General features: G+C 38.9%; 1 protein-coding gene across 3 annotated transcripts; it reads left to right on the forward strand.

Annotated features, from left to right (window-relative positions):
• The first annotated feature begins 81,587 nt into the window (after positions 1 to 81,587).
• On the forward strand, positions 81,588 to 214,864 carry LPAR1 (lysophosphatidic acid receptor 1). 3 transcript variants are annotated; one of them, XM_023545058.2, is made up of 5 exons: positions 82,893 to 83,046; positions 132,032 to 132,187; positions 140,554 to 140,636; positions 153,033 to 153,780; positions 212,098 to 214,864. In XM_023545058.2, exons 4-5 carry the CDS (start codon positions 153,042 to 153,044, stop codon positions 212,397 to 212,399), a joined length of 1,041 nt encoding a protein of 346 aa, XP_023400826.1. In that variant the 5' UTR covers positions 82,893 to 83,046; positions 132,032 to 132,187; positions 140,554 to 140,636; positions 153,033 to 153,041; the 3' UTR covers positions 212,400 to 214,864. The 3 variants fall into 3 exon arrangements, with proteins under 3 accessions (XP_010586049.1, XP_023400826.1, XP_010586048.1); XM_010587747.3 differs by lacking the exons at positions 82,893 to 83,046; positions 140,554 to 140,636 and adding an exon at positions 81,588 to 82,141; XM_010587746.3 differs by lacking the exon at positions 140,554 to 140,636 and having other exon boundaries at positions 82,895 to 83,046.
• The last annotated feature ends 51,754 nt before the right edge of the window (positions 214,865 to 266,618 follow it).

Below are 266,618 nucleotides of genomic sequence, written 5' to 3' on the forward strand. Positions count from 1 at the left end.
AAAGGATTCTGGTTCAAGCCTAGGGGCCAATGCTTTGCCTTTGTTCACAGACTTGGCAAGTGTATAGAGATCTTTTAGCCCTACTTCATATATGAGCAACACATTCCCATGCTCAGTTTACAAAATGAACCTAGTTCTGACTCAGCATAGCAGTTGGTGCCTATGGTCTCAGCTCCCTTCCCCATAAAAACAGACAAACAAACAAAAAAACCCAATGCTGTCAAGTTGATTCTGACTCACAGTGCCCTATAATGTAGAACTGCCTCATAGAGTTTCCAAGGTTGTAATCATTACAGAAGCTGACTGCCACATCTTTCTCCCACAGAACAGCTGGTTGGTTCGAACTGCCAACCTTTCAGTTAGCAGCTGAGCAGTTAACCATTGCGCTTAAAAAACCAAACCCATTGCCGTAAAGTCAATTTCGACTCATAGTGACCCTATAGGATAGAGTAGAATTGCATCATAGGGTTTCCAAAGATCAGCTGGTGGATTCGAACCACCAACCTTTTGGCTAGCAGTCAAACACTTAACCACTGAGCCATGAGGTCTCCTCCCTTCCTCATACAGGGCACTGAAATCCCAGCCCCAAGTACCTGCATCTCATCTGGGTTCTCTAAGAACTTCTTGACTTCATCTTTCACTCAACAGGATGGATTCCTTCTCTCTTTATCATTCCTTAATATTTCCCTCTCTATTTCTCTTATTCTTGCTCTCAGTCTATATTTTAAACATAGTTATTTATATTTTTTTAAGTAGCATTTATATTCATTTGGAATGGAAGGGAATTGTTTGGAGTGTATGCATTTTGCCCTCTCAACCTAGAAATCTAAACCTCCTCTTTGAGGCAGATGTAACTTTATTTGTAACAGAAGTAATTTTACATTTGTAAGATTATTGGATTAATGGCTATGTCCTCCAATACACTCTAAGCTTCTACCCTTGGTCACCATTGTGTCCCCAGTATAGGGCACAATTCTGGTACTTTATAGTCATTCAATAGTTGATTAAGTGAATGAATTATTTTTATTATTATGTGCGTAAGAATGTCTTTTAGCATTGTAGATCATTGCTATGCCTAGACACTTCGTCTTGTATTGTTAAGTCAAAACTTCCCCTCCCCTAAGACTCATGCTGTTTGGATCAGTCCATTCTCATCTTCTGCTTGTCTTCTTCAGATTCTACTCTGTATTAGTCACTTACAATTGTAAAAAATTGCTATCATCATCTGAAACCATCCTTGAATCATTTAGTATGCTTTTATCTGCAAGTATCTGAAAACCTCAGTTTAATTTAACTTAAAGGATAAGGGAATTTGTAACTCATATAACAAGTTGAGAGAGAAGGTAGCTTCAGGCACCTCCGTCAGGGCTCTGGCTATGTTTTTCTGCAATTCTCTTGGGCTCTGTCCTCTTCTCTGTATTGGCTTCATCCTTAAGGTCGTAGCAAGATGGCTGCAGCAGTTCTAGGCAAAAACACCCAGACACTACAGCATCCAAAGGAAGAAGAGGGACTGCCCCTTTCCTGGGGTTCCTTTCTTTAGTAATGAAAAACTTCTCAGAAGCTCCAAGGCAGATTTTCTTTTGTAACTCTAAGAATAGATCACAGGCCTAGACTAGCCCAGTCCTTAGCAGGGAGAATGAGATTACCATGCTTGGTTTAGACTAATCATAGGAGATGGATTGGAAGTTACAGCCATTTTGACTTCCATAACTTTACATTTAAAATCTACTTTGGAATTCCAACTCTGGTTGTACTTCTTATTCTTTCATCTTTTTAACTTCTTGACCCCTACATTCAATCTCTTCTTTGTCTTCATTGAATCCTTCAGTCTATCAGTTCAGCTCAAATTTTCTAATAAATCCACCCTCAACTGACAGCACCATCTCCCCTTCCTAATCTAACATTCATTTCCTCAAGACGCATCAGCACATTCAGTTCCCTTACCACCACTATGCTTTAGCCACAACAGCCAGATCAATCCTTGACCAATCCTGGATGAGGCAGTAATTAGCATCTTTCATTCTTTTTCTGGACTTGTCGAGCCTTGCTGGAAAAAACTGTACAGTTCTTCAGACTTGTATCACCGTACATTCATAGATGTTAAACTGAACATGGCCCTTAGTCTCAAGCAGCAATTCTCTCTCTTTTTTTTATGGTTACTCCAGGGTTTATCATAGAGTGTGACTATACGTAGATGTTAAAAGTAGCCCCTTTTTACAGACTAATGTCACGGAGAAATGCTCTTGATATAATGTTAAGTAGAAAATGCAGAATACAAACAATATAATGCAGTATGATCACAAATATTAACGGTGGTAGGATTTGAGGTGGATTTTTTTTACACTTTATTTTCTCAGGTTTCGACAACGAACATGTCATGTTGTTGTTAGTTGCTGACTCATGGCGACCACATGGGTGCAGAGTAGAACTGCACTTCATACATAGCGTTTTCAAGGCTGTGATCTTTTGGAAGCAGATTGCCAGACCTGGGAAATACAGTGAAAACTATAAGAACCAGAACTCAACTGCCTTGTTTTTCCGGGTCTTGCAAGTTTTCCATCCTTGACAGGGTACATTCTTACCACTTTCCTTTCTTTTTTTAAATTGTGCTTTAGGTGAAAGTTCACAGAGCAAATTAATTTCTCATTAAACAACTAATACACAAATTGTTTTGTGACATTGGTCGCCAATCCTGCGATGTGTCAACACTCTCCTCTTCCCTACCCTGGGTTCCCTGTTTCCATTTGTCCAGTTTTCCTGCCCTCTCATCCTTGCTTTTGGGGTGATGTGCCCATTTCCTCTCATATACATGATTGAACTACGAAGCACGCTCCTCATATGTGTTATTGTTTGGCCTATAGACCTGTCTAATGTTCAGCTGAAGGGCGATCCTCAAGGGTGTCTTCAATACTGAATTAAAGGGATGTCCGGGAGCCATACTCTCGGAATTTCTCCAGTCTCTGTCAGACCAGTAAGTCTAGTCTTTTATTTTATTTTTGTGAATTCAAATTTTGTTCTACTTTTTTCTCCCGCTCTGTCTGGGACCCTCTATTGTGATCCCCGTCGGAGCAGTAGGTGGTGATAGCTGGACATCATCTTGTTCTGGATTCGATGTGGTGGAAGGTTCTGGTAGTTGTGGTCCATTAGTACTTTGGACTAATCTTTCACTTGTGTCTTCAGTTTTCTTCATTCTCCTTTGCTCCAGCTGGGATGGGACCAGTAGATGTATCTTAGATGGCTGTTGGTAGGCTTTTAAGACTCCTGACACTACTTACCACTGTAGGATGTAGAACGTTTTCTTTATAAACTATGTTATGCCAATTGAGCTAGATGTCCCCTGAGACCATGGTTCCCAGGCCTCACCTCAGAACCTCAGTTCTGGAGTTTGATGTGTCTGTGAAGCTTCAATGAATTTGCTTTGGTCACGTTGTGCTGGCTTCCGTAATACTGTGTACTGTCTTAACTTTCACCAAAGTAACCACTTATCTATTGTCTGGTTAGTGTTTTTCCCTCCCCACCTTTCCCCTCCCTCGTAACCATCAAAGATTATTTCTTTCTCTGTGTAAGCCTTTTCATGAGTTTTTATAATAGTGGTCTCATACAGTATTTGTCCTTTTGTGATTGACTTTTTTCACTCAGCATAATGCCCTCCAGCTTCATCCATGTTGTGAGACGTTTCACAGATTCGTCGTTGTTCTTTATTGTTGCGTAGTATTCCATTGCATGTACCATAATTTGTTTATTCATTCATCTGTTTCCATCTTTTTGCTATTGTGAATAATGCTGCAATGAACATGGGTATACAGGTGTCTATTCGTATGACAGCTCTTATTTCTCTAGGATATATTCTTAGGAGTGGGATTGCTGCATCATATTGTATTTCTATTTCTAGCTTTTTAAGGAAGCACCATATTGTTTTCCAAAAAGGTTGTACATTTTGCATTCCCACCAGCACTGCATAAAAGTTCCAATTTCCCCGAAACCTCTCTAACATTTGATACTTTCTGTTTTTTTTTTTTTGTTTTTTTGATTAGTGGCATTAATATCGGAATAAGATGGTGTCTCATTGTAGTTTTGATATGCATTTCTCTAATGGCTAATGATCACAAACATTTCCTTATGTGTCTGTTAGCCACCTGAATGTCTTCTTTCATGAAGTGTCTCTTCATATCCTTGGCCCATTTTTTAACTGGATTATTTGTCTTTTTGTTGTAGAGGTGTTGGATTTTCCTATAGATTTTAGAGATTAGAACTTTGTCAGATATGTCATAGCCGAAAATTTTTTCTCTGTTTGTAGGTTCTCTTTTTACTCTTTCAGTGAAGTCTTTTGATGAGCATAAGTGTTTAATTCTTAGAAGATTCTAGTTTTCTAGCTTATCGTCTGGTGTAAGTGTATTGTTATAGTTTGTATCCTATTTATGCTGTATATTAGGGACCCTAGGATTGACCTTATTTTTTCTACTATTATGTTTATAGTTTTTGGTTTTATACTTAGGTCTTTGATTCACTTTGAATTACTGTTTGTATATGGTGTGAGGTATGGATTCTGTTTAATTTTTTTTACGGAAAGACATCCTGTTTTGCCAACACCATTTGTTAAAAAGACTGTCTTTTCCCATTTAATAGACTTTGGGACTTTGGGCTTTTGTCAAAGAGCAGGTGGCCGTAAGTAAATGGATTTACACCTGGGTTCTCGATTCTATTCCATTGGTCAACGTGTCTGTCATTGTACCAGTACCAGGTTGTTTTGATTACCGTAGCTGTATAGTAGATTCTGAGGTCAGGGAGTATGAGGCCTCCTACATTGTTCTTTTTCTTCAATAACGATTTACTTATCTGGAGCCTCTTTCCTGTCCATGTAAAGTTAATGATTAGTTTTTCCTTCTTGTTAAAGAATGCCAAGAAGCAGTTCTTTACTTCTCTCTATCCAAGTCTGTTTACAGTATAGTGGTTTGTATTCTGACTCTACAATTCACTAGACTGTATGAACTTAGGCAAGTCACTTAACTTTGCTGAACCTCAGTTTCTTAATCTGTAAAATGAGGATAATAATACCTATATCAAAAGATTTTTTAAAAATATTAAAAAGCAATCTACGTGAAGCAATTTGTCCACCACTTGACATGTAATACTCAGTTAATGATAGCCCTTATTTTCATGGCAGATTCTAATCTTTGCTACTTTTTTTTTTATTATTATGCTCTAAGTGAAAGTTTACAAATCGGTTCAGTCTCTCATATAAAAATTTATATACACCTTGCTATATACTCCTAGTCGCTCTCCCCTTAATAAGACAACACACTCCTTCCCTCCACTCTCTATATTTGTGTCCATTTGGTCAGCTTCTGACCCCCTCTGCCCTCTCATCTCTCCTCCAGACAAGCTCTGGCCACATAAACTCATGTGTCTACTTGATCCAAGAAGCTCATTCTCACCAGTATCTTTTTCTATCCCGTAGTCCAGTCCAATCCCTGCCTGAAGAGTTGGCTTTGGGAATGGTTCCTGTCTTGGCTAACAGAAGGTCTGGGAACCATGACCGTCGGCGTTCTTCTAGTCTCAGTCACACCATTAAGTCTGGTCTTTTTAGGAGAATTTAAGGCGCTGGTCTCCTGCTCCCTCAGGGGTTCTCTGTTGTGCTCCCTGTCAGGGCGGTCATTGGTTGTATGCAAGCACCATCTAGTTCTTCTGGTCTCAGGCTGCTGTAGACTCTGGTTTATGTGGCCCTTTCTGTCTCTTGGGCTTATACTTATCTTGTGTCTTTGGTGTTTTTATACTCCTTCACTCCAGGTGGGTTGAGACCAATTGATGCATCTTCGATGACTGCTTCCTAGCATTTAAGATCCCAGATGCCACTCTCCAAGGTGGGATGCAGAATGTTTTCCTAATAGATTTTATTATGCCAATTGACTTAGATGTCCCCTGAAACCATGGTCCATAAACCCCCACCCCTGCTACACTGGCCTTTGAAGCATTCAGTTTATTCAGGAAACTTCTTTCCTTTTGGTTTAGTCCATTTGTGCTGGCCTCTCCTGTATTGTGTGTTGTCTTTCCCTTCTCCTAAAATAGTTCTTGTCTACTACCCAGTTGGGGAAAACCCCTCTCCCTCCCTCCCTCCCTCCACACTCTTGTAACCATCAAGGAATATTTTCTTCTCTTTTTCAACTATTTTTTGAGTTCTTATAATAGTGGTCTCATACAATGTTTGTCCTTTTGCATCTGAGTAGTTTCACTCAGCATAATAGTTTACAGATTCCTCCATGTTATGAAATGTTTCACGGATTCATCATTGTTCTTTATCAATGTGTAGTATTCCATTGTGTGAATATACCATAATTTATTTATCCATTTATCCGTTGATGGGCACCTTGGTTGTTTCCATCTTTTTGCTATTATAAACAGTACTGCAGTGAACATGGGGGTGTGCATATATCTGTTCGTGTAAAGGCTTTTATTTCTCTAGGATATATTCCAAGGAGTGGGATTGCTGGATCATATGGTAGTTTTTTCTAGTTTTTTAAGGAAGTGCCAAATTGATTTCCAAAGTAGTTGTACCATTTTACATTCCCACCAGCAGTGTATAAGTATTCCAGTCTCTCCACAACCTCTCCAACATTTATTATTTTGTGTTTTTTGAATTAATGCCAGCCTTGTTGGAATGAGATGGAATCTCATTGTAGTTCTGATTTGCATTTCTCTAATGGCTAATGATTTTGAGCATTTCCGCATATATCTGTTAGCTACCTGGATATCTTCTTTTGTGAAGTGTCTGTTCATATCCTTTGCCCATTTTTTAACTGGGTTATTTGTCTTTTTGTAGTTGAGTTTTTGAAGTATCATGTAGATTTTAGGGATCAGACTGTGATCAGAAATGTCATAGCTAAAAACTTTTTTCCAGTCTGTAGGTAATCTTTTTACTTCTATGGTGAAGTCTTTGGATGAGCATACCTGTTTGATCTTAGGAGCTCCCAGTTATCTAGTTTCTCTTCTGCATTGTTAGAACTGTTTTGTGTATTGTTTATGCCATGTATTAGGGCTCCTAGCATTGTCCTTATTTTTTTTTCCATGATCTTTATTGTTTTAGATTTTATGTTTAGGTCTTTGATCCAGTTTGAGTTAGTTTTTGTGCATGGTGTGAGTTATGGCTTTCGTTTCATTTTTTTTGCAGATGGATATCCATTTATGCCAGCACCATTTGCTAAACAGACTGTGGGTCTTTATCAAATATCAGCTGCTCATATGTGAATGGATTTATGCCTGAATTCTCAATTCTGTTGCATTGGCCTATGTATCTGTTGTTGTACCAGTACCAGGCTGTTTTGACTACTGTGCTGGTAAATTGGTTCTAAAATTGGGTAGAGTGAGGCCTCCCACTTTGTTCTTCTTTTTCAGTAATGCTTTACTTATCTGGGGCCTCTTTCCCTTCCATATGAAGTTGGTGATTTGTTTCTCCATCTCATTAAAAAATGACCTTGGAATTTGGATCCGAATTGCATTGTATCTATGGATGGCTTTTGGTAGAATGGACATTTTTACAATGTTAAGTCTTCCTATCATGAGCAAGTCTTCCTATCCATAACCACTTATGTAAGTCTCTTTTGGTTTCTTGCAGTAGTGTCTTGTAATTTTCTTCATATAGGTCTTTCATATCTCTGGTAAGATTTATTCCTAAGTATTTTATCTTCTTGGGGGCTACCGTAAATGGTATTGATTTGGTGACTTTCTCTTCAATGCTCTTTTTGTTGATGTGGAGGAACCCAACTGATTTTTGTATGTTTATCTTGTATCCTGATGCTCTGCTGAACACTCCTATTAGTTTCAGTAGTTTTCTTGAGGATTCTTTAGGGTTTTCTGTGTATAAGATCATGTCATCTGCAAATAGAGATACTTTTACTTCTTTCTTGCCAATCTGGATGCCCTTTATTTCTTTATCTAGGCTAATTGCTCTGGCTAGGACCTCCAGCACAATGTTGAATAAGAATAGTGATAAACGGCATCCTTGTCTGCTACCTAATCTCAAGGGGAATGCTTTTAGAATCTTTCCATTTAGGATGATATTGGCTGTTGGCTTTGTATAAATGCCTTTCATTATGTTGAGGAATTTTCCTTCTATTCCTATTTTGCTGAAAGCTTTTATCACGAATGGGTGTTGAACTTTGTCAAATGCCTTTTCTGCATCAATTGATAAGACCATGTGGTTCTTGTCTTTTTTGTTTTATTTATATGATGGATTACATTAATTGTTTTTCTAATGTTGAGCATACCTGGTATGAATCCCACTTGGTTATGGTGAATTATTTTTTTGTTATGTTGTTGAATTCTATTGGCTAGAATTTTGTTGAGGATATTTGCATCTATGTTCATGAGGGATATAGGTCTGTAATTTTCTTTTTTTGTGTGGTTCCTTTACCTGGTTTTGGTAATGGGGATATGCTGGCTTCATAGAATGACTTTGGAAGTATTCTGTCCTTTTCTACTCTCTGATATACCTTTAGTAGCAGAAGTGTTAACTCTTCTCTGAAAGTTTGGTAGAACTCTGCAGTGAAGCCGTTTTTTGATTACCTTTTCAATCTCTTCTTTCGTTATGGGTCTATTTAGTTGTTCTACCTCTGTTTATGTTAGTTTAGGTAGGTAGTGTGTTTCTAGGAATTCATCCATTTCTTCTAGGTTTTCAGATTTGTTAGAGTACAATTTTTCATAGTAATCTGATATGATTCTTTTAATTTCGGTTGGGTCTGTTGTAATATCGCCCATCTCATTTCTTATTCAGGTTATTTGCTTCCTCTCCTGTTTTTCTTTTGTCAGTTTGGCCTATACTTTATCAATTTTGTTAATTTTTTCAAAGAACCAGCTTTTGGTCTTGTTAATTCTTTCAATTGTTTTTCTGTTTTCTATTTCATTTAATTCTGCTCTGATTTTTATTATTTGCTTTCTTCTGGTGCCTGAGGGTTTCTTTTGTTGCTCTCTTTCTCTTTGTTCAAGTTGTAGGGATAATTCTTTGATTTTGACCCTTCTTCTTTTTGTATGTACGCATTTATTCATATAAATTGACCTCTGATCACTGCGTTAGCTGTGTCCTAAAGGTTCTGATAGGAAGTGTTTTCATTCTTATTGGATTCTATGAATTTCTTTATTCCATCCTTGATGTCTTCTATAACCCAGTCTTTTTTGAGCAGGGTATTGTTCAGTTTCCAAATGTTTGATTTCTTCTCCCTGCTTTTTCTGTTATTGATTTCTACTTTTATGTCCTTATGGTCAAAGAAGATGCTTTGTAATATTTTGATGTTTTGGATTCTGCTAAGGCTTGCTTTGTGACCTAATATGTGATCTATTCCAGAGAATGTTCCATGTGCACTAGAAAAGAAAGTATACTTGGCTGCTGTTGGGTGGAGTGTTCTGTATATGTCTATGAGGTCAAGTTGGTTGATTGTGGCATTTAGATCTTCCGTGTCTTTATTGAGCTTCTTTCTGGATGTCCTGTCCTTCACCGAAAGCAGTGTGTTGAAGTCTGCTACTATTATTGTGGAGCTGTCTATCTCACTTTTCAATGCTGATAGAGTTTGTTTTATGTATCTTGCAGCCGTGTCATTGGGTGCATAAATATTTAATATGGTTATATCTTCCTGGTATATTGTCCCTTTAATCATTATATAGTGTCCTTCCTTATTCTTTGTGATGGATTTAACTTTAGAGTTTATTTTGTCAGAAGGTAATATTGCCAGTCCTGCTCTTTTTTGATTGTTGTTTACTTGATGTACTTTTTCCATTCTTTGAGTTTTAGTTTGTGTCTCCCAGCCTAAGGTGTGTCTCTTGTAGGCAGCATGTAGACGGATCCTATTTTTTATCCATTCTGCCACACTCTGTCTCTTTATTGGTGCATTTAGACCATTTACATTCAGCGTAATTACAGATAAGTATTAGTTTAGTGTTGTCATTTTGATGTCTTTTTTTTGTGTGTTGTTGACAGTTTCTTTTCCCCACTTAATTTTTTGTGCTGAGTAGTTTATCTTTGTATATTACCTTTTCTTCTTATTCGTTATTGTTGATTTTGTTTCTGCTGAGTCTCTATTCTTTTCTTGTATTTTATTTTGGTGGGTAGGATTGTTAGTCTCCTTTTTTGTTACCTATAATTTACTCCTATTTTTCTAAGTTTAAACCTAACTTTTATTTCTTTATATCACCTTGTCTTCCTTTCTGTATGAAAGATCTATGACTACATTTCTTAGTCCCTCTTTATTGCTTTAATGTTGTCTTCTTTTACATAATGACATCACTGTTTCCCTGTTTTGAACATTTTTTTTTTTTTTTAATCTTGATTTATTTTTGTGACTTCCCTATCTGGTTTGACATCTGATAGCACTGTCCAGTGTTCTAGTGTGGGTTGATACCTGATATTATTAATTTTCTAACCAGAGAACTCCCTTTAGTATTTCTTGTAGTTTTCGTTTGGTTTTTACAAATGCCCTAAACTTCTGTTTATGTGGAAATGTCCTAGTTTCACCTTCATATTTGAGAGACAGTTTTGCTGGTTATATGATTCTTAGCTGGCAATTTTTTTTCTTTCAGTCCTTTATATAAGCCATCCCATTGCCTTCTTGCCTGCATGGTTTCTGCCAAGTAGTCCAAGGTTATTCTTATTGCCTCTCTTTTGTTGGTGACTTTTCATTTATCCCTGGCTGCTCTTAAAATTCTCTCTTTATCTTTCGTTTCGTCAAGTTTGATTATAATATTCCTTGGTGACTTTCTTTTAAGATCTACCTTATGTGGAGTTCAATGAGCATCTTGGATAGATATCTTCTCATCTTTCCTGATATCAGAGAACTTTTCTGCCAACAAATCTTCAACAATTCTCTGTGTATTTTCTGTTATCCCTCCCTTTTCTGGTACTGCAATCACTCGTAGGTTATTTCTCTTGATGGAGTCTCACATGATTCTCTGGGTTTCTTCATTTTTTAAAGTTCTTTTATCTGATTTTTCTTCAAATATATTGGTGCCAAGTGCTTTACCTACAGTCTCGCCAGTTCTGCTTTCCACTTGCTCAATTCTGTTCCTCTGACTTTGTATTAAGTTGTCTAATTCTATAATTTTATTGTTAATCTTCTGAATTTCTGATTGCTGTCTTTCTGTGGATTCTAGCAGCTTTTTAAATGTCTCATTATGTTCTTGAATAATCTTTTTAATTTATTCAACTGCATTATCTGTGTGTTCCTTGGCGTGTTCTGCATATTGGCTGATCTCCTTCCTGATCTCATTCCTGATGTCTTGAAGAGTTCTGTATATTAATCTTTTGTATTCTGCATCTGGTAATTGCAGGCATACATCTTCATCCAGAAGATCACTTGATTCATTGTTTTGAGAGCTTGTTGAAGCAATCATGGTCTGCTTCTTTATGTGATGTGATATTGACTTGTCTCCGAGCCATCTATAACTTATTGTATTAGTTTATGTTTGCTTACTGTATCCTAGCTTGTTGTTTTGTTTTGTTTTGATATGCCCAAATAGGTTGCTTGAGTGAGCTAGCTTGATTATTTTTGCCTTTGAAGCTCTAATGTCCTTTCACCAGATGGCTAGAGCTGTTATGAGGTGTATGAGCTTATGAGTCCATTCAGTTTTCTTGTATGGATTCAGGTCAGGTGTCTAGGTAGTTGATCCTCAAGGGTGTGGTACGGGCTCTGTCCTACAGTCTTAGAGGGGTAGGGGTGATTGGTGTAGGTACCGGTATCTGGCTGCTACAGGGGGTCATGCTCTGAACAAGGCAGGGGGCTGACTACCATCCCTGAGTGACTGAGAGGAAAGCACATCCCTGTTCCCTAGAGCGCACGGGTGGGTGGGTTCTGCAGCCAGACCATGGGCACCCAATGCTTTTGGCTGTAAGGACTGGGAGGTACCAGTTATCCTTGGACCCCTGTCATGGGTGGCTGGGTGACCTGAGTAGAGCCACCAGTCCTGATGTGGGTAGGTGAGGACCCTTTTTAATAGGCAAAGTGGTGTCAAACATCAAACACCCACCTCTCCACTGCACAGCTGAAACAGTTGCAGTCTGCCAACAAGGGCCTATGCTCCTGAAATAGGCCCACACATGTCCATGCAGGGGGGAAAGGTATTCAAAGTCCACAGACTATTTATGCCTCGACAGGAGCCGCTTCTCTCCTGAGCTCCCCAGGTTAGTAGAGCTGGCAGATTATCTTTTCCCCTAGTTGTGAGTTTATTCCTTCTCCAAGGCCAGGAGAATGGCTCATGGTGCTCAGCAGAACCTGTCTCAGGCCCACGGAAATCGACAGCCACTGAAGTTGGCTTGGGGGCTGGGGGTGTGGTAAAATATACACAAGTACTTAGCTTTTACTGATAGCACTGTTCTTCTCTGGTTCCAGAGGTGTGAGTAGGCTGTGCGGCTGGCTGTTTCTCCCTGAGGAAAGTGTGGCTGAAAGCTACCACCAACCTGCTACAGTCACTCCAGGAATGGTGCCTGAGGGTTCCCAGAGATTCAGGTCCGGTAGGTCCTCTCTGCTCTGAACTGTCTCCCCCCTGCCCACCGCCACTCGGTCTATTTTCTAACTTGTCATAAATATAATCATTTCACTTCTTTTTTGGGTCTTCATTGTAAGAGGGTTCACTGAAAGCACTTGAGTACTCTGCCATCTTGGCCCCATCTCTGTTTGCTCCTTTTTTAATGTGCTCTATTTGAATCTGCTTTTCTTTACCTTTGCCTCTGCTCTTAACTGATATCTTGATCTTAGGGAGAATAGAGGCCAAAGTTTGTAGATTTCCTCATTTCCCTTTATCTCCAAATCTACTAGGAACTGTATTCATTTTTGCACCCCAACTGGCTAGCACAGGGCCTGGAACATAAAAATATCTAGTGTTTGCTCCATCGGAATTTAAAATGTGTTTATTTTTCAAGCTGAGTCCATGAGATTAGAGAAAGATAATGGGCAGGAATCACAATCCAATAGTTTGGAAATTAGACTAAATATTTGCTTATGATAGTTGCTGAAAAATAAATCTTTGGTAATCAAGGGCTGCCTGAAGGGGACTTGGGAATCAGGCGATGTCTAAAAATGAAAAGACTCATTTAGCTTTGATAATTAACAAATAAACAAAAACAGATTAATAAACTGGATTTATTTGTAAAAAAACCATTTACGGTCCAAATAATTTTTCCTCTGTGACAGAGCCTTCCATCCTCAGTATTGCAACATTGCTCAAATATAAACAGTAAAACCAAATGGCTACAGACAATAATCAATGTGTTTTATGATAGCAATAAGGAAAAGTACAAACATTCCTCTACTAAATAAACACAACCAACTAAGAAAGCCGTTTTAAATTTTCTCAAGGCAAGGTCAGAATACAATAAAGATGTTTTTCAAAATACACCCAAATTGAATTTCTTTGGCCAATTTTAACACTAAATTACATTTCTTTTCCTAAAATAAGCTTGGATTTAGAAGAGCAAACACATTGGAATGATGTTATTTTCTTGAGAGTATTTACTCTAGTAAAAGTAAGTGTTTTAAGCTTAGATCTTGGTATAGAAAACTGAGATTGGAGATTTTAGCAAAGGAAGCTTGTAGATTCAAACTCCTCTGAAAAATCATTTTTCTAAACAACCTCCCCCGCCCCCGAAAAAATCCGTTTTATTTCTCTTCCACAAATGGCGAGTAGTTAGACTTTTAAAAGCCACTGGTCTTTAAGGCGTTTTGAGAAAGGAAGAGGAGTCTGTTAATTTCCAAAATGTGAATACATTGGCAAAGTGAAATCAAGTTGGTTGTGAGTCAGATGCTCTACCCTTTAAAAAAATCTACATGAGATTATCTACCTTCCACATCAAATTTAAATACATATTGCAGTGAACTATTCTATAACTGCCTGTACAGAATTAATAGAGTTATCTGCTTTTGTAATAGAAAGCTGTAACACCCCTCTGCCCCCCCCCCTTTTTTTTTGGCTCTCCTCCATTCAATCAGTGTATGCATTGCTTCCTTTTTATACTATTAATTTATATATATATATATATATATATATATATATATATATATAAAGGAAACCCTGGTGGCGTAGTCGTTAAGTGCTACAGCTGCTAACCAAAGGGTTGGCAGTTTGAATCCACCAGGTGCTCCTTGAAAACTCTCTGGGGCAGTTCTATTCTGTCCTATAGGGTCGCTATGAGTTGGAATCGACTTGACGGCACTGGGTTTGGTTTTTGGTTATATATATATAAAACAAAAAAAACCCAAATCTGTTGCCGTCAAGTCGATTCCGACTCATAGTGACCCTATAGGACAGAGTAGAACTGCCCCATATGGTTTCCAAGGAATGCCTGGTGGATTCAAACCACTGACCTTTTGGTTAGCAGCCGTAGCTCTTAACCACTATGCTACCATGGTTTCCATACATATATATGTAAAATCACCAAAAATTGATGAGGAAACACTGATACCAGTTCTAACTGACATATTACTGTATAAAGATGTGTGGACTCTAAATAATTGTATTTACTCGTAATAATGACTAGTAGATAGAGGTAGGATCCTAAGTAACAGAAAAGAAACTCTAAATACCTTTTGCAGAATGGATGAATTTGTGCTAGGGTATCTCAGGGAATTCAAGGCCAATATGATGCTGTGTTTCAGGGTAGGACTAAGGAGGAACTGCTTTATATGTGTTCTTTCTCCACTTTTTCCCGTGCTCTCACTGCACATCTGCTTTTTGACTTTGCCCTACTGCTTCCTGTCTTGCTCTGCTCTTCAGATTACACAGGTGAAACGGTAAAGAAGGGTACATTTCCCAGAAAAAGTATTGGGTTAGAATGACCAAATAGTAGTCGTCCACTACAAATTATTATGAATATTGTTTGAAGAAATAAGTTCATGCATTTGAACTACGAGGGTGAATTCTCTTTCTTGTCAGCTTTCTGACTGGTATTTGGTACCAAGAGTAGCCCCATAGTCAACCTTCAAGCTGGGAATTCTTGGTCAAGATTGCTCTCTTATTTAATAAAAGTAACTTGTAAGCTTGGGCGTTGGGTGGGGAATGAACAAATGGTCATCTGCGGCATGCAGTGGCCTTGTGACTACTCAGATGGTCGTCAGTGGTTTCTCTGACTGAAGCTGCTCTTCCACACGTGGTATTGCTACTGGAGCACATCAACAATTCCCTGATATTTGATATGCAGCTATTGACCCAGCAAATACTTGTTGCTCAATTTTCATTAGTTATTACCATTAATAGCAGTTTACCTTCACTTGATAGAACAGTGCTCCTTCACTGTCTTGACTTAATGCAATGTCAAAGCTCTTGCTCTATAATTATACAGCTGGAGAAACTTGAATGTCTTTGTAACCACAGAACATCTTGCTAGTTTATTACACTTACGATTTTATGCTAATTTTATTTGATAAGCTTGGATGTAGAAAGTACCCTGGTTGCCTTACTAAGATATATGCATGCCAAATGGTGGGAAATAAACTCTAGGACTGTTAAGTCAGCAGGTCAGGGCCTTGGAAATAACAGGATTGGTAATAAAGTGATTTGGGATATGTAAGTGGACCTTAAAGAATGTCCAGAGAGTATGAAGATATTTGTGTCACACCATATGGAACCCCCTCTAGAGGAAGCTCTCAACAACCAGGTAGACTAGACGACCCATACTGTGGATGTCAGACAGTCCTTTCCCTTGAATAACTTGTTTGATGGGCTTATATACAAAGAGACTATGTCTGCAGGGATGTAGGTTATGCCTGAGCCCAAGAGTGTGGACTTTCTGTTACCAAGTCCAATTTGGGTGCTACCCTGATGATTGTTGTCTTAGTTACTTAGTGCTACCAAAACAAATGGAAACTCTGGTGGTGTAGTGGTTAAGTGCTACAGCTGCTAACCAAAAGGTTGGCAGTTTGAATCCACCGGCACAATACCACAGGTGGACAGCTTTAAAGAACAGAAATTTATTTTCTCACGGGTCAAGAGGCTAGAAGTCTGAATCCAGTCCATGGCTCTAGTGGAAGGTCCTTCCTTGTCTTTTCAGCTTCTAGTGGCTGCCAGCAATTCTTGGCATTCCTGGGCTTATAGGTATATCTGCCTCTGTCACCTGTCTTTCTCTCCCCTCTGTGTGAGTCTCTGTGTCTCTTCTGCTCTGTTTACAACTCAGAAGTGATCAGGTTTAGGACCCATCCTGCACTGGTATGACCTCATTAATGTAACAAAAAAAACCCCTATTTCCAAACAAGAGCATATTTACAAGTACAGGTGTTAGGATTTCAATACATATTTTGGGGGGATACAATTCAATCCATAATAATTATCTACACTATCAATATCAGAGGCCAATGTTAAGGCCCTGATATGGCACCATTCTCCAACGTAGCCTGCCATCACCATAATGGAGGGGGCAGCAGTTTATCCTCAAAGAAATACACATTCCTGACACCCTACTGTGTGCCTCACCGACAGCACTACTCTCTGTGGGTTTATGGACTGTCTTAGCCATTGCTGTGGTATTTCAGGCAGCATTTCTTCTGATCAAAAAATGGTGAAAGAAGTGTGTCAAAGGGCTTGTGCCTAAGGGATTCACTAGTGTTACAATATACGTCACTCATAGAAACAGTGAATTACCTGTTGAAGAGAGTTAGGAGACAAAATCCTTTATGATTGGGTTACTAAGTATTTTGAATCAGTATGAGTATCTATTATATCACATAATTCTTTGTTGTAGGAAAAAAGAAACAGGGAAATGCTCTTGAGAAAAATTAATTAAAAGAAATCCACAGTCAAATACATCTTGGAAACAGTTTTGAATTATAAGGATGAAGACAAGAATTCAACAAGTTTCTAGTCAGATGAAAGAGTAATCTAAGTTGGAAGACACTTGTTTATATACTTTTGCTTTGTAATCTGTTTTTACTTTTTTCTGTTTTTTTCATAGTCTTTTGGCGAGAAGTCAAAGTCAAACCAAACCAAGCCCACTGCCGCTGAGTAGATCCTGACTCACGGAGACCCTACAGGACAGAGTAGAACTGCCCCAGAGGCAGACTGCCATATCTTTCTCTTGCTGAGCGGCTGGTGAGTTTGAACCATCCACCTTTTAGTTAGCAGCCAAGCCCTTCACCACAGTGCCACCAGGGCTCCTTTCAGTGAGAAGTGGACAAGCTAAATGAAGAGCTGCTAGCCAGATGTCATTATAACCCAGAAGTGTTTTTACAGAATTTTTAAAAACTAGGGCAAGGTTTAGTTATTTTGATCTCTGTTCACTATCCAAGATACAGCCATTGCTCCTTGCAATTGGAGGTTACTGACCAACAAATGACGTTGATATCTTACTGTCTCAGGCTGTCCTGTGGCATGCATTTTTTTCATTACAGAGATTTCAAGTTCAAATTAAAAGCATAGAACACTGAACTCTCACTGGATGAAACTCAAACTCCATTGGCAACACTGAAAATCAGCTATAAACAGAATGAGAGAAAAAAAATCTGCTTTTTACACAATTTCTCTAATTCTTGTGTGCACTTGGATGTACTGGCTTGAGTTGATGTCATGTATCTCATTCTGTCATGTTCAACTGTTGTCATGAAGATTTTGTATTCAAGGCAGTTTGGCATACAAGTGAGGACTCCTGGTGATGCAGAGGTTAAAGTACTTGGCTGCTGATTGAAAGGTCAGTGGTTCAAACCCACCAGCCTCTCTGCAGGAGAAAGATGTGGCAGTCTGCTTCCATAAAGATTTATAGCCTTGAAAACTTCATGGGACCGTTCTACTCCGTCCTATAGGGTCACCATGAGTCAGAGCCAACTGGATGGCAGTGGGTTTTGTTTTGGCTTGGTGTACTAGTCATAGGTTGATGGTTTTGAAATCTTGGCTTCCAGAGGCCTGGATACTGAGTATCTCATGGAATAGACATGTTCCCTGGAGATGTGGAATGTTATTCATTGGATGGGGACTTCCTCTGTTGACCAGAAGAGCCTGATTTGCAGTGATATGGCTGTAGCAGATGCTAGCTGTCGTTAGGAAGTCAGAGAAGACAACCCCCTTATGGTAAAAACAAACAAACAAGAAAGAGGGTCTTAACCCTCTGGGTTATTCATCTCTGTGTGCATTTAGCAAACAAGTTGGGTTGAAGGAATTAGAGGGATTAATGTTGGTAGTAGAAATCCAAACTTTATCATCCCTTCTACAAAGCTTTAGTACTTGAAAGTGCTTTGAAGTTACAAATAGTTATGATACAACCTGTGAGCGATAGGAATACTTTGCAAACCTTGCTGGGATGCTGCTCTAGGAAAGAAATTGTGACTCAAAGGCACTGAGTACAGAGTACTGGCAGGTACTCTGCCCCTGGTGTCAAGGTAAAACCAAAAAACCAAACCCATTGCCGTCCAGTCAATTCTGACTCATAGTGACCCTACAGGACAGAGAAAACTGTCCAATAGGGTCTCCAAGGAGAAGCTAGTGGATTCGAACTGCCAACTTTTTGGTTAACAGCTGAATGGTTAACCACTGCGCCATCAGGGCTCTTGTGTCAGAGTACTTGGGTCCAAATCCTGCCCCTAGCTAATTGCATGTACGGATTCACTTTTCCTTTCTTGATCTCTGTTTACTTGTCTGTAAAACAAAATGGCTGAAGTTGTTTGTGGTAAGGATTAATGCAACGAGTACAGCATATACAATGCTTAGCCATAAAAAAAAAAAAAAAAAAAAAAAAGCCATAAGGGGCTCAATAAATGTAGCAAAAATTCTCTCCTCAGTTCAGCCTCGGATAAATATTCAGGATAAGGATGGTCCTAACCAACTATGGAAGCAATTAGGAAATTCCTTCCCATGCATTAGACTCGACTGTTTGTTTTACAGAAATGCATGTGCCTGCTCTCTGTATGTTTCTGCTCTGATTCAACAATAAACTGTTGGGCAATCTGAAGAAGAAAGACATATGTCTTTAACTTATGCTGAAGAGGTGACCTTGGAGGAGAACTGGGAAGGAGTACCCCAAAGTGGGCAACTGTCTGGTGGTCATGTCAGGAGGGGCAGTAAAGAAACTCCTGAATAAATGTAGCAGGTGACCGTTGAGAGGGAGGAAGGCATATGCATGTTTGATATATAAGGCCTGGTACCATTTTCAATACCATTTAATGCATTTTTCATTCAAGCAATATTTATAGGACACTTTTTGCCAGGGGCAGAGATAGAATAGCGTTCCTACCGGTAAGTGCTTAAAATGCAGAAAATGAGGCAAGCAAGTGAAAAAAAAAATTGCAAATCAAAAACGTTCTTGGATAACTTTGTGCACAAGATGCTTTGGCTGCGCAAGGGGTAAGAAGAAGGAGTACCAGGGAAGGCTTCCTGGATGTAGTGACTCCTGAGTCTTGAAGGATGAGCAGGAGTCAGTTAAGCAAATAAGTGAATGGAGAATACTCATTGAGGGTCACTGCTGGAAATACATGAATAGATATTTGGAGAGTGTGCTGTACAAGGCTGGATGGGCTGTTTAAATATCTAGGTGGGCTTCTGCCAAATACAGTGTTCAATAGTTATTTATTGAATGAATGAATGATTTTGTCAAGTGCCCCTCTAAAACACAAATAAATGATTTCTATTGCCTTTCCATGATCCATCTATCTTACGAATCTCTTAAAAGGGACATGAGGTTAATTCATCATAACTCATTTTAATGTAGTCATAATAGTTCCGGTGATCACTAAATGGTTTTTCAATGCTTACAAGTTACCCTTTTAATAAGAGTCATTAATAAAATCCCTTAGTCTAGGGTTTGCAGAATCTACCTTTTTCAAAGTTAGAATTTCATTTTTTCACATTTATATTTTCCACAAGTCAAAGATGTATTGGTTCAGAATTTTATATGTAGGTTCACTCTGGAACCTGGTATATAATTATTGCTTCCCCTTAGCCAAGAGATTTCTCTGTATTGATCAGAATTAGGTCCAGAGAGGGAGAGCTTTTGTAGAGTAATGGTAAAGTATGGATTTTGGAATGAAATTAAACCTTGCTTTGAAGCCTAGTTCTTTCATTTACTAGCTATATAATTTCGGGTAAGTAACCTCTGTCTGAGCTTTAATAACAGTATTAAATGAGAACATCTGTGAAAGCAATTGCTAATTTTACTTTCTCCCTTTTGGTTAGTCAGACAGTCCGTTGATTTCGTCTCCTTTTTTTTTCCACAGGAGCCAAGTTAATGAATTTTTTTTAAAGGAACATTATCCCCAATTATCCCATTTCAATAAATAGTTTTTAGTTTAATTCTTCTCTGTGTTCAGATCCCTTATTATGTAATCCATTTCACACCAGTGCTACACTGCTTTAATTACTTTCTAAAGTGTTTTGCTTAAGAATATGTTTGTTGGAACTTTTAAAAAATATTTTTCTTTACATCTAGAAATCAATTTGAAAGTGAATTATAAGTTTTTATTTATCTGTTGATAAACCGATCACCACTCTGTCTATACAAATTATGCAAGAGGCAGATACTAGTTTTGCTTTTTACATGTATGGCTACATATTACTCCTCATAACCTGCAAAGTAAGTATTATTACATCCCTTTTATGAATGGAGAAATTGAGGCTCAGCAGGATCCAGTAGCTTGTATCTAGAAAGTGACAGAGCTGGGATTCAAAGATGGCTCTTTTCCCATTGTACTGTGATGCTGTCTTTATGATATTTATTCTTCTCATGTTTTACACCTTTACAGTGCATGCGAATTTAACATTAACTTAATTCCTAAGATTTTTATGGCTATTCTTGTGGCAGTTGCAAACAGCCTACACCATAAACCAGATTTAGTAGATGTTAATAACATGTCATTGTTGCTTCATATATATATATATATATGTGTGTGTGTGTGTATGTATATATACACACACATACATTTATATGTATTTATTTCTGTTAAAGAAATAAAATGCTACTGATAGGATGAAAACTCATCTTTTCTCTTCCCTCTCTGCCAAGTGCTAGCCAGTACCCTGAAGTTAGTAGTTAACATTCTCATCCAGGTCTTAAATCTTTTACCACAAATATATATATATATATCTATAAATGTAGTATTCTAAGCCCTAAATATGAATAATATAGCCATTTCCTCATAAACGCTTTCATATTTAAAAGAATCAGACATAATTTCATCCCGAATTCAAGATGAACCAATAAGCAGATGTATCATGTAACAAAAATGTGGGAGTCAAATCTACCCAGAGTGTTATATTTAAAACAGATGCTCCAATATCTGAACTGATTCAAAGAAAAGACAATTTAAAAATTGTGATGAACAAAAAAGGAAGACTGGTCACTTTTTAAAAACATCTGTGTTATTTTATATTTCGGGAGGGAGATATGTTAAAATATTTACTTTGGTTAAAACTAATCAAGGATAGAAAAACTGATACTAAAGGAGGAAATGGAATAAAAAGAAACTCAAGGAGGCTTTTCTACACTTTGCAGTCCTTGGACTATAGGATTTCCTGCATAGTTCTCGAAGACTCTATAATTGGAAAAATTGCTGATGAAACGAATTAGTGCAGGACATTTCTCCTTTGTCTAATTAAACATCCTGAATTGTGAAATTTAAATTATATGGGGGAAATGCTCTGTCAATACAGACTCTCCTGCTTCTCAAACAATTGATAGCAACTGGATTTTAGTCCCTGGGCCCACAACATCTGGGAAATTTCCATTTTTTGATTTCTAAGTATATATAAAAACAAAAACAAATATCTCCAGTCTTTCAAGTAGGTTTCATATTTCCCCTTATTCAACAGTGTGTTGAATTTTAATTTGTTGCCAAATTATCTCATGCTGTTGTTGTGTGCCATTGAGTCTATTCCAACTCCTAGCGACCCTACAGGACCCTATAGAGTAGAACTGCCCCATAGAGTTTTCAAGTCTGTAATCTTTAAGGGAGCAGAACACCAGGTCTTTTCTCCTGCATAGCTGCTGGTGGGTTCCAACCACTGACCTTTCAGTTAGCAGCCAAGCACTTAACCATTTCGCTGCCAGGGCTCCTTAAATTATGTCATAGACGTAACAAAATAAAATTAAGGTAAAAGGAAACATAGTTTAAGCTTGCCTATAATTCTTGTGTGTTTGCCTTGGCCATATGTTGACCCTGGCCTCAGCTCTATGCTAAGTGCATGGCACATCAGGGTTATTTCACAGGGATTTAGGTTTCTTTCCGGAATGCAGTCTGGATTATAGCCCTTCAAAGCCAGGAAAGATAAGGATGGAACTCAGGTGGGTCCTGCCTCGGAAGTTGAGACATCCAAGGCGATTAGTCATCTGAGACAGAGGGAGGGCTTCTCAAACCCCTGTGACTGTTTCTCCAAAATGGGTCCCAGCCTCAACTTCCACTCCTCTTGTTAGTTTGGCAGTCCCGTCTTTTGAAGTGAAGTGAAGCTACTGTGAGGAATCTTAAAATTTACATTTTCAGGACTATCAACATTTTTATTCTTCAATGAAATCATCCAAAGATTTTATACTAAAAATAACTAACTATTCTTAAGCAGAAAACACTGATTTTTAAATACATCATTAGGCTTGCAATCCTATACCCATTTTAGAATGCTTAGGCAGAAAGGAAAGTAGATCAACTGTTAAATTCTTAATCTATACTTAAATTGGGATACCAAAACCAAACCTGTTGCTGTTGAGTCCATTCCGACTCATAGTGACCCTACAGGACAGAGTAGAACTGCCCCATGGGGTTTCCAAGAAGTGCCTGGTGGATTTGAACTGCGGGCCTTTTGGTTAGCAGCTGAACTCTTAACCACTATGCCACCAGGGATAGACACAATAAATATGTATTAAATCACTGTTGATGATGTGTGATTTTAGGAATTATTTAGAAAAAGATTGACTTTTAAAAAATGGCATTGCACAACAAAAGAATAGTTAAAGAATTCGCCCTGCACAGTTGGTAAGCTTTTTAGTAATATAAACAGAACCCAAGCTTTGGAATCAAACATAAAAACTACAAGTATGTCAGAAAAAGAATAACTGATTTTCAAGCTTAAAATTGTACAAGTGCTTTTTCCTTGAGACAAATATGTTACTTTGGTATGCAGTTTATGCCTACTGCCAAATTCATCGTACAGAATTTAAAAAAAAAATTTTTTTTTTTATCGTACTTTAGATGAAGGTTTGCAGAACAAACTAGTTTCTCATCAAACAGTTGGTACACACATTGTTCTATGACATTGGTTAACAACCCCATGACAAGTCAACACTCTCCCTTCTCAACACCGGGTTCCCTATTACCAGCTTTCCTGTTCCCTCCTGCCTTCCAATCCCTGCCCAGGGCTGGTGTACCCTTTTAGTCTTGTTTTGTTCCATGGGCCTGTTCAGTCTTTTGCTGAAGGGTGAACCTCAGGAGTGACCTCATTACTGAGCTGAAATCGTGTCCGGAGGCCATACTCTCAGGGTTTCTCCAGTGTCTGTCAGGCCAGCAAGTCTGTCCTTTCTTTTTGAGTTAGAATTTTGTTCTACATTTTTCTCCAGCTCTGTCTGGGACCCTCTATTGTGATCCCTGTCAGAGCAGTCAGTGGTGGTAGCCGGAAACCATCTCGTTGTTCTGGACTCAGTCCGGTGAAGGCCATGGTAGATGTGGTCCATTAGTCTTTTGGACTGATCTTTCCCTTGTATCTTTAGTTTTCTTCATTCTTCCTTGTTCCCGAAGGGGTGAGACCAGTGGAGTATCCTAGATGGCCGCTCATAGGCTTTTACGACCCCAGATGCTACTTACCAAAGTAGAATGTAGAACATATTCTTTATAAAATCTGCTATGCCAATTGAGCTAGATATTCCCGAGATCATGGTCCCCAGAGCCCTCAGCCCAGCAATTTGGTCCCTCAGGGAATTTGGATGTGTCTGTGGAGCCACCATGACCTTGCCTCGTACAGGTTGTGCTGGCTTCCCCAGTATTGTGTACTCTCTTACCTTCACCAAAGTTTCCACTAATCTATTGTTTTCCATCCATATACCTCCCCTCCCTCATAACCACCAAATATTGTTTCTTTTTGTATGTAAACCTTTTCATGAGTACTTATAGTAGTGATCTCACACAACATCTGTCCTTTTCTGATTGACTTATTTCACTCAGCTTAATGCCCTCCAGATTCATCCATGTTATGAGATGCTTCATAGATTCACCGTTGTTCTTTATCGTTGCGTAATACTCTATTGTGTGTATGTATCATAGTTTGTTTATATCCATTCATCTGTTGATGGGCATCTAGGTTGTTTCCATCTTTTTGCTATTATGAACAATGCAGCAATGAACATGGGTGTGCATATGTCTGTCCGTGTGACAACTCTTATTTCTCTAGGATATATTCCTAGGAATAGGATTGCTGGATTTATATGGTATTTGTTGCACAGAATTTTGAAAAGAGTTTAGATTTACAAAATTAATAATTTTTACTGCTTCATCAAGGACATTTCTTAAGTGCAATTGGCTCTTCCCCTAGTGAACATGAGGCAGTAAAAAATGCAGTAACTCCAGTCTACTGGCACATTTCGGTGCTCTGCCTTGATTTGTGAGCACAGTTTTACCCACCATTGCTTTTGCAACCATTCATCCAAATGTTAGTGCAGTGAAAAAGATGCATGATCTCAGTATTATTAGAAAAATAGTTATGGTCTTGTGGAACTCCTGAAAGGGTCTCAGAGACCCTCATGAGTACATAGGCTGCTCAATAGATTCCCCTAGACTTTGCCCCAGCTAAGGCATTGGGCAAGCTAGAGACCTTCGTGTTTTTGAACATTTCCTCAGTACTCATTTGAAGCTGCAATAAGATGTTAAATGCAGTGCCACAATGAGGACTACCCAGATGTCTTAGTTTCTTAGTGCTGCTATAACAGAAATACCACAAGTGGGTGGCTTTAACAAACAGAAGTTTATTTTCTCACAGTTGAGGAGGCTAGAAGTACGAATTCAGAGCACCGCCTCTGTTGTCTCTGGGGAAAGGTCCTTTTCTCTTTTCAGCTCCTGTTCCTGGGTTCCTTGATGATGTTCACGTGGCGTGGCATTTATCTTACCCCATCTGTGCTTGCTTGCTTCTGTGCCTAATCTGCTCTTTTATATTTCAAAAGTGATTAGCTTAATAAGACCTAGCCTACCCTGATATGGCCTCATTAACATAACAAAGAAAACCCAATTCCCAATTGGGATTACGTCCACAGGTATAAGGGTTAGGATTTACAATATATATTTTTTGGGGACACACATTCAATCCACGACACCAGAGGGCATGGTACCCTATTTCTCTGGGTATTTTTTACCCTGTTGTTTTTAGGTGCCGTTGAGGTGGTTCCGACTCATAGCATCCCTAAGTACAATAGAATGAAACGCTGCCTGATCCTGTACCATTCTCACAATTGTTGCTATGTTTGAGTCCATTGTTGCAGCCACTGTGTCAATCCACCTCGCTGAGGGTCTTCCTCTTTTTCACTGACCCTCTACTTTACCAAGCATGATATCCTTCTCAAGGGACTGGTCCATCCGGATAACATGTCCAAAGTATATACTTTTAAGAAGCATTCTGGCTGCACTTCTTCCAAGACAGATTTGTTCATTCTTTTGGCAGTTCATGGTATATTTAATATTCTTCGCCAACACCATAATTCAAAGGCATCAATTCTCCTTCCATCTTCATTATTCATTGTCCAGCTTTCTCATGCATATGAGACAATTGAAAATACCATGGCTTGGATCAGGCGCAGCTGAGCCAAATTACCAGGCATGGGAAAATGAACTCCTATGTTCCCTTTTTTAAGGATCTGGGAGGGCAGAGGAAGGAGCAACAAGAGGCATGGGCTGGCAGTTTGCCAAAGCCTCCACAGCCACAGATTTCCGGGCAAGCATAATGGGCCTGTTCTTCCAAAGCTTCTGACAACCTGCATAACAAGGGTTGCTGGAGATTACTTTGCCCTGGAGCTCTTCCACACAAAACTCCATAGCTTCTGTAGCCCACTTGGAGTCTATAGATCTAGCCCTGTCTCCATCACTCCTACAAAACAACCACCCTGCCCCCATCCTGCCACTTCCCAATGTAGCCCGTAAAAAAAACCACTGTCATTGAGTCCATTCCAACTCACAGTGACCCTGTAGGACAGAGTAGAACTGCCCCATACGGTTTCCAAGGAGCTGGCTGGTGGATCCAAACTGCTACCCTTTTGGGTAGCAGCCATAGCTCTTAACCACTACACCACAGAGGAAGCTAAATGTGAGTGAGCTTCCTGTACTCTCCTAGTCAGCTCTGCAGCCACTGCTCCAGAGGGCCAGCAGCGTCCCTCAGGGCTTCTGTTGGCCTCACTTGCAGAACAACACTCTCATGATTACAAGTGGAGCTTACTTCGAAGTGAAGAACATACTAAGGCAATGGGAGAGGCTCTTTCTGAGCCTGTTTGGGGCAGGGGGAGGTTTGTGGTATAATCCTGATGGCTTCCTGGCTTTTCCTGTTGCTGGCTTACGGATTCAGCTTTCTTGGGTCTGCTAAGTTGGTTACCATTCATCTTTCTGCATTTTTAGCTTCCAAAAATTTGTTATTATTTTACTCTGAGTCAGCTCTGGGAGGGTAGCAAAAGACCTCTCTTTTTCCCAGGGCCTCAATATACTATTAGACCTGATCTAATTACTAGACTCTGACGAATGTGATATATTTCAACTCTAACTGAGGACCCAGAGCCTCTGTCTAGGTAGTCCCCAACTTACAATGGGGTTTCGTTCTGACAACTCTGTCGTAAATGGGGTCTGATGTAAGTCGAACACTTTTTTTTTTAAGTTTTCATTATTATTGCCTTTTATTATCAGTATCTTTATAAATCTGATGTTTGAACACCTGCGAGTGAACATCTGAGAATGATAACATCAGCAAATTACATGCTGCAACATTGTATGTAGTTCATATTACTAACGATAAGATGTGCCAAAAAAAGTCGTATGTGCAGTTCAGTGTAACTCGAACATATTCTAAGTCGGTGACTGGCTGTATGTAGTTATAACGTTTATCCATTTGACAAAGGCACCTGACCCAGGTGGTGAGTGGGGCTGACACCCAGCCCTGCTCTGGTCACAAGATCACACTACCACATGACTGGGTCTGCCCATAGGGGGCATCCTTTTTTATTCTATTTCCACAGACGTGGTAGCATTTTCTAGCTCCCACTACAGAGCTGTTTCTGAATAGGTTAGCAGTAACCCTATCAAGACCCACCTTGAGCCAGTGTGGGTCCCATAGGTGACATTTCCTTAATTGCCTACTCATTTGTGATCAATTAAAAGGGTTATCTTTAACTCACTTGTCCATTTCCTTCTTGCCCAAACTGACACCTGCCTAGAGCCCTGGAGGGTGACCCAAGAGCTGGACTTACTCCCTGCTGGACATCTGGACTATTCTCCTTCTACCGGCTAAGTTCTGCGATGGTCTCCTTCCTGTATCTACACCCAACACATACCCACTTCCTCAGCAAAAAGGAGGTATTTATTCTGTTTACGGGAAGAAATATCTGATAAGCCAGAGACCAATAAACAGCTGACAGGCACCAAGTACCCACTGGGGAAGGCCATGTGAGTGAGGATGCCGATGTGGTTTTTCTTTCCCCATAGCCAGATGACTTAGGTTAAGCCAAAATCATACACATTCCTGACAGTAACTACTCTTTGTGTTACTACAGTTCCTGCTGGGCAACCTTTCATCCGGAGCTGTAGCTCTCAACCAGAATCTGATACAGATAACTTTCTACCCTGCCCTTTCAGGGCAGAGGGTGTTAATAGCTTCCTAGTGGAGCCCTAGTGGCACAGTGGTTAAGAGCTTGACTGCTAACCAAAAGGTCAGCAGTTCAAATCCAGCAGCCAGCTCCTTGGAAACCCTGTGGGGCAGCTCTACTCTGTCCTATAGGGTCACTATAAGTTGGAATTGACTTGACAGCAATGGCTTTTTTTTTTTTTTTTTTGGAATTGCTAGTGATTGTGTTGTTGTTAGTTGCTGTTGAGTCAATTCCAACTCATGGTGACCCCAAATGTACAGAGTAGAACTGCACTGCATGGGGTTTTCAAGGCTGTGATCTTTCAGGAGCAGAATGGCAGGCCTTACTTTCGAGATGCCTCTGGGTGGGTTTGAACCACCAACCTTTTGGTGAGTTGTATAGCACTTAACCATCTGTGCCACTTAGGGTGCTAGTTCCTAACTGCCTCCAAACCCTTGAATTCCTTTAATCGTATAGTACCTTCATTAAAAAGTCTCTTAAAAAATTCTATCTGAGAGTATGGTCTTTTTCCCATTAGGCCCCTGCCTGGTACCCATATTATCATGAAATTACAGAACCCTAGGGACCACTCGTCTGGCAGTTTGTCCTACTGTGGTGGCTTTCACATTGCTGTGATGCTGGAAGCTATGTCACCGGTATTTCGAATAGCAGCAGGTTTCAGTGGAGCTTCCAGACTATGCCAGACTAGGGAGAAGAACCTGGCAGTCTACTATTGAAAAAACTGACCAGTGAAAATCTTATGAATAGAGGTGGAATATTATCTGATATAGTGCCAGAAGATGAGTCCCTCAGGCTGGAAGGCACTTAAAATACGACTAGGGAAGAGCTGCCTCCTCAAAGTAGAGTTGATCTTTTTTTTTTTTTTAATAATTTTTATTGTGCTTTAAGTGAAAGATTACAAATCAAGTCAGTCTCTCACACAAAAACCCGTATATACCTTGCTACCCAAAAAACTACACACTCCCAATTACTCTTCCCCTAATGAGACAGCCAGCTCTCTCCCTCCACTCTCTCTTTTCTTGTCCATTTTGCCAGCTTCTAATCCCCTCCACCCTCTCATCTCCCCTCCAGGCAGAAAATGCCAACATAGTCTCAAGTGCCCACCTGACCCAAGAAGCTCACTCCTCACCAGCATCCCTCTCCAACTCTTTGTCCAGTCCAATCCATGTCTGAAGAGTTGGCTTTGGGAATAGTTCCTGTCCTGGGGCAAAAGAAGGTCTGGGGGCCATGACCACCAGGGTCCTTCTAGTCTCAGTCAGACCATTAAGTCTGGTCTTATGAAAATTTGGGGTCTGCATCCCAGTGCTCTCCTGCTCCCTCAGGGGTTCTCTGTTGTGTTCCCTGTCAGGGCAGTCATCGGTTGTAGCCAGGTACCATCTAGTTCTTCTGGTTTCAGGATGATGTACTCTCTGGTTCATGTGGCCCTTTCTGTCCCTTGGGCTCTTAATCACCTTGTGTCCTTGGTGTTCTTAATTCTCCTTTGATCCAGGTGGGTTGAGACCAATTGATGCATCTTAGATGGCTGCTTGCTAGCATTTAAGACCCCAGATGCCACTCTTCAAAGTGGCATGCAGAATGTTTTCTTAATAGATTTTATTGTCAATTGACTTAGATGTCCCCCGAAACCGTGGTCTCCAGACCCCTGTCCCTGCTACACTGGCCTTCAAAGCATTCAGTTTATTCAGGAAACCTCTTTGCTTTTGGTTTAGTCCAATTGTGCTGACCTCCCCTGTATTGTGTGCTGTCTTTCCCTTCACCTAAAGTAGTTCTTATCTACTATCTAATTAGTAAATACCCCTCTCCCACCCTCCTTCCCACCCCCCTCTCATAACCACAAAAGAATGTTTTCTTCTCAGTTTAAACTATTTCTCAAGTTCTTATAATAGTGGTCTTATACAATATTTGTCCTTTTGCAACTGACTAATTTCACTCAGCATAATGCCTTCCAGGTTCCTCCATGTTATGAAATGTTTCACAGATTCCTCACTGTTCTTTATCGATGTGTAGTATTCCATTGTGTGAATATACCATAATTTACTTATCCATTCATCCATTGATGGGCACCTTGGTTGCTTCCATCTTTTTGTTATTGTAAACAGTGCTGCAATAAACATGGGTGTGCATATATCTGTTCGTGTGAAGGCTCTTATTTCTCTAGGATATATTCCAAGGAGTGGGATTGCTGGATCATATGGTAGTTCTATTTCTAGCTTTTTAAGGAAGCGCCAAATCGATTTCCAAAGTGGTTGTACCATTTGACATTCCCACTAGCAGTGTGTAAGTATTCCAATCTTTCCACAGCCTCTCCAGCATTTATTATTTTGTGTTTTTTGGATTAATGCCAGCGTTGTTGGAGTGAGATGAAATCTCATTGTAGTTTTGATTTGCATTTCTCTAATGGCTAATGATGGTGAACATTTCCTCATATATCTGTTAGCTACCTGAATGTCTTCTTTAGTGAAGCGTCTATTCATATCTTTTGCCCATTTTTTAATCGGGTTATTTGTCTTTTTGCAGTTGAGTTTTTGCAGTATCATGTAGATTTTAGAGATCAGGCACTGATCAGAAATGTCATAGCTAAAAACTTTTTTCCAGTCTGTAGGTAGTCTTTTTACTCTTTTGGTGAAGTCTTTGGATGAGCACAGGTGTTTGATTTTTAGGATCTCCCAGTTATCTAGTTTTTCTTCCACATTCTTTATAATGTTTTGTATACTCTTTATGCCATGTATTAGGGCTCCTAACATTGTCTCTATTTTTTCTTCCATGACCTTTATCATTTTAGGTTTTATATTTAGGTCTTTGATTCATTTTGAGTTAGTCTTTGTGCATGGAGTGAGGTATGGGTCTTGTTTCATTTTTTTGCAGATGGATATCCAGTTATGCCAGCACCATTTGTTAAAAAGACTGTCTTTTCCCCATTTAACTACTTTGGGGCCTTTGTCAAATATCAACTGCTTATATGTGGATGGATTTATGTCTGGATTCTCAATTCTGTTCCACTGGTCCGTGTATCTGTTGTTGTACCAGTACCAGGCTGTCTTGACTACTGTGTTGGTATAATAGGTTAGAGTTGATCTTAATGACATAGATGGAATAAAGCTTTTGGGACCTTTATCTGCTGATGTGCCATGACTCAAAATGAGAAGAAACAGCTGCACACACCCATTAATGATTGGAACATGGAATGTACAAAGTATGAATCTAGGAAAATTGGAAATTGTCAAAAATGAAATGGAATGCATAAAGATTGATATCTTAGGCATTCGTGAGCTGAAATGGACTGGTATTGGCCATTTTGAATCAGAAAAGCATATGGTCTACTATGCTGGGAATGATAAATTCAAGAGGACTGCTGTCACATTCATTGTCAAAAAGAACATTTCAAGATCTATCCTGAAATACAATGCTGTCAGTGATAGGATAATATCCATACACCTAGAAGGAAGATCAGTTAATAAGACTATTATTCAAACTTATGCACGAATCACTAAGGCCAAAGATGAAGAAACTGAAGATTTTTAATCAACTTCTGCAGTCTGAAATTGATCAAACAGGCAATCAAAATGCATTGATAATTACTGGTGATTGGAATGCAAAAGTTGGAAACAAAAAGAAGGATCAGTAGTTTGAAAATTTGGCCTTGGTGATAGAAATGACACTGGAAATCACATGATAGAATCTTTCAAGACCAACAACTTATTCATTGCAAACACCTTTTTTTCAACAGTATAAATGGCGACTATACACATGGATCTTCCTGAATGGAATACACAGGAATCAAATTGACTACATCTGTGGAAAAAAGATGATTGAGAAGCTTAATACTATCAGAACAAGGCCAGGGGCTGATTGTGGGACAGACCATCAATTGCTCATATGCAAGCTGAAGATGAGGTTGAAGAAAATTAAAACAAGTCTGCAAGAGCCAAAATACAACCTTGAGAATATTCTACTTGAATTTAGAGACCATCTCAAGCACAGATCTGACACATCGAACATTAATGACCCTTGACGCATCAAACATTAATGACTTTTCAAAGACCAGATGAGTTGTGTGATGACATCAAGGACATCATATATGAAGAAAGCAAAAGGTCATTAAAAAGAAAGACCAAAATGAATGTCAGAAGAAACTCTGATACTTGCTCTTGAACGTAGAATAGCTAAAGCAAATGGAAGAAATGATGAAGTAAAAGAGCTGAACAGAAAATTTCAAAGGGCGGCTCAAGAAGACAAAGTACTATAACGAAATGTACAAAGACCTGGAGTTAGAAAACCAAAAGGGAAGAACACACTCGGCATTTCTCAGGCTGAAAGAACTGAAGAAAAAATTCAAGCATCAAGTTGCAATATTGAAGGATTCTATGAGCAAAATATTGAATGACACAGGTAGCATCTAAAGAAGATGGAAGGAATACCCAGTTACTGTACCAAAAAGAATTGGTCGATGTTCAACCATTTCAGGAGGTAGCATATGCACAAGAACTGATGGTATTGAAGGGAGAAGTCTAAACTGCACTGAAGGCATTGGTGAAGAACAAGGCTCCAGTAATTGATGGAATACCAATTGAGATGTTTCAGCAAATGAATGCAATGCTGGAGTGTCACTTGTCTATGCGAAGAAATTTGGAAAGTTGGCCAACCAACTGGAAGAGATCCATATTTTTGCCCATTTCAAAGAAAGGTGATCTAACAGAATGCAGAAATTATCAAACAATATTGTTAATATCAGATGCAAGTAAAATTTTGCTGAAGATCATTCAAAATGATTGCAGCAGTATATCCACAGGGAGCTGCCAGAAATTCAAGCTGGATTCAGAGACAACGTGGAATGAGGGATATCATTGCTGATGTCAGATGGATCCTGGCTGAAAGCAGAGGATACCAGAAGGATGTTTACCTGTGTTTTATTGACTTTGCAAAGGGTCATAAAAAATTATGGATAAAATTGGAAAGAATGGGAATTCCATTTAATTGTGCCAGTGAGGAACCTGTACATAGACCAAGAGGCAGTTGTTTGAACAGAACAAGGGGATACGGTGTGGTTTAAAATCAGGAAAGGTGTGAGTCAGGGTTGTATCCACTTGCCATATTTATTCAATCTATATACTGAGAAAATAATCCAAGAAGCTGAACTATATGAAGAAGAATGTAGGATCAGGATTGGAAGACGACTCATTAAAAACCTTTGATATGCAGATGACACAGCCTTGCTTGCTGAAAGTGAAGACGACTGAAGCAGTTATTGAGGAAGATCGAAGACTAGGACTTTTAGTATGGATCACACTTCAACATAAAGAGGACAAAAATCCTTACAACTGGACCGATAAGCGACATCATGGTAAATGGAGAAAATACTGAAGTTGTCAATAATTTCATTTTACTTGGATCTGCAATCAATGCCCATGGAAGCAGCAGTCAAGAAATCAAATGACATAGTGCATTTGGCAAATCTGCTGCAAAAGACCTCTTAAATGTGTTAAAAAGCAAAGATGTCGCTTTGAGGACTAAGATGCACCTGACCCAAGCCATGGTATATTTCAGTCACCTCCTATGCATGAGAAAGATGGACAGTGAATAAGGGAGACCTAAGAAGAATTGATGCGTTTGAATTGTGGTGTTGGCAAAGAATACTGAATATACCATGGACTGCCAGAAGAATGAACAAATCTGTCGTGGAAGAAGTACAGCCAGAATGCCCCTTAGTAGCAAGGATGGTGAGACTCTTGTGTTTCAGACATGTTATCAGGAGGGACAAGACCTTGGAGAAGGACAAAATGTTTCATAAAGTAGACAGTCAGTGAAAGAGAGGAAGACCTTCAAAGCGGTGGATGGTAGAGTGGCTGCAAGAATGGGCTGAAGCATAGCAACAATTGTGAGAATGGCATAGACCTGGGCAATGCTTTGTTCTGTTATACATAGGGTTACTATGAGTTGGAACTGACTCGACAGCACCTAACAACCACAGGGACAGAGAGAAAATTCTATAAGCTTAGAGGTGGAATGGGGGGTTGCTGTGAGAAGATGTTGGTAGAGAAATAGTTTACTTACAAGAGATGATTTTATAAAATAATTAGAATGATGAAATCAGAATGATTTTGGATTTCTCAGTGTCCATAGGGAATACTACACATCTGTGGAGAAATTGCTTACAAATACTGAATGAAATTTATTTTCAACCTAGAATTCTATTCCCAGTTACAATATCACTTAAATATGAAAAGAAACTGAAGACATTTTCAGACATTCAGAGATATCTTAGAATTTACCATCCAAGCATTCTTTTCTCAGGAAGCTACTGGAGGAGATGCTCCACCAAAATGAGAGAGTAAACAATTGAAAAGGAAGACATGGGACCCAGGAAACAGGAGATCCCAAAGAGAGAGATGAAAGGAATCCTAAGGACGAGGCCAAGGGAGATCCCAGATTGACAGTTGCATAATCAGGCATAGGGAAAACCGATTCAGTGAAAACAAATCACAAGCTCCAGGAGACAGAGATCCAAAGAAGCAATTACTAGAATATTGGAAGGAAATTTAGATTACTGTGGAGAATTTGAGAATGCATTAAAGATACATACAGAGAAAACAAAGCAAGTAAAAAAAAAAAAAAAATCACTGGCCCATGTCTTATACTAAAAAAAAAAAAAAAATCAAACCTGTTGCTGTCCGGTTGATTCTGACTCATAGCCACCCCAAAGGACAGAGTAGAGCTGCCCCATAGAGTTTCCAAGGAGCACCTGGTGGATATGAACTGCCAACCTTTTGGTTAGCAGCCATAGCTCTTAACGACTACACCACCAGGTTTTCCATGTCTTATACTACATGTAATAACTGGCCAAGGTCACAAAGGCTAGGACCATATTTACACTGTAATAAGATGTTTCTTGAGATGATGGGATCCAATCACTCAGTCCATTTGTAGAATCAGAACACTGCCAACAGTGACTTCACTGTGTTACCTCCCTCTTCCTTCTTATGTGGCTTGTTTCCCAGGGCTAAACGGAGTCTTCAGTCATTCTCTGGCTTCATTGCTGGCCATGGGGACATCTACATCTGATTTTTGGAAGGGATGATAACATGGGTGGGTGGAAGTTGGAACTACTATTTGTTTAGATACAAGTACATGGAGAGGCTGTGATCTCACAGGGTGGATTGGAACAGGCAGGAAACTCTGAAGGTCAATCTTTTGGGGAGTCTAGAACTATGCCCCCGTTTCCCTAGAGCAACTCTCCCTGTGAAAAGTCACCACGCATTCATCAGTCCGACATCATGCAAGAAAGTTTTCCTGAAAGATTGCTTTTCCTTATATGTGATTCAAAGTCTATTTACCGGAGGAAAATATTTCAGCGGTATGCGTGTATTTCCTAATAAAACAAAATGAGGGAGCAATCTTTTTGCTATATTTTAATTAAAATACATATTTTTAACTCATTAGCTCTCTAATAAAACAAAATGCTCTAATAACCTCCTACTATTTAAAAATCCCTGTCCCTCTCAAATGGAAGGATTCTTCTGCCCCACCCCCCCACCCCCCGGATTGGATGAATGGCCTTCTTTTCTTGTCTCATCTTTGGCCTACACACTAAAGATTCCCAAATACGTACCAACTTCCTGGAATTTCTCCTGAACCTCAGGTGCCTATTGCCAGTTGCTTCTAGATCTTGCCATTTGACTAACCAGTTGCCACAGAGTTGATTCTGACTCTTGGTGAGAGTCAGAGCACTCTCTGTGTGTCAGAGCAGAACTGTGCTCCACAGGGTTTTCAATGACTGACTTTTTGGAAGTAGATTATGAGGCTTTTCTTCCACGGTGCTTCTGAGTAGACTTGAATTTCAAATCTTTTGGTCAGCAGCCGAACATGTTAACCATTTGCACCACCTAGGGACTCCTAGACTTCCCAAACTCAATATGTGCAAAACTGAGCTTCTTAGTATCCCTCAGAAACTTGTTCCAGGGCCGAATTACCCAAGAAGCAAGGTATGCACAGGCTCAATTTTGCCTTCCCACCAATCTGCAGTGCGCAGTTTCACCGGTCCCCCACCATGCCAAAGATGTAGTGAAACCCATGTGAAATTGCTCACCATAGATTAGCAAGTAAATACAATTAAGCCTGTGTGTGCCTTGCTCAAGCCAAGCTGGAGCATACCATGCCTACTGGTTACTCCGCCTCGTATTCATCTGCCCCTGTATTCATCCTTTGACATGCCCTGGGTTGGTTCTTGGAATTCTTAATCACCCAGTTCCTCAAACACAGGAGTGAGACTCCTCTTTTACATCCAGACCCTAAAACCTACTAATTTTATGTCTTACATTTCCTGGATATGCTTTTCCTTTTCATTCTCTTAAATCCGGCTCCCAGCCATTTTTACCAAACCGATTGCATTTGCTGTCCCAGATGTCTCATTGTCTTCCATATCACCTCCTTCTTCTTTCATTGGAACCCCAAACCTGTAGGATAAGTTTCAACCTCCTCAGCACGAGATTCCAGGCTCCTACCTAGGCAATGCTTCTTATTCAGCATCGTAGCTTGAAACACACCCTTTGCTACAACTATTTATGAACAACTTGCTGGGTTTTTTTTTTTTTTTTAACATATCCTTATGTTTCCATACTTGGGGTCATGAAGTTATGTACAATATGTCCTTCTGGTAGACTCTTTTGGATAGTGATTATATGTTTGTTCAACCACAGTACTTACTGAATGAATGAATGAATTCCTAGCTTTATCCAACATGAGGAATGCAAAGATAAAACATCTCAGCTGTAGTGCTCTGCATTTACCTTATCCAACAGAAATTTGTCCAGTGGTTTTTACCTGGAACTGTAATTTGGCCATAGAAATAAAGATTCGAGTCTCCCAAGTTAGCAGTAAAAAAAGATTCCTCTCCTCAATTCCCTAGCTTCTGCCATTTTCTTCTTTAAAAATTAACCTAGTGCTCAGGCCTGACAGCAAGGAGGCCATCAGGGCTCAGTTAGATTTTACCGACTACATCAGATTTCCGCTGTCATTTTCTTATTATGTGGGATTTCAAAACTTTAACTTGGTGATAAGAATTCTAACATTTATCTCTAAAATTAACATTGGCTCCATTTGATCAGTAATTTGAGTTGCCTTAATCTGAGTTTCCAAAACAGGATCAATTAACTTGTTTAATACAACCTCCCTGCTTATAGATGTCCTAGAAATAAATACACGTTTATAGACGTTCTCTGAGGACCCAGATGGCTGGAGCTCTAGGCAGGCAGAACAGCGTTGTTGAAATTCTCTCCTCTGGACAGAAAGCATGACACCAGCACTCCAATTAGCATTAGCAGAAGCTGTCAGGCCCAGGGTGTTGCAGGGGTGCTGTTGTAGACTGCAAAAAAACCCAACTTAAGCTATGGGCAATTGCCCCCAGGTATTTACTTAACACCAGAGAGCTGGGACAAAGCAAAGTTTATGGAGAAGAATTCAGCTAAGGAAACAAAGGCCTAAGGGAATGGAGGAAGCTAATTAAGGAGGAAAATCAGAAGCCTGTTGAGATTTAATTTCCTTAAGTGCTCCCAACAATTGTGGACTGGTTTACTAGTCCCTGCTGATGTCATCATGTGCTCCTACTCTGGGGGCAAATTCCTACCAAATGTCAGCTGCGGGCATTTGAGAACACCCACTGTGACAGCTAGTGCAGGGGGGATTCCAACCTGTAACCTGGGGACTGCAGAGAATACAGATACAGCCCTGCAACTAAAAATGAAGGGAGAAAATCCTATCCTACAATTGCTAGCTAGAGCAGAAATAGCATAAGTAGACACAAACACTGGTAAACACAAACACAGGGTAGAATACACAGGGATGTGTTCCACAATGTCAGGATGCACACAATAAAATGCAGAGCCAAGGAATAATACGTATAGTGTCCTGAATGTCCCAGAAGTCATAACATTGGCATCCAGAAGTCTTGGGGGCAAAATAAAGGCAGAATTGGAGCAGCTGGCATCAGAGTTAAGATTAGGAACAATAGAGCCTCACTCCTGGGTGCCCTTCATAGCAGAAGCAGAGGGCAAAGTCTTGGGTGCCAGGGCCTGCAGACAGACTCACTGTGCTGAGTGGAGAGAGGTAGGTCTCAAGGCACGAGGTCAAGTTGATAAAACAGGGTCTCAGACTCTTTTTTATTATTTTTTATTTTTATTATTGTACTTTAGATGAAGATTTACAAAACAAACTAGCTTCTCATTAAATAGTTAGTACACATATTGTTTTGTGACATTGGTTACCAGCCCCATGACATGTTAACACTCTCCCTTCTGGGTCTTGAGTTCCCTATTAGCAGCTTTCCTGTCCTCTCCTGCCTTCTTGTTCTTGCCCCTGGGCTGGTGTGCCCCTTTAGTCTCATTTTATTAGCCTGTCTAACCTTTGGCTGAAGGGTGAACCTCAGGAGTGGCTTCATTACTGAGGCAAAAGGGTGTCCTGGGGCCATACTCTCGGGGTTTTGCCAGTCTCGGTCAAACCAGTAAGTCTGGTCTTTTTTTGTGAGTTAGAATTTTGTTCTATATTTTTTCCCAGCTCTCTCCAGAACCCTCTGTTGTGCTCCCTGTTAGAGCAGTCAGTGGTGGTAGCCCGGCACCATCTAGTTGTGCTGGACTTAGTCTGGTGGCAGCTGTGGAAAAAAAAAAAAAAAAAAAAGGAAGCCCTGGTGGCATAGTGGTTAAGTGCTACAGCTGCTAACCAAAGGTTCAGCAGTTCGAATCCAGACTTAGTCTGGTGGCGGCTGTGGTAGATGTGGTAAATTAGTCCTTTGGACTAATCTTTCCCTGTGTCTTTGCTTTTCTTCATTCTCCCTTGCTGCAAATGGGTTGAGACCAAAGGAGTATCTTAGATGGCTGCTCACAAGCCTTTAAGACCACAGACACTACTCACCAAAGCAGAATGTAGAACATATTCTTTATAAACTATGTTATGCCAAGTGAGCTAGATATTCCTTGAGGCCGTGGTCCCTAAAGCCCTCAGCCCAATAATTTGGTCCTTCAGGGAGTTTGGATGTGTCTATGGAGCTTCTGCGTACAAGTTGTGCTGGGTTCTCCAGTATTGTGTACCATCTCACCTTTCACCAAAGTTACCACTAATCCACCGTCTAGTTAGTGTTTTTCCATTGCCACCCCTCCCGCCCTCTGAACCATCAAAGATTGCTTCCTTTTGTGCGTAAATCTTTTCATGAGTTTTCATAGCAGTGTACTCATACAATATTTGACCTTTTGTGATTGACTTACTTTACTCAACATAATGCCCTCCAGATTCATCCACGTTGTGAGGTGCTTCACAGATTCATCATTGTTCTTTATTGTTACACAGTGTTCCATTGTGTATGTACTGTATTTTATCCGCTCATCTGTCGATGGACATCTAGGTTTCTTCCATCTTTTTGCTATTGTGAACAATGCAGCAGTGAACATGGGTGTACGTATGTCTATTCATGTGACGTCTTTTATTTCTCTAGGATATATTCCTAGAAGTGGGATTGCTGGATCATATGGTATTTTTAACTTTCTAAGGAGCACCATATCGTTTTCCAAAATAGGTGTACCATTTTGAATTCCCACCAGCAGCGCATAAGAGTTCAATCTCCCCGCAGTGTCTCCAACATTTGTTATTTTCTGTTTTTTTGATTCATGCCAGAAATACCGTAGTGAGAAGGTATCTCATTGTTGTTTTGATTTGCATTTCTCTAATGGCTAGTGATGTCTGTTAGCCACTTGAGTGTCTTCTTTTGTGAAGTGTCTGTTCATTTCCTTTGCCCATTTTTTAATTGGATTGTCTTTTAGTTGTAGAGGTGTTGGATTTTCCTGTAGATTTTAGAGATTAGAACTTTGTTGGATTTGTCATAGCCAAAAAAATTTTCCCAGTCTGCAGGTTCTCTTTTTACTCTTTTGGTGAAGTTTTTGATGAGCATAAATGTTTAACTTATAGTTTATCTTCTGGAGTTTGTGTGTTGATAGTTATGGTTTGTATCCTGTTAATGCTGTGTATTAGGGCCTCTAGCATTGATCCTATATTTTCTTCTATGATCTTTATAGTTTTTGGTTTTATATTTAGGTCTTTGATCCATTTTGAATTAGTTTTTGTGTATGGTGGGAGGTATGGGTCCTGTTTCATTTTTTTGCAGATGAACATCCAGTTTTGCCAGCACCATTTGTTAAAAAGACTGTCTTTTCCCCATCTGATGGACTTTGGGCCCTTGTCAAAGATCAGGTGACCATAGGTGGATGGATTTACACCTGGGTTGTCAATGTATCTGTTGTTATAACAATACCAGTCTGCATAGTAGGCTCTGAGGTCAGGTAGTGTGAGTCCTCCTACTTTCTTCTTCTTCAATAGTGTTTTACTTATCTGGGGCTTCTTCCCTTCCATATAAAGTTAGTGATTAGTTTTTCCATCTCTTTAAAGAATGCTCTTGGTACTTGGATTGGGATTGCATTGTATTTGTAGATTGCTTTGGGTACAACTGACGTTTTCACAATGTTGAGCCTACTGTCCATGAGCATGGTATGTTTTCCCACTTATGTAGCTCTCTTTTGATTTCTTGCTGTAGAGTTTTGTAGTTTTCTTTGTATAGGTCTTTTACATCTCTGATTAGATTTATTCCTAAGTATTTTATTTTTTTAGGGGCTATTGTAAATGGTATTGTTTTCCTGATTTCCTTTTTGTGGTTCTCTTTGTTGGTGTATAGGAATCCAACTGATTTTTTATGTTTATCTTTTATCCTGCTGCTCTGCTGAATCTTTTTTTTAGTTCCAGTAGTTTTCTTGTGGAGTTTTTGGGGTTCTCTACATATAGTATCATCTCATCCATGAATAGGGACAGTTTTACTTCTTCATTACCAATTATGCCCTTTATTTCTTTTTTTTTTTGCCTTATTGCTCTAGCTAGGGCTTCCAGCACAATGTTAAAAAGGAATGGCGATGAAGGGCATCCTTGTCTTATTCTTGTTCTCAGGGGAAATGTTTTCAGCCTCTCTCTATTAGGAATGATGTCAACTGTTGGTTTTGTATAGATGCCCTTTATTATGTTGGAGGATTTCCCTTCTACACCTATTTTATTGAGAGTTTTTATTAGGAATAGGTCTTGGACTTTGTCCAATGCCTTTTCTGTCGATTGAGATGATCATGTGATTCTTTTTTTTTAATTTATTTATGTGGTGGATTACATTGATTGATTTTCTAATGCTGAACCATCCCTGCATACCTGGTATGAATCCCACTTGGCTGTGGTGTATTGTTTTTTTGATATGATGCTGGATTTTATTGACTAGAATTTTGTTGAAAATTTTTGTGTTTATATTCATGAGAGATATTGGCCTATAATTTTCTTTTTTTGTGGTGTCTTTGCCTGGTTTTGGTATCAGGGTTATGCTGGCTTCTTAGAATGAGTTTGAAAGTATCTCTTCCTTTACTACGTTCTGAAGTAGTTTGAGTAGTACTGGTGTAAGCTCTTATCTGAGTGTTTGGTAGGATTCTCCAGTGAAGCCATCTGGGCCAGGGCTTCTATTTGTTGGGAGTTTTTTTTTTTTTACCCTTTCAATCTCTTTTTTGTTATGAGTCTGTTCAGGTTTTCAACATCATATTGTGTTAATTTGGGTAGGTAGTGTGTTTCTAGAAATTTATCCATTTCCTCTAGGTTTTCAAGTTTGTTGGAGTGTAGTTTTTCATAGCACTCTGTTATGATCCTTTTTATTTCAGTTGGGTCTGCTGTAATGACCCCCATTTCATTTCTTGTTTGGGTGATTTTCATCCTCTCCTGTTTTTTGTCAATTCAGCCAGTTTGTTGATCCTTTCAAAGAACCAACTTTTGGTTTTGTTGATTCTTTCTATTGCTTTTCTATTCTCTTTCATTTATTTCTGCTCTAATCTTTATTATTTCCTTTCTTCTGGTGGCTGTGGGCTTCTCTTGCTGTTTTCTTTCCATTTGTTTGAGTTGTGTAGCTAATGTTTTGATTTTTCCCTTTCTTCTTTTTTGATGTGCATCTATTGCTATAAATTGACCACTGAGCACTACATTTGCTGTGTCCCAAAGATTTTGGTGTGATGTGTTTTCATCCTCGTTTGATTCTAGGAATTTTTTTATTCCATTTTTGATTTCTTCTATTACGTGGTGGTTTTAAGCAGGGTGTTATTCGGTTTCCATGTATTTGATTTTTTTTTCCTTGCTCTTCCTGTTTTTAATTTCTACTTTGATGGCATTGTGATCAGAGAAGATACTTTGTATTATCTCAATGTTCTGGATTTTATTGAGGGTTGGTATTAAGATATGGTATTCTGGAAAATGTTCCATCATGTTGGAAAAGAATGTAAGCTTTGCAGTTGTTTGGTGGAGTGTCCCGCATATGTCTATGAGGTCAAGTTGGCAGACTGTGGCCTTTAGATCTTCTGTATCTTTCTTGAGTTTCTTTCTAGATGTTCTGTCCTTTACCAAGAGTGGTGTGTTGAAGTCTCCTACTCCTATTGTGGAACTGTCAACTTCTCTTTTCAGTGCTCTTAGAGTTTGTTTTGTGTATTTTGGAGCCATGTCATTGGGTGCGTAGATGTTTATTATGGTTATGTCTTCATGATGGATTGTCTCTTTAATCATTACATAATGCCCTTTTTGTCTTTTATGGTGGATTTTGTTTTAAAGTCTATTTTATCTGAGATTAGTATTGCCACTCCTGCTCTTTTATGGTAGCAGTTTGCTTGATATACTTTTTTCCATCCTTTTTTTTTAAAATAAATTTATGTTTTTGTTTCTAAGGTATGTCTCTTGTAGACAGAGACATATTGATGGATCCTGTTTTTTTTTTTTTTTAGTCCATTCTGTCATTCTCTATCTTCTTATGGGTGCATCAAGGCCATTTATATTCAGTGTAATTATTGATAGGTATGAGTTTATTACTGTCTTTTTGTAGTGCTTTTTTTGTGGCACTGATGTTTTCTTTGTTCTTTCCTCTCTTGTGCTGAATTCCTTTTGTTCATAGATTTTTTTCCCATTTCTTTTGTTTTTGTAGATTTTGTAGAGAGAGCCAAGAAATCAAGAAATGATGGGGAAAAAAAGAAAAAAAAATCCTGCAAGAATCCCACTGGTGTGGCCATGTAGACCATGGAAGTGATTCCCCAGCTGAGTGGCACTTCAAAGACTGCCAAGGAGTGAAGATGGCACATGGAGCCAGGCATTCGAGAGAAAGGAAGGAAAGGAGGTATGAGAGAGAGAAGAAACCAAAAGAAGCCAAAAAAAGCTGTACTCCCTGTCCACCAGTCTCGGTGGCTGAGAAGTCCAAGATTGTGAATCTGTGTGGTGTTAGCTAGGGGAATCTCCATTTCATACCTGTCCTCACTCTCTGTTCTCTGTCAGTTTCTTATTCCATTCGGTGCTTGGTTGAGTTCTTTATCTCTTCATTTGATGCTTAAGGTTCCAGAATTGACGTTTGCCTCTGTTTTACTTAGTTTTTCAGGTCTTCACTGTGGAGAGATGGCGTGGTGCTTCTGTCTATAGCGCCATGTTGGCTGAAATGGGGGTCTAAGACTCTTAGTAGGGGCCTCCAGTTAGGAACTATTGTTTAGTGCTACATGACATCCCAAGTCATCATCAACATTGTTACTTCATAAACAAAAGGATAAAAAAGGCTTATATGAGCTCAAGGGTCTCCTAAGCTCCTGAATGAACCCCCAACATCCTGCCAACTACTTGTTTGTAGCTAGTCTTTTAAAAATTTATTTATTTGTTTATTTATTTTGGATCTAGTCTTTTCAGGGAAAGAGCTTCACATTCTATCACCTGTGTCAAGTGGCGGAGTTCTCATTTTAGCATGATTCAATGTCACTTTACAAATGAATTGTTGTCAGGTGCTGTCAAGTCAGTTGTTCACTCATAGTGATCCCATGTGACATGGTACCCCATAGGGTTTTCTAGGCTGTACCCCATGTGACAGAGTAAAACTGCCCTATGGATTTTACAGGCTGTAATCTTTATGGGAGCAGATTGCCAAGTCTTTCTCTTGCAGAGCTGCTAGGTGTGTTTGAATTGCCAACCTTTTGGTTAGGCAACCAGCATTTAACCATTTTGCCACCAGGGCTCCTTTACAAATGAACAGTCTTTGCTTATTTTGATAATGCGGCAAAGAGAACCCTTATCGCTGGGCAATAAACACCGAGGAAGGGAAAAGTATAGAGTGGTTACTTCGGGAATTTGGATATAGACAAGCCCAGATTTTAGCCCCTGCTTTGCCACTTTCTTGACTTTTTCTCATGTGTAAAATGGAGCTAATAGCAATTGGGGATTAAGTGTGTCTTTACATAGTAAACCCTCATTGAATGATACCAAATTGTTTATGAATGGATTTCTTTTGGAAAAAAAAAATTACTGCTGCTCCTTATCAGCACTGGAGACTGGGGCCTGGATCTCCCTGCTCTCCCCCTCCAACCTTCTCAAGGGAGTCATCATTTGGTCAGTCATTGACACATGGTGGCTTTGCCTGATAATGTTGCCATCTGTCTGTAAGCTCTCTCTCTCTCTTTTTTTAAATATCCTTGCCAGGACCACACTCCAAACCTATTAAATCAGAATCTCTGGAGGAAGTCCTTAAAAAAAACCAAACCAAACCCACTGCCATCAAGTCAATTCTGACTCATAGTAACTCTAAAGGACAGAGTAGAACTGCCCCATAGGATTTCCAAGGAGTGCCTGGTGGATTCGAGCTGCTGACTTTTAGTTAGCAGCAGTGTCTCTTAACCACGACACTACCAGGGCTCTCCAGGTGATTCTAATGTACAGCCAGGATTGAGAGTTGCTTTGCAGTATGGAAGGAAGACACAGAAAATTAGAGCAGTACTTCTCAAACTTAATGTGCATATGAATCACCTGGGCATCACATTAAAATGCAGATTCTGAATCTGTGGGTTTGGGATGTTGCCTGAGATTCGCATTTCTAGCAAGCTCCCCAGTGATGCTCAGGCTGCTGCCCCTCAGACCACACTTTGAGTAGCAGAACAATAGAGCTCTTGTCCTTGAACTTTGCTGCATATTAGAAACAGCAAGAAAGGTTTTTAAAATAAGTGGATGCCCAGGCTGCACTCCAGACCAACTAGATCAGAATCTCTTGGGGTGGGACTCAGGCTTCAATAGTTTGTTAAGCTTCCCAGATAATTCCAATGTGTAGCAAGGGTTTGGAACCAGTGCAGGAGAGGTTAGTAAATTCATACTGAATTCCAAAGAAGGCAAGAAGCTTTAATCATGTTGAAACCCAAAAGAGTAGAAGAGGTTGATCCCTTAAATGAAGTCAAAATCTAACATCACCGAATTTTTTTTTAAATCTTAATTTTTCCCACTTGGTTTATGGAAAAATTATTCTGTTTTTGGTTTAGTCCCCTCACTGCCTTCCACACACACACCTTGTTATACTGTCACCATGAGTACTTATGTCCTTCTGCAACTTCCTGGTCCAGAGCAAGACTGGGGCTTCACACCAGTTATTCTGTTATATCACGTTACTTTTCTCAGGCATGGGCTGTGCTAGACTTTCTTAAGAAGATATGCAGTCCAGAAAATATATGGACGTGTAGGGTCAAAGGAAATCTGCTTAAAATAAACAGAAACAAGAAGCTTGATGACATTCGTTGTCCTAGAAAGCTATCTGAAGGACTTCCCACAGCTCTCAAATGCCACGTGATTATCAGTTGCTGGGTGCATCCCAACTCTCTGGAAGTACATCAGTTTGATGACATGTAGGGGCTGCTAGAGAGAAAGATTTTAAAATTACACACCATGTTTAACTCCAGAGGGACAGATATTTCATTTTTCTCCTGGTGATCTAACAGAAAATTGGTGGAATTTTCTTTTTCCACTAAGAAGTCCTAAAAGTAAATTCATATACCACAGCTGTTTGGTTTGTCCTTCATTTTTTTCCCAGTATGTGCCAGGATGGGTCTAGTCTAAATTCTTTAAGTGAACCTCATTGCCTTTGTCCTGAGGTTATCCAGCATATGACTTAACCAGGCGAGCTTTACCTAGTGATTTTTCTGTCTCCTGTGGGATGTGACACACAAGTTTCCTTATTTTTTAGCAGGTCTGAGTCCTCTGGGTTCTGTCTTGGGATAGTCTCAGCACTGTATTCCCCTTATTTCACGCTTTCCTCCTCATACAAACACAGTGACAATGATAGCATGCCTCTTGAGAGAAGAATAGTCCTCTTGAGAGAAGATGGAGTTCCATTGGGAAATGGGGCAATACATAAAATGGTAAGTGAGGAAATAATGGTACTATTCCTGAACCCAATAAGCAACTTTCTTCGTGCTAAGAAGTTGCATGAGAAGAACATACAAACTCAAAAAATCTGACCTTGTTTGCCTTAGAAAATCTTACTCTAACCCTGCTGTCAAGACACCTGAGAATAGGATCCTCTGCAAAGCTTCTCAGTAATTGTGTATCCTACGCTGATTTCAAGAGGCCCTGGTGGCACAATAGTTAAGCACTTGGCTGCTAACTGAAAGATTGGCAGTTCGAATCCACCAGTGGCTCTGTGGGAGAAAAGATTTGACAATCTGGTTCCATAAAGATTGTAGTCTAGGAGACCCTACGGGGCAGTTCTACTCTGTTGCTATAAGTCGTAATCAACTCGGAGACACACAACAACACTGATTACAGTAGTCCAACTCCCCCGTCTGATCTGAGCCACTGATGAGGTTTTGGTCATGAATGGTCAGAACTCTGTCTAGTGCAGCCTCTCTTGATTCCTCCTGGATCCACCATCCTTTTCCCTTTCTCTGACTCTGCTCTGAAGACTCAGCTCTTTGATCTCTTGTTTTGTAGGCCCCAGAATCCTCCCTCTCTCCTAGAGAGGCCAGGAAGGAACTCAGGAGATATTGCACACACTGACCATCAAAGATCTCAGCTGCAAAGAAGGTGTAGTCCCATGGCTAAAGGAGATGATCAGAATTAAGGGCAGGCAAGTGTTTCTTTTTGAACTAAACTCTAACACTGATCCAGAATTACCTCCATTGAGGTTCTCAGTAATGTTGTTGTTATTAGACGCTGTCAAGTCAGTTCTGACTCATACTGACCCCATGTAGAATTGAACAAAACACTGCTCAGTCCTGTGCCATCCTCACAATCTCTGTCATAGGTAGCAGAGATCCAGGAGCCCATAAAAAGGTTAACAATCGTTCTGTTCTTTTGATTTACCACTGGCAATTACCTACAATTTTAAGAAATGAACCTCTCACATTAATCTTGGTGAGCCCTGTCACGGAAGTAGAGGGCTCTGACTCACAAACTCTTCAGTCAAAGATTAAAAGGATGATTGTTCCTTTTATCTTTCAGAATAAGTCTTAGGGTAATGTGCTCTTTAACTCTGAATGTTAAAACAAAATTCTTTGTCTTTCTATGCAGCCAACAAGTATTTGTTAAATGCCTGCTATATGGAAGGTTTCTTCTATGCGCAGAGAAAGATACATACAAGGAGAAGTCCCTGCCCTTAAGTATAGACAATCCCTTTTGAGAGAGAAGGCATATGTGTGTAAAACGATGAGAGTGCCTCAAGTGTAAATGGAAGGAGACACTCCTGTGGGCTAGAGTGGTCAAGGTCAGCTTCGGGAGGGGTGTTAGAGAAACCTCTGGGAGCTTGAATATTCGTGGGCGTGTGGAAGGGCGGGACATGAGAAAGACTCTGAGAGAATCTTATAGATGAAAAATGAAACTGGAGGTGGAGTCAGGTGACCTAAATTCCATGTATGATTAGATGACATGTGCATATATACATGTATGTAATCTGATTTTTCTCCTTATTGGTCACATTTTCTTGCTTCTTGACACATATAATATTTTTTTTTGTGGTAAAATACACATAATATAAGATCTAACATTTTAATCATTTTTAGGTGTGCAATTCAGTGACTTTAAGTACATCCACAACGTTGTGTCACCATCATCGCTATATGGCTCTAGAACATTTTCATTACCCCAAAGGAAACCCCATACCCATTAAGCAGCCACTCTTTATTCTCCTTACTGGAGTCCCTGGCAAACACTAATCTGCTTTCTATTTCTATGGATTTGCCTAGTCTGGGTATTTAATATAAATGAAATCATACAATACGTGGCCTTTTGTGTCTGACTTCTTTCACTTAGTACTTCAATGCTTTTTTATGGGTGAATAATATTCCATTACTTGGATACAAAGAACAAAAACCAAACCCAGTGCTGTCAGAACTGACTTGTAGTGACCCTATAGGACAGAGTGGAACTGCTCCACAGAGTTTCCAAGGAGGGCCTGGCAGATTCAAACTGCCGACCCTTTGGTTAGCAGCTGTAGCACTTAACCACTACACCACCAGGGTTTCCATTACATGGAGACGCCATATTTTGTTTGTCCATTCATCAGCTGATGGGCATTTGAGTTTTTTCCCACCTTTTGGCTATTATGAATAGTGCTACTATGGACATCTGTGTACAAGCTTTTATTTGAACACTTGTTTTCAATTCTTTTGGTTCTATAACTAGAAGTGGAATTGCTGAGTCATGTGGTAATTCTATGTTTAACTTACTGAGGAACACTTGTTGCTTTCCTTTTTTTTTTTTTAAATTATAGCCATAGTGGGTGTGAAGCTGTATCTCACTGTGGTTTTGACTTGCATTTCTTTAATGACTAATGACATTGTATCTATAATAGGTTTTTATTGGATGGTGGACATTGTCTTATTACCTTGTTAGGTGTCTTGGATTTTATTCTAGAAGGCAATTTATATACTTCCGGATCTTCTTGAACATTCTAAGGTGTTTTTAAGGCTCTGCTAGGATGTGTCTAGGTTAGGCTTTACTCCAGGGCTAAACCCTATTCCAAGGAGCATTGGGTCACGCAATTGTTAAGTGTTTGGCTGCTAACCAAAAGGTTGGTGGTTTGAATCCATCAGCGGCTCCATGGAAGAGAAGATCTGGCGATCTGCTCCTATAAAGATTACAGCCTAGGAAACTCTATGAGGCAGTTCTACTCTGTTCTGTAGGGTCTCTATGAGTCAGAATCAACTGAAGGGCATACAACAACATCCCTACTTCTAAAGTGTAGCCTTCTGGGGACTCTACTAAATGTCTTGAGTGTTCATTGAGGTTTCTTCACTTTGCTTGGTTGGAACAGAAATGTCTCCTAACACTATGAAAGTTCTGGTACCTATTTAACTTATAGCTCCCCATTAGTTTTCCTTCCCCAGTAGTTACTCTTGTGTACTATCACCCTATAAAAACACAGTTTATTATTTGGTCACACATTCAAGGCAATCCCTGTGCTGATTTCTGGCCCAATTTATCTATGCAACTCTTCCTCTCTGGTATTCCATAAAAATTCCGGTCACTTTACCTTCTCTGAACTCTGATCACTGTGTCCGCAGCTAATCAAAGCTGCTGTTTCTGCTTGGTTTCCTTGTCCTTGTGTCAATGTCTGGTAAATGCCTTCATGCAGAAAGCTGGGTGATTGTTGGACTCACCTTGTCTGCCCGCCTTGTTTCAGTGATCCCAGTTCTGTGTTACCTAGTTTACGATGTCTGAAAGCAGTTATTATCTATATTTTGTCTAGTTTTCTAATTGTGCACAGTGGGAGGGCTATTCTGGTATCAGTTACTCCATCACAGCTGGAACAGGAAATATAAAATTTCTTTTCAGGCACTATCTCAAAAGAGCCAGAAAGCTTTCTACAAGCTCCAGTTCATCTGCAAACCTCCATTGCCTTTTGTTAGTTAGAATGAGATAATGAAGATGCTTATTCCTGAACCAAACCTTTTGGTTGTCAGACTTTGCCAATCATAAACCAATCCTATGGGAGGGTTGATTGTATTCCCTGATTTTCTTAGTCCTACCAAGGCCCACCCTTGAAACTGGAGGTGGAGTTAGGTGACCTAAAGCATTTCAACTCCACCAGAGAGGGGTGGACACCTGAAATAAAATTATGGATAATGATAAGAAGACTGAGGGGGGATTGGATTTAGGGATGGGTAACCAAAAAATACTCACTATGCCCCTTTTATAAATGATACAGAGGAAGACAGAGAAGTTAGGTGAGCTGACCAATGTCTTACCATGGATAATGACTGAATCAGGATTTAAACATTGACCCATTTGATCAATATGTTTACTAAACCTTGATTTATTTGATCTATCTGATGTAATATATTTTAAGTAGAACTTTATCAAACATTTTAATGTACTTTATCTTTTTTTAATCTTTGTGACAATCCAATGGGCTAAGCAAGACAGATTCTGTCCCCGTTTTAGAGATGAGAAAACTGTATCTCTGGGAAGTGAAGTGACTTATTCAAGAATACATGGCTTGTGCAGAACTGGGATTAGAACCCAAATCTTAGTGTGTTTTCCGTACAACATGACCTTTCTGATATTCCTTTAGTTATTAGCCAAGTTTTTGTTTTTTTCCCTTTCTCTTACCTGTTAAGGAGATAGATTCCAGAACTTCTTTGTAGACCATTTGTTTTTTGTTTTTTAATTTTATAGCTGAGTTCTTTTCACTGGGAGTCACAAACCAAATAACGAAAGATAAAATAATGTGTTTGTTTTATTCCTTTACGTGGTAAAAGGTCTTGGCTCCTGGGATAAGTTAGCTTTGTTTGGCAGCTTGAGATAATCAGAAATTGCTTACTTGAATCTTTTTAATCTCTATCATTTCAATCTTTTCATGCGGAATTAAAGATGGTCATAGGTCAGGGACTGCGGGCAAGGAGAGTGGCAAAACATGTTTTTTTCTACAAGTAAAAAAAAAAAAATTAGAAGACAGTATCTTGGAAAGAACAAGGGGTTTGAAGTCTGTTTTTGGCAAGTCACTGAACTATTGTAAGCCTCAGTTTTCTCATTTGTAAAATGGGGATAATAATAAGCACTCTGGGTAGAAAGGGAAATGGGGAGAGTGCTGACACATTGTGGGGATTGCAGCCAACGTCATGAAAGAATTTGTATATAAATTTTTGAATGAGAAATTAATTTGGGCTATAAAATTTCACCTAAGGCACAATAAAATTAAAAAAAATAATTAAGCAAGATAAAAAAAATTTTTTTTTTTTTAAGCAAGATACGCAATGTAAAATACTTATTGACTAATACAGAGTAAGAATTCAAAAGGTGCAGGCTCTGTGCATCTTGGTCTATACTACTTAAAGTGGAGAAAAGCCTGGAATGAAGTGGAGAATGAAGACCACATCTTGGTCTGTATTTAACTCCCAATAAATAGGATTGATTTCCCATCAAGATCTAACTCTCAGTAGCTTCCCCTGGATGCCTATACCTTCTCTTTACTTTCTGATTTTTTAAATAATCTCTCAAGAGCTAGACTGCCTCTGTCTGGAAATCAGACTACAAAGAAGCTCACTGAAGTTGTAATAGGTAAATGTAATAGGTAAATAATATGCAGGGCAGACTGATTCTGGGCAGAGGCTCTGAACCCCACAAAAGAGGATGACAAAGATTACTGAGTTAGAAAATGCTGCCAACAGACAATGGCGAGGGGCATGAAGCGGTAGCCATGCGGAATCTGGGAAATGGTGTTCCTTGTGATGGCAGGGAGCAAAGGTTTGAAGAAATTGTGAGGCTAACAGTGTATTCTAGGTCTGAGAATGGAGAAGTGGGTAAAGGGACTTGAGGAAGTAATATAATAAGTTTAGCTGGTAGCAGCCCAAACCCAAACCAAGCCAAACCCGTTGTCATTGAATGGATTCTGACTCATAGCGACCCTATAGGACCGAGTAGGACTGCCCCATAGGGTTTCCAAGGAGTGGCTGGTAGGTTCAAACCGTTGACCTTTTGGTTGGCAGCCAAGCTTTTAACCACTGTGCCACTGTAGGGAAAACCAAACGAAAAAAAGGAGTCACAAAATGTTCACTGCCCAGAGATCCTGGAAGGAAACTACATTTATTGAGCAGCTCTTATATGCAGTTAGTGTCCCATATATGTCACCTCATTTAATCCTCACAGCAGTGCTATGGAGTAGGTAATATTATCAAACCCATTTTGAAAAGAGGTCCAATAACTTTTTCACATAACTTTCACACAACTAGTAAATGATAGCACTAATCATCTTATTTCACTCACTTTCCATTAGATCACCTCGCCTTCCGAGAAACCTGTGGAATAATTCCACTGAAGATGGCTACAAATTTATGTAAGTAAAAACTAGGTAGATGCATTCTTATTGAAAGGAGCCCTGCTGGCACAGTGGTTAAGAGCTCATCTACTAACCAAAATGTCAGAGGTTCAAAGCCACCAGCCACTCCGTGGGAGAACGATGTGACAGTCTGCTGTGGTAAAGGGTACAGCCTTGGAAACCCTATAGAGCAGTTCTACCCTGTCATATAGGGTTGCTATTAGTCAGAATTGACTCAAGGCAACAGGTATTCTTATTAAACATCAGATCACTAAGAGAATAAATACAGCAGATGAGAGAAGTTTTAAAAAAAAGTAAATTTGGTACTACAAGAACAATTATTGATCAGCTAGGACTTATATGGAGCCCTAGCGACATAGTGGTTAAGAGCTACTTACATACACTGTAGACACCAACTTGGAAACAACCTAAAATTTTTTGATTGTTCAAATGCGTACTTGTTCGTTGCTGGTAAGTCAGTTCCAACTCATGGCAACCCTACGTGTGCAGGGTAGAACTTCTGCATAGAGTTTCCAAAGCTGTGACCTTTTGGAAACAGATCACCAAGCCTGTCTTCAGAGGCACCTCTGGGTAGGTTCGTACTGCAAACCTTTTAGCTAGTAGTTGCAGTGCTTAACCATTTGTATCACTCTGGGACTCCTAAATGAGGATTAAACCAAAAAAAACCAAACCCCTTGCCATCAAGTCGATTCCTACTCATAGCGACCCTGTAGGACAGAGTAGAACTGTCCCATAGAGTTTCCAAGGAGCGCCTGGTGGATTTGAACTGCCGACCCTTAGGTTAGCAGCCGCAGCACTTAACCACTATGCCACCAGGGTTTCCAAATGAGGATTACATGGATTAAAATAGTTTTTAACATAAAATTTACCCCTCCTCTGACACATACACACAAGAGTACTCCCTGGTGTATCTGTATTCGTAGGAATCCAGACCTAGGAAGTTCCTCCCAGAACTGTTTGGAAGTCATGTGCTTTAAGGAACACTTCCCAGAATTGTCCTCCAAACCCTGAGGACCACATACAGTAGCTTCTATGAGCCCAGTTTCTTTCTTCCATTCATTACGAGCAGACCATAGGGTATTTATCAACTTTTAAAAATCTACACGCACGTTTGGTTTGCCTTAGAATCAACTCCTGCCTCAACAAATTTAGCCCCTTAAGTGACATCTAGGGCAAGGGATTCAGTTTTCCTTGCCTCCATATGCTCTAGGAAGCTGGCGGGGGCGGGGGGGGGGATTCCCACCCCTAAAGCTCTCTCTTTTACTGACTCCTTCCGTAAATAACTGGTGGTCTAACAAAGTGACCTAAGAATTGGCCTAAAGCCAGCAGAACATACAGAATTCTGCCCTCTAAGTCATCGCCCTCTGTCATCACCCTCTCCAAAGAGGTCACGTAGTTTCAAAGTTTTCCCCTTCTGAGAATCTGTGGAGATCCATGGGGTAGGCATTTTCCATGTGATCTCACAAAATTCATATCGTGGAGGTCAGTTTTGCCTCTTCACTTTCTTAGAGGCCACAGGTAATATGCTATCAACCCTCTTTTGAAAGGTTATCTGTCTCCACAAGCAAGTTCATATTTTCCATTTCTATAACATTTGCCCTTTGCCTGGCTCAGTTTGCCCAACCACACTCTCATTAAATTAACCCTTTATTTAGCTTCTCCATGACTCCCCATAAATTTTTCAGCCAACTCATCTGAAGTTGAAAAATATTCAGAGTATCAGCTGTCCCATCGAAGTATGCTACTGGTAGGATTTTGATGTGTCCTGACTTTCCCGTTTTAGATCAAAGGACTGTCTTTAATATTTCCCCAAGGTTGGCCTCTGGCAGAAGAGGGTTGGGGATGAGGAAGCTGAGATCTTATTCCATGCAGCAGAGGTGCATATTTAGGACTAAATTCCCTCTCATGTGCGATTTAGCATTTTTTGTTTGTGGGAAGTAGACGGATGCCCTTACACGAAGAGGCGTGCTTGGCTTGTATAACTCACTCTGAATATTTAATGAGGCTCAGTATCAGTATTATGAGTGTGCATAATGCTGAGTTGATTTCCTTTAGTCAGTGACCTGTCCCTGTGCGCAGGGTTTGGACTATGATCACTACTGAGAAAGAAAAGGAAATAAGTTAAGAGAAAAAGCTGATGAGGAGAGAGAAATAGTGACAGGTTCCAGATTTCCTTTGTTCTTCTTTCCTTTCCTTTCTTCAGCTCAGGGTGGGAGAGAAATACTAATAATTTTTTTTAAATGTCTATTATTACTTTGGGCAGTTTAAGAATTGGAATCCTTAAAAATCAGATCAAAATAACTTAAAGTAGGTATCTTTTGGAGAATTTCAGTTAGTGGAAAGTCCAGAGACAGTTGTCAGATTTCTTTTTCATTGTATCTAAAGAATTATTTCACTGTCTTTCCCCAATCCTCAATTCTTTTAACCAAAAATCTAGTAAGTGGTAGACTTCAAATCAAAACCCCAAGTATAAAAACAGAAACAGGATAGCAACATAAAAAAAAAAAATAGCTAATATCGAACTTGACAGTTACCTTTCCTGAATGTGCTATGTACTTGGGGAAAAACAGAAACCTAAGCTTGTGGACAAGTTCATGATCTGAGATGAGAGTAAAATTAACAAGGAAAAAAAGAAAAAAAAAACATGAGCTTCATGATTTATGTGTAAGAAGGGAGAAGTAGTCTGATATCTTCATCTCAGAGTTTGGCTCCCCCAGCCAGGCTATGTGCTCAGCTGAAAGTTACTTCTCTAAAATTTACTTTTTGCTGAAAGGTTTCTAAGGGAACGGGAGCCCATACTTTTTAGCCTTGGTTTTTGACTTAAAAATTGTTAGTCCAAAGCTTCCAGCAGTTCTTTGTTTTGTGTATGAGTGCATGTGTGTGTGTGCAGGCGTGTTTGTATCTGTATGTAGGGGGAAACATCTCTTTGCTATGGAAAGACTACCGTAAATATTCTGGATGGAGACAAGGGCACTCAGGTTGCACAGTGGTTAAAGTGCTCAGCTGCTAAACAGAAGATTGGGGGTTTGAACCCATCAGCCGTCCTGCAGGAGAAAGATGTGACAGTCTGCTTCCGTAAAGATTTACAGCCTTGGAAACCCCGTGGGGCAGTTCTACTCTGTCCTATAGGGCTGCTATGGGTAGGAATTGACTCAGTGGCAGCAGGCTTGGTTTGATTTTGGGTGGATGGAGAGGAGGGAGACCAAGTGGTTTCAAGGAATTAAAATCCTCTGCTGTTCTTATAAAAGGTTGACTTTACTGCACGGCATTGTTGGATCTCTGCAAATTTTGTTTTCTTTAGGAAAATATTGCTTTTAAAAATATTTAGACTGTATTGTTACTGAAAATTATTTAGTATTCTTCTGAAGCATGCGTATGTGAGTGTGTGTGTGTTTGGGTACATTTTCATAGTTATCCAAAGGCTAATGAGGGTGGCGAATGCTTCATAAAAGACCAAAGATGTTGGAATTATCTATAGAAACTCATGGTGCTATTCCAATCAGAATAACCTAGATTTTAGGAAATATTCCTATGTCAGGCTTTGGCATTCTGATGTCTTTGAGGTGGTAGAAAATTTCCTATTGAAGAAACTTCCTTATCTAGCTGGGAAAGAATACATTTCTACAATACTTCCAAGTGAAGATGTTTGATCAGCAGAGAGGGCTGCCAGTTAATATAACACAGTCCTTGGCCATGAAGGGCTAGAGAGGGTTCTTTCTAGGAACTGCTTAAAAACAGTTATAACTTGAGCATACTAGGAAATGTGATTTTTACATGTTAGTGAAATCTAGAAAATTTAGATTACATAGGGAAAAAACTAACTGGTGGTTTGATATTTAAACTGAAAAACGTTAAACAAGTTCACATTATCAGAGTAGTGTTGCACTATTTTCAAAATGAATCTGAATTCTAGGAATGCCTTTTTCACTAAATACAGCAGTAACTCTCTCAACTTCTCTTGCTTTTCTTCTCTTCTTTTTATGGTTTTTGAAATGATATTAGAGCAGGTATTTGTGATTTTTTTCTGCCTAGTCTGAACCTTCAATCTATATTCGGGAAATTGGTGGTAAGGCTGAGCCTTATTCTTGCTATAGAAGCTGAAACTGCTAAATTCTTGCTTTCCCAGACTCCCTTGCAGCTAGGGAATGGACACATGACTTAATTAAGTTCAGAATATAATCAGAGTATGATTCTTCAGCTTTCCCTTATTAATGCTCCCAAAGAGGCTTAGAATAGTGATTCTCCCTGCTTATACATTGGAATCACATGGACAGTTTTAAAAAATGCTGAAGTCCAAGACCTACCAAGAAATTAAACATTAAACCAATATCTTTGTGGTTGGCGTCTAGGAGCTGGTATTAAAGCTTCTCAGATTGTTTTAATCTGCAGCCAGGTTTGAGAACCATTGGTTTAGAACAGGGGTTGGCAAAATTTTTCTGTGAAAGGCTAGATAGTAAAAATTTTAAGCTCTGTTGATCTTTGTCATGACTACTCATCTCTGCTGTTTTAGTACAAAAATAGCCACAGAAAATACATAAACAAATGAAAGTGTCTGTGTTCCAATAAAACTTTATTAACAAAAACAAGAGGCAGGCCAGAAGTGGCCCATGGGCTAGAGCTTGGAAACCCTGTTTTGAGGAATAGAAAGAAGGACAAGGGAATTTTTAAAGAAAGAGCAGCATTTCAACAATGTTGCTGTTGTACCTCCTGTCTTTTATACCACCCTGAAGATGTCGATTGGTCCACACCAAGAATGCTTTGAAATTAATGTAGCCTAAATAACAGCAGAAGTCACCCCATCTTTGAAGATTTAAATATAAAATCTAGGAATCTCAACTCATGATCCAAGTCATCTCCCAAGGACTTAGGAAATAATTTCACCCCACGATTTTCCTTCCTTTCTCATGGTTATTTCTTGTTCCAAGATGAACTGCAACCCATTTCCCATTTTTCCATGCCTGTTGTCTTCTCTCTGCTCCACCACAACCTTGGTTTCTCCATTTAATGTCAGTATCATAGACTCTCTTGAAGTTGTGGGGCAAAAGAAGAGATTTATCTTACAGTAGTACAAAGAACTTAAACTTGATTATTAGTATGCCTCTTCTAAAAGTTCTATTGGCTACACCACCACCAGCCTGCTGCCATGCTTCCTGGTCCCTTTCTTCTCTTTTCTGCCTCTGCTCTCCTCTCTCGTCAGCACCACCTGATGCTTATTACCTACGCAGAATGCCTTAACCATCTTTTTTTTGTTGTTTATATTTTCTTCTTCCAATCTTGGTTTACAGCCTAAAGAGTTTACTAAAGTATTTTTCTATTAAATTATTATAATCAAACTATTGCCTTCTAGTCGATTCCGACTCATAGCAGCCCTATAGGGCAGAGTAGAACTGTCTCAGAGTTTCCGAGGAATGCCTGGTGGATCTGAACTTCCAACCTTTTGTTTAGCAGCCATAGCACTCAACAGCCATGGAAGCAGCAGTCAAGAAATCAAAAGACGCTTTGCATTGGGTAAATCTGCTGCAAAAGTCCTCCTTAAAGTATTGAAGAGCAAAGATGTCACCTTGAAGACTAAGGTGTGCCTGATCCAAGCCATGGTATTTTCAATTGCATCATATGCATGTGAAAGTTGGACAATGAATAAGGAAGACTGGAGAATTGACACATTTGAATTGTGTTCAAGAAGAATATTAAATATACCATGGGCTGCCAAAAAAAGGAACAAATCTGTCTTAGAAGAAGTACAACCAGAATGCTTCTTAGAAGCAAGGAGTGTCTTGCATACTTTGGACATGTTGTCAGGAGGCATCTACTCCCTGGAGAAGGACATCATGCTTGGCAGAGTACAGGGTCAGAGGAAAAGAGGAAGACCCTCAACAAGGTGGATTGACATGGTGGCTGCAACAATAAGCTCAAGCATAACAACGATTGTAAGGATGGCGCAGGACCGGGCAGTGTTTCCTTCTGTCGTGCATGGGGTCGCTATGAATCGGAACCGACTCGACGGCACCTAACAACAACGACAAAATCAAACTGTCTCTCGCCATTAAAGTTATCATTTTCATTCCAGTACATGTAGAAGGTTATACAGTTATATTCCGATAACTGAATTCCAAACTGAGGTGCTAGTTTGGTTTTAACAGTGACCATTGTGTTTTGCAAGCATCCATGAACCATCAGCCTCAGGGAACAGCATCACTATAGATATTCACAAACACAGGCATTCAAACTAGCTCCCAAGGTATATATATACTTAAGTGTATGTATAGCTACATGTATGTATAAAGTACATTATATATTTTCACTTGAATACAATTTGTTTAATGAAAATCAGTTGTCAAGTAGGCAGTGAGAGATCAGAGAATTACTATCCTTATTTTTACTTTTTCTGAAAAAAAAAAAAAACTTCTAATGAAAGCTGAGATTTCAAGGGTTTTAGTGTATAAAAAAGATCAGAATTTAGCAAATGGTATCAGAAGGTAGGGTATAACCTAAGAGAAGTCAAATATGGGAATATGAAAACATCGGAATAAGAGGTCAGCAAGAAATTTACCCTGAGAGAAATGAAGATGTTAAAAGAGGCAGTAGCGTAGCAAGAATTTAGCAGGCAGTCCCAGACTACATACAGGAATTAAATTACGTGATTTGCAAAGATGAATAGGTCTGAATCTGGGATTTATAATATAATTTGTCTTTTAAATCTAGAAGGGATTTAAATCTAAATGGGGGAGGAACGTTTATTGAGCACTAACTATGCACTAAGTGTAATGCTTTCATACATGTATTTTTAGGCAGGGGGAGGGTAATAGCTTTGAAATCAGTTAGACAGAGGTTCCAATCTTGGTTCTGCCACTTTCTTGCTCTGTGATCCCGTGCAAACTAGTCAACCTTTCTGAGCTCTACTTTCCTCATGTATATGTGGGAAGAGCAAATCCTCCCTTTATAAGGGTTTTGTGTGGATAAAAATGAAATAGTTCTCTAAAGTACAGGGAATATTGTAGCTATACTGTGAATGTTTATTTTCTCTTTAATAGTTTAGAACATTGAGGCTAAGAGGTTGGATGGCCATCTCTGATGAGGAGCTTTGGCCAAATTTAGGCTTCTTTTTTTCTGGCCTGACTTTTTTCCTCATTGCAATCTGTCACCCCTTAGGTTTGAACAACCCCTACTAAGCAATCTGGACAAATGCATTGATGCCACATTATCAGGTTTTTTCTAAGAAGGCAGCTTCTTCTTGTTTCCTAGAAAAGCAAAAAAAGTAGCACTATCATAGAGGCAGTAAGGCAGGTGGTCACTCAACTGTCCCTGAAGGTACATAATTTAATCCAGCAGTTGAATTCGAGAGAAAAGAACGTGCAATATTGTACAGTAATAAATGACAGGCACTCAGCAGACCTGAGTGGAACAGTGAAGGCATTTATTAAGGAAAAAGTGTTTCTTGATGAGCCACTAGGATGGTGAATCTAAATTGTGGGATTATTATGGATATCAGATGAAAGCTTTGTTTTGGCTCTGAGGTAATATTTCCTCTGTCATGTCCTGGCATTATTACCTGGATATTAACATGACACGTAATTGAACTTTGAACTCACTGACTCGGATTCACAGAGAGCAGAAGCTCCAAAAAGTGGGTGTTGTCTTGGATGAGGTTGTTGAAACACCCTTACCTAAGCACTCTGGGGCCCAAGTGTTGTATTAATCACTCTGGATAGATTTAAAGGGCACTGTCCCAAGCTCCTTCTCCTTCTCACTTGTTTTCTATGGCAAAATGTACAAAGAGGAGCATGTCTGCATATTGTACAAGAGCCATGTGACTTGTGGTTTTATGAACTTAACTGGTAGCTCTATCCAATGTGTAATAACTATCCCACTCCTAGGAATATGCCTTGGGGCAGATATGCTAACCTCTTGATGTGTAGACATGAGACATAGTACCCCTTACTGGGATTGTGGTCATGGTGGGCAGATGGGAGACAGACACGCCGAGTGGTATGCTCTCAGACGGTAACTGGAAAGATTGATGTCATTTTATGGTCCATATTTCACAATAAGGCACTAAGCCTAGCTCTCTATCCTCTCAGAACTGAACGATGTGCACAAGCCTAAAAAAGGAAAACTAAAAGCAGAACATGAAGAATATGTTCCATTATAAGCTCAGGAGGGAGGTGAAAAGTTTAAGCAAATGAAAAACAGAATGGTTGTCAATGGTTGGATATCGTGATTCACATCCAGCTGCATCCAGCCATTAACTGACTGCCAACTGTCTTTTGGGGTGGAGGGGAGGAGAAAATACTACATGATAGGAGGTAGATATTTAGCAATTTTTTCTTAGCATGACAAAATGCAGGCTTTCAATCTTTTTCCAACTGTTATGTACTTCAGAGAAAAGATTTTAATAGAGAGTGAAAGAACAGACCCCTGCCACGGGGATGTGAAACTGGTATAATCAGAGCAGGGAAAAGACCGTATTACTTAGGATAAACAAGAAGGGGAGAGCAATTTAATTGGTTCCTGATGTTCCACATAACACAGGCCAGACCTCTTAAAACATAGGGCCTTATTTTTATTTGTGAATGTATTTGATTTTTTAAAAAATGGGTTTTCCATCTGTTTTGGTGGAATTCCAGTCAAGAAACTTCAATCCTGGCTGCTTTGATCTCGTGCTCACCTTTCAAAGCCATAAAAAGGTCTTCTTTTTCCTTTATGTAAAAGTACTTCCAGCCAATATTTAATATGAAAGAGATGTTTATCAGACTTGGGATAGACATATTGAAGCCATTCAGGAGTTGGTGCTTTCTTTCCTTATCTCTTCTCTTTTTCATAAACACATTTTTTTTTTCTTACCAGCCTTAGCCCCTTGAGCCTATTTCCTATTGTGGGTTTGTACAGCTAAGGGAAGTATAAAAAAAAAAATAAAGTATAGGTGGCAATTAATAAATGTATTATGAAAGCGAGTGAAGTGAGAAGAATAAGAATTAAAGGGAAGTTGCCGTGTAAGAGAGACACGTGCATTAATTCAATTGCCAAACCTCTGGCTGAGAGTGGGATGTCATTATTTCTGAGGGCCGACAACTTCAGCACTGTATGTTTACCAGATCTTGATGTGAAGTCCAGACGCAAAGGCAGTATTTTGAAGAAAATTCTCAGTGGGTGCTGCTGTTACTTTTTTTGCCTTCCTATCTCCCGGAAAGCTATCTGTCTCTAAATTATGGATATCCAGGAAGTTAAATAGACCTCTTTGTGGACGTTTGCAAATAAAAGTGAAATTTGTTATTTTAAAACCCAACCAGTGATGGTAAAATAGATATTTTTTCAAGAGAAAGCAGTATCTAGCCCCTAGATCACAAAGCCTAGTGATCTGAGTCGACTCTAGGGCAAACATTTTTAAAAAATTAATAGCCTTTATTTTTTTAGAGCAGTTTTGGGTTTACAGAAAAATTGACCAAAAAGTCCAGAGATCCCCCATGTAACCCCTCTCCCTGTAGAGCAAACAGTTTTTCAGTCCATTTCCCACGTTATTTTTTTTTTAGTAAGCTGTGATACTCACCAGTTAGCTATGTATAATTAGGATAGTTTTTTTAATACAAGGTAACCATAGTTACAACCTTTGTGTCTCTCTCAACCTATAAAGCAATACACATAGAGATAGAAATGCCTCCACTTTAAGAAAAATGGATTTTTGATCAACCTCAATTTGCAAAATAAGACACAGTAGGATGAATATTTGCATATTAAAAAGAATTCATTATTTGACTAAAGCATTCTGACAGAGTTTCTTTAAAGTACAGATTCTGGGAATACAGTTTAAATAAACTTTTAATAATTATGACTTAATATGCAACTTTTCAGTCCCATAGACGGCAATAAAAAACAGTACACTTCTAAACAGTTTGCTTTTAACTTTTTGTCAAACCCTGGTGGCATAGTGGTTAAGAGTTCAGCTGCTAACCAGGAGGTCGGCAGTTTGAATCCACTAGGCGCTCCTTGGAAACCCCATGGAGTGGTTCTACTTTGTCCTGAAGGGTTGCTACGAGTCAGAATTGACTCAATGGCAATGGGTTTATGGGTTGTTTTTTTGGTCATTGTTAAAACAACAGCCACACAATTTGCCTGTACTCTCCACTTCTACAGCCAACAGGTTTTAAAGAAATTTCTTCATATTCTATTAACCCAGAACTCTAAAATCACATGGAATAGTTAAACCTTTTTCATTAAGGACTATAGGATGGAAGCTTTGGTGGAAGACAATGAGTTAGCGAAATTATGGTGAGGGATAAAGAAGACAGGACAATGCTTTTTAAAGATCTGTTGATCGCACATTCTAGGTGATGAAAAAGAAATGCTGGAGCAAAAGGTCAGCTGTTTTAATGTTTCTCTCTGAGTCAAAGAGGGGAGGGGACTTTATGGATCCCAGCTGCGCTGACTTGCAGGTTTTCTGGCTCTTTACCATCCTGTAGGCTGCAGCCTATGTTTCCAAAGCTCAAGGGAAATTTGAGTCCAGCAGCTCTTGCATGAGTTAGTTTTTTACTTAAAAAAAAAAAAAATTATTTTACTTTTGTTGGTGTTGAAAATATATACAACAGAACATATACCAATTCAACTATTTCTATGTGCACAATTCAGTGCCATTGATTAGGTTCTTTGAGTTGTTCCAGTCTCACTCTCCTTTGCCAAGCTGTTCCTCTCCATTAACATAAACTCACTGCCCCCTAAGCTTCCTATCTGACCTTTCCAGTTGCTATTGCCAATTTGATCCTGTATAGATAGTACTTTCAAAGAGCACAATGCTCAAGGCAGAAGTTCTTTACTAATTAAGCTAAACTATTATCTTTTGGTTTAAAGAAGATTTCAGGGGATGTTTTTGGTTTAAAGTTTAAATGTTATCTCAGAGTTTTTTTTTTTTTTTAAATTAGAATGTCCAGCATACCGCCATGATGTGTCTAAATGCCAGACGCAGGTGACGAGAGGAGAGAGAGAGAGAGTGGGAGAAAGAGGATAAGAAGTAAGGGATGAAGAGAGAGTAGAAGAAGGAAGACTAGAAACCAGAAAGCAAGCCTAGTGTGTTCCATTAAGTTCCAAGGCAGGTAAGAAGTAAGAAGGGAGAAAGGAAGGAAGGTACCAATGAATTAAGGATTGAGAAGACATGAAGGGCTTTATCTCTCCCTTTGCTTCCTTTCTAGGTCAGTTGTTCTCAAGTTTTAGGGCAAATCATAATCATCTGGAGAGCTTATAAAATACAGAATCCCAGAATCTGCCAACAGAGTTGCTGATTTGTTGGGGCTGGCTAATAATAATACTTGGGTTGAAGAGTACCTCATACCAAGTATTGGGGCCTTGTAGAGGTGACCTGAAGTTGGGCTATGAACTCACATAAGCAGAAAGAAGAATGAACACCTCAGAGAGAACTAGAGAGACATGGTCAAAGAATGAGCAAAATGAAAGTATTCCAAGTCATTTTTAAAGCCCTGGAATTAATTTTTTGTGTTTATTTTGAAATCTTATAATGCTGGAATCTCTTCTATAATGTTGCATTTAAAATATTTTCATCTATATTTATAAGTCAATTGATAGTATTTTCTTTTACTGTATTAAAATCTTATATTTCGAATAATCTTTGCTTTAGATGCGTCTTTACCATATTTGATGCACAAAGGGTTGTTACTATATCTTTTTGGTAAATTACATAATTTAGTTATATGAACTGTCCATGTTTATCTCGTTTAATTTTTTTCTTGAATATTAGTTATTCTGATCTTAACACCATCCATAAATTTTTAAACTGACATTTGCCTAGTATTTTCCCATTCTGTTTATTTTCAAACTTCTATTTTATTTTGTTTTGGGTCTGCCTCTTACAAATGGCATCAAACTGCTTTTTGATTCAGACATCCAAACTTTGCTTTTAACTTTTTAGACTTTTTTCATGGATATGCCTACCCACATGTGTCCCTCAATAATTTAGAAACAAATTTAAGATAGCATACCATTTTGCATTTAAATATTGTGATGCATATCTTAAAAAGAACTCTTTTAAAACATAACCACAATACTAAAAGCCAAATTGGTAATGGTCCCTAAATATCATTGGCTAAGGGAGATCCAGTCACAGTTCAAGTTTCCCAATTGTTTCATAATTTCTTATGTAATTTATTTGTTTGAATCAGGATCCAACTGTTTAGCCACTGCAATTGATCAATATTTCTCCTAACCAAAAAAACCAAACCCACTGCCATTGAGCCGATTACCAACTCATAGCGGCCCGAGTGGAACTGCCTCATAGAGTTTCCAAGGAGCGCCTGGCGGATTTGAACTGCTGACCTCTTGGTTAGCAGCCGTAGCACTTAACCACTATGCCACCAGGGTTTCCAGTATGTCTCTTATGCTTTGTTTAATCTAAAATTCCACTTCTTTCCCTGCTTTCTTTCTTACTCCTCCACCCATCAGTCAAATTCCTCACCTAAAACTGTCCACTGGGTGGGTTATCAAGAAAGAGTCCTTAGACCTGCCACCATGTTAGGAACAAAACCAGAGACAATGAATGGTGCATTTCACTGGGAGTCTCCCACTTAGTTTACATTTCTTGGGTTTCATTAACATCCTGGACTTTAGTCAGGTGCAACAACTTATCTGCTGCTTCCTGCCAGGTGCATAGCTTAGTAGTGGTTTCACTAGATAACACATATAATTGATGAGATTCACATTCATTCACTTATGTAAACTCCCTGAATACCTCACCTTCCTACTTCTCCTGTGATATACTGGGGTTGGGGGAAAGGTGTTGTTAATGGTAGTAGGGCCTATTCTGCCATCTCTTGGTATACCTTGTAGTCTGTACCCACTTGTTAGTGTCTCTCTTTAAAAAGTGGATGCTTGACACCTCTTTATTTTCAGCTGCCAGCCTTACTTATCTATTTTTGTAAAAGTGGACAAGTTTTACCCAGCACTCTATGGAATACATGCAGCATTTGATGTCCTATACCTATTCTCCATATTCTTTATCTTCCCTCTTAAAAATTCCACTTGTTTGCTTTTTGCTGTATATTAATAAAAAAATATATTAATAACAATAGCTAATATGGCATAGCGGTTAAGAGCTTGGCTGCTAACCAAAAGGTTGACAGTTCAAATCCACCAGCAGCTCCTTGGAAACCCTATGGGGCAGTTCTGCTGTGTCCTATAGGGTTGTTATGAGTCAGAACTGACTCAATGGCACCTAACAACAGCGACAACAATATTTATTCAGTATTTTATGTGTCAGACAGTATTTTACATAAATGAGATCATTTAATTCCCATGACAACCAATAAAGAAGACATTATTATTAGTGCAATGTTATAGATGAGGCAATCAATACCTAGAATTGACACCTAGAAAAGTAACCTAAAGCAGCACAAGGCTAAATAGCTAAAAAGGAGAGAAACTATAATTTGAACTCAGGTCATCTAACTACCAAGCCTATGACCCCATCACAACACTATGCTGTGGTTATACTGTATTCTAGAAGAATTCTAACAGTGGATCTAACCTATTAATTTAATTTCCACAAATATCCATTCTGCTACTTGTTGGTTTTGTGTTTATTTTTGACGGTCATGCTTTTCAAATCTACAAGAATTAATTCTTCCTTTTCAATCACTACTTTCTAATACATTATAAAGGAAGTCTACTTTTATTTTACCTTGTGTTATCTTTTAAATCTTATTAGGAATATCGATTAGAATCTTTTTTAAGTTCTGTTTCATTTTCTCCATTATCATTATTCCACTGGGGCCATTTTATCTGACATTTCCGTTTGATTCTCTGATTTAGTTATGTTTTATCGTCTACTTGTTTATGAGGAGCCCTGGTGGCACAATGGTTAAGTGCTCAGCTGCTAACCAAAATGGTGGTGGTTTGAACCTACCCAGTGGCTCCACAAGAGAAAGACCTGGCAATCTGCTCCCATAAAGATTGCAGCCTAAAAAACCCCATGTGGCAGTTCTGCTCTCTCACATGGAGTCGCTATGAGTTGAAATCAACTCCACAGCACCTAACAACAACTCATTTATCAATGAAGGGTAAGAATGATCACCACAAGTAGCCAACATAGGCTTCTTTCACAGTCCTGTTGGGTTTTGTTTAATATGCTTCAGTAGGCCTCCTCCCTTCCTTTCTTTCCTTGTGTAGGGCAGGTAGGTAAATGTTCCAAAGGTTTACATTATACTAGTTAAAGTGAATAGGCTGGATGGGTCAGAAAGCTTCCTCCTTTTCAACATGTGCAGTCCAGAAGCAGACCTGAAGAATGATCTCGGAACTGCCCTAGAGTGGCTCTTGGATGCCAAAGCCTAACTCAATTTACCCTATTATTTGCCTCAAGTGAAATCCAGGCAGAATGATTGCCCAGCCACTCTGTGCATGGTACTCAAGGTGGGATTTCAACAACCTCTGGTCTGCTCTCTGGTGATTGATTCTCAACCTGCACAGCCATACAGCCTTTGCTAATGGAACCCTAGTTCATGTCATGTGGTTAGGAAAGTAGTTGCCAGTGAGAAGCAAGAAGGGGTTGCTACGGTGAATAAGCGTGACTGGGGTTTTATTGATATACTGAGCTGTTCCCACCTCCCTACCGCGTGTGGTTTTGTGGTAGAAACTTCCATTTAGGAGAATGTTTGACTCTACTCATTATTTCAGAAGCCCGGCACACAGAATTCTCCATTTTATTTATTTAAGCTGTACTCACCAAATCAAGTCTGGAGACAAACACCAGAAGAGGCCACTCCATGTGAGGGGCACACATTTTGTAGATTTTACATTCACTTTTGTGGTATACTGGCTAATCACAATGCTTACTATTCTCAGGATCATGTCCAGGATAAACTGTCCACACTCTACTGATAGAGGGGACAGCCCTGGGCAGGTGTGTTTTGCACCACAGAAAACTCCCCTTTTTACCCCCACTACATTGCACTTGTTGGTGGGGGGAGGGCATCTAACTCAAACTTAGCCAACCCTGCCAGCCTGGTAAGGATGCCTGAAACAAACAAACAGAAAGTTTTATCCAAATAGATATATAAGCTGGGCCAATCAGATTCTCACTTTGTGGAAATGTGGGGACTGCATCAATTTCCACATTTTGGGGATTGGATTCATGCTGATTTCTCACCCATGAAGTTATCCACGAACCATACAAATTTCTGAAGTTAAGAAAATAGGAAAATGCCAGATATTTTACAGGAAAAGTTTTCTTTCTTTCCTCCTCCCCCCCCCATTTGAAGTACTTAAAATTACAGTGAGACATATAAAAGCATTTTGTTTTGGAAGCTCTCAGTAAGAATCACTAAATGGGTGAATTTTCCCTGAAGGTTAAGAATGACACAGAAATAACCTTCATGAAATCAAGCAGGCAAGACTTTTAGAAATGAATCAAATTGTAGCTCTAATAAGCTGAGGGACTTCTACCTTAATATGGAAAATTCTTTGAGCAAAGATGTTTTCTCAGTTTTGTCTGATAAAAGTCTTCATTTTATTGTCAGAGGAGAAAGCGATAAGGTGATGGCTGAAATAACTTATAAAAGCTAAGAGTGACTAAAAGACACTGGCCAGGTGGCATGTGATTAAACGGACATTATGGAATGGAAATTACCGGTTCTGAAACAGTGGAGAAGGCTGTGGAGGAATATTCAGAAAATAAGGGCCTTATAATAGGTGTTAAGCTTCTGTGAAAAAAACAAAGCCCCCAAATATGAGAGCATACGTGATACAGAAGTTTATTTCTCCATCAGGTGGTGAGTGGTGGAGATTTGGTGGGACAGCTCTCCTGTCTGCAGTTAGGCAGTTGCTCCTGTGATCCCTATGGTGTTGTCCTTAACTAATTATTTGAAATTGGGTCAAACTAGAAGGAGAAAGTGCAGAGATGGAGGGCGAGCAATTTCTTTTTAAGCAAATAAAGTAGAAGTTGCACGTGTCTCCTCTACTTCCACTCCATTGGTGAGAACAAATCACATGGCCATAATGAATCACATGACCTCACCATGCAAGGAAGGCTGGGACGTTGGGACTCTAGCTAGACATCCATGTGTTCAGCTTAAAATCCACTTTTAGGTAAGATAAGAAGAAAGGATTTTTGGTGGTTGCTAGTGGTCTGTCACATCAAACTAATCCCTATCTAGGGAATAAGTCTCTTGAAAAGTATAGAAATTCAGGTCAATAGAGTCTTACCCCAAGAGCCCAAAGCTATCTTTGTGGCTTGCTGGCCAAAAGGCAAATTTCTCAAGTTTGGCCCAATAACTTAAACGGAACATCTTAGTTACCACCATGAAACTTCAACTATCGTTAAAATTGTTCTTTCATTCCTCTTTATCCCTAGGATTCTGTTTGAAAGTGTCTAACATTTTCTTTGCCTTTCTAACAGGGGCAGTCTAGGCTCTCTATTTCAATTCCCTAAAAGATTACCTCACTTAGGGATAGCCTCATATCCCAGCTCTTTTGTTCTCTCCAGAACCTTTTTCGTTGTTTTCCCTCACAAAGCAACACAAGGCAAACCCCTTCAAAGGGGCCAAACACCCTTGGTTCTCTCCTCTGTCAGAACTCTCCAGATAGCAAGTGATAACTTTAAAAAAAAAAAAAAGCTTACATAGAGATTGGAGTTTATTGGCTAATGAAATTTACAAGTTCAAGGATAGACTATAAGCACACCTTGATCCAGAGGTTTAAAATATGTCATCGGTATATTATCTCACTCTCTATTGTCTCTCAATGCTACTTTTCTGAGTGTTGGCTTACTTCTTCAGTAAGCTCTCTTGCATGGTGGCTTCTAATATCATCAGACTTTCATTTCCACTGCTTTAATTCTAGCTCAAAAAGAGACTGTCCCCTTTTCTCATCAGCTCAAGCAAAAATACCCCAGATTGTACATCATTGGCTCTGATAGGATCACTGGCTCATCTTAGAATCAATCTATGTGACTGTAGAATTGAATGCTTTTTTAAAAAATTATACTTTAGGTGAAGGTTTATAGACCAAACTAGTTTCTCATTAAACAATTAGTACACATTTTGTTTTATGACATTTGTTTCCAACCTCACGACATGTCAACATTCTCCCCTTCTCAACCTTGCTTTCCCTATTACCAGCTTTCCTGTCTCCTCCTGCCTTCTAGTCCTTGACCCTGGGCTGGTGTGTCCCATTAGTCTCATTTTGTTTTATGGGCCTGTCTAATCTTTGGCTGAAGGGTGAACCTCAGGAGTGACTTTAGTACTGAGCTAAAAGGGTGTCCACGGGCCATATTCTAGGGGTTTCTCCAATCTCTGTCAGGCCAGTAAGTCTGATCTTTTTTTTTGTGAGTTAGAATTTTGTTCTACATTTTTCTCCAGCTCTGTTAGCGGCCCTCTATTGTGATCTCTGTCACAGCAGTCAGTGATGTTACCTGGGGACCATTTAGTTGTGCTGGACTCAGTCTGGTGGAGGCTGTGGTAGTTGTGGTCCATCAGTTCTTTGGACCAATATTTCCCTTGTGTCTTTAGTTTTCTTCATTCTCCCTTGCTCCAGACGGGGTGAAACCAGGGGAGTATCTTAGATGGCTGCTCACAAGCTTTTAAGACCCCAGACACTACTCACCAAAGTAGAATGTTGAACATTTTCTTTAGATACTATGTTATTCCAATTGAGCTAGATGTTCCCGCAGCCCTCAGCCCACTAATTTGGTCCTTCAGGGAATTCGGATGTGTCTATAGAGCTTCCATGACCTTACCTTGGACAAGTTGTGCTGGCTTCCCCGGTATTGTGTACTGTCCTAACTTTCACCAAAGTTACTACTTATCTGTCTGCCAGCTACTGTTTTTCCATCCCCACCCCTCCCCTAAGAATTGAATGTTTTTAATGGCGGGACCACGCCATAGGCCCACATCCACAGCAAAGAGTTAAGTCAGGGCCATACGAAACAGTAGATAGGAACATCAGGGTGCTGCTGGCAGAAGGGAGCATGGATGCTGGCAACAAAGTAACAACAAATGTCCACTCACATCCATTAGCCTATAGAGTTGACACCTTCAAACTAGTCCTAGTATGACTCTTAACATACTTGCCTTTCAGTAAGGATATCCTTTAAAGCCCTTTAAAGTACTTAGTTTCCCTGAGTCTCGTTCTAGCAAATGTTTGTGGTACAACATCAGCATGTCCTTTTACATTGAGGGCACGCATATGTCTCCTCACTAGCACCTACTGTTCATGAGTTACAACACAGTATTACCATTTTGAAATTGCAACTCGTTGTGGTTTTAATTTTACAGCTCACTTTCGTTTTTTTGTAACTTTATGTCATATTTTATTTCTAATGCAAATGAATTAATTTTTTTTTTAATTTAATGACCCCCTTTAAGATAATGGGGGATGCCAAGATTAGGGCATCTGTAGCAACAATGGTTTGTAAAGGATTTCAGGAGAGAAAACCTTATTTCTTAAACATTACAATGGGTATCTCCCAGATTCAGAGCAGGTTGGTCCTATTGATCAGTGGTTATGCACCCTGGGGTATTTTCTAAGGCTTGGAATAAACAAGACATTTGCCACAGTAAGAGCAAGACCTTGTTCACATTAATGAAGACTAAGAAGGGATTAGGGAATCTAGTTTTATCATTGTTCTCTTGGAAAAAGCTAGGTTAGTTGGGGCTTGCACAATCTAGTGTGTGGTGAGGCAGTTATGCACATGGACTCTGGAGTTGGAATCCTAGTTACACAATTTATTACCAATCTAATCTTAGGTAAGTTATTTAATTGCACCATTCCTTGGTTTCCTCATCTATAAGATGAAAATAATAATAGTATTGATCTCACAGATTTGATGTGATGCTTATATGAGGTAATATGTACAAAATGCGTAGAACAGTATAAGACTATGAAAGTAATGTAAGAGCTATATAAACACAGGCTAAAAGCTGTTAGAGATTATATTTTTAAATGAATATTCATATATAAATCTTCAATGAAAAAAGCAAGAGAAGTATTATTCAGTAGCCAGTTCCTTGAAAAGACAACCAAAACACAAAACCCACATTTTCTTTTTTATGAATCCCACTTAAATTATTCACATCTGAGTAAGGAAGAGGGAACGACATACTAATGGAAAAACAGGCTAATAAGCCTACCCTAGTTTCATATTCAAGGAATGGAACAATTTATGGGAAAGTTCTCAAAACTTCTAAATGCTGCAATCAAATCATTATATGGAGAAAGCTACAAAATCAAATTCCAAACAATGAAAACATTAGTTTTCTTAAGGAACAGTTCCAACCATCTGGCATTCATATGTTGTTTGTTGATGTGGTGATTATACAGACATAATGACCCAATGCCACCTCTAGGCAAGAAGCTTTCATGAAGGAAGTTTACCCTGGCCACTTGTGGCTGGTTAATATTACAAGGAGAGCCTTTTTACTCTTGCACTGTTAATGTTTCAAATTCGTACCTCTTTTTCGAGAGAACACAGAAAGAAGGAGCTTCAAATATATTTGTAAAGTGCAAGGGAGTGAGCAGAAGGAGATTTCAATGTCTCAGAAATCTTCTTCAAGACAATTTTTTTAGAGGTTTACTCTTAGAGAGGCTGGATACAGTGTTGATGATAATTACTTACCTATTCTAAATGGACTTAAATTAAATCTGGATAATTCTTTTATAATTCTTAAAAACCAATTAAAAATAAAAATTGGAACAGGGTAGCGTTATTTCATTTTTCTTTCAATGAACTGCCAGTTTTGTTAGCATATTTTCTTTTTTCTTTAATATGGAGCTTGACCTACAGTCAAGGTTCCTTCACTTATTTACAATTAATTCATCCAACACATACTGTGCCTCTACCAAGTACCGGACACTGAGTTAGGAACATTTAATATTTTTTAAAAGACTCTTTTTTAAGGAATAGAAAGAGGCAATGCTAAGAAAATGGCAGATTTATATAAACTTCTAACAGCAGGAGAAATTTGTTACAAAAGATAACATGATAAGATGTAAAGAAAGTTGGATGACAGAAGGGAGAAGTGCAAGAAAATTAAAAATGTAAATAAAATCTACATTGGATCAATTAAAGAGATACAATTCTGTGGCTAATAGGATCAGTAATGTGGATTTTAAACTTTACAAACTCCCTTAAAATGCAGGTGGAAAGAGATAAAAATGATGAGAGTAACTGAATGGAGAATAGAAAACTCAGAAAAAAATGAATGAATAGGCTGTTCTTGAAGGAGATAAAAACGAAATTGAGAGTATAATTAAAGATATAGTAGAAGAAACCTTTCCTGAACTATATGAAGACTTATTTTTGTAGATTTGAAGGGGTTCCTGGGTTACAACGTAGTTTTCTTTCTTTTTTTTTTGAAGAGAACAGAAAACATTAAAAGATATGCAAATACTAAAATACATGCTACCCATGAAGTCTTATTGAAAAATGCAAAGATTAGTCCAAGTGACTGAGTTTTGTACCAAGATGAGAGCTTTTAAGAATTATTATTAAAAATAAAGAATAAAATGATTTAATTAGTCAAGCATTCAGTTTAGCTAAATGTCAGACACTTAGGTTGAATTAGGAGTGCAAAGGGTTTTTGAGGGAATAACATCCATGAAAGGAAAAGGTAGAGAAGCAGAATGGTGCAGAAAGCACCATCAGATCACAATGCAGGACCAAAAACATCTCTGCCAGTCCAATATGGAGCTTGGAAGCAAAGATGGTTGATTAGAGGAGTTTCTCATTAGACAAAAATGGCAAGTCCATTGTACCATCACCTTGTTCAGTCATTGGACATGGTCAACCCTGAGAAGAGAATAATCTTGGCTGTCATCACTTTGCTTAGTCTTTGGCTGGGGCGGGGGCGGGGGGGATGCCCAAAGAAGACCGTGGCCCCAGCTCAAAAGCTGCAGAAAACACTGAAGGTGCTAAAAACTGTGGGCTATCAGCTAATCATGACCTTTTCAGCTGTCCAGTTAGTTCTTTTTAGAAACGGGATCTGAGTGGCACATCTCCATGTCTGTCATAATTCACCCCTTGCTCCATGTGGATCCATTTCGCCAAACTTGCTGATACAGCAACACCTCGAGATATCTGGTCATTCATTCATGTATCCATTGTGTTACCACTGAGCCCCTGCTGACAAAGGTAGGCTCAGTGTTTTGACTTGTAGAGATGAGCACCAATTCCTCTTTTTCCCTCTCCTTATCAGTTGGAAGAATTATGGAAGGGGGAAGATCATGTTCACTCAAGTTCATCTCGGAGTGGATTATGATACTCAATTTAACACTTGCCAAAACCTGTCTCTAATGGGTCAGATCCACATTCTCTAAGTTCAAACTTCTACAAGTCAGTGCATATCTCTCTCTGGGAAGAGGTCCAGTTACTGTTATTGTTGTTAATCTTTCAGAAACCTAATGTCTGAGGAATGGGTTTTAAAGATAGCTTTTCCCATCCCTTCCTTTCTAAATATCCCCAGGAAATGGGAGATAAATGAACTTCCTCAGTAAATTCTATCACTTCCTTCCTTCTGATCTACCCACATCTTCCCAGGGGTTGTGAATTGTTCTGTGTTACCGATTTAAACTCATGACACTTAATTCGTACTCTACAATTTAGCAGTGACTTCTGAGAGACCAGGAAACCCTGGTGGTGTAGAGGTTAGGGGCTATGGCTGCTAACCAAAAGGTCAGCAGTTCGAATCCACCCAGGTGCTCCTTGGAAACTCAGTGGGGAAGTTCTACTCTGTCCTATAGGGTCGCTATGAGTTGGACTCAACAGCAAAGAGTTTTTTTTTTTTTTTGGTTCTGAGAGATCACCTTATCTCTGCATAGTAATCTCCTAAGTTTGTGACCACTGTCTTACACTGAACTGGTTCCTATCCTAGAGTTTGAAAATGCAGACATGAGGTACTAGAGGGTTCCTATCAATCTCCACAGTTAGTGAGTATGAATCTCAGTCAATGAACTTGGATATGCAAGAAATAGTTCTCTGTATTTCAGATAAAATTTTTACCCTGGCTTCTCCATTGCTCAGGGTTGGTGGGAAAACATGACCTCAGTTCTTTTAAAGTTTTCTTCCATTCTTAGAGATTTAATTACACGCCTCCCCAGCCCAGGCAACATTCCAGCGCTTTATACAGTGGCAACATATTGGAGAGGGCCCGCCTGGTGTTGCTCCTTACAGGTTACATTTGAGACTTCCTTTGTCCAAGTGTTTGCTGCTATGCCACCCATGGGACACAAGCAGCTGCTGCTAAGCTATTCTATGGTCCCATCTACCTAAACACTGCTTGCAGTCATTTCTTCTCTGGGATCTTGTCGCCTCCTCAACAACGCTGCCAAGAAGCAGGGCAGAGGTGCCCTCTGCTCTCCGGACACACAGAGTTCTCTGTCCCTCTTGTACTCCAAGAGTTTCTGTTCCTAGTCTGGGTAAATTGTTTTTCCTTCAGGTCTATTCATACTACTTCATTTATGTCTGCAAATCACCTTCTCCTAAGAGCTTAGGCTTTCTGTAAAGATTTTGGGTTCTTCTACTTTCTGTCCTATCTTGTGCTTTTTCAGCAATGAGCAGAGAGCATATTCCTATTCAATAGTATGAAAGGGAAAGGTGGAAATACAGGGAGGGGAAAGCATGGATTAAAAATTTCAAAATATACTCTAATAATGTAATTATTAAGCCCCACTATAGACAGAAGAAACTATACACTACTGCTTATAGAAGTACATTTTGTGGCTATATAAAATTAGGATCCTAGCCATGGGAAATCATAGGCTTAGTGCATAGAAATAAAATATTGACTTGTTTATTATAAAGTTAATAATTAGGAATAAACTATTGACTTGTTTATTATAACGTTAATAATTAGGACCTGTTTATAGTGAGTGCCTTGTTTTTACATAGGCCAATCATTTTCTGCACTTAGGTGTTGTAGTGACAATATGTGGTCAATCACAATAGCAGTCCCCAGAGGATCTGATGGCTGAACATTATTCCATGTTAGTGTGTTTCAGAAATATTGCATGGGTAGATGCAAATCATTTCGCTTGCATGTAAAAATATATTATTGAGGTGTAATTTACAAGCAACAAATTGCATCTACCTTAAACATTCACTTCAATGACATTGGACAATTATAGACACTGTGTAACCATCACACAGCTCACTCCAGAACGTCCCCTACTGTGCCTTTTCAGTCAATCTCCACCCCGTAATCAACCACTCTTCTGTGTTCTACCATCACAGATAGGTTTTACCTGTCCTAGAACTTCATATATGTGAGATCATAGAGTACACGCTATTTCGTGTCTTCTTTTGCTTGGTATGTTTTTGAGCTTTATCCACGTTGTTGTGTATATCAATAATTTGTTCCTTTTATTGCTGACTAGTATTCCATTCATGTCTTTTTTTTTTTTTTTAAATTACTTTGGAAATCACTCTGCCTCTGCTTCTAGCAGAGTGTATTCTGGTCTCTGAGAAATGCAAGGGTGTATGTGTATGTGTACGTGTATCAGAGCCATTTGTTTAAACATAATCAGTACCTTCCTTGGCAGAGTTTGTGCAAAGGTGTACCATCCCTAACGTGCCTACTTTTGACAAGTTCACACTCCAGAGGGCGATACATCTGAGCCTTTCCTTTTCTCTGATTAATCCACAATCTAGGCCACAGGATGCCATTGAAATCCTGAGATTGTATTCAAAATGTTTATGAATATATATATAAATTAAGCTGAGATAACAAATAACCAAACCCAGTGCCATCCAGTCGATGCCAACTCATAGCGACCGTGCAGGACAGAGTAGAACTGCCCTGTAGGGTTCCCAAGGAGTGACTGGTGGATTCAAACTGACAACCTTTTGATTAGCAGCCTAGTTCTTAACCACTCCACCACCAGGGCTCCAAGATAACAACAACAACAACAAAAACCCATTGCCACTGGGTCGATTCTGACTCATAGCGATCCTATAGGACAGAGAAGAGCTGCCCCATGGGGTTTCCATGAAGCACCTGATGGATTCAAACTACTGACCTTTTAGTTAGCAGCCGAGGGCTTACCCATTATGGCACCAGGGTTTCCAGATAACAAATAGATTTTCAAAATTTAGTGGCTCAAAGAAGAATTTCTTTTTCACATAACAGTCCAGAGTGGGTATTTAGGTCAGCAGAGATGCTCTCTGTTACATGGACACTTAGAATCAGGACTTATGCCTAGCTATCATCTTTAACCCATGGCTTCCAAGGTTGGTGGCGGCATTGCCATCCCAGTCAGCCAGGAGAAACAAGGAGTATGGAGGAGAGCGGGAAGATTTTATAGGTATGCCTAGAATTGACAGAAGTCACTTGTGCTCACATTCTACCAAAGAGAATAGTTACAAGATCTCAGCTAACTGCAAGAGAGGCTGGGAAATCCAGTCTAGGTGGTGCCCAAGAAGGACAGAATGGGTATTGTAGCTACAGGCCTTTCTGTAGAATGTATAATATAGACTATGTATACTCTACATTTATCCGAGAGCTTTGATTAGGTTCTCAAAGTGGTCTATACCCAAAATTTTCAAAGCCTCCTATTACAGAGCCACTAACACTGCTGCTTCTACCTTGCTCTAAAAAGCGTAAAAAGTCATCAAGGCAAAACTGCAGAAATGACGTAAGTATACAGGATATAGGAAAACTCGCTGCCCCAGTCTTGCACAGAGTACTACAATACAATTCATATCTTCTGGAATAATCATTGCAGGACTTGAGGCAGAAATCTTATCAGCTACTAGATCTCACAAGAATCTAGCATGTTAGAACCAGCCATATTTTATTTGAAAGAAAGGAGCAGACTCTTTACGGTTTGTGGTTTTTGTACCTTGCAGAACTTCTTTTCTACCCCAAAATGATGAAGTTATTCTAAAAAACATGAGTTTTACTTTGTGAATTTAGGTCTTTACTTCATTAAGAACTTATTTTTGTTTACAGTGTGAGGTAGGGATGCTGTTATATTTCCCTATGTAGAGTGCCCAATATCTCAGTATCATTTACTAAGCAGAACATCTTTGATGCACTGACTCATCTGTCACTGATATGCGGTTGTATTTCTGAATCTTCTATTCTTTCATTAGGATATTTATCAATCATTGCACGATATCACATTATTTCAATTTGTGAAACTTAGAAGACCTTGATATCTGAAAGAAAATTTTCTTTCCTTGTGTTTCTTCAGAATTCTTTTGATTATTTTTAACCTCTTACACTTCCACATGAATTTTAGAATCATCTCGTCAAAGTCTATGAAAAACTATGTTGCAATTTTTAGTAGCTGGCATTGTGTATATGGAGTCTTCTCATCCATGAACAGTATATCTATCCTTTTATTTAGGACTTCAATAAAGTTTTATAATGTTCTTCATACAGGTACTATACCTTTCTATTATTTTGATCTAAGTTATAATGAATATTTGTTGCTATTATGAATAAACCCCCCCAAAACCTAGGACATTTAAAAAATTATTATCTTTAATGGGTTATAGCCTTTTCTTTTGTCTATTGATCTTATATTCAACAATGTTGCTAAACTCTCTTATGGGATCTAAGAATTTATTAGATTTCCTTGGATTTTTTATGTAGTCAATTATATCATCTATAAATCATATTTTTCTTGTTTTTAACTCTTATGCCTTTTAATTTCTTTTTCTTGTCTTATTATCTTGGCAAAAGACTTTTAGCAGAATATTGAACAGAAACAGTAAAAGACATCCTTGTTTTGCTCCTAATTTAAAAGGAATATTTCTAATGAATTAACATTGAGAATAATGCTTCTAGAATTAGGTTGTTGGTAGCAACTCTTAATCACATATAGGAAATTTCTCCCTATTCCTAATTTGCTAAGATTAAAATAAATAAACAAATGAGTGGGAAATTGTTTTACATTTTCTAATATTAAATCATCCCTGTATTTATGTTATCAATCTGATGTGCTTAATGATGTATTTTTTCAAAACACATTGTTGAACTTGGTTTGATAATATTACCTGTAAGGTTTTTTTTTTTTTTCTTTTGAAATTGGCCTATGGTTTTCCTTTTTCTGTATTTGTCTTATTTTGGTATCAAAATTTTATTAGCTCATAAAAGAATTGGGGTATTTTCTTTCTTTTTCTGTTCTGTGAAGTCATTTAAATAGCAGTTATCTACGTATTAAGATTTGGTAAATTATGCCTGCCAAATTTTGACCCTTTTTGTAGGTAGATTTAGAAATACAAATTAAATTTATTTACTAGTTACAGATGTATTTGTGTTCTTTATTTTTTCTTTAATCAATAAATTTTCATAACATTTTACTAAAAAATATTTCATCTAAGTTTTCAAATGTGGACAGTATTCTCTTACTATTAAAAAAAACTGCTGAAACTAAAATTGTAATCTTCTCATTCGTAACTTGTTTCTTTTCTTTTTTTCATTATCAGTCCCCAGAAATTTAGGTATCTTATTGTTTTATGGAATTATTTTTTTGTTTTGTTGATCCTTTCTATACTTCTTTGTATTCAAGTCTATTTTTAGCTCTAAAATTATGTAAATATTATATATATAATATATATACCTGTCTACCTATCTTGAACAAGTTGATATTGAGTTGATTCCAACTCATGGCAACCCCACGTGTTTCCAAATAGAACAGTGCTTCGTAGGGTTTTTAATGGCTATGATCTTTTGGAAGTAGATTGCCAGGCCTTTCTTCTGAGCTGGGTGGGTTCAAACCACCAGCCTTTTGGTTAGTAGTTGAGCACTTAACCATTTATACCACCTGGGCAGGATATAGAAACATATGTATTTAACACATATTTAATATGTATAACATATATTTAATATGTATATATATGTATATATATATCATATACATTTTTTTCTGTTTTTTTTTTTTTTAGTGCTAAGCCTTTTTCTTGGGTGAGAGAGACTGCAGAGAATGACAAATAACCCTTGATCTAGTTCAGACATTCCCTGGATTATTTATGCAGATATGTATGATAAGAAAAAAGTGATCTTGGAATCACTCTGTTTAGGGCTTTCATTTCATTGCAGCCTAGTCTTCATACAAAGGCTGCTGCTCACACCATTCCAACTTGTACTCCTCATTCCTGGAGTCTCCCTATGCCACTTCTACCCTGAAAAGTGTTTTTTTTTTTTTTAAACTAAATTGGGCTGCCACACCCACTTCTGCCACTAGCCTTTTAAAATAAAAAGTTTTTCTAAGAAGAATCCTTTCTTTCTAGCCAAGGTGAAAAACACCAGAGAGGCACAAATACCCTATATTAAGAAGGAAGAAACCTATGCCCAGGGACATCTAAAAAATTTCCAAGCAGACTGAATTCTCTAAGGGTATTATTTCACTTACAGTTTGAATCAGTCCCTATGGTAATAGGCTAGAGGGAAAGTTCCCAGGAGATCTTTCTGCTGATAGTTTTGATTGCTCTCTAGTAGAAAATTTCAAAGACCATTGCCAGACAGAAGGGAAAAGTGGGGAGGAACAGGGAACTCGCATGACCAGCAAACTCTTTCGAACAAATAGGGCCAAAGGCAGTGACAGCCAATTTTTCAATCCTAAATGCTTCTCCAATTATAATCTTTGAGCCACTAGATAAAATCAATAATCTGACAAAGTCTATAGTATCCTTTAAGATACTGATGTAAATTATACTTGAAATAGCCCTTATCAGAATTTCTCTTTATTTTGCTGAGAATATTTTTTGTCATGTTTGACAGCACTAGCTGTCTTTGGGGTTTTGGCTCTGCCGAAGTCATTTGAAGAAACCAATCTAGAGCAACATTGCTTGGCAGAGGATAAGAGATAAAAGTTAGGACAGAAAGAACTAGGATGATTGTCTAAGAAAGAGAATAAATCTGAATGGCAAGATGGCTGCATACAGGTAAATACATTAAAGAAAGTATACCAAGGTATTCTTCTCCATTTCCATTGAAACAACATCATCCATGTTAATGTGTTAAGAAACCCTTCCAAATGTATTATCTTACTTTAATTAAGAAAACTTGGAGCCCTATAAAATAGTATTATTATCCCATTTTACAGATGAGAAAACTGGCTCATTTACAACATAATACTGGTTTTGATGAATTAATCTATGTGCTGAACTGGATTGTGTATTATATGTCATTTTATCTCTCCTTTTACCCTGAAGACACAACCTATATCTGATTTTTAAGTTATTGACCCAAAGCTGGCTACAGAAGCATCCTCATTCAAGACAGGTCAGTACTTGTCAGGAAGACAGGTCTGTCCAGGCAGGGCTTGTAGTTTGTTATCCATTTCACTTTAGGCAATGGTAGACCACATAAAAAGGAAATAAAGTGTTTTAGAGCAAATAACCTAGAATAGGAGCCCTGGTGGTGCAGTGGTTAAGAGGTCATCTGTTAAACAAAAGGTCAGCAGTTTGAATCCACCAGCCACTCCTTGGAAACCCTATGGGCAGTTCTATTCTGTCCTATAGAATCACTGTGAGTTGGAATGGACTTGAGACAACAGGTTTGTTTTTTTTTTTGGAACTTAGAACATCTGAATGCACATTTCTTGTGTGGACAAAATTCCTCACTTGATCTTAGAAGGGACCAGAGTAGTTAAGACAGTTGATATATATAGTTAAGAAGAAGCAGTTATATTCCTTAAGAAGGAAAGAAATAAAATGAATATATTAGAAAATATTCAAGCTTAAGAGTAGGCAAGAAACTCATCCACCCTTTACCTTTTATTTATGGGGAAGGGCTAAACATTGAAATAATTAAATTTTGAAATATTCTTTTTATTAGATATTGGCAATATTACTATTGAAAACCCTAACACTAAGTAAAGAGAGTGTGTAATAAGGGGGAGATGGGAAAATCGCTTAAGTGACTTTCCTGAATTGGTTAAAAATGAAAATCCCTTTCAGTACATTTTGTCTTTTCTTATATTGTTATTACACTTAGATTTTATAGTGAACATTTTCCTATTCATCTCAATACAATATTTCTTAGAGTTTCAAAATCAATCCTTCTCATTATCTGTGAGATAGGTGAGCAGCTTTATATTCATAGGTATATGTATATGCATTTCTGCATGGTGTACATGAGCATGTTAAGCACTCCACATATTAACATTTGTGATTTTTCACATTTTTTTAAAAAACAAAATAGGTCATAAACTGGTAGAAAAGATGGGCAAGCTGAATCGTTTAAAGCTGATTAAAAAAGAGGGACTGGAGAAATTGTTTAAAAAAGGAAAACAGCTTTAGAAAGTAATTGACCTGCAGCCAGGGTGCAGCCTTGAAAACCACAGGGCGAGTTTGGTCAAGGAACTAAGCAGTCACTGGCACGGGACGGTCATGGTTCCTTCAAAGCATACCTCGCCGGAGGCTTGAAAAGTTTCCATCTCCTTCAAGAAGTCTTGCCCTCCCCGCCCACTGCGGTTTATAAGTGACCTCTTCCTTCTGCGAAGCCCAAGATTATCCAATCAGCACCACCAATGCAGCCCTCCCTCATTGTCCTGCAGACTGCTGTCTTGCCGTCCTACTTGTGGTTTCTGATGAGCATCTAGGCGAGAGCTCACTAAGTTTCCACTCGTAAGAAGCTACTTTTGATATGTGGCAGCCTTGGCGGCCGGGCGAGGCAGAGAATTCCGAACACTCCGGAAATCCTGGGAAGGCAGGGGTGGGAGGTGGGTGGGGGTGGCGTGGCTGGAGAGCCCCCGATGGGCTGGGTGTTTTTATAGGACCTGGGCAAATCCCCCTGGCTGCCACTCTCTTGAGAACAATCCCCGGGCCTTAGTCCGGCGCCGCTCCAGCCCACATCTCCAGGTGTGCATTTCCCGCCTTTAATTACACTCACTAAAATTGATAGTTTGCACTTGCAAAGTTACACTGGGCAAGCGGAAGGGAAATTCAGAATCATGGATATGGGGAACGAGGGGAGCAGAGACATACTTGTTATTGTCTGCAGATCTAGTAAATTGAAAAATCAGAAATAGAAATGTATACACCTTTCTAGAAGCAAAGTCGATTGACTCTTCGTTCTGTGCAGCCTCCACTTAAAGGCTGCTTTGGGAGAAACTTTGACCCTTCTTGAAAGTTTAGAAACTGAACTACGAGAGAGAGAGGCCCCACTTCTGGAGATCTGCAGCCCCACGATGTTTTCCAGAGTCTTTCAAGTGGGAAGAGAAGAGCGAGAAAATGAAAATGCAACGTGCCAGGGAGCTCACCGGAGTCCGGGTGGCCGTCAGGCACGCAGGTGAGCGCTGGAGGGGATACAGGGGTGTCTGACACCAGAGCAGAAGCGGGGCGTGGGTAGGTTAATGAATGGTAGGCGCAAGAGACCGGCTCCCTCGACCTGCGGCCGCTGCGGGAAGTTTAGCAAATGAATGGGGGGTGGTGGCCGCGCCGTGCAAGCTGAGGGGACTTGCTGGGTTTGGGGGTCTGGGGGTGCCAGAAGAGCTGAGTAGTCCAACAGCTACGGATAGCGAGGGGAAAAGAAAGAAGGCGGAGGAAGAAAGGAGCCTGGCGTCCGCGCTGTTTCTTGGCCCTCCCTCGGCGCCCCCTCCCCCGCCGCCCTGTGATCGCGCCAAAGACTGAACAGTCGGGCCCGAGCGGCGGCGGCTGACGACTCTTCTGTCTCCCTTGCGGAGCGCTGCCGGGATCTTGAGCGACCTGAGCTCTGGGGCCGCGGAGCCCTCTCCGGCTGTGCGCGGACCCCCGAGGGCGTAGGCGCAGGGGGCGGTCCAGCTCCGGGCAGCCGACTGGCCGCGCCGCCAGAGGCCAGCCCAGGGGTGGCGAGACCTTAACGCGCGGTGCGCGCGGCCGCGGAAGCGCAGGTAAAGGGGAGGGCGCGGCGCAGGGCGGAGGGACTGTGGCCAGTTCCGAGCCAGTGGCTGCGGCTTCTGCTCCGCCGCTAAACGGCGCGCTCGGATCGTGTTGCCCCCGCCGCATTCCGGCTTTGTGGCGTGTGCGCGCGTGTGTGTGTGAGTGTGTGCGCGCGCGCTCGCCTGTCTGTGTCGGCTGTGGGTGGGTGTGCGTGAGTCCCAGCCGGCCTGCAGGAGGCGAGGCTCTCCTAGCCTCCCTTACCAACCAGTTGACGGAGCCCGGGGAGGGAAGTTGCCACAGCAGCCCGGGCCGTCGGCCCTACTGTGCCCCAGCCAGGTTAGTGTGCTCCGGCGCCCGCGCTGCGCGCAGTGTCCGCGGCCCAGTGCCGCCAAAGTGACACGTAGGAGGCCCCCGGTTACCTGGGGTCTGGGTGGGAGCAGGGGAAGGCTTGCTGGGGATGCTCAAAATCCCCCCCAAACCGCGTCCCGGTGGGCGTCGACGACCGGGTGGTCCCGGCGCCTTGAGGCGCCGAGCTGCTGTAGGCGCGGGGCTCCGCCACCTCTAGTTTCTCGTAGATGATTCAGTCGTCCCTCCTGGGCTGAGGACTCTTGACTTAACTTTCTGTCCAGCTAACAAACATGCTCAGCAAGTAACAACTGCAAGATGTAAGGCAAGGGAGGGACCGGGCTTTGAGTTGGTGGTTTTGAAATCAACGGGCTTGTTTGGTTTGTGTAGGACTAGTTTGTTGTGAATGGATTTAAATTTTATTCTTGTTTTTCTTTGCTGCCATTTGGCCTTTGATGTGTAAGAGTGACGGCATCCAGGAGTTGCTGCCTTGCATACTAGGGCCTGAAATTGTTGCTCGCTACTGCTGCTCCTTCTTTCCTTTGCTTTTTATTGAGATCTATGGGTTTTTCATAAATGTGGGTTTCCAGTGAGTGCTAGCTTGTTACAATTTCACTATGAATGCATTTTTCCCATTGGAATAGATACATATTTGTAAGCATGAATATTGAAAATATGAAACTGTAGTTGTTGGATCAAAACCCTTTATTCCTTCGGGCTATAACAGCCTGTGTTTTTCATTATTTGCCTGAGAGTCGTTTGCCCAGCGTAAGCGTAACTGTGAAGAGAAAGGTCTGTGATTCAGAGCCTGCAATTCTGGTGAAAGGGAGACTCTGACTCGGAAAACTCTGCTAAGTTCTTGTAAGAAGCTATTCCCTTGCCAGAGGGAAGAGTGATACCCCAAGGAAACAGGGTGTATGTAAGAGTTATGGTTGTTTGGGTCAAACTACAATTTAAATTGTATTAAAAAAAAAAAAAAAGAAAGAAAACACAGATATACCACCTAGTTGTTTCTGCTCTTCATTCTGCAGTCAGGGTAGGAGTGAGCATATTTGGGCCAAATGCAGAATTACGAGTAATGATCAGCACTGTGAGTATCTTAAGGCTGCATTTCTCTTGATACAGCCTAATTTAAGGATAAAGGAAACAGGGAGCAAGGAAATAGGTAGCATGGTTTGGAAAGGCTGAGACTGAGGAATGAGGCCGAAGGCCTGGGTTGTCATTATTGAAGTTGGTGAGCAGTAAGACCTTAGCCAGGCAGGTCAGCTAGTCCTTCTCAGACTTGGTTTCCCCATCTGGAAAATGGAAGTGTTTGATGACTTTTGCTGTTCTTTTTAGCCCCCTGAATATCTAGAAACTGGTGGGTGTTTATCCCATGTTAGGAAGAAGAGTATAGGGAAACGTGAAAGGTTTGGAAGGAGAGGGAAGAGAGGGCAGGAAGGCAAAGAAGATGGAAGAAAACCAGTAGTACAGGATGCCAGGAAAGGAGAGGGCCATGAACTGGAAGCCGATTTTTTTCTACTTTTCTTTCTTTCCTCTTCCAGGTGGGCATCAATAGTGCTTTCCGCCTTAACATCAGTCTTCCAGTATTTTTAGTATTTAAAGTGTGTGAGCCTGCTTAGCCTTCAAATTGACATGAAGTCAAGGTGATACTGTCATCTCACCCCTTCTAGATATCACCTAATCAACTACCTTTGTGCATCACTGTCTCTTAGGGAATTGGCTGCTGCCCAGTACTGTGGGTACTCGGTATGGATATCAGTAACCCTGTTACTGATGCCGGGGGTGGGGGGGGGATGTAACAGAGATGAGGAAGTGAGTGGCAGCCCTTTCAACAGCTTGCATTTTGAAACTTCATTTTTTATTTGAAGCTAATAGTTCCCAAAAAGTAATTTGATTTTTTTCCCCCAATTATACCACAGACTTTTCAAGTTTTTACTGAAATCTGTTCTGATTGTTAGAACTGCTGGAAAATTCAAAGAAAGTAAAAAATCTTACTTGCTACATCTTTTTGGAACACAATGACATTCAGTCTGAAATTCAGTCAAGAATTCTGTTTCAAATGCTTAGTAAGGAAAGTTGCAATCTGGGCAGAATAAAAATACACGGTATCATTTGCACAGGGCAGCTCAAAGTGTTCAGCAGGTGACAAGACTTGAAATTTAGTTTGAGGTCAAGATTTTAATATCTGTGGCTGATGTGTGGCCTGCCTGCCTTCCTTTTCTTTAAAAAAAAAAAAGAACTTTTTTTTTGTATTAAAATGCATACATAATTGAGGAACATGATTTAAGAGTGAAGTGTGATGTAATAAAAAGTTGAACATAAGCTCTTGGTTTAAAGTCTGAAAGTCTACTCTGGCCTTGTTAAGTCAGCATGATACTACTGTTCAGTTTCTTATTTTGACATTTCATGTTACCCAAAAAGCCCCTGGAGTGTTATTATTTAACTGTATCATGGAGAATTCTTATGGATATCCTGGAAAGCTTCGGGAAAAGGAGGAAGTTCTAATAAGCAATTGTGGAATTTCTTCTATGTGGCAGATACAAGGATGATGGGAAGGAGGCTTTAGAAAGTTCCCAGGAGTCCCTGAGTGGTGTAAATGGTTAATGTGCTTGGCTGCTAACCAAAAGGGAATTTGAATCCACCCAGAGGTGCGTCAGAAGAAATGTCTGGCAATCTGTGTCTGAGAAATCAGCCATTGAAGACCTATGGAGTACAGTTCTACTGTGTCACACACAGGGCCCCATGAGTTGGAATCTACTTAATGACAACTGGTTAGAAAGAACTGCAGTGCAGAAGGAAAAGATGTAACTAACTTCAGTATATAGGAGCTATATAGCATTGGATGGTAGCTCCTGAACCCAAGAATGGAAAATTAAATTCTGACTCTGGGAAAGACTTCATAAAAGGGGCTCGAAGGATGAAAGTAATGCATCTTTTAAAAGATAAATGGCACGGTGTGAAATCCTCAGCTTCTGAAGAGAATGTGGCCAGAGTACAAGGTGATGAGCCTGGAAAGGTACAAGTCGGCACATTATGGGAAGCTTTTGGGTGTTATTTTAAGGAGTTGTGCTACATGGGGGAGGGAGGAGATTATTTAACCCTGAGATTCTGGAAGACACCGAGTAACACATATTGAGGCAGTGTGATGGGTGAAATGGTTGAGAGATGACTGAGTTTTTACTCCGTGACATTCTCTAGGAATTTATTGCTAGTGAGTTTTAGGAAACTGCTACCAGATTACCCACATTAAATAAAGGTTGAAGAATAAACTAATATGTGGTTTCTTCTCATATCTCCCCCAACTCGATGGGGCTCCTTGCACTTTTGAGAAATTTAATTTAGCCGAAAACTAATGATGCTATTGTGATACCTGGGCCTTGTGAGGCCATTTAAGCATGTAGGTTAAAACCACTCTCTAGTTGCAGTGCTAACCAAGGTGACACCTTGTTGTTGTTCTGTGGTGGGAAGAGCCTGCTAGTTAATGCTAATTTAAACATGACTCCTCTGGCAACTGGCATTTTTGATCCTGTCGTGGAAACCCTGGTGGTGTAGTGGTTAAGAGCTACAGCTGTTAACCAAAAGGTTGGCAGTTTGAATGCATTGAAACCCTATGGAGCAGTTCTACCCTGTCCTATAGGGTTGCTTTGAGCTGGAATCGACTTGACGGCAACAGGTTTATGTTATACATGGTATTTAACCTCAGTAATTAATTAAACATTTGCAGCACAGAATAGACAGAATTGTCATTAGTTTGGAAATGGGGTTAATGCCACTGTAAATGATGAGGGGGGATAATTGGGGAAGGAGGTAGGAAGAGAATGCCATGAAGACTCACACAGTGCTGAGGAGCCTTTATTGAATTTCACGTCCAATAGAAGTAACTTGCTCAGCCCAGTAGAATAATACTTAAGAGCTTTTTTCTGATCATCTCTTTTTTCTTTTTTTTTTTAAATTCCTAGAGCTAAGGTGTTTAGCCCATTATCTCTCAGTTAGGAAGACTCTCTGTGGGATGACTTGGGAGAGGCGCTTAGCAGCTCTGTGGGGTCCCTCTCACACCCCTAATACCTCCGTGTCACAGGTGGGATGGGATACCTTTTCAGCTGTGTGTAATACGTAGAGCTGATTTGGGTAAGTCTTCTAAATGCCGTTGAATTTGAGATGCTAGGCCACCAAGGGGAAACCCTGCTGGCATAGTGGTTAAGTGCTACGGCTGCTAACCGTAAAGGTCAGCAGTTTGAATCCCAGGCGCTCCTTGGAAACTCTGTCCTATGGAGTTGCTATGAGTCAGAATCGACTTGATGCAGTGGGTTTTTTTTTTTTTTTTTTTTTGGTTAGGCTACCAAGGAGACAGGTTATTGAAAAAGAGATTAGTCTCTTTTTACTGTCTTCTGAATACAGTTTGAATGGTCCTCCCAGCAGTTTATCTTTGGCAAGGGAACTTGGGTTTGGCATGTTTAATAAATTAAGCTAGTTAAATTGATGGGACCCCAGATGAGCATACTTTATTTTTTGGAAGGATACTTTTTTTAGGGGGGTGGGGGTGAGGGGATTTTATTTCCATTCCCTGGCATTGTTCCTCCAGCAGGTTAGTATGATTTCAAAGTAGCATTATTATTGTTATTGTCTTTTGGGGTAGAACATACGCGTGATGAAAATTTGATGTTAGCTTCTGTTATCTGATCATTGCTATAGAAACTTTAACCTTGAAGTTTATCTAAAATTCAAATTTCATTCTGAAATGAAAGAGGACTGTTTTATTGCATGCATGGACATAGGTTATAATTTATTTTATTTTTGTGGTACTGTTTTAAAAAAGTGATATAATGACAGGGAAGACTCTTAACTTTAGTCCAGGGCTAAAACAAACCTGTACAAGGCTGAATTAGGTAGACCAAGCTGTGTTTGTTGTGTTTAAAATGGAGATGAGAGAAAATTATTAAAAGTTAGCTTCTTTCTTGAAAAGAGAAACAGAAAATTTGATTGGTAACACCTGGCCATAGACCTTTCCTTAAGGGCTCAATGGTGAACCGCTCAATTGCTAACCTAAAAGTCTGTGGTTTGAACTCACCAGCCGCTCTGCAGGAGAAAAGACCTGGTGACCTGCTCCCATAAAGATTACAGCTTAGGAAACTGTATGTGGCAGTTCTTCTGTCGTATAGGGTTGCCATGGGTCGAAATTGACTCGGTGGCACACAATAACAGCAGTCGTTAGTGAAAGGAAATTTTGTTCATTATGGCTGCCGTGTGTGTCTGTGTGTCTTAAGGCTTAGGGTTCATTACACAAGGAGCCGCTACTGTGAGCCTTTCACTTTTGCAAGTTCTGCTTCTTAATATGGAGCAAATTTGATTTCATGAAAGTCTGCTGTACTCAGTTTTCTTTCTCTACGTCCACGTCATTCCCCTTGACTACTCCCTAAGCTGTCTTCATTCTGAAATTCTGCCCTACCAGAAGGATATTCCTGGCTTTGGAGGGAGAATTCAGGGGTGGATTACCCAGTAGTAGTAGGTAAGCACAGTAATCCTGTGCTTTCCTTGCTTATTGGGTAATCCAACACTGTGACAAATGATTCAGAAGCAGAGAAAACAAGCTCTGTTCAACCCTGGGAACATTTAATGGACTGCCTGCTACGTACCTGAGCCCCGGTGGCTCAGTGGTTAAGAGCTACAGCTGCTAACCAAAAGGTCAGCAGTTTGAATCCACCAGCCACTCCTTGGAAACCCTGTGGGGCAGTTCTGTTCTGTCCTATAGGATCACCATGAGTCAGAATTGACTCCACGGCAGTGGGTTTTTTGGGGGCTACATACCAGGCATTGTGCTAGGTACTAGGGCTACAGGAGTGAGTAAGCAGGATTTGTACCCTGGAGGAACAGCTCACAGACATATTAACAGGTAATTACTATCCTGTGTCACAAGTGTTGCAAGATAAGCACCTGACACTATGGGAGCACTAAGGAGAGGCACCTGACCCTCAGGAATGGGAGTAGGGGGTGGAGGAGGTTTCCGGAAAGGTTGGGATCTGGAAAAAACTTTAGGAGATAATCAGCCTGAAAAGAAGAAAAAAGGATCAAAGCAATGCGAATCAGGAGGCTTTCTATCTCCAGTTTTGCTCTTGTTGGGTAAGTAAAAGTACCTCTCTTTTTACATCTGTAAAATAGGAATAAGAACTGACATTATTTCCAATTACTTGTTCCTTGTATTTACTCCTTAATTTTATTTGTTCATTTATTTATTCCATATTTGGGAGATATTTCTTGAGCCAAAACAAAACCAGTTGCTATCCAGTTGATTCTGACCCATAGTGACCTTATGCTTCATAGGGTTTCCAAGGAACACCTGGTGGATTCGAACTCCTGGCCATTTGGTTAGCAGCCAAGCTCTTAACCACTGTGCCACCAGGGCTCCATTTCTTGAGCACCTACCACATACTGGAGAACAGTAGAAAGAGGTTCCTTTTCTCATGGAACTTGAATTCTATCATATTATGTTAATAACTGAAGTTCTTTTGAAATGCCTTCAAAATATGTGGCATTATTCTTCCATTTTAGGAGCACTTTCTTCAAAGGCAAAACCCTGGTGGTGTAGTGGTTAAGTGCTATGGCTGCTAACCAAGAGGTCAGCAGTTTGAATCCCACAGGCACTCCTCAGAAACTATGGGGCAGTTCTACTCTGTCCTATAGGCTCGCTATGAATAGGAATCGACTTGAGGACACTGGGTTTTTTTGTTTGTTTGTTTTCTTCAAAGGGGTCTCAGGGCTTTGAGGTCAATTAGCTTTTTCCTCTTTAAACATCTTAGGGAAGGAGATAGAAACTGGTATTTTGACCTTTGTTTTATAAACTGGAAATGTTTTGCCCAGATTTATCTGTTAGTTGTAAAGCCTATAGACAGATCCAGCGATGTCTTATATGTAGACCTGACTTGCTTTCATCTCATTTTGGATGTTCTTGTTTTTTACCCAACTTGTGTTTGAGTTTCCATGTTCAGTTTGTGGCTTGCTTCCTGGAATAATCCAAAGCTCTAAATAGAGATTGCTTAGGAGATTCAGCTGTTCATGGCAAGTCAGGTCACACTATCATGATACTTTGCTTTTTTTTTTTTTTTTTTAACGCATTTTACTTATGGTCTTGTTTAAGTCACTTAGGGATAGGAACACATTAGAAAATGTTCCAACCAAAAAAAGGTAGCTACATTCCTGCTTCTATCACCTCCCTTTCGGATTTCAGTCATTTTATCCATAAAGACATGGGTTTTGTAATGATTCAAACAGTATAGATGTAGTGTTGCAAATGGTTTGAATGGCTATAAACTGAAAGGTTGGCAGTTCAAATTCATCCAGTGGCATGTGGAAGAAAAGCCTAGCAATCTAATTCCATATGATTATAGCCATTAAAAACTCTATAGGGTGCTCGTGGGGTTACCATGAGCGAGAATCAACTGGACAACAACAGATACAGGTAAAGTAAATAAATGTAACAATCTCCCTTTGCTGAATCAACCTTACCATCCAGCGTAACCCCTTTGTAATCAACTTGTTACATGGCCTTCCATACTTGTCCTTTTGCTTATACAGACCTACAAAGATATATGTGTGTGTTTTATACATATTGATATGTGTGTGGGATGAGTGTGTATGTTATATATGCCTGTGAGTGCACACACACACGTGTGTGTGCACACCTCCATCTTCCTTTGTTTTAGAGAGGCTGTTACTGAGGCTGCTACTTTGGGTGAGAAGTTTGAAGCCAGAGGAGCCTCTTTTGAGATCAGTGCAACATGACATGACTCGACTAGGCATTCCTGCCCCAGTGATATGAATGCCTGGCTGTTATGAACAGGGAACAAGAAAACTGTTTCCAGCTGTGTGACAATCAAGCCGACCAGTATCATTGCAGAGTGTTATTTCCAAGAGGACGCTGCTTCATCTGGGTCTCAAGCAAGCGCAGAGAGGTGTTTCAGAGCGCATGTTTGGCATCTGCAAGCCTGTTGTTAGGCTTCCCACCTATGCCTTGTTTCCTATCTATCAGCCACTTCTGGAGCAGAGAAGATAGGTGGGGTTATTCATTATAGGCAGGTTTCACTGCAGAGTATTACATAAGGACCGTCTTAGACATCAGTAATCAGCAGATGCTAAGGGTGGCGGGTTTTTACTAAGGGAATAACATGGCTGAAACAGAATTGCCTTTTGTTAAGGGGCTGCTTTGCCATCTTGGACTATGATTGCTGGGAGAAGGATTGTTAAGTCAAGAAAAATGAGGCATTCATTCTGTACCCAGTACTTAACTCTAGTTGCACAGAGAACTGCGTACTTTACTTACTGAGGAGACACAGAGACCCAAAGGGTCAAAGGCTAGGGCAGGATCACTGACTTCTCACAATTTAGCAGAATTTGTTCTCTGGGAACTTTATTGCAGATCCTGTCAACTCTCTTTCACGTAGCTCGTATTTTTGAGCACCTCTGTGTTCAAAAGTCCCTATGCTTGGCTGAGGACACTAAAATTACAAAGAAAAAAAAGGGAGAAAAGAAAAAGAACAACCAAAAAAACTACGGTTCCTGCTCTTGAGTCGCTCATAAACACATGGACACAAATGACTAAGAGCAGACTGACTGCGATAAATACTGTAAACCGAGGTCTAAATAAAGTGCTTTCTAAATATCTGAGGATGGAGAGTCAGTCTCCCTCAAAGTAGAGGAGAAGATTTGTGACAGGATGGTGACCTCAATGAACAAGCAGGCTGAGAAGCTCATTCCAGGCAGAAGAAAGAGGAAGAAGAAAGCCCAGAGTGCTGCGTGTGTGCCTGGAACTTAAGGTTTGTGGCAGAGTGGCGGTGCGCATGGGGTCAGTCTTGAAGGCTGTAGAATAGAAGGGTTCTGGAGCCTGTTGGGGTCCAAAATAAAACAAATAAGAAAAGCATCATGTTGATGCCGTTAACAGAGGGGGAATTGCTTGAGGATTGTTGCAGTGAATTTTGTTAGTTTTAGAATGTCTAAAGCCAAATAGGTAGAGATTTCCAGCCAGTAGCTGGGCATTTGAATTTGAAGTTTAGCTAAGAAGTCAGAAGATGCATATATTAAGGACTGATTGTTATATGTTGAAGTAAATACTGCCGAAATATGTGCAGTAGGTTAGAACATTTAGAGCGAGAACAGTGGTATACTCAGCATTTTAACATGGATAACAAGAATTACTTTGGCTCTTTATGCTATTTTTCTTTATAGCAGATGAATAAATTATTAGGTTATCAAATATTGATTATCTACTATGGCTATGGCTTCTGTTCATGAGGTAGTTCTGGGATGATATGAAGGAAATGGTGAGACTTTCAGCTCGAACAAAAGCCCTGAGACTTTCAGGAGAACAAATGTCCCTAAAACAATTCATCCTAGCTACTGTTAGGTGACACCTACCAAAACCAAACCCACTGCTGTTAAGTTGATTCCAACGCATAGCGACCCTATAGGACAGAGTTGAACTGCCCCGTAGTTTCCAAGGAGCACCTGGTGGATTCAAACTGCCAACCTTTTTGTTAGCAGCCATAGCACTTAACCACTCTGCCACCAGGGTTTCCATTATGTGACACAGCAAGGGAAAAATAAATCTTAAAATAATCTGGAAGGCTGGTGGTGATTTGGGGGCTGAGGGCAATTGCGAATATAGTTTTAATTCACTGCAGAACCACCAACAGTGAGTGTCATATTACTGTCATTGCTGTAATAAAAGGCAAGTCAGAAGACCTCTCAGAGTAACTTTGAAAACCATAGCAGCCAAACGATTACACTTTGAGAAATGGGTTTGTCAGGAGGTTAATAAACTGGCCAAGTAATTTCAGGTTTTAATTGCCTGATTAAGATAAAGGTAAGATACCATAAAACTTTGTTTCTTACCTGGAAAAAAAATTTTTTTTTCTAATTAAGACTTTATTTTCATTTCAAATCATTACATTGGCATGCCGTTCTCACATAAGATAAAGATAAATTTGTTCTTAGTTCTTCTCTTTCTAGGCCATTGTGATTCTTTAATACTCAGTTCCATTTGATAAAAACAGTATATGCTCACTTTAGAACATCTGAAATGTACAGAAGACCAGAAACCAAAAACCAAACCCATTGCCTTCGAGTCGATTCTGATGCATAGTGGCCCTACAAGACAGACAGAGTAGAGCTGCCCTGTAAAGTTTCCAAGGAGCTCCTGGTGGATTCAAACTGCGGACCTTTTGGTTAGCAGCCATAGCACTTAACCACTATGCCACCAAGGTTTCCGTACAGGAGACACATCTATAATTTTACCACCCAAGGATAGCTCCTTATTCCATTTTGAGATAATTCCTTGCAGTTTTTAAAATACTTGATCTTACTAAATACTTAATAGTATTCTGCCTTGTATCGTATTTCCACATGCCATTAAAATCTTTCATTTTTAATTTCTAATAACTATATAATATTTAATTTGTATCTTATTTAATTAATCATTCCCTAGCTCTCCTTGCTTCTTTTCAGTCTCTTTGAAGGGCACATACGTCTCTGCCTCTCCTTTAAGTGCTGATGTTCCCAGACTTCTGTCTTCTTACTCTAAGCAGTCACCATGACTGAGCTTATCCACACTCAAAACTTTGGTTTCCAGGCCTTTGCCATCAGCTGTCCCCCCTGCCTGCATTGCTCTTTTCCCAGGTGTCCATATGTTTGCTCTTATACTATTTTCACATCTTATGTGCCAGCCACCTTCTTGGTGAGCCCTTCTCCAGTTACTACATTTACAATTGCATGACTGCTCCCCTTTATCTGGCTTGCCTGACATTTTTTTTTGTATTGTATTTGGTCATTCTTCTGACTTCTTCTTATGTGAGGGCTAGGAATCTTTTTTTTTATTATTAATTAATGTATTATTTATTTATCTTATTCTTTTTTTTTTAACTCCTACTTTCCCAATATCTGGCATCTGGCACATGGTAGGAAATTAATTTTTTTAAATAAAAAATTAACTTATTTGTCATAAATATTTGAATAAATGAAAAAAAAATTTACTATCTACTGAGAGTATTATAGTAAATAAGATAAGGCCTTACCTTCAAGCGGTTTACAATCTAGTGGAGGAGACAGGCTTGAACAGGTAACTACAAGTGTGATTAGAATTAGGGAGGAAAGCAGGGTGTCTGGGAAGAGGGTAACAGGGAGACTAACCTTGTCTGGGATTAGAAAAGTTTCTGTGAGAAAGTGGCATTTGTGCTGAGACTTGAAGGATGAGTTCAATTAGGTAAGTAAAACTGAGTGGTGATTAAAAAAAAGAGGGGGGCAGTTTTTATGAGAGAAATAGACATCTGGAATATCTGCCGTTTATAAAACGTATCGCTGTTGAGTCTATTCCAACTCATAGTGAGGCTATAGGACAGAGTAGAGCTCCGTAGGGTTTCCAAGGAGCGCCTTGGAAACTGCTGACCTTTTGGTTAGCAGCCAAGCTCTTGACCACTATGCCACTGGGGCTCCATCTGCCATTTATAGTGTTTCTTAATTAATTAACTTACTGGTCATCATTTCATTTTCTTTTTCATGATTTCCTTGTGATGGCTGTTCTGATTCTCAGTTCTTAAGTTGAAATTAAGTCATTTGTTTTAAATGATAAAAATATATAAGGATAGATATTTGTTAGCTCTGTTGACATTTTTGGCAAGTCATACTTCATTTTCAATAATTTTGAAATAATCCAACTTTATTTTAAAATTTGAATTGGTAATTATTGAAGGAGGAGGAATTTTCAGTCTCCAAGTGGCATTTTTTTTTTTTTTAACGGAACTTGCTGAAATTCTATATTACATGCTAATATAAATCATAAAAATGTAGAACAGCACCGGGAAAGTAAATGTTCGTGTTATTACCTGCCTCACTGAGAATACTACTAATGGTTCAATACGATTTGGTTATAGGTTGCTGTATTGTAAGCGCTTATACGTGTAAACCTTTATTATTAGTAGTTTTATTTATCATGGTAAGTGAATGGAGGTTGTACCTATTTTACTTCTTGGGGATTAAGGCCTTCTGTTTCCTGAATACTTGAGAAGAGCATGGTTTTCTATAGGTGACAAATACCAAAAAACAAAACCAAATCCATTGCCATCAAGTTAATGCCAGCTTATACTGATACTTGTATATTAATTCAGCCACTATAATAATATTATTCACATCCTCTGTGCCCTTATTATCTACTTGAGCTCTCATGGACTGAGAATAGTCCTTTAGTCTCTCTCTACAAATGTACTTTTGTCAATTTATAACAATTTCTATGTGGTAAACAAACCTAATATAAATGATGCAAAGCTTTTTGTTAGGCCTATATTCTGTGTTTCTCAATATAAAATAACCCTCTATGCATTTGAAATTACATTCTACTTTTTTTCTGATATTAATGTTACCAACCCTCTTCTTTTGTTTTTGGTCATTGTTTGAGATTACTTCATTTATTCTTATTTTTAAACTTTTGTTGTCATTTTGTTTTATATATTTTTGTGTATAAGCAACATTTAATTGGATTTTGTTTTTAAAATACCCGTTTTTAGGGACACTTGCTACTTTATGTACATTTATTGTTAGAACTGATATGTTTTATCTAAGTTCTTTCATTGTATGTTTTCTGCTTGTTATCAAAGGCACTGTATAGCCTCATTGGGAGTCCCTGGGCAGCGCGGTTAAGTGTGTGACTACTACCCAACAGGTTGGTGGTTTGAATCCACCCACAGGTGCCTTGGAAGACAGGCCTGGTGATCTGCTACCGAAAGGTCACAGCCTTGAAAACCCTATGAAGCAGTTCTACTTTGTACACATGGGGTCGCCATGAGTCGGGAATTATAGCAACTTACAGTAATAACATAGCCTTACGGTAAAGCGTGCTGACTTTAACCAGGCAAGACCATGTATTAAAGCCTATTTCCACCAGTATTTAACTGAATAGCCTTAGACAAATGAATAACGTCTCTAAGTCCACATTTCCCTATTTGTAAAAAAAAAAAAAAACAACGCACACATACACAAATGCTTGGTGAATGTTATTAAAGTGCCTGGCACACCGCAAGTATTAGCTGCCATTATTATTATCATTGTAGTTAGGTTGAATCAAATGAAATTACTGACATTTTATTGCTTTGACTTATAAAAATGACATTTTCATATGATTCAATCTAATATTATGCTTCTTGGGTTTTTTTTCCCTTTATTTTCTGTTTGTTTTATATATCTGTAGTATTTTGGAATGGCTAAATACTGTTTTCAGTTGGCTAAATATTGTTTCCAGTTTTACTAGTGGCTGTCTTTTTATTTTCCAAATACATTTATAAACCTATATTTCTCTGATTCCCAAAGATGAACTAATTTTTATCCCACTCCTGTGCATAACAGGACTTAGTATGCCTTTACTTTTCTTGCCTTCTTGCCCCTTTCCAATATCCATTATATTTTAATGTGTATATGGTGTGATGTCTGTGTATTTTACCTTATAACTTAAAATTTGAGAATAGACTTTAGATCTTTGTATTCTCTTTTGTAATCAGAGCTGCAGCAGTATTTTGTACCTGTCCATAATTTGTTTTGACTCTCATCACTATTTGGGGCCTTTTAGGCCCCTTGCTTTGGCTGGTTCAAAAGGTTCTTCCCATGTAGGTGGGGGGCATCTTGGTAGTAATCTAGCCAGTTGCATCTTCTGTGTTCCTGCGTTAGACTCAGGATTTTTCCTTATTCATTGGAGCATCTTTCTCATTCCAGTTCAAAGTCCAGCATGCATTTAGTTCAAGAACATGCTTCTCACCCTGCCCCTTTGCAGATTGCAGCTAAGGGAAATAATGCCTTGGTATTGACCTTTTGGCTTTTTTGTTTGTTTGTTTCTTTTGTCTTTCTAGTGCTATTGCCGATTTTAATGAAAATTGGGAGGAGTTGTATTGGGATGTCTAGTTCAGTGGCTTTCAAAGTTTTTGGCCATAAGCCATAGTTAGAGATACTCCTACATATGTGAATTAATCAACAGTTTCATGCAGTTTACTGTGTGCAGTGAACTCTGCTGTTTTCTGTTTTTCAATTATACTCTATTCTTTGTCATTAAAAATCCTGGTCACAACTAAGAAGTTTTGAAATCACTGATCTGGTCAGGAACTTCAGTTTGAAAATAACTGATCTCGTTTGCAGCTCTCATTGTGGAATTAGGCTCATTTATTATGGAACATTTACTTATTATGTGCAGTCCTGTCACCGTGCTGGTAACTGGGAGTAAGGCAGCCATGACTACTGGAGGTATGAAGCATAGAGTCTAGTGGGAAGGAAGACACTGACCCATTGATCACCCAAATATATAAATATGCAATGTGATAAAGTGCTATGAGGATAAAGGACAAGGAGTTTCAAAAGAGATTAAAAGGGGAACCTCATCTGACTTTGGGTTGTTTCAGGGTTTCCTTGAGGAAGTGACATTTGATTAGATCTGCAGAAGTAGAATGGGTTAACTCTGTGAAGGGCCGGGCAGGGGTGTGCATCTGGGGTTGTGGAATCATGGAAGAAATGAGTAATGGAAGGAAAATAGAGTCATAGAAGTTAATGACAGGTAGAAGGAGCTCTTTTGTTTGGTGAGTTGGCATTTTTTAGGATATTTAGTGGGCTTTCCAGTTTTGTTTGTTTTCAGTTGACAAAAGTCAAATAGAAATAGGACTTTTTGGGGGGAGGTGTGTGTGTATGTAGGTGTGTATTGAAGCAGCTTTGAATTATGACAATTTAATATATTGCTGGAGTCCCTGGGTGGTCCAGAAGTTAACGCTTTTATTCGGCTGCTTACTAAAAGGTTGGGAGGTTCAAGTCCACCCAAAGGCACTCTGGAGGATAGGCCTGGTGATCTACTTCAGAAAAACCAACCATTGAAAACCCTATGGAGCACAGTTCTACTCTGACACATACGGGGTTGCCAGAAGTTGGAATACACTTGATGGCAACTTGAACATTTATTGAAGGCTTGCTCTGCGTGAGGCACTGTACAAAACTCTACATAGATATGTAGGAGGAGTAGTTTTGGTTGGATTAAAAAATATTCTTACATAGTATAGTTACCAGTTTAGTAATTAAGCATGATTTTAAGGAATTAGAGCACAGAAATTAGGTTTTGGTCAGTGAAGACCAGTTTGGGTGAATATTTCCTTGCTTCTAGGATCATTGCTGTGCTAGGATTTATTTATTTTTCCGTGTAGAATTTTAGAGTTCATTTTCTTCCCCTTGCTTTTAAAGCAGTGTGAAGTGTTTAAAAATATTATAAGTTGGAAATCCATTAAGTAAATTTCGTACCAAATGAGACAGGAGACCATAATTCAAGTGCCAGTTTTCCCGCTGCTGCTTGTGGGACCATTGACGGCACCCAACCTTTCTAGACCTTGGAGTCCTTGTCTTAAAATAAAGGTTCTGGGAATACTTGTCACACATCATCCCCCCGTCCTGTTATTCAGTTGCTCTATGCTTTTTATTTTCAACTTTGCCTGTTTAATCCTCCAAGAATGGATGATCCCATGCCATTTAGCTAATTTAGTCCAAAAAGTTCAGGCTCAGCTTGAGAGAATTCCAGAGTTTTACATCTGTATGTGTATCTGTAAGGTAAGGCTCAGGTGGAACTAACACCTTTACACTGGGCAACACTGCTAAGGTTTCTCCTCAAAACGTGGAGGAGTAGGCAAAGCTTAGAGTTTCCCTGAGCAACTCTTAAAGATGTTAACGTCATAGTTTTTAATTTGTCCACGTTTGAAGTGATTTTTTTTTTTTAACCTGTTCAGATTCAGTAAAGATAAAAAATCATTATCTTGGGTTCGTATGCTGGATGCTTGCTTTGGAGAAATGTGCAATATCTAAGTTGTTGTATAGCATTCAGGTTTTATAAAAACCCATTGAACAGTGGGCGATGTTATCACAAAGAGATTTAGAGTGGCAAGGAATCACCCGGAGAGTGAATTCAGTTTTTTTGACTATTCCAAGTTTAAGCAAAGTTTATAAGGAATGGGTTTTATGTGAAAGTGCATGAAAGGTACTTGGCAACTCAGCTTTTGTTACCCTTGTAATTCAGTTCACTCCACTACACTTTAAAATTATTTTTCGTAATATCAAAACAATTTTCGGTCTTTCAAGTTCTTTTATTGTACTGTGAATATTTTATTATGCTTGTTCTAATTTTATGTTTAGAGATTGAGGGAGAAAAGATACTGTTTTCTTTTGCTTAAATTACACGTAATTCCTCATTCATAACAAATATTTATCTGGGAGGTCCAGGTAACTGTGGGGATTCTAATTTGTTTGTGTTGGTGCTGATTCATCACCTTAAAAAAATATATTTGCTGTTGAAAACCTTCTCCTTAAGCTGATTACTGTATGAAAACCTGGCCAGGACTTCAGGCCTTGATCTAGAACAAAGCAGGGGCAGGTCACCAAAGGCAGAAGCTATGTTTGGATCAAGTTAGGTCTAGGTCCAGGCAGGTGATAGGCACAGGCATTGCTCAAGGCTAGTACTAGAAAGAAGTTGGGTCATAAGGTGTTGGAGTCATGGGGTTAGGTTAGGTTCAAGGCAGACAAAGACCAGGAAGATGCAGAGGGTGTCCTGATCCACTGCCTGAAGTTCCAAGGCAAGACATTCCAGATAGTCCTGAGAGAGAAGCTGTGTAATATAGACAGAGTCTAAAGCTCCCTGGAGAGGACTTTTATTTTCAGAGTTGGGTGCATCAGATGAACTGTTCTGCTTGTTCAAGAGAACCTCAATAGACAAGCAGGGCTTCATTACCATGACCTTGGGTAACCCAGTCCCAGCTCCTCTTCAAGCCTTTGGCCCCTCTAATGAATCACAATTTCTGGTCTGGTGCAGAGATTAAAGGGAACTTATTTCTCATGAACTAGGAGCGGGAGTCAGCCCAGATTTTATGTCTAAATACATTGTTTCTGGGAGAAATTCACTGTAAAACATATATAACATTCCCTTAATTTTGGAAAGAGAAGTACTAACTTTGACCAGTAGATTTCACAGCAGATGCTAAAGGACTACTTCAGGTTGATTCTAATACAGGGAGAAGGCCTAGAATCATTCACCTGCCTAAGTTCCTTCCTCTTCCCTTCTTCACTCCATTTTAATGTCAGTATAGCTCAGCAGGCAACAATTTTTCACTAAACACATCTTAAAGTATTTCAAACTGTTCAACTCATTTGAAAATGTTTCTTTCTGTAAAACACTGCTGAACATGTTCCTAAAAATGTTTTTAAAAATCACTTCTAAAACTGTGTTATTGAAATATTTAAATAAACAAGCCCACTCAGTTCCCTAATGTAATATATTTTTCATTTAATCATGTTGGTTTTATGGTCTCGTTTATGGTCTGCTTTTACCTGGGGGTGACAAATGTGTGTTTTTTTTTCTGCTGACCATTTTTAATCTACTGCTATATGTGCCAGTACAGTCTGAATCATTATATTTTCAGTAGCCTAATAATGATCTATTAAGATGTTAAACTGTTCCTAATTTGACCGTTGTTCTACCTTTGGACATTTAGTTTTAGCTCCCATTTCCTTTCTATTTTAAATACATTGCACCCAGCAGCTTTATATGTAATTTTCTTAGATTAACTATTCAAGAGTGGGGTCACTAACTGGAAAGTAAAATCATATGGTTTCAAAGTAGGTCAAAAAAGGTTAAAAAAGACCCTCAACGAGATGGATTGTCACAGTGGCTGGAACAATGGGCTCAAACATAGCAAGGGCTGTGATAGTGGGGCAGGACCGGGCAGTGTTTCCTTCTGTTGTACCTAGGGTCTCTGTCAGTTGGAACTGACTCAACGGCACCTAACAACAATGACAACAACAAAGAGTGAAACTTTTTAAATTGCAGAAGTAATATGTGCACATTGCAGAAAAGAAAAATATAAAGAAGAAAGAAAAAGTAGGAATAATCCCCCAGCTTAGAAATAGCCATTGTAAACTTTATGAGCTATTTCCTTCTAATATTTTCCCTCCATATTTTATATAGTAGAAATCCTCCTGGGTATAATCTGTATACTGTCCTTTCTCATAATAAAAAACAACAAAAAAAAGTATATCATAATTAGAAGTGACCCTAATATCATTCAGTAGCTGTGTCTAGTAAAATACCTTTGTGTGTAAGATTTTGTTCTGCATTTTAGATGGCTGTTTTTTTAGGGTGGGTTCCCAGTAATAGAACTTACTGCCTTAAAAAGCAGGGGTGATTTTGATGGTTAGTGATAGAAATGATTCCACTGATTTCCAAAAAATGGTACGAATGCAGTAATAATTCATACTCTTCTTTGAGAGTTTGAGAAAAATTTAAAATAGAAATTATTATAAGCAAAATGTGAATTCGTAGCACAGTTTTTAGAACTTGAAAAATGACTAAAGCAATGGAAAGTTTGAATGATAGTAGTTAGTCCTGGATGCCACTGAGATAACTGCCCAGACCTCGTAGTGCATGTTATTCTCTCTGCTGTGGTGACAGTCTTCACTCAGCCACAGGCTTTTATTATAGGAGAGAACATCTTCTATGCCTTTTGAGTGCACAGGCTTTAATATGTCATGAAAAGTTTTGGTTTTAACTATATGTCTAGTGCTGCCATAACAGAAATACCACAAGTGGATGGCTTTAACAAAGAGAAATTTATTTTCTCACAGTCTAGTAGGTTACAAGTCTAAATTCAGGGTGTCGGTTCTAGGGGAAGGCTTTCTCTTGCTGTTGGCTCTGGAGGAAGGTCCTTGTCCTCAATCTTTCCTTGGTTGAGGAGCTTCTCAGGCGCAGAGACCCCACATCCAAAGGACGCACTCTGCTCCTGGTGTGGCTTTCTTGGTGCTATGAGGTCCCCAACCCTCTGCTTGCTTCCTTTTCATCTCTTGAGAGTTAAAAGTTGGTGCAGGCCCCACCCCAGGGAAACTCCCTTTAGGTTGGATCAGGGAGGTGACCTGAGTAAGGGTGGTGTTACAATCCCACCATAATCCTGTCAACATAAAATTACAGTCACAAAATGGAGGACAACCACACATGGCCTAACCAAGTTGATACACAGATTTTGGGGGGGACATAATTCAATCCATGACACTGTAATGACTGCATCAACTGACAGTGGAATATTCCTGGTTAGTAGGCTTCTGCAAAATAACTGGTTAACCACTAGAAAATGAAACAAGTACCCTAAAAATGGATAGCAAAAATTAGAAATGAAATCATATTTGTACCTAAACTTGTTTGTTGTTATTCATTGCCGTTGACTCAATTCTGACTCATGGTGCCCCCATGTGTGCAAAGTGGAGCTGCTCCATAGGGTTTTCAAGGCTGTGATCTTCTGGAAGCAGATTGCCAGCCCTATCTTCTGAGGTGTCTTTGGGTGGGTTTGGAACAGCCAACCTTTTGGCTAGCAGTAGAGCGCTTAACCTTTTGCACCACTCAGTGTGCAGTTATTCCTCACATTAGTCTCCATGAGTTCTGTTTTCTTCCATATGCCTTTGGTTTTGTGGCCATGGACCACTTTTGTTCTTTAGATCTGTTATGGGGAAGTCAAGTGAGCTTCCTTAAGAGAGAGTTAATTTACCATTTCACAATTGCTAGAAGCGGTCACATGTAATACAGCTCAATTTGATGTCCAATTAATGATCTGCTTATGAGACCCTGGGGATATAAACATAAGTGAAGATGGAGACCCTTGCCTTCATGAAACTCACAAACAGGAAGGGTGAAAAGTAAATGAAAATAATTGTGGGATAGATGCAATGCTATAAGTTAGTTACTTGTTTTTTTTCCAACTGAATACAATGAAATTTAAAATAAGCACAGGAAGTCAATGTGGAAAGAGAAAGTGAGATTAGCAGGTTAGACAGAGACCAAGACTGAGGGTGCAGGATATAAGGCACACCTCAGGGTCCTATCCACATATTAGAAACCCATTTCTGTTGAAGTGATTCCGATTCATGGTGACCCTATAGGACAGAGTTGAACTGCCTACAGAAGGGCCACACATTTCACTGTCCTTCCTAGTAGTTGACACGAAGAGGGAAACACAACCCTCTGTATGACCCTCAGAGCCTGTGAGGGTACTGACTAACCAGGGGCACAACTCTTCATGGTACTGGAAGGAGAGAGGATTTTATCTTATGGCTCTTCAAATACTAGATATTTTGCTGTAATGAGCAGTATCTACAGACACAATCTTTACAATGAATACAACAGTAGGGTTCATTGTTTTTTTTTTTTTTTGTCATAGTGGAGTTCAATATAGGTCAACGGCATAATGCCAAAGCTTATCTCAGAAAAGCAATTCTATGGGAGCCAAAGCAAGGCAGTTCAGATGGGTAGCTTGCTGCTGGTGTGGCTCTGTTCAAGGATAGATTGAACAGTGCCTGGTGGAATGGATGGACTGAATACTTTTCAGGGTATTGCCTATGAATATTAAATCTTTAAAAACAGTATTTTTTTTTTTTATCACTACTGAGTAGTAGAGAGTTCGAGGTTATACAACGTGACATCACAGACTTTCCTTGTGATCAGTTGACTGTGCATCTGTGTGTTTTAAGGGCCAGCTCAACTGAGGGCATCATTAAGGATCAACATATAACCACAGGTATTAGAGCTAAGGGAATACCCACAGGCATGTTCAGGAGTCTTTTCACTTCAAGAAATGAAGGCCCAAATGAAGGCCCAACGATTTATGCCTTTGGCCAGAGTTTTGCAAACTGGCAGCCTGTGTGCTAAATGAATTTGGTCCCACATGCATTTTATTTGTTTAGCACAAACCAAAACCAAAACCAAACCCAGCACTGTCGAGTCAATTCCGACTCATACCAACCCTATAGGACAGAGTAGAACTGCCCCATAGAGTTTCCAAGGAGCGCCTGGTGGATTACGAACTGCTGACCCTTTGGTTAGCAGCCATAGCACTTAACCACTACACCACCAGGGTTTTCTGTTGAGCACAAGGTTTTAAAAAATGATACAGCTAGGCAGGTGTTATGGTTGGTCCCAGTGAAAGCATACATAGTTTCTGTATCACGCAAATTGAATATCTGTTTTCACTAGGCACTTTATGTACTTATGGTACTTGTTTGGTCCCTGTGGGCATTTGTATTTGTGACACCTGCCAGTATGGTCACCGTATAATGTGAAGTATGTGTAAGTTTCAAAGGCAGCACATAAGAGGTAGTGATTAATCTGGGTGGGGAGGAGGGTCATAGAGACTTCATTGAGGGAGTGATTCTGAGGCTGGGACTGGAAGGATGAGTAGGTGTTTTTCTGGCATACAGTTTGGACAAGGGGAGGTATTATAGGAAGAGCCAAGTGCATGTGCAAAGACAATTGTGTGAATGACCATTATGTGTTAGGGGAGTTCTGAGTAGATTCAAAGTGCTGGAGTTTAATGAGTCAAGTTGGGTCATAGCTGAAGTGGGAAGTAGCTTAAGGACTCTGCTGTGCTTGAGGAAGTTAGATTTCAGACAGAGGAACCACGGGAGGCTTAAAACAGCATTGGCATGCTAGGTTTGTGTTTTAGGAAGATTATTTTCCACACAACCAAAAGAAATGGTTACAGGAAGAAGGAATACTCTAGGAGAGATATTTAATGCCTGAATTAATATGAGCTTGGAGAAAAGGCTGATACAAAAGATATTTAAGCAAAAGAATTGACATGACTTAGCAATGACTATATACAGTAAAGGAGGGAGAAAGAGGAGTAATGGTGAAAGGATGGTGATGCCACTGACCAGGAAGAAGTAGGATAGAGTAAGGCAGTGACAGGAAGGGTGAAGAGTTCAGCTTGGTATGTGGTGAGTTTAGATATGTAGTGGGGCAGTAGTGGTGCTAGAATGCATTTAGATATGTGCAAATGCAGCTCAGAAAAGAGCTCCAGATTTGGTAGTTAAAACCATGGAAGTGGATAAAGTTGTCTTGGCCAATGATTCCCAACCTTGGCTTCTTTTAAGAATCACCTGGGAGCTTTTAAAGCATAAGTATGCAGGGGTCCCACTTCAAACCAATTGAATTAGTCTTTGCAGGACCAGCCAGGTTCACTGGGGGATTTTAATGTGTGCCCAAGGTTGAGGGGACTGGTCTAGGGTAAGAGTGGTGAGTGAGTGACAGAAGATATCTGAAAAAATGACCCAAATCATTCGAGTGATGGGTGGTGGGGGAGAGAAGGAGAGGAAAGAGACTTTGAGGGAGTTCTTGTCTGATGTCCACTGATTTCTCTATGATAGACTTGATGGCAATGGAGTTACTTTGAGGAGAGTTAAAGCTTGGAAGAAATGGAAAAGAGCAGAGAGAAGGGCTGCTGTGGTGGGCTCAGCTGAGATGAGAATGCATTGATTAGTAGTGACACATTTACCTTGTCTTAAAGTTTTCTCTGGGGGACTTCCAGAAGCCACGAATGGGAGCAGAATAGGCAGTCTGGAGTTTAATTGGAATCGAGTTGTTAAAGGACAAATGGTCAGAGAGGAGTGTGTGTGGGCGTGTTGGGGGGGTGCGGGAAGAGGGTAGCAGGCTGGTGTGAGGGAAGGTCAGGGGATGGACCCTGGCCTTTAGGCTGGGTATTGAGAGAACTGAGGCTGGATGGGGCTGATGAACAGGGGAAAATGGAGGGGGCGGGAAGCTGGATAATTTTATGTCCAAGGACAGATATAGTATGTGTGAGTGAGAACAGCTGTACGGATGAAGAGTTCCAGTTAGAAAGGGGGATTTTGAAGTGTCAAGGGGCAGTTCTGGAGATGAAGGGCTAAGCTGAGCAGTCATTTGAGGAAATGACTTGAGAGGTCAGACTGTTGGATATGGTTGCATTGCCTTTGATAATGACTTGCTTAATGACTAAGTTGTTTGGAGGAGGGGATGGAGGATAAGGGAGACTTACTGGATAACCTTTAGGATCCCTTCCAGCTTCAGGATTTAACAAACTGCCAGTTTTTAGAGTCACTTCTCTTTTCTTTTGTTGTTTTGGAATCAAAAGAATAAAGCAATATAGAAAGTAACCACTTAACAATTTCATTTTTATTGATTCTCCAGTAATTGTAAATGTTTGACAGAATATATGGCCTCTTTAAATGCCTTTGGAATCCATTAATGCATGCTTCATAGAGTTCACACAGGGTAAAGTATTACATTGGTCAAAAAATGCTTTTCTGTGGATCACTGATTTGTCTCCACCAGGGATCTGGCTTCTGAGCCCTATAATGGATAATTATGACAGGAAAGAGAGGAGTTACTTGAGTTCTTTTTAAGGTAACATTGACTGGATCCATCTTTTACCACATGGTAAGGGGCATGGTTGTCACATTTCCCATTTGGGGTTTGGAGTGCAAGCTCTTTATTGTGGATTTGTTGGTCCTGGACATTTTCAGATTTAGTTTTGTGGTAGGATGTTTTGTCTGCAGTTTGCATCTGTATTTGGAACTGGAAGGAGGTGTAATTTTTAAAACTAGGACCCAAAGCAATGGAATGTTTCTGCCACGCTTTGCATTCAGTGTTAGGACTTCTTCTTGTTATGTGACAAAATAAATTTGATCTTCATTCTGGAGTGTAAAAATGATCCTTGATTTTTTTTTTTGCAACAAATATCAACTGCTTTGATTTTGCGTTTGATTATATGGAAACAATGTTTTCTAAATCATATAAAGCTTGTTATAAAACAAAAAAACTTAAAAATTGAAATTCCAAGAGTGAACTTTCAGAAATTACAACAAAGCTGCCAGTGGAATCCAAGTAGTCTGTGCTGTACAGTCACAGAAATTCCCTTTCTCTATTGCGTGTATTTTCATTCCTTCTTTCTCTCCTTTCTCCTTCCTTGCCTTCCTTTTCCTCTCCTCTCTTTTGGTAGGTTCCTCTAAATTGGACAGTTTTCAGCTTTTTGCCACCTGCCTCCAAGGACCAAGGCCTACTGTGAGTGAATAATTGCTTTAGGCTCTTTCTCCAAATTTTGTGCCATCTGAATACCTTGCCCTTCTCCCCATCCTCCCACCACATCCCAGATACTGTTCACTTCCTTAGGGGACAACCTTAGACTAGAACTGAGAGATGTAATTACCAGTGCCTGGTTCTAAACCCAGCTATACCATCGATTAAAACCGAGGCCACAAGGTACTAGTCATTTCACCTCTGCCTTTGTGGGCTGCCAGGAGATTAAGAAAGGGTGTGTGTATTTATTTGTGTTTGTTAAAGCAATAAAAATGTGACAGACATCGAGTAAGGCATTCGTTCTTACATTTTACTGTACATCAGAATCACCAGAGAGGGGTATATTTGAAATGCAGATTCCTGGGCCCACCACCTGGATTCTGATCCTGGACTCTGCATTTTTAACAAACTCTGCTGGTGGACCACATTTTGTTTGAGAAGCAGTGGATTTGGGGGTTTCAATTTTCATAATTTTTAGATGCATAGCAATAGGAAAATTCATTTCAAAGTTGAGCCCATTTGAAGTGACTCGAACTCTAGCCTTTATTTCATCATAATGTGTTCCCTAAACATCTCGTATATTCATCTGAAAGTTAAAATGAGAGCAAGTGGGATGTTGATGTTGCCATATTCTAGACCAGTCAGAACCACCCAGCAATAGCACTGTATTGTATTTGAGGGGCCATCCTTTAAGAATAGAATGAGCAAGTTGTAGGGTTCTCAGTAGAGAGTGGGAAGGAGTTATAAAGTGGGAAGGAGTTGTAAAATAGGAATTATGAGAAAGAGAAAAGAGCTAAATGGGTGACCCAATGTCTTTCTCCATCTACCTCCAAAACCTTCAAGTATCTGAAGGATGAAATTCAATTTCATTATAGAAGAGTAGCTAAGTCCCATGAAAGGGCTTTTTAGTCAGGCTGATTTGAACTACATTTAAGGGAGAATTTTCAGTGAGTGAGCTGACCAAGGATTTAATGAACAGCCTTGTAAGGTAGTGAGTTTCCTGTCATTGGAAGTGTTCCAGCAGGTGCTGGATAACGTAGAGAGGATTAAAGCGTTGAGTAAGAGGTAAAACTAGATGACCTCAGGAGTTCCCTTCCAACTGTGAGAAGCTATAAATTATATGAATGGCACACTTAAAACAATTTAAGGATACTGTACAAGAATCTGGGGGTCAGATAAGACTGTTAGGCTATAGTTGGGCAACCGATTGTTAAAACCACACACACAGACACACACACACTTACGTACATAAATGACAAATGGCAGGATGGTTTTGGATCTTCTTTGAAGTTTATTATTTGCAGGTGTAGAAGCTCTTAGTTTTAGCTTGTGCTCTTTCTAGACATGAAGCTCTCTCTTGGACTGTCTTTGATGACTTGATGTTTATACGTCATGTCTGCTGTAAATTTGTAAAATCATTCCTTTAAAGATCAGAGGAACACTGGATAGAAAGAAGTTTTCTCCTGATATCTTGTATTCTTATTCTCTGGCTAGGATTCTGCCTTCAGAGACATGCTTATGGGAGGAGAGAAAGTCATGACATTTTGTGCAAACAACTAGACAATGTGAGGTTTTGTTAGCTAATGGCATATTTAAAGTCACATGAGAGTATGTTACCTATGGTCTGAGTTTTTATTCCTGAATAAATTAGAGATTAAAATGTGTGATTTCTAGCTCAAGGGCAGTGTAGAAACTAAATCGTGCATCTGATGTGAGTTGGATGCCATTAAGAGAATTATTAGCTTTTTCCCCCTTTTTCTTGGTTGTACTGGTCCTTTTCCCTTATCTTGAAAGGCCATAGTAAATGTTGATTCTGCCTCTCTAAATGCCAACGATTGTAAGTTTTAATGTGTTTTAAGATGGGTGGTTTTAGCCCCTACCTTATTTTCCTGGTTCTCTTGCTTCCACTGCTCTGGCTCAAAATTGAGGCCAGATGTGTGTCAACATCGAGAAACACTGACTGGCTTTCTTGTTCTCTCCCTCTCCAGATATTAATAAAAAGAAGGAAACCATGACACCAGGGACAGCCACTGTTAGCATTTTTCTATAATTTCTGTCCATTATTCCCCTGCAGGCTCTTTATGAGGTCTGTGTATATTTTTGTTCTGTGCTTTAAAATTTTAACATTGTAAACTCAGCACTTTGCTGTGACATTACAAGTCTCTGAAAACATTGTCTATAAATGTATAAATATGCTGCATTTTGATTTCAATTCTGATTATTTTAAAATAGAATTTTCTTGCCAGAGTTTTAGTTCTAATTGTAAGATTGACCTACCTTTCTAGCCACATGTATGTATGTAAATTTTTTCATAATTGTGAAATTATGAAGATGCATGGAATGTAAACAATAAAAATAGCAAATGAAAATATATAAAATATAGAAATTATAGATCATATCATTACTTAGCATCCATAATAAAACCACTGTTAACGTTTGAAGTAACAACTCTTTTTCCCTCTGTATTTGTATGTATAATTTGGTCACTGATTGGAAAAATACAAGTGAAAATTACCCAAATTCTCACAAACTAGAAATATTAGCTGTTAACATTTTTGGTGTGTGCCCTTTCGTATACTCGAATAAACATGCACACACAAACATGTTCAGTATTATTATTATTATTTTTTTATTAACTTTTCTTGAGCTTCAAGTGAACGTTTACAAATCAAGTCAGACTGTCACATATAAGTTTATATACACCTTACTCCGTACTCCTACTTGCTCTCCCCCTAATGAGTCAGCCCTTCCAGTCTCTCCTTTCGTGACAATTTTGCCAGCTTCCAACTCTCTTTATCCTCCCATCCCCCCTCCAGACAGGAGATGCCGACACAGTCTCAAGTGTCCACCTGATATAATTAGCTCACTCTTCATCAGCATCTCTCTCCCAGCCACTGTCCAGTCCCTTTCATGTCTGATGAGTTGTCTTCGGGAATGGTTCCTGTCCTGTGCCAACAGAAGGTTTGGGGACCATGGCCGCTGGGATTCCTCTAGTCTCAGTCAGACCATGAAGTATGGTCTTTTTATGAGAATTTAGGGTCTGCATCCCACTGATCTCCTGCTCCCTCAGGGCTTCTCTGTTGTGCTCCCTGTCAGGGCAGTCATCGATTGTGGCCGGGCACCAACTAGTTCTTTTGGTCTCAGGATGATGTAGGTCTCTGGTTCATGTGGCCCTTTCTGTCTCTTGGGCTCTTAGTTATCGTGTGACCTTGGTGTTCTTCATTCTCCTTTGATCCAGGTGGGTTGAGACCAATTGATGCATCTTAGTTGGCCGCTTGTTAGCATTTAAGACCCCAGACGCCACATTTGAAAGTGGGATGCAGAATGTTTTCATAATGGAATTATTTTGCCAATTGACTTAGAAGTCCCCTTAAACCATGGTCCCCAAACCCCCACCATTGCTCTGCTGACCTTTGAAGCATTCAGTTTATCCCAGAAACTTCTTTGCTTTTGGTCCAGTCCAGTTGAGCTGACCTTCCATGTATTGAGTATTGTCCTTCCCTTCACCTAAAGCAGTTCTTAGCTACTAATTAATCAGTAAAAAACCCTCTCCCACCCTCCCTCCCTCCCTGCCTCATAACCACAAAAGTATGTGTTCTTCTCAGTTTATACTATTTCTCAAGATCTTATAATAGTGGTCTTATACAATATTTGTCCTTTTGCCTCTGACTAATTTCGCTCAGCATAATGCCTTCCAGGTTCCTCCATGTTATGAAATGTTTCACAGATTAGTATTATTTTATTATAATTAAAAAAAACCCCTTTCACTACTGTAAAAGTGATATATGTGACACACACACAATTCGGAACCCCTGGAAAATATAAATGCATAAATAAAAAATTGACTGAAATCTTTCAACTCAAAAATAAGTAAACTGAGGATTTTGACCAATTCTTCCAAATAGGTACACGTATGTTTGTAAACCTATACTTTTTAAAAAATAAAAATGACTCTAGGCTATGTATTGCCCTCCAGGTGTATGTGTATTTAGTTAGGAACGTATCAAACATTGTTATGTCAATAAATACTCAATTGAATTTGTTTTGGTGTGAATTTCTTGTTTCCTGAATCTAAGGATTCATGCCTATTACCAATTCTGGCATATTTTCGTCCGTTATTTTCTTGAATGACACTTCTGTTGGTTCTCAGCTTGTGTATGTCCACTTCTATGTGCATTAGACCTTTTCCCTATCATCCCTGCCTTTGAACCTCTCTCAGCTTTTTATCTCTGTGCCTTTGTCCTCTATTCTGCATAATTTCTTCATAGCAATGGTTCGATTTATTAATTCTCTCTTCACTTGCACCTAATCAGCTGTTTAACTCACCCCTTGATATTCTAACTTGAAATTCTGTGTTTTTCATTTCTAGAGATCCTGTTTGGATATTCGTTCAAATTTGTGCAGTCATTTTTAATATATCATAAATTTTTATATTTTTAAGCATTTTCAACCTTTTTTATTTTATAGTCTGTATCTGAAAATTCCAGAATCTGTAGACTTTGCAGGTCTGATTCTGCTATTTGTTGTTCTTTCGTGACTCTTGTATATGTTGGCTTATTTCCTTATGTGTTTTTTTTTTTTTTGTGGAAGGAAGGAAGAGAACACAAACCAATTGGTGGACGCTAACCCTACATTGGTCAACCATTACAGGTTAACCTTCCTTAACACATTTCTTAACTCATTCCTTTCATCTTCCTTAACACAGTCATTTTTTTTTTCCTTCATGAATCTGACGTTTCCTGTTGCCTATTTAAATAGAACCATTGTTTTTATTACCATATGTGAAATATGTCCTATTAAAAAGTCATACTGTAGGCTTCCTTTTCCAGGGATGCTGAGAGCAAAATACTCTGGGGAAAAAAAAAATCCCAAATGCCCCCAGTTCAAAAACATCTAAAACTGCTGGACAGGCAGTGGGGCATGTGCTTGTGACACACACAAGTGCACACACGCACACCTCTACTTTTGTAAACATAGCCAAGTTGGCAAAAAAGTAATGACTCTTCCTAGAAGTCATAAAATGTCAAGAAATAGGAATCAATCGAGGTAAAGAACACTGAAGCTGGCAACTGGTTACATGCCAATCCCAGGTGACTTTGAGTTTTGGCTTTTACAGGCAGAAATCAAATGGAAAATAGAAGTCAGATCAAAGACCCCTGGAAAAAGCTAGAACATTCCAAAAGGGTACCCCCTAAGTAGGAAAGCTAGAGGGAAAATTACTGACTCATGTCACACAGGAAGAAGGTAAGGAAACCTGACTGTGTCAAACTTGGATCTAGGTAGGAAGGAGTCTCCCCTGAGAATTTATACCCAGATATTTGCCCTCAAATAGATTAGGGGTCTGAATTCATACAATTTTTGTGGCTACCCCAAAATTTCGAGCCAAATATTTAAACTGGTATGGACATAAGTTGATAGTGCCTCCAAGTCATCTGCTAGAAGCAAACAAAAGTTCGTTCTGAAATAATTCATCTTACATTCTCAAAGAATTCCCAGACAGTGTGCAATCTGAAGTTTACCCTCCCCCCAATTATTAACATTTAAAGGATTTCACAGATTTATAAGTTACATCATTATAGGGGGTTAAATGGAAGAGTGACTAAGGAGTGAAATACGATTAGAGATAGAAACCCTTGGAATTGTCCAAGGTAGATGGCAGTGGGGCTGGAAGAGAGAGAATGGATTTGAGGGCTATTAAAAAGTATAATGAACAGGATTTAATGGCACAGCACTCAATGTAGGAAAATAACCAATTGGATTTGGGATATTTTTGAATTTGAAGTTCTTAAATGATAAAAAGTATGGGAGTATGTTCTGGATGGGATTCATGCTTAAGAATCGTCAGCATGTAGGTATCTGCAGACTCCATTGGTATGGATAGGTGACTTAGAGAGAGTGAGCAGAAGGAGAATTGAAAAGGGCTGGTGGCACAATGGTTAAGTGCTCAGCTCCTAACTGAAAGGTTCGCAGTTTGAACCTGCCCAGTGGCTCTGTGGGAGAAGGACCTGGTGATCTGCATCTGTAAAGATTATGGCCCAGAAAACCCTATGGGGCAGGTCTACTCTGTCACACGGGGTTGCTGTGAGCTGAAATTTACTTGATGGCACCTAACAACAACCTGAGGAAAGAACTCAGGGGATGCACCAGCATTTCCAGATGGGCAGAAGAGGAGGATCCTGCAAACATGCCTGAGAAAGAGCTATCAAAAAGTTGGATAAGAATCAAGGGAGCATGGTGTCATGAGTAGGGCAAGTTTAAAAAGGGAATGATTCACAATGTAAAATGCCACTAAAAGGTCAAGTAAGAAAGATAAGAACAGAGAATGTCCTTACGGAGAAGGTATTTTTTCAAAGCTTTGAGTGGTGGAGGCAGAAGCCATGCTGTATGGTGTGAGGAGGCAGAAGCAGACTGTTCCTTCAATATTCTTGGTCTTAAACAGAGAAAGGGAGGGAGAATTTGCCGTAAGTGCATGTCAACCTGACAGCAACTAACAACAACAGATGAGTTAAGTCAGGTTTAATTCTGACTCAAAAATGACAAAGCTCTCTGGACACTGTTTTGTAGGAGAGAGTAATAATGCTGTCATTTTAATTGAATTAATAACATAGCTTTCTCCCTCCACACAATGTTTGTGGACAGTATGCCAGCGCTAATGAATAGAAATCTGTGCAGCGATGGAAATGTTCTGTGTCTGCGCTGTCCACGTATGGCGACTGACTATCATATTTGACAGTGCAGAACCATCTCCCATTTACTAGCTATGTACCTTTTAGCTGGTTTCAGGAGGCTCTTCCTTTGGACTGTCACAGCGCCACACTCAGACACACAACTGAGGAAGTAGTGCAGTACTTGCCAGGTGCCCTTATGCAGTGCCCAACCTGTACCTCTGTGTGCAGTGCCTCTGACAGGGATGACCCCCACAGGTGCCTCCAGAAGCTCTGTACCTTTACTTCTAAAACAAGAGAAAGCCCTGGCTCCATTCCCCAAAGAAGCCATCCCATCAAAGTGGGACCCATTCCTTCCCAAGTTACTAATCAATACTAAGAATCTTAGCTAGTGGCAAGAGGACATTCTTTGTGTTAGAATTCTTCCTGTATCCAGATCTTTTAGAACTGGGTGTCTGTTTTCTCATATTCCAGAGGCTGTAAATCAGCTAGTGTATTACTCATTGTGTTTAATGATTTATGGAAGAAAAAAAAAAAAAACTTATTTGCACAAAACTTCTGAAACTGATGAGAGAAGGGAGCATAGTGGATAGTTGTCTGGTTGTTTCAGAAACCAGAGTACCACACACAGTACGGGATGGTTCCTGCTGTTCTGTTTGGTCCCAAATCTTTATTCTGGAAAATGAGGTAGAGTGGGGAAACCTGAATCTTCTAACATCTTTCTAGCTGTTTTTTTTCAGCAAGCAAACATTCATGGGACACTGATTTGCTTTTAATTCAGCTCCATCTGCACTGTATTTAATAGACATTACTCCCAGGTTCTTATAAATGGCTGACTATGATTCTTGGTTTCAGAGCCATTTTGAGTTTGTCTTTTTATTTGTCTTTATGTGTATTTTAACTGGAGTTGGGTGAGGACATGCGAGGAAATTTGGGTTGATATCCTTATTTGGAAGTCAGTTTATGACCATTTGCAGGATTTATTGATTTAACCACAGCTTTCGATCCTAATGAAATGTTTCTGGGTTGAATTGATTGATGTCAAAGATTTTTTACTTCAGTGTTTCTTAAGAGGACTGATACAGCCACCCTGAGAATGTTGTTGTTAGGTGCCATTGAGCCACTTCTGAATCATAATGACCCTATGTGCAACAGGATGAAGCATTGCACAGTGCTGTGCCATACTCACAATTTTTGTTATGCCTGAGCCCATTGTTGCAGCCACTGTGTCAGTCCATCTCATTGAGGGTCTTCCTTTTTTCCACTAACCCTCTGCTTTACCAAGCATGACGTCCTTCTCCAGGGACTGATCTCTCCTGATAACATGTCCAAAGTATGTGAGACGTAGTCTCACCATCCTTGCTTCCTAAGGAATATTCTGGTTGTACTTCTTTCAAGACAGATTTGTTCATTCTTTTTTCTTTTGGTAGTCCCTAGTATATTTAATAATCTTTGCCAACACTATAATTCAAAGATACGAATTCTTCAGTATACCTTATTCATTGTCCAGCTTTCTCATGCATATGAGACGATTGAAAACACCATGGTTTGGGTCAGGCGCACCTTAGTCTTCAAGGTTTTCAAGGTAACATCTTTGCTTTTCAACACTTTAAAGAGGTCTTTTGCAGCAGATTTGCTTAATACAGTGCATCATTTGATTTCTTGACTTCTGCTTCCATGAGTGTTGATTGTGGATCCAAATAAAATGAAATCCTTGACAACTTCAATCTTTTCTCTGTTTATCATGATGTTGCTTATTGGTCCAGCTGTGAGGATTTTTGTTTTCTTTTTGTTGAGGTGTAATCCATACTGAAGGCTGTAGTCTTTGATCTTCATCAGTAAGTGCTTCAAGTCCTCTTCATTTTCAGCAAGGAAGGTTGTGTCATTTGCATAACACTGTTTGTTGATGAGTCTTCCTCCAATCCTGATGCCCAGTTCTTCATCATATAGTCCAGCTTCTGGGATTATTTACTCAGCATACAGATTGATTAAGTATGGTGAAAGGATACAACCCTAATGCACACCTTTCTTAACTTTAAACCGTGCAGTATCCCCTCGTTCTGTTCAAAAGACTGCCTCTTGAACTATGTACAGGTTCCTCATGAGAACAATTAAGTGTTCTGAAATTCTCATTCTGTGTAATATTATCCGTAATTTGTTATGATCCACACAGCCGAATGCCTTTGCATAGTCAATGAAACACAGGAGAATCATGTGACATATAGGAATTATCTTTTGATAGATCAAATTCCATTTCCTAATAATATAAAAACCTCTCTGGAGCCACATCCCTTAGCCTTTTTTAATTTAATTTTATAACTTGAAAAATTTTTATATGAATTAGATATTGCCTTTCCAGTGTAGCTATGGTATGATCTTATACTCATGACCATGAAATGAACTTAAGAAGGCTCAGATGTGTTGGCCAGCCCGTTTCTAAAAGAACTTGCTATTGACTTTGTCAAAACTAAAGCTGTTGCTTTTGGCAGACACCCTTCAGCATTCAAATGGACAGTATTAAATAACTTCATTCCACTGGTCAATTCGTATAATGATGTGGTGGTTACATTTTGCAGTTCTCTTCTTCTTATGGACACACCCTGGGATGGAGTCCTGCTCAAAATAAAATGTTCTTAGGAGCTTCACTGTGTGTGTGTGTTTTAATGGCCAAGGTTTATAAATGGTTAACACCTGCCCTCAACTTTTCTTCACTGGTCCATCGAGTTTCAGTTAAAGTATTAACTGAATAAAAACCACTGCCGTTGAGTTGATTCTGACTCATAGCAACCCCATAGGACTGAGTAGAACTGCCTTATAGGGTTTTCAAGACTGTATATCTTTTTTTTTTACTTTATAACTACAGGAACATATATATATATATTTCTTTTTTTTTAATTGTCCTTTAGATGAAGGTTTACAGAGCAGACAAGTTTCTCATTGAACAATTAATACACATATTGTTTTGTGACATTGGTTGCCAACCTCACAAAATATCAACACTCTCCCCCTGTGGACCTTGGGTTTTCCATTAGCAGCTTTCCTGTCTCCTCCTGAAAGGCTGCAAATTTTTACGGAAGCAGACTGCCACATCTTTCTCCTGCAGAGCTGCTGGTGGCTTCGAATTGCCGACCTTTCGGTTAGCAGCAGAGTGCTTTAACCACTGCACCACCAGGACCTCTTATAAATGACTTAGTCTGGAATTATCTACTTTCTAGTTTTATCAAAGGCCATCTGAGGTAACTGATATTTTAAGTAGATAGTCTATGGAGTGGTTCTTACAGTGTGGTCCCTGGAGCAGCAGCATCAGCATCATGTGGGAACTTGTTAGTAAATGCAAGTTCTTGGGCCCACTCTGAACCCATGGTATCAGGAACTTAACGAGATGAGGCCCAGCAATCTGTGTTTGAACAAGCCCTTCACTGGATTCTGATGCATACTAAAGTTTGAGAACCACTGATCTAATGCAGTAGTTAACATGCCTGGCGTTCAGCCTAGGCTCACTTTGGGCATGTATTGAAATGCAGATTCTTCAAGGGATATTTTTGGTTTAAGTTTTAAAGAAGATCTCAGGGCAATAGTTTCAGGGGTTCATCCAGCCCACATGGCTCCAGAAAGTCTGGAGTCCAAGAGAATTTGAAATTACGTTCTGCATTTTCCCCCTTTTGATCAGGATTCTGCTATAGAATCTTTGATCAAAATGTTCAGTAATGGTAGCTGGGCACCATCCAGTCTGCTGGTCTCATGGCAAAGGAGGAAGTTGTTCATGGAGGCAATTAGCCACACATTCCTTATCCTTCTTCAATCCTGACTCTCCTTATTCCTCTGTTGCTCCAGGCAAACAGAGACCAATTACATGCGTTTGATGGCTGCTTGCAAATTTTTAAGACCCTAGGCAAATAGTTTAACTTAACTAGTAAAAAATGTTTACCTTGAGCATTTTATGCTCTTTTAAGAACTATCTATATGGGAGCAAAGTTACGACAGCAACTTGAAAGATTAGATAGGAACCTTAGGGGGCAGTGAGTTTATGTTAATGGGGGCGTAACAACTCAGAAAAGAAGGGTGAGGGTGGTTGCACAACTCAAAGAATATAATCAATGTCATTGAATTGTACATGTATAAATGGTTGAATTGGTGTACGTTTTGCTGTGTATATTCTCAATAACAAAAATACAGATTCTGGTTCTCACTCACATAGTGTCCAATTCAGTAGGCCTGGGTAGGGCCAAGGAATCAGTATTTATACGTTTAATGGCACTACCTCCTTTGGGAACCTCTGTTCTCACCTTGTATCATGTTCGATCACTCAATACTTATATGTGTAGGATATATTTGTTTCCATATAAATGTCTTTATAGACCTCTAATTTAAGATAGTGGCATACAACCAGAGATTTGCTTCAGAATTACTTAAGGGAGACTTTAAAAATACAGATGTCTGACTTCAACTAAATCAAAAGCTCAGATTAGGAAAGAGGAGAAATGTTGGTTTTGGTTTGTGTTTAAGTTTTGTGGGTGGTATATTATTCAAGAACTATGGATTTTATCTTCAGCTTTCGTTGAAGGTTGATAGGAGAAGAAATGGCCATATTAATATTTTTGTATGTTTTGTACCACATAGTAATTCTGACTAAGATTTAATAGAAGAAAATATTCTCTCTCTCCTGATAGTTCATATGCAACTCTTAATTGTCTCTTTGTATTAGTTACCAGAGAAATTTTATACTCAATTCTTGAAAGGCCCATTTCTCTAGCCCACTTCAATCCATAACTCTTATTCTTTTATAACCTCTGTACCCTGACTGAAACTTGTTTGGGTACACGTGGGGTCCAAAAACTAAGTAAATAATGGAATATCTGCCCTTTGCTTTGAAATGGGCTTCTGGTCTGGAGCACTTTTTCCAACTCTGAGTCCATGCCTCCTTTATGTCTTCCTCTCTAAAATGGACATACTTCAGTTGTCAGTAGACTGCAAAAGAGTTAATGTTTCCCAATACCAGGCACTGACATAGGCAGTGGGGGAAATCTGGTTCATCTTGTTTCAAAATACACCGTACCTCAAATAAGTACAAACAGCTGCAATGTGGGATCAGGGCCAAAAGAAATCAGTGTGGCGTTATGAACTCCAGCTGAGAGGCGTTCATGTAACAGGGGCCTGAGATCAGGCTTCATAAGGAAACCATCAGGCCCCAGCAGGAGAAGGGTCCTTGCACCTCACCCCAGACACTTCCACAGGCACTACTCAAAGAAACAAGTGGTTTTTTGGAGATGCTGCCTTTTCCTGAGTGGATTCAGCACCCACCGTATTCAGTCCCTTGCACTGAAAGTTGGAGAATTCTTGGACTACAAAATGTTCTAGCTCTGCTGCCTTCTCATTTTATCCTCAGGACTTGTCTTAAAACACACCAAGCCTGGCCCTTCAGCACTCTCCTTCCTCCTCAAGCCACAAGAAAATCTTGATCAGGTAGAAATTGTAGCCATGAAGCCTATTTGGCTGTTTCTTCTTCTCCCACATTTTTTGGGTAATATCAGTTCAGCAAAGCTTTTTTTAAAATTTAAGCTGATTCCTTTTGTACCATAATTCTCTTTCTAATGTTATAATGCTTCTTCTCCTCTTTGGGGTGGCTAGTCCATTCCACACTAGTTACAAGTTTTCTATATGACAGGCTTCATTCTGCACATTTGGATTTCTCCCCCTGTTTTTCTGAACATGTAGGACAGTATCTTCTAGGCTGGTGGTTAGAAGTCTTAAAGTGGGGCCTGGCAGCTGTTTTTAGGTCTTTAACTGGTTTTTAGGTCATGCCTCAGGCACATGGGCTTTGTGGCTGCTTTGTGGCTTTACTATCTCTGTGTGGTTTATGAAAAGGCTCCTTTTCTCTCTCGTTTTCTGCTACTTTCTTGATAAACAGCTTGAACAATTGTTTTAAAAGGTGTGTACTATTACCTGTAAAACCCTTTCACAAAAATGAGTATGTTAATAGGGGAGGAACAAATCAGAAAGGGAGGGTGAGAATGGCTGTACAATTCTTAAAGAATGTAACCAATGTCACTGTATTGTACACATAGAAATTGTTGAATTGGTGTATATTATGCTGTGTATGTTTTTTTTTTTTATGTATTTAACGACAATAAGAAAAGAAGAAAAAAAAAAGCCCTTTCATAAAAGCAAATCAGGAGTTCGAATATCATTCACTTAAGTTAGGGAGGGTTCCCTTTTCTGTTTTCATAGTTACTAAATCATTATGATTAGAGAAGAATCATATAATTCTCTTTGGTTCAGTTTCCTGATTACTTAAATATTACTCATAGAATTGTTCTATTAAAAAAAATGAGGCCATTCTTGCCTTCCTGACTTCTCAAGTTGGCAAAATCACGTATACGAATTCTCAGCAAACTGGAGTGTTTAAGTATCCTCAACCCAGCTGGGAATAATTCATCCTCTCACACGATCCTAGTGTTCTTTAGGCTTACCCCTGTACTTACTGTTTTAAAGAAGTATGTTGTAAAGAGGTTTGCCAAGAGGGACTTCAGTGGGGAAGAATGGTGTGTCCTGGGAACAAGAAAGGAAATAAATGCCTCATTTTTCCCATGGTGAGGTAGATACTAGGATTATATTCAACAGGTATTATTATTTTTTTCACTCAAAAGTTTGTGCAGAAGGTATAAGTCTAGATTTCGACTGTATGCTAATGTTTTTGAAGTTAACTTTTATCTTCATCTTAATTAGAGGTTAGTGAAGGAAACTAGGTTTCTTATTTGGCTCTTGAACTTAGGAAATAAACAAAACCTTCATATTTTTGAATAGCACATTGTGAGCCAAACAACATCTGGAAGAGATTATTCTCACTGGTAGGCAGGAGAAATTTCATAATCTACTATTTTCAAAGAACATGGTACCTTGTCACATTTCCCCCACATCCTGGGAACAGAAGTACTTATGATCATGTTGCTGGAGCATCTGCCTTTTACTGGTTGGTGTTGAATGTAAATATATTTCTCTAATACTATAATGTTTCTTTAACTTTTGAAAATACAGCAAAACTTGGTGATATGATGCTGCCCACACTGTTTACTGTGGTCCAGGCTTCTCCAGTTTCCAAAGACCCATTTGTCTGTTGGCAACATGCCTCGTATACTTTGTGATTTGTCTGAGATGTCTTTTCCTGTCTTCTCTAAAATCAGGCGCATGTGTTGTCCAGGATAGCATCTTCTAACTAGATTAAAAATTTTTTTATTAAATTTATTCTTGGACATGTCTGTTCTTATGGTTAGTAGTAACACGTGAACACCCTCTTCCAGTTGAAAGCATTTTAAAAACATTATATTTTAGATGATGGTGCTTCTCCTCCTTCCCTTTCCTACCTTCCCTCTCTTCCCCTGCTCCTCTCTCTCCCTTTCCCCTCCCTCTTCTTGGAGTCTTCTACCTCCTCCTCTTCCCCTGCTCTCAACCTTACAGAAAAGTTACAAGTACAGTAGAAAAGGGCAAAGAACCTATCCGTAGAATTTGTAGTGACGTCATCTCCCTTTTTCTTAATAACAATAACTTGTGTCTTCCCTCTTTTCTTCCTGGCCAGTCTGGTTAGAAGGTTAGCAATCGTATGAAATTTCTCAGAGAAACAGCTTTTGGTTTTATTGTTTTTCTACCTTTTGTTTTATTATGATCTGCTCTGACAGTTACTGTTTCCTTTGTACTAATTAGATCATCTTTTTCTAGTTTCTGATGATAGAAGTTGAGGTTATTTATTTGAGGCCTTTCTTTTCTAATATAGTAGGCATTTAGTTCTGTTACTCTGTCCTTAGGTTCTCCTTTAATGGCATCCCCCAAATTTTAATATGTTTTGTTTTCATTTTCATTCAATTCAAAAAACTTGCTAGTTTTCTCTATTTCTATTTGATCCGTAAGGAATTAAAAAAAAAAACAAAAACTCATTGCCATCTGTTCCGATTCATAGCGACCCTATAGGGCAGAGTAGAACTGTCCCATAGGGTTTCCAAGGAGTGCCTGGTGATTCGAACTGTGGACGCTTTGGTTAGGAGCTATAGCTCTTAATCACTACACCACCAGGGCTTCCATAAGGAATTTAGAGATAATGTTATTTAGTTTTCCAGCTGTTTGGTGATTTTCCAGAAATCTTTCTGTTATTGATTTCTATTTTAATTCCATTGCGATCGGAGAGCATACTTAGTGTAACTTGAATCCTTTTATGTTTATTGACACTTGTTTTACAGCCCAGCATATGGCCCATCTCAGAAAAATGCCTTTTTGCACTTGAGAAGCATGTATATTCTGTTGATGTTGGTTCGAGTAGTCTCTATACATCAATTAGATGAAGTTGGTTGATAGTGTTGTTCAACTCTTTTATATCCTTGCTGATTTTTTTTGTGTACTTGTTCTCTCAATTAGTGACAGGGGTATTGAAATCTCTGACAGTAATTGTGGATTTTCCTATTTCTCTTTGCATTTTTATTAGTTTTTACTAATAAGGTGTTATTAGACATGTGAACATATAAGATTGTTATGTCCTCTTGATGAACTGACCTCTTCGTCATTGTGGAATGACCTTCTTTATCCCTGGTAATATTTTTTGCTCTAAAACCTACTCTATCAGGTGTTAGTATAACCTCTCTAGCTCTTTTTGGTATTTAATATTAGCCTGGTCCATCTTTTTACTTTTGAAGTATTTGTGTCTTTATATTTAAAGTATAATTCTTGTGGGCACATATAGTTGGGTCTTGCTTTTGTTAATTGTGTGACAGTATCTGCCTTTTAACTGGATCATTTAGACCATTTGTATTCAATGTGATATATATATGTATGTTCCTAATCCACCAGGCGCTCCTTGGAAACTCTATGGGGCAGTTGTGCTGTGTCCTATAGGGTCGCTATGAGTCGGAATCGACTCCACAGCACTGGGTTTGGTTTTTTGTTTTTTTTTTTTGGTATATACATATGTTATATGATTAGGTTTAAGTCTGTTATCTTGCTTTTGTTTCTATTTGTCTCATCTGTTCTTTGTTTTTTTTTTTCCTCTTTTTCTGGGATTTGATAGTTTTTGTATTTTCATTTTCGTTGACATATTAGCTGTAATTTTTTGTTTTTAGTGGTTGATTCAGGGTTTATGTTGTTGTTAGTTGCTGCGGAGTTGATTCCGACTCATGGTGACCCCATGTGTGCAGAGTAGAACTGCTTCATAGGGGTTTTCAAGGCTGTGACCTTTTAGAAGTAGATTGCCAGGCCTGTCTCCCAAGGTGTCTCTGGGTGGATTTGAATTGCCAGCCTTTGGGCTAGTAGTCACGCGTTTAACCATTTGCTCCACCCAGGAACCTTCAGGGTTTATAGTCAGTTTTAATTTATCATAGATTACTTCGAAGTGATCTATCTCCCCATGTATTATGTAAGAGCCTTACAACAGGATACTTACCTTTTCCCCTCTAAGCTTTCTTTTTACTTTTACCTTTCTAATAAATCCTATAATACATCATTATTATTTTTGTCAATTACTTTTTAAAAACATCTTTATCAAGATATAATTCACATGACTTATAATTCAACCATTTAAAGTGTACATACAATTCACTGGTTTTGGTGTGCTTACATAGTTATGCGACCATCACCACAATCAATTTTAGAACATTTTCTCTCTCCAAAAAGAATCCTCATATCCATTACAAGTCACTCCCTACCCTTCTCCCTCATTTCCCTGAACCCTAGGCAACCACTAATCTATTTTCTGTCTCTTTAGATTTGGCTATCCTGGACTTTCATAAAAATGAAATAATACAAATTTGGTCTTTCTGACTGGCTTATTTCACTTAGCATGATGTTTTCAAGGCTTATTCATATTGTAGCATGTATCAGTACTTCATTCCTTTTTATGGCTGATTAATATTCCATTGTATGGATATACCACATTTTAGTTACCCATTGATGGACATTGGAGTTGTTTCTACTTTTTGACTACTATGAATTATGCTGCTATGAACATTTTAATACAAGCTTTTGAGTGTACGTACATTTTCAATTCTCTTGGGTATTTGCCTAGGAAAGGAATTGCTGGGGTCATATTGAAACTCTATATTTAATATTTTGAAGAATCGTTAGGAAGTTTTCCACAGTGGGTGCACCATTTTGCATTCGTACCAGCAATGTACGTGGGTTCCAGTTTCTCCACATCCTTGCCGATACTTGTTATCATCTCTCTTTTTGATTATAGCCATCCTAATGGTTGTGGTTCTGATTTTCATTTCCCTAATGGCTGATGATGTTGAGCATCTTATCATGTGTTTATTAGTCATCTGTTATCATCTTTGTAGAAATGTTCAGATTCTTTAAAATACCCGTTTTAAAGTTGGGTATTTGTCTTTTTATTATTGAGTTGTAAGAATATTTTTTTTTAATATTCTGAATGCAAGTCCTTCATAGATCAAAAGTTAAGACATTGTGAGACTTGGAATATGAAAAGAAATAGGACAGCAGTAAGTTTGTCCCTTACCCAAAGAATAATTCTTCTAATTCTCCTACATTTCAAGAGGATTTTATCAATCCTCTTAGTTGACTTGTCCTTCCTTCACCCCTAAAATGTAGGTTCCATCATTATTTTCTTGCTTTTACCTTTGGTGAATGATTACATTCACTTGAATTCCTCATCTTTTCTCTAACTCAGAAATCTGTGATTCAAGCTTGTTCTGGTTCACTGTTCTTAACCTACAGATCTTTTTCCATTTTCTTAGCATTATGTTATAACACAAACTAGCTTGATCCTGAAACAGAGTGTAGCCAATACATCCTTTACCGTAGTAGTAATACCTGTTCTGAGAGTATGCCACAAATTGTGTTTTATAATCGTGCCTGACAAGTTTCAGGGTAGCATCTCTTCCCATCAGGAAGACCATTATAAAGTGAAAACTGTGTACCTGTCCATACAGTCTTTGAAATCAAGAAAATGAGTTTATTTAAAAACATTTTGACCCGTTTTCTAAGTTTTTAAAACAAAAATATATAAAATAGTATGATCGCAGTACTTGGGCTTCTCTTTCTACAGTCAGCATGAGAAGGATGTGGTAGGAGTATTCCCTCCTTTGAATGGATCAGCTGAGTGCCATATGAAAAAAGCGGTAGGCTCTTAGGCCAAATGTGAAATAAAAGCTCTGAAATGAAAAGCTGGAGAAGCAAATGGAAAAACTGATCCTATGTGTGGAAAAGGAAAGATTGAAGAACACGAAATATGTTGTCTTCTGTGAGTAGTATACTGAAACAAGATCTCGGCCTGATACTTTGAGGGAGAAAGTTTGTGCAGTCACAGGTGGAGACTGCATTTTAAAACAAAACATGAGGAACTTATTTGGTATCACAAGTGCTTTTCTAATGTCTGATGTAACTCTGCATGTGAGGCAAATGGGCTCTGAAAGTGATCACAGCATTCTTCATCCTTGCTGGACCATTTGCCTCACATTTTTTGGGAGACTGTGGTGAGGATAAAGAGCCCAGATAAAAAAAATGTAGCGTGTCTGTTCCTTTGTCATCTTGTTCTCCTCTTTCTCTTTCCTTTTTAGTTCTTTAAGCTAGAAGATCTCAGTTTTTCAACTTTAGTAATAAAACAGTTTTAAATGACCCCTTCCTCAAAAGGTAGAGAATTGTCTCCTTCTTTGGGTTATTTCCTGGAATTTTTAGCTTAGCTCATTAGAGTTACATGTGTTTTAATCGTATAACTTTTCTTTTGATAATTGCAATAGCTGTATTATTATTTACTTTTTGTAACCATTATTAGCGCGGGTATTCTGTGTTTACCTGGATTGACTGGATCGTTAGCCTGCTCATACCAAGGCTTGCCTGAGCACTTTATCACACGATTAGTTGCATTATGTCATCAAGTAGTTATTTCAGGGTGAAAAAAAAATCCTGATTATTTTATATCTAAAAATGCCTTGTTCTTGCTGTTGCAAATATATGAAAGCTTGGCTGAGCGTAGATTTTTTTAGTCATTCCATATTTCTGACAACACCTTGAAAGTTGTTCATTTGTCTTGTCATCTGTTGTGGCCAGAAAGATGCTGTGTCTAGTCCAAGTTTTTTCCCTTATGATTTGACTTTTTCCTACTTGATTTTTTATGAGAATTCTTTTAACTCTTGAAATTTAGTAACTTAACAAGCCAGTGGTTCAATCGTGGATCACGTATTCCATATCTTTCCTAGAGTGTGGCAAGCAGCTTAAACATTCAAATTTTATATCTTCTTTTAAGGAAAGTTTACTTTTATTTTATTGTTAAATATCTTCTGTCCCATTTATTCTCCTCTGACATACCGATTATCATTATGTTGAATGTCTCTTTTCTTTGTCCCGTATGTTCAATCTCTATTCTCTGTGCTCCGTATTAATCATTTCTAATCAGTCTAGACACTTCCATTGTTTTGTAATTTTCGTCTGTACTGTGTGATTTTTCTAAGCCAATATTCCATGCATCAACTTGGTTTTCTGCAGAGGTACATCTGTCCATTGTACTTTGAAGATTTTTGTTCCAGGAGTATTTTTTTTTCCCCTTATATTCCTTTATTGTGTTTTTTTTTTTTAAATCAAAGTTGTAAATGTTTGTAATTTAAAGTTTCAAATAGCTCTATGAGGCTTGTTCCCTCCCCTTCCTACATTTTTACCTTTACCCTAGCTACCACTTTCAGCTGTTTCATTTGGTATTTGTATTTGCATCGCTATGATTTTTATTCCTACTTTTTATGATATTTCAGTTCCCATATGGAAGGTGTACCATACTTACACTCTCATGCTATACCTTGTCTTGCTAATATAGTTCTGTCATTATTCGGTGTTAATGTAATTATGACTTTGTAAATATTAGTCATTTCTTGCCTTCTGTGCACAAGACCTGGGTTTAATTCCTGGCCAATGCATAGCCACCATCTGTCTGTTGGTAGAGGTTTGCATGTTGCTGTGATGCTGAACAGATTTCAGCAGCTTCCCGACTAAGACAGACTAGGAAGAAAGGCCTAACAATCTATTTCAGAAAAATCAACCAATGAAAACCCTATGGACCACAGCAGTCCGATCTGAAACTGATCACGGGGATGGTGCAGGATCCAGGAGCATTTTGTTCCATTGTGCGTGGGATTGCCATGAGTTAGCAGCAACAAATATCATTCATAGCTGAGCCGTGTAGAATTCTATGAATCTTTTTCCTTTTCTGCCAATTTTTGTTCTTTAAGTTAATCATCCTTTTTTTATGTTTGTTTAGTTTTCTATGTGGTTATTACTTATTCAACTCCAAACTCTATCAATTATAGAAATCTACTTTCAGTATTTTTTGGGGGGGGTTACTTTCAATATATTAAGATAGATCAACTCTTTCGTCAGGGTTACTTTTTGAGTCTTCTCACCTGTCAGCTACTGGTCTACCTTCACAATTATGTCAGGAATTCTCTTTGTTTTTCTCCAGGATGGGACTGTTCTTTTCTGGATCACATGTCTTTCTTATTTTCCTCTCTATCTTGGAGGACCGTATCCTCCAATAGAATTATAGGTTGTAAATCACTTCACTCGTTGCTCCTTTGTTTTCTAGCTTTCAAGTTTGCTGTTGAGAAGTCCAAAGACCTTCTTATTTTTAACACTTTTTATAAAGTGCCCTGGTGGTGCAATGGCTAAATTCTTGGATGCTACCTGAAAGGTTAGCAGTTCAAACCCGATCAGCGGCTCTGCTGGAGAAAGACCTTGTCATCTAGTCGCATAAAGATTACAGCCTAGAAGACCCTACGGGACAGTTCTACTTTGCCACATGGGGTTGCTATGGGTTGGAATTGACTCAGTGATAGCAACAACAAAAACAACACTTTTTATATAATTCCCCCATTCTGATAGCTTATAGGATATTTTATTTTATTCCCAGAGCTTAAAAATCTCACAGTGATGTTGGGCGTATTAAAATCCATTCATATTCACAGGTAGGCACTCAGTGGGCCCTTATAATCCACAAGTTTATGACCTACCATTCTAGAAAATGTTTTGAGTTATTTTTTTCACCTCCATTTCCTTTACTCTTTCATTCTGGAATGGCTTTTATTTGGCTATTAGACCCTCCTGACTAGTCCTCTAGCTTTCTTATTTTTTCTATTTTCCCATGGGTTTTTTTTTTTTGGCTGTACTTTCAGAGCAAATTCCTTAACTTTATATTCCAACCTCGTATTGACTTTTGAATTATCAATTTTTAAGCATCCTTTCTGTTTTGATGGGTACAGCATCTTCTTGGTGTTACTATTGCTAAGTCTTTATTTGCTCAGGTACCAGGGAGAAGAATCTTCCATCTCAATTTTAGATGGTATGAGGCTGGCAGCAGGAATAACTACCAAGAAAGGCAATGTAGAGCTTTTCCCTGGCCTTCCAGTATCTCATATTCTTGTTCTGCAAGTTTGACATTGAGTTTTTTTCTATTTGGCCCCTGCCAGACTGTATAGTTCCCTACAGAAGGATACACAAGTTTCAAGTCTGAATTTTTTTTTTCCATTTGATCGAAATTTTTGTCCCTTTACAACAGTTTTCTAAATCCTTGAGAATAAATTTATCCCCTCTTGGCTTCCACATTGATGGCTACTGTTTTCCTTTAGTATGTTTTGTTCATTTGTTTTGGGGATGGAGGCTTTACAATCTTTGCCCATGCAGCTCTCCTCCCCACCCCCGAGTTCTGGCTCATGTTCTGCTTCACTCATTTTATTTTCTCCTTTATTCCTGTGTGAAGTTCACGGCCTTCATTCGAGTTTATTCTTCAGATTTTTATTTTTTAGTCTTTTGGTTAATGCAAACTCTTTTCTGATTTCATATTTCTTTTTGTGACTGCCTGTCCTGTTTTCAAAGATGCTGCGATGACTAAATGGGCACAGCAACCCGGGGCAAGGACTAGAAGGTAGGAGGGAACAGGAAAGCTGGTAATAGGGAACCCACGGTCAAGAAGGTAGAGTGTTGACATGTCATGGGGGTTGTTAACCGATGTCAAAAAACAATATGTGTACTAACTGTTTAATGAGAAACTAGTTTGTTCTGTAAACCTTCATCTAAAGTACAATAAAAAATAATAATAATAAAAGATGCTGCTATGTCCTCAGAAATTTTATGAACGTGAATTAGAATTTTTTTTTTAGTTTTCTTTTTATATCGTTTATCAACTTCTTAAACATTTGCTGTGATACTAGAGCTATCCCTTCATCTAAGCTATAATATGTTTCATTTGCATGATGGATTTGGATTTTCCCTGTTGCTTGTTCTTAGAGAGGGAAGCCTGTGCATATTCAGTATCAGGTGTTGCTCTGTGTTCTTTCAAGAGACTAATATGAGTCACTGTTTGACTCAAGTCCAGATAAAGAAAAAGGTTAAATTTGTAGAAGATTAATTTACCAATGAGAAATTCATTTTCCTTGGAAGCTGAGGAGGGAGACAGCACCAGATCCAGAAATAATCAAAGGGAAATTTGCCTGAGAACCACGGAATTTCTTTTCAGTGTTTGGTGTGGCACTTAGTAATTAGCAAGGGCATTGTCACTTGGCATGGCTGCCCATGTCAGAAGCCAGCTGGTTGTGTTTTATTCTGCCACACACTTTCTGGGGCGGTCATCTTGGCCACGTGTAAATCAGAAGTAAACACAGCCAGAGATTACTTTTTTGATTTGCCCCTGGAGCCAGGGACACTTTTTTGAGGAGTCAGTGTATTCTAAATGTACCCAAACTTTTCCCAGGCTTACCGCACCCTCAGCTTTCTGAGCTAGGGGTATTGTTATGGGTTTATTTGCTTATATTCTTTCCATGCAGTTGCAGTTTCACACAAAGGTAGCCTTAGTCCTTCTCTCAATCTCCCGTGTTAATTCTTTCCAGCATATCTTTCCTGTAGGACCAGGCAGTATTTCATACTGGAAGTTTTGAGCAATAGCTGGACTCTACCGGTAGATTCTAGGGAGGGAGCAGAATATTTTCTATTCTTATATCCAGTGGCTATGGATATGTTACATAACCTTATATCCAGTGAGACTTTGGGTATGTTACATAACCTTTCAAGGCCTCAAGTTTTTCACCTGTGAAATGAGTTAATATCTGCCTCAAACTGCATGTGAAATGACTGCCCCAGTACCCAGTACCTAGTAGGTTTTCGTTACCGCCGTTTTCTGCTTTCCCCCTTTTGTCAGCAAGAATGTATGGTGCATACGTTTCGTGGGTCATACCCACATGTATCTACACCTCTTTCCTCACTACAGGCTACTGTTGCTGTCAGTTGCCATCCAGTCAATTCTGACTTATGGCAACCCCATGTGTGCAGAGTGGAACTGCCCTGTAGAGTTCTCAAGGTTGTGACTTTTAAGAAGCAGATTACCAGGCCTGTCTTTCGAGACACCCAGGGTGGATTTGAACCACTTAGCTGTTTGTGCCACCCAGGGACTCCTTACTACAGGCTAAGTGCCAGGTATTTACCATTCAGGTAATTCTGTGAACTCAGTGAAGATAGAAAATATTTTAAGATTGTATTACTTAATGGCTTAGCTTGACAGAAATGATGTTGGATACATGCATCCAGTATGAGTCTTTAACAATGGAATCTCACTGATCTGCTTTTTTTGTTATCATACAATTTATATATTAATCTTTCCACCTGACATATAATAAGGCAAGAGAAAGTGAGTTATAAATATGTGAGAAGGCAAAAGGAAAACAAAAGAGACAGGCACAAAATGATGCCAGGGGTAAGTTCAGTACCAAATGGCATACCAGAGGGCCTAGAATTTTCTGTGGGTAGGCTCAGCACTCTAGCAGCCATCATGAAAAGGAAAAGGGACTCCTGTATGTATATGCTTTTGTCTTGGGCTGTTCATTACATTTACTGTGTGATAATTTTTGCTTCTCTGAAACTAGGGCTAAGGAGAGCATCATTGTTTTCTAAGGTTTCTATGATTGTTAAATTTCATCTCAAGGTAGCTTGACAACTTTACTACTTACTTGTTAATAAAAATAAGTGCTCTAACACAGCAAGAAAATAGGAAGACACCACAGTTCTAAACAATTAAAAATACAGCAATTGAAACCCTAGGATGAAAGATAATACAAAAAGACAGAATTTAAAGTTCAGAGAAGTTGCTGCCAAACCTGGATCATTTCTGTGGAAGGCAGCATGTGTGTGACTTGCCCAGTGTTATCCAGCTATTACTGATTAGCACTATAGGATTTGGGACCAAAGGACTTGTATTAAATGCCTGGCTCCACCACTGCTGCTGTACCAATTTGGGTCTTGTGATCTCTGGTTCAGTACTTTTATCACTATGAAAAGTATTGTTTTCCAAAGGCTTAAAAGTGTTCAGGTATCATCTTGCGTGCTGGCGAAACTAGAAAATCAATTTCCAGACATGGGCTCCTTGAAGACAGGGGCAGGCTCTGTCTTCCTCATTATGCCCCTAGCTCACTGTAGCTGCAAAATAAATATCTTTTGGATGAGAGAAAGGATATTGTTAGGTGGCATGTGTTTTCTTTAACTAAGCTTAAAAAAAAAAAAAAGGTTCCCCTTCTGGACTAAATTGAAACGTGGAAACATCACATCAGTCTTTTAACAAAATTAGGCCATGCTTTACTATAAGGAATTTAGATTCTTTCTGAGGTTTTCTTAATGAACATAGTAGAATATGTGGCCATACTCTGTGCTTATTGAGGATACTGATAGCATTTTAGAAGCACGCTTTTTCTCACACATATGGAAGTCTGGACTTTCTTATTTTGTAGCTGGGTTTTGTTAAACCCTGCTTTTACCTATCTGAATACCTGACTCACTCCTCTGACAGACCCCTGTAACTCTGAGGTATCTTGCCTTTTGTTTAATCTTGAAAGTGGTGACTAAGTTTCTTGGGGAAATGTAATCATAGAACATATTCACTTATGTTTCATACTGGACTGGGAATTAGGGTTCCTCATTCTGCCATTAACTGAATGTGTCCTTGTAGTCTGTTTTCTCCTCACCTGCAGAAGGACAGGGTTGAAATGAGTGGTCTCTAAGACACTTGATGGTATTATTCTCTTTGCCCTTCATACATAAAACTGTCGCCCCTCAACTGTGGGTCATTCAGTTCCTTTATTGTTTAATGATAGGATGGCTTCTACCCCTGCCCTTTGCCTTACCCCCACAATTTGAAACTGCCTCCTCAAAACATTTAGCCAGCATGCAGAGTTGGATTCAAACTTAGAAAATATGCCAGCTTAGCATCATTTGGACAAAATGGTATGGAAGTTATGGCTTTAGATTTTAGATGCTACCTACGATGGTCTTCTTTTCATTAAGCTGGAAGTTGGCATTTGGTCGAAGGGATTTTGCTGCTTCTGACCAATGGGCTAATCCTCTTAGGTTTAATCCCAGTTTTCCTATCCTTTTCCAGGTGCACAGTTTCTCCTAGCATGACCACGCTGTGATCAGCAGCCACAAGAATTTGAGTCCTGTGTCCAGTGCCATAGTGCTGGGGCCTAGCACATCTCCCACAACTACAACCATGGCTGCTGCCTCTACTTCCACCCCTGGAATTTCACAGCCCCAGGTAAATAATCAAATTAGTAAATGTTTGGGCTAATGATAGTTTTGTTGAATATTTAAACTGAGATTTTGAAAGTGTGTTTGAATTCTAGGGATCATGTGTATCCCTCTAATTATCATTTGGTGTGTACTTGGATAATAGTGCTTTTGTGAGGGAGGTGCCATTTAGTTCAGGAACCAGCTGGAACAATGAACAAGTGATTTGAGTGAACTGGCCTCTGTTCCTAGGAGGCCTTGATTTTCAATGCTTAGGATGACTGACTGTTACTATAGGCGTCAAACTCCAAATCAAGACAGTGGTAAGTCCTGCTAGCTTCCTTCCCTTGGTTCTTTGGGGTTTAATGAAATATTTCAAACAGATCTACTCTTATAATAAGTTTCCTGAATGCTGTGTTGTCCTTATCTTCTCCTCCTCCTCCTCTTCATCTTCCTCCTCCTCCTCTTCTCCTCCTCTCATCCTCTTCCTTCTTATTTGTCCTTGGCCTGTTCTAGAAACTTTGAAAACAAAATGCAACCCCAGAAACTTCCAAACAGCTGTCATGTGAGTTGTTACTTTTTCATGTCCAGTGAAGTATCGGCAATACAGCAGGAGCATTGTCTTTATTCAGATTATTTTACAATCTGATCTATTTGAGTATTAACTGGACTCTTTCACCCTCAGCAGAAAGAGTGGTACAACAGGGAGACAGACTTTGGAGTCAGTAGGTTTGAGTTCACATTCTTGCCCCTCCCGTTGCCACATAAGGAGTCATAGTCATATCAACGTCTCTCAGCTTCATTTCTTTCTCATGTAATCACACCTCACAGGATGGTTTTGTAAGTCTTGGAAGAAGTACAGCCAGAATGTTTCTTAAAAGCAAGAATGGCGAGACTTCGTCTCCTGCTACTTTGGATATGTTCTCAGGAGGGACCACTCCCTGGAGAAGGATGTCATGCTTGGTAAAGCAGAGGGTCAGCGAAAATGAAGAAGACTTTCAATGAGATGCATTGACACAGTGGCTGCAACAACGGACTCAAGCGTAACATGATCATGAGGATGGCGCAGGACCTGGGAGCGTTGCATTCTGTTGTACATAGGGTTGCTGTGAGTCGCTACCGACCCAATGGCACCTAAAACAATGTATATATAAAGTATATATATATATACACTTTATATATAGAGAGAGTATATATAAAGCATATTGTAGGTGCCCAACATGTGTGGTCTCCCATTTGCTCTTCCTCCATCTTCCCTTTCTAGAATGCAAGTTCCATCTTATACATGATGATCATCTTTAGGCCAAGGTTAAAGAAAGAGCCGTTTTGATGGCAATTTGAATATTGATAATACACAATGTTGTTCCACATTTTTTTTCCTGTCTTATTTTGTAGGATACTTAATTTTGTGTGTATTTAAAGTAGGTGTGTAGGTATGTGAGAGAGAGGGAGGGACAGAAGGAGGGGAAGACTAGAGAAAGGGGCGTTTTTTAAAAACCTAATTTACTATAAATTTTCTCTTTCTTTTCTAAAAGACCTTGGGATTTTATCATGTGGATAAAGTCCTTCCTGTTCTTTAACAATTTAAAGCCATTAGTATTACATCCCCGGATGTTTGGTGATAACGTCACCATATGTATTTCTCTTTCTGGTAAATAGACCATTTCCTTTTCAACACTTCATTTACTTTGAGTGTTTGGTTTCTCTTTCCCTCAATAGTTTTTTTTTGGTCCCAGAGAGACTTGGTGAACGGATAAAGGGATTTAGTGCCTCTCACCTGAGGTCACCATGTCAAAGTCCAGTGTGGCTGCTCCCATGTAATGACTGTTCTTAGCCTTTTGTGAAGTGAGTTAGGCCCTGGCAGAGGTTTCCTGGACAAGGCATTTCAGCATCCCAGTCTTGCTGCTCTTACTTGTTAGCATTTCCTACAGGCTCATCTTATCTACACATCTTCCCTCTTACACAAGCTACTATCAGCTGGTGAGTAATATAAATATTTTTAAATGAGTCATTTAATTAAAATGTCTGACACTGCTCAAGGTAGAAAGAGGTCATATTTAACATAAACACTTGGGGAGATGGATACTCCTGTAAATTCTCTGTGGGAAGGCAAATTGGTACTGTTACTCTGGAGGGTAATTTGACATATCTATTAAAATTATACCTTTGCACATATCCTGTTCCCATCTTGGTATCTACATTAGAAAAACACTTGCCCATGTGCTCAAAATGGCATGCATAGAGTCACTGAAGCATTGATTGGAGGCCAACAAGTAGAAAGTTTTAGACATGTTAAGATTGTGATGCCTATTAGAAAGCCAAGTGAACATGTTGAGTAGAGTTGGATATAGTAGGTTAAGAGCTACGGCCTCTAACCAAAAGGCCTGCAGCTCAAATCCATCAGACACTCTTCGGAAACTGTATGGGGCAGTTCTACTTTGTCCCATAGGGTCGCTGTGAATTGGAATAGACTCAATAGCAATGCGTTTGGTTTTTTTGCTTTATATATATGTATGTGTATATATACCAAGCTGTGAGACTGAATGAGCACAGCAAAGGAATGAGTGAAGGTAAGGAAGATAGGAGGTATAAAGACCGAGCCCTGGGACACTCTGACATTAAGAGGCCAGGAATATGAGATGAGACAAGAGAACACTGAAAAAGAGTAGCCAGAAAGGAGGATAGAAAACTAGGAGTATAGTCTCCTAGAAGCTGGATTAGAAGTGTTTTAAGAAAGGGTCTGCATCTTTGTCAAAGGTGATGGACAGGCCAATTAAGATATTATTGTTTTTGGAACCCTGGTGGCATAGTGGTTAAGCGTTCAACTGCTAACCAAAAGGCCAGCAGGTCAAATTCCCCAGCTACTCCTTGGAAGGAAACCCTGGTGGCATACTGGTTAAGTGCTATGGCTGCTAACCAAGAGGTCAGCAGTTCAAATCCGCCAGGCACTCCTTGGAAACTCTATGGGGCAGTTCTACTCTGTTCTATAGGGTCGCTATGAGTTGGAATTGACTTGATGGCAGTGGGTTGGTTTGGTGTTTGCGTACTCCTTGGAAACTCTATGGGACAGTTCTACTCTGTCTTATAGGGTTGCTGTGGGTCGAAATTGACTTGATGGCAACGAGTTTGGTTTTTTGGTTTTATTCGAACTGAAGATCAAGCTTATATTTTGAATTTTATCAAATACAATTTCAGAATTGAATTTATCATATTCTTCTCCATTAACTTTTACTTCATTATTCATGAATTTACTACGAAACACATTTTTCCTGGCCATGACATTTTGTACTACCAATATTGTGTTGCTGGATTTGATAATGTTCATAAATATTTGAGAGTGCGAGTGCTCCTTTTAATTAGTTTTGATATCAGAATTATTGCAGGATCATAAAAATTAGGACAGTTTCCACATTTCACTTTGCTGAGTAATGCCATATCATGGAATTTGTTTCTTGAAAGTTTGAAAGAACTTTAAAATCCTTTTGGATAGGGCAGTATTGTGGGAAGTGACTATTTGATATTTTAAACTTTTTCTACTTGGCAATTGACTTGCTGGGATTTTTTTTTTTTTTAACTTGGATCAGTTTTGGCAATTTCTGTTTCCTATAAACTCATTCATTTTGTCAGTATTTTCAAATGTATCTGTATAGAGTTGGATTGTTATTTTCATATTTTTTAAAATCTTCTCCATTTCTGTAGATAAGTTGTTTTTATTCCTTGCTTTATTTCTCTTCTTTCATGTTGATTAACACAGGTAGAAGATTTTCCATTCTGTTGAATTTTTTCAAAGAATAAACTCTTCTATTCATTTGCCTGTTTTATAATTCATTTATTTCTAATTGTGTGTTTATTATTCCTTCCTTTACTTTCCTCATATATTTATATTTTAACTTTTAAAACAAAGTAATTTTTTTATTCTCACTTTCTTGTTTAACAATAAACACATTAAGAATATATATTCCCCTTTGGTTATAGCTTTAGGTGCATCCTTTAAATTTTGACATGTTATCAGTGTTTTCTTCTAAATATTCTGAAATATTGTTGATTTCTTCTTTGATCCAAGAATTGTTTCGAATTTCTGAATTTTTAAGTGGATATTTTGTTTGTGTTATTAATTTTAAATAATTTTTCTTTGGGATATGGTGAGTTATATTTCATTGTGGTGAGATTGTAGTAAGTCTTGAACTAATTTCAGTTTTTGGAATTTATTAAGATTTTTAATAAGGTGTATGTTTGGTCAGTTTTATGCCTGTTTCATGCTCCCTTAAAGAGAATGTGCTCATTCTTTGAAAATGATTGATATCTAGATATTTATTGTTATTTATTTTTACTTACAGAAGCTGTCCAGAGTGAGCTTTTCTACTTCTGTTTTGTTTGTCACAATTTGTAATAGCCTTTTCTGTGCCTGTATTTATTTGTATAAACAATTGAATCCTTATACCGTTCATGAACAGAGGAAATTCCCTTTGTCACATTCAATACTTTTGCTTCGAAATTTAAATGATATAAAATTTTTCTTTTAGTTTTTATTTCTTTTTGTTTAGTTTTGCTTTTATATTCATTTAACTAGTTTGTATTTTAATCTTTCTGGGACCTTTGTTTTGTAGGTGGGTCTTTTGTAGATAGTACAGAGTTACATTTTTTGGGAAAATAAGTGTCTTTTTTATAGGTGGATTTATCCTGTTTATTTGTTATGAATGTCTGATTGGGTTTATATAGTATGTTCCTTAAAATGTACTAATTTTTCCTGTTTTTGCTTTAAATTCTGTATTTTCTTTTTTTCCCACTTGTTATGAATTTACAAAGTATCCAATAGGTTACTTTTGTTTTTATAAAATATACCTGATCTTATTTCTTTAATTATAAACTTGAAAATCATATTGTATCTGATTTATCATTTTCCTTCTTTTTCTCTTATCCTTTATTTTCTATGAAATAAGGATTTTGGGCTCAGTTCATTGTTGCATATTAAAATATGTCTTAGAGCGAATTATTGCAGAATTTAAATTTCATAAGTAAATGCCAATTAGCTTTATAGTAAGTTATGTCATTGTTTATTTTCTGACCTTTTATACATTACCTTGCCATGTCTTTTTTTTTATTGTGCTTTAAGTGAAAGTTTACAAATCAAATCAGTCTCTCATCCAAAAACTGACACACATCTTGCTAGGTACCCCTAGCTACTCTCCCACTAATGTGACAGGATGCTCCTCCTCTCCACTCTGTATTCCCTGTGTCCATTTAGCCAGCTCGTGTCCCCCTCTGCCTTCTCATCTCCCCTCCAGACAGGAGCTGTCTACATAGTCTCATGTGTCTACTTGAGCCAAGAAGCTTACTCCTCGCCAGTATCGTTTTCTGTCTTACAGTGCAGTCCAATCCCTGTCTGAAGAGTTGGCGCTGGGAATGGTTCCAGTCCTGGGCTAACAGAGGGTCTGTGGGCCATGACCTCTGGGGTCCCTCCAGTCTCAGTCAGACCATTAAGTCTGGTCTTTTTATGAGAATTTGAGGTCTGCATCCCACTGTTCTCCTGCTCCATCAGGAATTCTCTGCTGTGTTTCCTGTCAGGGCAGTCATCAGCGGTAGCCAGGCACCATCTAGTTTTCCTGGTCTCAGGCTGATGTAGTCTCTGGTTTATGTGGCCCTTTCTCTTGGACTCATATTTATCTTGTGTCTTTGATATTTTTCATACTCCTTTGCTCCCGATGAGTTGAGACTAATTGATGCATCCTAGATGGCTGCTTGCTAGTGTTTAAGACCCCAGCCGCCACTCACCAAAGTGGGATGCAGAATGTTTTCTTAACGTATTTTGTTATGCAAGTTTACCTAGAAATCCCCTGAAACCATGGTCACCAGACCCCCGTCCCTGCTTCTCTGGCCTTCGAAGCCTTTGGTTGTATTCAGGAAACTTCTTTGCTTTTGGTTTAGTCCATTTGTGCTAACCTCCCCTGTATTTGTGTTGTCTTTCCCTAAAATAGTTCTTGTCTACTATCCAATTAGTGTATACCCCTCATTCTCCTTGCCTATCCTCATAACCGTCAAAGAATATTTTCTTCTGTGTTTAAACTTTTTTTTGAGTTCTTATAATAGTGGTCTCATACAATATTTACCCTTTTGCAACTGGCTAATTTCACTCAGCATAACGCCTTCCAGATTCCTCCATGCTATGAAATGTTTCACAGATTCATCACTGTTCTTAATTGTTGCCTAGTATTCCATTATGTGAATATACCATAATTTATCCATTCCTCCTTTGATGGGCACCTTGGTTGCTTCCATGTTTTTGCTATCGTAAGCAGTGCTGGAGTGAACACGGGTGTGCATATACCTGTTTGTGTGAGGGTTCTTATTTCTCTAGGATATATTCCAAGGAATGGGATTGTTGGATCATTTGCACCAGCAGTGTTTAAGCATGCCAGTCTCTCAATATCTTCTCCAAAATTTATTATTTTGTGTTTTTCAGATTAATGCCAGCGTTGCTGGGGTGAGAGGGTATCTCATTGTAGTTTCGATCTGTATTTCTCTAATGGCTAATAATTGTGAGCATCTCCTCATGTATCTGTTAGCTGCCTGAATGTTGTCTTTGATGAAGCGCCTGTTCATATCCTTTGCCCATTTTTTAATTGGGTTATTTGTCTTTTTGTTGTTGAGGTTTTGCAGTATCTTGTAGATTTTAGAGATTAGATGATGATTGGGTTTGTCATAGACAAATTTTTTTCCCAATCTGTAGGTTGTCTTTTTACTCTTTTGTGAAGTCTTTGGATGACCTTGCCACCTCTTGATGTATTTATTTTGCTTTATCTCTTGACTGGCCTTTATGTAATTTTTAGAGAGACATACATGGGTGGTATTTTCTGAGATCTTGTGTATCTTAGCATTTCTGTTGCTTTCCCGTATAACTTACAGTTGCTTTGGTATATAATTTTTAGTTCACAGATTTTTTTTTATCATAGCTCTGTAAATTTTGCAGTTGAGAAAAATATCTGATAGCAGCTGGATTTTTCATTTTTTATATGGAAACTTTTCCCTGTCTGAATGTACAATTTCTAAATTTATTCCTCAGATTTCTACATATCATGCATAGGTATTGGTCTTTTTTTCTTTTAATTAACTTTTCTGTTACGCAGCCAATCCCTTTGATATGCATTTACTATTACATGGTTAATTGAGCACCTCCTATGTGGCAATAATGCAGTAGCTAAGAACATGGGCTCTTGAGTCATACTGTCTGAGTTCAAATTCTGGCTCTAAAATTAGTGAGACCTGGGGGAAGGTATTCACATTCTCACTGCTTCCATTTCCTCACCTGTGAAATAAGCATAACAATAATGAAATCAACCTCATAGGGTTGTTTTAGGGATAAATGAGATATATGTAAAACGTGTAAGATTGTCTGCCACATAGTGCTCAATATATGATAGTTATGATTATTGTTCAGCAAGCACTGTGGCAGGCCTGAGGATATAACAGAAAACAAGATAAACAAGGCTTTTGCCCTCCCAGAATTTAGGAAATGCACTGAGAGATATTTAGATTAGGAAAAAAATTACAGTGCTCTGTCATAAGTACTATGATACAGGAAGTATGGATGTTGTAGGAATAAAGAGGACCACCCAGACAAGACTTGGAGGATTAGGGAAAGCTTCTTGAAGAAAGACTACCAGGCTGGAAGCTAATGCATGAGTATGAGTTAGGCTGGTAAGAGAGAGAAAGTGGCATGTGTGAATGTCCAATATACCAAAGTGATAGAGAGCACAGCATTTAGAAAAAAAGTTAGTTCAGCAGAGTTGCAGTATAACCCTTTCATGTGTGAATTAAAGCTTAAGAATTTTTTTGTGTATATGTTTTTTCATTAATGGAATGCATGCTGAATCATTGGGTCTCAATTTTTGGTAGGTAGTATAGACTAAAAAAACCAAACCCATCCCCATCAAGTTGATTACAACTCATAGCGACCCTAAAGGGAGAGTAGAACTGCCCCATAGGGTTTCCAAGAAGTGCCTGGTGGATTCACACTGCCGACTTTTGGTTAGCAACCAAACTATTAGGTAGGTAATACAGATTTTGAATAATATTATGTAGGACACACATGTCCCTCTGTACTCTGGAGGTAGGATTATGTGGGACACATATGGCCCTCTGAACTTTACATTGCCTTCTAGACCCCTTGACAGGTACAATGTGTGGCACCTGAAAACAAAGCATTCATGTAGCTGTGGAATCATCACGAGAAATACAACTTCCAAATAACATGCAGGAGCCTGGATACTTAGAAGGTTTATCTCGCTATACAGAAGCCAGATGAGAGAAATTTTGCACAGTCACACTTCCAGGATGCAACACCTCATACAAAAACAGTAGTTTGTCACACCTGCTTATTTCTTCCATTTCAAACAGTTATACAGGTCCCCGCCTGGCAGCAGCACACACTGAAAGTGGGAACGCAACTTCCCAAGAAACTTGAGAGACGGAAAATATAGGTGGGTGAACGTATATCCCATTATTCATGAAAGTGACGATGGAGTATGGGTTTATAAGTAATGGTGTGCTGGAGTCAGTCCTACCAGTTCACAAGAAGTGATTGTTAAATTTTCAGGAATTTTGGGATCTGATTGACTTCATGCTGGTAGCTTGAAATGAACCATGATGGAGTATTACATCACAGAAACTGGCAAATGTTAGAAATCAGTCTTACCCCAATGGGCCAGTTGTTAATATTTACTAGCATGCTTCTGGTAGTAGGGGGTTAGATGGGTTAAGCTATAAGGTTAGAGAAGATTTCGAAGGACATTGCAAGCCATGTTAAGGAATTTAACATTAATTTTGAATAAGCCCTAGTGGCACAGTGGTTAAGAGCTGAGCTACTAACCAAAAGGTCAGCAGTTCAAGTCCATCAACCACTCCTTGGAAACCCTATGGGGCAGGTCTGCTCTGTGCTATAGGGTCACTATGAGTTGGAATGGACTCGACAGCAACAGGTTTGATTTTTTGTGTAGCAGTGGGTAACATGCCTTGGCATCTTTTAAACCTGAATTCAAGCCCTACTCTGACAATTTTGCTGAACAAGCTCATTAACTAATCTCAGCCAGGGTAATTGAGTGCCATTTTTCTTGCCATATGTAGGGAACATTAGTAAAAAAAAAAATTATATATATTATATTAGTATATATATATTATTATTAAAAAAAAAATTTTTTTTTTTTTTTATTATTATTAGCCTCTGATAATTGGAGGATTCAAGCCTAGTTGGAAGGAGTCAGGTGGAAGTTGGAGTACTAGTTCATAGAGAGAGGCAGCTTACTTCTCTGGAGAGATGCAAATCATGGGGTCGTTTGGTTCACAGGATCCTTCGGGGGACAGTGGGCCTCCTGGTTATCCCTATGTCAACTCTTTTTTTTTTTCCCTAATATACTTTACTTTTTAGAGCGGTTTTAGGTTTACAGAAAAATTTTGCAGAAAATACAGAGATTCTCATACCTCTTCTATCCCTTGCATACTGTTTCTCCAATTATTAACATTTTACATTTGTGTGTAACATTTGTTACAATTGATGAACTAATGTTGATACATTATTATTAGCTAAAGTCCTTAGTATACATTTGGGCTTGCTTTTTGCCTTCAGTTTTTTGTTTTGTTTTGTTTTTTTGATGTTTTTCCACTTGTCTCTGGTTGTATCTTCCAGTACAGGGCATGGCACACTTTTTTTTATAGAGGGACAGATAGTTTATAATTTTGGCTTTGCAGGACATATGATCTCTCTCTCAAATACACAAGTCTACCATTGTATTGAGCCATAGAGGATTAGTTAACTCTTAATGTGTAATTGCTGCAGCAAAATTTTAGTCCAAGGCTGACTCACCTTTGCCCCCCAGCCCATATTGATGTCGTCTCTCTTATTATCCATTTTTCCCAGGTGCGGAGAAGGTAAAAATAATTTAAATACAGCTTGTCTGTAGGCAAAGCATAATAAATAGTTCACTCAATGAGCTTAGCCTGGTATTGTCTGGCACATCAACTTACATTCTTTTAGAGTGATTTCAGGGACCTGTATAAAGATAAATCCACATTCAAGTGTGAAAGGCCTGAAAAGCCTTCTCTGAAGCAAAAACAATTGGGAAAAAAAAAAAAAAAAAACTTTTGGTTTTGTTTGTTACTCTATTCATTTGGTAACAAAGAGCATTTTTCTAATCAAGGCTGCCTAACACTAGATATAAACTAATTAATATAAACAAATAGCCTGTGATTGTTTCAAACAATAATAGGGAAGAAAGCTTTCAATGTTAACTCCTGATGGGCCTGCTGTTTAGTTAGTGAAAGATATGCCTTGTACTTTGAAGTGGGACAAATTTGTATTCCCTGTGTTCTTCCTCCTAGACTATAAGGATTTTTGTTTTCTCATGCTGAGAAAGTATTTATTTCCTTCAAAGTTAGGTAAATACAGAGATGGAACTGGACTAGCAACACTGTAGCTGATTTATACTTCTGCCCATGTAGACACTGATAAAGAACTTCCTTATCACAGGGAAGCTCCAAGGGATGTATTTGCAGACAGGAACAAAATCATCATTAGATTAAGCTAATTGTTCAATTCCTGGGGATATTGAGGAGGCTGAGAGGGAACAGCAAAAATTGAACCTGCCAGTTTTTAATTACCTTTTTTTTTTTTTTTCCTGTTTCTAGAGCTCTGCTTAGCATTGTCTTAATTGTGGTTAATCAGGTATCTATGGGTAGGGTGACCTTTTAGATTAAAAGTTTTATTTTCATTTTTAATGGCAGGGTCAATAGACCTAAATGAGTGGTTTGGTTTCCCTCAAATCCAGAACTGGTATTAGAGACCAGAATAGGTATCTGAGAACTTTAAACGTATTTAGCTCTCACACCTGTGATTCCAGTTAAAGAAGGCATCTTTTCCATCAGTGTTTATCCTGGCTCTCATTTGTTAAGTGAGTATTTTGGTTTTTACCAGGGAAATGCATATATTTTGATCCTTCCAATTTATCTTCATTAAAGACACGAATTTGAGTAGAATCTTAGGTTTGCTCCTCTGATTCTTTTCCACAGTAGAAATTGGTCTCTGCTTGGCTGTTGGAAGACATATTCTTGGAGACATCATTCCCTAAAGATTTTCTTAACAAAATCCATTGTGTTTCCAAAGTCTGTGTTTTAGAAGGTCTTATTTCTGGTATTAAAGAGTGTATGTTTTCAGATCGAAGCAACAGAATTCCACATTAAATGGGCTTTTAAACCATTTTGGAGGTTGAAAGTTTTTGTTTTTTTTTTTTTAGAACACTGTATTGTGGAAATTTTCAAACATTCACAAAGATAAGACTAGTATAATGAATCCCATATATCCATCACCTAGATTCAACAATTACTATCATTTTATTGCACTTGCTTCATTACTCCCATTTTTTTTGGAGCAAAGTACTTTAAAGCAAATCCCTGACTTCTTGTCATCTCATCTCAGCCCTCAAATGTCAATATCCATCTCTAAAAAATAACTCACATAACCACGATGCCATTGTTTCACTTAACAAAATTATAAACAGTTCTTTAATATTTTATACCAATCCGTATTCAGATTTCCCCAATTGCTTTTTTAAGAACTGTTTTTGCAGTTGGCTGTTTCAGTGTTACCTTTTAGAAATATCGATTAGATTGGTTCACTGTCCTGTTAAAACTAAACTACCTTCTACGGTTTAAAAGGGCAAGTCTGTTTTTACCCTTTTATTCTCTAAGTGAGGAAATAGATTGAAATTATAACCAGAATATTTTATCACTGAAGACCACAAAGATGAGGTATACACTGAAGACCCTAAAGTATGGGAATTAATACAATGGCTGCAATTGTCAAATTATCAGTCTTTCAAGTAAGGAATTACAGTATCTTGATAATACTTTCTTTTAGACTAAAGTGTGAACAATTACCTGCAGTATGAAGTATTTTTCAGTGCTGCACAATGAAGACATAGTGTGGTCTGGCTTCACCAACGTGAAATTGAAAAAGAGAATGCTTAGGCTTAGATCCAGGTGGGTTTTGGTTCAAATGTAGCCTGTTGCATACTGTTATCTAGGGGATCTTTCAATATTGGCATCTCTTTCAGCTTTAGCTTTTTTAATCTCTAAAGTTAAAATAATAAACAAAAGTTTAAATGATCTAATATCTGCTAGGTGCTTTGTACAGTATCAGTCCCTTTATAGGTACCTGACATTATATTCATTTCTTCCTTTTTCCCCATGATTATTCTAGGGGTTGTCTACAGGGAGGAAGTAGTTACCTCCACATATGGTCTGTGTATATGCTCTGCTTATGTGATATGCCAGAAGATCCATCAAGGGAAAGCCAACTTAGATAAACACTCTATGAAAAACTCCAGTGTATTGCCAGGAATAAATGCATGTGGAGATAAACATTGAAATCTCCACCTTGAAACATGTTTCTACTAGAAGTTAAATTTGTTCTCATATTGCAATTTAAATTCATCTCTTCCCCTTTTGTGTTTAAAAACTCAGCTCAAGTTTGAGATGGTATCTTTAGGAATCTGAGGAAGGCACATTTAGAATTTTCTGTTCATAAGACAAAAGTGTACAGGGTCACCTAGGATAAGCCACAAATGAGACCTGTCACATTTGTTTCTTTTTCTTTCTACTATATCGTTTTTAATTGGTTTCTGTCTTTAATGATAAATAGAGTACGCCTTTATCCTTCAACAAGAATGTGGCTTTCTCCTTCTTACTGCTAATTGTGGTGCTGTTTGCTTGTTCTCCTTTTCACACTTCTAGGTTCTTTAGCTATATTTCTTGTAACCTTAGTTGCAACTTTTCTGTGAAAAAAACACTGAGGTGGGACAATGCCCTGCTGTTTACCAGCCAAGAAAATGAAAATCACAGAGTCCAGGGGATTTCTGTCTTTTAGGAACTGTACCTTACTGTAATAAGACTGCCCTTTAAAAAATCAACTTCATTTGCTGTATGCCATTTGGTAATTGTATAGCATCACTTAAGAACTCTTCTCCAGTTAAACTGAACCCATGCCATGGATGATTATCCTAGGCAATCTCAGGCCGAGAGAGAAGTGAGAGGGTGATACCAGTTCTTTAGCATCAGTGAAAAAAGGTTATGAAAGGGCCATGGAACAGATTAACTCCTGAAAGGCTAGGTTAGCAATAAAGCAACTTTCAAAGATCAGGCAGCCCTTAGAAATAAGTGCTGTAGTCCCACAGGAAGAGGAGTAGGGTATATAGTTGCTGGTGAACTTGGTGGCTACCTGATTTCAAAGTCAGAATGTCTAGCAGTTGGTTTCAAAATTCGTGTCCTTAGATGAACCTTCATTAGCTAGCATATGTAGGTTTTAGAGTCTTAGTTCAGACATGGGAAGGAAGAGCTATTCATGTGGGTTTAGGTTTGGGCCCCAACTCTGAGGGCTTTGCATACTTCTGAAATAACCTAACAAAAATAGTGGAGAGGAAGACTCAGAATAAAGCACAGCCCTTCAACCGTAGGACAGGCCATGTTTCAGGGCTTACCTCTAACATGGAGCCCTAGTAGTGCGGTGGTTAAGAGCTTGGCTGCTAACCAAAAGGTCAGCAGTTGAAATCCACCAGCCGCTCCTTGGAAACCTTATGGGGAGTTCTACTCTGTCCTATAGGGTTCCTATGAGTTGGAATTGATGGCAATGGGTTTGGTTTTTATCTCTGACATGCTGTATTGCGTGACAATGACTGATGAAACTCAGGACTCAGCAGTCACGATCAGGATGAAAAGATGCAGAAATGCAGCTGCTGATCAGCCTACTGTCTCATTCAAGATCAGCTTGGCAAAACGGGGCAACACTGATCCCACAGGTAGAAATTTCAACTCTATGGCAGTGGAGAAAGAAAAGGCAGAACAGACAAGGTGGAAAATAATAGGGAATCTCTGAGTCCCTGTCTGTGAGTGTTACAGTCATCAGTCACACCATGATATTCAGCCCTTTCAAATGATGGATCAGCAATGTCTATCTCCTCATGGAATTCTTATGAGAACTTTTTTCTTAAAATTATTAAAAATAAATAGCTCTCAATATTTAAAATATTAAATGCAGCTTTTTTTATTACACATTTTGTTGGTTTTTCTAAACTATTCACAGAAGAGGGAAACAGTTTACAAGCTGTTTCATAATAATAAAAGTAAGCTATTTCATAATAATAAAAGCACAATAAAGTTAGGCAACAGAAAACATTAAAAATGAACAGAAATAGATACACAATGCTGTTTTTGAAAAATTGAAGTGGAACAAGAAGATAAGGAAACATTCTGCTATTAGCGTATGAACACCATAGACTAATGGACAATGCTTTTTCATTTTCTTAAAAGGAAGACTTATTTAATTGTATTGTTTTGATCTGTCAGTTCAAGTAAGGCTGTATTTTAGAGATGATGTTTGGTTTATAAACACAGAGGTTTAAACCCTCTGTGTTACTTGATTTAAAAGTTTCAAGAGGTAAGATGTCACAGAATCTGAGTAACCAATACTCAATTGTTAAAAGAAGGTGGTACCAAAAATCCAATCCAGACTTGTTGCTGATTCCCACTCATGGTGACTCTGTAGGGTTTCCACGGCTGTAAATCTCGACAGAAGCAGACTGCCCCATCTTTCTTCTGCAGAGCTACTGGTGGTTTTGAACTACCAGCCTTTGCTTAGCAGTCAGTCGCTTTAACCACTGCACCACCTGGACTCCAAGAATGGTCTACTACATGTATACTTCTGTAAATTGCTTTCATCATCAGTATATATATAGCTCTAAATTCATTTTAACTGCTTTATGGAATACCTTTCTGGTTATGTTGCAATTTATCCATTCTCCAGTTGTTGAATATCTATGTTGCTTCCAGTATTTTGATATTATAAAAGGGCTGCAAGGAAATTCTTGTATATGTCTCCCTAGACACCTATGTGAATTTTTCTAGAATTGGAATTTCTTAGTCTAGTTTATGAACATGTCAAACTTTACTGTTTTTTGCCAAACTGCTTTTTAAAGCGGTTTGAAAAGCACTCCCCCAACACTGTATGACAGTCCTCTCCCATTCTTGATATTTTTAGACTTGCTCATTTTTGCCAACCTGATGGAAATAAATGAGATTTTTGTGTGTGTGTGTGTGTGGTAGTAGTGAGGGGAGGGTTGAAACATGTGGAAGGTCTAATTAAAAAAATTATTTTGTGTAACTAAGGAATAGAATTGAAGGGGTCTTAGAGATCATCTATACTTTTACAAAAAAGGAAATTGAGACTCAGAGCAGTCATGGGACTTACTGAAGTCCAGATTAGCTGGTGGGCATCAGAATCAGGCAGAGAACCTGGTTAGCCAAAGCCACAAATCAGGTCCTTAGCACTTCATTGTTGTGCTTTAGCAGAAGTGGGAAGCTATGTTGGTTTGATTTATCTTATTTCTGGTTCTTTATCCAGAATAGATTAAACTCTATTAGGATGTGTCAGTAGAGCACATATTTTCATTCTTATCTAAGTACTTACTAAATCACATAGGTTTAGTGGCTGGCCTGGAGCTTGTTTCAAGTATTCCCTTCTTCACTTAATGAAGTATTCACGTAATGAATATGGAATTGTCTTTCAGGAGATTAAAAACACGTCAGATGGACTATAGTGGCTACAGAGCAGGCACTCAGGTATAGCATGTTGTTACCATAGTGCAGTGCCATGCACATAATGGATGTTCCATGAATGTTTGTGAACGTGTGAATGAACACATGGAGTTCGTAGTGAAGATGAACATCATGTGTCTCTTCAGAGTTTAGCTTGGGTAGATTTGTTATGACTTCTTTTGAGATCACATGATAGTGTGCAGTAAATTTTGGAGATTTGAAACATCTGTGCTGTAGAGCAGCCAAACACAGCCTCTTCCCCACAGTCATCCTGAGATGTAGAAATTGGGCACGCAAAAAGGGCGTGGGTGTGGACTTCTTCTTTCAGCATTAAGGACAATTTAGTTTTGCAATAATGCTATCTATCCTACATCTTTGTTTCTTAGGCAGGGCAAATTCTATAACTTTTCTTATTACAGGGACTTTTCTAATTATAGTAATTTGGACTTTAGAATAAAAACTTTAAACAGTATTTATTGAGTTTGGCCTGATCATGCTTTTGGTTTTCTTTTCTTCTAAATTTATTACAATAAATATAAACTAAACTGGTTTTCTAAAGAAGAAAATCATTTATAGTCTTACCTGTATAAATTTCACAAAATTGTCCTTCTGTGCATTATCTTTTTCCCTTATCCTTTCTTTTTTCTCCAGTAACATGAGAAGTAGTCATCCTACTTTACTGTATTAATTATTTAATATGTTGGTGTTTGATTCAGCATATTTAAACTTACTTTTGAAAATTATTAATGTTATGATTTAAATATCATGTTTTTACTCTTACCTGAGTAATAAGAGAAAACATACATTTGCATTCTTCTACTACTCCATTTTAAGTTCTTGTTGATACAGTAAAGGATTTAGGTAGTTTATTACTAAATTATTTTTGTAATGTTTCTTTCAAGAAATTTTTGATATTTGCTCTAAGTTTTATAACCATATGAAGAACAACTACTTAGACTTAATTTTGTGTTTTAACAGTTTCAATGCTTGCTGTCAGTTCTTTCATTCTATCGTGTTTTTATTTTAAATTTTCTCATGGATGACTTTTATTTCTTTAGTGAGGAAATGTAGGTGATGTTCGTTCTGAGCTCCCACATCTCTGAGACTGTTCTTTACTGTCCTCATGTGAGAACATTAGTATAGTTGGCTGTGGGATTTATGGATCTCAAACATCTTTCTCCATGTAGTGGAGATTTTGATTACTTGTGCTCTGTCCTTTGGAGTTTTACAGCAGAAGCTTGGGAATAGCCTGTTCTCTCTCTTTAGATATTTGATTTGTTTGCCTTTTGTTTATTTTTTCCCTTTACTCTTAAGAACTTTTGTCTTTACGCTTGACATTCCAAAATCTTACCAAGCTATATCTGCATTTCAGTTACTTTTAATTAATTTTGCTTTATACTTTAACTAAATTTAACCAGTAATCTTGACATCTTTCTTCTTAAGCAATAACCTTTCTTTTGTTTCTAGCTGCATTTCATTTGTCTTAGACTTTCCTTGAATCCTAGAATAACTAGATTTTTCCCATATGTGCCTCCTTTCCTATTATTCTTGTCATCCCTGACCCTCTTCTCTGAGTGTTGGGTGTATTTCTTAAATATGCCTTCTACCTGCCATTCCCATATTCTCAAATTTTATACTTCATTTCATTGTTTCCTTTGCTGTTTTTAATTCAAAAATGTTTTTCATCATTTTGTTGAGTAGTGACCTCCCAAAGATGTCCACTACTTAATCCCTGGAACCTGTAAGTATGTTACCTTATATGGCAAAAGGGATTTTGCAGGTGTGATTAAGTTAAGGATCTTGAGATGGGGAGGTTACCCTAGATTATCCAGATGGGCTCAGTGTAGTCATAAGGGCCCTTAAACATGTGGAAAATGGAGGCAGAAGGGTCAGTGTTAAGAGTAACTTAATATGAGAAGGACTTGATTGGCTATTGCCAGCTTTGAAGATGAAAGGTGGCTATGGGCCAAGGAATGTGGGAAGCTTCTAGACGCTGGAAAAGGCAAGAAAATGGATTTTCCCAGAGCCTTGGGAAAGGTACACGGCCCTGGCAACATCCTGATTTTAGCCCAGTGAGATTCATGTTGGACCTTTGGCTTCTAGAATTAAAAGATATATTTATGTTGTTATAAGCTGCTAAATTTGTGGTAATTTGTTACAGCAGCAATAGGAAACTAATACAATCTCTATGTAGTTTTTTCTGATTTTTTTTTTGGAGGGGGGGGCTCTTCATAATGGCTTGCTCTATTTCCAATGATAGTACCCTTAGCAAAGCACACTGAAAACACAATAAAAATTTTCTGCAATTTAGTATTTTTCTTTTTTTTCTTCTCTTTTTTGTTCATAAGTCTGCTTCAGAGGGAGTCATCTTCTCTTACTCTGCTGATTTTTTCAGATGATAGAAGAAGAGTTGTAATTCCTCTTTCAATTCAGCTCTGTCGTACTAAATCTAGCTAAAATTGCCCTAGCTTTTTCTTAGGGATATGACACTTTTCCTGTTTTTAAGAAGGAGAAAGGGATGGAAGGGAGAGGGGTGAAGGAGTAGTGAGAGACACTGAAGAAACAGGAGGAGAAATGAAGCAATTTCATAGAAAAAAATTCTTGAAATAGTAAGAATGGATGGAATTCAAAGCACTTGAATGGTGAAGGGCACACCTCTTCCATTGTAACAGAAGAGGAAAAAAGAATGGTTTCTTGAACAGGTAGTCTTATCTTTTTGGTGGGAGAAAAGTGAGAAGGTCTCAATCTGATGATTTCTTTTTTCCTCTATTAGCAACTGCCGATGGAGAGAGGAAGATGGGGCTCAAAAGTTTGAGAACAGTAGATAGGTTTAAAATAGCCACTTTAGAGAATATACAGAATAACAATTAGGGAAAAAATCAAATTGTCATATAACATTGAAGTCCCAGTTGAGGTTAAACATTATGACTTTATACTGGAACCAATCTGCAGATGTACTGATATTCTCTAACATTTCTCAGATGCCTTGGTGTATGGAAATGGCAACCATTTGGATTCATCTAAGTCAGGTGTTATTCTAAAATATTGTTATGGAAGTATAATCAGGAAAGATAATTCAAAGATAAATATCTCTGCTCCCTTATCTGAAGTTCCAAGATTACAGAAGCCCTGAAAATTGAAGAATTTTCATAACTCATTTGGTGGTAAACCTACCTTGAATGAATTGGTGTGAGGCTATTTATAGCCTTTATTTATAAAATTTAGTGTATATACTCATATGTTTTGCATCAGAAATTAATACATATGACTAAGTAGTGCTGCTTCAAACTTCTGCTTGGGATGTTATATCACATATGGAATATGCACTTATCCTGCATTCTTCAGGATGTTGACCCCAACATCTTCAAGAAGAGATTGTGTTCTTGTGTTGGCAATAAAGAGTTTGAAATGATATACTATGAAGTCTAAGCTTAGAAAGGAAGAAGGGGAAGATGGGGAGGGTAATCCATTTGGAAAAAATAGAAGGGTCAAAGAAATAGATGATTTAAACAAACTGGTGTGTTGAGGGGTCAAATGAGAAAGTTGGAAGAATTGGAAGTTGTAGTTTGCATGTTTAACTATTTCTGAAGGGAGACAGGTTTGGGTAATGACAAAGTTTAGGGTGTGACCATTGGTGTGTGGCAGCTGAGTTGTAATAGAACAAAAGGCCACTAGAGATGAGGCCAAGAAACTGAGAGGCAAAAGAGTTAGTTGAATTACCCAGAGTAATGACAGTATTTGGGGTGGAATGGAAGACTGCAAGCCAGGTTCTCAGATCTCTGGTGAATGAGGTATGAGAGAGATACATAAGATACCAAGATACCTAAGACAATGTCTTTGCTCTTCTATTGGGCTGTGATCTCTTCAAGAAACATATACGTAGAGAGATAAATAATTATACAATATGGTAAGTGTAATGATAGAAGCATCATCTGAAAGGTATGAAAGTCCATCTAGATGCGGAAGGAGACTCCAGCTGTCTGAATGAGTTAGAAGACTAACCACTTAAGCATTTCATACTGTTTTGGAATTTTCAGTGTTCGATAAACATTTATGCATATTCTATGGCTATTCAGCAAGTACAAAAATAGTGGTTAAAATGGTCATGTTTGCTAAGTCATTTATTTGAAGCAATGCAAGATAAAAAAGAAAAAGGTAGAATGTGAACTCTAAGGAATATTTTCTAATTCTAAAAGTTTCAGAGAAACAAGGTTTCTGGAAGAGTGATTTCTACTATTTGATGTATAATTTTCTAGTTTCTTATGTTAGTTTTTGTTTTCTAATTTTGTTTTAATAATTTTATTGACAACTTACATTAAGTTATTATAAGCTGCCTCAATCCTTTTTGGATTTAAGTGAGAGCACAAATAATTAATAAATATATTCTAATTGATGTTGAAAAATAAGTAAACAGATTATAAAGCATTATTTATCACTACATGTTAAAACATATACTTTATCTAACCAAAGTATATTTTACTTCTTGTAGAGTGGTATCAACTAGTCTTTGGAAATTACGTTAGGTAGTACATTTCTTATGCCCCCAACAAGAAAAAAAGCCTTTAAATGTCATAGATTAGTTGGTGAATGCTATTCTGGGAGTAAAGAGTCGTGGGGGTAGATGGTACTGACCACAGGAATGTTGAGCAGCAAATGCTGGCTTTGGGCAAAGAAACTTTGGTGCATGGTGACTTCTTTGAAATGTTGGGACTTATGGTCCTTGTGGGGACATGCGTTACAAAATATGTGTCACAGATCAAACATACCGTGTGAGAATAGAAAGGCAGAATAATAGGGCAATAATACCCTATCTATAAACCAGCCATGTTTATGATCCCCTAAATAATAGATCAAAGTAGTTTCCACTATGGTAAATATTTCAATTGCAATGTTCTGCAAAATTTTTGTCTGTCTCATGTATTTTAAGTAAGATTTCTGGGTCATGTGGCTTTTCTAGTAGACTTCAATGAAGTACAACCACCAAGCAAAGACCTTGTCATTTATTTCACTCCCATTGTCTTTTATCTTGAGAACAGTAATCCTGTGAGAAACTTTAGATTTTCCACTTAATCGTAGAATGGTATTATGCAGGATCAAGTATTCAAATTCCTTGCTTTTATTTTTCTGTTGTATTTACTATAGCTATATGTCTAAATTCAGATCTGTGGTTTCTTTTAGTTTTTTTTGGTGTAATCGTTTTTCCTTATTTTCATCCTTTTCCCTCCTTTCTCTTTTAGTTCACAGCCATGAATGAACGACAGTGCTTCTACAATGAGTCTATTGCCTTCTTTTATAACCGGAGTGGAAAGCACCTTGCCACAGAGTGGAACACAGTCAGCAAGCTGGTGATGGGACTTGGAATCACTGTATGTATCTTCATCATGCTGGCCAACTTACTGGTCATGGTGGCAATCTACGTCAATCGTCGCTTCCATTTTCCTATTTATTACTTAATGGCTAATCTGGCTGCTGCAGACTTCTTTGCTGGGTTGGCCTACTTCTACTTAATGTTCAACACAGGACCCAATACTCGGAGACTGACCGTCAGCACATGGCTCCTTCGTCAGGGCCTCATTGACACCAGCCTGACGGCATCTGTGGCCAACTTACTGGCTATAGCAATCGAGAGGCACATTACAGTTTTCCGCATGCAGCTGCACACACGGATGAGCAACCGGCGGGTGGTAGTGGTCATTGTGGTCATTTGGACTATGGCCATTGTTATGGGTGCTATACCGAGTGTGGGCTGGAACTGTATCTGTGATATTGAAAATTGTTCCAACATGGCACCTCTCTACAGTGACTCTTATTTAGTCTTCTGGGCCATTTTCAACTTGGTGACCTTTGTGGTAATGGTGGTTCTATATGCTCATATCTTTGGCTATGTTCGCCAGAGGACTATGAGAATGTCTAGGCATAGTTCTGGACCCCGGCGGAATCGGGACACCATGATGAGTCTTTTGAAGACTGTGGTCATTGTACTTGGTAAGTATTGTCTTGACTCTAACTTACTTTACAGATTCCCAATGTCTTAATAAAAAACTGCATTAGTTTATAATAGTGGAAAGCAACAATTTGAATATTCACCATGTAAGTATACTGGAATTACAAGGGGATGAGGCATCTTTATAGCAAATGCCTGTGAAGATAGCAACATATCAGCCTTTCTACCATTACAGAATTGGCTGTAGGGAAACATGTGTCTCAGTGGTGCAGTATAAATAAATGATGATGATGATGTGAAAGATGTCACTGAGGAGTGGTTATGTGATATTGAAAATTCCAGACTAATCAGTCAAATTTGTTTAGCTTTTAAAGGTTTCCTTACAGCCTCAATTGTTGAACTTTTGCCTTGTAGTCTCTGTATTGTAGATTTACAGATAGAAAACGCTTTTATATGATGTGAATATGCTTTCATACATAGTTCTTTTTATTAGCTCATTTCTAAATAAGTTGTCTTTCGATTTCTGTAATTCTTAGTGCATTGCTGGTAAGTATATTAAGGTATTGTATAGATTTAGTACATGAAATAGAACACTGGAATGCATAGCATTACGTGACAGCCACCTTAATGAAAACAGTTTTTTCCCCCCTCATTATTTTTCTGGACATGGGAGAGGAAGTTAATTTACATTTTAGAGTGAAGAGAAAGATTTTATTCTTTATATAGAGTCAAATAATTTTTTGCCTTTAAATAAGCATTATTTTGCCTAGATGAAAACCTCATGGTAGTGCTCGGGAAGAATATATTTATTTGTTAATTTATTTGTTTAGCAAATAGTTAATAAACACCTAATAAGTTCCAAGTCATGTGCTGGTCCCTGAAGGGATAACCATTAATGGGACAGACACAGCACCTTTCTCTTTGCACTTAAAATGGGGTGCCTATTTTAAACGTTCACCCAGTATGACTGTTTAAATACTTACCCTATTCAATTACATATTATCCATAGACTACAGTCCAGTTAATGTTTGATAATATTTTTTAAATCTGTTATTATTTCATCTTTCACCGTGGAAATTCGGTGGAAAGCCCCTATATTAATTCTCTTTGCTCCAATTGGTAAAGCAGTGTTGAATGAATATAACCTAGAATCGCATGGCTCCTCTGAAACTCTGGGAGTTACATTAATTTTAGTCACTGGAAAGAGATAGATCCCTAATTATCACTAAATAAATTAGGGTTCTGGCAGATGCATCAGTCTCATTTATTTTGGTTAGGGTGAATGCATCACTGAGACCATTTCTGGGGATACTGATTTTCTTCTGGGTCTGTGAGAATGAGGACTAGGCCTTAGAATCACTGACCCATCCACAGCCCTGCTTGTAACTGACTGGCGCAGCTGGATAATATCCCCACTGCGTGCCCCATCATATCCAGATGTGAGATTGTTTTAGTCCATCTAAAGAAGTTTAGTAGAAGTATAAAACTGGTTTCCCTGTATGTTTATCAACAAAGACCTCTTAAATTAAAAATATTGTCCATGAAATGGATAAAACAACTTAGTTTACCATGGTTGCTGTTTTTGATGAAATTAAATAACATATTTTTACTTCTGTGCTGACTCAAATATTTGTTTTTTTAGTAATGACCTGAATATTGGTTTACACTTTTCATATGAATGTGCTTTTTCTATTATTGCATCAAGTGCTGCTTATAGTTCACAGAATCACCAGCAGTAAATGACTACCGAACTTGGACTATGAACCTGCAAAGTTCTTGTTTTAATTTTGACCTTTGTATAATGCCTAGCATGTTCTGCTGTACAATATACTTAATGATTCATGTAAAATTAACTTTTTTGCCTCATTGGGTTGTTTTGAAGATTAAATGAGACAATTATTTTGAGGGTTCATAGGGCAACAGTTTGAGCGTACAGTTGCCCTAAACACCTCCACAATCACACCAACCCCGAAACTCAAAAATAACAGAAATAATGTTGCTTTCTGAGATTTAAACTAGTAGACTTCACAAAGATTGAATATGATTACTTCTGGAATAAATAACATGATTTCTATAGATGTGTGATGAAAGAAGTGTTGGAACATGGAAAACTCCAGTAAGCGTGAGAGGTGAAGAAGTTTGGTGAGGCAAGATGAAAATGTGATTATAATGTAGAAAGCAGAAGATAAATAAATGGGGTCCATGGAGGATGCAAATGGTTAACATGCTCAGCTGTTAACTGAAAGGTTGGAGGTTCAAGTCCCACCTCGAGGTGCTTCAGAAGAAAGGCCTAGTGATCTGCTTCCAAAAAGTCAGTCATTGAAATCTTAGTGAAGCGCATTCTACTCTCACACACATGAGGTTGCCATGAGTTGGAATCAATTCAACAACAACTTATTTTGGTTTAGCCTCTTTAAGAGAGGAAACCCTGGTGGTATAGTGGTTAAGTGCTACAGCTGCTAACCAAAGGGTCAGCAGTTCGAATCTGCCAGGTGCTCCTTGGAAACTCTATAGGGCAGTTCTACTCTGTCCTATAGGGTCGCTATGGGTCGGAACCGACTTGACGGCACTGGGTTTGGTTTTGGTTTCTTTGAGAGAGTTACTGAGAACGGAAATATGGGCAGGTTTGGAAAGCAGAGAGAAGGGAATTCACAGTCCTAAAGAGTCAGATGTTTACAGCATGTGGCCAGCATGGTTGAAGCAGGATGCCCTAGTCCTCAAGCTTAGCCCGTCAGATGCTGTAGCATTATACACATCACAAGGTGACGCCTGGTGCCTGATGTACTGCCTTGCTTGGATTGTAAGTTTCCATCCCCGTGTAGGTCTGATTACATGGAGGTGGTGGGTTGGTCTTGAAAGAACAAGAATTCTGGTCTACTGAAAGCTTACTCTTCTCCTTGTTAATTAGTTTATTGACAATCTGGTTTTTAACTTTGATTTTCAATATCTTCTCTACCAGATTGTCAGCTTTGTGAGAGCAGGCAGGGACTATGAATTATTTGTTGTCTATTTTCTCCCCCTTGCCTGTCAAAACATCTGGCACAAAGTAGCTCCTCAATAAATAATTGTCGAATGAGTGAATGTGATGATAAAACCAAGTATCTGACCCTTCAGAGCTGAAGACCAGAGCCCCTGTGAATTCACTAAGGTAATGTCACTTTATTCAGCCATTTGCCAGTTGAGGAAACCTCTTACAATCCCACCTCATTCCATGCCTTCCAGTCAAAATACAACTGCTTATAAAGTGACTGGTCACAATGGGTGCTCAATAAATAATGGGTTTGTTTTACTTTCATTTATTCTGGGGATGATTACTGTTTGATTAAGTGTGTGTTTCCATTTTCATTACCTCAAAGTGACCTCTGGGTTTCAGGCTTATTCAGAGAAGAATTTGTTGGTCAACAAGGTGAATTCCTAGAAGCTGACTTAAAAACCAAGGCATCTTTGAGATTTATGGTGGCAAATATGACTAGCATTTTTTAAGCTGAAGGTTGTATATAAGCTGCCCTTGAGTGAGGATCTTATAGTTATATTTATTTGTCAAACACTTAAGTAGTATTAATCATGTTCGGCACTACTCTAAGCACCTTAGAAATTACTATTTGTAAATAACCCTATGGAATATAAACCAAAACCAAACCCGTTGCTGCCAAGTCTATTCCAACTCATAGTGACCCCACAGGACAGTAGAACTGCTGCATGGGGTTTCCAGGGAGTGGCTGGTGGATCCAGACTGCTAACCTTTTAGTTAGCAGCCGAGCTCTTAACCACCACGCCACCAGGGCTCCATGGAGTATAGGTATCGTTATCTATTTGTAATCTTCATTTTACAGAGGTGAAAACTGGGGAACAGAGTGGCTAGGTACTTGCCCAAGGTCACATAGCTAGTTGTAAGTTCCCATTGCCGTTGAGTCTATTCTGACTCATAATGACCCCACAGGACAGTAGAACTGCCCCATAGGGTTTCTAAGGAGCGTCTGGTGGATTCGAACTGCCGACCTTTGGGTTAGCAGCCCTAGCACTTAACCCCTACACCACCAGGGTTTCCAGTTGTAAGCAGAGGAGCTGTGATTCTAACTCAGGGACTCTGGTTTTGGAGCCCAACCTTTCCACCTCAGGCTATGCTGCTTTTCTGTGATAAAAACCACCAGCAGTACGTGCTATATTTTGTTACAAAGTTTGAACATCACTGTACTAGTAAAATATTGTGATCCCATTTGTTTCCATTGATATTGGCTAGCGCTGCCTGTACTTTATTTCCATGGTCAGAAGAAGTTTTGAAAGAGCATTTCTTTTGTCCTTTTGCTTCTGACAATGATGCCCATGATTCTCACTTCACTGACCCTTTTCCCCTGCTGGGTGTTCAGAGCACCAGTAACTGCCTCTGATGGAGGGAGTGTTTTGTTCAAGGTGTAGTTAACTTGCGAGTTCATTGTCCCAGCATGAAGTCATGTAATCCCTCCCAGACTCGAATTCTCCTTAACTTGACATTTTACCAAGAATTCCTTTTGAGCCTGCTCCACTGTTGAATCAGAGTGGCAGTCAAGAAGCTCTTCCTTATTTGACCACGGTCTGTCTTAAGTTGTAAGCCCATTTCTATCCTCCTCTGTTCTTTGTGATGACACTTCTGCTGGGGATAATTAGAAAAGAAGAAAACCAGGCTTCAGAAAGGGAAAATCATGCTCAAGTTGTGGTGATTTTTGCATCTGAGCCCTGAGAGAGAGTGAGGGACATAAAGCAAAATAAATCCAGGTGGGGCTTATCTCTTAGGCAAAGAAGAGAAGACACTGTTCTTTCTAGTGGATCTGCGCTGGCTAGAAATGATCACCACTGTGAAGCTAAATTACCCCTTATTACCTCCACAGTGGGTGTCAGGGTCCGTACTCAGTATTATGCCTCACGTGCTATTTCCAACCTTACACTGAAGGACATTGTATTTTTCCCATTCTGTGTTGAGGGAACCAAGTTACTATAGGCTTAGTAACATGTCCAAGGTCACTGCTTTCTAAGCGGTAGAACTGGAATTCAGCAGTAGGATTGTTGTAGACTGTGGGCACAGGCCCTCCACATACCACAAGAGATCATCCATAGCCCTGGTATGGGTGGTGATAATAGGGGTGGGTGTGTCCGAGAGCCAGTCAAGAAATTCTTCCTTCTCTCTGGTCAGACAGGTTTAAATCCGTTTTTTTTTTTTTTTTTCTTATTTACTTCGCTAGAAGATGACTGGCCAATAGCCTTTTAACAACTCTTCACCCAATTCTCTTTTGAATTTGATTCAAAAATGTGTTGGTGAGCGCTGATTGTGTGCTGAGGGGTAAAAGATGAGTAAGGTAAAATGTATCCTGTACGGAGCTTACGGTTTAGTAGAGGAGATTTAAGAAAGAGTGGAAAGCGTTTGGGTCCATGTGCTAAAAGAGGTATTGCCAGAGTGATTCTGAGTGCAGGGGACCAGAGGGCCTCCCAGAGGAGGCAGTATTGAGCTGAGTCTTGATGAATGTGTAGAAGGTTTCCATCCTACGTGGTAAGGATGGAGAAGGTAAGCAGTAACATAGCAATGGTTTTCACCTTTGAGGAACTGGAAATGGTCAGGTGTGATTAGCACATAGTGGGTGTACCAGACAGAGCATTGGCCAAAGGCTCAAAGCCTTCATGATGTACTAAAGAGTTTGGGCTTCTGGCTATAGGTGATGAGGAGATGCTGAGGGATACCCTAAGATAAAGCACACCAGTTCCTTATAGGTAAGGTAACCATATAGTTTATCATCCAAGCTGAGACATTTTGGTAGTAAAATGGACATTAATGAAATGGGTTGCTGGGACAGCAGGCATAAACCAAGACTGACCTGGACAACCAAGATGCATGGTCACCCTACCACTAGGCTTTGTTTTCAGTCTGTTTGTGGCCCTTATTTATATATTTTTTTCTAAGTTCTCTTCTGGCTTTTCAAATGCAGAGCTCAGTGCTTGACTTGTTCCTCTGTGTACAAAAGAAATTTTTTCTTTTTAATTTAAAGTCAAGGGTCTATCCAGATTTAGAATGTTAAAGCTCAGAGGGTTCTTAAAAATCACACCACACAACCCTCTCATCTTTCACATGGGGAGACTGAAGCTCCCAAGTGAGAAATTTAGGTGTGAGTTGGAAAGTGGTCCAAACCAGGACCTAGGTTTTCTGATTTCCAGTAAGGTGTTCATTCACTGCTTATGCCTCCACCTTGTTCTGTTCCATCCACACTGTCACTTTCTTCCTTGTGAACATCAACATGTATTTATGTAGCTGGCCAGGATTAGGTGTAAACATTGTGGCTATAAAGGTAACTGGCTTCCACAGAAAGATTCCCTTTGAATTTGGTCTCCTAACAACCAACTGGTCATCTCTGTAGTGAAGCTTTGACGGGAGCCATCTGAAGCGGAATTGCCTGCCCATTATGGAGCTTCTACACAGAGTAGCATCCTGTTAGCTTTCTTCATAAGAAGATTGCATTACTGTTTTTCATTCAGCTTTCTTTTTTTAAGTTTATGCTTTAGCCTGTGTGTCTGTTCTCACCTACATTCATCGAGGCAGAATGTCTCTGGCATATACTCTTGACTCTGCCATTAACTAACTGGGTGATTCTCACAAGCTACTTTCTCTGTGCCTTCATCTGTAGGATGAAGGTGGTCAATTTGATTTCCAAGATTATTTAAAGCTCTATTATTCCGCAAATAGAATCATAAGGACAATAACTACTGTGGATCAGCCATGCAAAATTTTCTAGTGGGAAGCATAGAAATGGAAGTCCGGAACAAATGCAAGAGGCAAGAGGCAGTGACTTTTCTCTGTATAAATGATGCCTCAGCTTCTTTAATAATTAGCTTTTAGAAGCAGTACCCCCATTAGGAGCCCAGGTGGTGAAATGGTTAAGAGCTATGGCTGCTAACCAAAAGGTTGGCAGTTTGAATCCACTAGCCACTCCTTGGAAACCCTATGGGTCAGCTCCACTCTGTCCTGTAGGGTCACTATGAGTCAGAATCGACTCAATGGCAGTGGGTTTTTTTTTTTTTTTTTATCCCCCGTTAAGGATAGTGGCACATTTATAGAGGGTAATCTCAAAGAAATGAATTTTATAACTTTACTCTTCTGTGGAGAGCTGTGTAGCAGGAAGGGAAGGCTTCCCAGTTGGTCCTGTTACTAGGGGAAGGGAGTAGACAGAAGGGTCTCTTGTTCCCTGGCCACAGGTGACCAACTGCACATCCTGTTGCTCTGAAGAGGGACCAAAGCCACCCCAAGTCTCCTTAGGTTCCAGTGGCATCCCTGTGAAAGCCTCTGTGAGGTAGAACCTGAGAGAATATTCATGAGAGCTTTGATTGTTCGGCCAGCCACTAGGTTGGCTTGGCACTCAGGGTGTTGGTCAGGACAAGGTACCCTGCAGAAGGCCCATGGTGGTGCTCAGACCCAAATCCTGGGCCCACGTCAAAAGAGAAAACAACTTGCAAACACGAGCTCTTTATACTCCTTTGTTGCCCATCTCCATTCAAATATTTTTAGTCAGAAGAAATTTCTAAACAGAAACAAAAACCAAAAATACCACATTTACCTAACAGAGTTCCTTTTGAAGTGTAGACAGAGCAGCTAGAACATGAAGTTTTTTTTAATTTTTTTTATTTTTAGGTCGGATGAGAATGATTCAGACCTTGTCTAGCTGAGATTCCTGTCAGTTCAAATATGAATGTTGCAAAGTCCTTTATCCTAATCATTGAAGGTAATAAGCAATGAAAAGTTCCTTTAATGGATCATAGTGACCACTGGGAATCACTGTTGACTGAGAAATCACTGAGAAAAATTACTTAACCTTTTTGAGCCTTAGACTCAGAATTAATAAGATAGGGATAGTTGGATCTTTCTCATCAAGGCTTGTGAAGCTTAGGTGAGCTGATACAAGCCTGGCTCATGGAAGAGCTTCTCTCCACATGTGTATTCACATCTCTGTCTTGCTCTTGCTCTCAGACACGCACCATATGTACCAGTGTGCTTACAATGGTGGATTTGTTGATTGAGATGGCGCTTTATTTCTATAACATAGTATGAATGTACTTTTGTGTTTCAGCAGCTATGGGCTCTAATAACAGGCTTTAAATTTTATCCTGAGTAACCTTTGCTTTTCCAAAGATACATCATTACTGCAGAGTTGCCCGCACCTTGTTTGTTGAGCCTCAGCCCCATGAATGAAAAGTCCTTTTAGAGCTCTAGTGGATGGTGGGTTTGATCTAGTAGTTCTCCAAAGAAGGTTGAATGGTGTTGACTCTTGCAATGAGTTTTGGAATGGAACAGGCCACTTTGTCAGTACCTATTAGACCAGGTCATCAGCTCCTTTAGATGAATCTTCTATGCCTAGGGCACAGCTGACAGGCCAGTCATCATTTAGGGCACTGTTCTTTTTTCCTTTTGATCAGCAGTAGAGGACCATATCTGGTCTATACTGAAAAAAGGCAAATGAATGGCATCATGAAACCTTATTGCTCTTCTCCAGCCGGTCCCAACTTTACAGTGTGGCCACTTATGAATCCTTTTGTCTGGACTTCACCATCACTTATGGCGGAAAAAAGGATTTAGTCCAAGCTCTCGCTGCTACCTTGTGGATCTCTTTGGAGGATCTATATGAACGTTACATGATGGCAGGGATTGTCTTACATTCCAGCACCTAGAACAGGGCCTGGAACTTATAGTAAACTATACATATTTGTTGAATGATTAAATTAATTATATCTCTAATTCTAGACCGTTTTACTGGTTATCTAGTGACAATAGAAACGTGTCTATGTAGCCTAAAATTTAATGTGATGTAATAGAGTCCCATTCAAAGCGATGTGTTATAAGGTAGTTATAATAAGACAGTTCTAAATCCTGCCTGTCAAAGACTATATTTTAGCTATGTTCCAGAATGGAATTGTTAACAATAGTTTATTTTGTCAGCAAATGTGTGTCAAGTGTCTACTAGGTCCTCTGCTAGGAAGTAGGAATGCAAAGATCAATTAAAATATGAACGCTGATCAAAGGAGCTCTCATTTTGGTAGATAATGACAGAATTTTTAAATAAATGAATATAATGTAACATGGTAAATAAAATAGGCAAGGTACTACTATGGAGCACTGTATTCTAACTGGACAATGTCAGGAAAGACTTCAAGATGAAGGTGATATCAGAATTTTATCTTAGACGACATATAGGAGTTTGCCAGGTGAGCCCAGGCAAAGGAATTGTTTCTGTTAGATATTCTCTGAACTCTGAACTAAATTAAATATTTGGTCATTTTCTGTATATTGCAATTAATGTGTTACTTAGATATTAGTAACTCTTGTTAGGCTGGTACAGCTCATGAAGTCTTGGGGATCGGACAGGGGATGCTTAAACAACTTTAAGACAGCATTGTGCTTATTATCATTTGCTTGCCTATTGCACTTCAGTTTTTGAATTAACTGAAGGTAGTAGGTTCACATCATCAAATGGGTTTTGAATGGTTACTGACCTATAAGGAAAGAGATGAATTTCTGTATGTTCAAATAAGCAAGAAGGGCTCTATAGTGACATGTATGCATACAGGACCTGAAAGATCATTGCCAGGAAATGCAGACACCTATGTCTGAAGCATGATGAGAACATAGTTTTTTGAGTTGTCTTACAATCTGTAATGGCCTTGTGGGTACGAAGATTTCAGAATGTCTGTAGTTGATATTTGTTGTTATTGTTACAGCAACAGAACTCAAAGGCATTTGTTAAATCTAGAAATGTACGATTCTATTTCTAGGGGGTTTATATTTGGAACTCTAAACATCATGGCATTTCTGATTCCCTGATACAGTTGTACCAAATAAGAATAAACATAGCACACGTGCACACACACACACACACACACACACACACACACACACGCTAGGGTTGTCAGATTTAGCAAATAAAAATAATTGCATGGGACATACTTATACTGAAAAAAAAAAGTTGTTTATCTGAAATTCAAATTTAACTAGGCATCCTACATTTTATCTGGCAACCCTAACTACCACATACACACACATACACGCACACATACACATGGCATTAGGTGGGGAATAAAGCATTTTAAATGGCAATCAACCCTCTGTTACATAGATTTTTTTTCTCCTTGTTTTACAGGTTTTCATATTACCCTGAAAATCAATTTAAGTACACAAGGGGTTTTCACCTGTTTAATATTTCGTATTTTTATTTTGGGTTGTCTAGAAATATGTAAAGGGACATATCTGGGGTAGAATCTTATATTTGTTTCTCAGAAATTATGCATGCAGATGAACAGATAATACTGTATGCTTCCAGGTCAAAATGGAATCATTCTCCACTTTTACATGTTCTTTGTCACACTCTTTGAAGAAAAGCATTTTAATGTAATTTGTTTTTCCACGTAAACAAGGGATTACTTTTCTTGTGTTTGTACTCTTGATATTTTTTCTTTGCGGTCTAAACTAGAGCCTTACGCTTCTGAGAAGCTACTTTTTATTCATGTGTTTTAGTGAAGATGATAGTGTCTAGACTGAATGTGGTCACGGCTTTACTTAAACCCTGGCACGTCTCCTCCACCAATAGAAGAGTTATTGTAATGATCCAAAGCAAATAAGAGGTTCTAATAGGGTGACGCAGCAATAACAAGGTCTTTTTGAAGAACTAGGATTTTATCTGGCATTAGGAGACTGGAAATTCATAGCTTCACCTATTTATCCTGCCCAAGTAGAATTTGTTTACACAAGGAACACTGCATTTTAAGTAGGGTTTTCCATGAGTTCATTCTAAATGTGTATTTCTGCACATCAAAAACCTCTTCATGAGGTAGGCATGAATTCATTTGCTGGAGTTATTTTCCTTTCTCTTGGGAGAGAGAAGATAGTCACTTAGGAACCCAGCCCTGAAGGGCTGGCACAGCAGACTAATGAAGTGAAAAGCAGAGAAGCTTTTGACGGAGGCAGCAAGTGATTGATTTGCTAACCTTGCTGAGCACAAGGTGCACAGGAATGCTTTTTTATATATTGATCCAGTCTCAAGGGAAAAACGAAGCTATAAATTGAGGAGCTGTACTCAGTGAGTTTCTGACCTAAAACAGGGGAGGTTGCATTTGTTATTGTTGTTAGGTCCCATCATAGAGCTAGGATTTACAACACATAGGAAAACAACATCAGATGACAAAATGGTGGGCAATCACACAATACTGGGAATCATGGCCAAGCCAAATTGATACACATGTTTTGGGGTGACACAATTCAGTCCATGACACCAGTCCCTGGAGAAAGATATCATGCTTGGAAAGTAGAGGATTAGTGAAAAAGAAGAAGTCCCTCAATGAGATGGATTGACACAGTGGCTACCACAATAGGCTCAAACATAGCAATGGTTGTGAAGATGGTACAGGACTGGGCAGTGTTTTGTTCTGTTGTACATAAGATCACTATGAGTCTGAACCAACTCGATGGCACCTGACAACAACAACAACAACAGGCATGTATTTCTGGAATATTTACTATCAATACACAAGAACAAATTATTTAGAATGGAAGAGAATGCTTTTGAAACCAAATTTCAACAGTAAGTCTAACTGTAGTATACCTTATCACGTTAATATAGTAAAATGAGATTGATATAATTCTGTAATAGAATTTCCTAATTTTTTAGTTGAATCTGAATTTAGTTTCACTGCTTTAAGGCAAGAAATCTGTTTTTAAAACATGCATACATTAAAAAAAACATTAAAATTAGAAACGGGAATGGAATATACATTCATTTATATATATATTAATCTCTATACTGTATGTTATTTACTGCTATTACAATACATGTTCTGTTCAATGTGTTGTCCCTCGGCAATTTATGATTTTAGTAATGATGTATGTAGCTTGCTTACTAGGTCGCTCGCTGAGGTGATGGGATATTTCGACTCATTGTTTTGAGTGGCCTTTGAGCACATTTTTGTAATATGTTTATGAATATAAATATGTAAGTCAGAATTACAGTAACATTGATTTTTTTATTGAGAAAGTATTTTCTGGAGTATATATTATTATTTTGCTTTAATGCGTTCATCAATTTAATATATAACACAGTCAAACATTTCTAATTTGCTACATTTTTAAGATTTAATTCAACTAATATTTTCATAAGAATCACATCTTTTTGTGTAAATTGTACAATGAAGACTTAATTCATTGATTCATTTTTGGAACATATCAAATCATAACAAAGCATCTACTATTGTGAGTTTTTATTTTCCCTCTTATGTTTACTTTTCCTTGGCCTTATTTTAAAGCTAAATTTTTTTTATTGTGCTTTAAGTGAAAGTTTACAAATCAAGTCAGTCTCTCATACCAAAACTTATACACACCTTGCAATGTACTCCTAGCTGCTCTCCCCGTAATGAAACAGCACGCTCTTCTCCACCCTGTATTCCCCATGTCTGTTGAACCAGCTCCTGTGCCCCTCTGCCTTCTCACCTTACCTCCAGACAGGAGCTGCCCATGTAGTCTCATGTGTCTTCATGAGCAAAGAAGCTCACTCCTCACCAGCATTATTTTCCGTCTTATAGTCCAGTCCAATTGCTGTTTGAAGAGTTGGCTTCGGGAATGGTTCCTGTCTTGGACTAACAGTGGGTCTGGGGACCAAGACCTCCAGGGTACCTCCGGTCTCAGTTAGACAATTTAGTCTGTTTTTTTTTTTTTTAAATGTGAATTTGAGGTCTGCATCCCACTGTTCTCCTGCTCCGTCAGGGATTCTCTGTTATGTTCCCTGTCAGGGCAGTCATTGGTGGCAGCTGGGCACCATCTAGCCTGGTCTCAGGCTGATATAGTCTCTGGTTTACGTGGCCCTTCCTGTCCCTTGGGCTCATATTTACCTTGTATCTTTGGTGTTCTTCATTCTCCTTTGCTCCAGGTGGTTTGAGACCAACTGATACATCTTAGATGGCTGCTTGCTAGCATTTAATACTCAGATAAAATTCTTAGCTCTTAAAGAGCTTAATATCAAAGAAAATTGACATTTTTATACTAACTTAGTAGGTAAAGTGGAGGGTTATCGAAAAAGAGGAAAACCCTCAATGAGCTAGGTTGACAGAGTGGCTGCAACAATGGGCTCAAACATAGCAACAAGTGTGAGGATGGCGCAGGACCGAGCAATGTTTGATTCTATTGTACATAGGGTCGGTATGAGTCGGAACTGACCTGACGGCACCTAACAACAGCAACAACAGCTTTTTCTCTCTTAAAATATTGAAATATACACATTAATTACTGGTATCACCCTAGGAAAATTTGTCACCTTTTTTTTTTTAATTTAATGACTGAAAATGCAACTGACCTGTTATAAAGATACCATTTTTTTTTTTAAGATTGTTTAAGGTAAACATGGTTTTATAGTATTCTAGGGAGACACATTTTATCCTTCAAGAGAGAAAATGTAGCAATAATGCTTATTTTTGCATTACCCTAATACAATTGTATGAGTCTACATGGAGCCCTTGGCAGAAAAAGGGTAAATCAATCATTTAGTTGCTCATAGGCTATGTAAACAATATGCCCCCCCCCCACCCATTTTCTTTCATCTTCTTCCTGAGGTAGCATGGCATAGTCTAAGGAACTTGGGATTTGGACTTATGTACATGGGTTAAAACAAACAAAAATTCTGCTGACGTATTAACTATGATCTTGGGCAATATATTTGATCTTGCTGAGCTTCTGTTTTCTCACCTGTAATTGAAGAGAGCATTGCCTAGTACTCTCCTTATTTTCTATGTGAGGTTGTTGTGAGGATTATGAGATATGTTAAAGTGCTTAGGGTACTGCCTGGCACATGTTAGGGTGAACATGAAGTTCTCATGCCTTCACTACTGTTCTGCACACATGAAAGTGCTTTGTGCGACTTGCTGCAATTAATGGTCTAAACAGTTTTCCCAGGATGGTCATTGCTTGGAGCTATCTAGCCTCTATTATAGGCCTATACTGTGACTAGTAACATTTTTCCACTCTCTTTGGTCTGTAGAAATGGACCTGATGGTCCTACGTGGGAATTCAATCCATTAGTTTGTTCCTTCATCCATCCATTTATCCTTTAACCGTTCATTCATCCAAAAAATGTAGAATCCTAGAAACTTTATATGGGATGAGGCTATAAGGATTATGGCATTTCTACCCTCTTCCAAAGCCAGGCTTGGGTCATCTGTACAGTAACAATGATATGTGGTTTTTAGGCTTGTACTCAAACATCTTGGAAAATAGGGAACTCTCTTATCCCTCCAGAGGCCAGACTGTCTTCTGATAAATTGTTAAATATATTGATCCGAAATCTAGGAAAGAACTCTTTTTCTGGGGTGCTACCCACTGAATCTAATTGTGACTGCTTGGTGCCATAAAGAACACTGAAACTTTATACAACCTGATTCAGTTCAGGTGACATACATTGCCTGTTGTGTGTTGGGATAGAAAATACCAAAATGTGTATTATGGCATATACAGTTATGAAGTTGTGGCCCTGCCCTTCTAAAGCTTGCAGTCTACTAGGATAAATACCACATGTATGTAAATAATAGTTACAATAGGTCAGCATTGACAAAAATGCCAGCAAAGAAGTACAGATAAAGCTGTATTAGAATTTAGAGGAGGGGGAGAATCCTGTCAGTAGTATAACTGGGAAAGCTTTAGTAAAAGAGTTTTTTGAGTTGGGTGTGGAAGTACAGGTCATGCTCGGGAATGAGGTATTCTATTAGATTGCATTTATCTCTTTAAGCACTGAATCCCGTTTTAGTAATACTACTCTTTTCTTGATTCCCAAAGTAATGCATATTGATGGAACAAAAAGAAAAATTAAGAACATCTAAAGCACTCAGAATTCTACCACCCAGAGAAAAACCAAAACATTAAAGTGAATATACTGTTTATTTCCAATCCTTTGTGTTAATTAATGGTTTACAGTGATATCATACCCACCCCCTCCCCCCTCAAAAAGCCATTGCTGTCAAGTCAGTTCTGAATCGTAGCGACCCTATAAGACGCAGTGGTACTGCCCCATAGGGTTTCCAAGGCTGTGAATCTTTTGCAGAAGCAGACTGCCACATCTTTCTCCCTTGGAGCCACTGGTGGGCTTGAACCGCCAATCTTTCAGTTTGTATCTGAGTGCTTAACCACTGTGTCACCAGACAGTACATACAATTTTATTGCATGCTTTTAAAAATATATATCTTGAGCATTTTATCAAGCCTTTTGGTAATCTTTGAAAACATGATTTTACTGGACAATTACAGTGCAGTACATCCATATGATGGAATGTTACGTAATCACTGGGCATTTAAGCTTTTTCCTCTCTTTTTTTGCTATTACAAATAACACTGAGATAAATATTATCTAAGTCTTTGCTTTCCTCATTGAGACTTCAGAAATCTTGATTCTTATTGTTTAATGTCCCCCTGGAAAGTTTGTGCCAATTTACATCCTACTATGAAGGAATGAAGGAATGAGAGCTTTGCCACAATCGAGCCAATATTGAATACTTTTTTTTTTTTTTTTGGCCTAAAGGTGCCATGTTATAATGATTTACATAATTTTTATTTTTTAATCATATTTTTATTGAGGATAAACATTAACAAACTCAGAAAAGAGATGGAAACCTATTAGGGATTTAGAAACTAAAACAAAAATAGGGGTGCTTTCGGTTACATGCAAATATATGTAACGCTTTTAAGTACTTTGTTACCTACAGAGGTCTAATGCACATTCATTTCTTTGGACACTTAAAGGCCTAGCAGATGAACAGTGTAGTACAGTGGTTAACAGTGTTGTCTCGGAAGTCCCAACTGCCTGGATTCTAAGCCCAGCTGTACCGCATGCTAGCTGAGCCAACTTCAGCAAGGTATTCAGTTGCTTCACGCCTCAGTTTCCTTGTCTGTAAAATGAAGGACAGGGAAAAAGCAGTAAAACCTCAAAAGAATTAAGTAAGATTATTATCTAAAATACCAGGCATGTAAATACTTGGTAGATTCTATCTTAAAATACGTTATGCATAACTTTGTGTTTTCAGGAAGCGTTCATATTGCTCTGCTAAAACCTAGAGTACCTGCATGAACCTCATTGTGGTAGTTCTTCATTATACTGTCAGAAGAAGGGGCAGCCCAGCCGAGTCAGGAGCCATCTCGATTCGTGTGTTCAGGGGGTAGGTCTCCCTCCGACTGGGTGGTGTTGCCATTGCAGAGGACCCTGAAAGCAGATATACCGCTCACTTCTGAGAACCCCACTACTGCAGAGGTTCCCAAATGTTCTCAGTTCACAGTGCCCTGATTGTCTCACTAATTTTTTTCACAGTGCTCCAGGGCCAAAAGAAATACCTATTAGCTCCATTTATTAAGCAATTAAGTGAACTTAATAAGCATATACCCGTTGCCATTGAATCAATTCCGACTCATAGTGACCCTATAGGACAGAGTAGAGCTGGCCCACTGGGTTTCTAAGGAGTACCTGGTGGATTTGAACTGCCAACCTTTTGGTTAGCAGCTGTAGCTCTTAACCACTATGCCACCAGGGTTTACTAATAAGTATATAAGTCCTAATAAATTAGTAGCCGATTGGTAAAAACAAAACAACAAACAAAAAAACCCATATAAACTGAAAGAAAAAAATATTTTGATCTAATTAGTAACCACAATTACTGAAGGGATGTATGTGCCTGTTGGACATTGTACAACTCCTCAAAACTTGGAATCAGATGAGACTCTGTCATCCTCGTTTCCTGTTTCACACTGAGGTTCTTGTAGTACTTGCATTTTATCGCAACAGAGGGCATATCACAAAGATATGACATCAGCAAAAGGAATGTAATGCCATCTAATGATGAAACTGTGAACTACCTCCAGCCAGTTGTCTACAGGGTGTCTGACAGATGTCAAGAGCCACTGTGTACCTTAAAATACCAGTTAATGCTCCTCATCGTGGCATTCCAGGGTACCTCAGGGTACTGTTTGGAAACCAGGGCTCTGATGTAGGTATTCGTGCCTTCTGGCTTAACTTTTGTTTCGTTTTGTTTTCTTCTGGCTGGTTGACTCCTCTTGTTCTCTAGTTCCTGTTTTTATGTCTTGGTTCTAGCTCTCTAGTTTCCTTCCGCATTTCCCAGGGTCATTCTCTGCCCAGTCACCATCAGGCTGTAGCATTCTCTGTAGCTTCTTCTGGACCTTTGCTGACCTTTGTGCAGCCCTATAGGCTCTGCCATGGATGGTTTGGTAGCTGGCTGTAGGTCAATTGATGTGCTCTAAATGTTACAGGACTTCTTCAGTTCATACCTCAGGGAGACCTTATCTGTCATAGTCTACCTAAACGACATGGCCGTGTTGGGATTTCTCTCTGGATGTCTGTCTGTGCCATCTCCCCGTGGGCGGATGAGCATTCCCTCCATGCTAGGTTCCTGGCTCACCAGGGGCCCTCTCTGCCTTTGCAGCAGCAAAGACCACCTTGGTGCCCAGCTCATCTCTCTGGCCTCCTATTCTTGGAGTGTGAACCCAGATAATGTATTTGAAACAGTAGAGTAGTTAATTGTGGACTCTGGATTAGACTTTCTTTTCTATCCCAATTTAACACGAATTGCTTAATTTTACAAAACAGTTTGTAACATGGAGATAATAATAGGTCTTGCTTCATGAGAAAATATGTGGAATTCCTTAGCACAATGCCTGACATATAGTAAGCCCTCAGTCAAGATTAAGTGTTACGGTTTTCTTTTTTTTTTTCCAGTGCTTTCGAATTTACTCTTGAATATTTTAATTTTTACTAGGAGTAAAGTAACACTCATTTAAAAAAATTAGTATCTCTACCAGTTTGAGAGAAAGCATCTTACATTCACATATTTTGTTTATATTTCCTAAAGTATCTTCCTAGATATATAATCTCTTACGATTTTTATGACCTTATTATAGGTGTGGTGGTGCAGATAATGTTGTCTGAGAGATGCAAAAACTGAGGCGTAGAGAGATTATGTGAAAATTACTGAAGGTAATTCAGTATTTGTTGGAACCCATGTTCTAATCTGGGTTTTGTAATTCCAATATTTAGTGCTCCTCACTTGCTAATTTTTGCGTTTAACATTTCAAAAGTTAAAAACGAAAGGAAAAAGAGGGAAGGAAAGGAAGAAAAGATTTTTGTTCTCTAAGGTTTTTCTAAGCAATAAAAATGATCTGTTTATGCTGTATTGAAAACATTTAAAAGTTACAGTGGTTATTAAACTATCTTAGTATAGAGGTCATTGGGGGTTCAGTGGTAGAATTCTCACCTTCTTTTATGTGGGAGACCCGGGTTCAGTTCCCAGCCAATGCAGCTCAAGTGCAGCCACCACTCGTCTGTCAGTGGAGTCTTGCGTGTTGCTATAGTACTGAACAGGCTTTGGTGGAGCTTCTAGACTAAGATGGACTTGGAAGAAAGGCATGGCGATCTTCTTCCGAAAATCAGCCAATGAAAATCCTTTGGATCACAATGGTCCAGTTTGCAACTGATTATGGGCATGGTGCAGGGACTGGTAGTATGTTTTTCTATTGTGCACAGGATTGGCATGAATCAGAGGCTGACTCAATGGCAACTGAAAACAATTAGTGTGTAAGAATCATAACAGTTTGGAAAAATACTTGCATTGCCTTGTTGTTAGAACTAATCTTGAGAGAAAATACTTGGTGGCCTTAGATGAACCACATATCAAAATACATTGTCTTCACTAAAAAGAGCATCATACAAAAAATTTTTAATTTCAGTTTCCAATCAACAAGAAAAATGCCTCAGAAAAAGAAGAACTTTTCCTCCCCCCATTCTCTGTTTTCCAAGTGTTCACATGCCTAACCCTTTCACCCATGCTAGAGCCATTGCTGTCTAACCACTTTCTGGGCTCAGTGGCCTGGAAATATCTCATCAGGGTATAATTTTGCACATAGCAGAGGGAACATGCTATTATAGAACCTGATTCTCAGCTGAATAGCTTGGCCTTAGACAGTGTTTTGATCTCAGTGTTAAAATGGAAATGAAACTTTAGCTCCTCCTTTCAGGTCTGTAGGAAGTTTGCTGGTTCCATCTTGTTTGATGGTTTTCATGCCCAAATAGCAGGTTAGGGGAGGACAAATAGTCATGTAGCTTTGAGACTGAAGGCATTGACTTGATGTGCTGAGTCACTGTAACAAACTAAACATGTTGCATGACTTTCTGGTGACTGATGAGAAAATTGAGAAAGCCACAGGCTGGGTCAGGCTAAACATTTCCTGAACTACTAGAGGCAGGTTTCTTTGGACAAAACCCAGTACCCAGTGCCGTCAAGTCGATTCCGACTCATAGTGACCCTCCAGGACAGAGTAGAGCTGCCCCAAAGAGTTTCCAAGGAGCGCCTGGCGGATTTGAACTGCCAACCCTTTGGTTAGCAGCCATAGCACTTAACCACTATGCCACCAGGGTTTCTTTCTTTGGGTAAGTAAGCACTAAACCCCAAAATGACACCGTGTGATAATCCTCCAGCCAAACATGATGCACATGGGGCAGCAACTTTACCTTAAGTGCCTGTGACATTTAATATAAAAACAGTTTAAAAGTTAGGGAGATAGCTAAGTCAGAAGATAAAGCAAAAAACATGGCTAGAATCAAGAGGCTTGGTTAAGTATGGCATGGAAGTTAACAAATGAGCTCAAAGTTTCTGTTGCATTTCTTCTGTGTAGTTAATATTATAAGGCAATATCCCTGCCTTATACTATTAATCCTCCCCCTTTAGGCATTATTTTAGTTTTATATGCTGTGTAACAAATTACCACAAATTTAGAGGCTTAAAAACAACCCATTTATTATCTCAGTGTTTTCTGTAGACCGGAGTCCAGGCACAGCCTAGCTGGGTTCTCTGCTCAGAGTCTTGCAAGCTGCAGTCAAGTGTTGGCTGGGCTGCATTGTCATCTGGAGGCTTGACTGGGAAAGGATCCTCTTCCAAGGTCTCTCAGGTTGTTAGCAGAATTCATTTCCTTGCAGCTGTAGAATTCATGGCAGCTTGCTTCTGCAGAGTCAGCAATGGAGAGAATCTCTATTGCTTCTAGTCTGCCTCTAGATGCTCTTTTAAAGAGCTCATTTGATTAGATTAGGCCCACCAGGATAATCTCCCTTTTTTAACTTAAATTCAATTTAATTACATCTTTAAAATCTATTCGTATTTGTCATATAATGAAATCTAATTAGGAAAATGACATCCCATAGCCTTTGCCATATTCCATTTGTTAGAAGGAAGTTGTGGTTTTTTTTCTACCCATACTCAAGAGGAGGGAACTATACCAAAGCATGACTCATTGTATGAAGTGTGTTCATCTAGGTATGTTCCCACAGGTGAACCGTATCTTTTATTTATTTATTTATATTGTACTTTAGACAAAGGTTTGCAGAACAAACTAGTTTCTCATGAAACAGTACACACATTGTTGTATGACATTGGTTAACAACCCTACAACATGTCAACACTCTCCCTTCTCAACCCTTGGTTCCCTATTACCAGCTTTCCTGTTCCCTCCTGCCTTCCAGTCCCTGCCCTAGAGCTGGGACACCCCTTTAGTCTTGTTTTGTTCCATGAGCTTGTTCAATCCTTGGCTGAAGGGTGAACCTCAGGGCTGACCTCATTACTGAGTTAAAAGGGTGTCCAGGGCCATACTCTCAGGGTTTTTCCAGTCTCTGTCAGGCCAGCAAGTCTGGTCTTTCTTTTTGAGTTAGAATTTCGTTCTACATTTTTTCTCCAGCTTTGCCCAGGACCCTCTATTGTGATCCCTGCTAGAGCAGTCAGTGGTGGTAGCCGGGCACCATCTCGTTGTACTGGACTCAGTCTGGTGGAGGCCATGGTAGATGTGGTCCATTAGTCCTTTGGACTAATCTTTCCTTTGTATCTTCAGTTTTCCTTCATTCTTCCTTGCTCCCGAAAGGGTGAGACCGGTGGAGTGTCCTAGATGGCTGCTCACAGGCTTTTAAGACCCCAGCCAGATGCTGCTAACCAAAGTAGAATGTAGAATATTTTCATTATAACCTCTTTTATGCCAGTTGAGCTAGATGCTCCCCGAGATCATGGTCCCCACAACCCTCAGCCCAGCAATTTGATCCCTCAGGGAGTTTGGATGTGTCTATGGAGCTACCGTGACCTTGCCTTGTACAGGTTGTGCAGCTTCCCCAGAAACCAAAGTTTCTCCTTTCTAATGTCTATTAAGTGTTCTTCCATCCCCACCTTTCCCCTCCCTTGTAATGAACCAGATGTTTTAATCTGAGTACAGTTGGAAGAAAAATTAGCTTTTTTAAAAGTTCCACTTTAAAGGGAATTAATATTATCAGAAGGAAGATTAAAGGTGATTTTTTTTTTGTATTTTAATCTACATTCATATTTTTTAAATATTTGTACCCAGAGTATTTTTCTTCTTTTAAAATTCCTTTTAGCAATTGGCACCTCTGACATTTTCTCTTCCTTTGGCTGCTAAGACATTACTCTTGACCAATTTCTTCACTTGCACTTCCTGCACGTTTGTTGATTTGTCATTGAAATGTCACATCTCTAATCTGATCATTTCCTTCTGTCCACCCGCCTCAAGGATGGCTGTTAGTTGTATACCCAAGACCACTTACTTCCTGAGCACAGTATCACACAAACATATAATAATGGTATAATTGTGATCCTGCAGATAAACCAGCAGCTCTGTTGGGTCAGGTTGTAAGCTGGGTGTCCGCAGAATTGCCTGTAGGAAATGGACCTTGGGTCGTTTGGCTCTCACTGTTAAAATAGAAATGAAAATGCATCTTCTACTTTTTGTTCTATAGGAGACATGCTGGTTCCATTCACGTTGGGTGGTTTTTATGTCCAAAAAGCAATATTACATAAACAGTCTTACGGACATGTGAAGAATATGTGACTCTGTTTATTTATACTTAACCTTCTATAAAAAAAGGATTTAAGGCCGCTTAAAAAGACACATACAGTTCAGAAGGGCAAAGTTAAGTTAAAAATAAGCAAAAAAGGAGAGAAAGAGAAAAATATATGTAAGGTAGTAACATGGAGTCAGGACATACTTTCTAGCAGGTGATGTAGACAGCAACGCAATTAGGTTATTGATTTGGGGCCCATAAAGTAAAATCAGGAGAAGTGACTCTTCCAAGTTGTGAACCAGAGGAGACATTTCTCCTGTGGGTATTTATCTGTGAAGGATACATCGGCCATGGTGGGAGGTACTGGACAAGTCACGACATTCTTGCGAGTACACGCAGAGCCGTGTCCCATAAGGTCGTTTCTTACAACATTCTTCAATGAAAGCTGGTGGTCTGATGCCAAAATGCAGTTCAGTGAAAGCATTTCTGTGAGGCATTCAAGATACAGTCTAGCCACTTGACTTTCTAATCTACTGGCTGGCTCAGCCAAGTTTAGCCTAGCGTTTAGAATCAAGTTTAGCTTTGAGTCTTTTTTAAACTTACTACACTGCCCCCAAACAGCCAAGAAAATGTTTAAATTTTGTTTTCTGTACCTTAGATTAGGTTTTGAAAAGAAATTGTTTTTTTCTTTCATCTAGAAAGTTATTACAGAATCGAAAAGGAATACACAGCACCATTGTACCCTTCCTTCCCCAATGGTCTTTAAGAATCTTTATTTCAGCTTATCTAGGAAGTAGGATTTCTCTTTATTTCAGCTTATCTAGGAAGTAGGATTTCTATAGTTCGCTGTTGCATTATAGTTTTTTTTTCCCAAGGTATTGGGCTGAAATGAGTTTTGTTTTATATTTCCTGACAGCATTTAGACACTGCTATTTTTTGTTTCTAGTTAAGTATAGAATGTTTGTATTGAGTGGAATTTTGTGGGGTGATGGGGTATTAACATTCTCTAGAGAGAACTTGAGGAGCTTAAAAGATACCTGCCTTATTAGGAGCCTTTTTCATCTCAAATGGAGTCCCTGGGTGGTACAAATGGTTACGCACTTGACTACTAACCAAAAGCTTGGCAGTTTGAATCCCCCCAGAGGCACCGTGGAAGAAAGGCCTGGCGATCTACTTCCAAAAGATCACAGCCATTGAAACCCTATGGAGTGCAGTCCTGTTCTGAAACATGAGTCATCATGAGTTGGAATCCACTGTATGGCAACTGGTTCGTTTCAACTGCAGTGAAGGAAGAGGGAGAACCCATGGCCAAGACAAGGGTCTCTGCAGAATAAAAATGGTGTTCTGTAGAAGAAGGGGTTGGATGATCCAGGCCTCATGCCTCTGAGTCACAAGGCCTACATCCAGTATTTATTTATTATTTACTAATTTATTCCAGATTATAAAAGCAAACCACATCCAATGTAGATACTTTATAATATAAAGAGCTATTTAAAGAAGAACACAAAAACGATCCTGAACTTGACTACCGATATTTGGACATACTTCCATCCAGTGTGTTTTCTCCTGTGGCAATAGAGCACTGTGGCTAGAAGTGCAGGCCTCTGGAGACATCCAGTCTGGACCGACCATTTATTAGCTGTATTGCCCACATTAGTTTCTTGAGCTCTCTATCTCATAAGATTATTGCAAGGACTACATGAGAAAGTACATGTAATGAGCTTGGCACAGTGCAAGGCATATAGTAAACTCTCAGAAGAAGCTAGCTATTATATGTGTGTGTACAGATACATGTAGATATATATAGGAGTGTTATAAAATTGCTATTATACTCAGCACAGTCTTCTTTATCCTTAGCATTTACATATTTTACCATATTAACATTTTTCCATATGTTTATATTATTCTATACTTACCTCCTTCCTGATTTTGGTTATTCATGTTGTCATTATGAAGGTTATAAAATTTGCAATTTGCTAATTTATTAAATTATTATATTGCCATACACTAGGATGTCAGCCACCACCCATAGTTTGTTGCACTGTGGTGGCTTGCACATTGCTGTGATCCTGGAAGCTATGCCATCAGTATTTCAAATACCAGCAGGGTCACCAAGGGTGGACAGGCTTCAGCAAAACTTTCAGACTAAGAAGACTAGGAAGAAAAGCCTGGTGATCTACTTGCAGTGAAATCCTATGGATCTGCTTTAGTGCTACAAGATGAGCCCCCTAAGTTGGAAGGAACTGCACAATGGCTGCAACAATGGACTCAAATATGCCAATAATCATGAAGATGGCACAGGACTAGGCAACATTTCGTTATGTTGTACATGGGGTCACTATGAGTTGGAGCCAACTTAATGGCAACTAACAACAATAGGAAGTAAGCAGGAAGGCATAAAACAGGGCAATTTGCCTGATTTCTCTTGCAGGGAAGATGGTTACTATTTCATTATTGATGGTAGTAAATATGGAAAAATAAGCAAAGAGACATCTAAACACTTTAAACTGCTCATATCCTATTACCCAGTCTTTCTACTTCTAGAAATTTATCCTGAGGGAAAAATATGTACAAAGATATGTGTGTGATTGTATATGTACGTATGTGGATATATTTATATTTAATATATACATGTAATCATGTTCATGGAATAATTTCTTAAGAGTGAAATTAAATCAACCTGTATGCGCAACAATAGTTAAATAAATCATGTCTATTTGTGTGATGAAATATATTGATATTCAAAAGCATGGTTTAAAAGAATACTACATGACAAAATGATCATTATATCATTAAGTATAAAAAAGATGAAAGCGTAAGATCTCAGTTTTGTATTGGATACACACACAAAACTCTTTCAGAAAATATGTGAAAATATTAATGCTAGTGGATTATGGATAAATTTTTGTATATCCATTTTTCAAATGCTTTACAGAGTATACCTTTTTCTCATTGTCATAAAATAGCAAGCAATAAATATTAATTTTAAAAAATGAAAGAAGATATGGAAAAGCCATAAAAACATCAAAGTAGTTTAAGAATACAATTGTACAGGGAGTTTAAAAGTAGTTTTAAGTCCTTGAGGACTTTGTCAACATCTTAAACTTCTGTATGACCCAGAGAGTGTACATCAATGTAGCTTCACCAAGGGACACTCAGTCTCATTATGATCACTGAATTCAAACTCTTTTTTTTTTTCCTTTTAACTTAAGAGATCTGCTTAACTGAAGCTACTATGCAAACCAGGTACTTAGAACTAAGGATAGATTCCACTTTCAAGGGATGGGATTAGCACTTGCCTCAATCTGAAGAACTGAAGCATTCATTTTTAAGGAGAAGAAATGAAATACAGAAGAACCATTTTAGCAAGCTTTTTGTGAGACTTGCTTCTTTTTGAAGCAAGCTTGTTTGTGCGACTCCAATGAAGAAAGGAAGGAGAAAGGGATAGAGAAGTCTTCTGTATACATACTTTATTAAGCCGTCTTCCATGTTAATATCAGCATTCTGCCTTCCTTGATAAGAAGACTGTCAATCTGGGAAAGAAGGAAATCATGAGTTATTCTTACCACCAGGATTGTCCTAGATGTTTGGTAGAAACACATTTATTAAAGACATTTGTGTGCAAGGTGAAAAAACAGTGTAAAATTTAGGGAGACAGCTAGGTAAGAAGACTGAGGGAAACATGATTAAAATCAAGCACGGACTGGGAGTCTGTAAATCCTTGCATGTGGAGCTTGGTTTCCCGCGTGAAGAGAGGCCTTTTGAGATGGTGACTTCCTTTGTGGGCAGGAACCAAGGGAAACTCCTTTTTGTTCCTCGTATCCTGCCAAAGATAAAGTGTTATAATACTTGTCAAGCTGGATCATGCCTCTTTAGTACAATGGAATCTATTTGACAGCAACTATCAATAACAACAATAACCAGCCCATTTATGAGGGATATAACAGGTACCCAACTGAACTTCTTAACCATTCTATTTTCAGCATCTCACCTTCCTCTACATTGTACTAAATAGTCACTTTGATTTCCCTAATCAATAACTTAAATGGCTTCCCACTGCCTAAAAAGAAAAGCTGAAGTCTCTTACCCGAATATTCTCATCACTCCGCAATCATTTTGAAGCCTTCCCTTTGGTCTTATTTCCCATAATTCCCCTTCGTTGCACCCCAGATGGGCTCTCTGTTCCTCAAGCATATTGTATGCTTTTCTGCTATGCATTTACTCGCATCATTTCCTTCTAGGATGTCCTTCTCTTGGCACCTATACCTTTCACTTTAAAAAGGTATTACCTAAGAATCTACTTTGTGCTTTCCACTTTTTTGGGTACCCTCAGTGGCATCTTTAAATTGCGTCCTTCTAGATGCAGCTAGAATGACTTCCACCTGCTCCCGTTCTCTCACCCACTGCCCTAAGAAGTGATTTCTCTCTTAAAATTCCATAGGACGTTCTTTGAATTTTTACCTTTGGAAGCCAGAAGGAAGAAAAGAACCCATTAACTGAGTTCAATATTTTAATTTCTTTACAGGCTGTCTTAATTAGTCTTTCCCATCGCCTGGATATGCAGGAATTTTGATCCTGACTTTATAGACGGGGATATAGATGCTCAGAAATATTCAATAAGTTACTCGGTTACTCGGTATCATGCAGTAGTGGGTAGAGAAAGGAATTGAGCCTAATGCTGCCCATGCAAAGCTCGTGTACTTTTCCTTGTAGCCTCACAGGGTCCCATAGTCTTCTTGTGCTCTTCTTTCTTCTATGGCTTCCAACATCTCCAGGAATGCCAGAGATGGGTGAGAAGTTGTGGGCTAACCATTTCATGGAAACCTGGAGCAATTTACCACAGATTCAGATGTTTGTAGTCCATTTTAGCATCGTTATTTCAAAGGCTGAATTGTATCTGCTGGTTTAGTCTGGTTATTACATATGTTTGTGCTATCTAAAGCTAAAAATGGATATACTTATTAAAATGGAGCTGAATCTATATAGCATCTTTCGTCAGAACTTTTGTAAAGCGTAGACTTTTAGAATTAAATGTGTTTGTGATGTGTGTGTGTGTGTAATGACAGGTTGTGTTGATTTTCATTTCTCTTAGAAGGACAAACCTTTCTGATCTGGCTCTGGGACTGACTTGTAATAAGTGGTAAATACTACCCCTTTGGAAACCTGTACTTAATCTGATAACTGCTGTTAAAGCCTACGTTTTCCATGCAGCACGGTCTGGTGGAAGAAAATGCCTTTGGAGTCAGGCAGTTCAACATTTTAGGGCCACGAACATTTATCAAGCATCTTTTTTTGTTTGTTTGTTTTATATGCCAGATACTTTTCTAGGTCTGGGAATAGAACAGATGATCTGGATTTGAACATGGACTTGATTTGAATGCCGGTTTGACAAGCCAGTGAAATTTAATTTCAGATTCCTCATTTGTGAAATAGGACAGACAATCCTACTCCATACACAGTGACGAGGAGCAAATACAAAATGTTTGCATGGGGTCCTTGCTTATTGCCTGTTAGCCTCCTTGCCTTGTTCCTGTGCCTGGCCTTCCTGAGGCTGAAAGTCTGACTTCCCAGGTTTGCCCAGTTGCTCAGTCCATTTGAGGTCAGCCCATTTATTCTTGGGACAATCTCAAATAAGGCAAGATTAGCCCTCTGTGAACTGAAAGGAGCCCTTCTCATTTGGAGGGTGGAGAAGAGGGGCTCAGTTCTCTGGTGACATTTGGAATGGAATCTCTAGTCCGTCTCTCTGGAAACAGTTTCTGAGCAATGAAAAAACTTTGTTGTTGAGACATTGTCCTCAGTAAGAGACATATGCCTATATTTTAATAGTTGGTTCAAATTTAGACCATGCCAGCTTCTATAGTTGTCAAAAGCCTGAATATCCAAACACTAGCTCCATTAATAAACTTTCGATGCTCTCTGAATGACGAATGTCTGAAGACGGGTTTTACTGTGAAAGGAGAAGCTCATTTAATCTTTCCTCCTTCCTCTTTGCTTGTAGAAGTAAAAACAATTAAATGAGAGCTCTGCAGTCAGCAGAAAGTCCTTTGACCCTTATTAATTCTTTCTTTTTTAACTGTCATTCAAAGACAAAGGTTTTCCTTTTTCAAAGTTTTATATTCTGTCTCTGGGCCTGGGATCAGACATTTGCATCTGTACAGAAGTCAGAATTGCCTCGGAGGGGTGGAGATTCCTGGCGATTCCTTCATGTTTCCCAGTTCCAAGGTTCTATGATCTGCAGTTCTTCCAGTCACATTTATCATGGAGAGGGTCACTCACTGCAAAGAGGCCTAGCCTCGTGGGTGGTCAGAAGTAGGGTACGTTTGGGAAAAAAGTTGTGTTTGTCTTTCCATTTTCTGTTACTAAGTATTTACAACCTGTGATTTAATTTTTTTGTTTCTGCATTACTCTTGTACTTTCCTTTTCCCCCTTCCACAATCCTCAGTGACCCAGACTGCTTTTCATCCATCTGTCCACGGCCTCTATCACTCGGGTTTTTCTGCCTCTAAGGTTTGCTTTAGACTGAGATACTGTCTCCCCAGCCTTTCTGCTTTCTCCTGGTCTTTAAAATCAATACCCAAACCTTTTGTGTTTAAAAGCATTTGATTCTAATCTCAACTAAGAAACAGAAAGGTAGTAGGAATATGGGAAAGATACAAATAGGTGTCAGTGAAGAATATTGACTATACTGTGAACTGCAAGAACAAACAAATCAGTCTTAGAAGTACAACCAGACTGCTCTTTAGAAGCCAGAATGACGAGACTTTGTGGCATCCTTACATTGGACACATCATCAGGAAAGGCCGTTAGAAAGGGACTTCATGTTTGGCAGAGGGTCAGCAAAAATGAGGGAACCCTTCACTGAGGCGAATTGACACAATAGCCACAAAATGGACTCAAACATAGCAAAGATTATGAAGATGGTGCAGGACTGGGCAAGGTTTCATTCGTCTATGCATAAGGTCACTATGAGTCAGAAATGACTCGATGGCAACTAACAACAACAACAAATAGGTGTCATGATCATAAAACACTTTACCACCGTTGTTTCTGGCGTAAACTAAAAGTCTGAATAACTGCTCTCTGCTGTATTCCCACGTGTGGAGCACACCAACTGATTCTTCCCAGGACTGCAGGTGTCTCTCAGGAGCCATCCTTTGAATTTAAAAGGCCTCTCAGAAATGGTGCCCACGTCGGGGAGTTTCTGGCTCACAGAGGAAAAGGCGTTTCTTCACAGTGCCTACCCAACCCCAATATCTAATGAATCTCTCTCTGAGGGACTAGAATGTTCTATTCAATGTAGTTACTAAAATGTGTTATTCTCTTAGGCTATTTTCTACCTTATATTTTATTTTTCTTTGGATTTTTTTTCAAAAATTTTATGTGATAAAGCATTAATTTAAACTGGAATTTTCTACTTTAACACTTTTATGAATTAGTCAAATCAGTATTTTAATTTAATGAATTTAAATTCTAATAGTGAAAATAATCATCTAAATAACAATTTATTAAAATTTTACTAGTCATTAAACTATAAAATTATTTAAAATAATATTGTCTTCAAAAATACTGTCTTAAAGTATTTTAAAATGAAAATATTTAAAATAGCTTACTAAATACTTCTAAATAATAAGTATTTTAAATTAATAGTAATTTAATTGCTAGTTTAAGTGGAAAGTTTTCTTCAAATATGCTTAAGGAAAAAAAGAAAAAGAAAAACACACTGATTGGTTATTTCCTAAGAACAAGTAAACAAGGAGTAATTGATGGGAGGCCGATTTATTTGGTTTGGAGAAGAGCCTTAGCCTTATCCTCAGTAGTATAATTGTTTTATGAAACCACTTTAGCTTTTCTCTGAAATTAGAAAAGCTGTGTGTGGGGGTTAAAGATAAGTATTTCCTTCTCTTTATTTATTTCTTTTTGTTATAAGAATTTTAGAACAATTAAACAATTAATCAGAAATCTCAAATGTTCTTAGAATAGCAAGCAATCCTTCCACTCTCTTTACTTCTTGAGCGTTTTCTCTGCTTTCGTTTTTAAATTACTATAAATATTTTATTTTACTCCATTGTAAAGGTGATGTATGATCAGTGCAGATAAACTGGGAAATACAGAAAATCAAAGAAAGAGAAAGTCACCCATAGTCTCATCACACAGACAATGGGGCATTCTTTATCTGACAAGATCCCTCTGTTGTTCTGACACGTGAATGACTGAAGAGGATATAGAATTAATGGATCAAAACATTTCCTGAAAACTCTTTCGGATGTTGCTTTACTGGACCCAGGTTTTTCATGTTGTCAGGGAAGAGTCTGAGGTCTGTCTGATTATTCTCCCTTTACAGGTAACCTGTTAACTGATGACATGAATGTGTTTCCGGACCCCCAATTTGGCAACAGAAGACAGTCTAATATAGGCATCACATTTGTGCTATTGTCTCAAAAGTCCCTGAGTTCTGTTCTTTTTTAGGTTATTTTCTCTCTGTAAAAAAAAAAAAAAAGATTTTTTCTTTTTTTTTTTCTCTCTGTTGTTCAGAGTGGGTAGATTCTATTGATCTCTCAAGTCTACTGATTCTGTCCTCTGCCATCTCCATTCTACTATTGAACCCACAAAGCAGTAAGGTTATTTTTGCTCTTGTATTTACTTTTTCAGTTTTATAATTTGCATTTGGTTCTTTTTATAACTTCTGTTTCTTTGCTGAGGTTTTCAATTTTTTTTTACCAGAAGAATTTGTAATTGCTTGTTGAAGCGTTTTGTGACGGCTGCTTTAAAATCTTTGTCAGATCATTCTAACATCTAATTCTCTTCAGTGTTGGCATCGTTCGATCGTCTTTGCTCACACAAGTTCTGATTTCCCTGGTTCTGAGTATGCCTAGTAATTTTTTTATTGTATCATGGTCATTTTGGCTATTATATTAGGAGACTATGAGTCCTTTTATATCTTTCATTTTAGTAGGTAGTCAGCCCCTTTAGGCTTGGCGTGCAAGTCCTGGCTTTATTTTGTGGGATGTGGTTCCAATGGCAATGAAATTTTCAGAGACTTTGGTGCTGTTTTGGTCTGTTTTGTCACTCTGGTGCTACTACTGGGGCTCCCACTGGTCCCTGCTGATGCTGCCAGAGTGGGCCAGAGGATTTTCCCCAGGCCAGGCCACCTGATGCCTCTGGCGGGGAGGGCTTCTTTGGCCAGTGGGGACAAACAGGTTTCTTGGGGATGAGCACTTGTGTTAGCATCCCTTACCAATACCTACCCCTCACCCTGCAGGGAAGCAGAGCACTTGCCAGGCGGAGCATTTATGTCAGGGTCCCCTTTGTTGGGGCTGCCAGATACCTGGTACTTTTCCTTGGGGGAAGGAAATCTCAGGCCCAGTGAGGAAGCAGAGATCTTTCTCTGTTGTCAGCAGGGTTGCAGAGCCACTCCACCCCTGTCCCTGGCATGCTACCAGGCTCACATCAGCAGTGGGACTCCTGTTTGATCTGAGAGGGGAATGAGCCTCTCTGGGCTACTGTATGTTGCTAGGCTGGGGGTCTGGAGACACTGGTTCTGGGTGGCCTTCTGTTAGGTAAAATTCTGTTAGGTAAAAGGTTCTAAAACACCCTCCCACTGTGTTGTTCTGGAGTCCTGGAGTTCCTAACCAGCTCACCTTCCTCTTTCTGCCTTTCTGGGCTCTCTTTGGTTGTTTCTAGCTTTACAGTTGTACTTAGCGTCAAAGAGCAGGGAGGAAGTAGTTTGCATCATCTTGTCTGCAACAGAAGTCTCATTCAGGGACTTTTTTGGGGGGAAAAAGACTACTCATAATAGAAAAACTGAATTTGTTTAGTGACTATGTGCTAATGGAAACACTATAAAATGTCCTCAGCTAGGAAAGTACTTGCAGCAAACAATAAAAGTCCAACTATTTTTTTAGGGCTTTGGAGAAAAAACCCTAAGCCAAACTATGGTTGTCAGAGTTAAGTGCTCAATCTAACTCAGTTTTATGGCTGGGAAAACCATTATGTTGGATATAAATTTCAATATGATTTTTAAAAAATTTTTTGTGCTTTAAATGAAAGTTTACAAATCAAGTCAGTCTCTCATACAAAAATTTATATACACCTTGCTGTGTACTCCTAATTGCTCTCCCCCTAAGGAGACAGCACACTCCTTCCCTCCACTTTCTCTTTTCGTGTCCATTCCTCCAGCTTCTGACCCCCTCTGCCTTCCCATCTCCCCTCCAGATAGGAGGTGCCAGCATAGTCTCATGTGTCCACTTGATCTAAGAAGCTCATTCTTCACCAGCATCATTTTCTGTCCCTTTGTCCAGTCCAATCCCTGCCTGAAGAGTTGGCTTTGGGAATGGTTCCTGTCTTGGGCTAAGAGAAGGTCTGGGGACCATGACCACCAGGGTCCTTCTAGTCTCTCAGTTTTTGTTATTGTAAACAGTGCTGCAATGAACATGGGTGTGTATATATCTGTTCATGTAAAGGCTCTTATTTCTCTAGGATATATTCCAAGGAGTGGGATTGCTGGATCGTATGGTAGTTCTATTTCTAGCTTCTAAGGAAGCGCCAAATCGATTTCCAAAGTGGTTGTACCATTTTACATTCCCACCAGCAGTGTATAAGTGTTCCACTCTCTCCACAACTTCTCCAACATTTATTATTCTGTGTTTTGGATTAATGCCAGCCTTGTTGGAGTGCGATGGGATCTCATTGTAGTTTTGATTTGCATTTCTCTAATGGCTAATGATCGTGAGCATTTCCTCATGTATCTGTTAGCTGCCTGAATGTCTTCTTCAGTGAGGTGCCTGTTCATACCTTTTGCCCATTTTTTAATTGGGTTTTTTTGTCTTTTTGTAGTTGAGTTTTTGAAGTATCATGTAGATTTTAGAGATCAGGCACTGACTGGAAATGTCAGAGCTAAAAACTTTTTCCCAGTCTGTAGGTAATCTTTTTACTCTTTTGGCGAAGTCTTTGGATGAGCATAGGTGTTTCATTTTTAGGAGCTCCCGTTATCTAGTTTCTCTTCTGCATTGTTAGTAATGTTTTGTATACTGTTTATGCCATGTATTAGAGCTCCTAACGTTGTCCCTATTTTTTCTTCCATGATCTTTATCATTTTAGATTTTATATTTAGGTCTTTGATCCATTTTGAGTTTGTTTTTGTGCATGGTGTGACGTATGGGTCTTGTTTCTTTTTTTTGCTGATGGATATCCAGTTATGCCAGCACCATTTGTTAAAAAGACTGTCTTTTCCCCATTTAACTGATTTGGGGCCTTTGTCAAATATCAACTGCTCATCTGTGGATGGATTTATGTCTTTATTCTCAATTCTGTTCCATTGGTCTGTGTATCTGTTGCACCAGTACCAGGCTGTTTTGACTACTGTGGCAGTATAATAGGTTCTAAAATTGGGTAGAGTGAGGCCTCCCACTTTGTTCTTCTTTTTCAGTAATGCTTTACTTATCCGAGGACTCTTTCCCTTCCATATGAAGTTGGTGATTTGTTTCTCCCTCTCATTAAAAACTGTCACTGGAGTTTGAATAAGAATTGCATTGTATCTATAGGTCTCTCAATATGATTTTCTTAATGTGAAACAGTAAGAGAAGCACTAATGAGCAGAAATGATAAAGTCAATATTAAAAAAGAACATGGGATTTGACAGAAATCATTGTTTTTCTTAATTCAGATATATTTCTATATGAAGAATATGTCAAGGTATTGAAAATGTTTTTCAAAAACTGTTATGGTAAATACTCAATGTTCCCTATTGAAATGAACATCATTAGCACCTAAGGTTTGTTTATATTCCATGTCTATAAGGTTGAATAAGCAGAATTGAAGAACGTAGTCATAAAAGCAACTTTATTTTCTTCTACTGTCACTTTAAACCTGTTCAGTGCACGTTGTCCTTCCTTTGCCCCAAGGATTAGAAGTGGAATAGATCCCAGGACTTTTTTGGTTGGTCTTTAGTAATCAAATTCCTGCAGTCACTAAGTGGGGGAAAGTTTCACTTAGGTAATTCAAAGGGTTCAGCCCAACATATTAATCAATACTTTATTTCTCTCTCACCCCTTCCTCGGGTAGAGCTGGCTTACATAGGCTCTTGCTTCTGGGAAGAGGGCCTGGTCCTTCTCATCTTTGTCTCCATTTGGCATTTTTCCTCCTCCTCCAGCTTGCTAACTATGGTTTTCGTCCCAGCAGGGTTAAAGTCTGGGACGGTGGAGAGGTAAAGGGGATAGGGAAGTTCTTGCTTAACTGATAATATCACCTCATAGTCTGTTTATAACAGAGGTTTAAAGCTGACTCTATCTTGTGGGTGCTCACAGGTTTCTCCAGAGAATTCCCTTCACCCCCAGCTGGCCCTGCCCCCTCAGTGCAGCAGTGTTCCAGCAGGATACTCTACAGACTACTCTCTCTGTTGGGACCCCAGCACCCTTCCAAGTAGTCGTCTTGGGCAGGATTTAAAATGGCTCCCGGCTGGCTCTCTCTCCTCTTGCACAGTCCTCTTGTGGTCAGTCAGAAACATCGTGCACCTATTGCCTTGAGAAATTCCGGAGTGTAGACCAATTCCAGCACATTGGCAATTCTCCTTCACTCTGCCACCAAAGCAGCTGGCAGTGTTTTTGCTTCCCCTAGATGTCCCAGGCGGTTGTTAGGCCTCAGTCCACTCTGCCATGAGTGCAGGCCACAATCTCTGATCAGTGTGAGGGCAGTAGAAAGGATCTTGCATCTCCCTGCCTTTCGAGGAAGGATGGGACTTGAGCGCACCAGCAGCTTGCTTTCAAACGTTTGATTTCCCAACATCTAACTTCAATGCAACCTCTTTATATCCTTGACATGGGTGAGGGCTTTCATGAAGTATGTAATTGATTTTCAGATGCTTCCTTGAAAGTGGGTAATCTCTCTTACAGTCCGCATTGGTTTCTGATACCTATGTATCTAAGCATCTCAGTTGAAAGTTAACATCCTGTTACAACCAAAGAAATAGTAGTCATAAACCAACCACCAAACCTGTATATTTTTAAATAACGAGAATTGCAAGAGATATTGGGTAATTATCTTGTGCTACCTTGGAGGCCCTACAGGGCAGTTCTCTCTCTTGTAGGGTTGTTATGAGTCAGAATCGACAAGGCGGCAATGGGTCTTTTTTTATCCTATGCTATGCTCTTTATAAGCATCTCTTCCAGTCCTTACAAGAACGCTGCGAGTTTGGCAGCATGATTCCCCTTTTACAGATCAGAAAATGGACATTGAGAAAGGCCTTTAACTTGCTCACTGTCTCCCCAGTTAGTAAGTGACAAAGCCAGGATTCAAACCTCAAGCTATGTGATACAGTGGTCTTTCTTCTTAACAATGGTGATACTGTTTCCCCTATAATTTTATGGTTGTAAGACAGCCCAAGGTTGTTTAGTTCTGCTCAGACAGTTTGGAGAGGAGAAACTCAGCACCTTAAAAGGCAGTCTCTTTTAGCTGCAAGCACTTTCAGTGAGTGAAAGTCTCATATCACTTTCTCCATCATCTCCTCCAACTCTAAAAACCTGTGATTCTACATTACAGTAGCATTTTAACAGCCTTTCATTTCAACTGAATGTAGCCAATCTATGAAGTAAAATCTTTGTGGGAAGGATGTTTCTACCTGCCATCATCAGAGATGTCTTTTTATGTGTGTACAAATATATGTATTAATAAGCTGTCAGGTATGTATTTGTTGAAATTCATGTGGTTCCTGACTCTTCAGGAATCTTCAATCTAGTAACTTCACTCTGGGTTCCATCACATTTTACTGTTCTTGCTGACCCTTTGCTTCATTTTTCTTACCTACTTATTAAGTGTAGTGTTACTGTCTATATTGTACCATGGAACACAGTGGGGAATAAAAAAGCAAATACTTAAGTACAGAATACAAAATAAGTTACCATTTAGTAATCACACTGAGCAACTAAATTTCACATTCTGAGATGCCTTCTAAATAAGTGTCCCGAGTACAGGCTGCCCCTGATAACTTTAACTAAACATTACAGAAGATGTAGTGTAAAAATAACAGAAAGGCTGGGAGTTCAAATTTACCCAGCAGCTCCATAGAATAAAAGACCTGGAGATCTGCTTCCATGAAGATTCTGTCACATAGGGTGGATATTGACTTGATGGCACCCAACAACAGCAGTGCAAAAATGCACTTAGGAGATATAATAACACATCAAAACTTTACATAATTAAAGGCCAAAAGGTCACAAAACCAAAAAGGAAAAAACCCAGACCTATTGTCAAGTGGATTCCTACTCATAGCGATGCTATAGGACAGAGAAGAACTGCCCCATACGGCTTCCAAGGAGTGCCTGGTGGATTGGAACTGCCAGCCTTTTGGTTAGTTGCTGTAGCTCTTAACCACTACGCCACCAGGGTTTCCATAAACTCACAAAAGACCTGATTAAATAGCAGTTGTCTGAAAAATAAAGGTTGATTAGGAGGAAACTATCAGTGGTGTGTCTGAAAAATAATGAGGGCTCTAGAAGGTATTGGCAGGGGTTAAAATCTTCACTGGTAAAAAGACTAATTACAAGTTAGCCTTGAAACTCTTCAGTAGTAGCATAAATCTAGATTAAATTAGAAAGTCTGTTTTCCCCTCTAGTCTGTGCTAGAAGTAGACTCTTTATTAATAGCTTGGACTAAAGGTAGGCAAATGAATCAGCTTAGCTAACATCTTCTACAACAAAGTTACTCTCTTTAAGCCTGATCTGATTTTGGCCTCTGATTAAGAAATATGTATGACACAAGTGGGTAAAATGTGACAGGAGAAGCAAGAGAAGTGTTCAGGCTGATTCGCCACAAGGCAGACATGAGGCCCCTCTGGACTTGATTTGGTTCTGTGTTGTTTTATTCTATTCTTAAGGAAAATTATTGTTATAATTTTTGGTTTTCTTTAACCAAAACTGGCCTGCAATAGAATTTTTTTGGTGTTTGCCCTTTCCTAGCAGCCTAACTGCTGCTGGAGGGTGGGGTCCAATCCTAAGGGGATGGCTGGAGTGTATCTAACACTGAACACCCACTACCTAGGCTTGTGTTACCTGATGAGCCCTGTCTCCCTGGAAGGAGCCCTGGTAGCACAATAGTTTAGCGCTCAGCTGCTAACCAAAAGATTAGCAGTTAGAGCCCTTCCAGTGGCTCTGCGGAAGAAAGGTGTGGTGATCTGCTCCCAGAAAGATAAAACCCCAAAACCAAATCCATTACCATTGTGTCGATTGCCATTCATAGCGACCCTATAGGCCAGAGGAGAACAGCCCCATAGGGTTTCCAAGACTGTTTTTTTTTTTTTAATCTTTAGGAAGCAGACTGCCATATCTTTCTCCTGTGGAGTGGCTGGTGGGTGCGAACGGCTGACCTTTTGGTTAGCAGCCGAGTTTTTAACCACAGCATCACCAGGGCTCCTCTCCATGAAGATTACTGCCTGGTAAACCCTATGGGGCAATTCTACACTGTCACATGGGGTCGCCATGAGTTGAAAATAGACTAGATGACACAGGACAACAACCCCCTCCCCCCAGAGCTGTAACCTACAAGAAACAGAATATAGAGGCCTGTGCCCAACTCCCTCAAGAAGTTTTCTACCTTATTGGTTTTCTTCAAATATCTCAGCTGGGCCAGGTCCTGTCATTAAAAAACAAGTCAGCCTTATCCTTTTTCCCAGCTAGAAAGATCTGGCCTCTCCCTAGGCCCTGTCTGGGAGGCCCAGTCCTGTCTTTCTTGACTATGGAGCACACACTGCCAAGTGGTTAGGCTCCAGCCTCTACCCCAGAGAGGAAAGCTTGGAGCCAGCTGCCCTGAATCTCCACAGGATGTTGCTGGGGTGGGGACAGCTGACTCTTCCACTGCTGTTCTGAATATGTTCAGAGTGAAGCATCTGCTACACTCTGTGTTCCCAGGCTCTCCAAAAACAAAACGATTTCATCTTTTTCCTTGAGGCTGTTCTTTTCCAGACAGGTAGAGGACTTGTGGACTTACGGGGGACAGCCAGTTTCCCTGGGAAAGAATTCTAAAGTAGCGTAGCAGGCTGAGGTAGGCCATTACTCTTGAAATTGTTCCCCTCTGCCTTGCCTTAAGCACAGTGAAGTAAAACCAAGACAACCACACCCATTGCCGTCTAGTCGATTCCGACTCCTAGTGACCCTACAGGACAGAGTAGAACTGCCGCATCCAGTTTCCAAGGAGCACCTGGTAGATTCAAACTGCCAACCTTTTGGTTAGCAGCCAAAGCTCTTAACCCCTATGCCACCATGGTTTCCTAGCGAAGTATAGGACCCTTTAAATTTTTTACCAATTTATCTCTTATTTCAAATTCTTTTTCAAGTGAGATAGGGTCTAAAATGAATAAATTAAAGGGAAATGCTCATTTTATTTTCAACTTAAAGCAGAAAGAAGGCTGACCTTGAAGTTTGAGAGCTCATCAAGAAATGCTGATGGGTTACTTCAGAATTTTCCCAAAACTGTAGGAAGACAGCCTAATGGTGGAAAAGTCACTCTGTGGCTAGTGTGACAGGCCTAGCAGGGAATGTGACTCCCTATCTCTAGGTTGGGAGAACCAATAAATAGTTCACCCTAAATATCCATATTTCTTATAGGTTTATTCTTGGGTATACCCTGAAGGAAGGAAGGGAGGAAGAAAGGAGGGAGGGAGGAAGGGAAGAAGGAAGGGAAGGGGGGAGGGGAGGGAAGGGAAGGGAAGAAGAAAAATGAAGGAAACATATTAGGTGGACTTGTACTTTATATTCTACCTGCAGTGTCTCAATCCTTGCAACAGTGTTGAAAATAGTATCCTTTTTGACAGATAAGTAAATTGAGGCTCAGCAAAACTGAATAAGTTGTCCAAGATCACACAGCTAGTAAGGTAAAGAAACTGTATATATATATATATATATATATATATATATATATATATATATATATACACACACACATTTATACTTTAGATGAAGGTTTATAGAACAAACTATTTTCTCATTAAACAGTGCACATATTGTTTTATGACATTGGTTAACAACCCCGTGACATGTCAACACTCTACCTTTTCAACCTTGGGTTCCCTGTTACTGGCTTCCCTGTCCCCTCCAGCCATCTAGTCCTTGCCCCTGGGCTGGCGTGCCCCTTTAGTCTTGTTTTGTTTTATGGGCCTGTCTAATCTTTGGCTGAAGGGTGAACCTCGGGAGTGAATTCATTACTGAGCTAAAAGGGTGTCTGGGGGCCATACTCACAGGGTTTCTCCACTCTGTCAGACCAGTAAGTCTGGTCTCTTTTTGTGAGTTAGAACTTTGTTCTACATTTTCCTCCAGCTCTGTCTGGGATCCTCTATTATGATCCTTGTCAGAGCAGTAGGTGGTGGCAGCCAGGCACCATCTCATTGTACTAGACTCAGTCTGGTGGAGGCCATGGTAGACATGGCCTACTAGTCTTTGGGCTAATCTTTCCCTCGTATCTTTAGGTTTCTTCGTTCTCCCTTGCTCCCCAAGGAGTGAGATAGTGTTATATCACAGGCTTTTAAGACCCCCAGGCACTACTCAACAAAGTAGAATGTAGAACATTTTCTTTATAAACTATGTTATGCCAGTTGAGCTAGATGTTCCCTGAGAACATCGTCCCCACAGCCCTCAGCCCAGCAATTTGGTTCCTCAGGGAGTTTGGATATGTGTATGGAATTTCCATGATCTTGCCTTGTACAAGTTGTCCTGGCTTCACCAGTACTGTGTACTGTCTTACCCTTCACCAAAGTTACCACTTATTTATTGTCTGTTTAGTGTTTTTCTATCTCCACCCCTCCCCTCCCTCATAACCATCAAAGGGTAAAGAAACAATATTTGACCTCAACATTATCTACCTCCTTAGAAGCTATTGGTGACACTTCATTTCACCTATTTAGGACATGTTATCAGGAGGGACCAATCCATGGAGAAGGACATCATGCTTGGTAAAGTAGAGCTTCAGCAAAAAAGAGGAAGAACCTCAATCAGATGGACTGACACGGTGGCTGCAACAGTGGGCTCAAGCATAACAAGGAGTGTGAGGATGGCACAGGACCAGGCATTGTTTCATTCTGTTGTGCTTAAGGTTGCTATGAGTTGGAACGGACTCCACAGCACCTAACAACGACTCTCTATCTCTGTGTTCTTTTATAAAATATGAATACATACTCTTCATTAGCTTGACCCCCCCCCCGCATATTTAATTTACAATTTAATGAGAAAAGAAGTGCTATCCAGGTATATGATACGTAGCTCCATTTATACAGGTCAAATTTCTGTCCATGTTGTTAGGTGCTGTCAAGTTGGTTCCAACTCAGCGACCCTATGTACTACAGAAAGAAACACTGCCCAGTTTTACACCATCCTCAGAATCACTGCTATGTTTCAGCCCATTGTGGCAGCCCACCGTGTTAATCCATCACGTAGAGGGTCTTCCTCTTTTTCACTGACCCTCTGCTTTACCAAGCATGACCACCCTTTGCCAAGCATGGTCCCTCCTGATAACGTTTCCAAAGTGCATAAAACAAAATCTCACCATTCTTGCTTCTAAGGAACATTCTGCCTGTATTTCTTCCGAGAGATATTTGTTTGTTCTTCTGGAGGTCCATAGTATATTCAGGATTCTTTGCCAGCATCATAGTTCAAATGTGTCTGTCCTTCTTTGGTCTTCCCTATTCATTGTCTAGCTTTTGTATGCATATGTGGTGATTGAAAATACTCTGACTTGGGTCCAACGCAAACCCAAACTCATTGCTGTCAGGTGGATTTCCACTTAATCAAAATGACATCTTCGCTTTTTAATACTTTAAAGGCATCTTTTGTAGCAGATTTGCCCAATGCAATACGTTGTTTGATTTCTTGACTGCTGCTTCCATGGGTGCTGATTGTGGATCCAAGTAAAATGAAATCCTTGACAACTTCAATATTTTCCCCCCTTATCATGATATTGCTTATTGGTTCAGTTTTGAGGATATTTGTTTTCTTTATGTTGAGGTGCGATCCATACTGACCATTGTTAGTCTTTCATCTGTATCAGTAAGTGCTTCAAATCCTCTTCGTTTTCAGCAAGTAAGGTTGTGTCATCAGCATATCACAGGATGTGAATGGGTCTTCCCCCAATCCTGATGCTGCATTCTTCTTTATATAGTCCAGCTTCTTGGATTATTTACTCAGCATACAGATTGAATATGGTGAAGGGATATAACCCTGATGCACACCTTTTCTGATTTTAAACCATGAAGTATCCCCTTGTTCTTTTTGAACTGTTGCCTCTTGGTCTATGTACAGGTTCTGCATGAGCACAATTAAGTGTTCTGGAATTCCCGTTCTTCGTAAAGTTATCCATAATTCATTATAACCCATAGAGTTGAATGGCTTTGCATAGTCAAGAAAACACAGGTAAACACATTTCTGGTATTCTCTGCTTTCAGCCAAGATCCATTTGACATCAACAACAATATCCTTCATTCCACACTCTCATTTGAATCTGGCTTGGGTTTCAGGCAGTTCCCTCTCGATGTACTACTGCAACCATTTTTAAATATCTTCAGTAAAATTGTTCTTGCTTATGACATTAATATTCAGTAATTTCTATATTTTGTTGAATAACTTTCTTTGGAATGGAAATATGGATCTCTGCCAGTTGGTTGGCCAGGTAGCTATCTTCCAAATTTCTTGATATAGTTGAGTGAGTGCTTCCGGCATTACATTGTTTGTTGAAACATCCCAACTGGCACTCCGTCATGGAGCCATGTTTTTCACCAATGCCTTCAGTGCAGCTTGGACTTCTTCTTTTAGTACTATCAGTTCTTAATTATATGCTACCTCTTGAAATGGTTGAAAGTTGACCATTTGTTTTTCTTACACTGACTCTGTGTATTCCTTCTTTTTTTTTTTTCTTCAGAGTTTTCAATGGCTGATTTTCATTTTATTTTATTTTTTAAATTTTACTGTGCTTTAGGTGAAAGTTTATAGTACAAATTAGCTTCTCATTCAAAAATTTATAAACAAATTGTTTTGTGACATTTGTTGCAGTCCCCACACTGTGTCAGCACTCTCCCTTTTCCACCCCAGGTTTCCTGTGTCCATTCTTCCAGTTTTCCTGTCCCTTCCTGCCTTCTTGTCTTGCCTTTGGTGAGGAGTTGCCCGTTTGGTCTCGTATACTTGATTGAACTAAGAAGCACGTTCCTTATCTCTGTTATTGTCTCCTGTCTAATCTTTGGCTGAAAAGTGGACTTTGGGAGTGGCTTCAATTCTGAGTTAGGGTGCCTGCAGGCCATATTCTCGGGGTTCCTCCAGCTTCTGTCAGTAAGTCTGGTTTTTTTTGTGTGTATGTGAATATGAATTTTGTTCTACATTTTTCTCCTGCTCTGTACAGGACCTTCTGTTGTGATCCCTGTGAGAGTGGTCAGTGGTGGTAGCTGGGTACCATCTAGTTATTCAGGGCACAGGCTGGTGGAGGCTGTGGTTCATGTAGTCCTTTAGTCCTTTGGACTAATATTTTCCTTGTAGCTTGGATTTTATTCATTCCTCTTTTCTCCTGACGGAACCAATAGATTTATCTTCAATAGCTACTCACAAGCTTTCAAGACCCCAGATGCTACTCACCAAATCAGGGTGTGAAACATTTTCTTTGTGAACCATGTTATGCCAGTTGACCTAGATGCCCCCTAAGACCATGGTCCCCAACCCTCAGCCCTAGTAACTCAGTACCTCAAGGTGTTTGGATGTGTCTAGGAAGCTTCTATGGCTTTGCCTTGGTCAAGTTGTGTTGATTTCTCCTATACTGTGTGTTGTCTTTCCCTTCACCAAAGTTAACACTTGTCTACTATCTAGTTAGTGATTTCCCCTTCCCAGCCCTTCCCTTCCTGGAAACCATCAAAGATTTTTTTTTTTTCTGTGTGTAAACCTTTCCTTGAGTTTTTTAAATAGTGGGCTCATACAATATTTGTCCTTTTCTGACTGACTTATTTCACTCCAGATTCATCTATGTTGTGAGATGTTTCACAGATTCATCGTTGCTCTTTATCATTGGATAGTATTCAATTATGTGTATGTTCTATAATTCATTTATCCATTCATCTGTTGATGGGCACTTAAGTTGTTTTCATCTTTTTGCTGTTGTGAATAATGCCGCAGTGAACATGGGTGTGCAAATGTCTACTAATGTGACAGCTCTTATTTCTGTAGGATATATTCCTAGGAATGGGATTGTGGGATCATAGAGTATTTCAGATTCGAGCTTTTTAAGGAGGCCTCATATCATTTTCCATAGTGGTTGTACCATTTTACATTCCCACCAGCAGTGCATAAACGTTCCAGTCTCCCCGCAACTTTTCCAACATTTGTTATTTTCTGTTTTTTTTAGTTAGTACCATTAATATCAGGTTGAGATGATATCTCGTTGTGGTTTTAATTTGCATTTCTCTGATGGTTAATTATCTTGAGCCTTTCATCATGTGTCTATTGCCACCTGAATATCTTCTTTGGTCAAGTGACCGTTACATCCTTTACCCATTTTTTTTTTTAATTTTTATTGTGCTGTAAGTGAAAGTTTACAAATCAAGCCAGTCATACAAAAATTTATAGACACCTTGCTATATACTCCTAATTGCTCTCCCCCTAGTGAGACAGCACACTCCTTCCCTCCACTCTCTCTTTTTGTGTCCATTCCGCCTGCTTCTGACCCCCTCTACCGTCTCATCTCCCCTCCAGACAGGAGATGCCAACATAGTCTCAAGTGTTTACTTAATCCAAGAAGCTCATTCTTCACCAGCGTCTTATTCTATCCCATCGTCCAGCCCAATCCCTGTCTGAAGAGTTGCCTTTGGGAATGGTTTCTGTCTTGGGCTAACAGAAGGTCTGGGGGCCATGACCACTGGGGTCCTTCTAGTCTCTCAGTCAGACCATTAAGTCTGGTCTTTTTATGGGAATTTGGGGCCTGCATCCCACTGCTCTCCTGCTCCCTCAGGGGTTCTCTGTTGTGTTCCCTGTCAGAGCAGTCATCGGTTGTAGCTGGGTACCATCTATTTCTTCTGGTCTCAGGCTGATGTAGTCTCTGCTTTTTGTGGCCCTTCTGTCTCTTGGGCTCATAATCACCTTGTGTTCTTGGTGTTCTTTGTTCTCCTTTGCTCCAGGTGAGTTTAGACCAATTAATGCATCTTAGATGGCTGTTGGCTAGCATTTAAGACACCAGACGCCACTCTCCAAAGTGGGATGCAGAATGTTTTCTTAATAGATTTTATTGTGCCAATTGACTTAGATGTTCCCTGAAACCATGGTCCCCAAACCCCCGCCCCTGCTACGCTGGCCTTTAAAGCATTCAGTTAATTCAGGAAACTTCTTTGCTTTTGGTTTAGTCCAGTTGTGCTGACCTCTCCTGTATTGTGTGTTGTCTTTCCCTTCTCCTAAAATAGTTCTTATCTACTATCTAATTAATGAATACCCTTCTCCTCCTTTCCTCCCTCCCTCCCCCCTCTCATAACCATCAAAGAATATTTTCTTCTCTGTTTAAGCTATTTCTCGAGTTCTTATAATAGTGGTCTTATACAATATTTGTCCTTTTGCAGCTGACTAATTTCAGTCAGCATAATGCCTTCCAGATTCCTCCATGTTATGAAATGTTTCACGGATTCATCACTGTTCTTTATTGATGCGTAGTATTCTATTTGTGAATATACCATAATTTATCCATTCATCTGTTGCTGGGCACCTTGGTTGCTTTCATCTTTTTGCTATTGTGAACAGTGCTGCAGTGAACATGGGTGTGCATATATCTGTTCATGTAAAGGCTTTTATTTCTCTAGGGTATATTCCAAGGACTGGTATTGCTAGATCGTATGGTAGTTCTACTTCTAGCTTTTTAAGGAAGCGCCAAATCGATTTCCAAAGTGGTTGTACTAGTTTACATTCCCACCAGCAGTGTATAAGTGTTCCAGTCTCTCCACAACCTCTCCAACATTTATTATTTTGTGTTTTTGGGATTAATGCCAGCCTTGTTGGAGTGAGATGGGATCTCACTGTAGTTTTGATCTGCATTTCTCTAATGGCTAATAACCACGAGCATTTCTTCATGTATCTGTTAGCTACCCGAATGTCTTCTTCAGTGAAGTGTCTGTTCATATCTTTTGCCCATTTTTTAATTGGATTTTTTGTCTTTTTGTAGTTGAGTTTTTGAAGTATCATGTAGATTTTAGAGATCAGGCACTGACTGGAAATGTCAGAGCTAAAAACTTTTTCCCAGTCTGTAGGTAATCTTTTTACTCTTTTGGCGAAGTCTTTGGATGAGCATAGGTGTTTCATTTTTAGGAGCTCCCAGTTACCTAGTTTTTCTTCTGCATTGTTAGTAATGTTTTGTATACTGTTTATGCCATGTATTAGGGCTCCTAATGTTGTCCCTATTTTTTCTTCCATGATCTTTATTGTTTTAGATTTTATATTTAGGTCTTTGATCCATTTTGAATTCATTTTTGTGCATGGAGTGAGGTATGGGTCTTGTTTCATTTTTATTGCTGATGGATATCCAGTTATGCCAGCACCATTTGTTAAAAAGACTGTCTTTTCCCCATTTAACTGATTTGGGGCCTTTGTCAAATATCAACTTTGTGGATGGATTTATGTCTGGATTCTCAATTCTGTTCCATTGGTCTATATATCTGTTGTTGTACTTGTACCAGGCAGTTTTGACTACTGTGATGGTACAATCGGTTCTAAAATCAGGTATAGTGAGGCCTCCCATTTTGTTTTTCTTTTTCAGTAATGCTTTACTTATCTGGGGCCTCTTTCCCTTCCATATGAAGTTGGTGATTTGTTTCTCCTTCTCATTAAAGAATGTCCTTGGGATTTGGATAGGAATTGCATTAAATGTATAGATCGCTTTTGGTAGAATAGACATTTTTATAATGTTAAGTCTTCCTATCCATGACCAAGGTATGTTTTTCCACTTATGTAGCACTCTTTTGGTTTCTTGCAGAAGTGTACTGTAGTTTTCTTTGTATAAGTGTTTTACATCTCTGGTAAGATTTATTCCTAAGTATTTTATCTTCTTGGGGGCTACTGTAAATGGTATTGATTTGGTGATTTCCTCTTCGACGTTCTTTTTGTTGGTGTAGAGGAATCCAACTGATTTTTGTATGTTTATCCTGTATCCTGGTACTCTGCTGAACTCTTCTATTAGTTTCAGTAGTTTCCTTGAGGATTCTTTAGGTCTTTCTGTATATAAGATCATGTCATCTGCAAATAGAGATACTTTTACTTTTTTCTTGCCAATCTGGATGCCCTTTATTTCTTTATCTAGCCTAATTGCTCTGGCTAGGACCTCCAGCACAATGTTGAATAAGAGTGGTGATACAGGGCATCCTTGTCTGGTTCCCGATCTTAAGGGGAATGCTTTCAGACTCTCTCCATTTAGGATGATGTTGGCTGTTGGCTTTGTATAAATGCCCTTTATTATGTTGAGGAATTTTCCTTCTATTCCTATTTTGCTGAGAGTTTTTATCATGAATGGGTGTAGAACTTTGTCAAATGCCTCTTCTGTATCAATTGATAAGATCATGTGGTTCTTGTCTTTTGTTTTATTTATATGATGGATTATATTAATTGTTTTTCTATTATTGAACCATCCCTGCATACCTGGTATGAATCCCACTTGGTCACGGTGAATTATTTTTTTGATATGTTGTTGAATTCTATTGGCTAGAATTTTGTTGAGGATTTTTGCATCTAAGTTCATGAGGGATATAGGTCTGTAATTTTCTCTTTTTGTGGTGTCTTTACCTGGTTTTCGTATCAGGGATATGCTGGCTTCATAGAATGAGTTTGAGAGTATTCCGTCCTTTTCTGTGTTCTGAAATACCTTTAGTAGTGGTGGTGTTAACTCTTCTCTGAAAGCTTGGTAGAACTCTGCAGTGAAGCTGTCCAGGCCAGATCCTTTTCCCATTTTTTAATTGGATTATTTGTCTTTTTGTTGTTGAGGTGTTGAAGTATTCTACAAATGTTAGAAATTAGACCCTTGTCAGATATGTTATAGCCAAAAATTTTTCCCCAGTGTAGGTTCCCTCTTTACTGTTTGATGAAGCCTTTTGATGAGCGTGTTTAATTTTTCAGAGCTCCCAGGTATCTAGTTTATCTTCTGGTGTTTGTACATTGTTAGTTATGGTTTGTACTGAATTTATGCCATGTATTAGGGCCCCCTAGCATTGTCCCTCCTTTTTCTTCCATGATCTTTATCATTTTAGGTTTTTGATCCATTTTGAGTTAGTTTTTGTATGTGGTGTGAGATGTGGGCCCTGTTTTTTTTTTAAAATGGATACCCAGTTTTGCCAGCACCGTTTGTTAAAAAGATTTTTTCCCCATTTAATGCACTTTGGTCCTTTGTGAAAGATCAGCTGACCATAGGCAGATGGATTTACATCTGGGATCTTGATTCCATTCCATTGGTCTATCATTGTACCAGTATCAGGCTGTCTTAACTACTGTGGCTGCATAGTTTTGACTACTGTGGCTGGATAGTAGGTTCTGAGATTGGATAGATAGTTTGAGGCCTTCTACTTTGTTGCTTGAATGCTTTGCTTATCCAGGGCCTCTTTCCTTTCCATATAAAGTTGGTGACTAGTTTTTCCAGTGACCTTGAAGACTAAGGTCACCCGACCCAAGCCATGGTATTTGCAATCACATCATATGCATGCGGAAGCTGGACAATGAATAAGGAAGACCGAAGAAGAATTGACACCTTCGAATTGTGGTGTTGGTGAAGAATATTGAATATACCATGGACTACCAAAAGAACGAACAAATCTGTCTTGGAAGAAGTACAACCAGAATGCTGTATAGAAGCAAGGGTGGCAAGACTGCGTCTTACATGATTTGAACATGTTGTCAGGAGGGATCAGTCCCTGAAGAAGGACATCATGCCTGGTAAATTACAGGTTCGGTGGAAAAGAGGAAGACCTTCAACAAGATGGATTCACACAGTGGCTGCAACAGCGGGATTAAGTATAACAACGATTGTGAGCATGGCGCAGGACCGGGCAGTGTTTTGTTCTGTGGTACATAGGGTTGCTATGAGTTGGAACTGACTTGATGGCAACTAACAACAACTACAGCTTTTCCATCTCCTTAAAGAATACTGATGGTATTTGGACAGAGATTGCATTATATCTTTAGATCAAATTGGGTAAAAAAAATCAAATTGGGTAGAATGGACATTTTCTCAATGTTGAGTCTTCCTGTCCATGAGCATGGTATGTTTTTCCATTTGTGTAGGTCTCTTTTGGTTTCTTGCAATCATGTTTTGTAGTTTTCTTTGTATAGGTCTTTTACACTTCTGGTTAGATTTATTCCTAAATATTTTATCTTTTTAGGGGCTATTATAAATGTTATTGTTTTTCCGGTTTCCTTTTTGAAGTTCTCTTTGTTAGTGTATAGGAATCCAATTGATTTTTTATGTTGACTTTGTATCCTGCTAGTCTGCTGAATCTATTAATTGCAATAGTTTTCTTCTGGAATCTTTGGCATTCTCTGTGTATAGAATCATGTCATCTGCAAAGTGGGATAGTTTTCTTCTTCCTTTCCAATTTGGATGCCCTTTATTTCTTTTTCTTGCCTTATTACTCAAGCTAGGGTTTCTAGTGCAATGTTAAATAGGAACAGCGATAAAGGGCATCCTTGTCTTTTTCCCAGTCTCAGGGGAAATGGTTTCAGCCTCTCTCCATTGAGAATGATGTTGGCTGTTGGTTTTGTATAGATGTCCTTTGTTATGTTGAAGAATTTTTCTCCGATCCCTATTTTATTGAGAGTTTTTATTAGGAATGGGTGTTAGTCTTTATCAAATACCTTTTCTGTGTTTGATTTTTTGTTCAATTCATTGTTGTCTCCTTGGTACCTAGAATAGTATCTGACATATAGTGGGCCGTCATATATAAAATGAATGATTAAAAAAAAAAAAAGTAGGCCAAGCAATTCAGCTCCTTACAGTTACCAAGAGTCAATTTTTTATGACAGGTTATGTAACTAGTTAAACATTACATTATCCAATAAAAAATGAGTACAAAAGAAAACATTGTTTCTGTGAAAAGTAAGGTGAATGCTTTGGTAATATTCTGTGAAGGCAAGTTGCAAAAAGAAATTGCTTTAAAATTGCTGGTGAAAACAACTCTCAAAATTTGGGAAAAAACATACAAAATATCCAAGGTTTTTGCACTGAAATTGCTTTGTAGCAATTTTCAATTCTGACTCAACTTCAGAGGAGCCAAACCAGAAGTAGTATGTGATACCCTACGAGTGTGATTTTACTCTGAAGATGACATAGAACTCCAGTCAGTGGGCTCATATTCAAATAAAAAGGCTTGGCTCTATATCAAAGGATTGTCAAATAAATACTAATTTATATTTCAAGGTCAAATAAAATGTTTAAGGTATCATTTTTACAAGTTTCTGTTTTAAACATTTTTAAAACTAATTGACTGTAGCCGCAATGTGATTTATTATAGGGCATCTGTGTGTATGTGTACATTTTTTTTGTTGTCGTTAATGTTGTTTTTAAAGCATAATTGGTAGCATATTATATATATTTTGTTCTACATTTTGTTCTTTTTACTTAACAATATATCTTAGAGATCATTCCATAACAGTAAAGTCAGGCAGAATATCTTAATAAACTTTTAAAAGCTGTACAAAAACCACAAAACCAAACCCATTGCCATAGAGTTGATTCTGACTCATAGTGACCCTATAGGACAGAGTAGAAATGCCCCTTAGAGTTTCCAAGCAGCACCTGGTGGATTCGAACTGCTCATCTTTTGGTTAGCAGCCATAGCTCTTAACCACTATGCCACAAGGGTTCCCAAACACCCAGTGCCATCAAGTCGAAAAGCTGTATAGAATTCCACTTTACGGATGCACTGTAATTTATTTCTGTGTTTATGGCTATCTAGGTTATTTCCATTAAAAAAAAATGCTGTAAAGAATCCCATGCACTTGTATAGTTATATGGTGTGTATATATCTATAGAGTAAATTCCTATAAGTGACATTGTTGCAGTTTTTTTATGGCTTTAGAGCTCATTGACTATTGATTAGGATTTATGTACGAGTCAGAATTTGACTTGTGATGCTTAGACTTTGTTTTGTCAACTTTCTTCAACTCATTTTTTTACTCTGAGCTTGTAAAGTAATTGAAATCCACGTAGAAGAAATACCTTTGTGATAGTGAATCTGGAACTCATTAGCCTAACCACTCATTTCCCAATTGAATAATTGTTTTTATAACACTGTTCTTGATAATGGGAGGTATCTTAGGTACACAGCTATGAACAGACTGTACCTCCCTTCTCCACTGCCAAGAATCTGTGCTTTGTAAATATCAGTCCAGGACATTTGGCAACCGCAGGAGACATAACCAATCTGAAAAAGAATGACCACGTTTACAACTTGGGCTTTTTCTTTTCATGTCTTTCTGCTGTTAAACAAACAAATAAATAAAATATGCACACGCACACACATACAGAAATGTTTTTAGGTTGCAAAATATTTCATAATTCTTTTTTTTAATTTGGTTTGGATTAAGTTTTTAATATTTTTCTCAATTTGATAGTAAGGAAATGAGTGATAAATGAAATTTCCATTACATTTTTCTGTCCTTGAAGCTTGTCCCCTGAGTAATACATATCTTGTTGATCCATGCCAGAGGTTCATGAACTGCAAAGAACAAAATCCACAGGATTCTGTCATCAGCTATATTCCGTGAGCATTTTTTAGCCAGATTTCAGCACTCATTTAGAATTCTATCATTAGGGGAGAATTTTAATTCACAGCTGAAAAATTAAATATGTTGCAAAACCAATTATAAACTTCCTGTTTGTGTTGAACTTTTGCTAGAGAGAGATTCTGGGGAGAATTTCATTTATCCTTTTAAGGGATAAATATTATTCAAATCTCCTTGGTAACAACTGGATCGTAGTCATGCAGTACGTTTAGTGTCACCCACTGAATTAGATGGTGTTGGTCTGGAGTTAACAACATTGACTTTCTGCAATGTTTAAGATTTATGACTTTTAAGATAAGGGTAAACTAATTTGCTTTTTAAAAATTTGCAATCTCTTATTAAGTTTAGGAAACAAAACAAATGTAACCATTTTGAGAATGATGAATTATTTTCAATTTGAAGAATAATAACTGGCACCTTCTTCTTTGATTGCATAGCGTACCGCAAGTGAAAGAAAATAAATCTCAGGGCCTTTTTAAGACAGTAAAATGCAGAGACTGTGTGCACAGACATGTATGTGTGTTTAATGTATCTCACCTTTGAATATGGGCAGGGTTTACAGGAAAATCTTATGGTAAGCTTTTGGAGTGCGTTGTTTCTTGGTTATTGCTGAGTAATTACGCTCTGGTGAGCCAGTCTTAATTCCAGCTACTTCACCCCAGACAGAAAAAGCTGGGTATAAATCAGAAGTCATGTTTAGGGAGGAAGGGGAGAGGCAGTGACCCTTCTTACCATGGTTCAGACTGCACTGGTTTTGTTGAAAGCAAATTAAAGCATTTCCTATTTTGTAAGCTTGCCTTGTATAGAGATCAAGGAGGTCATAATACTCCTCTGGGAGAACATCAGCTACTTTGGGAAGTAGGAAGTGTGCGTGTGTTTGTAAGGGTAACTCAGTGCACCTTGAGATTAGTTTGCTAGCTATCACTTTATTTCTCAAAATTTGGAGCTAACTGGATGGTCACACTGCTTGCTCAGTGTATAATTTGAACGTTGTGGCGACTTCATTTTTCTCCGTTCACAAATGAGAACTTTCAGAGAAGCACACCTCTCCTCATGTGATTGCCTGCTATTGTGTTTTGCCTACTCATTAAATGAGGGTCACTGGATGTTTTAGATACAGGAAAAAGCTGGCTTTGGAGACAATTCATTATGCTGTCTTCCCAAATGTATGGAGACCTCTATTCAGGGAAATATCCTGCATAACAGGCAAACATTCCCAGAAAGGGTGGTGCCTCCCAGTTTTTTCGGATGTAGCACAGTATCTCACATGGAAACAGATAGTACAGGAAACACAAAAGCTTCAAAGAAATTCTAAGTAATATCCTCACTCATTCAAGAGAATATTGTATCAACTAGAGTAAGACACATTGCTATATAGAAGCATTAATCAAAGAAAAAGAAAGTGTTCCTGAAAATTAAAAAAAATGGATTACCTGCCCTCTTTTACACATCACTAAGAAAAAACAAACTACTCCTAGCAAAATGGGCATAGCTAATATTATGGATGGATATTGATTATGCTGATAATTTCAAGTGTATTTTATATTTAAAAAAAATGTTAAGACATTATATGCCAGGGTGTAAGATATGTCCTCTCTCCTTACCCCTGATAGCTAAAGCATGGATGTTTGAGACTTAAGCACAGCCAATCAAATGCCCTGCATAGAGCTTTGAATCTAGAGGGAGTAACTTAAAGGTGTGTGGGGACAATTTGTCATTTTTTTCTAACAGCTACTGCAGATTCTAGGGTGTGATGGTACAACAGTTGAGTGTCCAGAAACAGTGGAGTCCTGCTTATAGAAATAAGTGGCAGTATCAACCTATTGGACCATTCCTGTAGCAGAAACTTATCTGTGCCATGCCTCCCTTAGTTCCTGACCCAAACAGGTTCTCCTGGACTCAGTGGATAATCCATGGATAATCTGACACCTGTTAGTAACAATAGGATACTTTATGCTATAGTAACAAATACATCACGTATATTAGTGACCCAACACATATAAGTTTATCTCTCAATCACACAAAATTTGTTGCAGATCCAGAGGCCCTCCAGGGCAGCTCCCTTCCACGTGGTGGCTCAGGGATCTAGGCTGAATAAAGGCCTATAACTAGAGATGAACAAAAATCGGATTGGATTCTGGGATACTCAGATGCCTTCCCAGAAGGATAAAACAATTTAGTGGCACTACAAAAAGTTTATGAACACTTATTTTCTTATTTCATCTCTATCACAAGCCTCTGAGATAGGTAGAACTGTTACTGAAATCCTCATTTGAGAAATGAGAAGAGTGAGGCTAAGGAGAGGTTAACCTGGGCACAGTGCTGGTAAAGAATTGATTTACCTTGACTTGTTTGGAATCTGTGGGGTGTCTGATTTTTGTAAAAAAAAAACACACACACACACAAATTTGCCAGACAGACTGAAAGAGCTTTCTGTTTTTTTCATCAAAAATCTTGGGCTCTCTCCCCAGAGGTCTTCTCTGTCAAGAACTTTTTTCCCTTTAACTTTGCTTCTTAACGTTCCATATATAAGCAGAGTTCAACAGTTAGGAAAAACTCACTCCAGAAAAAAAAAAAAGACTCTGATTGTAAGACCAGATGGTAAGCATTATTCAGCTGATGAGGTTGTGTAGATGTGAGGGAAGGTGTGGTAATATGATCTTGTTCTGCAGCTGTGACCTGTTGTTCCAAAACAGGCCTTCTTCGTCCCTCTGCCTTTTGCGTCTACATTCCAGCACTCTCCCTCCCCTTTGTAGGCATCGGGGCCCTTGCAGATAGATTTGTCAGATGTATAAGAAAAAAATGAAGCTTGCTCTAGGAAGAGCAACTTCTGCTATTTATTCCATCCCATACATACTTATCCTCCCCACCATGTTACTTTTAATCTTGGCAAATCATGTAGAATTTAACCACTCTTGTTCCACACACTGAGAGACAATTTCCCAGGACTCAAATTGTCATGAACTTATCTTGATGTCTTTAAAGCATCGTCATCTGATGCTTGCAGGTGCTTCAAACTAAAATATATAAAATTGAGATCACTATTTCTACTCTTCCACTTCCCCTCACAAAACACCAACCAGCACTTTCTCCCATGTTTCCTCCTTCAGTGAAAGTTAACATTGTTCTTCCTTCCCCCAAGTTGAAAATCTGGGAGTCACCCTAAACTCCTTCCTCTTTCTCATCTGTCTCATGCAGTCCATCTCCTAAATACTTTTCTCATCTTTCCACACCTCTCTTCCCCTGTTGTCACCGTCCTGACTCAGGCTTTCATTATTTCTCTGCTGGAACTTGGAAATAACTGATATTTTTGCCTTTATCTTTACCCAGATCATATTCTTCTCCCACTCTGTCACTAGTGTTCTTTGTTAAATGAAAATTTGGCCAATGAGGTCAATGAAATAAAAATCTCACAGGCAAAGAAGTGAACATGGATCATTATTTTCTGAAAGCTTAGCAGGCTGTTGTAATGTGTAGCTAGGCTTGAGAACCGGTGCTGGACTAGAAAATTTCAAATGCCCTAGCCAGATATAGTCTTCGTGATCTTGGACACCTTATCACCTGTCACTTCTGCTTCTGACTTTGCAGTAAATAATAAACTACTTGTTGTTAGTTGCCATGTAGTTGATTCTGACTCGTGGTGACACCATGTGTGCATAGTAGAGCTTCTCTATAAGGTTTTCAAGCCTGTGACCTTTTGGAAATAGGTCATCAGTCCTGTCCTCCGAGGTGCCTCTGGGTGGGTTTGAACTGCCATCCTTTTGGTTAATAGTCCAGTGTGTAATCATTTGCACCACCCGGGGACCCCCAAGCTACTTGTACTTCGCCTTACTTTCATTCTGTTGCATATAATTTCTAGGTTTTAGGCCTTATTCTGTGGGAATTCTGCCATCAGAAATGTGCTGGAAATATTCAAACTACCTAAAATACTGGCCCTACTGAGTACCGTATAATTTTCTTCCCCATCTTGATAGCTTCCGAGATCCAAGAAACCCCTGCTAGGTTTGAGTTGACTCCATGATACCCTCCAAAATGGTTTGGAGCTTCCGTGCTTCTCCGTTTCCCTTTCCCTTTGCCTTCTTGTTTCCTTCCTGTTACCCAACTTCGAGTCCTGTGAAGCTCTTATAACTAGACTGGTATCATCTCAGAGCTTTTTGTAATGCCAGGTATCCACTGTTCAGGACACACTTCCACGTTCTGCCCTGGGGGACATTTGCCCTGTTACTGTGCAACACTAGCCCTCAAGCGTCAATGCAACCCACAGCCGTATAGGTATTGGTATTCAGGTAGATGCGCAACTTACGATGGGCTTTTACATATTATATCTCAGTTTGATGCAGGGCTTTAGTTCCATTTTGAACCCTTGCTGAGAATTTGCATTTCTAACAAGTTTCCTGCTGAGAATTTGCATTTCCATCCCAGATATGCTGAATCAGAATCTACATTTCAATAAGATCCCCAGGTGATTCTTATGTATAACTTCCTGGGAATTTGTTAGAAATGCAAATTCTCAGCAGGGAGCTTGTTAGAAATGCAGATTCTCAACAGGGGTTCGAACCTGAAGATACCGGTTCAAAGCCCTGGTTTGATCCTCATCATACTGTATGAAGTAGGCAGGAAGCAGTTACCTCTCTAGTTTATAGGTGCTCAGATGGAGGTTCCTTTCATTCTTACTAACCCTTTTACATATGTGTACTTGACTCTCTACTGATTGTGTGCTGATAGGGTCTCCGATGCACATCTCAAATCCTACCATCTGTTTGAGTTAGGACTGACTAATTATTATTAAAGGAACTTGAGTATTGCACATTGTTTTGTTTGTTTTGTTTTTAGAAGCATGGGGAAAATTCATAATTTGAGCAAACTTGATTTCAGAATATTTAGTCAATGTTGATTACAAGCCTAATCACCTTGGAATTTTCCAGAGCCCATTTTCCTTTTTGTTAGTGCATTTTCATCTTTGGTCAGTTTGATCCTTGACACCTCTGTGAAAGAAAAGGGAAGGGAGAAGAGGGTAAAACTCTATATGACTGGTTTTAAATGATGAATTTCTGAGGACTGTACAGGGACTCCCTTAACCATTTGATGGAGTCTTGAAGATCTAAACACAGAGTGTTGGGACAGTGCAGTAGACCTAATCACAGTACTAAAAAACAGTTTCTTTTAGTGAAGAAGGGAGGGGACTCCAGGTTCCTCAGTGAAGTGTTCACAAATATTAACTCATGTGCCAGGCCATGGAGTTTCCCACTTCCTGTCTCCGATCTAGCAGAGCTTCTTGCAATTTTAGTCTAAAAGGAAGGCCCATAAACTAGTTTCTAAGACCATGATTCATTTTGGAAAGACTGCTGTTTTTGAACTTTAAAATTAGAAGAAACTATAAACAACAAATAAGGCACCCTGGTGGCACAGTGGTTAAGCAGTCAGCTGCTAACTAAAAGGTCAGTGGTTCGAACTCACCAGCCGCTCCATGGGAGGAAGATGTGGCAGTCTGCTCCCGTAAAGATTACAGCCTTGGAAACCCTATGGAGCAATTCTACCCTGCCCTATAGGGTCACTATGAGTTGGAATGAATCTGATGACAGTGGGTTTATAAACAACAAATAACTATTCGAATTCTGTCATTTTTTGACAGACAACTTGAATAATACGTAAGAATAAAGATGCTCGCTTTCTTCTTCCTGGAAGGAGAAAACGATCATTTTATTTAAAATTAATCTATTGAGATGCATCTTGCTGGTATCTAATCAAGCTCTGAATCTGAACTCAATTAGAGCTTTGATAAAAGAAAGGGGAAAAGAAACTTTAAAGAATGCTTTCCCATTCATGAAGGGCCAGTGTGTTTTTAGTTTCCAAGTAAATGGAATAATGGGACCATGCATTTTCCATCCAAGCATTTTCCACCCTGAGAATAATTCCTTTCCTGGCTTCTCAATGAATAATGCATTATTTCTGAAACCCAAGAGGCATTCCTTTGATTTTCCTTTATGTTTAGCTTTCTGAGTGATTTTCAAGCAAGGAAACTCAAGGACTTGGAATGAATGCGTTATTAACATTTTCACTTGAAGTTCAAATAGCTTCTTGGCTATTATCTCCCGATATTTGAAGTATTTTTTTTTCTCTAAGGAAAGTCTAAGGTATTGTATTTATTAGAAAATGAAGCACCTTGGACTGCCTTCAAAGTGAACAGCAGTTTAAAACCAATACACATTTGTGTTGTAGAACAAAGAGCTTTATGGGGTTCTTTTCTCCATTCTTTATTTTCATTTCCCTGCTGAAAAAGTTCAAAAAAGAAAGCTCACATTCAAAACTGGGCTGTTTGGAGACTAAATCTCCTTTGTTTACATTTTGTGAAACCCATTCCTTGAGGTAAGTTCAAATCCAAGACCCCAGTCCCAGCCCGTGTCCACCTAGGCCAACCTCCTTTTAAATACAAAGATTCCAACGGCCTTTTTGGATCATCCTTATTCCCTGCCTGCTCATTGTGTAGACTGATTACATATGTGGTGCCCATTAAAAATTATGTGATATGTAATGGGGTATGATGGTGCCCATGAGTCCTGTTGACTCATGTCCTTTTAGCCAAAGAACCCCAGCAATAGTAGGATAGGTTTTAATGCAATTTCATTAGGAGCTCAATGTGAGTGATTTCAAAAACTGAATAAAATGGAATTATGAATCTAATCTGTATTTCCATTACTCTTACCGTTAGAACAGTTGGGGGAAGAAAGAGAACAAAGCTGATCTAGATTAGTAAAACATCTAAAGCATAAAATTTGGTTTAAGATTTTTAATTTTGTTAGCTTCAATAAGTGGAAGTATAATGGAGTATTTTCTGGAACATGGACTCTGGAGCCAGCCTCTAACAGTGAAAGTTCTGGGATTGGTCTCTTGTCTGCCACTTTCTAGTACTGTAGCTTTGAGCAAGTTATTTAACCTTTCTGGGTCTCACATTCTTCATCTGTACAATGAGGATAATAGTTTCTATCTCATATAGCTATAGGAAAGATTACATGAGTTAATATTTGGACAGCGCATAGAAAAACACTATTGTGATTGTTGAATAAAAATAAAAGTAAACATACACGTTATCATTGGGAATTACTATTTCCTGATAGGCCTGTGCTACTGAGCAGATGATAACAATATTGTTGTTGCTAATATATACTGAGTGATTATTTCCTTAGCACTCATTTAATCCTCATAACAAACTTCATCTGTATTATTCAGATGAGAAAACTGAGGTAAGAGAAGTAATTTCCCTAAGTTCACCCAATTTATTAAATGACAAAGCCAGGATTTGAGCCCAGGCAACCTGAATTCAGAAACTGAGCTTTAACTAAACATTAAGGGACATTTGTAATTAATGCTTATCTTTTACCTGAAAAGAGTTGTATGCTATTATAAACCACGTCTTCGTAAGTGGTGAAGTATGTCTCTTGAGTGCAGTTTTTCATGTCTCAGTTGCTTGTCAGACTCTTCATGTTTTACTCAAAATAATCATCATCAATATCTCATAAATACTGAGTTTTAGTAGCATCTGAATTAATGAGGTTTTATTGATTATTTTGTCGTCATCAAAACTTTTCCTGATTATTTCAGAAAATGAACGTTTGGTTCCAATCTCAGTACTTTTGTGTTTAGATCGCTAACTGAAAGCCTTTATAGCTGCTTGTTTCATAATTATAGTTTTTCTTTTTTCTCTTCTTTTTCAATCCTCCTGATCCCTATCCGTGTCACTGTAGGTGCCTTTATCATCTGCTGGACTCCTGGACTGGTCTTGTTACTTCTAGATGTGTGCTGTCCACAGTGTGATGTTCTGGCTTATGAGAAATTTTTCCTTCTCCTTGCTGAGTTCAACTCTGCCATGAACCCCATCATCTACTCCTACCGCGACAAGGAGATGAGTGCCACCTTCCGACAAATCCTCTGCTGCCAGCGCAGTGAGAACACCAGTGGCCCCACGGAAGGCTCCGACCGCTCAGCTTCCTCGCTCAACCACACCATCTTGGCTGGAGTTCACAACAACGACCACTCTGTGGTTTAGAAAGGAAACTAATGATGAAAAGCTAACCATCATCCATGGAGGGATGAACAGCCTCCCCCTACCAAATTGCAAAGGCAAGGTGGGGCGTGAGTGAGGAAGAAAATAAACTCATGTACTTAAACACTAACCAACGTCAGTATTTGTTCCTACACCCCACAAGACTTCACATATATTGAAAATTAGCTTATATGGCAACCCTCATCCTGATCCCCATTCCTTTGGAAAGTAGAAAGTGGACTCCTTGTAATGGAACTCATGAATAGACTCTGGAGTGTCCATTTAGACTACACTAACTAGACTTTAAAAGCTTTGGTCTGGTTTGGCGCCAGTCAGAAAAGATTCTGACTTATTGAATCCACAACTTCATTTACATACAGGCTCCCCCACCCCTTCTTTTTTAATTCTTGAAAGATACATTTCATTTAATAAACATGTGTTTACACCTATTGGCATGCTTGTGATGGACAAGACTATGGCCTTTTTTTTTTTAACTACCATATCTCTATATTTTTCCTTACATAGAAAAATAGTAAATTAGAATCTTTTTTTAGAAAGCATGCATATAATGTATGTATGCAGTATGCCTTAAAAAAATAGAAGGATACTAATTGTAAAAATCTTCTGGAAAATAGAAGAACCTAGATGTCAATGCCATTACTTGTTAAGGTTATGAAACAAACAATGCTGTAGTCAGGTTATTACCTTTTTATTAAAATATTATAGCAGTATAAACAATAGGGAATGTACATTTATTACCGGAAGAATATGTACTGTAAAAAGTCATAGAAGATAAAGACCAAGTAATATTGTTCCCACATATTTATGATACCCAAGTGCGTTCTAATTACCAGTACATCAGAGGAATTTTTTAAAAGCCTGTGTTTCTTTTTTGGATTATAATATCATACGTATTCATTGTGGAAAACTCAGGGGCCTAAGGAGGGTAACAGGCACCTAGGGGCAAACTCTAAGTTGTCACCCCTCCCCCCTGCAACTCCAGTGCCCAGGGACAGACTCTTAAGTTGTGCCCCTCCCACCCCCCCACCCCCCAATTTCAATGTTGATGTTGATAGCTGCCGCGTAAGCAGAAACACCTTCCGCCCTCTTGTCCAGCTGCCTCAGTCAGGTGCCTTTCTTATTCCACGCCTTGTCTAGAGCCCCCTTGGACTTGTGCCTGGGGGACAAGTGCTCCCCTCTGCCCCCTCGCTATACCTCTGAGAAAACTTAAAAATATAGAAATGTATGAAAAAGAAAAAAAAAAAAAGACTGGAAATCTCACAACCCAGAAGTAGCCACCGTTAATAGCTTTTTCCCCTTCTCTATGCCTATATGCGTGTTATATACTTTCTTATATAATTGGGATCTTACTGTAAACAGTTTCGTAACCAGTTGTTTTTTTACTTCAGCACTGCCACATTTTCCTATGGCATTAAAATTTTTACAAAAACATAATTTTAATGGCTATATAGTATTAGTATTCCATTTAATGGATGCCACTCAGTTTATTTAACCATTCCCATATTGTTGACTATTTAGATTAGCTCTAATTTTCACTATGATAAATAATGTTTCAAAAATTTTGTGTACATAAAACTTTGTCCACATAATTGATTATTTACTTAGGGCATATTCCCATGAAGGAGTTTGTATGTTTTAATGTGAAATGTCTTTTTCTGGTTTTACCTTTCGTAAGAAGGGATTCCCTGCTTTTGCAGTGCCTGCATGGCAATTGTGAGGAAAGCCAGTGAAGTTACCTTTTTACAAAACAAACGCAGTGGCTACTTTAGTTGAGAGTGCCTTTTTTATAGAAGAAGATGGACTAGACACAGTCAACTGTTACAAATAACCAGGACACCCTAACAGTCATGTGTGGTAATTCCAAACGTTGTTTGAGGGACTGCTTATCCAGTTCTTGGTAGCCACAGCTGTAATACAGAATTGAAGAAAATGCAAATGAGTCAAATGTGCCAAGTGAATAAAGGATTATCATATTAAATAGCCTGGATAGTATGATAGTGTGTATTCTCCAGGAATCTCCTTATTAGTTGACAGCTGTTTAACACATTGTCCAAAGATACCAGTAAACGAACTCAGTTTGCTCTGTAGTAAGGAACCAGTGAAGTAACAAAGCAAGTATGGGAAGTACAGACTATGTTTAAGAGAAAGATGTCCAGAAAAAGAATAGCAGTTTAGGAAGGAGGAAGTTGGTGCACAGTCAGCGTTAGAGCAATGGGCAGACTGGTGAAGTGCCCACCATGAAAAGAGTGTGAGGAATTCACCCATCAGTTAGCACAAAGAAGTTTGCACATACTTCATAGAAAAGAGCATTCTATACTGGAAGTAAAAAAAAAAAAAAAAAAAAAAAACTTGGATTTTTACTCGTGTGAATATATTCTGAAGGAGATATGGACTATTTGAAATAAAAAAAATATACTAATTGGACCTTAATAAATCATTGTCAATCAGTGTTTGGTAATGTGTGATCAGTGGGGTTTCTCTTGTTGAGGAATCCTTGGACTTGCCTTGCACAGTGCCTTCCCTCCCTGACTTTCTTTATTCCCTGCCACAAGGGCTGCTGAGCTCTGAGACGAAGCCACATGTGCTCCCGGAGACCAGAGCTGCTTTTTTCAGCTTGAGTAATAAGTCTTTTCAATGCCCCAAAACAGTGGTTTAATGTTCTGTGAAAGGAAGGAGAAGGTGTTAGGACAATACTTGACTTCAACAGGATAACTGTTACAGTGAGTTTCTTTTGGAAAATCCCTGATTTTATTAAAAAATTTGTGATAACTTTATGAAAAACTAAGTTTATGTAGTCACAGTGGCCTTTATGCTTATAGATTTAATAACTAACAAGATACAAGTTGTGTGTGTGTGTCTACATAAATGTTTTCTGATTATATGTCAATTTTATTCTTTTCAGTAATTCGAGTGAGTTAATGACTTTGGAAGGGAATTCTGAATCTTATATTAGGCAGATTGTTAGGTGGATATAAGATAGTTAGGTATCAAAATGTCTTTGAACTCTTCCTCACAAATTACCTTGTTGTTGTTAGGTGCTGTCAAGTCAACTAGCAACCCTATGTATAACAGAAAGAAACACTGTCTGGTCCTGCGCCATCCTCACAATCATTGCTGTGCTTGAGCCCATCGCTGCAGCCACTGTCAATCCATCTCATTGACGGTCTTCCTTTCTTTTGCTGACCATCTACTTTACCAAGCATGATGTCCTTCTTCAGGGACTGGTCCCTCCTGATAACATGTCCCAAATATGTGAGATGAAGTCTAGCTATTCTCACTTCTGAGGAGCATTCTGGCTGTACGTCCCCCAAGACAGATTTGGTTGTTCTTCTGGCAGTCCATGGTATATTAGCTACACCTCACAAATCCCCTCATTTTATCACTGAAACCATAATTTCCTAGACACTCAAAACCTCAGCTAGAACTTTATACAACCTGTCTTATTAGTCTTTCTCTTTCCCAATTAACTGTTTGCTTTAGGCTCCACTGCTCTTCTTCCTTGTAATTTATTCCAGTGTTCTCTCAACTTCTGAAATACTGTAATTATGTATTATTTCTAATCTCTCACCTCAAGCCCAGAGTGTGCACTCCTGCTAAATAAATACTGTGGAAATGCTTCTCTTACTGGGCCCCTTCACTGTACCAAGCTAAGGAGAACATTTTTGTGTGTAGATGTCTTGACATAAGTTACTTTTTAAATACCAAGTGAACCTCACCTGATCCCAAACCCTCATAAAGATTGGAATTTGTGGGTTAGGATTTAGGTACCATCTGAAAGAAGAAATGTGTGTAACTAGGAGCCAGAAAGGGTCATGAATCTTCCTAAGTATGGTCTACTCATCCTCTAAGCATTCACCTGTATCTTGCATAGTCTGTGTATCAGATTCTCTAATTATTCCTTAAAAGTGTAATTCTCATATTTACAGATCTTTTAAAATTTATTTTGTTGTTGAGAATATCTACAGCAAAAACATACACCTGTTCAGTTTCTACATGTATGTTTCAATGGCATTGTGTACATCTTAAAGTTGTGCAATCATTCTCACCCTCTTTTCTGAGTTGTTCCTCCCTCATTAACATAAATTCACTACCCCCTAGGGTTCCTATCTAATCTTTCAAGTTCTGTTGTCAATTTGATCCCATATAGATAGATCTTAAAGGAGCATAATGCTCAAGGCAGACACTCTTTACTAGTTAAGCTATTGTTTGATTTTAAGAAAATTTCAGGGGATATTTTTGGTTTAAGGTTTAAAGATTATCTTAGGACAATAGTTTTGAGGGTTCATCCAGCCTCCATGGCTCCAGAAAGTCTTGATTTCATGAGAATTTGAAATTCTGCATTTTCCCTGTTTTGATCAGAATTCTTCTATAAAATCTGTGATCAAAATGTTTAGTAATGGTAGCCAGTTCTGGTTTCATGGCAAAGGAGGCAGTTATTCATGGAGGCTAATTGTCTGCTTGATGATGTAACCTGTTCTAATGCCCTTTTGAAAATCTACAGTGTTGAAGAGGGGAGGGTAAATTAAGGCTCATGGCCAAATCCACCTGTTTTTGTGCAACCCTCACACTAGCAATGAGCTTTACATTTTTAAATAGTTAAGGAAAAAAAGAATATTTTCTGACACATGAAAATTATGTCAAATTTAAGTGTCCATACAGTTATAAAGAAACACGGCCACACTCAGTTTACGTACTGTCTGGCTTCTTTTGCAGTACCATGGCAAAGCTGAGTAATTATAACAGACTGCATGGCCCCTGAAGTCTAAAATATTTAGTATCTGACCCTTTACAGAAGAAGTTTGCCAACCCCCGATTTAGAGGATTCCATTTTCAATCATGTTATCCTCATTTGACTATGGATGTTCAGTAGAAGAGGAAGAAGAAGAAACTGGGCCACATCATGATCTCTTTTAATTCAGCTATAGATTGCAGAGAAAATTCCCAATTGTATTTTTAAAGATATTTTTTATTCTGAAACAATTGCAAATTTACAGAAAAGTTTACTGAACTTATAGAACAATTTTCTTGAACCATTTGTGAGTAAGCTGACAATATTATGCTTCATCACTGTGAAGTTCCTACAAAGAAATCCTCTTTTATAACCGCAATTAAAAAAAAAAAAAAACCTATTGCCATCAAATCAATTCTGACTCATAGCGACCCTATAGGACGGAATAGAACTGCCCCACAGGGTTTCCAAAGAGCAGCTGGTGGATTCGAACTGCCAACCTTCTGGTTAGTAGCCAAACGCTTAGCCACTGAACCACCAGGGCTCCATAACCACAATGCAACCACAACCACCAAAATCAGGAAGTTACCATTGATGCATAAAACAAAAAAAAACCAAACCCAGTGTCGTTGAGTCGATTCTGACTCATAGTGACCCTATAGGACAGAGTAGAACTGCCCCACAGGGTTTCCAAAGAGTGGCTGGTGGATTCGAACTGCCAACCTTTTGGTTAGTAGCCAAATGCTTAGCCACTGAACCACCAGGGCTTCATAACCACAATGCAACCACAACTACCAAAATCAGGAAGTTAACATTGATGCATAAGCTACCATTTAATTCACAGACCCCATTCAAGTTTTACAAATTATTCCAATAATGTTCTTTATAGCAAAAAAAAAAAAAAAAAATCCAACCCATGATCACTGATTCTATTTAGTTGCCATATCTCTTTAGTCTTCTTCAATCTTGAACAGTTCCTCAAGTCTTTTCTTGATCTTCATGATTTTGCCACTTAATGATCAAAGGCCTGTAATTTTGTAGAATATTCCTCAATTTGGTTTTTTCTGGTCTTGTGATTAGACTCATTTTATTCATCTTTGACAAAATAACCCAGAAGTGCTGCTGTGATTCTTGTCATTGTGTTCTATCAAGGGGCACAAGATATTGATTTCTCCCATTCCTGATGATGTTAACTTTGATTACTTCATTCAGATCTGCCACATTTCCCAATGACGTTGCATTTGTGTAGTGATTTACAGCTTACAGAAGACATTCGGATTATTTGCATTTTGATTTTTGCAATGACCTTGTTATACATGAGAAAACTGAGCTCAGAAAAAAAATTGGGGACCTAATATTTGTTGTCCGCAGCATTATTTGATTTCCAATTATACATATTCTTTATATCGTAACCCATTCCTCATATGTATTTATCTGTCTTGGCTGTTCAAACAAATGATGAATTCCTTGAGGAGAGGTACAATTTATTACTTTTTTTTTTTTTTTAGTACATCAAAGAACTTAGCACAGCAAAAAGTAGTAGAAGATAACATGATATCATGAAAGGATGCCTGAATTGTCCTGTGTGGTCCTCATGTTGTTGCAGTATGCCCATATCCCAAGCTGGATAATAAGTTGTTTGAGGGCAAAGTAATTGCACATTCTACTTTCTTTTTATGGTCCAAATGATGGAACAAGACCAGAAATATGCCTTTTACTAAATTGTTCTTATTTGAGAACTATAAGACCATAATTAGGTGTAATAGTTGTTCTTATCACTATCCTTTACCCCTTAATTTATTTAATTTATTCTTAATTAATTTTTGAGAGCCCTCAGTATACCAGACCCTTAGGATACTGCTATGAATAAGGTAAGTTAGATAAATTTGTGCTCTCATGTAGCTTAGAATTTAGTAGGGGTGAGGGAGAAGTAAACATGTAAATAAACAAGAATGAAATGACGAATTGTCTTTAGTGCCAAGAAGGAAATAATGGAATGACTTAGAAATTAAAGGAAAATGAAAGGGCTGGGAAAGGAGGGAAGGGGAACTACTTTTTTTTAGGTAGTCTACGAAGGCTCTGTCTTAGAACAGGAACTGTCGTTTCAAAGCCCCTCACCTTGTGCCTGAGTTGCACAGAGGCATGGCTCAGTCAACTTCTTGAGCTTGCACCCATTCTGGTAATCAGCGCACATCAAAACACCCCAACAGAAAAACAGGCATGCATCTAGCATATGTTGATAGGAATTTTAGGCAAGATGTATAAAAGCTAGGGTGAGAGAAGTGTGTCCTTTGGGAAAGGAGACCAAGTATCTATGCACTGTGAGAAAGGCAGACAGGCATAAGGTTTTGAATGATTTTGAAAGTCATTGAGAAAAGTCATGGAGGAATGATAAAGGATTTAGCCAAATAAATGACTCAGTTTGGCTTACATCTCAGAATAAATTGAAGAGAATGAAGATTGGAGGCCAAACACAAGATGAGAGGCCATGACGTAAGTTGAGGTGAGGGATGAAGTGGGCAGTCAAGTGGAGAGAAGGATATCTGAGAGGCATTCAGGACCTGGTGGTGGTTTTGACAGGGATCTTGATCACTGGAGGAATGGGTGTGTGATATGGTAACATAAGCAGCATAGGATAAAAAGAAAATTTGCAGGAAAAAAATAATGAGTTGAGGTATCTATGTGACATTCAAAGGAGCCCTAGTACTGACAGAAAGCTCAGCAGTTTGAGACCACCAGAGGCTTCATGGGAGAAATGTGTGGCAGTCTGCTTCTGTAGAGGTTTACAGCCTTGGAAACACTATGGGGTCTCTCTGAGTTGGAATCAACTTGATGGCAGTGGATTTTGGCAGTGGACATTCAAGGATAACTTTGAAGTAAGGAAGTGACTGTGTAAATCACAAAGTTTAGGCTACATCTCTGGACTGAAAATCTGATTCTTGAGTCAGGTTTCTTCCACTGCTGTCCTGCCACATATCACCCTGAGGTGGGAAGCACAGAACCTTTGATCTGCTTGGATAGGAAGGACAAAAAGAGAGAAAACAGGGAGAAATAAAGAAGTGTAACTTAATATCTGAAAATGTTACCCAGAAACGTGGATATGTTTCTCTTCAACATAATAAAGTTAGCTATTGCCTTAGTTATCTAGTGCTGCTATAACAGAAATAACAGAAGACGGTGGCTTTAAAAAACAAGTTTATTTTCTTAAGTTTAGGAGGCTAGAATTCCAAAATCAGGGCACTGGTTCTGGGAGAAGGTTCTTATCTCTTCTGAGCTTCTGCTCCTGAGTGATCTTCATGTGGTTTGCCATCTCTCTTGCACCATCTGTGCTCTGCTCTGCTCACTTGTTTAATCTCTTTTATATATCAAAAGAGATTAACTCAAGATACACCTTATGTTATTCCTGCCTCATTAACATAACAAAGAGAACCATTCCTAAATGGGATTATAACCACAGGATAGAGGTTTGGATTTACAGCACAAATTTCTGAGGACATAATTCAATCCGTAAGAGCTTTACTTAGTGTTTTCATTTTTTTAACTTAATAATACTTGTGGTGAATACATTATAAAGATATAGCCAAGGTTGCTAAATGTGTATCTACCTCGCTGCATAGTTGAGGTAGAGATTATTGGAGCTCATCAATATTCTGTTTTTTTCTCTTTTGGGGACTCTTAGAAAACTATGATTCCGGTAGGCAGGTCCACGTGATTAGTTATGGTCAGTGGACTATGAGTGGATGTGCCATGTGTCATTTCCAGGCTGAAGAAGTAAAAAGCCCTTGTGCTACTTACTCTCTGGGTCTTTCTTTCCTGAAAGCCAAGCATAAAAATGGTGGTATCACAAGAGAGTGAAGTCTCCATCAGAGACCTTGAGTGATGATGTAAGAGCAAAACCCCAGCTACCTCATGTTAATAGAATAGTATGGACATGAAATAAACATCTGCTATGTGTCCAGTGGGGTTTTGTGGTTCATTTGTTACTGCAACATTACCAAGTCTATCATAATGAATAAATATTATTTAATTTTGTTAGGCAATAGAGTTCTTTATGGTTTTTTTCACTGCTGAATAATGTAAATTTAAATTTTTAATTTTGGCAGGTAATAATAAAAAATATTGTACCAGTTTATAGTCCTACAGTGTATGATAATACTTCTTTTTATCCATATCTTCACCAACATTGGATGCTATCAGTCCTTTATATTTCTTTAATTAAAAGAGAATTTGAATGCCTTTTCATGTGATTAAGTGGCTTATTAGGTATCTATTGCTGTGTAACAAACTACTCTAAAACTTAGTGGTTTGAAGTAACAATAAACATTTATTATCTCTCATTCTTTCTGGGGGTCAGGAATTTTGAAGCACTTTAGGTGGACAGTTCTGACTAGGGGTTTCTTATAAGTTCAGTCAGAGTTGGCTGGAGTTAGAGTCATCTCAAGGCTTGACTGGGGGTTGAGGATCCATGACCAAAATGGCTCACTCCCATGACTTATACATTGATGATGGCTGTTGTTTGGAGGCCTCAGTTCCTCTCCCTGTGTGCCCCTCCAGAGGGCTGCTTGAGTGTCCTCATGACATCGTAGCTGATATCCGCCAGAACAAGCAATCCAAAAGATGAAGAAAGAAGTGGCAATGCCTTTTACAACCTAGACTTGAAAGTCACACTCTATCACTTCCACAATTTTCCTGGTCATGTTCTGATTCAGTGTGGAAAGGCATAAATATCAGAAGACAAGGATTATTGCGTGGCATCTGAAAGGTTGGCTACCACAGCCTTCCCTCTGCACCTCAATGATTCATGTTCCTTCTACATGCAAAACACTCGTCTCTTGCCTCTTCCCCAGGTTTCTGAAAGCCTCAACCCTTTACAGCATCAGCTCGAAGTTCGGGATATAGATGTGGACGAGATTCCTCAAGTATGGTTCCTCAAATACATTACCTTAAGTAGAGTTTCTCTTGATATAAAAGCCTATGAACTAGCCCCACCCCCCCGCCAAATCAAACATACAAGCAGTCCTTGGGTTACACTTGAGATCTGTTCCTATCTGTGTCTTTAAGTCGAATTTGTAGTTAAGTCAGAACAGGTGTCAAAAAAAAAAAAAGGAGGCAGAGCCAAGATGGTGGAGTAGTCAGACACTTCCAGTGATCCCTCTTACAACAAAGACCTGAAAAAACAAGTAAAACAATTATATATATGACAAGCTAGGAGCTCTGAACATCAAAGGCAAAGTTAGAAAACTGAGTAGCAGGGGGAGCGACAGATGGTTCAGAAGTGGTGAGGAGTTGCTGAACCTGAATCTCCAGGAACCCTCAGACACCATTCCCTGGAGAGGCTGTGGTGGGGCTGGTGGTAGCATTCAGGAAGCAGCTTCCTCAGGGAGAGACAGTGAGCTGCACAGCCTACTCACACCTCCAGAACCAGAGAAGAACAGTGCTCTTGGCAAAAGCTAAGTACTTGCATTCATTTTACCATGCCCCCAGCCACCAAGCCAGCTTCAGTGGCTGTGGATTTCTGTGGGCCTGAGATAGGTTCTGCTGCCCACTCTGAGCTATTCTCCCAGCCTTGTAGAAGGAATAAATTCACAACTGGGGGAAAAGATAATCTGCCAGCTCCACTAACCTGGGGAGCTCAAGAGAGAAGCAGCTCCTGTCCAGACATAAATGGTCCACAGACCTTGAAGACTTTTCACCCCTGCATGGGACCTTTGTGTGCCCATTTCAGGAGAATAGGTTCTTATTGGCAGACTGCAACTGTTTCAGCTGTGCAGTGAAGAGGTGGGTGTTTGATGTTTGACATCTCTTTGCCTATTAAACAGGGTCTTCACCTACCTACACCAGGGGCCTAAGAACTGGTGGCTCCAACCATGTCACCTAGCCACCTATGATCGGGGTCCAAGGATAAGTGGTATCTCCCAGCCCTTACAACCAAAAGCATTGGGTGCCCATGGTCTGGCTGCAGAACGCACCCACCTGTGCACTCCAGGGAACAGGGATGCGCTTTCCTCACAGACACTCAGAGGACGGTTGTCAGCCCCCTGCCTTGTTGACAGCGTGACCCCTACTGCAACCACATACCTGTACCTACACCAATCACCCCTGCCCCTCTAAGACTGTAGGACAGAGCCCTTACCACACACTTGATGACCAACTACCTGGACACCTGAACTGAATCCATACAAGAAAAGTGAATGGACTCCTAGGCTCATATACCTGGTAACAGTTCTAGCCATCTGGTGACAGGATGTTAAAGCTTCAAAGACAAAAATAATGAAGCTAGCTCACTCAAGCAGCCTACTTGGGCATATCAAAACAAAGCAAAGCAAGAAGCTAGGATATAGTAAGCAAACACAAATTAAATTAATACAATAACTTATAGATGGCTCAGAGACAGCAGTCAATATCAAGTCACGAAAAAAAAAAACAAAAACCCATTGCCACAGAGTCGATTTTGACTCATAGCAACACTATAGAACAGAATAGAACTGCCCCATAGGGTTTCCAAGGAGTGCCTGGTGGATTTTAACTGCTGACCTTTTTGTTAGCAGCCATAGCTCTTAACCACAGCCATTCCAGAACAGGCGTACAAGGTTCTTATTTAGCCTTACTTTAGTGCAAGAAAAGGCTTGAAGCCCTTTCAATGATGTAAAAGCTTCAAGTGCAGCAAGTGAGTGTGATTGTGATGAAGAATTTGTTGGGAGTAGAGGTTGGTTTAATTATTTCAAAGTGAGGGCAAGTTTATATAACATAAATGGCAAATACAAGTTGTCCATAAATCAAATGTCCATAACCCAGGGATTTACTGTACAACACTGGGACGGTCATAAGATAACACTATAGACATTCTTGTCCAAGAAAGGGGAGAATTGGAGACACACAGAAGACACTGACCTATGGCTGGGATGATATCCAGCAAGATCATCTAGGTAGTCCCTTGATTAGAGCTTAAGTCCTGGGAATGATTCTCCATGGCTATTAGTTCCTTGCTCTGGGCTCTTATTTGCCATCTGAGTCTTCTTTTCCTTTGTATGAAAGTTAGCCTGTGCTAATGGCTCATTAGTTTTTTCAGCCCGTTCTTGGCCTGTAGAAATTTGGGGGTCCAATAATTTCTTTTCATTTCTGCTGTCTGTGTCCATTTCGGTCCAAGCTAGCAGTGATTCTGCCAATACATTTATCTCAAAACATTTGTGTGTTTTCTATGAATTTTATTAAGTTTACTAGACAAAAGCAACAGCCACAAATCTTTTTGAGATAAGTCTTTCCCACATTTCACTCTTGTTGAGACAGTTTAGGACAACACCTTTAATTTTCTTAGAAGGCCTATTGTTTGCATGGTTCTTAGAGGCACCTACTTAGATCTTTCTGAGACCTGAACAAACTATTTTATAGTCACAAACTTAGCTTATCTTTAGGCCATCTTTCCTTAGACAGTGCCCTGAGTTTGTTCTTTACCCGAAGGCATTTTTTACTTACCATCACTTGCCATTTTTGGAAGCTGACAGTTTTGAAAGCAAACAATTCTTAGCTCCTTCATAGGTAATAGCCCTTCCTTCACCCCTCCTCTCTCCTCCTGCATTTCAGTATAAATGACAAGAAGAGAGGTAATAACTCCAGCACTTGACCTGGAAATCTTTTTAGCTAAATCACTCAGTTTATTAGGTATATTTTCTATTTTCCCTATTATTGTAGGTGTCAGTATTGATAAATTTTCTGCCACTACATTAAAAGGATTCCCATTTCTCCAGTTTCTAATACCACTTTCCTTAAGTCTTCAGTAACAGCATCCTTGAAGACCATCATTTATGACTCTAGCCTTGGAAGTTTCACATTGTCACTTCAGTAGTGTTCTATTATCTTCATAGTTTGCTCTGCTGGAGTCCCCCAAAGTTCAGGCCTGTGCCTATTTTCTTCTTTTCCTATTTTTTCTACTACATGCTCTCATCCAGTTCCATGATTTTAAAAACATCTATATGCTGATGGATCTTAAATTTTTTGTCTCTAGCACTGTCCTGTCTCCTGGGCTCCAGACTAATGTGTCCTGTTGTTTTTTTTTTTCCCCCCCTCATTAATTATAGAAGCTATTTTTATATAAGCAAAATCACCCCTTTGTCTATTATAAGTCTTACAAATATTTTCTCCAATTTGGTACCTTTGTATGGTGTGTTTAGTTTTTATTTAGATGTATTTATCCATTTTTTTTATATAGGTTCTGAGATTTTTGTCTCATTTAGAGAAAACTTTCTACCAACAGGATAATTTAAAGGTTATTTTTCTAATATTTTGCCACTCTGTCACAATTTAAATCTCTTACCCAACTAAAATTTTTTATGGTGTTGACTTAACTTTTTTTCCCAACATATAGTCACATGTGTTAACATCATTTACTGAACAGCCATTCTTTCTAGTTTGTCTTATGGTAAATTCCTATATATATATAGAATGTTTTTGGAAATTTTAATTGAATCCACTGCTCAATCGTTCATTTTTGTTTAGAGTAATTTTAAAATCTTTTCTAATATCTAGTAGGACAAATCCCTGCTAATTACTTTTACCCCCCAACATAATAATTTTAGCTGCTTTTATATACACAATTTTATCTGATTATTAATATAATAGCCATTCAATGTAGGAAATTTTTAAAATAAAGAAAAGGCAATGAATAAAATGACTTTAAAATAAAGCCAAAATTAAAAACCACCCGTACCCTTCCCCACCCCCTCACCAGCTCTGCTAGACCTACTCTTTACATTTTACGCATAAACTTTGATACAAAGACTGCAAGTTGCCCACCCATTGTCCATGCCCTCATCCCCTTTACTAACAATTCCTGATTTGGTTGTAGGCAGCAATGTGCCCAACTAAAAGCCTGTATTTCACCTCCCTAGCAGCTGAGGGTCATGTATCATAGCTCAGACTATTGAAAGATAAGAAGTTGCTGGGTGGAGCTTTTAAGGAAGCTCCTGAATGGGGGACTGACTCTGATGGCGTGTCCTGTTTTGCTCTTTGCCCTTGCCTTTTTTTCTGATATGCAGACACCGTGGATCAACCATATTGTGACTGCCGTATGGGCTCTGGACTCCCAACATTAGGGATCCTCGTAATGTAAGAAAAAGAAAAGCTATCTAGGTAAAAGGGGGATGTGGGGAGGCTGATGGAATGTCATGCGTAAAGTTTATAAAGTATGTATTTAAAGACCTTAAAAATGATATTACGGAGTATGAAGGACAGTGGCTGGAGTTGAGAAAATTATCAAAAAAAAAAAATTTTTTTTTTTTTTTATATCAGGCTGAACCCCATAATTCATTCATGCTGAGGAGATTTGTGTTTATTCTAAGGGCAGCAAGCCACTCAAGAGTTTTAAGGCAGGGAGGAAAACGATGAGATAAGCAGTTTTTAAAGCTTGCTGATTGGATAATAGATGGGGCATGGGTAGATGAGGAAAGACCAGTAGGCTTCTACTAAAGTATCTGAAGTAAAAAATGTTGGCTTGGACTGGGGTGCTGCTGGCATGGATGGGAAGAAGTGGTCATATTTGAGATATATTTAAGAAATAAAAAAGCACCTGGGTGATATAAGTAGTTAACATGCTAGGCTGCTAATTGAAAGGTTGGCGTTTAGAGTCCACCCAGAGGCCCCTCAGAAGAAAAGCTTGGTGATTTACTTCCAAAAAATCAGTCCTTTAAAACCCTATGGAGAAAATTCTATTTTTTTCTTTTCTTTCTTCTTCTTTTTTTGTAGTATCTACCTCTGGGGCATCCAGGAGGAGAGTCTGCATAGGAAACTGAGTTGGACTTATAGGGCTTGCTACGAAGAAAGATATGGGTTAGAGACAAGAATTTGAAATTCACATGCACCCTATCTTGACTGATAGAGGGGGTAAAGGTACAGACCATATTAAAGGTTTACTTTTAGGAAATGGAATTTATGGGGCAACATTTGACTTTATACATTATGCATTTCTATATTGTTGTTAGGTGCCGTTGAGTCGGCTCTGACTCATGGTGACCCTTTGTACAACCAGTCCTGCACCATCCTCACAATCATTGTTAGGCTTGAGCCCACTGTAACAAACTTGAGCCATTTTAACAAACTTAACAATATAGAGCCCAGCAATGGGATCTATATTATTAAGCTTGTTAAAATAGTATATATTATTTTTGTATTTAAAACGAATAAAGATTAAAAAAAAATCATATCATCGGAGAAGCAGGGCCAGCAATATAATTTGCAGTGCCCAGTGCAAAATGAAAATATGGGACCCCTTGTTCAAAAATTAAGAATTTTCAGGACACAACAGCAGAGCATTAAATCAAGTGCAGGGCCCTTCTAAGCATGGACCCCAGTGTGACCAACTGCATAGATCACATGTCCATGAAGCTTGTCCTGAGAAATTCAGCTAGCAAATTAGAATAATAGGAGGATGTGGTGAGACCCAGGGAGTAGGATACCTGAATAAAGTGATTTGGGAAGTGGAGCCATTTGTTTATTTTCAAATTAATTTATTATGTAAAATTTAAATGACCATTTCTTAGAAGGGCTATGCATATTTCACAGACAATGAGAAGAGAATGATATTATCAGAAGAATCATATATTGAATAACTAGAAGGATGTGGATAAATTATGTGAGCAGATTTTTGCTTTTGGACGTGATATGCATACCCTCATTATTCACTGCATTAATTTATATAAGTGTATTAGAGTAGAAGAGGCATAGGCTTCAAGTGTTAGCTATTATATTATTGAGGCATTGACCTCACCCCAGCCATTTAAGAGGAAGTTTCAGGATTCAGTAGTATGGTGAAGGCAAACCTAACTAAAGCTCAATGCTGCTCACTCTAATGGGGATATTTTCTCTCCTTAATGACCAGAGCACAGGTCCCAGGGAGCAGCTGAATGGTGTAATGCATTGGTTCTTAACACTGTCGAGGCCAATACAACAACAACAACCCATACCTACCTTTATTAACAATTTTTTGTTTAAACATTTATTATCCTGAAATGAGATACTTAGATAATCTGACCTAATTCATACCTTAAAAAAATCAATATAATTCTCTAACTCTAATAAAATGGAAAACATAAAAAAGGAAACTAATCATATGTTTCAATACGTAAATGATCACCAAAACACAGTTGAGAACATAAAGAGGTAGTCAGATGTTTGCACTACTTATATTGAATAAGTTAGATTTAAGGGAAATGAGACATTATTCAATCAGATATAGTAAACCCACCACAATAAGTGAAGTTTAACAAATTCAATTACATAAAAAGCAGGGGCACATTATTAAAGGTCAATGAAATGACTAAGGCAAACCTGCAGGCTCTTAACCTACTGGGATTTCCTGGCGTTGGCTCTGCGGGCCAAGACAATCTCCTCCCAATTGCAGTTTGGAGCCTCCTGGTGCCTTAATATTGATGGGAAGAATTCCAGATCTTGTATTTCCAATTCTTTTTTTGAACTGGGTTATAACATCTCATTGGGTCCGTTGTTAATTAATGACCTAAATAAAATCTTTGACACAGGTTAATTTTACTTTTCTATGAGGTTCATGATTTTACTGCTTTGAAAAATTATTACTTACCAGTATCACCTTTTTCCTCTGCTTTGCTCCACCCACCCCTTATCCCCGCAAAAAAAAAAACCATTTTGTGCTGCACAAATACTGAGAGACCTAGTGGATGGAAAGAGGGTGAGGGTCAAAGATGGGGAAGGTGGAATATGTAGGGGATTCATGGCCTGAGGACATGTCAGGAACCACAGACAGCAGCAGTGCCTGCTGCAAACACCCGAAAGTAAGGCAAGACCTGCTACTCCTGGGCAGATGCTGGTGTCTAATCCTTGGAAACCAAGTGGGACAAGCCTGGAGTCCTTGGGGGCCACAGAAATAGACCAGAGCATCCTCCTTCCAATTTCAAGATCTTTTACTTTTTAATAAGCTTCTTTATGTACCCAGATGCCTCCAGCAAGAAGTCTGCAAGGCGAAATAAAGGAGAAAAATGGAGTAAGGAGAAATGTATGCCCATTTACCCAGAAGAAACTGAATTAAACTTCAATAACCTAAGTTTTAAAACAAGTTTCAAAGTTACCTTGGAAAAAGCAAGATTAATTTTTTTTTTCCTACCACTGGATGGAAATAGGGCCTCATAAACAGTAACAACACAACCGAAAAACCAAACCTACTGCTTGTTGAGTTGATTCCAGCTCATGGCGACATTGTAGACTTTCCAAGGCTATAAATCTCTATGGAAGCAGACTGCCACATCTTTCTCCTGCGGGGTGCTGGTGGTTTCAAACTTCTGACCTTTTGGTTAACAGTCCAGCACTTTAACCACTATGCCACCACAGCTCCTATTTTTATCCAGTGGTGAGGCCTCATAAGAAGGTTGAATTCAGTTATAAAGAAATGAAGCTACATTTCTGTACTTCCAAGATGTGGCTATAAATTTCAACCACCTCACACAAAAATTAGATCATGGCATACATATTGCATTGTAATCTGCTTTTTAACATATTTTAGATAATTTTTATGCATATATCTCATTCTTTAGTGGTTGTACGATATTGCGTTGTGTGCATGTACTATAATTTAAATACTTCTTGATGGACATTGAAGTTTTTACAATTTTTCCCTCTTATAAAAAATGCTGGGGTAATATTTTTGTATATCTTTGTGCACTTGTCTAATCACTTCCCTAAGGTAAATTTCTAAAAGTGAAATTGCTGATATAAGGAGTAGGTAATTTCAATTTTTTAATACTATTTATCGGATGCCCTTGAAGGTTTTTCAGTTATTAAAGAACTCATTTCCCCATGCCTTCATAAATACTGGTCATGAGCAATCTTTTGGTTCTTAGCCAAATTGGTATGTGTTTAATTATTTCTTACTTCTGTTTTAATTTTTATTTCTTTATTAGTGAGATTGAGAGTTTCTCATGTGTTTATTATTTTTACTGGCTTATCCTTTGTCTTCAAGGAAACCCTGCTGTCGTAGTGGTTATGAGTTCTGCTGTTAGCCAAAATGTCAGCAGTTTGAATCCACCAGGCGCTCCTTGGAAACCCTGTGGGGCAGCTCTACTCTGTCCCAGAGGGTCGCTATGAGTCAGAATCGACTAGTTGGCAACAGATTTGGGTTTCGTTGTTGTTGTCTATAGGGTTGCTATGAGTTGGAATCAACTTCATGGCAACGAGTTTTTTGTGTATTTTTTATAAATTGTTGGTCTTTTTTTTAATTTGGAAGCTATTTTTTTGTTAACATTTGCCTTATGCATTAACCCTTTGTCTTTCTTATATATTGAGAATTTTTTTTTCCTACCTTTGAATATATTGTCTTTGGCGATGTAAAAGGTTTTCATTTTTCCCTTAACCAATTCTATATGATTTTCATTTATGGTTTCTGGATTTTGTGACAAGATTATAAACGCTTTTCCCTCCCCATTTTATAAGTATATTTGACTATTTTTTCCTCTATTTATTTTGTGCTATTACTTTTACTGTCTAAGTATTTAATCCACTGCAATATTTTTAAGTGCATAGTAAGAAATAGAAAGGTATCTTTATTTTTCCCAAGAAAAGAGCCAATTGTCTTTTTTTTTTTTTTAATTGTACTTTAGATGAAGGTTTACAGAAAAAAACTAGTTTCTAATCAAACAGTTAGTACACACATTGTTTTATGACATTGGTTAACAACCTCATGGCATGTCAACACTCTCCCCTCTCAACCTTGGGCTCCCTATCACCAGCTTTCCTGTTCCCTCCTGCCTTCCAGTCCCTGCCCCAAGGCTGGTGTGCCCCTTTAGTCTTGTTTTGTTCCATGGGCCTGTTCAGTCTTTGGCTGAAGGGTGAACCTCAGGAGTGACCTCATTACTGAGCTGAAAGAGTGTCCAGGGCCATACTCTCAGGGTTTCTCCAGTCTCTGTCAGGCCAGCAAGTCTGGTCTTTCTTTTTGAGTTAGAATTTTGTTCTACATTTTTCTCCAGCTCTGTCCGGGACCCTGTATTGTGATCCCTGTCTGAGAAGTCAGTGGTGGTAGCTGGGCACCACCTAGTTGTAGTGAACTCAGTCTGGTGGAGGCCATGGTAGATGTGGTCCATTAGTCCTTTGGATTAATCTTTCTCTTGTATCTTTAGTTTTCTTCATTCTTCCTTGCTCCCGAAGGGGTGAGACCAGTGGAGTATCCTAGATGCCTGCTCACAGGCTTTTAAGACCCCAGATGTAACTAACCAAAGTAGAATGTAGAACATATTCCTTATAAACTATGTTATGCCAATTGAGCCAGATGTTCCCCAAGACCATGGTCCCCACAGCCCTCAGTCTAGCAATTTGGTCCCTCAGGGAGTTTGGATGTGTCTATGGAGCTACCATGACCTTACCTTGTACAGGTTGTGCAGCTTCCCCAGTATTGAGTACTGTCTTCCCCTTCACCAAAGTTTGAGAGCCAATTGTCTTAACACAAGATAGGAAATAGTTTATATTGGTGCGTGTGTGTATTATAAATGTATTTGCATATGGAGAAAGAGAAAGAAAAATATAAAAAGTAACCTGCTGATGTGAACTATTTTATTTTTAATAATTTAATATTTATTTAATACTTTAGCATTTATTCTAATTTTTACAATGTTATACATTTTGATATCTGAGATAGAAGCTTATCCATACTATTCCAAGATTTGGAATATTATGTTAAGACTTTTGTAAGGATTCTCACACATTTCTTCTTGTATACACAATTGAGAATTAATGTGTCAAATTCCAAAATACTTGAAAAGTGTGTGAGTTCTTTGTTTGCTGGATATATAGATCTATATATTTTATTCTAATAAAGGTTGCAATTGGTATGTTTAATTTATCATAAACTCTTATTTTCTGGTTTAGGTATCAAATTAAGATAGTTTTGCTATAGTCTCCCATTATGACTGTTATTGTGGCCAAATTAAATACTTATGACTTAGCTTGACATTGTGAATCATTTTCTTATTCATCTGCTAGCATAGATTTTTGTTTGTTTAAATTTAGACTTCTCTGATATTAGTATTTCCAAGACTACTGTTATCTTTCTTATTAATTTTCCAACTCCATGCTATTTTGTTTGGGGGCATGTATCAACAGCAAAAAGCTTGATTTTGCTTTACTTTTAACTCCATGAGACTTTGCATAAGAAAGTTATTTAGTTGATTCTCTTTCTCTTCATTATGCTTTTTTATGTCCTTATTTTTCTTTGTTTTAATTTTCTATCTTGAAATTTTTTTTCAGTTAGTTGAAGTTTGACACTTAAAAAAAGGTTTTCTTTCAGAAATCTTCTAGCTTCTTTCAGTAACAAGAATATGTGTGCGTATTTCCCTTCTTCAAGTTCTCAGAAGTTTACCACAGTTTTACTTACTTCCTACCCTCGCCTCCAAAATCCCTTGTATATTTGAAAACCCTATATTTTTATTTTCAGATCCTTTTTTTTTTTTTACAAAATGCATCTTATCTTTCAAGTGTTTTGCTAACACATGCCAACAAGTACTTATGTAACTGTATTTTGCTGATTATATTATTAGTTACATGTTTTATATCATGTCTTACTCTTTCTTTACCTCTTTATGCTGAATTATCTTTCTTTACACTCCCATAAATGAATTTTTTTCCAGAAAACATACTTTGTGACCACTTGCATGTGTGAGACATGTTTCACTTTCCCTCTTATGTGAAAAATTTTGGCTGAGTGTAGAATTCTTGGGTAATAATCCATTTCCTAAGAAATTTTTAAATATTGCTCAATTGTCTCCAGCATTGAGTATTGCAAGGTTCATAAACAATGTCAGTATGGTACATTATCATAGTGCAGGATTGAATATTATTTTGGAATTCAGAAATTTCAAGAGCCCTCTTGGTATTTATCCTTCTGTAAATGTCTTGTGTGTGCTTGAGAAGAATTAATGTTCTCTATAAATAAATTCTATATATTTTTGTTAGATCTGGTTTAATTACATTTAAAATCTTTGCCATTTTGCTGTTCTCACTTCTGTCTTTCCTATCAGCAATTGAGACTTCCCACTTTGATGGTGCTTTTGTCATATTTTACCTGGGCCTCTACGAATTTCTGCTTTCTATATTTTGAGACTATTTTATTAGGAGCATTCATGTTTAAAATTGTTTATCTTCCAAAAAAAAAAAGTTGTTTATCTTCCTTGTGAATTAAGTCTTCTGTCATTATGTAGTGATCCTCTCTATCTCAAATAATACTTTTTAACTTAAAATTTTTATAATCTGATATTAATATAACTATATGCTCATTTCTTTAACATTTCTCCCCAGGACTCAGTAAGTCTTTTTGATGTAAGCCTCAAGGAGTTCAGAGAATTTTTCTTCTATTATTTCTTTCATGTGTTCTTTAGTCTCCTCTCAAACAGGACTCTCAATTATATAAATATTGGATCATATTACTAACTTATCCTCTTATTATTTCTACTGATGTCTTTTTTTTTTTTTTTTTTTTTGTCTAAATCCTATGATAATTCCCACTAGAATGAAAGCTCCATGGTAACCAGGATTTGTTTTTCTTCTTGTACCCTACCACCTGGATAAGAACTAGAACAGAAAATAGAGGAGGTGCTTAAAATAATATTTGTTGAAGAGGTGAGTGAATTATTTCTGGAGTACTTGTTCTAATTTGTTTTTCACCAGTCCAGTATTAATTCTGCTATTCACATTTTCTTTTTCTTTTTTTTTTTGCTTAAGAACTCAGTCTTGTTCTCTGATTGCTCCTTTTTCTTAGCAGCCTACATTTATTTTCTGCATCCAGTAGCCTATAAAATTTTACTGAAAATACACATTGTAATTTTTAAAATATTCTTTTCTATTTCTACTACCAGCTCTGTTTCTTTGAGAGGAGGGGCTTTGGTACTAAGCTAGTGCCAAAAATCTCTCTATATAAGGTGAATACCTTGTCAATGAAAGGCATGATTAACCTGTATTGGAACTTATTTGAGCCCCTTCAGCAATTACATATGCTGCTTCTGTGTGTCTCCCAGTATGGCTCACCCTGACTGACCACTTACTGCAGGAGCCTGAGAACAGTTTTCTCTGGATACGGTTAATGGAGAGAGGTTCTCTTTGAAGCATAGAGCTGAAGCTTAGATTACAGCCACTGTTGAGGTAATTGCATGGGTCACTGGATAGCAAAACTCTACTAACTTAGTATTTAGGATATTTTTAGAATTTTAGTGATTTGAATTTTTATTTTGGTATTATATTTCATGTTTTCTTTGAGTTTGATCAGAGTTCCTGGCCTATAGAAAAAAAAAATTAAGATGGGAGATTTTTGGCTATCCCTCTATCTCTGTTTTGCTGTCATGCTTCTCAAGTTGTCTATAGTCACTATCTCTACTTTCTTACTGCCTATTTTCTCCTCGATCCACTCTAATTAGGCTTCTATTTCTACATTTTTCCTGAAACCACTCTCGTCAAAAATGCTTTCTAAATTTGGTCTTTCTAAATTTGGTGATTACTTTTCTCTGACTTACTCAGCAGCATCTTAGGTGTTTGACAAATATCATCTTCATCAGGCTTCAGTGATAAAACACAGTCATTATTTTCCTCCTACCTTTATTGATGTGCATTCTCTGCTTTTCTATCCAGTTGTTGTGCACCCCAAATTCCAGGAAATATGTTTCAATTCCTCATGTGATTTCCCCCTTTCCATGAAAACCACACTCACTTAAATTGGGGGAATTCATGCCCAAAAAACTTCAGGGACAGCTGCCTAATTTTTTATGAAATTTCTATTGTATCCTACCTTCATTGTGCTTTGAATTTGGTAATTAAGACAGTAGTGTGATATCATTGGGATATTTTCCCTTTGTGGAAATTAAAGATCTTTCATCAAGCACTGTAAGAGGAATTCAGAAACTTACCTGCCTCGATTAGTTCAAGGTGTCTGCTTGCCTTCATCTGAAGGATTAGACTCTTTCCCTCCGCTCCCCACAGAAGCTTTTCTGCTCCCACTTGACTGCAGTTTAGCAGACTTTGGAGGCTTATGGTACTAGCAGGGATGGATTACTCAATAAGCAAGGTAAGTATGGGCTTAATCGTGCTTACTGACTAATCTATAGTGCACAATTACACCTGTTTTTCATCACGTCAAAGCTGTGGTGAACCAGAGGTGTAACTAAGGTATGGCATATAGGATGGTGCTCTGGGGCTGCTTGAAGAGGGGGGCTAATGAGCAGTTTCTACTGGCCAACACAATTTCCATCACCAGTTGTGAGAGACCATTCAGCAACTTATAACTAATTGCCATAGACACTATTTTCTGTAAGTGGGCCCCTGGGTGAAATTGTTCACTACAGATTAGTAAATAAACAAAATTAAGCCCCTCTGCATACCTTGCTTACTGTAAACTTGTGCATACTGTGCTGACTGGTTAATCTGCCCCTGGGTACTACCCAACTGGTACCAAATCTTGAGACATTACAATAACATATGACCAGGATGGAGCAATGTGGTTAGAATGTGCCACAGAAATGTATAAGGAAGGCTAGGTCAGAGGCAGAGAAACACAACTACTTCTGTGAGTGTCTGCTGGACCTCCCAGTTGGGATTATCATGGACTTTATCAGTCTTTCAAAGACTGATTTTTCTGAGCAGAACCACCTTGTTGACTTAGATCAACATGGGAAATGACTAGGACTCATGAGCTAAATATAATATTGATGGAGGGTCCATGATCTGTCATCCTGTTTAGTCTGTGAGGGCTATCCTCCAAGGGGCAGATGAATGGAACTTAGAGGCTCAGAAGCAACCAAACAGAATTCATGCAGTGTTGATTTACGATCAGAAATTATTAAATACTATTGAACTGCCCTGCTACTCTGAAAACCCCGTAAGTCTCACTAATGTTGAAGAAGAGTAGTGTTAGGAAGGAAAAGGAATCAACATTAATGGCCTTCAAGGCAGCAGGATTTCTTAATGATGTTCAGGACTTAATGGTGGGATACAGTGTACAGAGGGACACAATTGCACTTCTTAAAGACCAAAGCCAAAACCAAACCAGTTGACATCAAGTTGATTCTGACTCATAGCGACCCTATAGGACAGAGTAGAACTGCCCCACTGAGTTTTCAAGAAGTGCCTGGTGGATCTGAACTGCTGAGCTCTTAACTACTGTACCATGACAGAGCCCTTAAGAGAGAGTTAACAGTGAAATGCTCCAAGGCAGCCATGTTCTGACTTGGAACTGCATCTTCTAACTACTCACAGAGAGACTCTGCTAACTCAGGTATTCAATTCCCCTACTAGTTGCAACCCCCTGAGCTGGGGTGGAGACTCATTCCCTTTTGTTTAGGCTGAGGGGAAGAGGGACATCTAGTGGCAGTCTGCAACCATGAGGATTGTTACCAGAACACACAACTTCATGCCAAAAATCTGGGACAGAGCTTCTGGAGTGACTACCGACTAAATACAGAATCAATTGTATTGGCTCCCCAGGAATTTGCCCATCCCCTAGCCTCGAGTTTAGCAAGCAGGGACTGTGGTTGTCCACCTGGAAAACTTCCAGAAGCACAATTACAAGGGCAGTTGCAGATATCCCCAACAACAACAAAAAGGCAGGGAGAGGGGGACTTCCTGGGGCTTCTGATGAGCTTGTTTGACAGTGGATACTGTACCAATTAGTTTAATATATAAGCAGGTAGAAAACTCAAGAGTTTCCCATTTTCCATTCTATGAACCTTCACCTTTCCAACTATTTTTATGGTGCAACCTATATATCCTTAACCTGTCAATGTAGATCAGCATTTCAAATACCCCATCTTTAAGATGCTGCCAGGAGTTTACTCTTAAGTCGTAATAGGACAAACCATTAAATGATCAAACTCAACCAAATGACCTGCAAGCACTTGGACAATTTATATATTCTGACCAAAGTGGACAGATATGATAATATGTGCAGGGAAAGCACAGGCTATGAGGGGCAAACCAGAATAACTGCACAAGAAATATCAGTTGGCAGCAGTTACCATGAAGGCATTGGTTGTTCAGTGGTAGAATTCTTGCCTTCCATGCAGGAGACCTGGGTTCTATTTCCGGCCAATGCACAGCTGTCACCAGTCTGTCAGTGGAGGCTTGCATGTTGCTATGATGCTGAACAGGTTTCAGAGGAGCTTCCAGAGTAAGACAGATTAGGAAGAAAGGCCTGGTGATCTACTTGTGAAAATCAGCCAGTGAAAACCGTATGGATCACAACAGAATATTGTCTGATACGGAGCTGCGAGATGAGCCCCCTAGGTTGGAAGGCGCTATACAATGTCTGCAACAATGGACTCAAACATGTCAACAATCATGAAGAGGGCATGGACCACACAACATTTTGTTCTGTTGTATATGAGGTTGCCATGAGTCAGGGGCCAACTCAACAGCAGAAGGGCCTGACTCTTGACTCCTCATTTTATCAACTTGGCCCTTCTCCAAACTCTTCTTCACAATCCAGTCTCTGAAGTTCTTTTCCAATATTCTGCTCCCACTTTTTCCTGTTCAAATAGTTGTGTCAGCTCTGCAGAGCAAGAGGCATGTTTCTGTCCTATTGTCTTTAAAGTTTTGTATTTCTTTTATTGGTCCCCAAATGGAAATTTTTCTAAATAGCTCTCCTGCCATTTGATTATTCCTAACTCATAGGAATCTTATCCTAATTTGTTTATTGTGACACACTAGTTTTTCTTCTAATTCTAGGTCTTTTTTCTGTTAGCACACAGGTTGTACTCATTGTATTACATCATGCATATTTGTAATTTCCTATGAAAAAATCGATTTTGGTAGGGAACAATATCTTTCCTTAATTCCTCTTCCCACCCCACTGTACACTCTGCTTTACAGTACAGGCAACTCCAGGGATATTTGTGCCAATGTGCAGTATTCCTTTTATATATCTTCAGTTTAATACCAATGAAGAGACATTCACAATTATCCAGGAAAAAAAAAATCACTTCTTTCCTGGAAAATAGTACTTCAGAGGTAAAGCCAAACAGAATGTATGGGTTAGTTTGAATTACGAAAGCTAACAGTTTTAACATCAAGCATATGAAGGGTTATTATTGAAGAGATTGGGACCAGTTGCTCTCACTCAGGCTTGTTCAAAGCCAGGACAGGCTGTAGATACTGCATGGGGCTACCAAACAGAGTGGAAACCTTAGACTTGGAGGCCAGGTCTGAAAATCTATCCTCTAAAATAAATTTAAATTTTTATTCCATGCATAAACCACTGGGTGGGTATGTGGTGAAATGAGTTCCTTTCTTGGTTTTTTTAAAAAACAGCTTGAGAGATTTTCTCCCTAAACGCTAAGGAGTTATCTTTGCCCTAGTTTTCTACCCCAGAGGGTTTGTTACTTTTGTCTAGATTGATCGACATTTCCTGGTTAAGCTGTAAAAAACTTGATGGTTTGATATGTTTTGTCTGACCCTGGGCTGCAGCTTGCCCTGTGATTGGCCTATTTTACCCACCTTGCTGGGATTGGTCAATATACTACAGACTATGCAAATGAAGTGACTATGATCCACCAAGGGGATTGGTCAGTTTGTGGCCCTGCTGGGAGAGTCATGCCTTGAAATTGACAAGTTTGCATACATATGCAGCCAACACCACAGAGGTTTCAGGAAGGAGAAAAGGCAAGAGAGGCAAGCAGAGAGAAGCAGAGAGATGTGCGAGGGACCTCCTAATAGAGCTGTGACATGGGTCAAGGTCTCTAACACTGAAGACAGCTAAAGGCCCACAAGAGCTAGGAGGCGAAAGGCTCAGAAGGAGCCCTGTGGCAGTCGGTGGTGAAGACAGAGACCTGCTGCTAGGAATGCAGCTAAGATAGCTGAACAAAACTGGTACACTGGCTATGAGGGGTCAGTCAGTAGTGGAGAGGCTGACATCTGGGAGGCCAAAGGCAGAGAGGCTTGCAGGGCTGAGAAAGCTCATACATGATCAAGAAGGAGGCCTGTCCTAAGGTGGCCATAAAGAGGCCTATACTGAGGGGGCTGAAAGGAGGCCTGCATGGCTGAAAGGGGGCATGCAGGGTGAAGATCTCTGCCCTACGGGGGCCAAGAGGAGGCCTGTCCTAAGGGGGCCTAGAGAGAGGCCAGTCCTAAGAGGACTGAAAGGAGGACTGCATAGCCAAGTTGGGGTGTGCATGGCAAAGGGAAGGGCCTGCTTGCTTGCAAAACTGATAGGAGCTGAGAGAACTATCTTGTACTGAAGAAGGGAGGGATGTGCTCTCCACTTCAGGGATCCTTCCAGACTTTGCCTGCACAATTTCTGATCCTGATCCTGAGTTGTAGCCTGTAGATCCTGATCCCTAGTTATGCCCTGTTACTTCCTTAATAAAACACTTAACCAAAAGTATGGTCTGTGAGTTCTGTCTAGCTATTGCAACAAATTATGGAACTCAGCACAGAATTAGAGAGTGCCATGGGGAGGACAGCTGGTGTCAGAACTGGTAAAAAAAAAAAAAAAAAAAAGTAGAGAGTAGAGGTATGTCTGACTTCTGCCTCATTGGCATCAGGTTTGTGCCAATGATCATTCTCTCTCCCCCTGAAGTTAGAGGACTTCAGGTGCTACTAGAAGGTTACAGGGTTCAAAAAGCCAACCTTCGGGTTAGTAGCTGAGTGCAAATTTTTGCCCTACTCAGGGTTCTATTCTATGTAGATAAACACCCAGTCAAAAAGTAGAGTGCTAATGCAAATCAAACTTACAATAAGATACCATCTTACTGCAACATTACGGGCATGAATTGAAAAAAAAAAATGTTGGAAAGGTTGCAGGGAGATTGGAACTTTTATGCACTGCTGGTGGGAATGCAAAATGGTATGACCCTCTTGGAAAACAATATGGCACTTCCTTAAAAAGATAGAAATAGAAATACCATACGATCCAGCAATCCCATTCCTAGGAATATATCCTAGAGAAATAAGAGCCGTCACACAAATAGACATATGCACACCCATGTTCAGTGCAGCATTATTCACGGTAGCAAAAAGCTGGAAACAACTTAAGTGCCTGTCAAGAGATGAATGGATAAGCAAACTATGGTACATGCACACAATGGAATACTAGGCAATGATAAAGAACAATGATGAATCTGGAGGGCATTATGCTGAATGAAATAAGTCAACCACAAAAGGACAAACACTGTATGAGACGACTATTATGAAAACACATGAAAGTGTTTCCACACCGAAAGAAACAATCTTTGATGTTTACGAGCGAGAGAAGGGATGGGGAGGGAAGAACCCTAACTAGACAGTAGATAAATGGTAACTTTGGTGAGGGACAAGACAGTACACAATACTGAGGAAGTCAGCACAACTTCACCAAGGCAAAGTCATTAAAGATTCGTAGACACATCCAAACTCCCTGAGGGACCGAGTTATTGGGCTGAGGGCTAAGGACCATGGTCTCAGGGGACATCCAGCTCAATTGCCATAACATAGTCTATAAAGAAAATGTTCTACATCTGACTGTAGTGAGTAGTGACTGGAGTCTTACAGGTCTGCAAGTGGCCATCTAAGATACATCTACTTGTCCCATCCTAGCTGGAGCAAAGGAGAATGAAGAAGACTAAAGACACAAGGGAAAGATTGATCCAAAGCACTAATGGGTCACAGCTACCACAACCTCTACCAGACTGAGCCCAGAACAACTAGATGGTATCCAGTTACCACCACTGACTGCTCTGACAGGGATTACACTAGAGAGTCCTAGACAGAATGGGAGAAAAATGTAGAACAAAATTCAAACTCACACACACACAAAAGACCAGGTTTGAAACTAGAGAAACCCTGAGATTATGGCCTCCGGACATCCATTTAACTCAGTACTGAAGGCACTGAGGTTCACCCTTCAGCCAAAGATTAGAAAGGTCTATAAGAGCTACAGCTGCTAACCAAAAGGTCAACAGTTCAAATCCACTGCTCCTTGAAAACTCTATGGGGCAGTTGTACTCTGTCCTATAGGGTGGCTATGAGTCGGAATCAACTGGATGAAAACAGGTTTCAGGTTGCAGGACTGACAATAACACGCGTGAGGGATGTCCTTCATAGTTCAATCATGTATACGAGACTAATGGGCACTCCAGCCCAAAAGCAAAGACGAGAAGGCAGGAAGGGATAGGAAAACTGGACAAATGAAAACAGGGAACATGGGGTGGAGAAGGGGAGAATATTGACACAGCGTGGGGCTGGCAACCAATGTCACAAAACAATTTGTGTATTAACTGTTTAATGAGAAACTAATTTTCTCTGTGAGCTTTCACCTAAATCACAATAAGAAATAAAAAACTGGAGTGCTTTTGTTGGTAAGATACTTCCAGAGTCTCCAGTAAAAGACCCAGTTCCCATATTTAATCAAGAAAACTAGTCATGAATATATAACTGGCATATAACTGAAGTAAACAGTAATCTTCTCAATTGTAGTGCGTCAGGAAGATTTTAGTCTGTGTGGCGTCTAGAAGCCTAGAGCCAAGAAGTGAGTCATTTGTTTCTAGCCCAGTTTTGGGAGGGGGCTGTGACAGCCTGGAATGAGTAGGGGACCCCTAGATGGAGGAGTATCCCTATGCAGGTACTTCTGAAGACTTCCACACTGTCTTTCTCTGGTTTCATGCTCGCTGAAAAACATTTCTTTTTTTAATTTTCAGTTATTAGCTGTAGACATTTCTATGTGAGCCATTTATTATTTTCAGCATAAAATTATATTTCTACATTAAATATTTTGAAAACTAGATTTTTAAAAATTGCTATTAATTTTGGTATCCTAGCAACCACTTTTTTTTTTTTTTTTTTTTTAGCAACCACTTTTAGTATGAAGGAATATTTTCTTCCAGCCTGTTCTCTAGGAATATGTTATATATTTTGTTGTCGTGTGCCATGGAGTTGATCCCGACTCATAGTGACCACATGGGACAAAGTGGAACTACCCCATATGATTTCCTAGACTCTAAATCTTTTTGGGAGCAGATTGTCAAGTCTTTTCTCCTGCTGGGCTGCGGGTGGGTTAGAACCACTGCCCTTTTGGTTAACAGCTAAGCACTTAACCATTGTGCCACCAGGGCTCCTATGTGTTATATAATAAGAGTATGCAAATAACTGTTTTCTTTTTTTTTTTCACTTTCTAGTATGTAATGGTTAAGACTATGTGTCAACTTGGCTAGGCCATGATTCTCAGTGTTTTGGCAGTCATATAATGTGATCACTTCCATGTTGAGATTTGATGTGTGATCACCCCCATGATGGGATCTGCTGTGAGTAGCCAAACAATTGAAAGGGAGTTTCATTGGGTGTGTGGCCTGTATCGAATATAAGCAGACATACTGGCAAGACTTGGGGGCTTTTTGCTTGCACTGGATCCTGCAGCTGGCTACTGTTCATCTGACCTCCTGTTCTTGGGACTTGGCTAGCAGCTTACCTGTGATCTTGCCTGCCCATCCTGGAATTCTTCCATTTTCACAGCCTGTAAGAGTCCTGTTCTCTGACCATATGTAGCTAAATCATGTTCAAAAATCATCATTTTAAATTTCCTTAGAAGAGTATCAAGAAGTTTACCTTACATATACAACACAAAATTTCTGTACCTTTATGTGAAAAGTGTCACAGAAGAATTTGTCCATGCCAGCATAGCTATCTCACATATACCTGAGGCTTCACAGCACTCTAAAAAACTGCAGTAATGCCTTCTCATAAGTGCAATAATTGGGTACTCAGGTTGCTTCTCTCTAGACTCATATTGGGGTTCTCTGCCTGCCTGTTTCTCTGGATTGTTGATGAGTTTGGACTGTGCATCAGTCTTTTTGATTTAACATCTTCCTGAGACAACGCTTTTTGGATTTCTGTTCTCATTGACATATCTCTTACCTACCATCACTCATGCCAGACACAGGTTTCTGGAATGCAGAGGTCTCAATGGAACCCAGTACCCAAAGCCCTTGGTTGTGGGAGAGAAAAACTCAGAAAAAAAGCACTGGGAAAATAATATAATATTTATTTGCAAAGTTTTCAAGGTACTACAGACTTCAAGAAAGCTGGGCTGTCTGGGTAAAGGGCACAGTAGGTATTTAAAACACACATACATACCGCGGGCAAATATCCCAATAAGCAAGGTAAGCGTGGGCTTACTTGAGCTTACTTGCTAATCTGTAGTGAACAATTTCACACTGGTGAAATTGCTTACTGGGCCATCCACCACTGTCAGGAATTGTAAATTTGAAAAGGGGCTTTGATTCTGTAGGAAGGTGCTTGTGGGGTTGGAAGAGAGACAGATGCCAGCCACACCTGGAAGCAGAATCTTTGATATGGTGAAAAAAATGTGAAATTTTCACTACAGATGATCTGATAAGCAAGGTAAGCACCTTACTTACCTTGCCTATTGGATAATCTGCCCCTGCCATATACTCGCAAGATTACCAAGGTTATAGTTATTAGTCTGTTCATAGCAGAGAACCCGAAGTTTCCTCATATGATTTTTGTATCTCTAAGTAAGGTTGGTTTATACGTGTAGGCATAATTCTTTCAAAAACACAAACAAAAAAAAAAAACAAATCCATTGCCATCGAGTTGATTCCAATTCATAGCAACCTTAAAGGATACACGGTTTCCAGGGCTATAAATCTTTACGAAAGCAGACTGCCACATCTTTTTTCTCATAAAATCTTGCAAAAGTCATGGATAAAATTGTTTTTGTTAGAGAATTAATAACTTAAAGGAAAAGTCTTAGGGCTTCATTTATTTGAGGGAATAAGGCTAGAAAGGGTATACTTGCTTTTTAACAAAACTTTATCAGAATGTGGTCTGGCTGATCCAGTGGTACTTGAAGTGGCAGTGGCAGATAGAGATGCTGTTTGGTATCTTTGGCAGGCCCCTATTGGTGAATCACAGCACAGACACTTAGGATTTTGGAGCAAAGCCCTGCCATCCTCTGCAGATAACTACTCTCCTTTTGAGAAACAGCTTTTGGCTTGTTAATGGGCCTAAGTAGAGACTGAATGCTTAACCCTGGGCCACCAAGTCACCATGTGGCTTGAACTAGGTGTTGTATGACTCCCAGAGCCATAAAGTAAGATGCGTACAGCAGTACTCCATCATTGAATGGAAGTGGTATATACAAGATCAGGCCTGAGCAGGACCTGGAGAAACAAGTAAGTTGCATGAGGAAGTAGCCCAAATGACCATGGTCTCCACTCTTATCACATTACCTGCCCTCTCCCAGTTTGCATCTATGGCCTCATGGGGAGTTCTTTATGATCAGTTGACTGAGGAAGAGAAAACTAGTGCCTGCTTTACAGATGGTTTTGTGCAATATGGAGGCACCACTCGAAAGTAGATAGCTGCAGCACTACAGCCACTTTCTGGGACCTCCTACCACCAAGAAAGAAGAGCCAAGAGTGGAGTATGCCCTTTGGACCCAGGGTCCCTATGCTAAGAAGCTTCTAGACCCAGGGGAAGATTGATGCCAAAACACATGGAGATCTTCAAGGAACGCCAGGCCCATAGATGCTGAAAGAAGATAAGGACCTTCCTCCTAAACTGTCAGCTGACAGAGAAAGAAAGTTTCCCCTAGAGCTAATGGCCTGAATTTGGACTTCTAGCCTCCTAAACGGTAAGAAAATAAATTTATGTTAAAGCCATCTACTTGTGGTATTTCTGATATTGCTGCACTAAATAGGACAGAATTTGGTACCAGGAATGGGGCTGTGGAGTTATAGCTACTGCACCATCATATGTACACACACACACACACAGAAGGGGGAGGTCACTGTCCTGCCAAATTCTGACTAGTTGAGTTACCATAAATGTTTATGACCCCTTGTATGGTAGGCAAATAATGGTCCCCCAAAGGTGGTCATGTTCTAATTTCTGGAACCTGTGAATGTGTTACCTTACATGACAAAAGGGAACTTGAAGATGTGATTAAGGGCCTTGAGATGGGAAGACAATCCTGGATTATTCAGGTAGTTCCAATCTAATCACATGAATCCTTGAAAGCAGAGAAATGTTCCCATCTGTAGTCAGTGCAAGAAAGATGTAACTATGGAAGAATGGTAAAAGAGATGCAATGTTCGATAGGTAAGATGGTAGGCTGCTGGCTTACAGGCTGCCAAGGCCAACAAATCCCAAGATCAGCAGGCAATATGCCAGGCTGCTGGCTCAAGTTCCAAAAGTCGGAGGTCAGGTGATGACGAACTGGATGCAGGATCCAAGGCAAGCAAAATCAAGTGAACTTTGCCAGAACATCCGTATATGTTGGATGCAGGCTACAACTTCAAGAAAACTTCCCGTATAACTGATTGGCTGATCATATCAGATCACATCGTGGAGGCAATTACATTATATCACAAAATGGAGGATAGCTACATCATTACACAACTGTCAAGTTACATCATTACATAACTACCAAACTGCATCATTACATAACTACCAAACAGCATCATTACATAACTTTGAGAATCATGGACCAGCCAAGTTGACACACAATCTTAACTGTCACAGAATGCAAACAGGGTTTTTTTTTCCTCTGCTAAAGCTTGTTACGTGCTTAGTAGTAATGGCAGCAGGGCAACTTGCCAGTTTTGTTTTCTCATTTGTCTTGGACAGAAACTAGGTAAAAGCACGCAAAGGTGCTATAGGAGGATAGATAAGGTCCGTATCAATGATTACCACCATATGCCAATAAGAAACAACCAAGAGATCTCAGCTGCGTAAAACAATAAGCATTTACCACACATGTCTGTAGGTCCTCTGAGGATCAGCTAATGGAAACAGGGTCAGCTGGATCAGCTCACTGGAGAGGTTCTGCTCCATGTGTTTCTATGCTTCTTCTGGGATATGTTCAGACATAATTTTCTTATGTGATGTCAGAAACTTAAAGGGACTTGGAACTAGCCCACTGTCACTTCTACTTCTATGCCATTGGTCAAAGCAAGTCACAAGGCCAACTCCAAAGTTAAGATGTGGGGAAGTATGCCTCACTTGTGGTGAGGCCATGGCAAGAGTGTGGATACTTTGAGTAGTGAAGAATTGGGGCCATTTATGCAATCTGGCACGCTAAGGAAGACTATGTAAAAGGGACACATGAACTGATCCTAGGAAGAAGAGAAAAGAATTAGCTTGGGTTTTGCGGTGGCATCCCAGTCAAAGGAATAGAAAGTAAGAAGGCAAGAACGCATGGAAGAGTATGATGTGTCTGGAAAAATAGAATTAATTGGCAATTAATTGGGATACAAGAGATGTAGAGAAGATGATTGAAGATGAAAGTACATAGGACGAAGACAGGTCATGAAGGGCCTTATGTACAAAACAAAGGGCCTTAAATAACTTTAGAGTCATAGAATGTTATTTAAGAGTTTTAAATTTATCTTTCAAAGAAGTTATTTTGGGAGTAGTATATTTTAAAAAATTGATGTGGGCCAGAAAGATAGCAGGGTGATCAATAGACAGAGTAGAGGGGCAATTGAAGAAGATGCCATAAGATCCTAAATTAGGGTAGTGGAGGTGGGCTTGAAGAGGAGGGAACAGATATAAACAAGGTGGAATCCACAAGACTTGAGGATTTAGTAGTAAGGATTATAAAAAAAGGAGTAGTCTTGCTTCTTAAACCTTGCTACTCAAAGTGTCACCCACAGTCCAGTAGCATCAACTTTTCTTGGGGAGCTTGTTAGAAATACCGAATCTCAGGCCTGATCCCAGATCTACTGAATAAGAATCTGCATTTTAATAAGATCCACAGCAAGTCTGAGAAATACTGGTCTAAAATGACTCCTAATTTCCTGATTTAGACAGTGTGGGGAGCAGGGGATAGATGTTTAGTTCAGTCTGAGGCCTGTTGAGTTCAAGCAGAGACATTCAGTTTATAGTTCTGGGTCTCATGATAAAGGTCAGGGACTTGCAACTGTGAATTTGGATGAGGCTACACAGGGGAAGTGTTTTAAATCCAAACAGGAAGATTGCTGAAGACTGATCCTAAATACAAGGAGTAAGCTAAAGAATAAGACAAACCTACTGACACATAGGAGGAAAACCAGAAATGAAATGTCATGAAAGACCAGGTGAAGATAGTTTCAAGGAGGAAAGGTGATCAGCAATGTCCAAAGCCATAGAGAGATTAAGTAAAATTTTAATGAAAGGGCATATTGGACATGGAACCTAGCAGGTTACTGGTAACATTGATGATGCTAATTTTAGTGGAGTGATGGTTTAAGTGGCTTAGCCAAGATCACACATAATAATTAAATGACTTATTTGGGACTCATGCCAGGGGTTCTGACTTCAAGTCAGTTGTCACCTGATGTACCCCGGGTACACATTTGTTTCTGAAGATAAATGAGTATACTGGCATCTTAACCCCTGTCTTATGCTGGGTTCTCTAGAGAAGCAAAACTATTTATCTCAAGGAAATGGCTCACACAGTTATAGAGGCTGGCAAGTCCCAAGTCCATGGGTCAGGCAGCGGGTGTCAGGCTGGAGGCTTCTCTTAACTCCTATAGCTGCAAGGGCTGACAAATTCAAGATCAACAGGTAAGACAGCAAGCTGCTGGCCAAATCCCAAGAACCTGAAGTCAGATGCTGATGAGCCGAATGCAGGATTCAGAGCAGAGCAAAAGCCAGCAAGCTTTGCCAGAAGGTCCACCTATATTGAATGCAGGCCACACCCCCTCAAGGAAACTCCCTTTCAACTGCTTGGCAACTCAACAGATTCCACCGTGGAGGTGACCACATTATTATATGACTACCAAACTGCATCATAACTGCCAAACCACTGAGAATCATGGCCCAGCCAAGTGGACACCCAACCTTAATGATCACAGCCACCAAAGTCTTTATGGGAGAGAGTAAGACGTACAAGCCAATGGAGGGCTTTCACTTCATCAAAAAAACTCTGAAAAGTTTAAGTCAAAACTCTTGGATATCCTGGTAATCCCTGGTTAAATGGATACATTTGGGTTCCTGGATATGCAAAGCTGAAGAATCCCTTCAGCCTAGATTCCTGGTCTGCAAGATGCTCTCTGACATCGTCATTTTGTAATTCCCTTGCAGCCACACATACTTCAAAGGAATCTGGGGTCCTTTCTTTTGACACCACACAGCTGGAGATTCTGAATACTAGGTCAGGGAAATAAGGCAATACATAATGTTGACCCGTATCTTTTCCATTCTCCCTTTGCAAAAGTTCTTCCTTTTTCCATGTGGGCAATAAATCTTGTAACTAATAAAATGTCAAATCACAACCATAACCTAAAGATCTGTGAAAAAACCTTCTCCTCATCTTTCCAGTTAAAATACTGACACACAAAAATAAATTGTCCAAAACTGTGGTTTCAAGTATTTTTCCAGGCGAAATAGGCAAGTGAAAGAATGTAAAGAATTTTAACTAGTATGCATTCTTGGGAGGAGAAGTAGGACTTAATGATATCCAGTTTATGTGGACTGTTCGGCCTGAAAGTAGAGTTCAGCTGTAACCCCTACTCCCGCTGCCACCCCCGCATACATTTATCTTGTTTCCCTCCCCCTGCACAGACTTTCATTCACACTTGCTTAGTTTACTGAAATGTTTATTACTGAAAATGATTTTGAAGTTGATTTTCTCATAATTTTCTATTTATACAATTATATGGAAATAATTATTTAGTATTTTTTTCCAAGAGAAATCTCATACTTTTTTTTTTTTACTGACTTACTGCATTAGTTAAAGCTTCTAAAATAAATTTAAATTATGGTGATGACAATGGCTATGTTTTCTTTTTTTATCATTTGTGTGTACCTTCATTGAATCACTATTAGGTATTGTGGCTATTTGAAACAGATAAATGTGTAAGGATCCTTTTATTCTTGTTTACTAAGAGGGCTTTAGTTTTTCCATCTTTTTCCCTTCTAGAAATATTGAATGTTGTCCAATACTTCTTGATATACAATTTTTTAAATTAGAATTATTGATATATCACCTTACTAGGTTTATTCAAATTGAACCATCCTTACATTCCTGGAATAATTTCTACTTTTTTGTGAGTTATGATGCTTATAATATGATATGGTGATTGTGACATAGTGTAGTAGTTATGAAAATGTGTTCAGAAAGCAGAGTGCCTGAATTTGTGTCCCAGTTACATCATTTACTAGTGGTGTGACCTTAGGCAAGTTTCTTAACCTCTCTGCCTCAGTTTCATCATTAGCATAGCGAGGATAATATTAACCACTGCCATATAGTAGTTGAAAGGATACAGTTGATTATCAAGTGAAGTGTTGGTATGACGCCTAGCACAAGGTTGGCAGTCAATAAATATTAACAATATTATTATTGATAATTATATTTAGTGTGTGATTAACAATTTGGGACCTGTAGCCAGGTTGCCTTGCCCAGCTTTAGGATGTTAGGCAAGGTATTTAACCTTTATACATCTTAGTTTACTCAGTGTTAAATGGAAATAATACCTCTTGGGTTGTTACAAGTAATAAATATATTAACAGATTTAAAGCACTAAAAATGGTCTCTGATGATGGCACCTAACAATAACAACCAAAGCCCATTGCCATTGAGTCGATTCCAACTCACAGCGACACTATAAGACGTTAGAACTGCCCCATAGGGTGTCTGAGGAGAGGCTGATGGATTCAAAAACTGATGTTTTGGTTAGCAGCCAAACTCTCAACCACTGCTCCACCAGGACTCCAGTAAGTTCCCAGTAAATGTTAATTTTTATTAAAAATATTTGTTAGTACTTTAGTATTTAAGACTTCTATATTTTAAATTATATTGGCACATTATTCTTTTTGTTTAAAAAAATACCTTTCATCACAAATGAGACGCTCTGTTATTACATATCTATTTAAAAATTATAAGCAAAAAAAAAAAGAGAGAGAGAGAGAAATAAAATGAATCCACAACCTCATTCTGAGATAGTCATTGTTACCATTTTGGTGTATAACCTTTCTCCTTCTCACTCTCATTCTCTCCCGCATATAAATATGTGTATGTTTTGTTTAATTATACATTAAAAGGAACCCTGGTGATGAAGAGGTTAAGCGCTTGACTGCTAACCAAGAGGTTGGCAATTTGAATCCACCAGCCACTCCTTGGAAACCCTGTAGGGCAGATCTACTCTGTCCTATAGGCTCTCTCTGAGTCAGAATTGACTCAATGGCAATGGGTTTTATACATTAAAAATGTACATTTCAAGTAATTTATATACTTATGTATATTGCACATAACACAATTTACAGGGATAATTCACAATACGGGATTATACTCTTCACACTGTTTTATTATCTGGTTTTAAAATTCAATAATCAATCGTGATCATCTTTTCATATCATTAAATATTTTCTAATTCTTTTAACAGATGTATGACAGTGCATATCCTGTACCATAATTAAGCAATTTCATACAGCTAATTTTTTTTTTTAATTTTAGGGTGTTTCCCATTTATATTATTATAAACCAACTATAATACGTAACCAGTTGCCCCCAAGTTGGTTCTGATTCATGGCCACCTCATGTGTGTCACAGTAGAGCTTTGTTCCACAGAATTTTCTACGGCTGATTTTTTTGCAAGTAGATCACCAGGCCTTTGTTCTGAGGTGCCACTGGGTAGACTCCAGCCACCAATCTTTTGGTTAGCAGCTGAGTACGTTAACCGTTTGCACCACTCAGGCACTCCTAAACTCATTGCCGTCGAGCTGATTCCAACTCAGGGCGACCCTATAGGACAGAGTAGAACTGCCCTATAGGTTTCCAAGGAGTGGCTGGCTGGTGGATTTGAACTGCTGAGCTCTTAACCACTGCACCTCCAAGGCTCCACGTTAATAGGATATTAGATAGTTTCATTACATAGGATAAATATATCTGCATTTTGTTCTACACTATCATTTGGTTTTCTATATGAAAATGCTCTGAGGATTATTTTGGTTTGTGTGTCTGGGTCTGTTCACCATCTATTCTTCCTCTTCCTAATGTGTCTCCTTCTAGTGCACAGTCTGCAAAGTTATAACCGGCAGTTCCCACATATCTTTGCATCTTTACAACTAGTGTTTCTGATGTGATTTAGGCTTTGTTAATCTGATGCACTTGTGTGAGGCTTCACTTTGCAAGTGAGTTGGCAAGGGACACGACAACCATCTCACTGGTGCAGAAAATAGCAAAGGCGTTATGGTTTCAGATCCTGCAACTGTAGAGGCGGTTTAGCGATTTGGCACCAGCTCCCTTCCCCTAGCCGTGCAGTGTGGCTTTGGGAGTCATTCCTGGAAATGCAGCCTATAGTCTTTGTTTTTTTCCTTCAATTTCTTAATGATTCTTTCTGTAAGCCATTAAATAAAAAAAAAATACCAGGTAATAAATTCCTTTCTGCTTAAACTAGCTAGAACGGATACTGGATTTTTGCGACTGAATATGACAGGTACATAATGTCTCTAATTTTATTTTTACCCCAATATATAAATTATTGACTAATCCATCCTCTTCCCACTCATTTGAAATGCGACTTTTGTCATACGCCCAATATTTATATATATTTGAATCCGTTCTTTTTTTAAATTGATTTTTCTCCTGTTTATTCTATTGCCAATGCCAACTTTTTTGGTTATTGTAGTTTTATGGTAATCTTCAATATGTTTTTGGATAAGTGCCTGCTACAAATGCGTTTTATAAACCTCTTGGGCTTTTCTTCCAGGTGAATGTGTTTCTCAATTTCTAAATATATCTTCACCGAATTTTAATTGAATTCTGGCGATAATATCTATCCTATAGTATTAAATAGTCCCATCTTGAAACATGTCTCTATTTATTCAAGCAGTTTTGATTTCTATAAGTACAGTTTAATGTTGTTGCTGCTGTTGTTTACGTAGTTCTTACACATTTTTTTTGATGACATTTTATTTTTTATTTTGGGGGGATTATTGAGGGCTACAATCTGCACTGTATATTTTAAGCAGTTTTATCTAGAATGAATTAATTTGTATACATTTGTTTTTAACTACCTACCTCTCTCTAAGTTCTCATAATTGTCAGTTTCTCAGAGGCTGTAAGAGTAGCCAGTCTTATCTGTAAGAGGACAGTTTCCTCCTTTCTAATATTTACACCTCATCTTGTCCAAGAAGAGTCTACTGTGTCCCATTCATCCTCAGCTATGATGCAGCACATATCACCCACCCTTCTGTCCATTCATCCAAAAATTCCCCTGCTTAGCATGATTTTACGATCCCATACTTAGCCTCAAAAAAATCATTGTTTTCCCAATGGGAGATAACCCAAATTTATATCAAGAGGAGCCTCTGTTCTCTGAGTCTAGAAACTCTTCCTGGTATCCATTCCTTCTATAGCTCTGTGGCAGCCATAGTGCAGAAAAACTATTTCTGAGTTCAACAGCCATAAGAATATAAAAGAGAGTTTGTAAAGATTTGGAAGAATGATAATATCCAAAGTTAATGTGAGTGAAGGGAAACAGGTGCTTGTTGTTGGGAAGTCACTCCCTAGGACCTTTCTAGAGGACAAATTGGACATCGGCTTCTAGATAGATCTTTGTAATGTGTGTAAACCAGAACCAGTTGCTGTTTAGTTTATTTTGACTTGTGGCAACCCCATGGGTGTCAGAGCAGAACCGTGCTCCTTGGATTTTAAATGGCTGATTTTTCGGAAGTAGATTGCCAGACCTTCTGAGGTGCCTCTGGTTAGATTCGAATCTCCAACCTTTTGGATAGCAACTGAGTGTGCTGACTGTTTGCACCACCCAAGAGCTCCAGAATTGTTAATTAAAATTCTTTGGTTGCAAGTAACAGGAAGCAACTTGAGTTGACTGAAACAAACAAACAAACAAAAGGGAGTGGGGGAGGAATGAGGTTGGGCAGTTTATTACAAGAATACAGAACAATTACCCAGAACAGGGTTGCAACCGAGTCTTAGGAAAGTCTCAGAATCAGAAAATGAGAAGTGTCAAGAGCTCAGGATGTGTACTTCCTGAGTCTCATGTCTCTCCTTTCTGTGTATCTGTTTCTTTTATCTGTACTTGTCTTTTGTTTATGCTTGTTCTCCTTGTCATGGAACTTGGTCCTCAGAAGCACTGTGTGTGGTTTTGACACCTAGACTCTACTCTTTCAAATTCTATGTACTCAATCCTGAATGTGCCTTTTTGACCCTGGTGTTTAGGCTTCCTCATATGGCCACTGGTGTTCTGGGCTCTTAATTTCTGACTTCATTCATCTTCACTTTGCCATTCTGTCTTCTCCAATGTATCCAATCTCAGTTTCTGGCTTTATTTCCACTGGTTTAGCAACAAACTATAACTGGCATCTTATCACTAGATAAAGTGGCTAGAACTACTACTTCAGTGGGGAGATAAGTGATTTTTATGACCTTGTTTCCATTATAATTGATTCTCAAGTTACTGACCCTCTTCATAATTAGGGTAAGTGTTAGAACAGAGATTTTGTGCTGGTTTTGGTGTGGGGTCTACCTGAAAGAGAAATAGGACTTGTTCAGGCATTATTCTTGTTTGGCATTACCAGTCTCAGCCTCAAGATAGTGAGGACAGAAAGCCAGACGGTTCTCTCAGTTCAGCTTTCTTGGTTTATAATAACTGAAGTAACTCAACTTGGGATTTTATAAAAGAATGAGTCAACCCGAATGATGCAACAACAAAGTATAGCACTTTAGTTAAATTACCTTAATCATCACAGTCTCTCTCTCTGTGTGCTTATCTAGTTTGTTTCTCTGTTATCAGTTGATTCCTTATCACTAGGTTATTGCTGAAAGTTTCTAGGTGGCAAAAAGAGTTTGTGCTTGACTGCAAACCTAAAGGTTGGCAGTTCTAACCCACCCAACAATACCACAGAGGGCAGGCCCAACCATCTGCTTCTGTTGAGATAACAGTCAAGAAAACCCTACAGGAGAGTTCTACTCTGTGACACACAGGGTTGCTGTGAGCAGAAATCTACTCAAGGGCATCCAACAACTGGTTTTTGGTTAGACCCTGAGCCTAGCATGATCTGCCCTGGACCCTATGTCACATGGAATATTCCATGTTGGTTCCTTCTTGAATTTAGACAAGACAAAATGATTTCAAAGAGTTTACCAGTTTGTAACAGGTCAGGGTTCATGCTTTAAGATGGTACATATGACTGTGACTATGATTGTGACTACATCTTTTCATCAACTCTTCTTCTATGACTCTGATCGTTTTCTTTTTCACTGTCTATAAAACGCAGAGAGGCTGGAGTTCTGTCTATTCTATAATGTTAATGGTTCCTAAAAAAAAAAAAAAAATGTCGTCTAAAAGGTTTCCTGAACCTGTGGTAGAAGAGAGTTTAGAAACTCCTCTGGTTTTAGGCAGGGATAAGAGTATCTTTCAAGTTATATGTTTCCTGGAAGACTCACTTCCATTAATCAGAAACACTCTCTTTTTTGGTTGCTTTTTATTTACCAATATTTCACATTCCCTTGGCAGCAGGAGGTTGGGTTACGAACTGTGCGTTTTCAGCCTTGGCAGGATGAAGCTCTTTTTCTAAAAATGGAAAACTTCATTAATTAATATTGAACCAATTTATGGTTTTAATCATCATATCATTGTGTGGGCTAATATTTTAGATGTTAATAGGTCTGGGGAAAGATATTTCTAAGGAGAAACAAGACAGGATACTTACACAGTGATAAGAATCTAACTTTAAGCATGCTAGAAGCAACTGGATGTAACAATTCAAAGTCATTAAAAATGTTTCTCCTTCATTCATGATAGCAGTTTGCCAAAGGACCTTTAGTAGCTACCCTCGTACGTTCACTAAAAGGCCATTTAGAGAAACAAACCGGCCTCTTCTTTAAAAAATGACCCCTGATTTAGCAGGCACTTTCCTTTTTTTTTAGCCAAGCAAGTAAAGTTTTATAATGTTGACTATTTTGGTGTAGTTGACTTGCCAATTATGGTTAACAGATATTTTCTATGAAAAATTAATTATTGTTTTAATTCTTTCAACTAGCATTCTTCTCCACCGCCTGAAAATTTTAATTTTTTTTTCGGTTTTGGCGAGCTATTCAGTACACATCTTCTCCTAATTTTCTCCCATGTGTGTCAGTCCCTGGTCCCTATCCAAATGATGAATTCATTTGACGAAGCGCTGCCAGGGCCTTTTCTGTGGGACTTTCCCCCATTGCTGGAGAGCTCTGTTCTTCCTGAATGCCCCTGTCTGGGAAAGATTATCTTGGCAGGGAAGGGGGACATTGGGAAATAAGAGAGGGGAGCTTCTTTGTTGCCAAGCGGGATGAATGCCTAAGTGACTTCAGAGAAATGTGAGCAGGAGAAATGGGAAGTTCAGTTTTGAAGAAGTGTTGAGTGAGCTCATTGCTTTCCTTAGATGACTTCAACCCTATAAAGCAAAGAGGGAAGCCTGAGAGCTTGATGTTCAAGCTGATCAATCCTCTTTTTACACGGCCTCTGATGCACTGATAGTAATGCATGATTCAAGGGCATGAAGATGATAGTACTGCGCAATGAAAATTCAATGAGTCATTTCACGTATTTGTCCAGTTTATGGGATTCTGTTACTATGTCACGTATATCACATGGCTGTCCTTCCAAATTAGCAGAGTGGTGTTCAAATGGTATTTACTGGGGACCAAACTAGTTTTTAAAATACTTCAAGGATCCTCTGACTCTCCTCTAGATCCACTAACTAATGTGCTATAATCTGGCAAGAGAGGGGCCTCCAGGACCCCTATGAATGGCGACCTTCCTAATTTGTCAGTTCCTGGGCCATATCACTGATTATCACTCCTAATAACAAATCTTCTTTCCAATTATTCCTTCCTCCAACCCATTCATTCATTTAACAAACACTTATTGGTTACCTACTAATGCTCGGGACTGTTGTCCATGCTGGGGAGATACTGGAGAGTGGGAGAGGCATGGTATCTGATCTGATGGAGTTTTCATTCTAGTAGAGAGAACAAACGATAAACATGAACACAAAAATATAAACAAGATAATTTCAAGTAGTGATGAGTGTTATAAAGGTAACTTGAAGCTTATGAGATAATAGCCAAGGAGGCATTCTTTACAAAGAGGGGTCAAGAAAGGCCTCCCAGAGGAAGACCATTTAGCTGAGACTTGAGTGGACAGTTCTTCTAGCCTTGTTGGGCTTAATAGCATGTTAATGATTCAGCAGGCTTCCAGCTGGGGCTCTACTCCATGGATTTCTCATGTATTTCCAGAAGCCTACCTAAGCCATTCATTACGGCAAAGGCAGAGTTGAAGAGGGGGAAGCCCTAATGCTACACATTTTACAAGATTCTGCCTGGGTCACATTTACTAGCATCATTGGCCAAAGGAAGTCACATGGCTGAGCCCAGAAACTGAGAGCGAAGGTAGCACAAAGTGCAATTGTGGAGGTCATGGATAAAGTGAGGATTAGAGAACTGGGATCGTTAATGCAATCATTATTGATGCCTTATTGCCTCTCCTTTTCTTTTTTTACTTTTCTGTTTTACTTAAAATATCTAAATTAAAAAGCAACAACAACTTTGTTTTCTTCTCCTTTTCTCTACCAACATGTTCTTGTAATTTTGGATGCTATATCTCAGTACCTTAAACATCTTTGAAAATAATGGGAATATTTTTTCCTTAGATCTTCTCAGCTATTTCCTTGGGTGTTATGATGGTTAATTTTTTTTTTTTTTTTCTTTTTGTAATTTGCTCTTGGTCTCTGTCACTGGTGCTGAGGCTCTTCTCTGATGTCTGCTGGTGCTCACGTACCTGTTCCCTTTGATGAAGGACTGAGTTAATTAATGCACAGAGCAGCTGTGAGCCTTCACTATAGGTCTTTCCTCCAACAGGTCTCTCCCTTGATTTGGAGGGAGCTTGGTGTGTTTGGCAAGCTTTAATTTAGAGAGAAGTTGTGATCAGGCAGGCAAAGGCCAAAATGAGGATAGTTTTACTTTGAGGTATCAGTATCCACATGGGCAACTCTAGCCGTATCCAGATAAGTTGTTATTAGAAAATGACCTCTAGTGTTTTGTTTAGGGTTAAATGCTGGTGCCACTCGTCCCTTTGCACCTTCGGGGGCCTAGGAAAGGAATGGGTGGCTGAGAGGAGCAGCTGTTATATTGGCATCTTTCTGTTTCTTCTTACCCTTCTACCTTTCATACACACCTGCCTCTGCCTAGCTAGAAGCCTCTCAAGGGCTTAGCCAAGAAGAACGGCTTCTACCTTCACTGCACTGTTCTCTTGTTTCTGGTGTTTTGTTATCTGTCAGAGGAGCCCTGGTGGAGCGGTGGTTAAGCTTTGGGCTGCCAACTGAAAGGTCAGCAGTTCAAACGCACCAGCCACTCAGAGGGAGAAAGGTGTGGCACTCCTTCCATAAAGATTTACAGCCTTGGAAACCCAATGGGGCAACTCTACTCTGTCCTACAGGGTCGCTATGAGTCAGAATTGACTTGATGGCAATGGGTTTGGCTTTTTGGGTTTGGGTTATCTGTTGGCAAGACCCCATCTGCTGCCCCTCTTCCAGGAAATTTTTAAATCTGTAGTCTACTGAGACGCCAGGTGGTGAGGCCATGACAAACACAGGTGCTCCCTCTCCTTTCTTCACCTGGAAGTCTGTCAAAACATTTACTACCCCACAAAAACCCCCTCCCCAATTAAGATTCCAAACCAAAGCTAACTCACTGCCATCAAGTAGATTCCAACTCATTGCGACCCTATAGGACAGAGTAGAATTGCCCCATAGTGTTTCCAATGCTATAAATCTTTATGGAAGCAGACTGGCCACGTCTTTCTCTGTGGAGCAGCTGGTGGGTTGAACCCCCAACCTTTCAATTAGCTGCCGAGCTCTTAACCATTGTGCTCCTCCAATTAAGATTGCTAAACATTAAATCCTCAAGTTGAGGAATATAAATAAATCAATTCGTATTAACATCCATTTTATATCACTTGTAGCACTTTATTGTTGAAGTTTTCCTTTACAACAAAAGATGATATTAATTTTAAATATTTCCTTTCAAAGGGTACACACACAACACACACATAAAAGCCACAATTGGTTGCCTTTTGGTGTTAGCTATTCCAGGAGCAAATTGCCCAGACAGGTTACAGTTTTAACGTAAGTTTAACTGAATATTCTTTTTCTTAAATCTCCTCTATAGCTCTCAAAATCATCTTTAATCTCTCTGGGAAAGGCCCATCTAGATATAAGTGGGGATTTTTTTTTTTTTTTTTTAACTTCTCTACTGCAAAAATAGCTCAAGGAAAGTAACCCTTCTGTCCTTCACTGGCCCACCTCTCTCTGCCCCCAGCAAAGAAATTTCCTGGAGATAAACTATTCTCAAGCCAACGATTCTGCCCAAGAGATTCCAGACTCACAGCTGCTCCAGGCAAAGTGCCCACCCTGCGCTGCTGGTCCATAGCCAGGGCTTGTCCAATAACATGAAGCTCTGGGTTAGTTGCCCTCATCTTCAGGATTTAAGATTTAAGAAGGGTGAGCAATAATTTCACCCCTTTGCCTGGTGTTTTGGTGGGAGAATTCCCCCTTTTTCCTGGCTTGGAGAAATGAGAAGAAAATCTTGACTATACATACGCAATGTCATTGCAAATAGTCTAAATGCATCGATAATAGCACGCCTTCTTTTCAGACACTGGAAAACTTATCTCTGGCTGGATTTTGGTTTGACCATTGAATTTTGAAAGGTGTACAATAACTCCTAGAACTTAAACAGAACTGGTTTTAAATTGTTTTTGGAATCTGTGAACTTCACTTAACCAGTATGTTCTAGAGGAGGGAAAAGACATATTTTAAATCAATTAACCTTTTATATACACACTGCAGGATCTCTTGGGAGCAAACGGTTAAGCACTCAGCTACTAACATAAAGGTAGGCAGTTTGAAACCACCCAGAGGTTCCTTGGAAGAAAGTCCTGGCACTCTGCCTCCAAAAGGTCACAGCCATTGAAAACTGCAGGTATAATTGCTTCTATGAACTACTGCCTCCTTTGCCATGATGCCAGAAGAACTGGACGGTGCCCAGATACCATTACTGAATGTTTTGATCAAGGAATCAGTAGATGGACCCTACTTAAAAATATGGAAAAATACGGAACAGAATTTCAAATTCTTGTGAAATCCAGACTTACCAGACCCATTGACACTGGAGGAACCTCCCCAAATCTATTGCCCTGAGGTTATCTTTAAACCTTGAAACAAAATTATCCCTTGAAGTTGCCTTTAAACCAAACAACAGTTTAACTCAACCAGTAAAGAATGTTTGCCTTGAGCACTTCACTCTTTTAAAGAATTATCTATATGAGATCAAACTGACAATAGTAACTCTAAAGCATAGATGAGAAGTTGAGGGAGCAGTGAATCTAAGCTAATGGTGGTGAAATAATTTGGGAAGAGATAGCGAGAATGGTGATGCCACATGAAGAATGTAACCAGTGTCACTGAATGGTACATGTAGAGATTGTTAAATGGGTTTACGTTTTTTTGCTGTGTATATTTTCGCCAAAAATAAAATAAAATGGCTTGCCAAAATTAAAACAAAGCAAAGCCAAGATAGCAACAGTGGAATCGACATCAAATCATATGTTTATTTCAAACTTGAGTAGATCATCCATTGAAATAAGCAGAACATCGTACTATCCACCATGGTGTCAACATTGCAAAAAAGAAAGCCAGAAAGCAGCGTCATGCCAACACTTCTTATTTTAATCAAAGCTCTAAATAGTCAAGAGCACACCCAGAAAATGATAGTGTATATCTAAGTCTAGTGTTTTTGTGGTTAGCATTTCTCTGACATAATCTTAGTTCTGCAGGTGGTTTCTTAGAGGCAAAATTCTAAATATGGATATACTTTCGAGAGGCTGTGGTTTGAAAAAGAGAGTAATGATGGCCAGTTGTGTAATTACAGGTGTGATGAAGTTTATAAGAAGAACTGTCCCTGTTGAATCTCTCTGAAGTTTTTAATTAAGAGGGACCCAGTAAGGAAGACATATCAAGGTTTGTTGTTGTAGTTAGGTGCTGTCACATAGGTTCCAACTCATAGAGACCCTACATACAACAGAACGAAATACTGCCTGGTCCTATGCCACCCTTATGATTGTGGCTGTGCTTGAGCTCATCATTGCAGCCACTGTGTCCATCCATTTTGTTGAGGGTCTTCCTTTCTTTTGCCGACCCTCCACTGGGTCAAGCATGATGTCCTTCTCCAGGGACTGGTTCCTTCTTATAACATGGAGCCCTGGTGATGCACTGGTTAAGAGCTCAGCTGCTAACCAAAAGGCCCCACTGCTAGCTAGAACTCCAAGAACTGCTCTCTGAATATATTATTAGAAGGTTTGCCTGGGAAGGATGTTTGGTGTGAGTGTTGAATCTGGGTACAGAGGCAGAGTAGAACACAGAGAGACCCTCACAGATAATGGAAGGGATTAAGGAATAACAGCTGTAACTGGAAATGAAATATATTGAAGTACTTTGTCCTCAGAGTGGAACTTTCCTCACTTTGGCAATTATGGACATTCTCACTCAGCTTTGGAAACCCTATGGAGCAATTCTACTCTACCCTGTAGAGTCGCTATGAGTTGGACTCGACTCAACAGCAACGGGTTTCGTTTTTGGTTTTGGTTTCACTCAACTTGTCTAGACCCTCCCTGTGAACTACATAGGTAGAATCCATAGGTAGCCATCCCATTAAGGACAGGCCTTGTACACTCACAAAACTGCAAAGGAAATCCACTCCTGCTATCTATACTAATCAAACAACTCTATCTTTTTTCAATGATTATGTATGGTAAAGCAAAGATTGCCAGCCATTTGTGGAGGAAAAAAAAAGTATGAATGACAGGAAGGAAAGATACAGGAACAGAAGCAACGTAAGGAACAGAAGAGAATGTAAAAATTCAGTGATATTTTAAATGATATTTTATTCATAAAATAGAAGAAAAAGAATCATTGTATATTAAAAATATAATTATCAAATTAAAAACTGTTACTTCATTTGGCAAGTATAAATATTTACATGATCACATTGTTGTAGATATTTTGTTTCTTTTTTCATATTTATAATCAACCTATAGTCAAAACATCCAAATCCTAATTTATTGGAAAAAAATTGCAAATGTAATAGATCTTGGCAGCACAGAAATAGGTATTTAGCTGACTTAAGTTAGGAGTTAAGGGGAGGGAAAGAACAATGGAAGGAAGTGTGGGAGCTCTAATTATCTTACACAGCCCAGAATCAATGGGTAAGCTTTGTTTAAGTATATTTTTGAAAGTTATAATGGTAATCAATACAATCGATGATGTATTAACTAACATGTCTCAGGAAATGGGGAGGGGGTGTGAGTAAGGTAATCTAAATGCTGTAGACTGCTCATTTTTTAAGAATGATACTATATACCTTTTTTAATTGATCAGTTCAGAAAGAGAGATGCAAGTATATTTGCTAGAATTGCAGTGGTAATCACTGGAAGAATTGAAACCAGAAATGGGTAAAAGGGTTAGAATGTAGGCTGTGACTAGGGATGAGTGGGAAGAGGGGACCTTTTATTTTTTTACTTGTAACAGTTTTAGTAGTTTTTGAAAAATCATGTGTATATATTGATTTTATAAATAAAGAACAATTATTTTAAAACAAACTAACCAAGAACATAAACTCCAAGTTTATGAAATTGCCATAAGGCTGATACTAAACTCTAACAGAGAAGAAAATGATAAACTATTTTAATTTTATGAACTTACAAGTATTGATGCAAATAAAATCTTAATAAAACAGATTTTATAGTAAAGTAACAGATTGATAAACCCAAAGAGAATATATCCCAAGAACATAAGTGTATTTTAACATTAGGAAGTCTACTCACTCAATTCCACATAGTAACAAATCAATGAGGGGAAAAACCATAATCATCTCCATACACTGAAAATTCAACATTTTTCCCTGGTCAACAAGAACTTATAGCAAAAGACAAATAGAAGTATATATTTTTAATATGATGAAAGTGGTCGAAACATGTCTGACAAAGCTTAACCATTTAATATATAAAGTGCTTTTACAAAGCAACGAGAAAAAAAATAGAAAAATAACAAATCACGAAAGAAATTAATTGTCCCCCAAACATTTTTTAAATGTTCAACCTTATCAGTATTTAAATACAAGTTTAAGTTACAAGATAAACAATTTTAATCTATTAAATTAACAATGATTAAAATGCTAGTGCTCAGTATTGGTGAGGTTGAAAGAAATGGGCTCTCTCATCTGGCTGTGATATGTATACATTGATAAAATAATTCAACAAGGTAATTTGTCTATATATAAAAAGCATTCAAAGTATATATACTATTTGATCTACAAATTCCATTTCTAGGAGTTATTTCTAAAGAAATCACTTAAGATAGACACAAAATTTAGCAACAGGATTAATTATCAAACTATTGTATTTTGTAATGAAGAATAGAAATAAACTAAAAGCCCAACAATAAAATGATAGTTAAAAATTGTGATAAATCCATATAATAGAATAGTATTCAACTGTAAAGGTGATTTGCACGTGAATGCATATTAATATAGGAGGTGTTTAAGATATGTTAAGTAATAAAATCAAGGTATGAGCAATATAACAATATTATCTTGCTTTTGCTTAAAAAAATCTCTTTCTATCTGCCTATCTGTCCATCCATCTGTCTATACATCCAACCACCTGCCTACTTATCCACCTAGCTGAAAAAGACTGGATAAATATTTATCATGGTGTTAATGTTAATTATCACTGACTGGTGTTTTCTTGGTTTTGTTTATTATTTTTTCTTTTCAAGAAAATATTCCTTTTGCAATTAAAAAGTAAAATGTTATTTCAAGGTGAAAGTATGTGTATATTTTATGTTTTGTGTAAAGTATGATAAAGATTTAATATTTTATAAAATGAATCTTACAAATCAATTAGAAAATGGACAACCCAACAGAAAAATGAACTATAGGCAATTCCCAAAATAAAAACTATAAATGACATATAAATAAGAAAAATTCAGTCACTAGTAATTTAAAAAAAGGAAATTAAAATGAGATCTGCTTTTCTATAATGAAATAGACGAAATATTTATTTTATAAAAACAATAAATGCTCTATAAAAGCAACTGTTTAACACTATGAGATCACTTATACAATTTAGAGATGGGAACAGTATTTCTAGAGACTGTGGCAATAAATCTTAGTATTTTTGGTAATACGCACACCATTTGGCCCAGACACTCCCTTTCTCAGAATTTCCATAAAGAAATAATTATAGACCTATGCAAATAAAAGTGTTTATTACAGTATTGTTTGTAATAGTGAAAATTAGAAAAAAACCAAATGTTCAAATATAAGGGATTGATTAGCTAAGTTATCACAAAGCCATAAAATGATTATTAATCAGAAATTAAACTGGATTTTTAGAAGAATATTTTATGGCTTTGAACACTTATATACTGTAAAATGAAAAGAAAATATTCTTCTTTTGTCCCATCACAATACCAGGGAATGTGTTTTTTGGTGCCATGTGCAATAAAAATACCCTAGCACTTTTGTCATGTTTGATATTTATTTGACCATATAAAACAATTGTTGGTGCCTTACTGATACCTATTCACCCACTTGCTAACAATGGCACTCTGAATGTCTCTTTCTCTCCTCCCGTTTTGAATTTATACACTGATTCTACAGTGGGGTAAAAGAATATTTAGGAAAGAAGACTACAGCGGTAAATATCCTAGGTCCACGTTCTTCAGATAAGGGCATTAGGATGAGCACTAAGGAAAAAAGGTAGCAAGCTGAACGTAATTCAAAAATGCAACTAAATCTGCTGAAACAATAAATTTTTTAATTTGAAAAACTGCTGAAACAATGAATTTTTTATTAACTTAAATATGACAATGCCAAAATCTACCTTTTTGCCCTTCATTAAACAGTGTATGTTTTGAAATGACATACAAATTATAGATCACCTCCACAAAGCCATCAATGTTCAGTCATGTCTTCTGTAACATATTGTAGCAGCACAGCATGGTGGTTCAGAACTTGGCCTTTGTGGCTGGACTGTCTTGGTCATAAACCAGGCTCTGCTGCTCTGTGAGCTAGGGCCAGTTACGCCATCAATCTGCACCTGTTTCCTCACCCGAAAAATGAGCATGATGATAGAACCTACAATATAGGGATATTGTAAGGTTTACGTAAATATATTTAAAGACCTTAGGATATACATGGCAAGCATTCAATAAATGCTAGCTAAATGATATTATAGTACCATTATTATTGCTACTGCTATATTGGAATTTCTATTCACTAGTTTTCAATTTCTTCAAATACTTAATAATTTTGCATGTCTTTCATAATATTCAGTCATTCACTTGATCACTCACTCACTTTTTTACCTATATTTTTATTCTTCTGCTTTGGCATCTTGAATACTAGAGCCTAAGGAACACACAGACAGGGGATCCATGAGGCTGTAGATAGAGGCCATGTGGACCGGACAAGAAGAGGAAGGGCAGTTAACCAGCAGTGGCAGAGGGAAGCAGAGAATAGCTCAGAGTGGCAGAGAATAGAGCTGGGGGTGTGGAAACCTGGCTCTAAGGGGGTGACAACATACCCGGAGTACAAACCACATGGTGCTCCAAGTATCTGTCCCAGCCCTGCTTTTCTATAAGTAATCCTGGGTAGCTTTTTCTATGGGCCTACCTTCTATGTATTTCTTTTATAATAAAACCTTATCCCGTGAAGAAACCTAAAGGCATCTTTGTATTTTGCAGAGCATAAGTGACAGTTCAAATATGCTACGGAAATCTACAGTAAAGCTCCAGCCTTGCTGGTGGCCTTCTCTAGTCTCTCAGCTTTATTGACCTCTTGACCTTCTGTTTTGGACTTATACTGAAACTTCATTAATCTAGCCCTTCGGAAAACTGTCTCAATTTTGGACTTACAATCATGGCTTTAAAGCACCTCTGTAGGTCTGAGTCCTAAATTCTGACTTCTCTGTTTATGAATCAAAGCTATGGGTAAGCACATCCTTTCTACTCTCATGCCCATGGACTCTGCTCAGGCCTGAAATGGGAGGAGGTCAGATAATAAGCAGGCCGTGATAGAGCCAGGGCAATAGGCAGTAGAACTGAATTGGAGGGGACGACAGCAGGAGATTTTTAGGAACTAGAACTGATGAACTATCAGGGGTGAAGGCGAGGGCAGACTCTAGGGTAATTTCTACAATTTTTTTGTCCTGATTGCTTAGAGGGTCTATGAACAAGAAACGGTGGTTTTCCAGAAAAGATGGTAAGTTGTCACATTAAGGTGGCTTGGGTATTTCAAGTAGGGCTTTCCAAATGACAGTTGAAAATCTACTTTCAAGAATTTAGGCCAGATATCATGGCCACAGAGGGACCCCAGAGGTCATGGCCCCCAGACTCTCGGTTAGCCCAAAACTAAAAGCATTCCTGAAGCCAAATCTTCAGACAAAGATTAGACTGGACTATAAGACATAAAATGATACTCATGAGGAGTGTGCTTCTTAGTTCAAGTAGACACATGAGACTAAGTGGCTGGCTTCTGTCTGGAGGCGAGATGAGAAGGCAGAGGGGGACAGGAACTGGTTGAATGGACATGGGAAATACAGGGTGGAGAGGAGGAGTATGCTGTCACATTGCAGGGAGAGCAGCTAGGGTCATATAACAATATGTGTATAACTTTTGGTACGACAAACTGACTTGAATTGTAAACTTTCACTTAAAGCACAAAAAAAAAAAAAGGATTTAGACCATTTCTCCATCCCCCTGTTGGCCAATTAGTGTATAGAACAGACTGCTTTTTCTCGTCCCTGTTTATTTGCTTTTCAGGAGAATTTGGCTTCATGCTATACCAGGAATAAATTCGTGTCATTCATGTCAGACTTAGCAAAGGATACTGCATGAGCTCCTCTGAGAAATCCTGGGCACCAGGGATCTGAGTTCCAGAAGGTGGTTGTTTCTTTTAATCATCAAACATGACAAGAACTAGGTTAATAAGACATGTAGAAAGTTGGTAAACAACACTATATTAATTCTACTGCCAACTGATTGGTTTCTAAAAGGAAAAAATGTCAGCATGCACAAAAAATAGCAGCTTGAAATGACTCCAGAGTTACAAGAGTATCTTCTGAAATCCTGCATTAGTGGTTTAATAGACAGTGGTAATAAAATCATTGAGTGCCAGTATTTGAAATGAGTGGTTCCAAAGGCTAGCACAGAAGAAGACAGTAGTATTTTGCAGTAAGTATTTGCATATCAGTCTGCAACGTTATTTTTAAGAATGTTTTCTGTTAGGTGTTTATGGTATGCATGAAATAAAAGAAAAACAGCTCAAGAACCAAAACAGGACAGAAGGGCCTGGAAAAGAGGAAGAAACAAAGATTAAAATGAAGAAAAAGGTACTAATAAAACTTTCAAAGACAAAGGTAAATCCATAAGGCACAAAAACGTTTTTTTTTTTTTTT

This window comes from Loxodonta africana, chromosome 9 (genome assembly GCF_030014295.1).
Source record: "Loxodonta africana isolate mLoxAfr1 chromosome 9, mLoxAfr1.hap2, whole genome shotgun sequence".
Taxonomy (NCBI): domain Eukaryota; kingdom Metazoa; phylum Chordata; class Mammalia; order Proboscidea; family Elephantidae; genus Loxodonta; species Loxodonta africana.

Excerpts from the sequence above, each read along its gene's own strand:
- LPAR1 (XM_010587747.3), top strand. The coding sequence starts at position 132,143 with ATGGCTGCTGCCTCTACTTCCACCCCTGGAATTTCACAGCCCCAG. Across the intron at positions 132,188-153,032 it reads CTGGAATTTCACAGCCCCAG|TTCACAGCCATGAATGAACG; the intron begins GTAAATAATCAA and ends TTTCTCTTTTAG. Across the intron at positions 153,781-212,097 it reads GACTGTGGTCATTGTACTTG|GTGCCTTTATCATCTGCTGG; the intron begins GTAAGTATTGTC and ends GTGTCACTGTAG.